This window comes from Ochotona curzoniae, unplaced genomic scaffold (assembly GCF_017591425.1).
Source record: "Ochotona curzoniae isolate NIBS_2020 unplaced genomic scaffold, NIBS_Ocur_1.0 scaffold_1852, whole genome shotgun sequence".
NCBI classification, from domain to species: domain Eukaryota; kingdom Metazoa; phylum Chordata; class Mammalia; order Lagomorpha; family Ochotonidae; genus Ochotona; species Ochotona curzoniae.
In genome coordinates this window covers 20601925-20890282 of record NW_024467087.1, presented here as the reverse complement: position 1 = coordinate 20890282, position 288358 = coordinate 20601925, and the positions used below count along the sequence as shown (strand labels likewise).

Below are 288358 nucleotides of genomic sequence, written 5' to 3'. Positions count from 1 at the left end.
GGACTAGGGAGAGGAGCTTTCTCTGGTCCTTACTTCCAACTTTGGATTCCCACCCTCTCTTGCAATGAGCAGCAGGGTCACTCCAGAAACCCTTCAAAACAAACAAACAAACAAACAAACAAACAAAAAATCTAGAACAGATAGAGAACAACAAGGAAGGCTTGGAATCAGACAGGAAACGGTCAGTGGGGATGCACTTATAATTCACTGGGTGGGACACAAAAATTAGTTACTCCCTACTAGGGTATTGAAGAATTATCTGCACACCCCTCCTAAAACTATTCTGCACCTCAACTGTTGACATATGCCTTGTTAGAGTTATAAGTCAGTTTTGACTATCCTAAAACCTACCAAGTTCAGCACAATTATGCTTCAGCACTGTAAACTGCTAAATACTAAAATGAGGATAGACATGAGACACCAGAATAGTACCCTATAGCCACTTTAAGGTGGATAGAAGCCAGTTCTGTGTATAAACAAAATTGAAATGTTAATGAAGTAGCCACATGAGGTAGTTAAGAACTTGCATTTTTTTAACATATTGGTTACTCAATACCATGTCAATTAATTCCATAATGTTGTAAGTTGTTGTTGATGTTATATTGGGGCTCTTAATTGATCGGGATGATATTCTGCCAGCTCTGCCTTCAGACCAGAGATGGCCTCCTCAAGAAACTGTTGAATTTATCTGGACAATAAGATGCTGGACTCTATGCTTGGTATATGTTTGTAAAGAAAGAATCTTGACTGAATTTGAACTGCAATACTACAACAAGGTGGAGGAATCCACCATGGGAGGTAGGGTATGGATAGGGGTGGGGGGAATCCCAGAGCCTATGAAACTGTTTCACATAATGCAACGTGATAAAATAAATAAATAAATAAATAAACATTGGCAGGAAAAAAAAGACTAACTAAAAAAAAAAGAAAAAAGGGATGCCATATCAGGATTTTTCACATGTATAAGAAGCAAAATATTAGCAAATTCAGAGACATATAAAAATAATCTCACCTTTGACCAAGTAGAGTTTATTCCAGGAATGAAATGCTCATTCATTATTCAATAATAAACAGAATATATTATCTCTTATATAAAAGAGAAACCACAAGCCCAAAAGAGCAAAAAACATAAAATTTAACATGAATTCATATTAAAAACTAGTAATATAATATGCATAGAATGCAGGTTCCTAAAATTGTTTTTTAAAAAAAGAAAGCCTATAAAAAATATATAGTTTTATTATACTAAAATACTGGAGCTTTCTCCATATGGTCATAAACAAAAGAATGAACAGGATGACCATGCTAACTGAATATAATGCTAGAAATTTTAGCTAGTTCAATCAAGGCAAGAAAAGTAAATAAACACATTCTGATTAGAAATGTCTGTATTTGTACATGGCACTATTACCTACAGCAAACATCGCAAGAATTATGCAAATAACACCATAGAATAAGTGAATTCAGAAATCTATTAGACTACAAGAATACAAAAATTGAATCACATTTCTCCAAACTGAATATGAACTCACCTACAAGATTCACAATTGAATGCCACTTACACTTTTAAAACTATGAATTAGTTTTAAGTCTAGCAGTAATAACTAAAACACAAGCATGTATGATTTCAAAAATTTTTGCATAAAAACAATCTTTCTTTTTAATTTTTGTATGAATTTTTGAAGTATTCTTGTTTATTCTAGATACGGTAAAGCACTGATAAATAAATGAAGGACAAAATAAATAAAAGGGTTTAGCTAAATCATGGAGGGGAAGATGTAACACCTATACCTAAATGCAATTTCTTTCAAATTATAGTATGGATTTGAATAGGTACTTATGAATTTCTATGAAATTTATATGCAAATATAAAGGAATTAAATAATGTTCAGCAAAGAAAGAATGGATTTTTGAGAAATATACAAAGATATTCAATGAAGAAATTAATATTTTAAATGATATGTGATGGAGAAATTACACAAGCAAAACATATGTATAAAGTGAGAGAGAAAGAGATATCTCAGTCTCATGCATTATATGAAACTACCTGGAAATTGCAAAAATTTACGTGCATAAACAGTTAAGAAAATCATAACAGATATCCTACTTTAGGGAATGTATCCAAAGGAAGTGAAGAAATAACCAAATTACCTATTGACAGAGAAATGGATAAAGAAACTATAGTACATCTACTCTATGGAATACTATTTAGCCATTAAAAAAGATAAAATGCTACCATTTGCAACAAAATGATCCCAACTAAGGACCATTATGCTCTGTGAAGTAAGTCAATCCTAAAAGAACAGATTATATGCTATCTCTGATATAAGGCAACCTTGATGCAAAATACAAGATCAACAGATACATATACAGATAAACATGTATATGCCTATATTTATTTAGAGTTATTGTATAATGCAAGTATACTCTGTATTGCAGATATATCACAGTATGTATCTCTTCTTCTGAATAAAAGGACACCTAAAGAAACTGCTTTATATATCTTTACACTAGAATATTGCAATTTCTACTAGTGTCTATAGCTATAATATCAGGATACACTTAAATAGAAGAATGATGGAATTGTGACCACTGCTGAAGATTATACTACTGTAATAATATGGAGAAAATAGGGTGGGTTGGAAGAGAAGGGTGGAAGGGGACATCCCTTAGACTAAGGAACTATATCATGAAAAATTAGAAAAAGAAAACCAAAAAATAAAATATTTAGGCCCTAGACCGAGACAAAAGATTCTTAGACTTGATATTGCAGAAAAGCAAAATCCACGAAAGAAACTTATGATGAACTAAACAGTATCAAAATTGAAGACTTCTCTATGCAAAAGAGACAAATAGAATGAAAACATAAGCTACTCAATAGTAGAAAAATTCGCAAGTTGCATAGCCAACAAAGGATTCCCATCCATAATAAATAACTAAAATTAAGAGCAGAACCTCCACCCCCTATAATGACCAACAAGGTTCCTCCTAACCCCCCTGCCCCCCTTCACACACACACACACACATTCACACACACACACACATTCACACACACTCATATACACACACTAATAGGATGAGATAACCAAAGAACAATAAAGATAGGTCATCAAGGACTCACTCATGTACTATTAGATGGAACATAAAGAACAAGTACCCATCAGCAAGGTATGAGAGATTTCTCTGCAACATCCCCCAAAATCGTTGCACACCTCAATTGAGGAGGTGACATTGAAATAGTTGTAGAAGGCAGTCAAGAACTTACATGTAATTTTAACATATTGTCTACGCAATATTATGTCAGACATCTAATATTTGCCTTGATTTAACCTGTAATTTATGCTTGGTTGATTGTTACTTTTTGAACCTGTCACTGATACTGTCTAAACCCAGATGTTTTGAAGAATTGAACTTTTTTTTTTTAACATATTGTTCACTCAATACTATGCCAATTAATTCCATAACATTGTATATTGACGCTGATGTTTTGTTGGGGTTTTAACTGACCGGAACTTTACTCTGTTAGCCCTACCTTCAGACCAGAGAAGGCCTTCCCAAGAGACCACTGAACTTATCTGGACAATAAGACGCTGGACTTTATGCTAGGTATATGCTTGCAATGAAGGAATTTCAACTGAACTTGAACCACAGTTATGCAGCAAGGTGGAGCAATCCACTATGGGGGGAGGGGTGTGGGAGGGGTGGGGGGACTCCCCAGGGCTTATAAAACTGTATCACATAATACAATGTTAATAACAAATTAAAAAAAAGAGATTATATAGATGAAAGGTTTATGAATATATGCTCAATATGATTAAGTTGTTGGAGAAGTAGAAATTAGAACTTCCAAAAAACGCAAACTGAAGCCACACACGTAACATGGTGTCTAATTGCTTTGGGGGGAAAAAAGGATTGAAGACATCAAAGTAGAAAGAGGATGGGAAGTAACTGGGTAGTCAATAAAATAACTATAGCAATATATACTACAGAGAAACTCTGAAAAATAATTTGGAAGGTTTTTAGATAATTATCCACAAAATTATAACATTAACCAGTAACTGCATTCTTGGATATTTATCCCCCCAAAATGGAAAACTTGCATTCACACAAAATCCTGTAGATCGATATTCACAGTAGTTTTATTTGGAACTACCTAAAACCAAACATGTAGGTGCCCTTCAGTAGGCAAATAGCTAACATGTTTTCTCTTTACACCATAATACTACCAAACAATAAGCACCACTGATCTTTTGAAAATGAAGCATCTTCATTGAATCTTAAAGTAACTATGCTTAGTGGGAAAAAAAAGTATAAAATATTGCATATTGTGTTATTGCACTAATGCGACATTCCTGAAGAGCCAAAAGCAGTAAACTGGATAGCAGCATGACAAATACAAATATTATATACAGATGAATAAATCAAAAGCATACTTTTGATCACAACCTACATTAACCAAAAATCAGGGAAACTGCATCACCAAAATGCTGAAAGAAAAACATGGCAACCCAGAATATAAACTCCTATATATTGGTATACTTAATAATGGAATTCAAAATAATCATGGCCAGAGGATACATAAGAGATGCTAGGAATATTTTATATTAAGCAAAAATAAATCAAAGTATATTTTTAAAAAGATGGGATACAGCCAAAGTAAGAGAGGAAAACTTACATAATTAATTGGTTGTGTTAGCATAGGAAGATCTAAAATACACAATTTAGTATTCCCCTTTAACAAAGGAGGAAAACAGTTGCTAGGCTAGCTGAGTGTTTTAGTTACTTTTGTACTTTGGTTTCGTTCCTGGCTCTTCTCCCAATTCCAGGTTCTTGCAAATGCACACACTGGGAGACAGGAGATGATTGCTCAAGTAATTCAGCCCCTGTCACCTACATGGTACCCCTGGATGAGTTTGAGTTCTTGGCCCCCGGCTTCAGTCTTGTCCAGCCAGAGTGAGCCAACAGCATTCATTTGCAGTGAACTAGGAGACAGGCGTGTGCTTTTGCTCTTTCTCCTGCTTGTAAGTGCTTGTTTGCTCTCCCTCTTCCTCCTTCTCCTCCTCCTCCTCACTTTATCCCAAAAGCTTTCAAATTTAAAAAGTTATAAAATAAAGTAGTAATTTATAAATTAGGGAAAGAACATTTCAGGCAAGGTATGATAAAAAATAAAATCAGTAAAATTGAAAATAGCAAAATTAATACCACAAAATGGAAAATTTTTCTAAAATAAAATATGCGTGTAATCAGAAAGATGAAAATAGAATATAAAGCTCCAAATTTCAATCAGAAATGAAACATAAGACACTATCCATGTTCCAGAAACTAAAATGTACTAAAATTATACTAAGGAAAATTCTATGGCAATAAATTTGATAAAATGGTAAAAAATTTTTTCAAACCTCAACTAAGAAATTGATAGAACAAATAGGCTCAGCTTGCTTTTAGTTACACTCTTTTGGCGCCAACACAGTGACATCCCAGTTTTTGATCAACCCAGCTTTGATCCTTGATATCATTTGGGGAAGGATCTAGCAGACGGAAAAGCTCTCTCGCTCAGTCTCACTCTCTGCCTGCCTACCTACCTGCCCCCTGTAATTCTGACTTTCATGTAAAATAAATCTTTTTAAAAATCTTTTGCGCAAGGAAGATCCAAACCTAAATTATTTTATTGCTGATGTATTATAAACGATTAAGGAAAAAGTAATTTCAGTGCCACAAGAACTCTTCTAGAAGAAAATGTTAATTTTCAAAACATTTGCTGAAGCCAAATTTTCCCTGACACCATGGGTCATAGGTAGGAAGCTTTACAAAAAAAGAAACTTAGAAAGAAATATATTTCATAATCTTTGACAAATATTACCTAGCGAAATATTAGCACACTGAGTCCAGCAATATGTAAAAAAGATAATCTGCCATAATCTAATGGGTTTATTCTGAGTACACGAGGTTATTTGAGCATAGGAAAACCAATGCAATTGATGATTTAAACATGCAAAAACTATATAAGATTATCTCAATAAATACTGAAAAAGCATGTGACAAAATTAAGGAGCTATTAAAAAATCCAGCAATCTAACAACACAAGATTTCTGCAACATGACAAAGGATACATCTGAAATGCCTTTATTTATCAAAATTCACGGTAAAAGATTGAATGCTTTGCTCTTCAATTCAGAAACAAGGAAAGAATGTTAAATTTATGTCTTATTTAAAATTAGACTCAATTTTAGCTAGTGCAATCAAGTACAAAAATGAAATTGGAAAGGAAAAACTAAACTGCATTTATTCTCAGATGACATGATTATCTATTTAGAAGATCACAAAGAATCTTCAAAAATTCACCTGCAAAATTAGTTTCAAACACAGCAAGAACTAAGAATATACCAAAAATCACTGGAAAGTTTGTCTATCAGCAATGAAGCAGCAAAATTACATTGAAGAAAACAATACCATTTGTAATGGGAGCAAATTATTTAAAACTCATAAATTAGTCTAAAATTGCAACTTGTGCATGCTTTAAAAGTATATGATATTTCCTTGAAAAATATAAAAAAAACTTCAATTAAATAGATATAGATTTTAAAACTCTTCCCAGACGCAGCACAGCAGCCTTGCAGCTAAAGTCCTCACCTTGAAAGCACCAGGATCCCATATGGGTGCCAGTTCTAATCCCGGCAGCTCTACTTCCCATCCAGCTCCCTGCTTATGGCCTGGGAAAGTAGCTGAGGACAGTCCAAAGGCTTGGGACCCTGCACCCGTGTGGGATACCCGGAAGATGCTCTAGGCTCCTGGCTTCGGGTCAGCATAGCTCCGGCTGTTGCAGCAACTTGAGGAGTGAATCAACAGACGGAAGATCTTGCTATCTGTCTCTCCTCCTCTCTGTATATGTAATTTTGCAATAAAAATAAATATGTTTTTTAAAAAAGCTCTTCTCAAATGTCTATAAAATCTAGTCATTCTCCATCAATTTCCAGAAGGGTAATTTATTGTCATAAAAGTTCTGAAGATAATTGTAAATTTTATATGAGAAATAAATAACCTCAAGTAGCCTAAGTTACTTTGAAAAAGAAAACAATCTAAGACCTCTTACTACACAATTTCAAGAAATGTAAGTCTATAGGTTTCACGTCTACTTGGCATTCAGAAAATTATAGACATACAGATCTACTAACCAGAATGGCAAATCTATAAACAAACTTGCATGCAGATATTTCAATTTATTTTTTTCAACAAATTGCCAATATAATTTCCCATAGAAAGAATACCATTTTCCAAAAATTGTACCAGAAACTTTATGCATCAACACATTTTAAAAAAACACTGCGGGCCATTCATCACACCAAATACAAAAATTAAGCAAAATCACTATATATAAGCATAATAATTCTGAAAGAAAGTCTGGGGAAATACTTATGCTTTTGAGCCAACCAAAGACATAACAGATAGTGCATGTTGATAGAAATCATAGAAGAAAAATGAATTAGACATCAAAATTATAAACCAATTATTCACAAAACAGCTTTGCAACCAAAAGTTAAGCTACAGGTAAGGAGAAACTATTTGTCAAAAAAAAAAAAAAAACCACCTGATAAAACTCTTGTGAAGAAATACAAAAATAACACTACAACTACATAATAAGACAAACAATAAAATTCAAATATTTGCATAGATGCATTATTAAAGAACATATACTAACAGCAAATAAGCATATGAAAAGATGATCAATATCATTCACCCTCAGGAAATTCACATTAATCCAATGTGAGATGCCACTAACTTCTAGGCTACCTAGAACTTTTAAAACAGCAAAAGCAAGAAGGAAGAGCATACTTAATTTCGTATTTCGCTGGTGGGAATGAATATTATACAGAGATTTTAGAAAAGATTTTGGCACATTCTTCTAAATTAAACATACACTTATCGTATGACCCAGCTGCCTCAATACTAGTAATTTACCCAAGAGAAATGAAAACACATGTCTATACAACAAACGTTACACAAATGTTCATAACAGCTTTATTCAAAATAGACCAAAACTGAAAAGAACCCAAATGTTCATCAACTGCTGAATGGCTGAAATTGTAATACAGTTACACAATAAGAACTATTTACAATAAAAATGGAGGCAGTAATGATACTTAGAAAAGACTGAAGAATCTTGATAGTATTACAATAAGAAACCAAGCAAAATCACCCATATATGATATCACTCATATAATATTTTACAAAGGAAAAAATTATAAGACAGAAATCAGATCAGTGTTTTTCAGGAATGGGGAGTGTGACGCCTGACTCCATTCAAAATAAAACCCAATCTCCTTACAATCACATGACCTTATGCAATCTGACATCCTCATTAACTCTGGGGCCTCATGTCCAAACACTCTCTACTCATTCACTTCATCTAAGCCACACTGGCCTCACAAGCACTCCTCAACCACATTTAACAAATTGCCATTTCAGGGCTTTTGCACTGGTTATTTTCGCTGATGGACTCATTCTTTCCCTAGATATCTGTTTATTTCCTAACCTCACTTAAAATCTCCCTTCCTAACTTAAAATCTCACTTTCTCAGGAGGGACTACACTTTTGTTTTGTTTTGATTTGCTTTTCAATTCTTCTTTTTGACACTCCAGGCACTTAGTACCTTTGAACATATTAACCACCTACTCCTTTTGCTTATCCTTGTCTTCCCCACTAGAATGTGAGCATCAGTGAGCACAGAGATCTTTCATTTGTTTCCTGGATTATCCCATTATCCCAAGTACAGATAACATTATTACATGAATGAATGTTATATAAATAAGAACCATCATATTTGTTGTAAGATCATATTTGCTGCCTCTTCTTTAAGATCTTGAATTGATATGACAATTTAGTTAACCTTAATAAGGGAATAAGACATGTAATATATACACTATTGATCATGATTCACACATAGAAAAAAGCTAAAAACTTTTGAGAAAGAGGCTGGGTTTAAAGTAATAATGCACTATGAAAATGGTTAATTAGCCATCAATCACTTTATCTAATTTTTTAAGAGGCAGATATCTTTTAATCTGCTGATTCACTCTCCAAATGGTCAAAATGTCTAGAGCAGGGTCTGTGAATGCAGGAACTTGGGAATTCTCCCAGGTTTCCCATGTACGTGCAGGGCAGAAGCATTTGACTCATCTTCCACTATTATGCTAGGAGCATTAGCAGGAGGGTGGATTGGAAGTGTAGCAGTCAGCAGCCAAACCAGCGCATGTATGGGATGCTGGCATCCCGTTATTTTGCAACGCAAACACCCTGGCCCCCATGCTATCAATTTTGCTTTGATTTACCTCCTGAAATAAATCTTCCTTGAACATTCCATATTCAATCTGAGTATACTCCAATCCACATCTCCTCATCACACATTATTTTTTGCTTATTCGATAATGTGGTCCAATTCAGTGATTATCAAATCTGGTAGATAATTAAGAAGTTTTATGAATGAGTGTTTGGTCCACATCCCATAAAGAACAGAGTTCAAGTCTTGGCTCTGCTTCAGATTCCAACTTCCTGATAATGTTCATCCTACGAGGCAGCAGGTGACTGCTCAAGTCCTTGGGTTCCTGTCAACCATCCGGAAACTCAGACTGAATTCCCAGCTCCTAGCTTCAATCTGGTCCAGCCCCGAATATTGTGTGTACATGAAGAGTGAACCTGTTCATACGATCTCTCTCATACACAAAATGTTGAAAAACTCTAAAAAAGAAACTGACTTTACAATAGACTGAAGAAATGGTAACAAGGCATAGAAAACCGAGACTTGCAGTACCACGGTAATTATCTGCATCAATCAGATGATCGTCAGGTTTAGAACCAATTTTACTAAAGGGCTCCTGGACATATGTCACAATTCCACAGCTAGATTCCAAGTTTTTGAAGTTCTGTAACAAGGTCGCCTGTATCTACTACAAAAGACTTATCAGATACCAAGATCCATAATAAGTGGGTGCATAATGAACTAGTTAATACTGTCCATGAAATCGTGCCACTTCTATTGGCATACCTTAGTTTCCATAGTAACATTTTTTGTAACTGTTCCTTTTGGTTTATTCACAAGACTCTGGTATTGGAATGCCATCCTCTAAAGTGTTCTAAACTTTTCTTATCTAAAACAATGATTTATGAAGTTTTAGTTTATAGAAAACTAGCAGATGATCCAAAGATAAAATCATACCATATGCTTCATGAAATATAAGATTTTGAATTCCCTGGACATGTTGAAATTTCAGCAAGTAGCAAAATCACTCAATTTAACACAACTGATGAATTAAAACAACAAATCCCATTCTACTTTTAGAAAGCATTTATAAAAATAATCATAATTAAATAAAATTTTGTGCCCAAAGATATTTACCATAATACTGTTTCAATTTGCAAATAGCTGTCACAGATTTTAAATAACAAATTTAAAGAATGTTGAGGGCCCAGCATGGCCTAGCAGCTGAAGTCCTCGGCTTGAACGCGCCTGGATACCATATGGGCACTGGTTCTAATCCTGACAGCTCCACTTCCCATCCACCTCCCTGCTTGTGGCCTGGGAAAGCAGTCGAGGATGGCCCAATGTTTTGGGACCCTGCACCCGTGTGGGAGACCTGGAGGAGGTTCCTGGCTCCTGGCTTTGGATTGGCACAGCACCGGCTGTTGCGCTCACTTGGGGAGTGAATCATCGGATGGAAGATCTTCCTCTCTATCTCTCCTCTCTGTATATCTGACTTTGTAATGAAAATAAATCTTTAAAAAAAAGAATGTTGAAAGATACAAAGGAAAAACAATTTGTTATGCAGATATTCCACACAAAATTACCAATATTTATACACTGATACATATTTTCTTATAAAATTGTAATAATGTATACATATCTTAGCTTTTACTATTCTCAAATAGCATTAATTGCTAACATTTCCACAATACATCAGAAAATGAAACAATATTTTGAGAGCTCACTGCATCCTATACCTTTATTTACAGATTATTTTTAGAGATGGATACTTAGACTGGATAATCAATCCAAACGAGGTATATATATGTGTGTGTGCATGTGTAATGTTCATATATATATACACATATATGTATCTCCAGATTGCTGACTTTTATAGTAGTATGTTGTTATAGAGAGAAATCACATTAAAAGATCATGTTTGATACATATTACAAAATATATACTCAGAGAAGTTATGCAATTTTGTAAGCAATAAAAATGATTTTAATATTTATTTTATGATTATTAGAAATAACAATGCATAATATGGCTAAATGTTGAAAATTTTATTTTATATATGTGTGATTTTAATAGTTTCATTAGTTGGTTAATTTATACACTGCTAATATCAAAATGGTGTTTTTTTTTCAAAAATCTCATTATTTTCAGATATATATTTTGACAGACAATTTCTCAATTTTATGTACTGACTTTTATCTTTGGGCTTAATCACAATTTTTTTCTAATCAGGCACAAACTTTCCTATACTCTAGTTATCACTCATTTTTTTCTTACTAAATATTTTTAATTCTTTAAAGAATTAATGTTTTGTACTCTGTAATACGCTTTTTCATATATGTCTCAGTGTCACCATTATTTATAACTTTTAAAGCCTAAAATATAAAACTTAGAAGCATTTAATATTTTTCTATAGAGAGAAATTTTTAAAAATTCTGATAATTACTGCAGAATAAAGTATATATATTGATCACTTCTTAAGTACCTTAAAGGTAGAGAAAGATTGGTTGATATATTATTGAGTAAATAACAATATAGTATAATTTTTATCAACAAAATATATAAACAGTGGAAAGGAGTATGCCAAAATATTAACAATCAACTATACATCATTGGTCTAAGAGTCTTAGTTTGTATATGTTCTGCATTTTATAAACAACATTTAATAAGCCTTCATGATTTAGAATTTTTATATTTATATTATTTGTACAGTAGAGAGAGAGAGAGAGCACGAGCGATCCTCTACCCACATTTACTCTGCCCAAATGACCATATCAACCGGGTTAAAGGCAGGAGCTACATGGTTGGCAGGGACCCAAATAATTGACCATCCTCCACTACTTTCTTGGACACATTAGCAAGGATTTGCATCTGAAGTGAAACAACCAGGACTCAGCCTAACACTTCAATACAGGAAGCTGGTGTCACAGTGGTAGTTTAAAGTGCTGTATCACATTGTAGGCCCCACTTATAGTGCTTCCAGAAATTTTTTTAAATCAATAATCTAGTAATAGCCCAAAGTAAACTAACATGGGAAGAAATTCGTGTAAAAAACAAACTCACGTGACCATGGGAATTTTAGTTGATAGCAAAATTAATATAAAGGACCATCAGCATGAACTGGATAAGCAAGCATCTACCTTAACACACACAAAAAAAATAATGTCTATCACTGGGTATTATTAATCTCACGCACTTCCATAACAGCTAGTAAGCAAAAATCATACTGCTTTTGGCTCTGTATTTGAAAAGGAACACTTAAAAGCTAGAACACATTCAAATAAAGTTTTCCATATTTCTTAGTACTCTACTTCTTTGAAAATACAATTTGTGGGACTGCTGCTGTGGCTTAGCAGATAATAACGTCTCCTGCTTCCTGACATCTGTGTGGGCATTAGCTTGTGTCCTGGCTGTTCCACTTCCAATCCAGCTTCCCACTAAGTTGCTTGGGAAAAGCAGTACAAGACGTTTCAAGTGCTTGAGCTGCACACACTGCAGACGCTGATGGAGTGCCTGCTTCCTGGCTTTACCCTGGCCGAGGTCAAGTCTAATGGACCATCTAAGGAATGAACCAGCACATGAAAGATATCCCATTCTCTCTTTGTCTCTCCGTCTCTAGAACTCTGCCTTTCAAATAAACACAAACATCTTTAAATGTATATATCATTTTCTTATTCATTTATCGGCATGGAAAAAAATCATCAAATTAGAACAAGACTAAGAAGAAATTCATTATCTATAATTTGAAATTGTAGGCAAGGGACAGTTTTTTCTCATTCCAAAAGACAAAACTAGACTCAAAAAAAAAGAGACTTATGACACTAGGTGAAAAAAAACACTCACAAAAACTCTTGATAGTTATCAGACAGGACCAGTGTATGAAGAGTCCTGCTTTAAATGAAAAGGCAGACTGGAAGAACCAAAATGTTTATTTCAAACTTCAAATTCATCTAGGCAAACATACTTTACCATACCATATTAAATGGTCATGAAAACAGAACAAATTCAAATTTGATTTATTCCTTCATGTGATAAATTTGCTTCTAAGCTAAAAAGTATGTTCAAGGAAGGGGAAATGAGCATCCTAACATTACAGAAGAATTGCTATGGAAGTGAAGAACAGAAAATATTTCCAAATTTCCTAATAATATACCCAGGAGATTTATTCAGATAATACTGTTTCAATTAAATAAGGGCTATCTATTTTAATTTCATTCACAAGATACATATAGGACTGCATACATGACAAAAAATATTAAAGATAGCCAAAATTTACAGTATAATAGCATCATCATGGTATCAAATACCATCACTGTTTTAACCACTCATAGAGAGAAAATATCATTATAATTTAAGAATAAAATGTCACAAGGCTTTCTTAATGTGATAAAGGATGGGTAACTACACTTCTTTAAAGACATTCCTTCTGACAACATTAAAGAATATAAAACAAAGCAAGTCCTCATCCAAGAGAATTCGAATTATTTATCAACTTAAACCTTTTGTGCTCATACCAGAACTGTGCCCGTTTTCTCATTGTATAGCCCAGATGACAAGTTCATTTGCAATTATTTCACTTCAACTGCATATGAGCATTTCTAAATACCAACATTTATCAAAGCAACTGCAGGATCCATATATCCAGATCAATCATTGTGAAAACAATAGTACTGACTAGACCAAGCCAGACACATGAATTTATTCATTAAGCATCAACTATGTATTTGATATTTGCCATCTAGAACTTAGAGTTGGTATAAAAATATACAAAATGTTATACTGGATATTAAGTCATTTACAGTTTAATCGACATTATAAGATTTACATACAAATAAAAAACACAGGAAACCAAGTGATAACAGAAACAAGGGAAGACTACAGTGTGCTAGGAGTTCAGAACACATTGCTTTCAAATATGGAGAAAACACATTTTTTAGTTAAGCCTTAAATACTAGGACACAGACATCAAGACAAGAAGAGATATTGCTGGAGAGGGATGATGGTACAGAGAAACTACTGGCAAACATTAAGGATATTTAGTAGGAAAATGAACATTGCTGCACAGATGAGGTGAATAGCATAAAGGAGTACCCTGAGAAACAAGACGGGAAGAAGAAATTGGGAACAGAAGAATAACAGGAATGGGCTAAAGTGCACTGCTAAATAATTTGAAATGTGTTTGTAATGAGGAGCTTCTAACAGTTGAAAGACTAGTAACAGCAGAATGCCCTAAGTCACCAAATAGTTTCATGGTGAACTTGACAGCAGGGGTAGATGGGAACACGCTGCTTGTCAGTAGGCTCCCAACCAGTTCTGACTGGTTGCATCCATCCAAGTAGAGCCTTCATTTTGAGGAAGCCCAGAGACTATTCAAAATATACCTACAAGTGTGTACTGAGGAAAAATCTTGTTTGCCTCTTTCTCTGAAGATCCCATAGCTTCTACTTGAGGTTGCTACACAGAATGATTATTGAGCAAAGTAATATATGTGGTCTCAGAAAGAAAATACTAAAGATATCAGATTAAATACAGTGGTCAGAAAGTGGAACTTTCAGCCACATAACATAGTATATTGTATTGTTTTGAATAGTACATTTTCCCATAATATCAACGTTAGTTCTAATGAATATATATAGCTTCGACTGCCTATATTGATCCAGCAATAAAAAATTACCTAACTGTATCTCCATTATGCAACATTACTCCAGCTTGAACTTTTTTTTTGCACTTGACATATGTCAATAAGCCTTTCTCACTAAAGATGCTAGAATTGATTTAGTTTTATGCAAATGCCGTGACACCACAAAAGAATAATAGTAATATAAATGCAGGGCCAGTAGCAGGTTGACTATCTTTAGTAAAACCATCTTGGCCACTTAACTTCTTGTCTAGCATACCATTATGGGGTACAGCAATGAAGGGATCTTAATAAGTGACAATTTATTGCTAAAATCAGAATATTCCTAAGAAAAAAATGGAGTTCCTCTTAAGTTTCAATTATATAATGAAGCATAAACCAAAGTCATTCTGTGGACTCTGAAATGTATGCTCACCCTAGCTTTAGAAGATATGACCTGAATCTTGATGGAGATGATATGTCCAAAACTCTCAGTGTACAAAATGACATACTACCAAATACAAGAAAATTTGACTGAGAAAAAAAATAAAATTTCTGAGAGACAATTATAATCATCAAGACACTAAAATATGAAAGTTTTGAAAATGAGAAGCCTGACTAGGAACTGAAAACAAGACAAAAGCAGATAAAGGTAGAGAAGCTATAAGTCTGAGTAGTGTGGAAAGTTTCAAGTGAAGTGCATTTGAATGGGAGACTGAGGAAGTGAACTGGACTTAAGTCAAATTTATTCTGGTATGGGTATCTGAATAGAATAGGTAAAGGATGGTCCAATTGGCTCCTCTCAGCTGTGCTTGCAAAGCAGGCTAAGACAACAGCACTCCTTGCTTCCACTGCAAGAAAGATTTCCTGGGCCTGGCACAGTACCCTAGGGGCTAAAATCTTCACCTTGCATGCGTCAGGATCCCATATGGCCACTGGTTCTAATCCCGGCAGCCCCACTTCCCATCCAGCTCCCTGCTTGTGACCTGGGAAAGCAGTACATGACATCCCAAAGCCTTGGGACCCTGCACCCGCTCTCCTCCAGGGAGACCTGGAGGAGGTTTCTAGCTCCTAGCTTCAGATTGGCTCAGCTCCAGCTATTGTGGCCACTTGGGGAGTGAATCAGTGAATGGAAGATCTTCCTCTCTGTCTCTCTTCCTCTTTATATAGCTGAATTTGCAATAAAAAATATTAAAAAAAAAAAAGAAATGATTTCCCTCTTTAGAAAGCCAATTCCAATTGTGGATTTTCTGCATGTCAGGCTCAATAGGCAGGGGTGTGATTACATCAGAATGTGGTATGCAGTGTGTGCACTTTAAAATTACTCAGAGAATAATAGTTTGCAATCTTTATGTAAATTAGTAAGCTTTTCTGGCTCTCTCAGCCCCTCCCAGCATGGAAGGAAAAGTGCAAACCTCACCCATTTGCAAAGAAAATGACTGATGAAATATTAATAAAGATTACTGACAGAGTAAGCACTATGACTCAGGTTGTATAGAGCCATGGGACCTAGATGGCGAACCAATTTATTTCAGCAACAGCGCAAGTTATTCAGATGTTTTAAAGCAGATGACACCACGTCTATAAACTCCAAGGAGCCTTTGGTAGTGAGGCAGCAAGGGGACACAGGAAGGGAGGATTTGAAAAAAAAGAGAAAGAGAGAGAATACTTTCATCACGATTCAATAACAGGCAAAAAAGGAGAGCAAATTTAAAAGCAAATCTTACAATACATTCATTAGCCTTCATTTCCTTCCTAAAATAGATACATTTCCCTCAGTCTTGTCTTTTGGATTGTCACAGGGATTCATTTAAGCTATACATATTCCTCAGTACAAGGCTATTATACAGAGGCTTGCAAATTAAATGCACATGTGACTAGCTAACCTGGTTCTTTATTTCAAAAAAAAAAAATCAAAGGATGTGACTTGGATTTTGCCAATGGTAGGTTAAACTTGTTTAAGTCAGAGACAACTACACTCATTTAATCAGATTGTTGTTTTAGAGATTAACTGGTAACAGGCTCTTGGGGTAAGCTCAGAAGCAATCACTGTCTCTTAAACATAAAATGAATGAACACATATTCTACCCTCTCTAACCTTTCCTGAATTTAAGAGCTTTATTTTATACCCAGTGAGGGGACAGAAAAGAAGCAAACTAAGCTGAGAGACTTCTATTTGATAGATAGGTTCAACACAACTACCTGTTTATCATCACTGGTAACCCTTCAAGCTTTGCAAGAGCTGCTCAGAGGCTGGAGTTGTTACACATGCACCTGCAATAGCCAAGCTTTGTATTGTTGATTTACCTCTCCCTCTTCTAGTAAGCTCCTCTCATTACCATTATTGTATGTCTACCACACAACACACAGGCCATAAACCAAAAAAGAGATTCTTTATCTGAGTAAATTGCACTATTAATGGAGTAGGAAGAGGCAGCATACATCAAACAAGACATGTACCCATTTCTGTAAGTGAGGCATCTGAGGCCTAGCGCGGCCGTTAGTGATTTATTCAAGGTCAAGAAATGAGTTACCAAGGAAACACAAAGAATAATTGAAGTCTCCTGAATCTCAGCACAGTTTCTTTTTTCAAAAACATACTGCTGACTTGAAAACGGAAAACACTCTCCGGACGTCTTTTGATAGGTATTTTCCTATAGGGTAGAAAGGTAACTAAGGGCATTTTATAAAGGAAGGAGAATTAAAGAAAAAGAAGACCGCAACTATTTCTCAAAATCGTAGTTCAGTTACATCTGTGACAGGGAATAACCCATGGAACAAGACACACAAGAGGGAGCTCAGAGGGTGCACCGAAGCCATCCTAACTTCACATTCTTCAAAAGAAAACAAGGCTTTGTTTTTGTTTTAAATGGAGCTAGAGAATTGTGGTGCTGCTGCCTAGTACCTGCAGATTTTAGATGTCAAAACAACAGTTGTTCTTCATGAGTCTCAGGGGCTCAGAGGGAACAAGAACTGGCATGCCAACGCACAAGCTTGCACTACGAAAGGCTAGTTGAACTCTGCAGTAAACTGTCAGCTACTACTGGTACACACACGAAGTGTATATATTTGAAATTCATTTGCTTTTATGTGTTAGTAACGCATCTTTCTTCAGTTAAATAAAGGCCTAGTTTAGTGTCCTGCCATTTATGCAATTTATGCAATTCATACACACTGGCAGAATTCAAGGCTTTTTTTTTTTCACTTACTGACAAGCACTAAAGACTAATGAACTAAGGGGACCATCAGTTCAAACAAAGAATGAAGAGTGTCAACATCAGAAGTGTAAATATGATTGTAATTAATGAATTTAATAATCACTCCCTCTGGTTTAGGATATTAACTCAAATCTGCTGCTTATAAAATAATAAGGTGGATAGATATACAAACATAACATTTAGTCTCAACACAAATATACACATGAGAAAATAAAACTTTCAGCAACTTCAGCCCTGGGCTGATAAATGAACAAAAAGATAACAATGAAAAAATTTTTCCCATAAATCCAATGAACTAAAGTGCAATAATTTTTATGCATAGGAGTATTTCAGTCCTTGTTCCAAGATACATGTTGATATATTGGTATAGCTATATGTATATCTTTTGGGATATAAGCAAACTTAACAGCTCTTCATCCTCAAATTTACAGAAAGTTTGGAGCAGCAAAATATAAGCAAAATAAAGAAAGTTGTCAGTCCAGGTAAGAGACAGTAATGGAAAACGGCATTCTTGTAGCATGCAAGAGGACCAAATTCTGAGAATGTGCACAAGCAATGAAAGCACTGAAATGGGATTATTCAAACTATGGGGGATACGTTTCAAATGCCAAACACATGATAATTTCTTACAGGTCCATATTACTATGTAATGTAAGGGCATATTTCTTCAGTCATCAAACAAAATGTCTTAAATTCTGAGATTGTATCTTCCTTTGTAATGAATTCTTACAAATAAATTGGCATCTTGCTGGTTTTTTTAAAATTTCCTTCCTTAAAAATGCAACTCTAAGTTTTCTGGAAGATCAATGATCCCCTTAATGATGTTAGATTTCAAGTAAATTACCAAATTAATATGTGTATGTGAGAAGAAATAGCAATATGTACTGAGTACAGGGAAGGAAATTTAATATTGGTTTCCCGGTAAAACAAAAATACGACTGCGCCCAAGGTGGAAAAGTGTGGTGTTCATGTGAATATTTTTACTGGGTCCTCTGACTATACTTAAAACTTAATTTAAAAACATTATTGACCCAGTGCAGTAGCCTAGCAGCTAAGGTCCTCACCTTGCAAGCACCAGGATCCCATATGGACACCGGTTTTAATCCTAGCAGTCCTGCTTCCCATCCAGCTCCCTGCTTGTGGTCTGGGAAAGCAGTTGAGGATGGCCCAAAGCTTTGGGACCCTGCACCTTGCATGGGACACAAGGAAGAAACTCTAGGTTCCTGGTTTCAGATCAGCTCAGCTCTGGCCATTGTGGCCACATGGGGAGTGAATCAACAGATGGAAGATCTTCCTCTCTCTCCTCTGTGTATATCTGACTTTCCAATAAAAATAAAATAAATCTTTTAAAAAGCATTATAAAATCAAGGTAATCATGTGAAGCATAATGATTTACTGATGAGTTAGAATATTGAATAAGGACAATTTAAACATCATATGCAGAATGAGAATTTTCATATTTGTTATACAAAATGTCCCACCTGCAGGACACACGCTCAAACCCTGAGGGTGGACTGGGAATGCCGGACTGCTAGCCCCCAGGCTGCTGGTCCAAGAAACACATGGACACACGTACTTGGTGGAAAAGAGTGCCCCTCCTTTTATTTTACTCCTCATATATATACCTTCTTCTCTAGAGGAGGAGGAGAAGGGGAGGGGTTTCCTTGAACTAATTATCTTCATTGAAGCAGGGGAGGAACTAATCATCTATATTGAAACAGGGGAGGAACTAATTATTTGAACAGGAACAAGGGTGAAGGTTCTGTTCCGCTAGCTTTGTAAGGGATAGTCTAGCCATAACATCTTCCTTGCTGTGGTCCTGTTTGCCCAAGGCAGGCTTTGCAACGCAGTAGGCTGTCAGGTAGGCCAACAGGTCTAAGTCTGCAGCTCCTAACAACAAAAAGTGTATGTGAAAATCCATCACTGTATACAAGCATTGCCACATTCTCTTCACATCCAGAAACCATTTTTTTTGTGTGTGTGTATGTTACTGTCAAATATGCTATTTTCCTGGCTAAATTCATCTCTCTCATCAGGCGAAAACATACAATGGCTGATACTATTCACCACATCATGAGCTTTCACAACCAATTTATTGGGAAATAATGTAGATCTTCTTGCCTCTACATTTTCCTAATGCCATTTATTTAATGATGTTTACACCATCACTCATGACACTACAAAATCCATCCTGCCTTTTGTAAATAGTAGCTTCCACAGCCTCCCTGAGAAGTTATTTCTATGCTTTCTTGATGACCACAAATGCAAGTCTCCCTCAGAGCCTGCAGAAAAATGTGGGAATTAGTTTTTTTTTTTTTAGCCACACTAAATTTATCATTCAGGATTTCATAGCATAAGCATAAAATCATATTTTCCAATTTTGTCCTCTTTTGAAATCTTTAGACCATAACCGTGACATTCCTATTATATAATTTATTTTATTTTTAATTGCATCCCTATATTCTATACATAGAATTCGGGAGTGAGAATGAGAAAGGAGCCCAACATCACAGTAAACAGTATGGTTCCATTTGCTCAAGAAATGTCTTTCTCCTATCCAATAGAGCTAAAGACCAAAATAGCGAATGAATCCTCACATCAACCAAAGGCAAGAGAAGATATGGATTGAAATGACTCTGGCACTGTGGGGCAATGGGTGTACTATCCAGAGGACTTGGATCCAGTCACTTCCAAAGGACTGCCTACCACACAGCACAAAACCTGTGAAGCAGGTAGATGACAATACTGACCGTCAGCAGCAGATGGCAAACAGGGTAGATGTGTACAAATGCAGGAAATGGTCAGGTGTAGTAGAGACAGTTCTTAGAACCCTGAATTCATCCTATGCCCAACTCTAAGAATTACTCCAAATCTGCATGCCAACACTCTCGGTCTAATCTCATTTGGCCTATGAGAGAGAGAATGTTAGAGCAGGGATCAAGCCATGAGTAACTAAGATAATTTCAGTGATATGAATCATCATGCTCCTCAGAGCAGCAGGTCAACCCCATACACAGGGAAGTATGAATGACACTGTCTTTCAGGAACTGGGACCCAGGGGATCTCAGTAGTAACTTGAGACAATTTTTTCAACTGTCTGTCCTATCCAATTGCAGGCTCCAGAGGACTTAGAAAAAAATTATGGGAAGGGCTGGTGCCATGGCTAAATAAACTAATCTTCCACCCTGTGGTGCTGGCATCCAGTATAGTCACCGATTTGTACCCCAACTGCTACAATTTTAATCCAGCTCCCAGCACGTGGCCTGATAAAGCAGTGGAGGATATCCCTTGGGCCCAGGAGATCCGGAAGAGGCTCCAGGCTTCTGGCTCCTGGTTTGGATAAGCTCAGCCCATTGCAGACATTTGGGGAGTGAACCAGCAGATGGAAGATCCTCTGTCTACCGCTCCTCTCTGTGAATCTGCTTTTCAAATAAAAATTTAAAACATGTTTTTTTAAAGTATTGGAATATTTTAGATTATTGAAATTCACACAGTCCTGAAGTAAACTAACAAGCACTATTGGCCCGGTCCTGTCCCAGTCACTGGAAGGTGATTTTCATTTTTTCAAGAAATCATCCTAAAGTATGGAGTCCTCTGAGGAATCAGTTATGGAGAAACACCACCTGCCCATGGCAGTTTAGTACTGTGAGTAATAATAACAGTATTCTGAATATTCAGAAATCAAAAAAAGGAAAAAGAAAGAAATGAAAAATCAAGGTGTGAGAAAACCAATGAAAAATTTATGCTAGAAATCTAAAGAGATTAGGTTTGAGTGAAATCATCTAAATTCTAGTCTTTTTTAATGCCCATATACTACACTTCAACATGTTCATGGAAAATATAAACAAAATGTTTATTTTGCTGTAAATAGTATTACGATAAAGTTATACACGCATCTCAAAATATTTGCACCAAGTAAACTTCGAAGCACTCATGTATAAATCTATGTATTTCAATTTCATATGCTTTAATTTCTGGATTTTCTAAGTAATCAATTCTCTGATTTATAAGTAGCAATATGATGATAGAAGATGTATCTACTCCTTTTTCTTTGTTCTCATATCTTAATTTTAGGAAATGATGCCTTTATTGCCTTCTTTAGTTCCTGCCAGTTCTTTTATCCAAGAACTCAGCCTACTCTACCCCAGGATTGCATGCATGACCCAGGATGACTAATGAGGGAACAATCGTTCCCTGATTGCAGTGATTGGCTCCAGGATGTTTATGTGAGCCAAGCTGTGCTGGTGTCCTTTTGGAATGGGTGCTAAGTGAGAGGATGTCAGGTCTGTTTCTCCGGTATATTGAACCACCAGACTATATGATCTTAGAGGTGCTGATGACCATCTGTGCTGCCAGCTGGCTAAATCTTGTCTGAGAAAGGAAACAATGAAGAATAACATGACTGCCTGTGATAACTGTTAAAGCTAGGATGACAGGCCAGATTTGAAGACTTGTCCAAATCTTCACTCAGGAAGATTAAAATCTAAGTGACAGACATGCCTAACATATAAGATGTGTGGAAAATTTTAAATAATTATATAAAGAGTATTGAGGAACTGTTCCCGAGAGGCCAGGCTTCAATCACATCCACCTGAGACAACGTTTGTTCTTTGTGGATATACAATCCTTCTCCAGAACATGTTGAGGTCCACAAGCTGAAACCTGCCATGTTCCATCATTTATGTATTTAAAGCAAGCTTTACATGAAAATTAACTATTGCCATGCTATAGATAGCCACCAGAGTCAACTTAATCCTTAGTCTTTTTTTTTCCTGTGAATTTCTTTCTTTTCTCTTCCCCCTTTCCTTTCTAGAAATTCTTTATGTAAATTAATGGGTGGAGAACCTTTTCTTGCAAGAAGAGCCATTTGAACACATACAACAACACTCACAAGCCATACAAAATTATCAAATTCAAATTAGTCTGCCATAAATTTACTGAATTTCCTTCACAGCCTTATAGAGTCAGTCTACTGTATTTTTCCCTACCTCTGCATGCTATATAATTCCTTTTATATAACATACTTGTTTGCACCCCATTTAAATTTTCAGTGAATAACTGATAGAATTTTCCTCCTCATTTATGGTATTTGCCTTAAATTTTGCCTAGGGCCTGTAAATTCTTGGAGCCACAATTTGTGTTCCTTGAAAGGCACAAACCCAGATAAACTCTTACTTGATTTGTTCCTTGGTTTTTCCTAACAGTCAACATCTCTGCATTAAGATAAAACACATTAAGCTGTGATGGAGAACATTCCTCAGTCGGATACTGACTTTGAAAAAGACTGAAAATGATTAAGCATATTTCATCCAGGATTCTTAAGGGCAGGCGTTACCGAGGAGGAAGAGTAAGTGCCTTCATCTCAGAGATGGCCTTAACAAACCTAAAAAAACCACCACTTGTTCTTTGCTTGTTTTACTTATTTTTCTTTTCCCTGGGTGACTGCCCAGTTCCTGAGAGGCCACCACTTGTAATGTTCATGTCCACTGTGGAAATGTCAGAGTTTTGGCTATTCAACTTCCAATTCAGCTCTACACTACAATCACTGGCAAAGCAGCAGCTGCTGGCCTGCGGCTCTAAGGTCCTTGCGACCCACGAGGGAGACCTACGGGGAGTTCCAGGCTCCTGATTTCAGTCTAACACTCCCCAGCTACTGCTGGCATTTGCAAAGTAAAGCAACAAATGGGAAATACCTTATTCTCTTATTCTCTCTCTCACAGACCTTCAAATAAGTAAATAAATCCTTAGAAATAAATAAAACTGGCAGAATAGCAATCAATGCAATATATCTGAAAAAAAGTACTCAGCAGAAATAACTCAATATGCCCAAAGTTTTATTCTTGCTGTATAACAATTTTATTTAATGTTATCTCATGTTTTTTAATAAAAAGAAAGTTTCAGCTTTAGCTATAATTGATGATAGAAAATCAGGAAGACGACCTGCATAAATCTCATTCAGGACATACGATCTGTGTTGATGGTGACCAAGGCACTTTACTAACAGCTATTGCTGATGCTAATACTGCCATTATTGAATTATCATACTATGGAGAAAATAAAAGGGTATGTGTAGGACAGATGCTTAATCTCTAAACAGTATGATGTACAATGTTGATTCTTTATAGACTTCTGGTTGAATTGGGTATATTCATACCAAGCTAAGATCATTGCATGCTAATAATTTATTGCTTTGGATCCTATCAAATCCAGTAAAAGAAAAATTTTACTTAAATCTATCATCTTTGCCTTGCCTTGTCCCCAAAACTCTATTTTCCTAATAACCGGGACTCCTTGCTGTGATATATAACAGTGAACTCCGGAGGGCCTATGCTACCTAGAGCGTTCTCCTCTTAGAAACATTTTCTTTTTAAAAGCCTCTTGTTAAGAGTCAAAAATAGGGCCCGGCGCGGTGGCACAAGTGGTTAAGGTCCTCGCCTTGCACGCCCGGGATCCCATATGGGTGCCAGTTCTAATCCCGGCAGCCCTGCTTCCCTTCCAGCTCCCTGCCTGTGGCCCAGGAAGGCGGTCGAGGATGGCCCAAAGCTTTGGGAACCTGCACCCGCGTGGGAGACCCGGAGGAGGCTCCTGGCTTCGGATTGGCATAGCATTGGCCGTTGCGCTCACTTGGGGAGTGAATCATCGGATGGAAGATCTTCCTCTCTGTCTCTCCTTTCTGTATATCCACCTTTCCAATAAAATAAATAAATAAATAAATAAAAATAAATCTTTTAAAAAAAAGAGTCAAAAATAGAATGTGTCTATGGGGTTCAGTGTAAAATTTCAAGAAATGTATTTGATATATACTGGTTAAACTAAGAAATTGTTACTTGAAACTAGAGTCCTGCCTCTCATCTTATACAACATTCCAATTGGAAAGGATCAAAGGCCAACATATAATATCTGAAACAGTGAAATAAGTATGAGAAAAAGTACAGCAAATAATTCAAGACATTGATATAAGCAATAAGCATATGAATAAGACAACAAAACATAAGTATTAAAACCAAAAACAGGTAAATAGAATTATAGAAAATAAACCTTATGCACAGCAAAGGAAATAATAAGAAACAGGAAAGCTGTAGAATGAAATACTTCTTAAAAAATATTCATTACATAAATACTTCTGTTTAGATTTAACTCTCATTGCAATAGTTTGGTAAAAAAAAAAAAAATGCATTCCAAAAGGTCCGAGGTAAGTGAAGAAAACTTTCAGTAATATTTATAAACTTTGTATCTTTTCACACTAATAAAGTAGCACATGGTCACTGTAAGAGAAAGGAATGCAGGTAGAATAATGAAAACAATCAAGGCCATCCAAACCTCAACACGTGAAGATAATCACTCTTATTTTCTTTAATGTACACAGCTTAGATGAAGAACTCGAGGCTCCAACTTACACAGTGTAGAGGTTAAGTAATTTAAAAACGTGAAGAAGCAACATGCACAAAGCCTAGCACACAGCTGGCCCTCAGTAAATATACCTAGATTTTGTCAAAGCAATTTTGCTTTTTATGTCAGAATTATACAGGAAATGAAAGCAGTAGTATTAGCATTCTTATTTAGATGGATCTTATTTAAAAACAGAGATTTCCATGCTCTGCATACCTGAAAGTTTCCAATCCAATGTAACCGAATATAGACCAGACCTTCTGCATGAGCCAAATTTTTCAACACATAAATCTGGTGTACAGTCGGGTTTGAGAACTTCTGCTTTTGAGAAATCACTCAGTGCTCTAATGCTTCTCCTGATAAACCTTGATGAAAACTCACGTCTTAACAAAGTGCACGCTGTATGGCAGTGGGCCAAGGTGATTCTGATACAAGGCTTCGAGAGTCATTGTACAATGTCCTCATATGTACTCTAATAACTTTTACCTATGTTGTCCTCAATTCATACTTTATTAGCAGTCACAAGAGAGCAAATCTGTATTCCTGATGTAATTATGCATCTCCACATTATTTAATATTATGTGTTGCCCTCAGTCACAGATAAATCAATGTTATTGACACACCAAATGACTGATTTGAAGCAACTTGTCAATGCTGCACTAGCTATAAGGGAAATGAATGTAAAACTGACTTGTCTTCAACAACTTCCATTTTCTTAAAGTTGCTGGAACAATGAATTCTCTCTGGAGATGAAGAACAACTCCTTTTAGCCTCTATCCGATTCTTGCTTCTCTAGCTCCTCTTAACTCTCAGCTACAAGTCTCGTGCTGATATTGCTCTTCAGCTGGGATAATGGGGGCCATTTGAGAAATTCTTGGAAGAGGGCCTAAAGAATTAACCTACCCTCTTCTTGGTAGGCCTCTGTCTCACTCACTCAAGTTCTTTTTGCCAGGTTCCTCTAGAAGTGCTGAAGTAACAGAATATCCAGAAGTCTCTGTAAGTTGCCAATTCTTACACTGTACCGGTTATTTTCGTGTCTCTAGAACAAGACTGCCTGGAGTAGAATGCATGCTATGATACTCACTAACTGTTTGACCTTGAACACAAGGTTCTTACATTCTCTGCACATCCATTTTCTCATCTGCAAAAAACAAAAATGTGATGGTAGGGGATAATATCAGTATCCACCTCATAGAGCTTTTCTATGGATTGTATTTCACAATACTGAGAAAGGAACTCAGCATTGTGATGGACACATGATAGATATTTGTTCTGTAAATGTGAAGGAGGGGTGGCAATATCATTGCAAGTGACAGAATAGTGAGAATCATGCTGCTGTCAGGACGACAATAGCTATGAATCCACATAGGGCTATTCTGACAACAGAGGTCACATGGGAAGAAGGTTTCAAGTTTGGAGCACAAAACACTAAAGACAGCATTTGTCAGAAAGTAGAGGCCTGGTTTCATCAGGGAGTTCTGATATATGTTCAGCAAAGATCAACCAGAGCAAGAGCATAAAGGATTATTCTTACATATGTGGAAGTGTAAAGATTACAATCTAACATCAATGTCTCCTCACCAAGATGCATTGTTAGAAAATCCAGAACTTTTTCCTCTAACTGCTTTTTAAAAAAGAAAACACATTATTGACTTGATTTGATTTTTTTTTATCCCCAAAGTGGCAACTGGTACATTATGTAGCCATTTAGCTCTCCCTGTGTGGGTGTGAGGATAAAAGGCTATAATAAACTCGCAGTTGTTCTCTCCAATTGTAGGAACTACATCAATACCAGCATTCAGGGTCAATGCCATTATGCAGCATTTCTGTTAACTATAGCTGTTACATGACCTGAAAGGAATAGAGGTAGCATCAGTAATTGTCAACCATGAATTTTCCCAGTTGCATTCCTCACTCTCCCCAACACAAAGAGATCTCCTCTGTCCCCCACCCCTAGCCTTCATTAAGAACAGTGCTCCAGGAAGTCAATGAGGCTCTCAGTGTCTATGATCAGCATCATGTTTTCCCTTCAGGCTCTCCTAGCACCTACTTCTCACTGAGAATTTGAGACGGCACATTTTCTCCCTTCCTTGCACAGAAAGAAAATCACTAGTACATATCATGTATTTCAAAAAACATAGTGCTGAAAGATCCTTTTGTCCTATACAGCTAACCTTTGTAATCCCAACTTCTCATTGTGATTTATGCTACAGTTTCAGAATCACACACAGAAAGAGTCCTGGACAACTATATCAAATTTCTAGTAGGTAGAACATCATATCTTTGCTCTTTTATGCTCTAGATATATAAATGACACTAGACGATGTTCATTTCCCACTAGATAAAGTCACTGGGATCCTTGGAGTCCCATTAATAACTTACCCTCATCCTACTTCTCTCCTACTCCTTTCCTCACTGCTGCCAAGACACACTATAAATTCTTTTCTCTGTGATGTTACTTATGTTATTTCCTCCCCTGAAATGCACTCCCTCCTCCTCTGTGCCTCACCAACTTCTATGTATCTTTCAACACCTAGCTCAACTTTTCTACCTCACTAATTAAGTTTCTTATGTCTTATGATGGCTCCAGCATACACTAGTCTTAATCTTTCCTGAGTTGACATAATACTATAAATCATGTCTGTGAATGATTTGTTATGAGAAAATGTATGCAAATCACCTGTGATCATATGTGTATATATATGTGTGTCCATTTTACATATATACATACATGTGTGTGTATGTGTGTATATATGTATACGTATATATCCCCAGCAAGAGTTAAAAGCCCTAAGGAACAATTTCATACTGGATTCTACTATGTTTTTGTTTGGATCTCTCACAAAAATATTCAGATATTGTAAAATATAGATAGATATAGAGATAGATAGATACACAGACAGACAGACATAGATTAAAAAAATTCGCTTACAGTCTTCTAGGGTCTCGGGTTGTTCATATTACAGTCTAATTTCTTCCCTTAACAAATAACTAAAATCTAGTTCCTTTCCACTTTTTAAGATGGGAAACAAAGAGAAAAAGAGAACTCTGATGTTTCAGGAAAACAAACTGAAACAAGGAAAACAGAAAAGAAAAATATTTACCATTCTGTTTTATTGCTGCTTATGGCAGTAAAACTAATTCTAGACCATACTGATGGGAAAGCTAATGTCATGTATCTGTTGACCTGATTGTGTTTACCTCAAAAAAGTAGTTTTTTTTTTAATTAGGTAATATCCATTAAGAGCTTCCCAGGCTCCGATTGTTCTATACAGATTTAATTCTGGCAATTCTATGAAGAGGATTTTTTTCTACTTTACAGACAATGAAAGTGACACAAGATATGTCAAACAACGGACTCTTATTTGTAATAATTAGGGTCTAGAGCCAGGACTTGAACCACACACTTGGCTTCGCTCTAATGCTCATGTTTACAACTACTGTTCTATCGGGTCTCTCAGGTTCTCAGCATTCTCTGAGGTCCCAGGGAAGAGGAATGTATCACTTGTATCTGATCAACACTGGGAATGTCAGGCTTTTTCAATGTCATGTAATGCCAATATATTTAATATTGTAGGCAAAGTCTTCTAGGTGATGATATATAAATGACACACTTTTGAAAGCAGCCATGCTGGATTACAGTTCCTGACTGCCACTAACTAGCTAGATGAATGAGTAACCCATTTAACCTTTTCTTGATTCTGTGTTTTCTTCTGGCATGAAAAATGAGATGATTGAAATAGGTGATCTCTAAGGTTCCTTCTGACTCTAATAAGTCTGTGAATTAAATACCAAAATTATTACTCCAAAAGAGACAGCTGCTTAAGAATCTGTAATTAAACCAACCAAAGGAAAAATCTGGCTCGATAGATTTAAATATACGTGTTAAGCTAAATTTAGTGTTTCAGCATTCACAGACAATTTTGCCTTGCAAGTTAATACAGAAATCAGTGGTAAAGTTTTTCTAACTTAAGGAGGAAAATATCTCATTACAATGTCATCAAAACAAATTCACAAGTTAAAAGGCCAAAAATGTTATAGGAATAGACATTTACATCTTCGGTAAATGAGGTTATAGTATGGAAAGTAGAGAATTCCTACATGTCTCAGGGATTTCAGCTGACAACGTTTCATGAATTAAACATGACAGTGGAATGTGCACTGTATTCCTTTACTCTTCCTCAGGCTCCCAGTTCCAGGAACATATTTCTTATCATCTCAGTGTTGATTCTGGTTGTTTTCTGCACTTAGCTTTTCTGAGCATTTAGACTCTAAGCTTCTGAAGATAAAGCTCTTTAGAAAGGCAAAATAATCTATAGTAAGATATATAGCCATATTCCTTAACATATGATTTACTGTAACTTCTGTTGTAGCGGGGTATCCACGGTAACCTTAAATCACAGTTTCCTCACTAGGTCACAATGTTCTGCTAACCACTGGCTTCATATTTGGTAAGGCAAAAATAAATAAATAGGATTTCCATAGCAGAAAGAATAACTCCATCTATTTGCATCTGCTTCATTAGAACTTGTTCCTACCACTCAGTATTTTCTAAATCAAGAGATCACACTTAAAATTTGTGAAAGACAAAAGGTTATTATTAGGCAAGATTTGTATGGGAAGAGAATCTGACAAACTGCAAAATAACAACACATTGACATACACACAAAACACCAGTCTTCTGTCACCTTACTTCCTTGATGTTTCATCTAAACCCAAGCTGAAAATGTGTCTGTGAATCTATTTTCTACGTATGTCTGTAAGATTAGGAGTTAAATAAGATGAGGGAGATACAAGACAAGATGAGGGAGATACAAGTTGATGAGAAACAGAGAAAACCAAAGCATCATATATTTGATTTGGCTGCAAAGTATCAGAATATTCAACACCAGGTCCAGCTTTAGGGACTGGGACTAACATTGTCTTTTGACTTACTCCACAGTCATTTCCATTTCCTAATAGATTTCACTTATTAAAATGTGCTTAAGCCCAAGAAATACATAAATTGTGATTATCACAATAATTCTCTTATCCTTCCTCAGTGATCAAATTCATAGGATACATGTGATGTGATTTTGGTGTATGGAATAAGAAAAGAAGTCTTACTCCCATAGAATGCCTCAGAAAGCTTACATTGATTGTTATCCTTTTCCTGGTACTGGAAACTTTCATCTATAACAGAATACAGGCTTTTATTTTCCTGTGTTCCTGTTTTGAAAATCTTCATATAAGGACATGATGCTTGGAGCTATTTCAGTCACCTAGTGACCATAAGAGAAGAGCAAAAATAATTCAAGAGACCCACTCAGTGTCTTGACATCATCATTCTGGTGAATTAATCCTAGCAACAACTTCCTCCAGATTTCTCCTTCAGGGAACACTAAATGTCCTTGTGACTTAAACCACTGATAGTTTGGTTTTGTTATTTGTAGTCAAAATTATCCTTACATGTACAGGAAATTGGCCAGAAATATAACCACCTTCTAAAAAGTTGGAATAAAATCAAGTGGCCAGTAACTATTATGTTAGCATGCAAACCTCCATGTTTGGATGATTCATTTCATGCTTCCACTCAGTCTTTTCTGATTATAAGTTTATTTTCATTTATTTGAAAGGCAGACAGAAAGAGAAAGAAAGAAAGAAAGAAAGAAAAAAAGAAAGAAAGAAAGAAAGAAAGAAAGAAAGATAGATAGATAGATAGATAAACAAGAGAGATAGAATGGATGGATGAATGAATAGGAATATCTATGTATCTTTCACCTGCTAGCTAGCTCATACTCCCAAATCCTACAACACCCAGGCTGAACCCAGGAGTCAGGAAGTTTCAGGTTTCTCATCTGCGGGAGGGACATAAATGCTTGGAGCATCCTCTGCTTCCTTTTATCATCTGCATCCCTGTTTATTAACATGGAATTAGATTGGCAGTGCATGCCAGGACTCAAAACAGGAACTTAGATATTGTGTGCAGCATCACAAGTGATAACTTAATTCATTGAGCCACAATACCTGCCCTGAAAAAATACCTTCCTTCCAATCCTTTGTAAGGCCTTACATGTTACTTTCTTATTTCTTTTTACATTGTTTTTTACATTGTAAATTTTTTGTTAAGAAATACTACAGATACACAAACACAACTAGTCTAGGCCTATACAGGATCAGAATCATTAATATCACTGTTTTCCATCACAGCTTGGCTCACTGGAAGATTTTCAGCATCTCCTATGCCATGGAACTGTCATTGCCTATGACAACAATGCCTTCTTCAGGAATTCCTCCTGAAGGTTGAGCCTGAGGCTCCTCTTGACGAAGTGTCACTCTTTTCAGATACATGTCCATGGTAGTTCTCATGATTCCTTTTTCATCATTCTCTTTTGAAGCAGCAAATTCATCATGGACATTATTAATGTTAACCTACTCTACAGGAGTCCACATCTCTAAAATGCTTAAGGAGCTTGTTAAGGTCGGTAAGAATTTGTGCCAAATCCCTCAACTGTGGATTTTCTTGGAGGTTCATTTTTTTTTCTTCTCCTGCAGTTTGTCTCTTGTCTCTTCTTCAGACATACATTTCTGTGCTGGTTCCAATAATTCCTCATTAGTCAATTCTTCAGGAACCAGTCTAGGAGAACTTTCCTCAACATTACCCTCCTAAATATCAAGGTTAAAGTTCTGCATCAGTTGAATCAGTTTTGCTGATTTTTGTACCATCCTCATTCTCAGCAAATCATGAACAACTGCTCCTTGATGAGCCACTCTAGCACAATAGCTTGAGTCATGCATGTTCTAATCCTCAGAAAAGCATCATTGTCTTCCTTAGTTGCAGAAAGAGCCTAAACAATGGTTCTCTACAGAAAATAGGTCTTTTTATTATTTTAATTTCATTTTTTTGATTTTAAAAGCTACTATAACTATTTGATCCTGGTTGGATCAAACAAGTGGCCTTTGAAAGGAGAAACATGATTTTGTTATTGGGATAAAGCTTCACAACAAAAGGGAAAATGGGAGGGAACATTGTCAACAATAGTAAAATCTTGTAAAATACCTCATTCTCTAAATAGGCATTTTGTTTTGCTGACACAGCTATTCAGGATTGCATTTTAGAGAAGTTATAGCTAATATAATCTTGTACTGCTCCTGCAGCACACTGAAAGTGTGTGCTCTGTGATACACTTGAAAGTCTAGAGATTCTCATGATGCCAGATCACAAAGGGCTTCAATTCGTAGCCAACTTAAAAGTCTTAAAACCTGGCTTTAATTTGACCTTCTGAGTGATGAAAATTCATTTTTGTATCCATTTTCAGAACAGGAAATTCATATTCAAATTGAAATTTGTTCTTGCAAGTAATTTACTTCCATAGTTAACTTATCTATAGCTTCAAAATATTCTTTGGCTATGTTCACATCAGTTAGTCACAAACTTATCACTCAGTTTCACATTAGGTAATGAATAATGATTCTTGACTCATGTAAATCGCCCCATGTTAGCATGAAATTCAGTATTATAAGTCAGATGGAGCCTTTTCTATCAATATCCCAGGCAAGCTTTTTGCTTTGGTTATTATCATCGTTGTGATAAGAGGGATATGCTTCAGTATTTGGTCATCAATTCAGGTCTTTAACTATGTCCCCATATTTGACACTGGCCTTCTTCCAATTTTTGTTAATCTCACTGCTTCCAATGAAGCAAGCACTTTTACAGCTTCCATCACCTTTTCCTTGTTCTTCAAGATCATAACTATGGTAGAATGGGATATGCTTCAATGAGTAAAAAATATTCATCACTGATTTTTCTACCTTCATAAGTTCTGAATCAATTTAAATTTCACTTCCATGTCAATCACTAATTGCAGCCTCTTACTAGCAGTTAACAGTGGGTTGTGCATGCTTACAGGCTACATTGGGCCCAAGTCTCTCATGATATTATATCAAGCACGAAGAAAATAACATTATCAAAAAAGTCAATAACCAGGACACACCAGAGATTGTTACTGACATAAAATGAAATCGCATTTTATAGTAAGCCATTTAAATCCTTAGCCAACTTAAGAAGGAGTACAGAGAAAATAACAATAAAATGTATAATACATTCATAAACTAGTAAGTCATTTCTATCACTACCAAGAATTAGGTATTTCACATGATTGTAGATGCTATATTTTTATAGGACTCATAAGTGGTTTACATCAGCACCACTACAAACATGTGTGCAGTTCATTTTGCCATGACAGTAAGGTGGTTCTGCTGTCACTAAGTGATAGGAAATGTTCAGCTGCCCTATAATCCTGTGGGATTGTGGCTGCTCAAGGATTCTTTCAAAAGTTCATGGAAAGTAACTTTAATTGGATTAATTTTTTGGTTGAAAACAGTTTATAACATACCTATGTATAGGTTTCCCATAATACATATTTTCAGCAATTTTTGAAATAACCTTCATGTATGTGGTCAGTTGTTGACCAACACATTACGAAACCTATGACTAAATTTTGATTCTCTCAGGCCTCTGACTTGCCCAAGTCAATTTGGCAATATTGTGACTCATGCATTCTAAATAATACTCCAAGCAGCTTGAGAATGTAATAAGAGAAACCAGACAATGACATAATTACTTCATCAAATCAATTTGAAGCCTGCACTAAAAATTCAAAAGTGCTACTATTGTTTCAAATAACAGCACAACCTTCAAGTTGATAGAGAGAGTGCAATCCTTTTGAATAATTCCATGTAATTTCCCCTGGCTTTAGGACATGGGTTAATTAATTCCAAGTCAAACATGTACACACACACAAACACACACATGCATATATACATACATATACATACATACTGCTTCTGTAGGTTAGTCAACATTCATGCATTCTAATGTCAGAATAACAATTTGTAGAAGAAAAGGCATTTGTCCTAGTGTTGAAGATGCCAGTCAGGAAGCCCATATCCCATGTTAGAGTGCCTCAGTTTGATTTCTGACTCTACTTCCTGACTTCAAATTCTTGCTAGAGGCAGTGCCAATGGCTCAGATAATTAGGTTTCTGCCACTTTGATTGAGTTCCAATTTCATGGCATTGTCAAGCTCAGCCAGGACTACTGAGAGCATTTGGAGAGCACTACAGTACACAGAAAGCAGCATCTCTCCCTTCTCCTCTCTGCTATCTCCCACTCTCCCTTTCTTTACCTTTCAAATACGTTTTTTCTCTCAAAATATATTTTAAGGGATTCTAGCTGACTCATACTTTTATTTCTTCTCCTAAAAATACTCGTGCTTTGCAGCTACATGAATAACCCCCAAATCTTCATCTTCAACTGAAACACTGTATTACTGCAACCCACAAAACCATGTTGTGTGCCTATCATTTCTTTTAGTATAAAGTGGGCACCTGTTTCCCACCCTCTCCCCAAAATTAAAATTGGTGGTTTCTTTTAGGGACCATCGTTTTGATGGCACTGTGTTAATCTCCTTCTAGCTATGCCAGCATGCCTTATCTGAATGCCAGTTCGAGTCCCGCATGCTTCATGTCCACTCCAGTTCCTTATTAATCCATCACAGAAAGCAGCAGAAGATGGTACATGTAGTTGGACTGTTTCAATCCACAAGAGATCCTGATGGAGTTCCTGTCTCCTGGCTTTGGAATGGCCCAGCTGTGGTCCCTGTGGTTCTTTGGGAAATGAACCAGCAGATGGAGACCCTTTTTAACTCTCTGTCTCTCCCTCCTTTGTTATTACTTTCTCTTTCAACTAAATAAATAAATCTTAAAAAGTGAATTGATTTAATGATGTATCAAATTCACCAGCAGATGCTCAAATGTGTGACTTCTAAAGGGCCTTCATTTTTCCTTTACTGCTTTCCTGTCCATTGCCCCTTTCACTGTGAACACGATATTTTATATAAAAGAGTCAAAGATAGTTTCTTTCCTTGAGCAACTCTAAGATAAATTTCAGGGGAAACAGGCAATTATAATTTCAGCACCTGCACAATTCAATTCCACAGCACTTTAAACAACAGCGCTAAATTTACTAGAGAAAAGCAAATGTTTATCTTAAATATGGTTTAATCCTCTTTTCCAGGAAGCTTATGTAACAAAAAATACAGCTGGAGGCTATAGTGTCCCATTTATAAACATACTTTGGTTTGTTACCAGGGAACCTGTCAAAATCAGCTTAGCTTGTTTGAATGGCTCATTCTGGCTCTCTGTGTTTCTCCTCATTTGATTTTAGGAATTCAAACTGGCGTATTGATGCTCGCCAGAGGAAATGGATTTCTTAGTGCCAACGGGCAGGGCTGGAATAAGTGGAATAGATAGCTATCCACATGCTGTCAAGTTTGAGGGGCTGCCCATTTGTCTCTGCCTCTCTACAGTGCTCTTTACTGAAATGGCTTTGGATTCTCTTCTCACAGTCATTACTTAGGAATACAACAAAACCTACAGCAAGCTACATATGGCATGGAAATATATCCCCTCTTGGGGAATAAGCCAGGGCATTCAAATGATTATGCTTGACTAGCAGGAAAAAAGCTGAGAGACTCAAATTCTCAAATGCCAGCACTCAAGAGAACTTTAGCCATGAACATTTTATTTCTTGTGTAGGAGGAAGCAGATTTGGGGTCAAACTACCACAGCTAACATTATTTTCCTTTTTATTTGTTAGAATTTGACATAATTAAACTCCTTGCTTCTGATTTATTTCCTTACTTGTTAAGCGGGGTCATCCAATAACCTATTGTGTTATTTATTTTTTAGTGCTATTTAACAAATTATGACATTATTACAGGCTTAAAACAACATCCATTTATTAGTCCATGGCTAATAAGAAGACCAGATAAGCTTGGTAAACTTCTCCAATCTGGTCCCACTAGACTGCAATCAAACATGTTGCCAATCCAGGCTATTATCTGGACTACATGGGAAATACTTCTAAGGCATTTCATACCATTGTAAGATTCAACTGCTTGTACTTTTGTGACTAAAGTTTCCATTTTCTTCAAGACTGATAAGGTCACTCTCAGTTTTGAGGGTTCTTTCCTTGTGAACACTTCCATCTTCAAAACCGGCAATAGTATGTCCTTAATTCAATACACCCTGTTAAATTTCCTTTCACTGTGCAATGTGACATAATCATTGCATTAGTAACAGAAAACTAAAATATACAAAATTCTGCCTACCAAATATGCAATTCCTTTCGTCTTACAATAATTTCCCTTCACATGTCTTATTTAAAATGCTACATTTACTTTATTTTATTGTTTGTTTAATTCAAGAGTTGTTTAATTCAATTTCTATTCTCTAAAAGCTTAATCCACAAAATACTCTCTCATTATTCACAACCAGATATGAAAAATAACAATATATAGAGCCCAGAAACAGATTATTAAATATGATTGGTAGATTGACATGCTTTGTTTTGACTCTGTTACAACTCTTGTTTCAAGCACTATCATAATGCTGAATGAAGAAAATGAAAGGGAGTGATAACATTTTTAAACACTCTGTTGTCATTCTTTTAAAGATTTATTTTATTTTTATTGGAAAATCAGATATACAGAGAAGAGGAGAGACAGAGAGGAAGATGTTACGCCCATTGATTCATTCTCCATGCAGCCACAATGGTTGGAGCTGCGCCAACCTGCAGCCAGGAGACCAGAGCCTCTTCTGGGTCTCCCATGCGGGTGCAGGATCCCAAGGCTTTGAGCCATCCCCTACTGCTTTCCCAGGCCACAAGCAGGGAGCAGGATGGGAAGCAGGGCTGTCAGGATTGAAACCAACACCCATATGGGATTTTGGTGCTTGCAAGGTAACGATTAGCTCCTAAGCTTTGGCACCAGGCTCTATTTTTTCTTTTTTTATGTGTATTGTTGTTGATTTAGGTTTTTACTTACATAAGCATAGTTTTCCAAGATTCTGAGAATGAACTCAATCTTTTTTTCTTTATATTAACCTAAGAAAATTTCAGACATTCCGTAAGAGGCAGTCAGAGTTTTCATGAGTAGGCCAGAAAAAACTGCATGTTCACCAGTAGCAACAAAGAAGCATTTTAGGAGGTGTGAATGGTATCTAAGTGAAGGCAGACTAGGAAACTGAGGAAGGAAAGCCAGAGGCTAGCTACTCAAGCAACAATTATTTTTCCTTAATCTGAATAACTAGTAAAAAAGTAGAATAAAGTATCATGAAAATCTGATCATTTGGGGTAATAAAGAGGCTGATTTATGTGCCAACTGAGGCCAGGAATACAAGACTAATGGAAAAGAGATCTGAATAAGAGAGAAGACCTCTGGTACATCCAAGAATACACGTCATGTATAAAGTCACCACTTAGTTCCAAACAATTGTTGTTATATGATAATTCAAGACTGTTATTTTCCTATCTTCCAATTTCAAGTAAATATTAGAAAATAATACGCGATATTCACTTGTTGATTCACAAGCATTGGCAATTAAAGCTCTGGTTTCAACTCTGACACGTGAAGCTCTAATAAGTTTTCACCCCTCCCCTCCCAATAAGTAAAAGCTAGACCAACTAAAGTCAATGACCTTTCGGAGGGACCCTTTCTGGGGACCCTTTTGAGAAATAACTTGACAGGACAAAGCATCATTCTAATATTTGGGAAGTGGGGTACATCTAGAGTTACTGAACTGAGATGCTCTTACCTGAATTCTAGTGCGAGTCAAACAGGTAGGAACACTTACATGGTAATTTTCATGAAGTCTTTAAGTTTGAGCATGGACTATAATGAGAGCAAGAAAGCTCCAGAAGCTGTAAGATTAGAGAAGAGCACATGCTCAAATACATCACCCCTCCTAACTCTTAATAAATTTCCAAGATTTAGCACCCAGGAAAGACAGTGGCAGGAGGGAGAGAAATGTGACCCTTCTGACTTAGGTTAACTCCATTTCCTGCATAACAAAACCCTACTCTCGAAGGGGAAATGAATTTTTCAGGTCACCATTATGAAACCTTATCCTAAGTTGAGAAATGAAAATTATTCTGTACTTTACTTGGATCCAGCCTTCCTAGACATCTTAAGGGGGGAAAAGAAAAATAGTCAATAGGGAACAGTAACTCAGGAAACAGGGTGTCAATGCTGTACCCAGGGAAGACAGTATGAGGAGAAGGAGAGAATGCAAGTTTTACTCTTGGAAGAAAGTCAAAGCAATGTCAAAGTCACCGCTCAAGGGCAGTCATTCCTAAGGCAGATGTGATCAAAAGAAAAAATACTGCCCATCTCCACATGCTGCCATGACAAACAGTCAAAGAGCTGTAAGACACAGGCTTTCATTAAACAAGCAGTCCTCAGGGAAGCCTTCTAGAAGAGAGACAAAGGGACAACAGTGAAGTAACACAGCCTCTTCTATCTACACACACTACCTACAAACATTTGACAAACACTAATTCCTAGCTAGATTAACAGAAATATGTACTCTCTAAAGTCCTATTTCTCTCAGTTCTGTCAACCCAAACAATATCTTATTTTCAACAAAAATTACAGTCCATACTAAGGGATAAGAGAAACCATAGTCAGAGAAACAAAGTAATCTACAAAACCAGATACAAATTCAGCAAAGACTTTGGAATCATAAGACAGGAAATGAAAAAGAACTATGATTTATTTGTTAAGGACTCCCTGAGGTGAAAAAAAAAAGCAGACAGACAACATGAAAGGAAAAATGGCCAATATTATCAGAGAAAAAAAATAATTGCAGGAAAAGACAAGATGGAAATACGGAAATAAAGAAAAAATAGTAAAACAAGTGAAAAGTGCACAGTCCTCAACAGGCTAAACCTCAGCGCACAGTGCTGGCATCCCAAGGACAGTATTTGGAGTTCTGACCCAGCTTTCTGTTCATGGCCTGAGAAAACAGTGAAGGATGGCTCAAGTACTTGACCTCCTACCACCCACATGGAGACCCAGAAGAAGCTCCTGGTTCCTGGCTTTCAATCAGCTAAGCTCCAGCCATTGCAGCCCTCTGGGGAGTGAACCAGTGGATGGGTGATCTCTATCAATCTCTGTCTCAACCTCTCTCTGTAAACCTACTTATCAAATAAAAATATGCCTGTTTCCTCCCTTTAAAAAAAAAAAAGTGTTTTCAGGCGAATAACACAACATGGATAAGAAAAAAAAAAAAACAGTGAACTTTATGATAGGGCAAAAGACCTCCCAAACTGAAATAAAAAGAATCAAAAGATTGAGGAGGGGGCAAAAAAAAAAAACAGAATAGGGGACCAATGCTGTGGCATAGTGGGTAAAGTCTCCTCTTGCAAAGCCAGCATCCCACATGGTGACCAGTTCATGTCCTAACTGCTTCACTACCAATCCAGCTCCCTGCTGACGACCTAAAAAGGGTAACATAAGATGGCAAAAAAATGCTTGGGACCCTCATACCCACACTTGATACCCAAATGAATCTCCTGGCTCCTCTTGGCTTCAGCCCTGCCCTGACTGTCTCAACTAATATGCAAAGTAAATCAGTGAATGCAAGCGTGTGTGCTCCTGCTCTTGTTCTCTCACACGCTCTCTCTCCAGTCACCCCTTCTCTGTAGCTCAAGCAACAAAACAGAATTACAGGATAGTACTTTTGAGCAGGCTGGAATAAGAACAGAAGATGTGGCACTTATATAATGGGGCTATAAGAATAGAAAAGAGAAAATAACAGCAAAAAATGTGAAGTGATTATGCCAATAAATTCTCAAGATGAATAACAGTTATCAAATCAGACATCCAGAAATCTCAAAGAGTGACAAGAGGATCAAACAAAAGAAAAATATGTGCATAAGTAATACACAAACTGCAAAAAAAGAAAAAGCGAAAGATGGGAAGAAATGGTTGCAGAGGAACAATTAAAATGTAGAGTAGGAATTAAAATATAGACTTTTCATCAGAAAGCGCAGAAGCTATAAAGAGGAGTCAAATCTGTTAACTGGTCATGGGGAAGAACCTACCATAATTGCATCACAGCATTGAAGCAATCTACATCCAGCAAAGTAAGCTCTCAAATGGGAAGAAGTTGACAATTTCAGAAAAACTGGCGCTGAGGCAATTTATTACCTACAGCCCTGTGCTGCAGTAAATGCATGCATATTAGAGGGGGCCAGGCAGTGAGAGAGAGAGAGAGAAAAAAACCGAGAACCTCCACAAACTCTTAATTGAATGCAATAATAGTTACAATGTAACATTTCCACAATGGTTAAAAAAGCAAATTCCAATTGTAAGCTGCTTATAAGAAACCCAGTATAACTATGAAGAAAGACAAGTTAGAGACAGAGAATGATGTAAGAGTGTTTTAAAAATGCTTATGGAAAGGAGAAATTAACAAATAATTTCATTTTGGTACCCAAATATTCAAATATTAGCTGTCTGCGTTTTTTCATTAAATTATTAAAGACTCCCTTAAATACTAAACTACCAAATATATGGAGTACTCACATAAATAATAAGACAAAAGACTATGGAAATATTATAAACTCACAATTGACACAGAGTCACTTCTCCATGAGGACACAACATTCCTTACTTCGTGGGAAACAATAGGATATCAAAATGTGTGAAGCCAAAGCACATAGAAAGGACATTTTAACAAACATATACTAAAATAGAAGATTTAGACTCCCTTCTTTCATTAACTGACAGATCTATCAGGCAGAAAATCAGCAATGATATAGACAATTCAAATAGCATCAGCAATCAAGTTGACATAATTGACATTTTGAGAATATTCTACCCAATGAGAGCAGGTTGCACATTTTTCTCATCTCACACAGAATATTCATGAAGATAAATAACATCCTGAACCATTAAACATACGTCAAATTCAAAAGGTTAAAAATTATTATAAATGCTTTCAAATCACAATGAAATTAATCAACAGTGGAATAACCAAAAGATAGCTGGAAAATCACATATACGTGGAGATGAAAGAACACACTTCTAGAAAAAACATGATTCCAAGAAGTACATGCAAATTAAGTAGGCATTTTGAATCAAATGAAACTGGAAATGCATTAATCAAAATTTATAAGTAGGCAAAACCATATTCAGAATGAAATTTATACAACTAAATGTGTATATTATGGAAAAATAGGTTAAAATCACTATCCCAAGCAACTTATACCATAAATTTATTAGTGAATTTACTGTAAAGTTATATGGAAAGGTAAATATCTGGAATAACCCATGCAATAATTAATCATAACATTAGGAGATCTGCATTATTGGATTTCGAAATTTAATATGGATCAACATAATTAAGGTAATACATCAGAGGGAGAACAGACACCGCATAGCTTACAACGGAAAATACATAAATAAACCCACACAAAGAGAGCCCATTGATTTTTATAAAGATTCATTTTTATTAGAAAGGCAGATATACAGAGAGGAGGAGAGACAGAGAGGAAGATCTTCCACCCAATGATTCACTGCCCAAGTGACCGCAACAGCCGGTGCTGAGCTGACCCAAAGCCAGGAGCCAGGAACTTTCTCCAGGTATCCATGTGGATGCAGGGTCCCAAGGCTTTGGGGCATCCCTGACTGCTTTCCCAGGGAGCTGGATGGGAAACGGGGCAGCTGGGATTAGAACCAGTGTCCATACAGGATCCCGGTGTGTTCAAGCCGAGGATTTGAGCAGCTAGGCTACTGTGTTGGGCCCTATTTTTTACAAAGATTCAATGGGGAAAAGACAGTGCTTTCTATACCACAATAACAGGATATCAAAATGTAAAATAAAAGAATCTAAGCAGAAACCTTAGATCTCATAAAATTAATTAACTAAAAAAATCTTGGTGCTTAAAAGTAAAAATAGAAAAGTATGAAATTACTAGAATAAAATATCTTTGGTTGTGGTGATGAGTTTTTAAATGGAACATTAAAATCAAGATTCATAAATCAAAAAATTGATAAGCTTAATTTCTTTATCATTTTAAACCTTTTATTTTGTGAAACATGCTGGTAAGAGAATAAAAACCAAGGTATAGGCCAGGAAAAATGAATATTTGATAACACATTCATATTAAAAATATAGTTTTCTGAACTTCAACAAAAAGAAAACAAGGCATTTAGTCCCATAGGTTCAACTCTAAGTACCAAGGTCATGTCCCACATGGCAGTACCTGGGTTCGATACTGAGCCTGGCCCCTGCCATCAGTTTCACGCTACCGCAGAGCCTGGGAGGTTGCAGGGATGGCTCTCGCAGTCAGATCTCTGTCATCCATTTTAAAATCCCAGATTCAACTCTCAGCTCCTGGCTTTAGCCTAGCCTATCCATGGCCACTTAGGGCATTTGGGAAATGAAATAGTAGAGGTGGCATGTCCATGTCCATCTCTCTCTCATAAAGTTTAAACATACAAAAAAACAGCAAAATTATAAATGGGTAAAAAGAAATCTGAACAGATATTTTTCCAAAGAAATGCACAAATGACAAATGACAACTAAGTATTTGAGAAGATGCTCATAGCAGCAGGTGCGGACCCCAGAGTGGAGCAGGAGGACAGGAGGAGGCTTGTATCAAACCCTGGAGACTCCCGGATCCTCACCAAGGAGTATCTGTATGAGCTCCGAGGACTACATCCCAACTGCCAAAGAGACCACGGGGAATTGGAGTGCCCTCGGAGGCCGAGAACTGTGAGGTCACCCATTCCTGTTTGGGTCTCCCACACGGGATGGAAGAAGCCCAAATCCTTCCTTGCAGGATCCAAGGTCATTGGAGCAAAAGCCAGGATCCCTGAGTGGTCCTCAGAAACAGAACAGTAAACTTCCTTCGGGACTAGGGAGAGGAGCTTTCTCTGGTCCTTACTTAGTTCCAACTTTGGATCCCCACCCTGTCTTGCAATGACCAGCAGGGTCGCTCTGGAAACCACCACCCCCCAAAAAAATCAGTATAAATAGACAGAAAACAACAAGGAAAGCTTAGAACCAGACAGGAAACTGTCAGTGTGGACTCACATATACCTTACTAGGTACAACACAAAGATTAGTTATTCCTCCACTAGGGTACTGAAGATTTCTCTGCACACCCCTCCTAAAACTATTCTGCACCTCAACTGTTGACATATGCCTTGTTAGAGTTATAAGCCAGTTTTGACTATCCTAAAATCTGCCAAGTTCAGCACAATTATGCTTCAACACTGTAAACTGCTAAATACTAAAATGAGAATAGACACGAGACACCTGAATAGTACCCTTATAGCCACTTTAAGGTGGAGAGAAGCCAGTTCTGTGTATAAACAAAAACTGAAATGTCACTGAAGTAGTCACACGAAGTGGTTAAGAACTTGCATTTTTTAAACATATTGGTTACTCAATACCATGTCAATTAATTCCATAATGTTGTAAGTTTAAGTTGATGTTATGTTGGGGCTGTAAGTTGTTGTTGATGTTATGTTATTGATCGGGATGATATTCTGCCAGCTCTGCCTTCAGACCAGAGATGGTCTCCCCAAGAAACTGTTGAATTTATCTGGACAATAAGAGGCTGGACTCTATGCTTGGTGTATGCTTGCAATGAAAGATCTGGACTTAATTTGATCTGTAATACTGCAACAAGGTGGAGGAATCCACCATGGGGGGTAGGGTAAGGGGAGGGGTGGGGGGAATCCCAGAGCCCATGAAACTGTGTTACATAATGCAATGCAATTAATAATAAAAAGAGATGCTCATAGCAGCTTTGTGGCATAACAGCTAATGTCACCTGTATGCTGCCATTCCCTATGAACACAAGTTTGAACCCCTGTTGTTTGCGTTCTAATCCAACTCCTTGCTGATGTGACTGGAAAAGCAGCAGGAAATGATGCAAGTGACCCATGAGGGAGATACACATGGACTTCTTTGTTCCTGACTTCAGTCTTACCCAACCCTGGCCATTGTGGCCATCTGGGAAGTGGACCAACATACAGAAGATCTTTCTCTCTGTCTGTCTCTCCCTCCCTCCTTTCCTCCTCCTCCCCTTCCCTCATATGTGTGTATGTTGTGCTTGTCTTCTCTGCAAGTCTTTCAAAATAATTTAAATCCTTAAACAAGATGTTCAATATCATATGTCATTGGAGTATTGAAAATTAAAACAGATACCACTCCACTACTTTCGAATGGCTAAATTTTTTTTTTAAATAAAAATGCCAACTGCTGATTAGGATTTAGAGCAGCAGAAATGCTCATCTGTTACTGCTGAGAATGCAAAATTGAACAGTTATTTTACAAAATAGCTTGATGATTTTCTATAAGGAAAAAATATGGCCTTACCATCTAATCCAGTAATCACACTTGCGGGTATTTACATAACAGATCTGAAAGCTTATATATACAGCAAACCTTCATAATTTCCAAAGACTGAAAGGAACCAAGATGTACTTCATTAGGAGGGTAGATAAGTGAACTGTGGTAGTGTTTAATGTTCCATACAATAGAATTCTATTTAGTAATAAGAATATACTTTTAATCTGCCTGAAAATTTGGATAAATCTTAAATGCATATTGCCTACTGAAAGAACCAAGTCTGAAAAGGCCACATTGTGTGTAATTCCATTTCATGTCATACTGGGTAATAAACTAACCAGAAGTTACCAGGGGTTTAAGCACAAAGGAAGGTACAATAGTTGACCCCCTAGGAAATTTTTAAGGTGGCAAAACTATTCTGTTTAATACCATTGTGGAAGATACACAATAATAGGATGGTCTTATCAGAACTGCAGCACATGTAAATTTTTAAAAATAATCCAAGATCGGGCGTTTCAAGAAAAAAAATCCACACTATGATAAGAGAAAATAAATATGTTGCAAATGTGAAGTAACTTCACTGGAGACCTTGGGGAGAAAAATGCTGACCTGAGTAATAGCTGACATAAATAGACTCCTTGTAAAACTAAAAGCTAAAAGGACTATACATGCATATTATACTGTAGCTAGTTTCATCCCATGGGAGGAAGACTGGCCACTCTGATAGTGCCTCACATATATTCTAAGACATTAATAAGAAGTCATTTGTAGATTAAGATACAGATGATTACACATGGGAATATACAGTTATGAATCTATTCATTGAAGTATATGTGCACATTCACACATACATATTTTTCCTTGTGTAATTAACTTAGAGTGCCTTTAAGCAGTGAATCTGAAAGAAGCTAGAAAGGAGAGTAACCTTACAATGGAGAAACTTCAAAACTACTACTTCACCTCAGTAATCAACGTCAACATCAACAGTTTTAAGTTCTGTTGATAATACATACCCTTCATATGATGTGTTGAAAACGCCATTTTTTCACTTTGCTTTATTCCCCAAGACAAATAAGCACAATATAATTCTAAGAAAACCATTGGAAGAATTCCAGTTAAGGTGATTTTACAAAATTCCTGACCAGCAGTCTTCAGAATTGCCAGTTATCAAAAGTAATGAAAATCTGAGAGAATGTCACAACCAAAAGGAGACAGGGTGATTAAATATAATGTGGTACCCTGACTGGAGAGATGCACTGGAGTAATTAGGTAAAATCAAGACACTCTGAAGAAAATATTTTAGGTAATACTAATCAGTATTTGCTCTTTGAAAATGACAGAAGTATTATACTAACATAAAATGTTAACAATAGAAAAAAAAAACTGGGCACATTCCTTATTAGCTTCATACTTTTCTTGTAATGTAAAATTATGCTAATGCTGTAAATCTACTTAAAGAGTCATAGCAGTCTGTACTATAAGAATGAAAACAGCTTCCTGGGCTCCAGAATCCTGCCTCTGATATAGCAAGGTCACTGACAAAGCAAAAATTCTCTCGGGTTTCTCATCAGCATGAGCTTAACCACCACAGAGCGGATAGAGCTGAATATCCTAGGAAGAGGAGAGAAAGACAATCCTGTGAGGGGAGGCATCTTGCTCACTTCAAAGATGACAGCAAGAAGTATCTAGTGTCTTTAAGGTGGAAGAGGCATGGTGTGGGCGAGTGGAGAGTATTTTACTCCAGCAGTGCTTGGTTTAGCAAACTACTCTAGAGTGACTCAAACATGAAGAAAGCTGTCTTTGTGGTCTTAGGAAGTATAGCATATTTTGTAAGTTCTGGTCAACAGAGACCTGCCCTTTGCAAGGCACTACATCTGGCAGATTGAGCTTTGAAATTTTACAAACAAAAATAAAAGATACAAACTTTTTAGTTAAGATGTCACTGAATGTAATAAAAGGAATGTGAGGGCAGCCATAACTACACAACCATTCACTGAGCAAAAATATATTTCCACCTCAATTGTTCATTTGGGGAGAAGCAAAACATTATCCAGGATAAAGTATTTTCACTCATCAAAAATAATGTAAATTTCTTATGATTTTGTTTTCTAGGATGCACCATGATAAGTGCCTAGTGGGGAATCAGACACACAGAACAGAAGAACGGGAGATCTGGCACAGGAAATTAACCAACCTCATGTTTTTTTTAAGTCCTTTTTAGAATAGTTGCATATAACATAATCTAGGTTTAGCATAAACTCCTGGTCTTGTATTTTCTGAGTCTACTTTTAACTAATAGCTGGGCTGTTGCAAATCAATTGACTGTAGAATCAAGTAGAGTTGGGTTTCAGAATAGTGTGAGAATAAAAGGCCTTATGAACCCTTGATTCCAGGGGGCTATATTTACTCATTGACCTATGACTATCCTTTTCCGGGGGACAAATAAAGCCATTTAATAAATATTTTTTCACCTTTGGCTTTGATCTTTACAACTGTAAGAAGACAAGCATTTTTACTTCAATATTTTTATTACAAAGAAATAAATGAGAGATTCAGTTGGCTCAAGCCAACACAAAGCTATGACCACAGTTCCCTTTCAATACAGAGCTCTTTCCACTCTGCTATGAGGCCTTTCATACACAAACTAGGACCCTAGCCTGAGTAGACTGGCTCAGAGAAAAGAGTTCAGATGAGCAAACAACGCATTCAGTAACTAGAACTGAAAAAGAAAAGAAATAATCTAGGCAACAGACATGAAACCATATGTGATTGTTTCCTCGTCTCGGCATCACCTGTTACATGAAACAGCTCATGGCATCTCTGCTTATTGAGACCACTTTAGGAGTAAGTGACTGGTGATTTGATACAAGGATCTGCGTAAGATACACATCCAGCCAAAAATGTCATTGGTTTTAAAGGCTTTTTTCTTTTCATTGAAGACAAGCCTAAAACATCAGCAAGATTTGGCTTCAGAAAACAGAAAGACTTAGCCAAACCTGGATATCTGTTTAACATTTTATTTATAGGCTGCTTGATTAATTTGATCCATCCTTTTAATTGACATTTGGCATCATGGAGTACAAAAGATGGGGTACTGAGGGGAGACAGTTTCTACAAACAGGAGTAGCATAAATCATTCTGATTGCCAAATGGCTTCAGACCCCTTCTTACTCTGTCAAATAAGAGGAATACAATATGGACAGCCAAGTCAATGATCTTATGTGAATGATGACTGAACAGAATTTAAACAGCACTTGGAGTCAAAATTTTAAAAAGAAGTCCATATCTGGTTTACGGCCAGCCCACACTGAACGCGCCCGATCTCGTCTGATCTCGAAGCTAAGCAGGGTCGGGCTTGGTGAGTACTTGGATGGGAGAATCCCCTAGCTGGCATGATATCACATCTAACTTTAATGCAGATGATCTTTAAGCATTTAATTCCACACACTTTAAGTTTTGATGTGAACATTCCCAATATAAAGGTCAAGTTATTCGATCAACTGTAGATATAAAATAAAAGAAAAAAAATGATATATGAATAGCATATAGAGGCTTTTTAATTTTTAATCACTTAATCAGTTATTTAAGTATCATGTAGAACAACCAGTACAGCAATATATTTAAAACTGTCACTTTGGCTTGTAGAATTGGAGAAAATTTTAAAAAAATAAACATAACTGAATTTTATAATTTTAATACACTAAACTACTACTTATGTAAATTTTAATGCAAAAAAATCCGATCAATAATGTGAAAACCCTTAAAGAATCTCCAAGTAAGGGCCTGGTGCAGTAGCCTAGTGACTAAAGTCCTCGCCTTACACATGCCGGCATCCCATATGTTTGTTGGTTATAATCCCGGCAGCCCCACTTCCCATCCAGATCCCTGTTTGTGGCCTGGGAAAGCAGTCCAGGACAGCCTAAAGCCTTGGGACCCTGCACCCACGTTGGAGACCTAGAGAAGGTTCCTGGCTCCTGGCTTCAGATCAGCGCAGCTCCGACCATTGCAGCCGCTTGGAAAGTGAATCAAAAAACTATCTTCCTTACTACACTCTTTCGTATATATCTGACTTTCTAATAAAAATAAACTTTAAAAAATGCCTAGGCAGATGAAACATACAGACACACTGGATCACACTATTTATTGAGGATCTGAAGATATTCGGCACAGTTAAGGAAGGGCATGACAAGTAGTGAGAGATGAGAATGGAAAGGTAAATGGTGATCAAGTTATGCAGAGCCTTGGCGAGTCTGCTAGGGAATGTGGGGCTTCTAAAACCTCGAGTCAATGAATTGACTTCAAACAAGCTCATGAAACATCACTGAGTTTATTGCCTAATAGTGTCTGGAAGGAACCCTACATTAAAATAAGTGACCGCAGGCAAGAGCCAGGTGATAATAGAATGATAACAGGATTACACACGACAAGGGCGGGCCAGGCACTCCAAATGGTAACTAGAACTGGGTCATGATAAATTTTATCCTTTACCATGGGACTTTGGAATATACCGGCTCATGACTTCAGACTATACTTTCAGCCAAACTGCAATGTGCTGTCTATTGTGACAGCTTCAGAAGGAGTCAGGGACAGGTGTCCTCCCTCTTCATGGTATGTCCCTTTTCCCTAGATGTGACACCTTCTTTGCTTCTCTGCTTTGAGATCTGATAGCTAGCCAGCCAGCAGGGCCTCAAACATGAAAACTTAACCAGGCTTCTTTGCTGCCCGCGAGCTAACACGGCCTGAACGGAAAAGGGATGTAATATTAGCATGGCTCATACTTACTTTTATTCTGCCCCCATTGACTATGATTTCAGTTACATATTGCCTTTGTTATCTACAAATCCAGTTACTTTTAGGAAATATATAGTTTCTTCCATGCAGAACATAAATGCATCCCATGAAACAAAGCAGAGCCCCATTTGGCTATAGACATTTTAAACTATAAGTTTAATCTACAATTTTTATGTCTGAGTAGCAATCATCAAGGCAAAACAAGTTCTAAAACTTTGTTATCCCTCTCTGTTACTGATATAGATTTGGGGCATTAGATACGTTGAAAGTAACACCACCTATAGTAATATATAATCTGGACTTCCACTATGAAAACGTATAAAAAACTGTACAGGGTTAGTATTTCTAGAATGAAAGTAATTAAACCTTCAACTATAGTAAATGTGCCTGTCATCTGAAAGAAAGGGAATGCCAGGGATCAGAGAAAATGCAAATAATATAAATGAGGGCATTTTATATCTTAACTAAGAAAAAATCTTGATATAAACACAATGCATTATGATACTGCTTACTACAGCTTGCCACGACTCACTCATGTGTAATATATCTATTTTGTGATAAAATGCAACAAAAAAGTGGCATATGATAACTGAGTATTTGAAGGTGACTGGAGAGTTGCCACTCACAAAGGATCCTTGTTTTAAGGTGCCATGGCAAAGCTGAGATGTAGAATCAATTTTTTTCTGCAACTTCATACTATTTGGAGATAATATTAAAATGTCAAAGTTACATATCTAAAATGATAATGAGGTTCTGAATACAAATGAATCATGACATGAATCATAGAAACTAAGAGCAGGAAGGGATTTAAGGCTCATAACTTCAACCCCCTGCATCTGCAGTGAAGAACTTTCAACCACAGAGTGAAAGTGATTTTCCCAATGCAAATTGTCCTTTGAGACCCACTTGCTTTGATCACCTACTTTCCAATCAGTGGGTTTAGAAAAAAGATAGAAAATATAAACTTGGTAAGAGAAAAGATGGCATAACAAAGCCTGGGCAACAAAGAACAGTGAAAAAAATTAGAAATAATACTGGAATGTAGAGTGCTACCATGCTGAAGGAACCTGAGTAGCAGAATCTTGATTCAGAGCACTGCCAACACCTTCACCAGAGAGTACCAGGAAGGAGGTACAAGGGACAATTTAAAGCAAATTGGTACCTGCTGTGTTTTGACACAATCACACTGAAGACATGTTTACCAAGTGAGGTTAGAATACATGCAAGACTCCACTCTTTTTCTTCTCTGACCATATGCCCTACTCTGCAGAATTTGATATCTTCCAAATCTCCCCCACTATGACCACTGTGGTAAAATGCCACACTGCCACCTCCTACAAAGGTTATTGCAATGGCCTCCATGAACCGTTCCTTAAACATATACCTGACTAGGCAGGACACAAAGATTAGTTACTCCTCCACTAGGGTACTGAAGATTTCTCTGCACACCCCTCCTAAAACTATTCTGCACCTCAACTGTTGACATATGCCTTGTTAGAGTTATAAGCCAGTTTTGACTATCCTAAAATCTGCCAAGTTCAGCACAATTATGCTTCAACACTGTAAACTGCTAAACACTAAAATGAGAATAGACACGAGACACCTGAATAGTATCCTATAGCCACTTTAAGGTGGATAGAAGCCGGTTCTGTGTATAAACAAAAATTGAAATGTCAATGAAGTAGTCACACGAGGTGGTTAAGAACTTGCACTTTTTTTTTTTAACATATTGGTTACTCGATACCATGTCAATTAATTCCATAATCTTGTAAGTTGTTATTGATGTTATGTTAGGGCTTTCAATTGATTGCAATGATATTCTGCCAGCTCTGCCTTCAGACCAGAGAAGGTCTCCCCAAGAAACTGTTGAATTTATCTGGACAATAAGATGCTGGACTCTGTGCTTGGTATATGTTTGCAAAGAAAGACTCTTGACTGAATTTGAACTGTAATACTGCAACAAGGTGGAGGAATCCACCTTGGGGGGTAAGGTATGGGAAGGGGTGGGGGGGGTCCCAGAGGCTATGAAACTGTGTCACATAATGCAACGTAATAAATAAAACAAAAAAAAATGCCAATGAGTCCATTAAGTCTAAGGTAGGTCATATTGTGCTGCAACTTTAAATCTTAAAAAATTCACCACAAAGACCACAAAGGCCCCGTATAACATCTTTCTCAGTTACATGTCTGCACCTCTCTCTCATTATTCTTCACTTCAGTCATTGTTCCTGCAACCCTGGCTTCTGTTTTATTCTCTGATCCACATCAAATCTCCTCTCAGGACCTTGTCATGTATCAACTCTGTTTGGAAAGTACTTCCTGCAGATCTCTGCTTCCTTCCAAATATATCTATTCAAATGTCACTTAAAGATGTCTTGCTTAATTTATATAAAAATAGTGTTGCCATACTCATACATCCAATTCCATCCTTAGAATTCCCTTTCCTGGTTTTATATTTCTCCATTTTACTTCTTCACATTTTCTGTCCTAAGATCTAAGTACCAAAAGGTCAGGGACTTCAGTACTTTTGTTTTGATGTGATTTGTTTGATTTGCTTTTGCTTTCACTAATGTATCCTAATGCCTTAAACAAGGTCTGGCATATAGTAGGCACTCAATAAATATTTATTGGATGTATTAATGATTGAATAAGCACTTAAAATGTCAACTTCGCTTACATGACATGCACTGTGCTAAGTGCTTTGCATTTATTGTCTCAATCCTCATGCATAGAAAAACCATGAGGAAGGCAATTTTAGTTATTCCTTTTCTGGATGAGATAGCTGAGAAATTAAGTAATTTGTCCAAGACCACAGAGCTAGTTGTACCGAAGCTAGGATTCATTAAAATCCAAGCATAGCTGGTCCCCAAAGTCTGTTTGCTTAGCTACCATGAAATATTGCTTCTTTGGTTTCTATTTAAACATCAATTTGTCTGCTTTTCTTTTATCTCTTTTCATTTCTCCTTTCTTTCACGGTATTCTACAGAAATAATTGACTTTGTATACAAGAGTATTTTAAAAAGTTTAGAAAATTGGGAAAATAAATTATGAATTCATTTTAGTGCAAAAAAATGAAAGTTGTGGATAGTTTTCTCATAACAAATATTTTCATGAACTTTAAAAAAACTCCCTCATATATATTATTTTCAAGAAAAAAGGGATGAGTACTGAAATTAGTCTCATACCCTGATGAAATACTAGCCGAATACCATGTGCTTTCAAAAAAATGACCTTGAATGTTGATGAATTAACATGGAAATGACACAAATGTCAGGAATGGGTATGATGCGGAGAGACCTGAGCAAAGTGGGGTGCATTTGATTTCATTGCTTATCTGAAGTTCAGTATACCACAGGCCTTAAGAACACCCCAGGAACCCAGGAATAGCAACACAGACATAGAAAACATCAACTTTGGGTCATAAGTTTTAAATATGTATGACAAGCTGTTACTGTAGTGAACACAATTCTTACATCAATTCATGTACCTGCTGATAATATTTTCAAAAAAAATCAGACAAGAAATTATTTAATTCAAGCAAACCATCCATAGACCTCTGGGAAGAAGATGTGAATTTATGGTGTTTGAAGCTTTATAAAAAGTTTTGAGGAGAGTGGATGGCTGTTTCATACAAACAATAAATGCCTGTGCTTACTGCTTCTCCTGCTCTGAGTAATTGTCTGTAGTATATCAGTTGAATATTTTAACAAATATTTGGAGGGGTGCAGTTGAAGAAATTGAGCTTCTGAGAGTGATGACAAGAGAGTGGCATAGCTTGGACTAGTACCAAAATCTACCTAAGACCAGGGTTGTCTTCTTCCTATCATGTAATCTTTTTAATAATTCCCTGTGGAATTTTTGCACTGGTTCCAAGCATATTTAAGTTACATAATCAACTGCTACCAAAGTATGCTCAAAAGATGCAGTATAGTTAACCTCTTAATCTGGATGATAAGACAAATACTTCAAAGACCCCTGCCTTGGAATCTTACTCCTACCAATCTCACATAAGATATATTTTTCACTATTCTGCTAAGTTACAGAAGCAGAATCACATGAAGTTGGTCATAACTGCATATAGTAAATCAATAATGTATAGTCAACTTGAATATTCTAGCAATATTGTAAAGAATGTGCCATTTTACAGGTGTATTTTAATGAAGGCAGCAAATAAAAGAAAGACAATACAGCTTTGCATAAAGAACCACAAAGAATCTAGAGAGCTAGAGAACAGTGTGGGAATGCACAATACACAGAGTGGGAGAAAAACACACTATGAGATCAAGGGAGTCATCAATATGAAAGATGGAAAGAGAACGGATCCAGTAGTTCAAATCACAACTGACCAGTTTTGCTGTGGGTTTGTTCTGATGGAACACAAGTTATATTTTATGTGAAACAAACTAACTGGAGTCTGTTACGGTGAAACCTTATTTGTAAATACCACAAAAAAAGAGGAAATGAAAAAACTAAAAACCCTTTATTTTCCAAGGTACTCTAGTAAGGTGCCCAGGAAAGATGGAACTGGTTTCCTAGAAAGCTAACAGCTACTAAATGAAGTGCATAAACTGCAAATGATGCCAATCAGAAATATTAAGGAAAAATCATAATGCATGAAATCATATTGCATGCTGGGTTTTTCGTTATGTCCATGAATTGAATTTCTAAGCAACTGCACCCTATTCCGCCCCCCTCCAAATAATTAGATTTGTAAGAAAGCACAAAAAACTTTGGGTTAAAAATTAGCAAAATTAGCAAAATGAGTATTTCAGGAATCTTATCTTCTTCAGTTATTTTAAAAATTTCCATGCTAGTAACTATACTTGGCCAATAATTATTTTAAGTGAGGTAAAAAAAAGAAACAAGAAATACTGGTTGGTATTCAATTAATTTTTGGAACACTTTGAGTAACACATTGCTGGGGTGACATTTTTATTTTGTTCTCACAATACATGTAAAAACTCATTTTGAAATAAATGCTGAATCAGATTCTTTTTGGTTGCTATAACAAAATACCTGAAATGAGTACTTTAGATAGAGAAGTTTACCTAGGGCACAGCATCTGCTGGGCTCTGGGCGAATCTTCTGGATAACCCACAAATTAACAGATGGCGTTATGGAAGGAGTGCATATAAGATAGTAGCAATCACATTGCAAGACAAGAAGTCAGATTCAAGGGTCGGGCTTGTTCCTTTACAACAACTTTTCTCATTGGAAATAACTCAAGTTCAGTAAGACTTGCATTAATCCTTTCTAAGATGTAATTCTAAATTGCTAATCTACTTTCTGTTAGGTCTCACTTCTTAAAGATTTGACACCTCTACATTACCACACATGGATATGGAATAAGCCTCCTGCCCATGAAACTTTGAGGTACACACTCAAACTAGATCCAAACCAATCAAAAGCATTGACCCATTATCTACTGTATGATTTTAAGAGAAACTGCACTACTAATCAGGAGACTTGTTGACTTCTCCATCACATCCAAATGTCTGAAATTGTAACTCTTCCAGAATACACATTTTTTCCTTTCATTCTGAACTTTGGAAAATTTTTCATTATTTATTAAGTTTTTGTTGTTGCTCAGAAGTCACATCTTCTAGACTTCCTGATTTGGACCTGCACAGATTACTTTTTATAAAGAAATGCCAATTGTTTAATTGTTCTATAGTGGCTACTGGGGCAATTCTTAGGTTTTTTTTTTTTTCCAGGATCAACCAGGAAGAACCTAATGATTAATGCAGCGGTCAAATATTCATCTTCTTTTCTCTAGAAATTATTTTCACCCTTTTAAGTGTGTGATTAAAATTAGAATAATTGCTGCTAGCAGTAGAAATAACTGCTGATGGAGTGGTATATTTAACTCATGAGCACATAAGTTCAACATGTAAAAGATAAATATATGATCTACATATAAAAAACAAATTGCAATGTAGGTTTCATAATCCCTAAGTAAAATATGACGGCAATAAGATTAACAAATTTTTAAAACTCACACACATAACATAAACTACTATTCTTCCTGAAATCAGTTACCTTTATATATTTCTTCATTAAACCCTGATTTTTTTATTTGGATTTAAGAATGATGCTAAATTCTTTCTTTTGGAATTTTGCACATTTCTTTAAAGAGGTCTCTGGGACTAATCACATGTGAGGCAACAAAAGCAAGCAATTTGTAGCTTTCATACTTAAGCTTCATGTGAATCCAGCATCTTCATTGCAGCTAGTAAAAGCTTTGTGGCTTGCCTGACTGCTCACCCCCTCTAAGATGATTTGCCCATCTTGCTTAAGTTGGACTTCATGTAAACCATTCTTGAATCTATACTGCTCTTCCGGTCCTGTTCTGATGTTTACAGCTCCTCTACAACCTGATCACCATAGGAATGGCTTGCCTTCTAAAAGGTAACACTTTCCACGTCAAAGATGAAGGACATTCTGAGGGTATCTATATGGATTTCAGGCAATTGGAGAAAATCTAAACTCAGTCCTTGTGCTAATTTCTGTGAGTAAAAAAGTACCTAAATTATTTAAGAGACTCAAGCTTCTGTCTTCATAAGTTTCTACTCACGTTCCACATACATCTTCGTGCTTTTTCAAACAAAGTTAGCAAGAAGCAGCAGGTAGCATGTATCAGTGAAAGTGGGAAAGGCATCATAAGGGTTTCTAATAAACATTAAATTAGAAATGCTTCCAATCTCATTGAAAATGCATTAAAATCCACTCAAATTTACCCTCTTTTTAAAATTGCATTGGATATATGGGGAAAATAGAGTTAGAACTAACACTTAAGGAATTTAGCATTTTCAACATCCACTCAAGGCTTAGATTGACAATCATCTGCTCTATATGTATGATGCAAGACGGTAATGAATATTACTGGTTGAGATATGTAAGCCCCAGGAGTAAGGATTCCTAACTTCAGATGCGATTCCTATCGCTTAATGATGACACATCATTTCCCTTCTCAGGGTTTCTATTTTGTAATCTATGGTACAAGGAGTTATATGCTGTTATCATTGGGAATTGCCTTTTTCATTTTTCAATTGATTTCAGCTTCATAGAGTTGGACTGATGATAAATTGTGGTTCAAAACATGCTCCCAAAGAATAAAACTGATGGACCTCTCATGTCATTTACAGTCAACTTATGTTTTCTTTTAATTTATCAAAAATATCTTTATCAGTACAAAGAAGGAAAATGTAATGTAGAAAATTTGAATTGTTACATCACTCTGGCATTAGTTCTAATTTAAATTTTGAAGACCTGGTGGGGTACAAACTCATCTAGCTGATCCCAAGAAAGTTGCTTCCAATTTTCATCCCAAAGCTCAGCAACAAATTTTTTTTTCTATAGAACTAATATGTAAAAAAATCACAGGATTCAGACAGGCACTGCTGCTGAATGTAATAAGGAACATGGGTATGGCCCCAATCTCTTTCATTTTCCTTTGAATGTATTCCACTTTTTCTGTATTCTTCTGCTCTTGAAAATGTTCCCACACACCTATGCTTCACTAAATATACCAGTTCATTGTTACGAATGACCTTACTTATCGCATCACTCCCTTTCCAAGACAGAAATATATTTTTACTTAATTCTCCTATTTCTCCAGCCATTCATTTTCAGTCTCCTTTGCTGCTTTCTCCTTGTGGCAGACACTAGTTAGATGGTCAGTAAGCCTAGCTACTTCTTCCTTGGCACACGTTTCAATTAAAATTACCAGCTTTCCCTGCAGTTCATTGTAGCTTAAGAGTTTTCATTAGTAAAAGATGTATATCACATATATGGTCTAATGTGAAACCTAGCTTTTGAAATGCACCCACTCATGATCCTCCAAATTAACTGCCCTTCAACCAGCCTGATGCCCTATGATGAATATTAATGTGACATAGGAAGTCAGTTATCAAGGATAGTGGAACCATAGGTTTGGTCCCTTCGGTAAAATGCCTATCAGAACTTACTTTGGATTTTATGTAAGAGTTAACATTTATTTTCTTAAGATGCATAGCATTTTCTCCTTAGAGAAACTAACATTTTTAACTAGTGTGTGTTTTCTTTTCCTAATCCTTAAAATGTGTATAAATGTATATATACATATATGATTTTTGTATGTATATATGATTTTATTATATATATGTGTGTATATATGTGTGTGGGCTCTTCAAAAATTTCATGGAAAACATGAATCATGAAAAAGTATGTTTGGGTTTAACCATTTTTTGGAACCATCATCAGCTTGCTTTCATTTCCCATAATTTTTTCCTTTTAAAAATGTTAATAATTTATAAATGTATGCTTCTATCCTAGGATTCCCACCTAAGAAGACCAACACAAAGGCTTATACCTGGTATCTCCAAAGGAATTAAAATCCACCATGTTCCAAATTAAGTCTCTGACAATTCCCTAAAACACTTTCTTCACAATACTTTCCTATATCTACCTTATAGGGCCTCAATCTTTCCTATCCCAAAGTCAAGCTCAGAATCACCCTGACTCCTTTCTCAACATCTTTGCACAAAATTTGTCATCAAATCCAGATGTGTCTTATCTTCAAAATTCATTTTAAAATTCAATCACTCACCACTTCTATCACTAGTCCCTGAGATTCCCAGCCATCATCTCTCACCTGTGATACCGGAAACAGTCTTCAAGCTGGCCTCACTACTTCCACTTTTGCATTTCTTCAGTCAAGGCATCAGACAACAGTGTGATCATCCTAAAACATAAATTATATATTATACCTTCATGTAGAAAGCTATAACCGCTCTAATATGACAAATACTGAAAACCAAAATCCTCAAAATAGTCTATGGAGGCTACTTAATGTAACCTCCATCTATTTTTCCACCTATATCCCCTTACTTGCTCTTTTATAACCACATTGATCTCTCTTACTATTTATTTCCTGAATGCAACAAGCCCATTCATACTTGCCCAGAACTTTCTTCCCTAATATATCTGAACAGTTGCTCTCATATCGTCGGGCCTTAACTCAAATTCAGCAGTCTCAGGCCAAACCTCCCCACTCTATGGAAAAATATAAACCTCTCAATCTACTCCTTAGACGCTCACAATCTCTCTGTTTTATTTTTGTCTACATCATTTGTCAACATCTAAGAGAGCTGGCAATTTATTCAATACATTTTGTTTTTATATTTTATCAACTAGAATATAAAGTTCCTAAGGGAAAGATTCTTATTCAGCACTATATTTTCAGCACCAAATACAAACACGAATCAAGTTCACAACTGGTATGAATTACAAGAACGAATTTTATATCACTATTACTGTAAATTATTTTTCTCTCCATTTCCTTAACTTATTTAAACCTTAATCCAGCAGAACTTCCTCCACCTTCAACAGATCCATGAGGAAATTGTAAGGTCAGAAGCCATCCCCTTCACTGTCTGTGTTTACACAGCAAGTCTGAGTCCTCCACTCACCAAGGTAGCCTAAAAGAGCTAATTCCCATGCCACTCAATTGCCACCCATCATACAGCTGCAGTATTTTCCATTCAGGAGCTGGTTGAGAATACTGTCCCCACATAGCATAGCCTGGAAGAATCCATCTCCATTGCCTACTAACCTTCCAGTTTATGGGAACTCAGTTATAACAGCAGGGGCTAGTAAATATCATTTGCCTGGCATTTGCAAAATGTTCTTCCTCCATTCCTGAGACAGAGCTACTTGAATTTAAGAGCACACTCTTGGGAGGAAGGAGATTATAATTTTTGGTTTGTTTTTTGTTTTTCTACTCTCTCATTTTTATTATGTCTATCCTGCTATGCAGACATTTGTAAGTCACTCATTCATATTTTTTACAGTCTTCTTTTTGGAAGTTGATCTTTCTCCTTAGCTGCCCCCTTCCTTCCTCATTCCTTGTGACATATTTCCACTCAAACAGACCATCATTACAAATATTCACTTTGAGGGCTCTATTTTGAGTATGAACTAACCCAATCAAATATTTTTAAAAGAAAATAATATTTTCAATGATCAGAGTCGAGCTCTATGCATATTACATTTAAAAGACATCTTTGTCTATAGATTCATTTTTCCAGATGGCAAAACTTAAGTCCTGAAGGATCCAAGCTGCTGCAGTAGCTTGGCATTTGCAAACTGCTTTGACAAGTATCTCCATGTTTCAATAATCCTGTAGGGTAATAACCCTTGTGTTCATTTTACATATAAGGAAACTGGGGTTCCACAAGGTGAGGGTCCTCCAAATGTCACACATAGCAGAGACAGGACTCCTCATCTGCTCTTTCAATCACATCCTGCCACTTCCCACGCATGCTTCAGAATACAAGTAGTGCTAAGCTTTGAAATGTGTGGTATGCAAACAGGAGGGAAAAAAATGATTGTGCAGGGAACAAGCTGACCCACAGTTAAACTGATTATTTCTCCTGAAGAACAACCTACTTCTTTGTCATGAATCTTATGACAGCTGGTGTGGTACTGATAAGTTGTCAAGGGCAGAGCCACAAAGATTAATTTAGAAAAAAAAAAAAGCAGCTTGGGTGAGTCCACTGGTACTTAAAGAAGACCTTGTCCCCAGGCAGCCTAGCAATAACAGGTAGCAGACCCAAGTCATGGTCAAGACGCTGCAGATAAATAAGAAACATTAAAATACCTTTCTGTTTTTCTGTTTACTTTCTGAATTTTAAGGTCAGAGGGAATATGTCATATTCTCTCCCTTTTCCTTTTTTTTTCTAAATTTCACTGTTATCACTAACACATAACAAGTTTATCATGTAAACTGTGCACACATATGAGTGGCACAAATAATGATAAGTTTTGGAATAATTTGGATTCAGCTCTTTTTTTACAAAAAAAAAGCCTTTTACATTGCACCACTCATGACAAAACCTACTTGCAGCATACAGCCTCCAACCGCTTGGTAAGGACGCCTGAATGCCCTGAAGAGTGGTAAGGAACATTGTAGATTTCTATTCCGTCAAATCCACTTAACCCTCCAGCTTTCATGCATTCTCAGCTCGATTCTATAGGTCCCAAATATCTTTTGGGAGCATATCAAAGAGAATGCTGTTGAATTGTATGACATATTTATTCAAGCAACAACATTTGACTTTGGTTATCTGAATCCTTTATTTTGCCTCTGCGGCAATACCTTTGGATTATTCAGCAGTTTTCACCTGTGAGCAATGTATTCAGCACATAAGATCTTACCTAGAAAGAATGGGTAAAACAAGAAGATAATAGGGCTCAAGTGGGGCTCTGTCTTAAGCAAGCTGTCCCCACCAATTCATGAAAAATGCATATTATGAAAGTACATGCATGTATTTCAAATAAATTTGCTTCAATGTATACATTTTAGTTTAACTTTTCCATACACTTTCTGCACAACCACCTTACTGAGCTTTTTGTGACACTCAGTTGTGCCTTAGGAATCTCTCTGTATAATGAGATTCATATCTAAAGAAAAATATCCCTTACTGTAGCATACCAAACAAAACACAAATATTTTTATTCAATTAGCATTTGTCTCTCAGTTAAAAATATATAAACAGAAAGGACTGCAAAGATAAACCGGCTGGTTGTTCCTCCTTTCAGAAATAATTAGCAGAATCAGATATTAAGGCAGAAAGATAGCTATCCATCCTGGTTCCATAAACTTTCGAGGGGGGTACAAATATTTAGGGCCACAGAAATCAGGAAGTTTGGGCAACTGTCATCACAGTAAATGTCTAAGAAGTGCACAGAAACTATTGAGGGGTACAAGGAACATTAAAACAGTGATATACCAACATAGCTTGTTAGCCACCTTCCATACTCTTTCATTCCATTCTCCACACTATGATTAAGGCCATTATTTCAAAGTAGAAATACAAGGAGAACATTAAACACTGTCATTCTGTTATTTAAATCTCTTGTGCAGATTCATGTTCCACATCGGATAAAGCACGCACTTCTTGGAATGATCTCAACAACCCTGCATGATCTAAACCAAATTATCCAGCCTTGTGCAGCACTTTTTCCCCAAAAATACTCAAAATTCCCATTCAAACCAATGGTCTCACCTTTACAAAGCAGCTACTAAGCAATAGTCTTTCTACCTAGCGAGCTGTCAATTGATCCTCCACCCACATGCATGCCTTATTTCTCCTTCTGCCTTAGTAGTCCACACTTATCCTCCAATTCTAAGCTTAAAAGTTAGGAATTTCCAGACTATAGGTAGACTTGTAATCCTTCATGACATTCTGTAAATCCTCTATCATAGTTCAAAATATATAACTACTTGATTTAAAGACTCGCTCTCTTTTTTGCTAGGCTCTGAATTCTTTAAAGCCACGGACTATTCTTACTCATTAGTAAAAGCAGTTTAAAACAGTGGCTAAGGGTGAAAGCTCTGGAATGACATCCTAAATTCAAATCTTGTCTCTCTCACCATAGCCTTATTAGATTACCTGACTCATTAGTGTCTCCATTGTTTTTTTTTTTAATCTACAAAGTGAGATAATAGCAACACTTATCTCTTCCGGTTTTGGGTTGATTATGTGAGTTAATATATGTAATGTATTTTAAATAGAGATATACATGTAATAAGTATTCAAAAATATTAATTGCTATTAATTTATCCATAAATGCAACAACACAATGAACACACTCAACAAATTCCTGATAAATTAATGAATAAATAAGTGAAAAAGGAGTGAGATTAGGAAGTCTTATCACTAAACAGTAAGTCCTGAGTAAGAACACAGTTTATCCTTCACATGCTTGAACTGTAGTCGCTTACAATTGTAGGTACCACGTAGTTTGCCAATTTGTATATTTCTGAATATATGAGACTAAGAGGTAAACCTGATGCAATTTATGAGTTATTGAAATTTTATTTGAACAATTTCAATGAAAACTTCAATAACAATTTTATTACAATAATTTCAATAAGCAAATTTCCACAGAATAATGTAGAACTTCAATCTCTCCCTGTAAACTAGACATATTACTGTCATTGCAGATGGAATAGGATAATAGTTGATACTCAAAAAATTTGCCAGCAGTACAACTCATCCTCCAAAAAAGGTAAAAATAGAAAAAGAAACCTTCACAAAATTCTCTTCCTTTTGAAAACATTAAAGTTTTACTTCCCAAGTACTACTTTCAAGCGAATACCCCTACTGATTAGCACAAGTTGGCACTGATAAAAACTGGCTTTGAAAGTTGAATTTGAACTTCCCAGCTGAGCCAGCAGCACTCAGGGGATGAGTGAGCTGAACTGTTCTCCCTTGTACAGCCACAGAAGTAAAAGATGTACAATCCTTGACACAGCCTAGAAGGCATGCAGGCTTTCTATGTGCAGCAACTATATGATCCTGAGCAAAAGCCTTTCTGTTTTCATTTATAAAATGAGAACTACAGTAACCACACACAATTGTTTTATTAATTAAAATTGTGCATGCCAATATATAGGAAAACGATAGGTACATAGTAGGTATTCGACAAATTGCAGGATTTTTTTTAAATTGTAGGCTTTAACCATTAACAGTTTAATTTGTTGACTAGATTATTTGAGCATCAGTACAGCAGTCATTCACCAAAGTGAAACTCTTAATGTCTTGGTCACTGATTGCAGGAGAGCCTTTCTTCATAAATAGCATAGAGAGGTTCCTACATTACCATATTAGAGTAACACACTAGCAGCTTGGCTATTCAACTTTCTAACTCTGTGATCTTGAACTAGTTACTAGTAGCTTTTATCTGTTAGTTTCTTCTTCATATACCTTAAGGCAGAAGTGAAGTTAAATGAAATTACTTATTATATCCCTTAGCCAGAGATCCAGTACAATGTACAAGATTAACAAATGCATGCAAAGACAAGACATAGAAGGTTCATCACTGGTCCTTGAAATATGTTTGATGTTTCTTTGGAGTAATGCCCTGAAGATTCACAAGGAATTATAAACAAAATCTTGAGAGTGGGAATACAGCATGCTAAAAAAGAAAGCTGTCTTATTTATTAAGCAAGTACTATATCCAAGATACTCATTTAGGTCCTTCACAAGCAATCCTCACAGCAATGCAGTATAATAGATAGGATTAAACTTACCTTCATAACACATCAAGAAGATATTCTAAGAAAGCTAAGACCACACAACTAAAAAATGGACTTCTAAGAAGTAGGATTGGGATCTGAGCCCCAGTATTTCTGACATCAAAGCCTGTATTTTTTCACCACATCTTTAATCCATTATTGTGAATTTGTTTACCAAATTAACTAGCAACTGTTGAGGAGAGAGAGCTCCTAAGGATGAAATGGAGGACAAGAAGGTTCAAGAAGGAAGAACAAAACAAAACTCAAGCTGTGCTTGGCTTCAGCCCCATCTTATCAAACTTGGCCCTAGGTCCATAGATTTGATTTGTGCTTTTTGCCTTAGGACTACATTAATTTCTGAACCTATGAAATCTTACTCCATATTTCAATTATTTTAATCTCCACTGCAGTATGTCAAATAGTATTTTTTTGCTGCTATGTTTGATAACTTTATCTTTTTAACTCTTGCTTTCACTTTTTCATTACATAGCATTTTCGGTGCCCCTCTCCCCTGACTGACCTGATTCACAGTATCTGCTCTGCTACTGATAATATCTAGAAAGCAGACATTGCATGTGTGTGTTTGTTGAGGGGTGGGAAACAATAGCATGTAAGAGTACTATCAAGATCTCCAAAATATTTCTAGGAAATACATATCATAAAATATATGGATTTCACATTTTATACCAAATTTCTTTATTTTAATTACATGTGGCACATACTTTTGGAACGTCCAGGATAGCATATGAGCCATATATCATATTTTTTATTTGCCTTATTTTGCTTTTCATATTTAATCTGCTTCTCCATTAGCTCGAAATTATATGAGAAAAATATTTCATTTCCCTTTGCTTTCTGTCCATTAGCGTTCAAGGTCCACTTCTTCTTTTTCACATTCTAAACATGTGGGCTGACTTGTGACTCATGGATATAGCCAGACAGAAAATCGCAAAGTTATCCGTACTAAATAGGTATACATCAAACAGGGTGCCAGAGAAAGGAAGTGACCCAGGAGGTGGCATCAAGGAAGTTCAAATACTTCTGAAATTTCTAGAGCCCAAGAGATTGAATGCTGGTCTTTCTGAAGTACTCTCATTCATCTGAGAATCTCTGAAAATTCAAACCAAACAATAACGTGCTTTAGTAAAGCCTTTTCCAGGGGAAAAGCTAACAAGCCATTTGAATTTTAGATTTGCTCAGTTGCAACTTTTAACATACAGCTAAATCTCCAAACCCCCTCTGATGTGAGCCTCAGCAGCTGCCTGATGTGGTCCTCAGCAGCTGCCCATTTCTACTTAAGGCACAGAGAATGATGAGTGTTCTCCTTTGTCACTAAGTGTCCACTTCATTCCTTTCCTAACCTATGGATGCCACTGGACTACACTGAGGAGAGAGAGAGAGAGAGAGAGAGAGAGAGAGAGAGAGAGAGAGAGAGAGAGAGAGAGAGAGAGACAATGTGAAGAAAAACACTAAGAAAGCTGATCAAACAAAACATTCAGAATCTGACATCTCCAGAAACAACTATCAACTTAGAAAAGTGTCAATGAAGAACCAAGGGTAATTAACAGCTGGATTCACTGAAGTTATTTGCGTTTCTGTCACCTCATATACTGTGTTTGAATTTATGTCCCTCTTTCTTTAATAGAGCCATCATTCCTATCAAGTTTTAAAAACCTGGAGTTGGGCCTGGCACGGCAGCCTGATGGCTAAAGTCCTTGCATGTACCAGGATCCCATATGGGTGCTGGTTCTAATCCCGGCAGCCCTGCTTCCCATCCAGCTCTGTGGCTGTGGCCTGGGAAAGCAGTTGAAGACAGCCCAAAGCCTTGGGACCCTGAACCCGTGTGGAAGATCCGGAAGAGGCTCCAGGCTCCTGGCTTTGAATTGGCTCAGCCCTGGTTATTGTGGCCGCTTGGGGAGCGAATCAACAAACAGATCTTTCTGTCTTTCCTCCTTTCTGTACATCTGACTTCGCAACAAAAATAAATAAACCTTCAAAAAAAAAAAAAAACAAAAACCTGGAGTTAACTAATAGAAACTGAAGTGTCTATTTCATTTGAAAGGAATATCCATTTTTTTAAAAAGATTTATTTTTTATTATTTTTTCATTGGAAAGGCGGATATACAGAGAGGAGAGACAGAGAGGAAGATCTTCCGTCTGATGATTCACTCCCCAAGTGAGCGTAACGGCCGATGCTATGCAGATCCAAAGCCAGGAGCCTCTTCCAGGTCTCCCACAGGGGTGCAGGGTCCCAAAGCTTTGGGCGACTGCTTTCCCGGGCCACAGGCAGGGAGCTGGAAAGGAAGCAGGGCTGCCAGGATTAGAACTGGCACCCATATGGGATCCCGGGCGTGCAAGGCGAGGACCTTAACCACTGTGCCACCGCGCCGGGCCCTGGGATATCCATTTTTATTTTCACAGATTCATAAGCCTTAATAAAAAGTAACATAGTATTTATGCAAAGTTAAAATTATCTTTCACAGCATAACCATAAACAGGACTGACACTGTATTTGGCTGTAGTATCCCTTGTTGGTATATGTTAGTCAACTTTATCTTTAGCCAAGATAACTTTACTGTAAAAGCTGCTGGGTCAAATACAGTCAAACTGGTCTTTCTGGCTGACTGAGAAGCCAAATCTTATCAAATATTTCTTTTCACTTTCCCAGAACTAGTTGAAAACCTGACACCAACAACGCCTGTCACCTCTCCATAACCATACTCCCCAACTCTTCCTTTCTTTTTCTCATGCTAGAGCTAAACCCACCTTTTTTCCAACTGCACTTCCCAATTCTGAATCATGAAGTTTCCTACTGAAAAATGATGACCAATGCCCCTACAGTTTAAAAAAATACCTATATGATGGATATATTATTAGGCTAAAAACATCTAGAAGTAAGATCTGTTTTCCTCGATTCTACGCTAATATCTACACATTCAACCAAAAGGCATTTAGGAAGTCTGTCAGTGTACTAAGATGATGGAAACATATATATATTAAAATGGAAGCTTCAAAATCACTAAGGAAACATGAGCAGCTTACATGCCTCCCATAAAAAAGATTTTCCACACACTTACAGAATTACCTGTATATTACCAGTAGATTATAAAAAACTTGTAAAAGTTTTTTTCCTTTTAATTTACATCTTAAGCATGCTTTCTATTTCTTCCGTGATTTAGTCTTTTCTTTCGCACTGGATGACAGTGAAAGTGAAGTCACCTCTGCTCTTGCAATATATCCTGACTGCAAGAGGCAAAAGGACACCCTCCCATATAACTATGTCTAGGTCAGTTTTAACTTGTCCATATGATACTCAGATAGTTTAGTATGTGATTCTGGAATAACTGCTCTGCCAGCATTTAAACTGCTAATTTTCTTTCAAAATTCATTTCAAAAGATCTGCTAATAGTGCTGTCTTTATAGCTCTCCTGTAAATCTAAAAATATTTCAAAACAACAAGTTTAAAATCAACTGTCAAAAGCTCTTTATTTCTTACCACTCTGGAAATACTTCTTTGGATACAGAAATGGAAATCTCCAAGTAAAACCTCAGTGCTCCTGCTTGTGCCAACAGAGCTAGAGAAAGGAGGTATGCATTACCCAGCACTTCACAGGAACCCAGATACAAGCGACCACTTTCTTTGCAAAAGAATTCAACGTTCAAGAGCATGTCCAGCAAGAGAACTAATGATAGCACTAAAAACCTCTTTGTAAATCTAGCTGACAAAGAAAAACACCCCAAAAGCTCTAATCCATCCCTTCTGAAACATGTCTATAATTGATTTTTCCCTTTACGTTTTTTTTTTTTTTTTAATGAACTGACTATAGAACTTGACTACAAGGCTAGCCCATTGATGGGACGAAAACATTATGAATCTCACACAAAACACAAGAAATCACAGCAGGGTCCCCTCCAGGGATGCTCTAAAGAACTAATCCCCATGATATCTGATCCAAGTAGTTCAACCATGCAATTTCTGCATTTTGAAAATGTAACCTGATTCTGTGAATCATTCAAACTGACTTTATCTGATTCTTATTAATACTGAAATAAAAGGCTTAAGGATGTGAAAAATTAAAGTTCTTTTAAGTCTCTTCAGAGCAGCAATATGTTCATCTGCAAGGCTTTTCCTATCAACAACCAAAATTGGCCTGTCCATGTGCCTTTAGAAAAGCCCTTCAGTTAATGACTATTAAGTAATGTGGTCTGTCAGGGAAAAGGGACTTCATTACCATTGCAAATCATTCACTTGCAAGAAAACATTTTCCCTCTCCCTTTGCACAGTTGTTTTTTTCTGAAATACCTACCCATTAATGCTCTGTATCACCACAGACATGTTTACTTAACTCAAGGAAACAATACTTATCTTAGAGGATTAAGAAGCGCTTTCTGGGTTTTCATTGTTTCTTTGTGTGTATTTTTCCTTTCAAATTCAATGTTGCTCATGTTTCTGTCTTCAACCATAAATTCACTTAGAGCTGTGTGATGTGGGTATGGCATTTTGCTAATAGTTAATATTTTCTCTCTCCCTAACACTTTCTGAACCTTCACATTTAAAGACAATGAATTTGCCATAACTTGGGCTCTATAAATAGAGATGGTAAATCTTAATTATGCTTTCAGATTGCAGTGTCTGCTTCCAGCTGTGCATATGCATGTTTCTGATCAGGATGTATGTTCCAGTATATTTATTTTTAATCCAAAATTACATCCTTCACAAGCCAAGACTAAATGTAAAATGATAAAAAAATTTATTTACAGACATGTGTCAACTGCTTATTAATAGTTCCATTCGAGTACCTTTCTTGACATTAGCTGCCTGAGAATGTTCCTTTGCCTGACGTCTGGAAATACATGAGTCTGACACATATTTCACTTAAACACAGATGTGCCTATTTTGCTCCCAAATGCTTTCCAAGTAAGGCACCCTAAGTTTGGCATGCGTCAGATATTTTCATTTATTTTTCTGGATCTTTTCTGGAGAATCAGAAAAGATTTTGAAAAACCTGAACTATTTTAAGAAGGAAATGTAGATTTGAAAACTGAACTAGATGCACCCCCTGAGGCTATTCGCAAAGATTACCAATACATGAATATAAGACTGAAAATACCTTCTAATGTGGTTTTAGGCTAATTAAAGAAAAAACAAAAAGTTCTATAATACATATTCAATGGAACATCATGCTTACAGTTCACCCACAATATTATTTCATTTATTTGCTTCTTGTTAATAACTCACAGAGGCTAAGACCTATTTTTTTTCTCCACCATGTATGCTGTTTTGACTACAGAAATTAGATAATTTGATGGACCAAACTTTCAGCATTCTTCTTTGGAAGACTCACAGAAGAGGGTAATTGGAATATATTCATATAAAGGGTTCCATGGAGAGAGAGGGACGGAAAAATGAGTTTCAGACTGACCAGTAAGCAGCAATGGTGGAAATGCCATATCATTATAAATAGCAGGACCTCAGAGATGGCCCATTAATGTCTTCTATATTTAGATAAGACTGCTGAGCTCAATTTGTGGATCTCTTTGCATGTTTATCAGAACTCATATGTAGCTGCTTTGATAAAAGAATTCCCCTCAAGTGTCCCTACTTGCAAATGAATATAATTACTGTCTGACTTAAAGGGGGGAAATGTTGTTTATTTGCCACTATTTCATGCATAGAGAGAGGCTTCTAGATGTTGCAGAGTTAACTAAACAATCCCAGTAGCCAAAATTAAAATTAAATAAATTCAGCAATTATTATTCTTTTGACATTGACCATGGTCTTTTTATTTTTTATGTTAAATTTTAATTTTGATGATGTTTACATAGTTGAGCGGATGCATGCTCCTTTGGACTACTGATTAGGGTGAGGAAGAATTAGGGGAAATTGGATGAGACTATTATGTCCAAATTTTCTTTTTGTTTCTCTGGGGGAGTGGGGTAGATAAGGGGAGAAGCCACACCCAGCAACCTAATTGCATGGGTACTTGCGGATGGGTAATGGCCACCCGATGTCATTCCAGGGTCATCAATGTGCAGTATGGTCCAAGGATTCTGTTCAAGTGGTTTTAATAGCTCTGAAGTGCTGTCAACCTCACTGACCTAAGGATGAGGAAAGCCTTCCATGGTCCATAGTCTAACATAGTTCACCTTAGAGTCTCCTTTCACCTAGATATTTGCTGTCAGTTCTTAGCTGGAGTAGTCATCCAATTTTTTTCTGTGTTCCATCCTCTGCTATGGTACCAGATGTTCTCTGCAGGCTCCAATGGACTGCCCTTTCCTCCATGTATGTTTGGGTATGCTGTCTACCGCTCCATCTTAGCCATTGAGGAGGCCCAGTTCTGACACTTGCACTCCACAGTCACACAACAGATCCTATGCATCTCCCCATAGTTGGAGGTTTGACTCCAGCAGTTCAGTTGGGGGGAACCCCCAAAGAAATCTTGCCTGAGGTGACCCCAGACATGACTCTCATGTGTCCTTGCCAGTACAGGGTCCAGCTCAGTCTGTCACTCGCATTAGCTTATACACACACTGGTGGTTACAGTTGCTGGGTCAGATCTGTCTCCAACTCCATTTCTTATGCAAATCAATAAATGCTGCAGCAAAGCCCAACTCAACTCACCATACATTCAGCCCTCATACACACTAGCAGAAACTGTAGTCTAGTTGGAACAACCCCCCAAACCCCCACTAGGCCTGCCCACATCCCACTTTCCACCCCCACCCTGGTTCATGTGCTTGCCAGTATATGCAGTATACTGGTCCAGTCCGTCCACATCAGATTCAGCTCTCATACATGTCAATGGGCATTGAAGCCTAGCTTAACTCAACTGACCCTACTATCCAGCCCACACTCATGCCAACAAGTGCCATTCCCTGTCTAGCCAGGCCTGCCCCCAGTCCTGGTTCTGATGCTCACCAATGGGAGTTGCAGCCCACTAGAGGGGTACCCAGCTTTTCCTTACTGGGCCCACTCTAAGTCTTGGATCTTGTACTTTCTAGGTGGTTCTGCAGTCCAGCTTGACTAGACTTGTTGCTGGTTGAAATACTTGTGAGATGATGCTGCCCAATCAGGATGTACTAACTCTGACTCATGCATGAACCACTAGATAAAGTCAGTTAGCCCAGCATGGCTCTCACCTTAACCCAGTTCACATGCAGGTCACTGGATTTTGTAGCCACCAGGCCCAGTTCTCATACTTACCAGTGGGGAGACTGGCCTAGCAGGGGAACCTGTGCTGTCCCCTACCATGCTTGCAACCACCCCCCTGCCCAGGTCTCACATGTGCTATAGCCAAGTCGGCCAAGGCCTGTCTCACTTCAGCATTTGCCAATGGCTGCTGTAGCCTGGCCCAGCCTGGCCTGCCCCCAGTTTTAACTCATGCTGGTCCTATGAATTGGCCCAGTCTGGGCTGCCCCCAGAGTTGACCCACATGTATGCCAGCAGTATCCTAGCATACAGCCATACTGATATACAGTATACTGGCATATAGTATACAGCCATATTGTATCCTGGCCTGGTCTGGGCTACTCCCAGCCTTGCTTCTTCCATTTACCTGCAGGGACTATGTCCTGAGAGATTATTTCTCCAAGCTCCTTTATCAGGTCACCTCCCAATGGCAGATCTCATTCACACCATTGGGTCTTGAGCCCAGACTGATTTAGTCCACTTCCTGTCCTGGCATAAATAATGGTCTTGCTCAGCCAGGCCACACCTATTCTGGTTCTTACTGTTGGGTGACACAGCCCAGTCCTACCTGATCCATCCACAGACCCAATTGTTCCAGAGTTCAGCAGGTGCAGAGATCTAGCCTTAGCCCATCGTACACCCACCCTGCCTCTCATGAGCACCAGTGGGCAGTAGAGTCTAGCCCAGTTTGGCATAACCCAGACCCAGTCCCAATCCATGTCAAGGGACACTACAGCAATGTCCAGCCCAGATCATCACCCTCATTCCGGCTCAAACTCACCAATGGGAAGCAAAGCCGAGCCAGGGAATTCCCTTATCTTCCTACCAGGCTGGTCCCCAAAGATCCTGCAATGCCAGTGTTTGCTGGCAGTGACCCAGCTTGGCATAGCTAATAGCCCATCGTCCATCTCGGTCTCTGCCATTAGATATTGCAAGCTGGCCTGGCATAGCCCGGCTTCTTCACAAGTCCATATTTTTGCCTTAGATAAACCTATGACTTTTTCTGCTTATTTGTGCTCCATATGGTTTCTCTTCTTCCTTTGAATCAAAATAAAATAATACAGGGAAAGTTCAAAAAGATGCCTTTCTTGTCTTAAAAGAATATTCCATGCATGCATCAAGCACTGGGAAGCAACCCATAGACTGACTGTGCTTACTTACTACTTGACACTGTATACTCTGACCAGAAAGTTCAGATTATACACTGGTTGCTATTGGTCCTTCTCATAAGAACAGTACATGTCTCTCACTATCGGACTTTGGAGTAGTTTCTCCTGAGTTAGTGAGCGCTATCCAGGAGGTCTTTTGGACTATAGGATCCCATAGGGTGAGATAGTCAAGCTCATTTAAAAATATTTTCATTTCCCCCTCTGGCCAAGATACTTGGATGTACTATATTGTCTGCTTTGTAACATCTGCGAAGAGTTAAGAAGAATATTCATATGTACACAGACACTATGTTCACATATATACACATATATGAAGGATGTTCATATAGACACAGACTTTATATATAGGTACTTCTGTTTTTTTTTTTACAAACTCAAAGTATTTCTTTCATATACTTCCTTCAAAGTATTTCTTTATATATTTTTGCTACCATAAAAACAGAATGCAAATCAAATTTAGTTGGTGATTTCATATATGGACAGAAATACATTAGCCCACACTGTTTTCACAGTTTGGGGTTTCAAGGTCTAAATTATGGCATAACAAGTTAGGTTTCCTTTTGCAGTACTGGCATTCCATATGGGTACCAGTCTGAGTTCTGGAAGCCCCACGTGCAGTCCTGCTCCCTGAAAAATGTGCCTAGGAAAGCAGCAGATGATTCAAGTGTTTAGGACTCCACATCTTGTGGGAGACCCAGAAGATGCTCTGGACTCGACATTAGGCCTTGCACAGCCCTGGCCTTAGCAGCCACTTAGAATATGAAACAGTGAGTTCTATCTCTTCCCACTTTCTCCTCTTTGACTTTCAGATAAATATTAAAAGACTTTGTGGGTTCTCCGAAGATTAGGACTTTTAAGAAAAATGAATCATCTTATTTTCTGTTATGACAAATTAGAAGTAAAAATATTAGATGCGTAACAATGTTCACTGTACTTCAGATGGGTGAATAGCAATGCAATTATTTGATCCATATCCTCCTCTAAGTTTTGCACTATAACTGCTGTGGACACTAAAGAAAATAGGTTCTCATCGTTGTATCTTAGCGTTTTAATTTTTTCAGAGTAATTTCTATACTTAAACATGAGGCTTAAACCAAAGTTATCGACTCAAGAACCTTAAATTATCAATTATAAGGAAGTATTCCCTTCCTTATTGCCCACTGCCATCACCTCAGGCCAAGCCATGACAGGGCATATCTCAGGAATTTGATATGTGTCATCTGGAATTATAGTGCTGTAAGGCTTCCTACATGACACATTCCCAGAAAAAAAAAAAAAAAGACATGGCTGCCAATGCCTACTATCGACAGAATATACAGCAAAACTACTGATAAAGACAGGAGACAGATTTCTCCTGCGAGCACATAGAGAGAAGGGTCCCTGAGGACAACAAAGGAGGGTGCATCGGGCAAAGATCCTGAGCACCACAGATCTGTCTGGGCACTCTATCAATTTCACTACCCAAAATGAGTTATTCAGGCTTCGACCTCAGAGCAGCTCCTCACCAGGAGTGTTGTAATTTCATCCACTTGCATGTCTATGCAAAAAAAAAAAAAAAAAAAAAGAAAGAAAGAAAAAGAAAGAAAGAAAGAAAGAAAGAAAGAAAGAAAGAAAGAAAGAAAGAAAGAAAGAAAGAAAGAAAGAAAGAAAGAAAGAAAAAAGTCCTTCAGGCAGCTGCTCCTTGAGTAACCCATATGTTGATATGCAGTCCTAAAGGTTTTCACCTGATTAGCATATAGAGCCTCCAATCAGGGAGAGCCCTCCATTTAAAATATGCAAACATTCTAGATACACTGTCTTCCTCAGCAAGCCATTTAGACCTCTATCAGCTGCCAGGAGGTTTTTTTTTTCGTTTTTTTTTTCTAACTACTCCTTTGGTTTCACTTTCACTTTGACCTTCTCCTGCACTCAAGGTCATTTGCATTGCTCACATTTCCTTGTTTATATGCCTGATCTTTCCTGGTCACAAGACTAGGAACCAGAAGGGGAGAAAGAGCTGTAATAGGCAGGGCTGCAACATTTCTTAATGACAGAGATAGATTTGTAGATGATTACTGTGATTTCACCACTGAGCTTCCCCAGCGGGAAGAGGGGAGAGAGATACAGTGTTTGGATACTGACCACACCCAAGTGATCAAAGAGTACTGAGTAGGAAGGGAAAATAAATATGAATGCGTTTGTATCAATGTTAGCTAGAAAGGTAAGAAAGACAGATATTAACTTAGGTATGCAACGGGGTCCAAAGGAAACAGGGAGGAGGGGGAACACGAAGAAGCTCACTCAGTTGAATGGGGGAAGGAATGCCTTGGAAACAGCGAAAGTCAAAGTTCTGTTTAAGTCTGATAACCTTGTAGGTGGATTCCAGCCCTCCCCCAGTGACATCACAGGGGCATCTTAGCATCCCAGCACAAGGGGAGCTATTTGCCAATAAAGCTCCAGGTGAGATTTCACGATTCCCATACCCAAAAGGCCCTCTAAAAAGAGAAGAGAAAGAGCTGACCTGTATACATAAAATCACCATCCGACATGCAGACTAGCACTTGGTTCTTTGCTAAGATGCCTGCCTGCTCTATCAGTTGTATTTGTTAGTTGTTTAAAACACTTAAAGTTCTTACGTTATTACGTTCAGCTAACTCCTGCAGCCTGGTTCTTTCACCGTGAGCCGAAACCACCAGATGCAACGAGGTACTTTAGAAGGTTTATTCCAGCAGGGCAGGAACAGGACCGAGATGGTAGAAGGGCGACGAGGAAAGAGAGAGAAAGGCGGAAGAGAGAGGCTGGGAAGGGAAGGTGGGAAGGGCAGAGAGCTGAGCCGCACCTGGAGGCTCTTTATATCGTTCAGGTGAGTTCACAAGGTGTGGGGAGCAGGGGTTGGGAGGCACTGAGGGCAGGCCCCAGGGGATTGGTGCCTGAGACTGTCACAGGTGATTGCCTAAGGATGATTGGCAAATGGACCGGTTGGGGGAGGGTCTGGAAGATTGGGGGTGGGATTCTCAGGTGTATTGCTGGATTACATCTGATTGGTGGACAGGTGGCCTGGCGCTAATTTCGTTAGCTGTGAAGAGCAGGAAATGGCGCGAGGTCCAGAGTGGTATGTTCGAATAACCCCTTACAGTATTTGCTTCATGAACTGTCACTAACTTGCTCACTGCTCGTATCTAGATTTGAAATTGCTTTCGTAAGAGAAGACAAAAGCCTGTCTTTAGCCACCTCTGGTAACAGCAATGCTATCTGAATACTTTACAGGAAGGAATTTCATCAGAATTTAGAAAATCTGAGTGACCCCATAATTCCTGTCTGTAACAATAAATCTCTCTTCCTTCTGATGCAACAGAGGCAAAATGCATGAGCATAAAGGAAAGTGGAAAGGCAGTCAGGGCACTAGATGTGCAACCTTGGACAAATTCAGTCTTTTCAAAACTTAGGCTGTTTACCTGTGAAAATCAAGGGGCTGGATCAATGCTTAATAAGAGCCTGTTCAGGTCTAGAATTGTAAAACCCTACAAAATTAACAGGATATACAGTTTAGTTAATCCTATTTAGAAGAATTTCCAAATTCTATGGCAATCCTAAAATGCTAATCCTTTGAGTTCTATGAAAGATGTAAACTACATTTCTGTAAAGAAAATTGGCACAAAACTACAATAGTAAAATCATTTACAACCATCCTCTAGTTTCACAATAACTATGAAATAAGAAAGTCACTACAATATGCACCTACTTGTATGTTATGTTGTGTCCCCTTAAAGTCATTTCTTTCTTCTCTTGATGATCTGATAGAAGACATAGGTGACCAATCTGAGCAGTGACAGGATGTGTGTTCTTGGCTTTGCAAAGGTCAAGAATAATTTATCTTTTCATCCTTATCATTTGGCATTCTCCTTTCCTTTGTCCTTCATGAGTCTGAGCATTTCTGTACTCATGCAGGTAACCAAGTGGATGACAGGTGTTTAGGGGAGCCTGGTGGTGCGCATGTTTGAAGCAGGTTCACTACATTTGGTACCCTTTCCCCCTTGGCTTTTATTTTCTCTGGTAAATCCTGTGAGCATTAAAATGAAAACATGTCTTAATAAAATGCTCCCTCTCTGTTACACTGGCTCTGTTCCCTCAAGCATTGAAGAGTCAAACAACAAAGGGACCAAATAAATGACAAACTTTAAAAAGATGGAGAAGTCAGGGTGCAAAAGTAATGTTAACAGAGTAAGCTTAACACTTAAGTGCAGATAGTTTGTGCATGTGCTAGTACAAAATATATGTTCTTTTTTTTATCCTATTTCCTGAGATACAGCTTCTAAAACCCTCAGGATCTATGGATCATAAAGTTTTATCTTTCATTACAATTGAATGACTGGTGGCTGGTTGTCCTTAAGTAGCTTCAGGATAGTGGCTAGTCACCAGAAAAATCAAGGTATGATCACAGAGATGTGGTTCCCTGAACTCTATATTGGGGAAAGAAAGTAAGGATTAAGTTGATCACTAATGGCTAACTCAAAAGGATTGGGCTTTGAAGACTTCCACATGTCTGAATACATGGAGCTGTCTGGGGATGGTACAGAGCAGGAGCACATCAAAGCTCCGCAACTCCATGGCGAATGCCTCAACCTAGGCATCTCTCCACCCTGACCATCTGTATTACTGGTAATCACATTTGCAATAAATTAGCATATGTGAGCTATTTGTTTCTGTGAGTTTTGTGAGCTACTCTCAAAGATAAACAGGACCAGAGAAGGGGGTGGTAGAAACCCCAACCCATGGCAGATCAGCCAGTAGTATATAGGTAAAACCCTGGGGCTGCTTTTACCTGTACTAGGGACAGTCTAGTCTTGTGGGGAGAAATTATCGAATATGGCACCATCTCTAGGTAGTGTCAGAAAATAATTGAATCAGGGTACTCCTTCCACGCTGGTATCCACTGGAAAATCATATTTCTAGTGTTGAGAAATCCACATGTATTTATAAACAAATGTGAAACATCCTGTACTACACTGAATGACTGTGCTAGAGACAGAAAAAGAAAGGATTTTCCCTTGTATGTTTAATATCATTTTTAAGACTGAAATACATTTTACATTTGTGCTTTTCTGCAATTTCCATATGTTCTATAGTGAGACTGCTTAAATTTACCATGCGTAAAAAACTGGAGAACTTTGCTTTTTAAATTTAATAAGTACCTCCTCTGAAAATAAAATAAAAATAAACCAATAAATAATGAAGAAACAAAGAAGATATTCTTTGCACACACCTACTCATGGAAGGAGAGAGTTAGAAGGCACATACCTCTTGGAAAGAAAACATAAACTAATGATAGCATGCCACTTCTAGAATTTTTATCATATGCTAGAATATCTCTAAACCCCTTTATATATCTAGTAGGAAAACAACATATCATGTTAATTGACTGTTGTACTGATTTATTGTACTTCTCAAATGAATTGAGTCAGATATATTGTATTCCGTTGATAAGTCTGAGTTCTATTCCATGCATGTGCTGAAAAAAAAAGAAAATGGTCATTTCCCAGTGACATTCATAATGAAAGGAACCATCCTCAATTAACAAGTCCATTGAGATAACATATTAGGCTTTAAGGAAAACTCATTTGAAGAGTTTCTGACTTCCCTTTATTTTAACAGTTATAGCTGCTTAACCTATCATAGAAAACATTTCTAATAAAACATATTTTATGGGGCCGAACGTGATAGCTTACTGGCTAAATCCATTATGGGTGTCAGTTTATGTCCTGGCTACTCCATTTCCCTTCCAGCTCCCTGCCTGTGACCTGGGAAAGCAGTTGAGGACTGCACAAAGCCTTGGGACCCTGCACCCACGTGGGAGACTCAGAAGAAGCTCTTGGTTCCTGGCTTTGGACTGGCTCAGCTCTGGTCATTTCAGTTACTTGGGGAGTGAAGCAGTGGACAGAAGATCTTTCTCTCTCTAACAAATATCTTCTTTGTTTCTTTCTCTTCTGTTCTTTGTCTTTTGTCTCTCCTTCTCTCTATATATCTGCCTTTCCAATAAAATGAATAAATGAAATCTTTTTAAAAATACACATATTATTGTCTCCTTGGCACTGTGTGAATGCAAAAACGTTTCATTCTGTAAGCTCAGAATCTTCAATTAACAAGAAGATGTGAACTAAAAATCCTTAGTGAATGTCTTTTCATTTATTAGCCAAGTTCAGGTACAACTGGAGGCCTGGTTTTTCATTAGCCACTTCAATTTGTTACATTCTCCCCATGCACACATAGAATATTATTCATTAATTCAGATGCAACTGTTAAGTCACTTACGATATCTAACAAATGTGTTAATTAGACCCTCTCTAAATCACAGTGATTACATTCACTTCCTTTAGAGACATGTTCTTGAGATGTAAGTGGACCTGATTCCACATCTGGTTTCCTTTAAGACATGTAAGCACAAATCCTTCCCCCTTTTGCCCCACATTGCTTGGACATGAATCTCCTTGGAGTAGCTGCTAGAATTCAGTGAAGTTGTGAATCAACACAACTGTACCCTTGATAAACAAGAAGCTCTCACTTTATATTATATTAACAAAAAACAAACAACAACAAAACCAAATAACTTCCATAAAAGGCGCGTCTGGCTTAGGAGCACCTGTTGGCCAACGCAACCCAGTAAACATCACTCCACAGCTCACAATCTTCTGTTTAATGCAGAAGGATGCTCACTGATGTACCTCCTTTCAGTCACTGAGCACGACAAACAGGTGGTCAGGTGAATGGAGAAGTTTGTCTTTGAGTCCATTTGCCTGCACATGCCTGCTTCCTCTGCCCCACGATACTCTTTCAGTTATGTTGGATACCCTCACTACCCTTGGCTGCCCACCACAAGCCTTTCCTTCCCTATTAGTCCATGGTCTAAGCCATTCTTTCTTTTTCTTTTTCTTTCTTTCTTTTTTTTTTTTTGTCTCTTCTGCTCTTTGTGTCATACAGGTAATTTTATGGACAATGCCAACCATTCCTCCACTTTCAAGATACAATTCTAATACTCACTTTTTTTTTAAGCTTTGTTTATTTGAAAGGAAGAGTTAGAGGGATGGGGCACAGTAAGGTAGAGGGAGGTAGAGCAGAAAGATCCATCTTCTTTCCATCACTGGTACATTCTTTAAATACTTGTATCACCCAGCATTGGGTCAAGCTGAAATCAGGAGCCTGCAACTCCATCTTGCTATCCTAATAGGTTGTAAGGGCAGTAGCATCTAAGCAAGTTACTGGTGCTTGCCCAGAGTTATTAACAGGGAGCTAGATGAAAAACAGAGCAGTCAGAACTCAAACCAGCATTCATATGTGGTATGCCATCATAACATGTAGCGGCATATCCCACTGAGCCATAACGCCAGCTACATATTTTTTTTTTTCTTTTCCTAGGTTCCTATTCATCCAAATTCAAAGGAGTGGTGCTAACCACAGCATTTTGTGTGCTTGTGGTACACTAGCAAGCTTCAAAACCCACAAATCAGGATGATGCCTACTTGTTATAGTCAAAGTGTCACGATCTCTCATTCATTTCTGTGCATCCTGTGAAGGGGTATTCTTCTTTCTTCAACTTTTTTTCCGTTATAACTATAGGTGCAAAATGGCATTTAAGAGCGGCCACCCAAATTTACAAAGCAATTTACACGGAAGAGCTGAAGGAGTTCTCCTGAACCATATGCACTAGAAATGGCACACAGCTTTCATCCTAAAGGTAAGCCCTGAGAGAGTGCCTTTGATAAACACATCAGTTACTATCACGCCCCGGTATTGAACAGTTTCTCAGCCTCCATACATTAAAGTTCGCACTAAGCTCTTATTGCAATTATTTCAATAAATGGAGGTAATGGTGTAGTCAAGCGCACAAGGTCTCTACTTACAAGTGCCACAAAATCATTTACTTCTTCTATAGATAACAACATGATGTTCAACCTTGTTTTGAGTTTTTTTTTCCCAAGAATTCCAGGACCCGAGAAGAGTAAAAACAATTGAAGCAATGAAGCATATTTTGCCATCATTGAAATTTCCTGAAAAATATCATATGACTGACCAGTCAAAGGAATGCCACAAGCAGTATGGATCTACCGGAGATGTAAAGCAAAAGTGCACACACAACCCTGAATCACATAATTCTTTCTGTAAGAATCTTAACTCTCAAGTAAGTCAAGGAACATGAAATGGAATGATAGCTACCTGGCTCCTTGTTCTGCTCTTTGGAAATAAACACAAACCTTCTTCTACCAGCTCAGTGTCAGTGACTGGCTTGCGGTGTATAGGATGGGCAGATCCAGGCATTGGAATTCTAAAACAATCTCAATAATTGATTTTGTCCTGTTGATGCTAGATCTCTAGCATGTAATGTTAGAAGTGATTTCGGGGACTTGTTCTGGAGAAATGGTAAAAGAGTTCTATCACTGAGGAGCATGCTCTGCCACTGCTATAAAAACAGGATGTAGTAGTCTGCTATCAACAGGTTTTCTGCTGTTCTTTGCATTTTATGCCACAGATATCTGAATTAATCTGACAACTTTCTATGTGATATAGTGTAAGCATAATTGGAGATTTGAATATTTTATGGCTGAGAGTACCAAGAGATGAGGCACATATTTTTCTCTTTCTAGAAGCTGGGTTTCCAGGCAGATCAGAATTTATAACACACACACCCTCCAACACACAAACACCCAAATAAGGAAATGTTACCTTTAGATACTTCTGGAGATGGCTTGAAACAACATCCAAATTTATAAAAATGTAACTGCCAACATTAACTTCACCTTTTCCTAGCAAAGGCAATAAATATAATTAAATGTAGCGATGTTCCATGAGCCACAGGACATGAGAAATTCTCATTAGTGATCCTGTTTGATGTTGAGGACAAGATTTGATTAGCTCCTATCATACTACTGAGAATACTGAGAGGCAAGGCTAGGCCATGGATATGGTAGAATATTTTTCTACAAAATAAAATTAAATAGAAAGATTACAGTTTAAGCAAATTTGTCAAATATAGACCCTGTTAGGCACGAGCTAAGTTCAGAAATTCAGGAAACAGAGACACTAAGATCCAAAAGGGAAAATATAACACCCTAGTGTCAAATGTTTTCTACCTCCTGGGTTGACAGTTTGGCAAGTTAACACTCTAGAGAGTGAGTGTGACAGAGACAGCTAAATCCTCTATTCACATAGAAAAACCAGTTAAACAAGCAAGAGTATCCACCATTTACTAATACACATGAAAGCCACACATGGGGTTGCCTGCCTGGCAGGGCTCAACCACTACCAGTGGTTCACTACCAGTGAATGTCAGAGCAAGGGGTGGACCATTTTAAGTTTGAACATAACACTAACCAGCACACATAAGAACTAGGTTTAGGAGCAGACTCTGTGGGGAATTGTGGGATCACCCCTGTGGGACTGCCCCTGCCCTATCAGCTGATATACTCAAGGGTTGGGGGTGGTGACTGACTAAGCCAGACATGACCAAGGATCTCACCAACACTCATAGGTACTGGGGTTTGGAACAGGCATGGTTGGTCCAAGCTGTAGCACCTACAGGTGTACCCAAGAATTGTGTATGGGTGGGCCAGGCCACAACACCCACAAACACACACAAAGGCTGACACTGGGAGGCAGACTGCCAGGTAAGGGCCTAGCACTGCTGATCTGGGTCTGGAAGTGGACCTAGTGGGGGAACTTGGGGAACTCCCCTAGTGGGCCATTGTTCCTGCTGGTGAACATGTGAGTCAGGGATGGGTGTTGGTCAGGACAAGCAGGGCTGCTTCACTTGTTCCAGGTGTGTGGGTTAGTTCTGGGTGGGTGGTGGGTGGACCAGGCAGGACTAGGCCAAATCATAGCACACCGGCATACACAAAAGCAAGGATGGGAGGATAGGCTATGCTGGGCTAGACTAGGTTATCACACCTACTAGTTTGCATAAAGGCCAGGGATAGGGACAGGCTGTGCAAGGCTAGGCTACAGCACCTACCAATGAGATTTGGGACTGGGAGTAGGCCAAGCCAGACCACATTACCCTGCAGCATCTGATGACAGACCAGAACTGGGGATAGGCTATGCATAGTTGGGTTAGAGAAACCACCAGCACAGCCAAGATCTGTAGCTGGTTGTGGAGCTAACAGAATGCCAAATTTGAGTTGTGGTTCCACTGCTGAGTCTGAGCCAGAATGAGGGTGATGATCTGGGCTGGACAATGTTGTAATACTCCTTGGCATGATTGTGGCCTGGGTCTGGGGTATGTCAGACTATGCTAGTCTCCAGCACCTGTTGGTGCTTGCAAAGCCAGAGTGAATGTAGGGCAGGTTGGGCTAGACCTCAGCACCTGTTGAACCATGCAAGAGCTGAGTCTGGCAGTAGGCCAGGCAGGGCTGGGCTGTAGTCCCCAACAATAAGAGCTAGAATGGGTGTGGGATGGTCAGGCAAGGTTGCCATACCTGTTAGGACAGGAGGTGGGCTAAGCCAGGCTGGGCCAAAAATCCACCACTGTGCATGAGATTTGCCACTGGGAGGTGACCTCATAGAGGACCTTGGGGAATTCCTCTGTCAGAATATAGTCCCTGCAGGTGAGTGAAAGAACAAAGGCTGGGAGCAGCCCAGCCCAGACCAGGTGAAAATATCTGCCAGCATACATATGGGTCAGGTCTGGGAGTGGGCCAGTTCATAGCACTCACTGGCAAATGTGAGAACCACCCTCACCAGTAAGGGATAAAGGACAGGTCAAGTTGGGCTACAACATCATCTAGGTCACATTAGGGCTGGGCTGTGATCAAGCTTTGACAGTGAGTTTCTGGATGAATCAAGACTCTAAGGTGGACATCATCAGCAAAGGGACCCAGTAAAGATTTCCTCGACCTTGCAGCAGCGAAATCAACAGCATCTCAAAACTATCAAAACCACTTAGGCAGTTCCCTCAGAACATGCTCCATATCGGGGACCCTGGGATGACATTGGATGGCAACCGATGTGGTTGGACTGCTGGGAGTAGCCCTGCCTCGTTGTCTCCCCACTTCCCCCAGATACAGGAAGAAGCAAAGAGATGGGGCATGGTTATCTCATCCACCTTCCCCCATTCCTTGACCCTAGTCAGTGATCTACATGGGTGATCATGCTTCTCAACTATACAGATATAAAAATGGAGTGAATTTATTATTAAAAAGAAAAAAAGATTTCCTACAATTCAGAATTTTCAATGATAAGAAATGAGGGGCCAGTGCTGTGGCACAATAGGCTGAGCTGCTGCCTATGACAGCTGAAGTTCATATAGGAGTGTCAGTTCAAGCCTGGTTGCTCCATTACTGATTAATGCACCAGGTTAATGCACCTAGCAAAGCAGTGGGTGGTGGCCCAAGTATCTGAGCTTCTGCCAGCCCTGTGGAAGAGCATCAAGTATTTAGGCTTTGCCACCCATGTGGGAGACCAGAATGGTGTTCCAGGCACCTAGTTATGGCCTGGCTCAGCCCTGGCCATGAATCCCATTTGGGAAATGAAACAACAGACTGAAGATTTGTTCCTCTGTTTCTACCCAACTATGTGTGTGTCTCTCCACCCTTCAAATAAATTATCTATTTAAAAATTCTAAATAATGAATCAAGAAAATTGACAATAGTACATCCCTTGGAACTCAAACCCTATACAAGTACATAGAAGGCAGATGTGACATACAACCAAGTTTCAGTCTTCCAGCCTCCACCCCTTAACTTAAAGACATTTTAGTGCTTCTTTCATATTTACTAATTTATCACATGGTAAAAGAAAATCACTGAACTGAGTGATGCAATTGGCCCTGTAAAATTCTCTAATAACTGGCATCTTAATGATCAGCATTATCTCTAAGTGTTTCATTTTGACAGTGGCAGGGACCTGCATGTAGCCTTATACAGAAAGAAGACTAATTTTTCAGTCAGAAAAATATGGCTTCACTGCCCTATGAAGGAGGCCATCATCCCCTCCAGCCAACCAAGAACCTGGACATTAACTAAATATCACCTATTCCCCCAACTTTGAACTAAACGATCCATTGCCCTTACTCCCTCAGGGAGTCTCAGAATTAAGTATTAGCTGCTTGTCTCCTCAGTCTTGACTTTGAAGTAAAATCCTTCTGTCTGTTAATATCCTGATGTCACTTACTGACATTCTATGCATCTTGTAAGTGATCCCAACTTAGAGGTTATACAGCAACTTCCCCAAATACTTTTGGAGAATGTTTTCTAAAAGTTTCACTGGGCAACCAACCCAGCTTTCAACACCTTTCTTCCTTCTAACTGTCACACTTTTAAAAAATTTATTTTCAGGAAATACCTCCTAGCTTGCATCCCATTCCGATTATTAGATCTCAGTTCTAGGATCCACTCTTACTACTTAAAAAAAAAGTTCATTTATGCCAAGATACTAGATATGAGATGACATAACATGTACTGGTTCAACACAGCATTCCACCAAAACTAGAGAAGGATAAATTGAGTGTAGTTAGAAACAAGAAAGTCAAGATCTGGGATCATTAAATAGGGAATAGTTGCACTAACTTATGCTACTCCGAAATACGAAAAGGACAAAGGAAGGACTTCATTTTTAGAAGCCATACTGACAAAATCTTTCAGCAAAGAAGCAAAAGGAAACAGTTGAATTTCCTTAGTACAATAGAAACAAACTCAGAGAATCTTCTGGCAATTAGCCATGTGTACCAGCCAGTGGCAAGCAGTGAGTAGTCAGCTCATTATTACCTCAAGTAAGAGAAATCACACCTGGGACTGGGGAAAAGAGCCAACCAGGAAAAAGAGGTGAAAGCAGACTGCAAATCCAAAGACACTGGAAACAATTCCTGCAATAGACTCTCACAGACTATACTGATTCTGGGTGCAGACAGCGGCCAGAGGAAGGGGAGGGTTGGAGCAGGGCACTGTGGGGAAAGAGCAAACTCCTTTCTTCTATTTTCCTAGAAAAGCACCCAGAGTAGTGAGGAGAAGCTGCCATTTTGGAGGTGGCAAAACATGAAAAATTAACAGCCAGCATCATATTGAATGAGAAAAATTAGAGGCATTTCCACAAAGATCCAGAACCTGACCATGGTACCCACTCTCATCACTGCTATATAGTCCTGGAAGTCTTAGCCAGAGCCATTAGGCAAGAAAAAGAAATGAAAGGGATCCAAATTGAAAAGGAAGTCAAGCTATCCCTGTTTGCACATGATATGATCCTATATGCAGGGTAACCAAACAATTCTACTATAAAGCTATTGGAATGCATAAGAGAATTTGATAAGATTACAGAATATAAAATCAATACACAATCAATAGTATTTGTAAATATAATGTTACAGCTGAGAAATATCTTGTAAGATCAATCCCATACAGAATAGCTGTCAAAGAAATTTAAACATCTTGAAATAAATTTAATCCAGGATATGAGGGATTTCTATGCCCAAAGTAATGAGATATTTAAGAAATAAGTTTTTAAAAAGACACCAAAAAATGAAAACATTTCCATGTTTTTGGTTTGGAAGAAATAACATCATCAAAATCCATCCACTGAAAAGGATTTACAGATTCGATGTGATTCCAATCAAAATATTGATGACATTGTTCTCAGATTTAGAAAAAAAGATGCTGAAATTTATATAGAAACACAAGAGATCCTGAATAGTTAAAGCAACTTCAAATAACAAAGTCAAAGCTGGTGGTGCCACAATACTGGACTTAAAGACATATTAGAGAACATTTGTAATCAAAACAGCATGGCACAAAAACAAACATAAAGATCAACAAAAATCCCAGAAATGAATTCACCCATCTACAACTAATTCTTCAAAAGCAAACCAAAATCAACACAGAGAAAAAGAACAGTGTCTTCAACAAATAGTCCTTTAAAAATGGATCTATTTGCACAGAGGTTTGAAACAAGCCTCCTACCTTATACAAAATCAACTCTAAAAGAATCAAGGAACTAAATCTATGACTTGATACTATCAAATTACAAGAAGAGGCTATCTGGGATGTTAGAAGACATAGACACGGGCAAAGACTTATTGGAAAAAAATGTAAAGGTGCAGTAAACTGAAAAAACCACAGGCAAATATGATTCCATCAATGTAAAAGGTTTCTGTGCTGCAAAGCAAATCATCAACAAAATGAAGAGGCAGCCAATAGGACATGAGGAAATATCTGCTAACTGTGTAACTGATAGAGGATTAATATCAAGGATCTATAAAGAACTCAAGAAACTCAATAACAACAGAACAATCCAGATAAGAAATGGCCAAGGGATTTTCAAGGATGAAATACAAATGCCCAACAGATGTAGGAAAAACATCCAGATTCACCAGTCATCAGGGAAATGCAAATAAAACCAAAGTTGCACCTTACCCCTGCTATCATTCAGAAATCAGGAAAGAATATATGCTGGTGAGAATGTGACAAAAAATGGTACCCTAATCCACTGTTGGTGGGGTTTTAAATTAGTGCGACAAGAAGTATGGGTTTTCCTCAGATATATGAAACAGATTTGCCAAATGAACCAGCCATCCCACTCCTTGGAATTTATCCAAATGAAATAATATCAGCATAGTAGAGCTTCTGTACCCCCATGTTTATTGCAGCTCAATTCACAATAGCTAAGATACAGAATCAACCCAGAGGTCCATCAACTGAAGACTGGATCAAGAAAATCTAGTATTTTCTTTATGGAATAATACCTATAAAATTTTGCAATCTGATAAGTTCAATTGGAAATGATTATGACTAGTGATATAAGCCAGCTCCCAAAAAGACAAATACCATGTTTCCCTGACCCATGAGAACTAATACCCAGAGCACACAAACTATAATCAATGTGCAAGTGACTCTGAGGTCTGATTCTTGTTTTATACTTTGTCTATACTCCTGATGAACAGGTTTGTTTTTTCCTTCTACTTGCTATGTGTTGGTGCCCCTATCCAAAGGAGTGTTAGGCTGTGGATTTGAGCTGAAATGAAATTACATCATTGTATAATTCAGAAAAAAAAAAGCAAGAAGGAAGGTGGATGGGAAACATGGGGAGGAGATAGGGTAGGATGGAAAGTAACTGTATGCTCCTAAATATGTGTTGTGACATGTGAAATTTGTTCACTTTATATAAATTCAATATATAATTTGATTATATATGTACGTGTGTGTATTCAAAAAGAAATAAGAATTTGAAAATAAAGTGCCAACACAAGCCAAAAGAGCAAAGATTTAGAAAAAAAAAATTGTGAACAAGAAAACAAAAGCCAAGGTCAGAAAGAACAACAAAAGAACCAGGTTCCCCATGCGTCTGGAGATGAACAGACCACCCTGATAGAGCTCTTCACACAAGGAAACTGCAAAGAGGCAAATGTGAGAAGTTCCATTGTGAGCTTTCTGGTGGTAAAGAATGCAGGAGCTAAATAAGAGTGACAAGTGATCTTTTCCACCAAGACTCAGGGGCAGCATATGGAAATCTGTTAAAACCATGAAGGTCGCGTCCAGTGCTTTGTCCCCTTAATTGCTGCCTCACTGAATTAAACTAAATCTTCTAAAATCCCCCAGTACTAGGAAGACTATGTTACTTCTTCATAAAATTAAACATAAACATTATTAAGCAAGCATAAGGAAGGCCAACAACTTTCTGATTTTTAAGGTTCAATGATACATTAATCTTAATCTGAGTCTGTAACCGATAAAAATTTTGATTTTTGTCACAAGTAACTGAATGAAGCTTTTTTTTTTTTGGGTAAAAATATCAAGGATAAAAAATTTTCCTTAAAATGTTTTAGTGTGTTTTGATGCCATGTCAACAATGCAGTTAGCACTCCATTTCCATGACTTCCAAATATATGGACTGACACAAGCATGGATCGAAGATGGCAGCATTGTGGTGCAGCGAGTGGAATCACCACTTGTGATGCTAGAATCCCACATGCCAATGTTGGTTTGAGCCTCAGCTGTTCTGCTTCCAATCCAGTTCCTTGCTAGTCAACCTGGCAAGGCAGAAGATGATGGCCCAGGCACTTGTCTTCTTGCCACTTATGAAAGAAGGCCTGGATGGAGTTCCTGACTCCTGGCTTCAGCCTAGCCTGCCCCTGACTACGGCGGGGACTGAACCAGCATAATGAAAAATCTCTGTCTTTCTCTCTTGCTGTCACACTGCCTTTCAAATAAATAAAATACATCTAAAATTTCAAAATCAGGAAAAGGGGTTTTGGTACTAAACACATATGGACATTTTGTTGCTATTATTGTATAAACAATACAGTAAAGCAACTATTTAAATTTTATGGAATTAATGTCCCAAGGACTGAGTGGAACAACTCTACTTTGATCATCCATGTACTCTTGTATTTATTGCTTGTTAATAATTTTGTCCCTCTTCCCCCATCCATCAAGAAGCATGAGGCAGCCTCTCATTAGCATGCACCCTCTTTGCTCCATTGGAGAGTCAGTATTGTTCATCTAGATTATTCAACACCTGCCAAACTCTTTCCCACACAAAGTTTAGGGCCAATATGGTTCATAACAACTGTTAGTTTTGTCTTTGGAATTGCAGGCTTCAGGGAGGAGGAATGATTTAAAGGTCATGAGAATGCTAACAATAGTTAGCAGCCATGCTGAGATCAACAAAGCAAAGAAGGCAAATCTCTCCACTACCCTGTGAAACAGTCAAATGGATCTTTTGAGCCGTTAGGTAACCCCAGTTCCTGTTTCTAAGGCAGTGATAGCACAGGAGTCAACACTCACTTCTCCAGATGCCTCTCTGTCATAAAGCAGCCCTTTCTCACTATGTGAGCATTCCTAATGACTTCTGCTTGCAAGAACTCCAGTGAAATCAGAGTTAGGGCCATCATCCTTATGATTTCTTTTAACATTGACTGCCTCCTTTTCTTTAAGATTTATTTTTATTATTATTTTTTTTATTGGAAAGGCGGATATACAGAGAGTAGAGACAGAGAGGAAGATCTTCCCTCTGATGATTCACTCCCCAAGTGAGCGCAATGGCCGATACTATGCCAATCCGAAGCCAGGAGCCTCTTCCGGGTCTCCCACGCGGGTGCAGGGTCCCAAAGCCTTGGGCCGTCCTCGACTGCTTTCCTGGGCCACAGGCAGGGAGCTGGAAGGGAAGCGGGGCTGCCGGGATAGAACCACTGCGCCCATATGGGATCCCGGGCGTGCAAGGCGAGGACCTTAACCACTGTGCCACCACGCTGGGCCCGACATTGACTGCCTCTTAAAAGGTCCTCTCCCTAAATAGTTACACTGAGCGCTAAGATTTCAATCCATGAATTTTGAGGGATAGAATTCAGTCCATAGTATTAATATTAATTCCCAAATTTAATCTATTACCAAGATCTGAATCTTATAAGCAATGATATGCTTCTTGAACCAGCCACATTCCCCTGAATCCACTACAACTAGTTAGTTCATGCATTCATGATTGCCTCTTCCGGAACAAATACAATCATTTTGGAGCTGGCCATCCTTTATCTGCTCTGTTTCTATTCTCTTCTACTACACAGTCAGTCAAAGCAATCACATCAAAATACACATATGACTATATTTACCCCTCTCTTCGAAGTATCTCACCTACTTCCTATGGTCTTAAACACACTGAACCTACCAGCTGACACTGTCTTTACATCCCAGCCTTCATACACCATGGTCAAGGTTATCCTTGCCTCTCCTGTCACACTGGCCTATGTTCAAAGTAGACCGTCCCTCCAAAGAACTGCCAAGAACATTGAATGAGATAATGAATGTAAAATGCCATATCCAGAGTCTTGCATGCACTAAGTACTAAATTGCTTGTTAGCATTTACCATTACTTTTGCAGTATGAGAGTTTCACAGCACATATTACATTTGTTGAGCTTAGTTTAATCTAAAATACATCATTTTTAAATCTCTTATGACATGTTATCATATCTAGTAAATTGTTAATTCTCAATCATAACTGTGTGGTAGTATTACTATTATTATGTATTGATATTATTACTGCTATGATTCTCTTCTCTATCCAGCTCTATTTTTGCCAGTTGCTAGTTGTGAAACCTTGTGCCAGTTGCTTAACGTTCATGATAACGATTAGGCTAACTGCAACCAGATGCTGTCAAAATTAGCCAAATAAAATTATTTAGATTGAATGACACCAGGGATCTAGTATTTCCTTTCCCTCATATTCCTTACAGAGGACTCATACCTCCTCTCACAGAGACGATGAAAGCAAAAGTCATGTTAGAAAAATATTTAGCACTCAAATAATGAAGCCATTGCCTTTATTAGGGGAAAGAAAATGTCAGCATGTCTTTGAAAGTCAACATAATTCTATAGTTTTCAAATGTCAGGAGAATATTTATAAACATATTTGTCCTCCAGCAAGGTGGCTAGGAGGGCCAAGATGAGCTTCTTATTCCCTGGTGAAAATGCACAAGCCTATCTATAAGTACCTCCACTTACAATTTGTTTTTGTTTTCCCTATGTTTGGCAGCTGGACCTTCAACACTGATTGAAGCACTGATAAGCATATAAAAAACCCAAATTTCAGGAACATCAATTTGGGGTGAACTACTGGATGGAAGATCTTTCTGTCTCTCCCCCTCTGTGTAACTCTGCCTTTCCAATAAAAAATAAATATATTTTTTTTAAAGTAGCCAACACTGAAATGATGATGAAACGTAGAAGAATAGAAAATAATTTATAAGCCCTACGTTTCTAAATAAAGAACACTGGTCTAAAAAGATCTAGATATTATGTTAGAATGAAAAGTTAGAAGACAGTGTGGGAATGACCTCACACAAAACACACACTGTGATGAGATTAGAGATTCACCTTTGGTACTGTTTGAGAATGTGATTGCAACACAACATGTTAGAGAAGGTAGAACATGTATAGTTCGAAAACAGGGAGAAATGAAGGAACTGTGGAATTGTTTTCCTCTTAATGAGCTTAGGCAGTGTCTCATATATTCAAGTAGAGCATTTTTTCAATGTTGAATCTTCTCCAAATGGCCATAATGTTAATATGTTTGTTTCCCTAAAACATATTTTAATGCTATTAAGTGAGTGGAAACTTGATTCAATTATTATGTTTCAAGTTGGGAGCTCTGGGAGCTCCGGTGGCCATATAAGAGATAACATAGACATGAATGTACATTGTGTCTCTTGTCATGTGATGACCTGTGCTACTTTGGAAGTCTGCCAGTAAGAAAGCCATTATTAGATGCTCCAACAAAAACCACCTGATTTTAGACTTCTACTTCCAGAAACACAAGCTAAAATAAACCTCTTTATGACATAAGTGGTCTATTTCAGGTATTTAATCATAGTAACCAAAACCGTATTGGTGTAGTTTTTGAAACAGCACTTAAGATGCTATGTTGGGACACCTCAGGATATTGGGACACCTCATCATTTAGAATGCCTGAGTTCAAGTACCCTCTCTACTTCCAACCCAGTTCCCTAATCATACATACACTTGGAGGTAGTATGATACCCATGTAGGAGACCTAGATTAAGTTTCAGGCTCCTTATATTGGCCTGGCTGAGCGCTGACTGTTGCAGGCATTTGGAAATGGAAGCAGCAGACGTAGGATATCACTCTTCTCTTTGCTCTCTCTGCCTTGCAAAAAAATGAATAATTTTAAAAGCTAATATAAATATAGTTAACATTATAAGTTGCCTACATTATACGCCTCACACTTATACATTCCTTACTAGCTCTGTGACCTTTGGTAAGTTACTTAATTTCATTATCTCAGTTTCCTTGTTGGAAGACAAATAATATGTATAGAAAGGTTTGTAAGGATTAAATCTGTATAAAGAATTTAGTGTGCTATCTAGCATATACTCAGTACACAGCAACAGATATTATTCTTCAGCATTAAGTACTTTGTGAATGTCATTAATATTAAATACAAGCTTTCTAAATGTGGGAAAGGCACTCCATAATTTAAATGAAAAATATCTATGTAAAATGTCAGCAGTGATACAGAGGCTTAGTGTGACAGAAGGCTGTAGTAGCAAAAGAACTTGCTTTTATTCTACTAGAAAATGTATTTAATAAAACAAGAGCAAAGTGAATGATAGTTACACAAAGTGAAAAAAATATATTCACACTGTCAAGCAGTGGAACATGAGATGTTATGTAAAGGGTCTGTGAAGAAAGACAGAGGACAGAATATAAACAATGCTAGATCCCTTAGTAGGATCCTTGAAAGGATATACACCTCATGTATTATATACACTTATATGTACACACATACACATAATATGTATGTGCATATACATACACATAAACACATTTGAGGCAAAGAATGAAATCAATGCACAGTTTGTTCATGATACACATTTCCCGCAAACTTTCTGATGATCGCTTGTACATGTGTACATATGTATATTTACATAAGAACTCACAATGATTTGACAAATTAAGAACCACTGTCCTAGCTTCTTCTTGTTCTCAAACACAGCGGCAGGATCCCAAGGCTTTGGGCCATCCTCTGGGATGCTATCACTTCCAGGTGGAAGAGATTAGCCAATGGAACCATTGTGCTAGCCCAAAATTAAATGTATTTCTAAGAAAATAACAATTACATTCCTCTCTTGGCTCGCTTCCCAAAGTGTGTGCGTGTGTGTGTGTGTGTGTTTTCACATTAACACTTGGTGTGAACTAGCTCATACTCACTTCATTTAACAGGGTAATTTAAAAGTTCATGGAAAATGAAATTAAAAGGTAAGTTTATTTCCATGTAAAATACTTCTGACATCCATGTATAGGAAGGGTCTTTGAAAAACTTGTGAAAAATGCATTCTAAGAAAAAAACTGCATGAATTTTTAAAATTTTACACCAAAATAAACTTATCTTTTAAGTCCATTTTTCCATATTTTAAAAATAATTTGAAAAGCAGAATGCCAGACAAACAGAATTCCAGACAGATCTTTCATCCATTGGTTCATTTTTCCAAGTGATAACAACATACACAGCTGGCCCCACTTGAAGCCAGGAGGCAGAAACCACAATTGGCCACCCACATGAATGACAGGAAACCAAGTAAAGGTGGGCCATCACCCCCTGCCTTCCCAGGAACATTAGCACTAAACTAGATTGGAAAGGAAGTAGCCAAGATTTGAACTAATGCTCCAATTCAGGATGTGTAGCTTAACCCACAGTGCCACCATATCCACCTCATCTGCTAACCTTAAGTCCCACTGCATATGCAAATATTTATACATGTATTACTGTGAAATTTTTCCATACATGACAAAATGTTTAAAAAATTGAAACATTTAAGCCCAAAAGGTTAGATATCACATGTTTGCCTTGATTTAACCTGTAATTTTTGCTTGGTGGTTTGTTATTTTTTGAACCTGTCATTGATACTGTCTCAACCTAGATGTTTTGAAGAATTGAACTTGCATTATTTTTAACATATTGTTTACTCAATACTATGTCAATTAATTCCATAATGTTGTATATTGATGCTGATGTTTTGTTGGGGATTTTAACTGACCAGAACTTTACTGTGTTAGCTCTACCTTCAGACCAGAGAAGGTCTCCCCAAGAGGCCACTGAACTTATCTGGACAATAAGATGCTGGACTTTATGCTAGGTATATGCTTGCAATGAAGGAATCTCAACTGAACTTGAACTGAGGTTATGCAGCAAGGTGGAGGAATCCACTATGGGGGGAGGGATGTGGGAGGGGTGGGGGGAATCCCCAGTGCCTATAAAACTGTATCACATAATACAATGTTAATAACAATAAAAAAAAAGAACTGGAAAAAAATTGAAAAATTTATGTGTGCTCACTGAATTCTTAATTATATTTTCTTATATTATTTGAAAAATGCTTAAACAGAGAGTATAAAACACGGCAAAATATAAACATCGAAGGTCATTTTCACACAATCCCTTCTACTTGAATATGTAAGATTGTGTTGAACAAAGATAACATGAATGAGAATGAGGAAATAAATGGGATTTGAAATTGTTTAACCCAATCTCCCACATATCAAACTCTGTATCTTTGTAGGTATGGAAAAAACAAAACAATTCTTAGTGTTCAACCAGTGAGCTTCTCATTGCTTGAATTCATACACCCAAGACAGACTGCTGTGATTGTCAATTTGTCTCAAATATTTGTCAAAATCTAAATTCGTATAAACCAACAAATTATCTATCTGATGTTGCAAAGAGAAAAAAATGTCTTTTCAATAGAATTAGTCATAATAAACACAAGCAGGTGAGCATTTATCAAGCAAAGAAAAGATTCAGATCTATCACATGGCTTGCCCTAAACAGATTTAGACCTACTACCTACCAAGGCATGTCTCTAAAACAAAGTCTGACAATAAAAACCCAAACATGAATTTGCTCAGCAGCCAGTCACCTTAGCTACTGCAGTTCTATTTAGCAGTATTTCTTCTGCTATCAATTACCATACTAAGAAAAATTACAAAGTTTCTCTTCCATAGAATGCATATCAATAAAAACTTTGGTTTTAGCATGTATTATTACTTGTAAAAAATAAATAAATTGCTGGGTACAGTGCAATGGCTCAATGGCTAAATCCTCATCTTGCAAACACAGGGATCCAAAATGTGCACCAGTTTACATCCCAGCTGCTCCACTTGCCATGCAGCCCCAGGCTTACAGCCTGGGAATGTGGTAGAGAATGGTACAAAGCCCCAGGACCCTGCACAAACTTGGCAGATCCAGAAGAAGCTCCTGGTTTGAGATCAGCTAAGGTCTGGCCATTGCGGCCATTTGAGTGAACCAGCAGATGGAAGATATTTCTGTCTCTACTCTCTGTAAATCTGATCTGCCTTTCCAACAAAAATAAATAAAATTTTAAAATTAAAATGCTTATGTTGCCTGTTATTACTTAAGTCCCTTCCTCTTTTTTGATACCTAATATATCATATCCTACAGGTTTTAATTATGCCTTTATGGTATGCATACATTCATTTAATTCCAATTCCTCAGAGCTCTCAATGATGCCTCATTGTCTTTAAGAAAAATGTGTACAAGATCTTCAACATAACATACAAGACTTCATAATCTGCCATGTGACCATGACTCAGGAATTGTGTGTAGCTTAACTAGCTTTAACTTACACATAATTTTCCAAGTATGCTTCAGTTTTTACACATTAATTTCATCACTTTGCATTTTTTATATTTTAACCAAAATTATCAGTATGAAAGGAGGAGAGCAGCAGAGAGGGAAAGGGAGAAAGAGAAAGATATATCTCATCCTTGGATCACTGCCCAAATGCCCACACTATCCAGGTTGGGTTGAGCCAAAGCCAAGAATCAGGAATTCAATTCAGGTCTCATACATGTGACAGTAACCCAAGTAATTGGGCTATCACTGCCACTTCCCAGCATGTGTATTGATCAGAAGGTAGAGCTGGCATGAGACCGAGACAATGCAACATGAGACAATCACCCCAATTGCTGTCCCAACTGCTATGTTAAATAGTGGCTCTATATTTTTTCTGTTTTTCTGAGTAAAAATATAACTAGCTATTCTTTCCTAATCCCTTTCGTTCTTAATTATGAAACAATCAAAACACAATATAGGAAATAATGTAGTAAATACAAACAGATGCAAATTATGGAAAATATTTCTAAAACAGAGAACATTTACATTGAAATTCCTTTATATTGTTCTTCCCAAACTATAAGCAATCACTAATACAAATTCCAGGTATATTTTTAAACACTTTATTTAGAAACTGAGAGCGACAGAAAGAGACAAACAGAGAGACAGACAAAGAGAAATGGGACGATCTTCAAATGGAAATTTTAGACATAAAAAATAAATAAGGAAAGTAAAACATCAGTATATGGGTTCAATCATACAAATGCATCCAATTATTTTATGAAGATGCAACACAGTTCAGTGGAGGAATAAATGGTGCTAGAGTAATTGCATATCCATAGACAAAAAGAAAAACAAATTGACATTGTACACAAAAACTAACTCAAAATGAATCACAAACTACATTTAAAATTTGGGAACTAACAATTACTAAATGAGTACTAGGACCTAATTTCTAGGCCACCATGTAACAGGATTTGCAGTTACCATGCCTCCCTAATAAAAGTGAAATTAGGCAAGAAAGCAAGCAAGCAAGGAAGGAAGGAAGAAAAAAGAAAACAAAGGAAAACAAAGGAAAGGAAAAGAAAAAGGAAAAAAGGGGAGGGGAAAGGAGAGGAGAGGAAAGAGAAAGAGAGAGAAAGAGAAAGAAAAGAACGAGAGAGAGAAAGAAAGAGGAAGGGAGGGAGGGAAGAAGGAAGGAGGAAAGGAGAGGAGGAAGGAGGGGAGGAGGGAAGGAAGGAAATCAATCCAAAGATCAGATTAAGTTCTAGTTAAATCTATTTTTTGTTCTAAGAATTCTAGCAAAGAGCAGACTGCCGTCCTGTATTGGCTCCTTTCCCTACTCTCACAATAAGCTTGAGAGTATTGTTCGCTGATAGCAACTAGGAGAAGCTGATTTAGCTCTAGGACAGAACACTCATAACAGTATAAGGCCTCATTATGATTTCTGCTGTGTTTATCTGGAAGTTTTAGTGCCAAGAGTTATCCACAGATTCTGCCTCCAGAGCTGATTGTCACACATGCTAGTTAGTGTCATGGGCTAGCCTAACATTACCTATACAATGTTCCAACTCTCACTAGTAGATACTGTGATCTAACCCCATGAAGTAGGCCCCAGCCCTAGCTTTAGTGTGTACCTGTGAGTGGTATCCACTGGGGGTTGATGCTAACTACTCCAGCTCTGGTCTCCCACATACGCTGGTGCTTTGGTCTGACCCTTAAAAGTGCTCCCGTTCCTCCCTCCAAATCACTCTGTTTCAGCACTCTTGCTTTCCTGCAAGAGGCCTTGTCTAAGGAAGTTCCTCAGTAGTCATCCCTTACCTGAAGATGAATACTCCAGTCCCTACTCGCCATCACGTAAGTCCCCTGTAAGCCAACACCTCCAAGCTCCCAAAGTGCACCTCTGGGTGGTCAGAGGGCTTCACCTGGTGCCATTGGTGCTTGGGCCACCTGGACTGGGTTTAAGCTGCATGGCTGCCTGCACACATGCCTGCACAAGGAGGACCCAGGCTGGGCTGGACTGGGCCCCACCAGGTTTCCCTGCTACCCGGCTTTGGAGGACCTAGGCCAGGTATGTATTAAATACTACTGAATTATACTAGGATTATTGTTGTATACAATACAGCAATAAGTCTGCAATTGTTTGAGTCTAGACATTGGTACTAATTGAGGTAGACAGGTTAACAGGGATAAAAAAAAAAAGATAAAAATATGTTCCTGCAGAAACCACTGTCATTCTAGCATGATATTATGCAATGTGTGAAATAACTTCACTGGCTTTGCTTTGCAGAGAAATTACACTTCTTTTAAGTCAATATTCTAGACAAAAAAGTAAATTAAAAAGAAAAAAAATCAAGCCTCAAAGAGAAGTGAGATGAATCAGTATCCACAGTTTTACATTGTTACCTCAGACATCTAGTTTGCAACAAAGGATTATGCTATATGTGAGTAAAATGGAAAGTAAAAGTCTTATACAAGGGAAAATTACAGGAATTGCTCTTTGTGAGAACACCTTAAACATTACTAAGCAAAAACTGCACTAAAAATATTAAAGGGATTAAACATCTTAAACAGTATTTATTTAATGTAAATAAGTAAAGAAATAAAGAATGGTCCATGAGACACAGATGGAGTTCATGACTCCAGGTTCTGGCCGGGACCAGTCTTAACCACTGTGACTATTTGGCGAGTACATCAATGAATGGCAGATCTCTCTCTGTTTCTTTCTCTCTCTCCCTCTATCCCTCTTTCCCTCTCCCTTTTTCTCCATTGCTCTCCCTTACTCTCCCACTCCTTCCCTCCTTCCCCTTCTGTTACTCTGCTTTAAATAAGTAAAATAAGTATTAAATAACAGGACACAATTATATGCATTAATATTTCCCATGTATTGCCATTATCCATAACTGGGTAAATACTGACTATAGGTCACTTTAGAAATAATTTGTATGGGTCATTAAATCTTTCTTATTTATACATTTTACATGGTAAACAATGGTGTTATGATTTGTATATTGGGTAGTTTTTTTAAGCTCTTCAATTTATAAAGGGACCCCCCCATTTTTAAAAAGATTTATTTATTGTTATTGCAAAGTCAGATATATAGAGAGGAGGAGAGACAGAGAGGAAGATCTTCCATCCACTGATTCACTCCCAAAGTGAGTGCAACAGCCAGAGCTGAACCAATCCGAAGCCAGGAGCAAGGAACTTGCTACAGGTCTCCCACGTGGGTGCAGGATCCCAAGGCTTTGGGCTGTTCTCAAGTGCTTTCCCAGGCCACAAGCAGGGAGCTGGATGGGAAGAGGGGCCACCAAGATTAGAACCGGCACCCATATGGGATCCTGCCCGTTTTACAGATTTGTGTTCTCCGTTTCTTGAAATCTCAGAAACGCTCCCGTGCCACTGAGTGTATTCACAGGGCTCTGGCTGTGGCTCTATCACACCACTTGCTACACTGTGCAATCTCCAGACCGCACCTAGAGGTCTACGACACATGACACAAATGCTACATATTTTATTATTCTATATATCCCTAAAGGTTTACACATTTCTCTTGTAGATTCTCAATTCTCTGTTCAATGAAGGAGATGCCAAAACACATTTCCACTTATTTATTATCATGAATATGACATATAAACAATGCCCAAATTCAACGCTTAAAGATAATCTGGAAATACCGAATTCTGTAGAAAACGAAGTATTTCCCAAGAATAATTTAGTTTTTTTCCTAATTCACAAGCACCATATATACCAGCTTTGTTGTATGTTTGAAAAATTATTTACCAAATTCAAATGGCTGAGTAAATTTTATTTTTTTTTTTCAGTTTTAGCAGCATGGTAGCATAGTGACTAAAGTTTTTCTCTGTCCTCAACTTGCATGCAAGGCTTTATCAATCCTGTATGCACGAGGATCCCATATGGGCACCAACTCATATCCCAGCTATTCCAATTCCCTTCCAGCTCCCTGCCTGTGGCCTGGGAAAACAGCAGAGGATGGCTGAAAGCCTTGAGACCGCGTAACCATGTAGGAGACCCCAAAGAAGCTCCTTGCTCCTGGCTTCGGATGGGCTCAGCTATGGCCATTGCAGTCCCTTGGGGGAGTGAACCAGTGAATAGAAGATTTTTCTCTGTCTCTCCTTCTCTCTCTAAAGTTGACTTTCCAATAAAATAAATCTTAAAATAAAATTAAAAAAAACAATAACAACAAACTTTTCAGCTGAGCCCAGCTTGATGCTTCACTAGCTAAATCCTTGTCTTGCAATCAAGGGGATCCCATATGGGTGCCAATTCATGTCCAGGCTGCTCCACTTCCCATCCAGCTCCCTGCCTGTGGCCTGGGAAAGCAGTCGAGGATGGCCCAAAGCCTTGAGTCCCTGCACCCGTGTGGGAGATCTGGAATAAGCTCCTGACTTTGGATCTTTCTCTGTCTCTCCCTCTCTGTGTAAATCTGCCTTTCCAACAAAAATAAATGAGTATTTCAAAAAATTATTTTTAGGTGGCTAAAATAGTAAACAGAATTATATTAGTTAGGGGGTTGGTGTTATGACACAATAGGTTAAGCCACTTCCTATAACATTAGCATTGCATATGGGTATTAGTTGCACTCTTAATCCAGATCCATGTTGTTACTTTTGGGTAAGCAGCAGGATATAGCCCAACTCTTTGGGCCACTGAATTCAAACTGGAGATCCAGATGAAGTTCCAGACTCCAATTATGAGCCTGGTCCAGCTCTGGCCATTGCAACCATTTGTGAAATGCACCACCAGATGAAGAATTCTATGTCCCTCCCTCTCCCTCTGTCACTAATTTCAATCGATGTTTAAAAATATTTTATTTAAAATTCAACACTATCAGGTGCAGATTTAGAATAATATCCATAAATCTGAGAAAGATACATTTATTTGGATTTAATATAAATCCAACATGATTCTACAATGACAATTGACTAGCAATAGTTAAATATAAGCAGGTTTTTGGTGCATGAGTTAAGATGCTACTTGGATCAATTGCATCCCATGGTAGAGTGCCTGGGTTTGAAGGCTGGACCTACTTATTTCAAGTTCCTGATAATTCACACCCTGGGAGGCAGCTGGTCATCGTTCAATGACCTGGCTCCTTTTCACCTGCATAGGATTACTAGACTGAGTTGGGCTCCTGGCTTACATCTGGCCCAGCTACAGTTGTTGAAGGCCTTTGGGAAATGGACCAGCATATAGAAGGTCTCTGTCTCTGTCTCCCTGCCTTTCAAATGTTAAAAAAAGTTTTAATTGTTTAGAAGAATTAAAATGACTTTTTAAAGTATGTAGTACAAAGCATGATGAAATGTTAATAGAAATATATTAAGAAAAATGCATATGCAAAATTAAAAGATCAATGAACACTTGTGATATTGTGCTAAACAAGCAACAGTTGAAGAAGCTAATGTTTTAAACTATCTACTGTTTCTTAAAGAAAAAAAAAAAACCTATGTCCATAACATGCTACTCAGTTTGTAATGAAAATGGGCTCACAATATTTCCAAGTGTCAGTTTCCTGACACAAAATTTCTAAAACTTTGTGCATAATTATGAAACAGATAAAAGTCTTATTGTGCTGAGCTTATAAAAAGCTATTAAGAGAATATAGTAATCCCATCTGAAGAGTAAATTAAGCATGAGATTCGTTAATATGACAATAAGCTTATCTTGCAGAGACAACTATGAGGATTTCTCAGTTCAAACTAGTGGCTCCAAAACTCTCCCATACACTGAAATTTAATATGGGATACATGAATATTTTTAAACATTTGTTTATTTTCATTGGAAAGTCAGATTTACAGAGAGGAGACACAGAGAGAAAGATCTGTCCACTGATGCACTCCCAAAGTGGCTGCAACATCCAGAGCTGAGCAGATCTGAACCCAGGAGCTTCTTCCAAGTCTCCTATGTGGGTGTAGGGTCCCAAGGCTTTGGATCATCTTCTACTGCTTTCCCAGGCCACAAGCAGGGAGCTGGATGGGAAGTGGAGCACCCAGGACATGAACTGCGGCCATATGGATCCCGTCACATGCAAGGCGAGAACTTTAGCTGGTAGGCTAACATCCCAGGCCCAAGAAATTTTAAAGCACACATTATTCTAATATGCATTCAGAGTTTGGAATAACTATTTCATATTATTTTTAATTATAATAGTAATGTTTACCTTTATTGTGTATCAAGTATAAATGAAGAATATAGAATCATTCTTTGTGGTATGATCTTGAATCTCTCCATCATAAGTATAATGATAAAAGATAAAGTAACTTGAGCTAGGTGGACAGTTAGCTTAGTTAACACAGTCTCACTCTATATTGAATACCTAGGTTCAGTTCCCACCTCTGGCTCCTGGCTTCAGGTTACTCTCAATGTAAACCATGAGAGGCAACACTGATGGCTCAACTAACTGTATACTTCCACTCAGTTCAAATCCTGAATTATGTTCCTATCCTGTTGGTCTGGGCTACATTGGGCCCAGTTTACTTTGGGAAGTAGACCAGTGACCAGTGGATGGGAGAGTGTGTTTCTCTCTCTCTCTCTCTCTCTCTCACACACACACACACATTCTCTCTCTCTTAGCCTCTCAAACACATATCTTGAATTAAATCAAAACATATAAATAAAAACTTAGCATGTATAAGGATAACCTTCTCAAGGTTATCTTCCCAGTAAACGCCAGATTTAGAATTCAAAATTAAGTATATTTAATTTGATAGTGCTCTGTGTATAATGAATTGTACTCCAGATAAGGTAGTAGGTGATACAGCAACTTGTCTGAAAATCCTATCTTGGTCTACAGAATGATATTTTAAATGCACCTATGAGCCTGTTATTTATAACACTGTAGTGAATACACTTTCATCTTCTACATTACTCTAGGGAACATGCTTAACAACAGTAGCTCTTGTGAAGGAGCCTTCAGGATTCAATAAACAACATGCTCAGAATGATTCAGAAAACGCGGTACAAATACCAAGACAACTAATGCAATTATTCTTATATTGTATAACAAAGTATGATATCTTGACTGAGGGAGGTGATTATTTGGGCAGTTCTGTGATCAGAATGTGCAAAAGCATATACAGTTTCTAGGCTCCCCCATTCTCTTTGATTACTATAATAAAATACTGCTGTCTCACAATATCATATCTAAAATAAGGTCACATGCTTCAAAAATTCAATTTTAAAAAAGGCTAATATAAAGACATACAATATATATTACTTAACACACATAGTAGGACCTAGGAAAGCACCCCCTAATTAAACATTATTATTGCTGGAACAAACAGCTGTGAATAAACATACTTCAAATCAACAGTGAAGACTATATACACCTCTACATCGGCACAGGCTTTGTTGCCAAGTGATTCAGGTTAAGTCAGGTTTAATGGCCAAATAATGTGAAAATATTTTCTCTTTCAGAGTTATTTTGGTTTCTAAATTATATATAAGACAATGCCAAGCTATGTAGGCCCATAGTAATACAAACATAACTATGAGAGAAGAGAGCAGAAGAGACCTTAGCCCGAACCACAGTTTCAAAGCCATAACTACATTTAATCATTTAGCTTCATGGGTTTCCTATGGATCACTGCCATACCTCAAACTGTTATACTTACTCATACATGTGCGTCTCAAGTTACATTAGCTTGGTGACTGTCCCACTTCTTTGCTACCCACCACTACCAACCTTATCACATGCCACCCTCAGAAAAGTTGCAATTACTTAAATATGACTCTACATAATATTCTTATTTTTTTATTCTCTCTGCATGTTATGTGGTATCTTAGACTTTTCATGGTATTGTATGAAATATGAGTCTTATGTTTTTAGAGGGAATAACTGCAAGTATAATCAAGAAACATAAAATAACGTAATTTAAGAAACAGAGCCTCAAGAAGATATGTAAAGGAAAAACTGGGGTAGGTGTCTGCTTCAGCAATAACATAAATTGAGATGCCTGTCCTCCATACTGCAGTGCCTGGATTTGCATGGGGGTTCTGCTTCCAATCCATTTTCCTACTGATCCACATCCTGGATGGCAGCAGGTGAAGAATTAAGCATCTGGATCCTTGCTACCCAACAGGGAGATCTGAGTTACATTTTGAGCTTCTAGCTTTGGTCTCGCCGAATCCTGGTGGCTGTGACCAGGACTTTTGAAAAGGAAAAGGACAGAACTTGTCTTCAAATAACCATGAAGATGACAGAACACAATGTTTTGTGTATCCTCAAGGAGGTAGGGCTGGGCATGAATGAGTTTATAAAGCAGATTTTGGCTCAGCAGAAGCAGAGTTTCATTCTAAAGAAGGTAGAAATATCTCCAAAAAATAAATTCTCTATTACTGAAAGTGTTTAAGTGGGAATTTGGTAATCTCTTAGGAAGTTATATAGAAATTCAAATACCAATTGTGCAACATAGACTAGATTCTGTAGCACAGAGTGTTCTACTCTAAGATACCGTTTTTTGGTCACTAGGATCTCCAAGTTGAAAAAAATCACAAAAGACCCCATGACACTAGTTTAAAAAACAGTATGACTTAACCATTTTTCACTACATTAAGGATGTTTAATATAGTGAAATATACATACTGAATAAAAATATTAACCTTAAAATTCTTATATTATTTTTCTAGGAAGCCTCAATAAATTCATTCTGATATGATGTTGGATACTGTGTACAACTCATTCTTTGAGGTACGTCAATGGAATCTCAAGATATTTATGGCTAAGCATTATTATTAAATCTCATGATTAGAAAAAAAAAACAGAAAAGAAATGGAGGAAAGAGGTTAGAGTTGTTAGATCTGAGGGTTAGAGGGTAGGTTTTAGGAGGTAGGAGAACAAGCTGTTAAGACCTCAAGAACATTAAAGGAATCTGTACTTCTGTAGTCTTGTGCCTGTAGGGAAAAACTGTTTCCATATTTAAACCCCAGGCCTCCAATTTATCATTTTGCATTCTTGGTGGGGAAACAGCTGTTCAGAAGAATGCTACTGCTTCAGGTAAGTATGTAGAAACTCCCTAAGACACTCATGCTTGAAACTTGCAGAGGTGTATTTAGACATCTTGTTTAGGCAAACCTTAACTTTATTACCCTAACACTTCCATTAGCATTAATTTTTCTGTATTTGTTTTCTTAATATTTTTATTTAAAATATCTAAACAGAGGCCAGTGCTAAGGAGGACTAAGCTAAGCCTCCCCACCTGAGGTGTAAGCATCTCAAATGAGTGCAGGCTTGTGACAACGCTATGCCACTGTAGACCCACTCCCTGCTTGTGGCCTGGGAAAACAACAGAGGTTGGCCCAAAGCCTTGAGACCCTGCACCCAATTGGGAGATGCAGAAGAAGCTCCCGGCTCCCAGCTTCAGACAAGCTCAGGTCTGGCCACTGCACTCATTTGGGGAGCAAACCAGCAAATGGAAGACTCTCTCTCTCGCTCCTCTTTGTGTAACTCTGCCTTTAAATAAATATAAAAAACATATTAAAAATTAAAAGCTTTAAATAAAGTTTACATAAGTCTTAAATTGAATCAATAGAAAAGGGTGCGTGTTTTGTTATGCTTTATTCTGCAGTCTCATCAATGTCGAAGTACAAAAGTATTTCTTCACCTACTCCTGCCTCACATCCTGAACATCTGTTACTATAGACGCGGAGATGGCAGCTGAATGAATGGCTGCTTTCCCATGCAGTGCACTCATGTAAGTCCTCCTGATGTTGTCAAGAATACAAATGTGCAAACACTTCAAACATAGGAGTGAAAATTAATGCTAACAGTAAAATCTTTTTTAAAATTTGAATAATTCAATAGAAGAGCAGGTTTTTAGTGAAACAGCAGAAAATCCAAAGTAATGCTTCTCATTAAAAAAAAAATTCTGAGGAACCAGCATTTTTTATATGTTGATACTTGAATTAAGTCCCCTTATGAATATAACTATGTACACATGAAACCCACCCATACAGTCTCCTGCTCATATTAAGAAACATTTCTCTACTCACAGATTTTGAGCTGAAGAGAAAATAATACAGTCATTCATTTCTGAACATAGGATTGGTCATAAACTCATTAAAACAGACACAGGGAAATCTAAGTTGACCAAGAACAACAACAACAAAAAACCTACTCACAAAGATTAATTAATAGGACAAAATTTATTTATTCAAAGGGAAAAAAGACAAAGGTAAGTGGTTGATACTGAAAAACACAGGAGTTGGGACAAACTATATTGACTGCCAAGCCCTATGCTATAGAATTACAGCAAGCATACATAAACAGAAGTAAAAAACTTGAGCACACCAAGATGATAATCAAGGAAAAGAATCATATCACATAGCAATGAATTGATAAGTTTAAGAATTTCTGACTCAGAGACGCTATATCATGTTAAATTTCAAAATGATTTCAGTTACATCACAGATAAGAGAAACAATTATGTGAAAGCCACTCAAATATAAATTTATAATAAATAAAATTATAAAAAAGAAAAAAATGCCACTCATAGGATATATCAATCTTTCCCTAATTTGTGATGTTGCTAAAACAGAATATCTGAGATTGGATAACTTCCAACCAACAGAATTTATTTCTTATATTACTAGCAGTTGAGATATCCTAAATCAAGATGCCAACAGGCTTTGTGCCTGGCAAGTGCTCAGTTTCTACTTCCAAGATGGCACCTGGAGCACTGCTCACTCCAGAGGGATGGAATGTCCTTTCTCAAATGCAGACAAGTTGAGAAGCTACAAATTTTTTTTTTAAGATTTATTTATTGGAAAGTCAGATATACAGAGAGGAAGATCTTCCGTCCCATGATTTACTCCCCAATCGAAGCCAGGAGCCAGGAACTTCTTCCAGGTCTCCCACACAGGTGCAGGGTACCAAAACTTTCGGCCATCCTCAACTGCTTTCCCAGGCCATAAGCAGGGAGCTGGATGGGAAGTGAAGCTGCCAGGATTAGAACTGGTGCCCATATGGGGTCCCGGCGCATTCAAGGTGAGGACTTTAGCAGCTAGGCCACGCCGCCGGGCCCGAGCTACCAAATTGTTAAGGAAGCCCAGCTTCACCCTTTTATACTGCCGCCAAGCCTCACTGAGGATGGAGGTGTTCAGAGCTCTTAATGGTCCAACCTCTTCATACCATTACATCATTAAATTTCAACGTGAAATTTTCAGGGGATCAATATCTTTTAGAACACAAGAACAGTCATCTTTGGAAATGCTTGTCCTCCAAGTTATTCTCATCTGTGTGATATTTACTGCTGTGTTTGTGAACTGAAATCATGGAGTATATAGTGTTTTATTAACAAAATTTTAGTCAATTATTCATAAGCTAATGTTTTATTATCCCATGTATCACATAAATGTCTCCAAGAGCTTTGTATAAGTTATGGTGGAAGGATTACAAAGTTAAGAAGTTTTGTATTAACAAACAATAGGAAGAAAAAAAATCAATTCATCATAGGGTAACATTTTATGAAAAGTACATGTGACATCTCTGAATACTTTAAAATTTTTCTATACATTTTTACTTAAAATTTGAAATGTCAAAAATGAATCCTCAATGAGCTAAGATTTTTTTCAAACATGAAGAAATTAGCAGGAGTTTACAGTAAAGGAAATAAGGATATTCCGCAATTGGAGGGAGGTATAATTTACAGATTAACCACAACGGAACTATATATTCAATCACCATACATGAACCAAAGAAGCGTACTAGGGTATTTTTCTAATTCTTACTCTAAGTAAGCAAATCCGAACTAGCTTATTTGATAGCAAGCTTTTCTAATGATCACAGTAATATTTTTTAGAGAGTGACCATTATCTGAATCTCTGTTTCTAAGTAGACTCCGTTTTGGAGGCCCATGACAAAAAAGAACACAGACTGTCCTATGCATGCAACAGCTCATTATCTCCCTCCTGCCATGTCTAAACCCAACTAAGTAATTACTGTGCTGCTATGTACGAGGCTGCTATACTGTTTCATAATAGCAAGGATGGAAGGAGAGGAATTCCCCAAATCATTTATGTATTGTAAATAATGCCCCCAGGCCCACTTATAAGTTCTCTCATAAATAGATTACCTTCTTTCATCAAAAATGAAGCTATAGTGCAAAATTATCTTCCCCAGACAGTGGGCTCTGCCTGGCTAACTCCAATAAGTCAAACAGAATGCTTCTCCCTTCCTCTTCACAGCTGCTTCTGATTGTCAGCTCTTTGTACCCATAATACCACTGATTCCCCAAAGCACAAATGCCTTGCTAGTACAGGGGCTAGACAGGCAAATCTGTGACTAGACGAGCCTTTAGCATATCTTGTCACTGGATTACTTTTGTTGTGAATATTTCCCAGGAGTACTCAGGACTCTTTTTCTGTTCATGAAAATAACTGCCGGGAGAGAATGTGTGGGGCTTGAATGATGGGTGTAGAGGAGAGATACAGCCTCCACTATGGTGGACTGGGCCATATTGGGGTTTCACATTAGTTCAGGACACAAAGTTCTCTCCAGGCACCCGTTAGTCAGCTGACAAGCTGGCAATCACTCCCACAGTCTTCTTAAGCCTGTCTTTAAACAAAATATTCCTTCAACCCCACATCACTTCCTCTCATGTCAATTGCAGCAAGATAAATGTTACATTATATCCCATCACATATTTTCAATTAAAAAGGCTTTGGAGCATGTTGATATAATTTGAATGCAGGCGTTTCACTGTTATTTTTTTTTCCTCTAAGCTGGAAAAACGATAAAAGCTTGCTTCTTTGGTGCCTAATGAACAGCCTGAGTCATTAACCAGGTGAATAAAGAGGATACGGATGGGCTCCCTCCCCTGCATCCTTTTTAATTTTAACTTGCCTTATTGTAGCAAGCAATTCTGCCTCTGACTGCACATTTCCCATCCCTCCTGCCTGAGACACCAACCGACAAGGTGAAAGTTTGCCAATTCTCAGGGTTTGTCCATATCATTAACCTGTTCTGTATCTGAACTTTGCCAATCCATGACATCAGAACAAGGTTACAAAATGGCCATTAAAAGAAAAAAAATTAAAAAGGAAATCTCATTAAGAAAAGAAGTCATACTCCTTATGAAGGACTATACTATTGTAGCAACATGGAGAAAATCTGTTGTGGGGTGGTGGTGGTAGCTTGGCAGGGGAGGGGGGGCATAATCCCAGTCTACAAAATCGTACCATAAAATAAAAAAAAAAAAATAACAAAAAAAAAAGAAAGAAAATGAGTCATAGGTAGAGAAAATCCAGGATAAACAAAATGCCTTTAGGGCCCAGAAGGTACTGAGACTTAAGGGCACAGGGCTTGGAAGGCCAGGAAGGAATCATATGCACAATGGCCTTTCATGAAAACAGGCAAACTGTGGGAGAACTGGTTTTAACGGGCACTTTAGAATGTCTACTCTTCCTGCCTCCTTAGTCATTCACTGGCTAATATTCCTTTCTCCTGACTGAGAGAAGAGATCAAATGTGAAGAACCGTAGGTAACATTGCCTCTTTGATTCTCAACCTAAAATGTTCCTATCAAGAAAGTAAAGTAATAGTGCCTCTAGCTTGGAGGGAGACAAATGACCAAAGGATGTCTAAAAAGAAACTGAAGGTAGTATCAGAGAGCACCACAAGTTCAACAGAGATGGGCCCTCTCAGAAGAAACTGGTCTTTCTATAGTCAATAGGATCAAGGAAGACTAACACCTACCCATGTACAGCAATGTACATTTGGAAACTGTTTTCCATTCAAATTTCTGTTGAAGACTTAGAAATTACACAAGCACCATCTTGCCATTGATTAAAATCAGAAACTGGATAGTCCTAATGGACAGCCCTAATAGACCATGTACGGAAAACTCCATTCCTTCTGATGTATATGGAAACTTAAAATGTCTTCAAGCATCTCCACAGTAACTTTAGCCTGATGACTTTCCAAGCGCTCAGGCATGAGTGAGGACAGGGTGAAAGAAAACAAAGTCCAGTGGGAGACAGAGCCAGTCACATACATTGCAAGCCCCCATTCACAATTACACTGTGAAGCCCTTGTTTAAAATCACTGTGAGTTTTCAGATGATGGCTTAACAGCACTGTAGAGCTTAAGCCAAAACCGGAACTCCACTGAGCACAAAGCCCTGCTTAACAGATAGGAATCACGCCCAGCAAGTTTTAGTGGAAATTTTGTTCTTATTTAAAGTACATAATTCTGAACAGTAGATATATCAGGTCTGTGCTTCCTCCTGGAACATCTATTTGTAATGAATAAAATACAGAAGACAGGAGATAAAAACCTTATAATGAAGGAGGAAAAACACTGTTGTTGGACTTTTTGTTTCCATTGTTACCGTTCTTTATTTCTTAAGATTTTCAGGAGCATGGTGAGAATTTTAAAAATGCTTAAGACAAGTAGGTTTGAACTCAGGTACTTGGCCCAGAATCCCTCAACAAAGGAGATATGGAAAAGTTTGCCTTTTTGTGCCACTTTAGGCTTTACCATTGTACTGTATTTTTCAACTACATTTAAATTGTGCAATGCTCAAATAATGTATGGTTTTCTGTGACATGCTGAATAATTCATATCACTGCTCTCAGAGACAAAATGGGTTCTACTGAACCTGCTACTCATTCCTATGGAATCTCGGTAGAAAGAGTAATGACTTTGGACAAATTTCTATGAGGAAGCTCTTCAGGTCCAAACAGAGTGCCATGTGACCTGGAAACAAAGCATCTTGTTCTGACATAAAGACATGGGATGGCACATTACAGGGAGAAAGAAGGTCACAGATACAATCCACATCGTGCCCATTAATTCTATGTTTATCTAATCACAAAATACTGAATGCAGACATAGTTTTAGACTGGGATATATTTTGGCTCCTGTCACTGGCCATAACAAGATTTAAGAGAAGGAGTAGATGATTCAGTATAATTGCCTACTATTACTCTAACCCAGGCTTTTTTTCTGAGCTTCTGGCTCACTCTGCCCATTAGGATTTTCCCACAGGAACCTCAAACTCAACATGCCCACTATTAATGTCATGCCCACTGTTCTAGTCATTACTCCTTAACTTATTCAGGGTATGCCCATCCAGCAGCCCACGTTCATGCAGCTGTACCTTAATTCTTCCTTCTCTTGTTGCCAGTCCTTCAGGTGAGAATTTCAGGGCATAAAATAAGTCATTATCCCAAAAAATATATCAACATGGAACCAGCAAAGTGATTCTATGATGAGCTGTAAATCCATGTGGTATGGGTATATAGACTGAAAAGAAATACAGAATCAAACAGAACGCAAAGAACCAGTGACAATTAAAAGTAGACAACAGGGAACAGCACCAAAATCACAACAGATTCCCCTCCCACTCTGGCCCTGAACTGAATTCTAATTCTAAACATACTGTTGATTAGCCATGTACAGAGAAGCTAATTTCTCACTTTTCTTAATTGTACAGGAGAACAGTGTTCATCGAGATATTTCTTTTTTTTTTTTTTTGCAGACACGTAGCAAATATTTCAGGTTTTACAAATCATACATTGTGTGTGACAACTGCTCAACCGTACAAACGTAAACAAAAATGGGAGTTGGGTGGGGGGAGGGCAGGCATGCAGTCCACATCAGGGAACCTGACTCTGATACACAGTCTGGCTCCTGATACCAGCTTCCTGGGAATGCTGGCTTAAGTAGTTCAGTTCCTGCCACCTACATGGGAAAACTGGTTTGAGTTCCTAGCTCCAGTAAGGACCGGACACAGTCACTGTGGGCATGTGGGAGTGAACTACCAAACTGGAGCAAGCATATACTGTCTCTCTCCCTGCTTTCCAAATATGTATATATAAATGTTTTTAGGGGAAAAAAAAAAAAGAAAAGAAAAAACAGGGCCCGGTGCTGTAGTCTAGCGCTAGCAGCTAAAATCCTCATCTTGAACGTGCCAGGATCCCATATGGGCACCAGTTCTAATCCTGGCTGTCCCGGTTCCCATTTGGATCTTTGCTTGTGGCCTGAAAAAGCAGCTGAGGACAGCTCAAGGTCTAGGGACACTGTGCCCATGTGGGAGACCCGGAAGATGCTTCTGGCTCCTGGCTTCAGATAGGCACAGCTCTAGCCATAGGGGTCACTTGGGGAATAAATCATTGGACAGAAGATCTTCCTCTCTGTCTCTCCTCCTTTCTGTACATCTGACTTTGCAAATAAAAAAAAATAAATCCTTAAAAAAAAAAAAAAAGCAAAACAGGAAAGGTTATTGCGCATCTCCTAAAATTTTTTTCCATTGTTCATGGACTTCAGTCCAGTGAAGAAAATTGCCTAAATTCTGAAAAGAAATCAGTACGAATAGTAGATATTCCCCTTGAATATGTTCATTTTCATTTCAGGGTAGATTCATTAAGAATCTCTGTGAAGCACACTAAGCTAGTTCTCTGTATGTAATCTAGGAACCAACGTTCCTGACACTTGGGTTTCTCATTATGAAGTGCTGAACATTCCACTGGGAAGGTCCCTTCGCAGCATCAATGCTACATCACTCTCTCAGAGGAAATCAACAAAGACACTAATTATTTTTTTAAGTCGGTCTCTAGTTTCTCAGTTCACCTCTTCAAATAATTTTTTATTATTTTAGCCTCCATTGTATTTCAATACTTATCTCTCTTCATTATTGCTATTATTAAAGTAATGCTAGTAATCTGAGCTGCCATTTGTTGAGCAAACTTAATGTGCCAAGCACTTTTTATAAATGCTGCTAAATATTTTGCAAGGTTAAAAATATTTCACATGATTTGAGGACTCTAGATGATTAGGTTACTGCTGTATTTGATTACCAGGCAAAATTATTACTTTTTAAAGCATTTAAAATGATAATGTTTGATTTCTGCCCTTATCCTCTCAGCATCAGCTCTAATCAAAACCTCCAAGGAAATGGGATGAACTCAAGAATACAATGCTTAAAGGGAAGGGTTTACAACGGATTCTTTATGTGCTGATCTTCTGACAACTGTATCTGGCCTGGAAGAAGTGACTGGATCTCTCTAACCCTGTTTATTCATCAATAAAATGGAGCCAATGATAGTGCCTGTCTCAAAGTTTTTGAAAATGTTACATAAAATAGTATTTGTGAAGAATATATGCAAGTCCCTGGCAAATAAGGACTCAATAAATACATAGCATCGTATATTCACATGGCTGAATATTTGGGAGGTATTTGTCAAGAGATATTAGACGGTGGCATTTTCAAACATTTCTGGTGTAATTATATGTTCCAAATGGCAGAGGTCCAGGAGTCTATATATTAGCTCAAACTGTATTTTCCACTTCTCAGTAACCACTGCAATTTCACCCAAACACACCCAGTCTGTTCCACTGCTTATGATTTGAAATTGTCTTGTTTATTGAAAGTATCCAAACTTTAGTTGATTTAAAAAATACTAATTATGAATAATTGCAACCAAACAGAATAGCTTTTGTCACACTGCCAATTTGACTATAACCTCTTATCATGCTCACGAGGAACAATGATTTTTCTACTTACTTACTGAATTCTTTATTTACTGGAGGGTTAAGCTCCTGTTTATTAAGTCAATTGAAACTGGAAAAAGAAAGGAAAGAGGGAGGTAGGACAGAAATAAAAGATGGAGAAAGGGCAGGATGAGAAGTATCACTATGTTGTTAAAACTGCATTATGAAGGGCCCGGCGTGATAGCCTGGTGGCTAAATCCTCACCTTGCATACACTGGTTTGTGTCCCAGCTGCCCCACTTCCCTTCCAGCCTGTTGCTTCTGCCTGGGAAAACAGTAAAGCATGATTCAAGGGCTTGGGATTCTGCACTCCAGTGGGAAATCCAGATGAAGCTCCCGGCTTCAGATTAGCTCAGCTCCAGCTATTGTGGCAGCTTGGGGAGGGAACCAATGGATGGAAGATCTTTCCTTTTGTCTCTCCTTCTCTCTCTAAATCTGACTTTCCAATAAAAAAAATTTTTTAAAGTGTATATATGAAATTTGTTTAATTTGTTCCCTTCACATCAATTACATTTTTAAAAGATTTATTTATTTTTATTGCAATGTCAGATATACAAAGAGGAGGAAAGACAGAGAGGAAGATCTTCTGTCCGATAATTTACTCCCCAAGTGACCACAATGGCTGGAGCTGTGCCGATCCAAAGCCAGGAGTCAGGAGCTTCTTCCAGGTCTCCCACACGGGTGCAGGGTCCCAAGGCTTTGGGCCTTCCTCTACTGCTTTCCCAGGCCACAAGCAGGGAGCTGGATGGGAAGCAGGGCTGCCACAACTAGAACCAGCACCCATAAGGGATCAAGGTGGTACATGATCCCAACATCCTAAGCAACATCTTAAGTGTTATATCAAACATCTGCCATATTGACCTTCTTCTCAAGTGAGCTGATGTCAATGAAGTGTCAGTGAGGCAGAGGAGTACCCATATTGGAGAAGCTCAGCATAGCTGTGACCAAAGCCAGTGTTAAACTCTTACATTCAGCCTACCATGATGTTGGAAACAGTTCATCCTCCAGGGAACAGCATCCACTGAGTGTTATAAAGTGTGCCAAGAATCAAATATCTATCTCAGTACAGAACTACATATTTTGTTCAGCAACTGAAACCCTAAGCGCAAGCAACACTTTTAAAGCATTTCCAAGGTGCACCTATGAAGGTCTAAATTTACAGTGTTATCTCACAACATTGTAAGGAGAGGAGTGAGCTGGAAAGAAATCAACTATACTCATGTGACTCCAGACTAAGAGAGAACGATACAAGAATCCAACTAATCCTTAAAGGAAGTGAATGCTTCAAGTGCCGGTTCTCCAAACAGGGCCCAACAATGAAACATTTGCTTTCTTGCATGCAAAACTGAATAATCTCTATCTGACATGGGTGATGGAAAGATTCAAGGTAGATCTCAAATAACATTTCTCCTTTCTTTCACATGTTTATTTTGGTAGCATATGACAAAGTATCAACAAGGACCAGAAGGAAGGATCAGTGTCCCCGCCCTGACTCTTTGTAGAGGGAGGCCGTTAATGGGCTATTTCTGTAAAATATGCAGGTAAGGATTTTCAGCAATAAAGGAGACTGGCAAATCACAGTGCTTTTTACAAATTACTGAGAAAAAAACTTCCAAATAATGCATTATATATGAATAAATGAAATCCAAACATGAGGGAGAAAATCACAAAGCAAAAATATATGCACATTATACAATGTATCCAGGCTCAAGAGTTCAGGAAGGATCAGAGTTATGGAACTGCTCCAGATGAACGGAGTCTAAAGAAGCATGACAATGAAATGTAATATATGATCTTAGAATGGATTCTGGGCTACAATAGATATAGTTAAGACATTAGGGAAATTATTCAGAAAATTCATTATGGCAAAATCAAATTTCCCAGTTTTGAGAATTATACTGGAATTATGTAAAACAATGTGCTTTTTTTTAGTAAATATATACTAAAGCATTTAGTGTCAAGTTAGTAGGATATCTGGAATTTAGTCTGGGAAAAACAAAAGTCAGAAAGTAAAGAAAACAGAAGTGACTAATAATCAATTTGGATAAACTCTGAATAAAAATTTGCCATTTTTCTCTAAGTTTGAAATTACAAACTCTTTATAAAATAGAATGAGATATAAAAAAACAATCCAGAGTTATGATAAGATAAACAACATCTGTACCTGGCCTTGTGGCTAGAAGAAAGGATCAAGAATGACTGGGCAGAGGAGCTGGCATGTAAGATATGGCATGATGAATTGGTGTTTTAAAAATGATGCACTGTGCTGGGCATGGGGCGGGGAGGAGTGTTGGAGACTGAAGGAGTAATCTAGGCGCACTCCTGGAGGCAAGAAAGAGGAGTAGGACAAATTCAAGCACAGTAGCTCCCTCCTCCCTCCATGTATCTGTGTTTTCATTTCCTAGTGTTCATTTTCTGGATCCAACAAGAGTTAGCACAAGATAATATTTAGAAAGATATAGTGAATCGCCATACTCACAGAATGTATGTATGTGTATATGTATACACATATTACTCCAATACATATATTACTATCAGTTATTGCTAGTACCTTATAGTACCTAATCCATATATCCAAATTTCACATAGATGTTTATGTGTGTGTAGGAAAGGAGGTATTCTATATCTGGTTCAGTACTATCTGCAGTTCCAGGTATCCACTCAGGGTCTTGGAGAAACTGAGAGTCTTGTAGAGACGATAGTAACTAGATATAAAATAGAGACCATGCTGAACAATGAAGTGGGAAACATGGGCTGGATCCAGAGCATAGCAAGCCTTCTGGGGAATAAAGATTTGAGAGGACATCTCATCAAAAACTCATGGGATATGAAAGAAAGTCAGTGGTGATTTGCGCATGATTTCCTGGGAAATGGATTTTTGGAGTTTCTGACTGGGAACTTCTGAGTGGCAGTGAGTAGCTGACATTTTCCTGAGATTGTTTTTGAAAACAACTGACTAGGTAAAGAGGATAGAGGAGATCTCAAAGCAATGCTTCACATGAAACTTCGAAATCTTTAAGTGTATTGTCACAAGCTACGATACCATATCCCCACTGATAGAAGTCACTGCTTATAAGACAAATTCATCTATTTAAGAAAATCATGGACCCAACATCTAATAGAGGCTGGCAGAAAGTACAGATGGGAGATATGCTCCTTAGCATGAATATCTTTCTAGAATATAGGCTTTTATCTTTCAGGACAGAGACCTTAGTGCAGGGAATAGAACTTAGAATGGCCATTGGTGTACGAAAAATTAGCATTTATATGTAAAGCAGATCAGATGGAAAAACAAAACCAAAGCAGCAGCATGAGCAAAGACAATATCTCAAGATTCAAATTTCTCGTCTCCCCTAAGTATATCCATAAAATGTGGAAACAATATGAGCATAAAGTGGAACCAAAGGAATAATCTGAAACATGTGAAAGTAGAGGTGGATCAGTGAGAGACACCACGACTGAAGAAATGTAGTGGCAAAGTATCTTTAGATACTCAATAAGAGAATGCAATCAGGCTCAGCATCTCCCACCCTGACCAAATCGCTACAAGTGATACAGAAGGGCTGGTTCATCTCTCTTCTGGATTCAGTGGCAGGTATGCCAATCATGGCAGGTAGGCATTCCCAATGATAGCAAAAGGGATTATCAGCGAGAGTTCCACAGATACAGGAAGCACTGGGATGTACCTAATCCTTCCCGCTCATACACAGATATACGAAGCATCAGGCAACACCTTGAGAAGGAACCCTGTCAAAAGTCCTCAGGCAGCAAGTGGTCTTCAGCTCCTTCTCCCATTGCATAGAAGGCTAGAATGTGGCACAGTAAGGGACATCCCATGACAATCAGCCACTTAATACAGTAAATAGCTGCTGTCCCTGCAGGGCCAGAGATTATCCTCACTCACCCAGAGGCAATGGGTGGCACTAGAAGGAAACTACAACAAGTACCCAGCAAGGCATACTCTTTATCTCTGAAGGCCAAAAACTCCCTTTCCCCACCTAGAGAAGCTGTTGCTGTCACTTCAGGGAGCACCAGCAGGAATTAATGGGCTCCAGACAAACCAAACAGAACAACAACAACAACAACAAAATCATTAAACAAAAAGTAGCACTACAAATTTTCAGAAAGTTAAATTGTCAAAGATACAGTCAACGAAAGTAGGCCAAGACTTGCATGCTAAATCTAAACAAAGTGCTTCCTGCTATAAGGAAAGATGAAAATAGCATTCAAAGTTTTTAACATAATTAACAATGCCTAAAATCATATAGAAACATCACCCATCATGCCAACAATCAGAAAAACCACAGAGCAAAAATGATAATGAAATGATACAATACCAAGATGCATCAAGAACTCCGCTCATCTAACAGGACTGTAAAAAGGACACCTTCAAAATATTACAACAGTCACTTGTCAATCTCTTAAAACAAATGTAAACATAAAAAATGTCACAAAAAGAAAGATGTTTTTAAGAAACAGAAATTTGGGAAGGTGAGGCTATTGTTAAAGGGACTGATAAACAAAACAAACAATCCAGACAATTAATGGGCAGAGGACATGAACAGAAACTTATTTACAAAGGATGAAATACAAATGGCCAACAGACACATTTAAAAATGCTCATGATCACTAGCCATCAGAGAAATAAATGCACTTAAAAACCACAATGAGGTTTCACCTCACCCCGGTTAGAAGGCATATCATTCAACATTCAAAAACCACAAACTGCTATCAAGGCTTGGGGGGTGGGGATATCCCGATTCACTGTTGGTGAGAATGTGAACTTGTACAATCATCATGGGCTACAGTCCTGGAAGGAGAGAATAACCACCACTGAAATCTTTCCACATTTGACAAAATGTGTAAGCCTTAAGATTCAAGAGGCTAAAATGGACTCCAGAGATGACAGATTCAAAAAAATCTATGCTATCTTGTATCATAATTCAACTTCCAAGGAGCAACTGCACAAGAATATAAATATAAATATTCTATTGAAATATACAGAGACAGTATGAAGCTGGAGCAGGGCAAACTATAACTGAAGAACATATGTCCTGGCACCCTATCTTAAGGGGCAGCATCAAGTCAGCTCCAGCTATACATTTTTTTAGAGGTTTTTTTTATTATTATTATTAATTACACTGTATTATGTGACACAGTTTTCTAGGTACTGGGATTCCCCCCAACCCTCTACAAATCCTCCAACTTGTTGTAGTATTACAGATCAAATTAAGACCAGATTCTTTTTTTGCAAACATATACCAAGCATAGAGTCCAGCATCTTATTGTCCAGACAAGTTCAACGGCTTATTGGGGAGCCCTTCTCTGGTCTGAAGGTAGCAGCTCCAGTTATACATACACATAGCACATATTCACACTAGTTTTTTTTTGCATGTAGAATCTTGGTTTTCAATAAAACAAATTAGCTCTGTATATTTTAAACCAAACCACCAGTTTATGAACTGTAGTTTTGTAACAAGAAGTAGCTTTAACATTGTGGTTTGAGGGTTTACCATATCACATGTCACAAATTCATAAGCAGGCCGTGTCTCAGCATCCTCATCTAAAAATATGTAATAAGAAGTGACTCCTGCTTGCAATGTCTATGATTAATTTGCACTTTATTTAAAAAGGAGAGGGAGAAAGACACAGACAGATCTGCTGGTTCACTCACCAAATGCCTACAACAACTGAGGCTGGGTCAGGTTGCAGCCAAGAGCCTAGAACTCATATGGGCAGCAGGAACCTAGAGCCTTGGTTCATCACCTGCTGCCTCCTAGCATGTTCATGGAGGGCTGAACTGAACAAAGTGCCTGGACTCAAACACAGACACTCTGACATGTGATACTGCTGTGGGGAAACTGATGTGAAACATGAAAGCAACCTCATTTCTTGTCTCATGTGAAAAAATTTCCATGTGGACAATTCTAGTTTGAAAAGCAAAAAGTATTTAGGAAGGCGATAAAGAGGGTTCCTGCCATAATGATGGGAGGGGGCTCCAAGGGAGGAAAAACCCCCCAGAAATGATGGAAATGGTGTCTTTTATGCACCATATCAAGGAGGTTATTCACATGAGTCACCCAAAGGGTAGAAATGTCAGGAAAAAAAAAAAAACAATCACAGTGGGCTGCAATGTAGCACCTTGTCCAGAGCTAAAGGACATCAGAAGGGTGGGACTGGTTGCTTCTTCCTCCCATCCTGATGATAAGCTAAAAACTCAGGCAGCACACCTTTGACAGTGACCCAGAGATGAGACTGGTGTGGGCCGTCTCCGTTGTTTTTGTTTTGACAACTCTAAGGGGTAGGAATTGATATGTTGACTTTGCACATTTGTTTTCCCACAAGGGTGGAATGTTCTCCTGGAAAGGTAAGAAATGGGGAGAAGCAAATTTTACATTTTAAAAGGCAACTTCACCAGAAACCAGAGTCCCTGTCTATTACCCCATCTTGACTCCTCACAGTACAGGCACACCAAAACAATGTCTCTACTACTGTGCCTAATGTCCACTCCCATTTTTCTTGATAGCTTTTAAGTTACATCCATCTATTCCACTTTTGTTCTACATCTGGGAAAGCTGCTAAGAAAGCCATGATGTTCCCATCTTAGTACTAGAAGAATAAAATGATGTAAGTCCCTGCTTCTGACTAGGGACCCTGTTATATCATACTAGAGTCATCTTTAACAACAGAAGAACTCCTGAAACAATGTGCTTCAGTCAATCTCTCAAGCCATCTTCACATCAGATTAGGAAATTGAACCTGCTAGTGCAGAGAGGGGTTCCTTGCATAACTGATACAACTTTCCATGACCTCGTGATATGTGTATGCCATTACCAGCATCTAGATCTGGCCACATATTGGAATGGCAATCTATCATGTCCTGAAGTGGACAACAAGTAGGAGATCTCATATCATGTAAATTACCAATGAGGAATAAACAGTATATGAACCCTACCCTGCATAAACAGCTGCCATTGCCATTACTAATAAAGAGAAATATCCCTCCCCCCCCTTTTCCATTCTCAAAATGTGCTCTTTCACTTCAGTGAGCCCTGGGTGTTGGGGAATAGTTGAAAGCAAGGCTAGCTTCTAGGGATTCAAATGGTTATGTTTTCCTAAGGCAAGCCTGCAAACTGGCTCTACTGCACTGCTTCAGAATGCCTAAGGGAAACTTGAAATAAAACTGACCCACAGATGGTTTTTGTTGTGCCCACACGATATTTTCAAAATATTTCTTTATTAGGTGCCAATATTTGAAAATCAGGATATATAATTTTGTAAGCATCCAGTTCTCTTGAAACTTTGGAATATCTATCCAACAGTGTACTTACACTCATATTTAGCTAGATAGTAACTACCTCCTTTAGAAGGGTTTTCTCGATTTCTGAGTTTGCCAATTGCACAGCATTTCCTTCCCTACAGTCCTATAACCAATTCCATATATCATTATAACTTCACTGCTGACTTATATAATAATTGATGAGAATATATATATATAATTTCATAACAAAAGTAAAACATGAAACATAAGCCAAATGGGTTTTTCCAGAAATAGTAGAAAAACAGTTAAATTCAGCCCAGATACGATCTGCCTGCTGCTCACACTATGATGAAACATTTGTAGATATCATTTGTAGTTGCAGTTCCTCAAACTTCCTGGTGAAAATCATTACATTTTTCATTATTCTCTTGTGCACTGAGTTGCAGTAGATATGAATAAACTGACATGGTTAACAAAGCCAATGATTTTTTTATTATCATATTTATTTATAATTGAGAGTCATCAGAGAAGTTCAAGCTTACTTAAGATATGTGACTAGACTCTGATTGTAACTGACAAATTCTATGAAAAAACTATAAACCAGCAATATCAGGCTTTGCAAACCTTCCCTTGCAGGGAAGGGCCTGGCATGGTAGCCTAGAGGCTGAAGTTCTCACGTTGAATGTGTTAGGATCCCAAATGGGCACCAGTTCTAATCCCAGCTGCCCTGCTTCACATCCAGCTCCCTGCTTGTGGCCTGGGAAGGTAACTGATGATGGCCCAAAACCTTGGGACCCTGTACCCACATGGGAGTCCCAGAAGAGGCTCTGAGCTCCTGGCTCCTGCATTTGGATTGGCGCAGCTCCGGCTCTTACAGCCTCTTGGGGAGTGAATCATCGGGTGGAAGATCTTCCTCCCTCTCTCTCCTCTCTGTTTATCTGACTTTCCAATAAAAATAAATAAACTTTTATAAAGATGCTGAAGGGAAGATAGACATTTCCATATAAATTAACATAGAGAACTCATCACCCCCTTGATCTGCCAGGTGGAAGTGCTAAGGGGAGTTGGATGAATCAAAATTGAAAGACATTAAGCAGCAACATAAAAGTTCAAATCACACTAGAAAACAGAATGGCATAGGGAAATACAGAATCTAATAATCTTGTAATGGCTGTGCATAAATCACTTCTAATATTAGCATAAAAGGTAAATGACAAAGGTATTAATAATAATTACTGGGACAGGTATTCGTTTCAAAGCTAAGACACCATTTAGGACACTTGCATCCTTCAGCAGACTGCCTGGGTTCAAGTTCAGGTCTTTTTCTCTGATCCAGTTTCATCTCTGATCCAGAAGTAGATATCACTCAAGAATTTGGATTTCTGCCTCCAAAATTTGGGGATGTGGATGAGGCTGTAGGCTCCTGGCCTTGACCTCAACCAATCTTTGAAAGGGAATAAATGAATGGAAGATATTTCCAAGATTTTGTCTCTCTTTCTTACCAAATATACGAACAATGTATCTTTTAAGTATATATACTCACAAAAACTTAATAATTGTTACACAATATCCTTATGCAATATGATGATCTATGCTATGAAAAAGTGCAATTAACACTGAATTATATACTTAAAAGCTTATTGAAATGGTAGATCTTATATTAAGTATTCTTAAATACAAAACTAAAAAATGAACAAAAATAAAGAGGGTGGAAGCACAACTTTGTAGATGATAACTGTTTATGGCCCTGACTGTGGTGATAATTGTGAGGGTCTCAATGAGTCCTGAAGATTGATAAGACCCTCACCATTTTGGACTCAGCATCAAACTCCTCACAACCCTGTCCCATCAATCTGCTGTAACTTCACCACATCGTGCCTGATGGCCCCATCCACCAATCTGTTGGGGCACCTCCCCCTAGTCCTTGCCCACCCCTGCAGCTACCAATCCCCTGAGGCCCTGACAGTCCTGTCCACTAATCCCTCCCTCGTGGCCCGTCCAGGGCCCTATCTGCCAATCCCTCACGGCCCTATCTGCCAATCCCTCACAGCCCCAGGATATCTGCTTCCAGCCATACATAAAGTCACACACCAACATGTGTGCCACCCCTTTTGCGCTGGCTCGCGCACCAGCTCTCTCTCTCTCTCTCTCTCTCTCTCTTCTCTTGGAGCTCCTTCTGTCACTGTGGTAGGAGACCTCTCTCTCTTCCTTTGACTCTCCACCTCCACACCCTTCCCCGCGGCCATTATCCCTGCTGGAATACTGCATGTCCACTGCATCTGGGATTGCAGCTTGTGGCGGAAAACTGGAAAAAGCTTATATCAAAAAGAGATAGCGCCGAAAAGAGCTAAGTATAGTTTCATGAGCATACTTATTTCCAAACCTATGAAAATAATAGATTTTATTCATATTGTTTTTACGATAATCATAAAAATTGAGGTTTTAAATACATACAATGAGGTATTAAGAAAGTATGTCTCTTCTAATATATATATTAAATCACTGTATATATAAACATCCTTTTCAGAAATATGAAAGGTAAATACATTTGTATTTCTGTGGATATCATACTTATGATTTCAATTTATTTAATCCATGCTCACTCCCAGAATATTTATCTATTGTATTTCACTATGTTTATTTTCTTTCAAATCTTGGCTAGAAGAAGTGACATATTTAAAACAACTAATTTAAGGTACTTGAGTTTCTGATCCAGCGGATAAACTTTTATAGAAAGTTATATATGCAACAGAAAAGTCTGAGGGGAAGATCTGTCCAAAATATGGCTGTAATACACTGAGACCTGCATCTCAGTCTTTTCTTATGACAGAGATTACATAGAAAACATAAAGCTGATAAAGTTGGAGAACAATAAATATGCTTTCAGAAATACATGTTAACTTTATATGGTAATGTGAGCTATCGCTGCGCACGGTATTGGATGGCAAATTTCAAATTGTGAGCTCAACTAATAAAAGAGATTTGAAATACAGAATTCTGTGCTTAAGAAAATCCATGAAATTTGGGAAATCTAGCCCAGCTTCTTTCCCAATCTGGGATTTTATTCTGTAAAGCATACTTGAAATGGAACCTTCCAACCTCTAGCCTCTGAATTCCCATTGGCAGAAAGCCAGCTGTTTCAAGCATTAGCCTAGTCTGTGGTTCTCAACTGGAGTCATCAGATATGTTTTCCTCTATTGATTCAAAATGCAGTTGTGTTCCATTCACTGATTCTATTTCAAAACTGTGGTGCAATAAAGAACACGCCTCACTTAAAAAATTTTATGTAAGAACTTACATACGTTTTTTAAAAGTTTAAATTAGCATTGATGTTAAATTGATTGTGGGTGGTGGCCTGAAGCACGTTTTCAGCAGAGAAGTGTTCCATCACCCAATCTTGACTTTCCTTGTGATCAATCCTCAAAGTACAGAACAATACCTTTTCCCAACGAACTCCTGAGAGAAGAGAATTAGTTTGACTCAAGCGCAAGTCAGACAACCAGGCAATCAAAGGAGAGAGAGAAAAAAGCAGCAGTTTGAAATCCTAGGCTATTAACAGTTTCTGATTCTTGACTGGTTACAAGTGGTGATAATTATTCCTCCATGAACAAATCTGAGGATCAGGCAAAGCAGCTAAGATTAGAAAATGGGAAATTGCTCACGGCAATCATTATTTCATCATGATTAACCAAAAACTAATGGGTTGGGTTTTAAGTAGCACTTGGAGTTTTCTGTTGTAATTTCCTACTTAAATAATAAGGATTACTGTGAAAGAATACCTGTAGGTTTATGGCCTCAGCTTACTGGAAATGCTTACCAACGACCAGTCATTGCGAGCCCTGAGCTTGGCATGACACATCCTACCAAGTGCCATGAACAGCATTTTCCACCTCTCTGGGTCATATCACCAATTTCATGCTTTATACAAGTCTCTTGGTTTTTTTGTTTTGTTTGCTTGTTTTAACTTTTAGGTAAACTGAATAAAATGAAATACCTATTTCCAAAAATTAAACATATTATCTAAATGTCGAATTAGGAATAAAGTATATGCGCTCTTCTTATTTTATAAGTTAAAAAAATTAAAGGAAAATTGGCATATGGGAATAAATCTTCTCACTGAGTGATTTTCAATCAATCTTTGTAATTCATTTTCATTTCCTGAAGGAACAGTTATTATTGACAAAAGGTGATAAACGGCAATTGCATACATACCTCCAAACTACATTCAGTAATGAAATTTTCAAAATTTGTCAAGGGATAGTATAACCAATTTCTATAGCTCCTGGATAATAGTCCAAGTAGTCATTAATGTCTGGTTTCTCTAGAAGATTGTATTAAAGACTGAGTCATTAGTACGGGATAGCAAATCAACAGGGATAGGATGAGAGAAATAACTGATTGCAGTCCAACATGAAATTCAGTATATTCCATCTTATACCAGAAACAATAGCAGGAATACATTTCTTCCACTTCTATGACTAATGGTACTTGTCCTCAGCTATTAAGTCTGTTTCTTTGTAAACTTTAAAAACACAAGTTGGTCAAAGGAAAGACAAAGTTTGTCTCTAACTTACTAGCATTCATCTCCATAATACTTCACTCACAAACAAGCTGTACAAGGAGTCAGAAAACCAGGTCCCTAGACTCGGCTAGCGTGATTGACCTTCAGCAAGCATGCAGTCCCTCTCTCCTGGATTCTGCTTTTTCCCAGTTTCAAAATGAATGGCGTCTCTAACTTCATTTCAAAGTTTAATATTTTTTAGACTTTTATGTTGAACACATACTAACCGCTAGCTATGGACTAGCTAAAATCTCATAATGATTAGGAAATCGGTTTTGATCTGATTGACCAACTAACTTTAATACAAAATACAAAGCTTAGTGTCAATGCCAAGGCTCAACTGGCTAATCCTCTACTTTGAAGTACCAGCAACCCGTATGGGCCTTGTTCCATATCCTGGGTGCTCCACTTCCAATCCAGCTCCCTACTTGTGACCTGGGAAAGCAGTGGAGGATGACTCAAGTGTTGGGGGTCCTGCATCCATATTGGAAAGCCTGAAAAGTTCCTGGCTCCTGGCTTCAGATCATCTCAGCTCTGGCCAATGCAGCCATTTGGGAGTGAATCAGCAGATGGAAGATCTTTCTCTCTGTAAATCCGCCTTTCCAATGGGGCGGGGGGAGCACAAAGCTTATTTGTTCAAATTTATATACCTTAGAAAAGTACCATTTAAAGTTTCCTGTATACAGCAAATCCAAAAACAGTTGGAATATAAAATAGAACATTTCAAAGATGACAAAAATATTTTTAAAGTTAATTTAATTTACAGTTATAGTTAACATAGTCTATTTCACCCCTAAATCCCTTTATAGTGAGACCTAAATTTGTTATCCTATTGATTGATAGGTTTAGCAAATCCCACAGGAGAAACTTCCCAGGAAGGGAATTACTGGCTTGGAAAACACAGCTGTTAACCTTGAGTATCTTTAATCGTCCACCAATTAAGCATAAGCACCCTTAAGCTCCCAGTGATTAACCTTTATTACCCCAAGTTGCTCCCATAGGCTTTCATACTTATGTAAAAACAAAATAGCAGAATGACAAGCCACAGCACTGTTAACATTTTCATAGCATATTTTGACTGTATCAAGTAAAAAAAAATAATTTATTGCTCTTGGAAAATATGTTGGTTGTAACTAGTGAAGAAAAATGCTCTAAGATGTCTGAAGTATTGGATTCAAGGAGCCTAGGCAAACTCGTTTTTTTCTGGCTGGAATATTGATAAACCAAGCTTGAGAATCAAGAGATCTGGAGTCTAGATTAGATTTGAGATGGACAGAACAACTGAGGAGTCAGCAAAATTCTCTGGACTTCAGTTTCCTCAGGTATGAACAAAGAGCAGTTGTATTAGATAATCCCTAACATCCATTTCAACTGTAATATTCTGTGAGGCTGAACTTTTCCTCTGCAATGAGCTAACAGGGACTACTTTAAACAAGCCACTTTATTTGGGTACAAAATGATGAAGGGAGGTATGCTTGATAACTCTACTGACTACATTTGGACATTAGGCAGTTTCCAGAATATAAACTGGATCTAAAGCCCCAGAAGCTAAAGTGCAGGCACTCTGCAACACGGTGCTGATGCAGCTCTTAAATAGCAGCAGCCCTCACAGAATTTCTAATTTTGTTGACCTTTTACAGACGTAGATTTTATAGATATGAAACTTTTTATGGGATTTCTTTGTAGTTACTCTTTGCGCCATTTGGGAAGGGGCTACCATGAAGAGCTTAGTGCCAGACGACATTGTAGGGGCATAAAAGGAAGATGAGCATTGGCTCAGACATCACACAGCATAAAATCTCCACCCACTAGCCCCTTTTCTATAACAGGCAAACTTTTTCACAGCAAAGAGTCGATTCAATACTTCATATTGATAACAGTAACAGATCGTTTAATGTAATTGCAAGCCGCAGGCAAAACCCTTGAAAGTGCATTTGGAAGCAAATGGATAAACCGGAGATAGCATCTCCACCTTCTGATATGACAAAGGGTGTGCAAAATTACTCTGAAAGGAAAGATGGGAAGTGCCATTCTATATAATGACTCTGGAAAACAAGGCAGAGTCTGAACAAAGCACAGGAAGTAGGAGCAAGAGGGAAAATGGAGGCTATTTCCGTTAAAGAATTCACCTAAACCTTGGTTGTTAAGTACTGAATTTAAAACCCTTACCATGGCCAACACGAAACATTTCTCCTTCTCAATAACCCTTCAGAAACTTTCTTGTAAGAACCATATAAGCACCTGTATGGAAACCCGGGAAAAGCAAATGAGCTCTAAATCCGATCCCAAAGCAAGCAGGCATTAACAGAGATAAGCAAAGTATAAAGAAGAGAACAAAATCTAATTTTGCACCACCCTAGCATCACATCGATGTCTCTGTATGAGTTCAACAACACCATGGAGATGAAGACTATCTTATTTTACTTTATTTTCTTTCTTCTTCTCAACCCATGCTGGACTGTGTCTAAAGGGATGTATAATGGAGGTGTAGCAGAAATAAATATGTTCATAGGTAGAAACAGCAAAACAGCATACCCCATACATGCAATACAAGAATGGACTCACAGCAAAACAACAGATAGTCTCCTACACTATTGGGAGACACCTCAATGGCAGGGTGATGGCCTTCCTCGGAAGGTACATGAAGGATACCCACTGAAAGACTGGAGGGGAGAACAATGGGGGGGAGAGGGGAACCCCAATGCCTATTAACCAGTGTCATAAAATAAGGAAAAAAACTAAACAGAAGTCAGAAATCAGATGTAGGAAAAGCAGAAAACAAAGCTTTGTCTATTTTTTTTTTCTACTCAATCCTTCCGTTTCAAAATAGAAAAAAAAAATCCATCTTTCAGGAAAATTTCCTTTCCCAAGCTTCTTGAAGCTCTGGGTTAAACATAACATTCAGACCCACCCAAAGTGGTCACAATAGTGTTCTATGACTCAGGCCTGGTCAATGGTAATTTCCCTTGCCCTTGGGCAGAGGTTTTGGCCTAGAATGGCTAACAGTACCAGGTAAGAGATTTTACCTGTAAGAAATCTCAGAAGGCAGATTGGACTAGCTATATCACTCTCTACGGGCTAACTAATATGCCATGATGATTAGCAAACCAGTTTGAATCTGATTAACCTTGAACATTCCTAATCAAATATTATAGTGAGGAACTTCAGTGCTTTACGCTTTTGTGGTTTCTGCCTTGCTTGCTTGGCTAGGGGGCTGTGTGAACTCCAGACCTGACAGCCTACGTGACAGACACCTGACAGGCCGCTTAGGGCAGAACACTCCTCAGCATGGAGGCTCCTGGTGTGCTTTTTAGATAAGACTCGCTCACTACCCCATAGCCCAGCATTTTGTACTATTAAAAAGATGCTTGCTTCAAACCCACCAATAGAAGCCTGCCAACTTGCTGTTTTTAAAAGTTAACAGTTAAACTGACCAACCATGACTGTGGAGTTGTGTGGAATTGGCCTGAAGTGTATAAAAACCCTGTGCTGGCCTGGGTGATGCTGGGAGCCCAGGCTGGCCTGAATAAACTGAATAAATTCAGACTCCTGATGATTTGGGGGGATCTCAAAATCTGGGAACAATAGATTTTTTTTTATTTTATTGCATTTCATTTTATGACATCGTTTCATAGGCTCTGAGGTTCCCCTAACCCCTCCCCTTGCCCTCCTCCTATGTGGATTGCTCCACCTTATTGCAGCATTACAGTTCAAATCCAGTCTTTTTTCTTTCATTGCAAGCATGTACCATGCATAGAGTCGAGCATCTTATTGTCCAGATCAATTCAACAGTTTCTTGGGGAGACCATCTCTGGTCTAAAGGCAGAGCTGGCAGAATATCGTTCTGACCAGTTAAAAGCCATAACATTACATCAACAACAGTTTCCAATATTATGGTGTTAATTGACATGGTATTGAGTGACTGATATGTTAGAAAATACAGGTTCTTAACCACATCCTGTGACTACTTCATTAACATTTCAGTTTTAGTTTATATACATCCAGCTTCTATCCATCTTAGTGGAAAAAAACAAAACTTACAGGATGTGGTTAAGAACTTGCATTTTATTGGTCACTCAATATCATGTCAGTTAACTTCATGATGTTGTAAATTTCGATGTTTCTTCCTGTTGTTGAAGTTGTATAGTGACATCTCATTGGAGGGGACGATATTCTGCCAGCTCTATCATCAGACTAAGGATGGTTTCCCAATGAAACTATTGAATTTATCTGGACAAAAGATGCTGGACTCTCTGCATGGTCCATGCCTGCAGTGAAGGAATCAAGACTGGCTATGAACTGTACTACTGTAACAATACGGGGGGAGGGTTTCAGGAGGGGCTGGGGGAATCCCAGAGCCTATGAAACTGTGTCATAAAATGATATAAAAATAAATAATAATAAAGAAAACACAAAACTTATTTGATCAGATTTGTGGACTTTAGAATAAGTGCCATTTTAAGACTTCAGGTGACAAAATCAATTTGGATACAAAATGATGGAAGAATAGAACATGTTTGCAGATGACAAAACTACTATGAAAAGAAATTTACACTTAAGATAATGCAGTTTCACCTCTAAATACCTTTATATCCCTTGCCTAGGTACTAATTTTCATTGTTTAATCAATATTTTGTTGTCAGGGAGTCCATTGTTAGTGTATATAAATGATACTCTATGCTGTTTTGTATACAGATGGCTCAATTTATTATTGATTATAAAAGAGTATTTAGTGGAATATTTAGGGTTTCCTAGATACACAATCATGTCATGCAAAAATATTGTTTTAATTCTTTTTTAATTTGGATATCAAAGAAAAAAGAAATTTAACAGAATGCAATTTCATCCACAATAGTATTAAAAATACAACATACCTGGTAATAAACCTTACCAACGGGATGAAGGAATTGAACTCTCAAAATGAAGTCATTGCACAACAAATAGAAGAAGAAAAGTGGAAAGCTGCCTCAAGTGCATGGATTGGAAGGCTTAATATTGCTATAGTGTATATTTTACCAAAACTAATCTACAGATTCAATGTAATCCTCATAAAAGTTCATCCATTAATAATTTTTGCAAGTAGAAAAATTCATTCCAAAATTCATATGCATACTCAAAGGACTTCAAATAGCCATACCAATATATATATATATATTTTAAAGTTTCAAGAGTCAAGATTAAAAATGCATTATGAATCCACAATTAATCAGAATAAATTGGTAATAGCATAAAGACAAACCAGTGAGATCTGTCAAAACAAACCTTCACATAAATGATTGAATGACCTTAGACTAAGCTACCAAGTTTACGCAATGGGTAGAAGAAAATAGATTTAACTAATGATCTTCAAAAAACTGTGTCAGTGGCATGCAAAATAGTGACTATGGGCTCTTAATTGTATAATATGCAAAATTAAGTCAAAATGAATTAAAGGCCTGAACCTAGAGACCTAAAACTATTAAATGCCTAAAAGAATATTTGGGAAATAAACCTGATGATATTGGATTTGTCAACGGTTCCACGGAACCAATAACAGCACAGGTAGCAACAGCAGAAGCAGACTATTAAATAGGGTTGTACCAAACTGAAAAGCCAAAAACATAATCAACAGAGTTAAAAAGCAACCTAGCATGGAAGAAAGTAAAATTTGTACAATAGTATTAAAGTCAATATCCCCCACAAACAAACAAAAAACCAAACTATGGTGTGTGTGTGTGTGTGTGTGTGTGTGTGTGTGTGTGTGTGTGTGGTTAAAACAGGATCAAATTACATAAATACCCAATTTTATCAAAGATGGTATGCCAACAATCCAATGAACGGAGAAATACTAATTACTAATGGACAATGATCAGTTACTTCTAATAGAGAAACACAAACTTCAAACACATTGAGATTTTGCCTGATTCAAAACAATAAACCAACCTACAGAATGAGAGAAAAATATTTGCAAGCCATACATTAGAGAAGTGGTAACATCCAGAATTTGAAAGGAATGACCACAATTTAAAAGTGAAACAAATAATTTAATAAGGAGTAGCCAAGTAGTTCAATGGACATTTCTCCAAAAGAAACATACAAATTGACATCAGGCTATTAAAATATATTCAAATGACTAATCATTAGAAAAATGCAAGTTAAAATCATACTGAAATATCATCTTGCAACTGTCAGGATGCGTGTAATTAAGACAAAGGCAGAGCTGTGTGCATGAATGTACAGAGAAATTGAAACTTGTGAACTACTGGTGAGATTATAAATTGGTACAACCACTGTAGAGAGCAATATGGGGGCATTAAGAAATTAAAACTAAAACCACCATATCATCCAGTATTCCTCTTTTGTAATCACCGTATCATCCAGTATTCCACTTTTGTATAAATATTAGCAAAAGCATTGGGAACAGGGCCTTAGGCAGTTATTCACATGTTCATGCTCACTATGAAACTACTCAGAATAACTAAAGGTGAAAGCAACCCAGATGTTCATATATGAATGAAAGCAGAGAAAATGTACATATTTACCATGGAGTGTTACTTAGCCTTAGAAAGAATGGAAACCTCACATCATCCTACAAAATGTACGAAACTCTGAGTGAAAAAAGCTAGTCACCACATGGCAACTACTGCATGATTCATGTTATAACAAAATACTTCAAAAAATTGCATGAAAAGTTAAACTGAGATTCTCTTGTGCAATCTTTTGAAAATCCATGCATAGTTGTTCAATATGAGTTTCTGACCATTTTTATGTGCCCTCACATGAAGTTTTATAGTTAAATTCATAAACAAAATAGAATAATGGATACCAGAGACTGTGGGAAGGACAAAAAGGAGAGCTATGGTTTGCTAGGTAAAAATATTTCAGGTTTGTAAGATGAAATATGTGTAGAAATCTGTTTCAAAGCATAACGCTTAACCACTTCCTGAAACCTGCAAGTAAAATGGTTGAGATGAAACATTTTATATTTGTTTTCACTACAATGAAAAAATTACCTTGCATTAAAGAGACCATGGTCATCAGCATGATAGAGCACTTTTATGGGATTTTGCATTAGTTTCTTTGGGGAGGAAATGAGTGTGTTCTATAATTAGGAAGAAAAGTTCAAGGCAATACCTGATTGGTTATAAGATCATTGAAGTCAACATACTTGTAGCTCTCCCAATATGAAAACAATCTACCTATACATCTAAAACACCCAGTACTCAAGCAGAACATTTACCATCTTGAAGCACTTAGTTTCCATTGAGGACCTCTTGCATGATTTGCAACTACATGACAGCAATCAAGGCTAATGTTTATGCACAAAGTTTACATAAGCCTAGATCCCTGAGTTTCAACAGGAAGCAAACCCCACCACTGAAATGCATAGAAAATACAACATAAGTAATACTGTTTTTCTGCTGTATGAAATCATTAAGATTTGATGATACTACTAAGTCACCAATATTTGTTAGTATGACCTAAGTTATGATGACTAATACGGAATTATCCTATGCCTTTCATTAAGAATAACTTCTTCCAAGATCTCCTGAGATATACAGATCTGATAGGCTTCGCCTTTATCAAAGGAAACAGTTGATCAAGAAATGAATTGAGTATGGAGGGAAAAGCAAAGCTCACACATTAGTCACACTGAAGCACACATCTAGAGGAGAATCAGAGAATTAAAAAAAAAACTGATCTTACTTTTACCTATTATTTGTGCCACTGGTACTTCAGAGTTTAAGTACCTTAACCAAGATATCCACCCACATGTTCCTACTGAAGAAAGAGACTTAGGCATAAGGACTGAATTCTGAGTGAAAAAAAAAATAGTTATATTGTTTCTCTGATGTTTTGATGAACCATGACTCCTGTAGTTTCTCATCTTTCCAAATTAAATCTTTCTAAATTACTGTTATTTTAAATGGAAGATAGTTAACATCTACAATAATACTAAAGTTTTCCCTTGGGAATAATGTAGTTTATTCACTTTAGACATAAAACATTAAAACTGATGGTTTTTTGAAAGATTTATTTTTATTTGTTAGTTGCAAAGGTAGATACACAGAGAGGAGATATGGAAAGATCTTCCATTCATTGGCTCACTCTCTAAGTGGGCACAACAGCTGAAATGAAGCTGACTCAAAGCCAGGAGCCAGAAGCTTCTTTCAGGTCTCCCATAAGGGTTCGGGGTCCCAAGGCCTTGGGCCAAACTCTACTGCTTTCCCAGACCACAAGCGGGGAGCTAGATGGGAGATCGAGCAGCTTGACTATAAACCAGTGCCTATATAGGATCCCAGTAGATGCAGGGCAAGTGCTCTAGCCACTAGGCTATCACGCTGGGCCCCGAAACTGATTATTTTTTTTGAACATGTTTTACCATTGGTAAAATGTTTCAATTGTCCTGATCAGAAAAAAAAAGCATACATTCTAATTTTAAAACTTTTAAATTCATATAATATAAACAAATTTCATGTGCTTCATATATTAATACTTAAGAGCATCATGATACTTCCCTCACTGCCCTCCCATGTACACATGCTCCTTTCTCCTTCCTTATTTTTTAAAATTTTACAATGACATACTTTAAGTGTATTTCATAATCACAAGTTTAACCCTCCAATTCTGGAACACATATTCCTAGGCTGACCCAATACATATGCGGAGTCTTGAAACAATGTATACTATTAAAAAGTTATGTATAAGTTTCACAATGTATTATGCACCAAAATAAATTCAAAGCTTGCTCTAATATGCCTAACAATCTATTTTGAAGCACTGAAAGAATAATACACTAGAAAGAAACCAAACCTGCTTTGATAGAGTGACAAGGTGATAAAGTTGCAGCCTGAAGTTGCAGACTACCCATATCATTCTGAGGAAAAAGTGAACCATGTTTGTCACCTAAAGGGAAAAAACCTGAAAGATAATAGCAAAATAGGCAAACATGTAGACATTTCAATTGGTTAAGTGTGCAGAACTCTGACTGAATTGGAGTGAATTTCATGCTTGCTAGATTGGTTGCAGACAACAACAGACTTTCGAGGAAATTTTTTTTAAAAGTGGGATGAAGACCTTGAAGCACTTTCTGGAATAACTGGAACCAGAGATGAAATATGGCCGTACCAGTATAATCCTGAAGATAAAATATAATCAAAGCAATGGCTACCAAGAGGTGGAATTGGAACAGTCAAACAAAAGCAAACCATCTCAGGACAAAGGTCATAAATTTCTGCACTTGCAAAATCAGTTTTCTGATTGAATTTCTGGAGGACCAAAGTAAATTCTTAGTAGGGTATTTTGAAGAAGTCAAAGCTTTAGGGGGAAAAAAAATGCCAGTAAATCATTACCAGAGTCTTTCTCTGCCATAATTGTCCTACTCTATCCTATCAAAATAAGGACAATTATCTGATATTTTCAATGGAAAGTTACTAAGCATTTACCTTGACACCGTAAGTTGGTTCCTTATGATTTCTTTCCTTAATCTTAAGACAATCACTAAAGAGCACTGCATTGTTGCTTAACAATTTAATTTGGCACATGTAAATATGACATTCAATTCTTGAGGGATAGACTACAAGGCTGGTATTGTCACTTAGAAAAGTTCCTTTAGGAGAGATCCAAGACAGATGAATAGGTATTGGGCTCCTTTGGGACGTGAAAGCGACAAAGAAAGGAGTACAATGTTACAAGTCTGACAAAAATTATCAGCAAGAAAAGAAAAATCCATGAGACCTCTGTGTGGCATGAGGAGAAAGCAGCTAGTCATAAAGTATGAGCAGACATCTTACCACAAGATATCAAGAAATGAAGGCAGTTGGAGCTGAGAGGGAAATCTACAGTCATCTATGACTTTTATTTCTCCCTAGAGAATTGACTGAGTTCTGAGCACTGCTGGGTGTGGGGCAGGGGAACCTCGTTGCTTTCCTTTCCTTCTCTCCACCACCGGGTGAGAGCACAACACTCAGCTGCAAAAAGCCATATGGTGGTCCTCTGTACCACTGCTTCCAGTATCATAATCAGAGTCAGGACAATGTGTGGGGTAAAGGACAACCCTGCATCTTGCAACTGTGAGGATTTGAGGGCATTAGCTCCAGAGCTATGCCCATGCACTCTACATGAATAAGGGGATATATCATAGCTTTTGCAGGCTAACAACAGAAGCCCATGGGAGATCTGCATTATGACCACACTACACCCTGAAACACCATAACTGAACAATTCTTTCTTAATCTACCCAGAAGACATAAAGAAGCACCTACATGCATTCTGGATGTAAACTATCAAAAGTAAAATCCCCTATATCTTCTGGATTTATGCTTCACAACTGAAACTGGGTCCAGGAAAGGGCTCTTAATCCTAGCAGTAGGGCTGTTAGTACTATAATTCGTAGCACTGGCTGGACTCGCCTAGCAAAAATGGGAAAAGGGTTCATCCATATTGCACAGTCCCAAAGCCATAGTAACTGATGCCACAGACCAAGACATCACTCTGGTTCATCAATAAGACAAGGGGTGTCCCTCAGCACACACACACACAAAAAGCCCCTGCTTAACAAATTCATTAGGGAGACTGACATCAAACATTCTGAGTGTCAAAGACACACATCCAAGGAAATTCCAAATCATCTCAAAGCCATACCTCTATCCCTGTAGAGTGTAGCACAATAGACCACTGTGTCACAGATAGAATTCATGATTAAGACAAAGAAACCAGAGAAAACACTCCTGGAATCACCAAGAACTAAAGCCAAATCAACAGGTAAGTGATATCCTGCATTCCATCTTAACCACAAACTCTTTTACCCTAAAACTTACTGCATAAAGAAGGGGAAAGTATATCAGATGCACGATTGTCAGCTTAAGGACATAGGAGAAATGAAAAACAAGGGAGTTTGAAACCTCCCAAAGAATACAACAATCCTCCAAATTGAACTACAAATGGAAGAAAGTCTATGAAATATAACAAACAGAACTCAAAACAATGATTATAAGCAAACTCATTTTGATGCAAGAGAATACAGATAAACAAATTAAAGCAATGAGGAAATCCATGAGTGACATGAGAGAAAATATCACTAAAGAGATAGAAGTGATTAAGGCTAGCCAAACAAAAGTTTTGGAAATGAAATCTTAATCCGTGAAAAGGAAATATTGAGAGATATAACCACACAAGAGAACAAGCGAAAGAAAGAATTTGTGACCTAGAAAGAACTTTGAAATAACCTAATCAGAAAAATTAAAGATAAAAGAATGAAGAAAGACTACGAGAAATATGGAATACCATCAGACAACCAATATTCCTGTTACATGCATTCCTTAGAGAAAAAAGTGAAAAAGGCATTTAGAATCAACTGAATAAAATATTTGAAAATTCCCCAAGTCATAAAAGAGACAAGCGCATCTAGTTATAAGAAGTTCAAAGAACCCCAAGTAGACTCCATCAAAAAATTTTTCTCCAAGACATATTGTCAAATTACCAACAGCTAAATGCCAAAAAATAACAGTGAGAGAAAAAAAAGATAAAATTATAAATAAACAAAAACTATTACTCACATTACACTTCTCTGCAGAAACCCACTAAGTCGGAAGACAATGAGATGACATACTCTAGATCTTAAGAGAAAATACTTCCCACCAAGAATATCATTTTCAGCAAAGTTTACCTCTAAGACCAAAGGAGATGCCAGATTAAAAAAACAGAGAACATTTGAATACCAGACTAACCTTGCAATAAATTACAAAGGGACTCTCTCTCTCTCTCTCTCACACACACACACACACAAAGTACAAAAACCCTCATAAAACACGTCATCACAAAATTCACCAACAGAGCCGTTAGAATCATTATTCAATCAACAAAACTGCAGGTGTTAGTTCTTATCTACCACTACACTAACCTCCAATGCAAATTGACTTTATAATTTATAGTACTTAATTTAGTGTGTACAATTGATCTGACCATTTCTTTTTATTTTTGTTCATAGCTGTTTTCTGTATCCATACTAAACTAAGATAATTTGCTTTTTACTTCTTAAACATTATTATTTGCTGAAATGTTAAAACTTTTACTGTAGCATATAAATCTACAAATATTTTATCTTAAAAGTTAACAAAAAGAAATCTAGAAGGAGGGAGGATTGAAGGAAGAAGGTCATTGTATTTAGAACTGTCCACAAATTTCACTGAATCATGTAAATACTAATTCAAAATAAATTAAATTTTTTCTTGAATTTGATGGAACTGATGTAGAGAAATAAAACTTAAGTACTACTTTATATTTTAACTTCAGTTTTGAAAGCAGATGAAATTACTTTCTTGCCTAATTTTACATTTTTTTTTTTAGAAGTCAAAATGTTTTAATCCAAAATTTCCAAAAATTCTTTGGAGTGAATTCTTTGAATGAATGACCACACCTTTCTGGTTCTTTCACTGAGCAAGCTCAGTATGCCTGTCTGGATTTAATAGGTAGGTGTGATCTTGTTTGAGAAAAGTGTGTAAACATAAGGCCAGATTTGATTAGTCTGTGTCTCTGAAAACTGGTGGAGCACTCCTCGGCTTTTGTATAGCTCAATGACTGGCTTCGCAGCGTCCTTATACCATCTTAGTCGGGCAGCAACTGCTTCGGGCTTATCTTCCTCTTGCCGGCTTAATGGTTCACCAGTGATGTCATCAATTCCATGCACATGACGTGGGTTAAAGTCCACACTCTTCAGCTGGCAGGGTGAATCCAACGACGGCTGAGTCCATCTTTGAATGTCCCAAACGGAATGTTCAAAGTGATCACTAGATCCAGGTCACAAATTATGTCTAGTGCTTCAGCCTGTGCTAGCGTCCTCGGAAAACCACCCAGAAGCCGCTGCTGGCCACTCCTGCTTTCCAGTTTTGAGAGCCTCAGGCGTGTAATGACGTGATCTGGGACCAAATGGCCTCTCTCTAGGTATTGCTTGGCTGTATCACCAACTTCCGTGCTGGCCTCGATGTTCTCCCACAAGAAGTGGCTGCTGGAGAGGTGCTGCAGGCCAAAGTTCTGGGCGATCATCTGGCACACGGGTGCCCTTGCCTGAGCCGAACGGCCCGAGGATGACTGACTGCTTGCGGGGGTGTGGAAGCCATTGCCTCGGTAAGGGGGTGACCACGGCAGGAGATCCGCAAACTTTGTTGCTGGACCTCTGCCTCCAGCATGATCTGCTAGCGAGGAAACTCGCCAGCTGCCGAGTTTATAAATCTCTCAACCATTTGGTGATTCCAAGGGGTAAGCAATCAATAAGCTAATGTAATTACCACATGCAGAAGCTTTAGAAAAGAGATTGCTTTTCTTCTGATGCATTTTCTTGGAGACAGACAGTAGAAGTCAAAACTTGACAGTAGGTAGTGGTTTGTATCTTGAAGTCCTGGCATCCTAAATGCTTATTTTGGGGAGAATACTGAGTGGAATAATCACAAAGATTTCACATGGGAAAAGGTGGCAGACATACCCATTGAGTATGGGAAAGAGGAAGGCAGATTTTTTTTTTTTTACAACAGCAATCACTGGGCCGGGCAAATCCAGGAACCAGAAGCTTCATCTGGGTCTCCCTCATGGGTAATGGGAGCCTAAGTACTTGAAGCATCCCCTGTTGTTCTTTCTCCAGGCCACTAGCAAAGACTGCAATGGAAGTGAATCAATTGGTACAGTGTCCACAGAGAATGCTAGAATCACAGGAGGCAGTTTAACTTGCTATGCTACAACGGCAGTCCCCTAGTCATGGATTTTTCCTAATTTCTGATTAAGTAAAAAATGTTTGCACTAATTTGGCTATTTGATTATCTTGTCATTTATAATTTTGCCTCATTACTTGGTTTTCTGTTTAACATGTATCTATTAGTGTACCAATGTAATTCTCTTGCCGTTTTTCAATTATATATTTTAGTTACTTTCATATTGGTTGCCCTGAGGATGACAATTGGCTTATTCATTTTAACAACTAGGCTCACATGAATACTAGTTTAATATCAATTATACAATAAAACTCATTGCTTTTATATTTGTTCTTTCATAATATAAATTATATCTTTAATATATTTTATTAACACAAAAAAACTTGCCTTGTAGAGATGTAGCTATTAGAAAGCTGAAAACCTGCAATGCTATTTAAGTGAATCACCTCCAGTCTACCAAATGAAGTTATCATAAACTGCTCCCAAGTGGTATATCACAAAAAAGATTCTTGAACTGTCTTGTTTCATCAGCTCATTAAATTTTCTTTTGAAAGACTGTAATAAGAATGTTCCTTTTTTTCTAGTTCTCTTTTCAAAAAATGATTTTTATTATTTTGCATGATACAATTTTACAGGTATAGGGAATCCTCCTATTCCCCTCCCCACTCTCCCTTCCCACCTTCCCTTCATACGATCTCCCCCCATATTATCACAGCAGTGTAATTGTAAGTCCATCATTCTGAAACATTTAAGCAATAGTTACAAATTCAACAATATGCTAACCACATGCACCATGCATTGTAAATATAAGCAAAGGCAGAAATCTAGCATTGTATTACTGAGGTATATTTAACTGTTTCTGTAAAAGGTATGAAATACATTTGCCTGACTGAGAGGATTATATAGGATCGATGTTTATAATGGAAACAACTGACTATTAAATTCTAGGTGGTTGCAATTAGCAAGAAAATACGGATAATCATTTGTATGTGTTATATGAGCTGTCTAATTTCATACATACCAGTTTGAAGCCAGGGGAAAGTGACAATGCCAGAGCAAGGATCTACTGTCCAGCAAAACTCTCTCATCAACACAAACAACAAAGAGCTTAATTTAAAGTACAAACTGAGCTTAAGTTGAAGCATTTTTTAACTGATATTCTCCTTGCCTAGAAATATTAAGGGCCACTTGGTTTACAACTAATTTGATTAACAAACATGTTGTTTTTCAAACTACTCATCCTGGAAGCAAGGTGAAAACAGTAAAGGGAAAATGGCAGCCAGTGAAGAAAATAGAGTTTGCATTAATGACAACATGGATATCCTATTAAGAAAAATTACCAAGAGCTGACTGGGCTTGAAATGTCCATATAAAAAGCCACTACTTTGAATAGCTCTTGATTTTCTCTTTAAACAAGCAACAATTCAAGAAAGGGGCTCAAGGAGATTGGAAAAGAAATGTGTGTTGACAGATGGGTGAGCCTTGCAGTGCTATGCTGCCAGGTAAAATGAGTCAAGCAGAGTTGCGATCCGTTTCTTCTACAGCTGTGAGGCGGCTGCAGGCACATTTCACTACTTGTTAGTGCAGACCCAGTCCATTTGGAAACTGTCACGGGAAATAACAATTTGACATTTAATAATTCATTCCATGCTAAAGCCAATATTCCAGGATGGTATGTAAGGCATCCCACGTTTAATAGGAAGAGCTTCAGCTATTACTGGCAAGGTCAAATACTTCACTATTTGGAATTAATTGTAAAAAAAAGGGGGGGGGAGAACAGCTCTTTATATGCAAAGAACAACACATGGAAAATTTTCTTTCATTAAAAAAAACTCTTAAAAATTTCTGACTAAAGCGTACTTGTAGAGAAGGTTCATCTTACTCAAGGGATGAAGGTGAGTAAAGACCAAAAAAAAAAGTCATCGGGATCAGTATTTCTTGTTATATCAATTCTCAAAACAGGCCAGTAATCTTGGAATTACAAATGTTTCACACATAGAAAAAAATGAATTTATAAAAATACTAGTCTATTTGCAAAAGACCAGAGAATAGGTAAATTCACTAGAATTAAGTCAGGTCTGTTCCACTCCAAAAATCTGCCTATCTTCTATTGCATCGTGCTATTCTCTAGACATTGTCAATATAATTCAAGGTTAAGGATTTTTGAATTCAATGATTAACAAAAGCAAGGAACAAAAGCAGTATCACATAAAACTCCGACGGAATGGTACAAGCAATCAATCTACCCTTACGATTTATTCTAGCTAAAAAGAAAAAAAAAAAAAGCAGCAGCAGCATGAACCCCATGCCCAGATTTGTCATTGCCAAAATTTTTCTCTTATATTTAAGGGTTCTTATCTGACAAAGGGATTTAAGCTAGTTTAGAAAGACTCTGGGTTAAACAAAGTTAAACATTTTTTTTTTCCACTGTTGAACTTTCAAAGCTTTTAATATGTTAATATGCACCAGTGAAATTCCAAGAGGTGCTATGGAAACGCAGGTTTTCTAAATGTATCTTCTCACAGGAACCTGTTTTACCAAATTTGTTTCACAGAACACCAGCTTGAGAAATTCTCTTCTGTGCTGTTTCAGTGACTGATGATGCCCAGTGTGAAGGAAGGAATCAGATTTGCAAAGTAAAGATGAGCAAGTGCTTGAGATCCTTGGAGTTAGGGCGATGTCTCCCAAAGCGGAAATGGACACAGAATCTAGAATTGCTTGAAATAATCTGCTTTACAATCTTCTTTATGGTTGCCTGTGCTTGAAGCACCAACAAAGGATGCCCTTTTGAGCCCTGACCACTCAGCACAGGTGACCAAGTCACAGAAAGAGCTGATGGCACTCTGCAAACACAAAGCAACCTGCCTAACAGCTGCTGCTCCATCCACCAGTTTCAGCATTATATGAAGTAGGTGGTTGTTCAAATGACATAATTTGTGCCATTTTTCCCCAAATATCTTCCCCTTCTCCTCCATTAGAAATCATGCTGTGTGAAATTCTTCTACTAGAGGCATACACTTTGATTTGTATTATAAATCTATATTCTTCGGGTATTTTCCTCTCTATACTTCCATTTAGAGATGCAAAAATACCCTCAGGAAGAAAAATGTATAAATTCTCTTGCCACCGTTTATCAGAAATTTTCTTCTGCGCTAGAGAAATAGGGTATTTTATATGGGAATGTGATAACAGATTTTTTTGCAGGACACCAAACAAAAACTTTCCTTCTAACTTTGACAACTGGCACCAAGCCTGCAAAAATTCAATAAAAACAAATGAGAAAAATGCTTCCCTAAGTACTTTTTCCTCTTAATAGACAACAACATCTACAGTTATGGGTAAAAAAATCAGACCAAGACACTTTACACTCAATGTAGAGAGTGTCACAAATTATATCCTTCACAAAAAAACCCATTTCATCATTTATAAATGCTATTCAAACACAAATTTTGAGAGCAGATTCATTGGATAACTAAAGGCTAAAATATGTGCTATTAACTATAAAGATAATGAGATTTTCATGGAAAAAGAATGAGTGTGCTATAACAATCACAGGCAAGTGCTGAAACAAAGATCTGAGCTCATGTGTTGAGTTTCCAAGCAGAGCACAAAATGCAAAGTGGTGGCTGCTCCCATGGGAACAAGCACCGCAATTGTTTTCATATCTTGTGCCAGTTTCAAACAATATATAGTGGCTGCTGGCCACCTGGAGCGCAGTGCTGAGAAGGATCCTGCTAAAACTGCTTCCAGGCTTGGTGCAATAGATTGCTAAGATCAATTTAATGGTATATGCCATGGGCTACCGCCATTTTACGTGGGCATGGATGCAACAGTTCTCTAAAGCCAATTTTTACCTGATACTAACAAAATCAAAGATCTGTATCTCACCTGCTTGCAATAATCAATAAGATATATTCTCTACCACTGCAACATTACCATGTTTACCTCTTTTAACAAACAGGCAGGAACTACCTTGCCACAAGGAAGTCTTTAATTGGGGATTTAGTTGAGTTCAACTCATGTTTAATGGTTCAAAAAATAATTAACATGGGCTTAGTCTGAAGAATTATATATTCAGTGAGAATGTTAAAACACAGCCTGCTTAAATGTCTGAGAACTAAAAGGATCTATGTCGATTTGGTGCCAATTTCTGGCTCTACACCAGATGGGCCTACTAATGGCTGTGGTCCTGCGAGTTTTAAGAGGAGTTGAAAGAATGGAAAACTTCTATCTTTATGCTTCCCTTCAGTACCCTCAGTCTCATTTTACTCATAAATACATCTCCTCAAAAATCAGAGAACTCTATGTTCTTTTCAGTATACCATTGGATCTTATGAATCTAAGATTATATTTAAATATATTATGTTTGGTGAGCTTTGCTTTTATCTCCAACAAATTGTCATGTTTTCCTTTAAGAGAACACTTTGCATTCTGTTGTCATAGTAACAAAATGTGCTAGTAGGCTGAAAAACTAACATTTCCCTCATGCTTATTATTCATGATGCAGACACCATTTTCTCCATCACCTCCATCAGCACTAAGGGGTCTCTCCATTTAAATGTAAATTGGCCATACAAGGATAAGAGACTTTTACTAGCCAAGAAAGATGTGTGTCCTCGCCATTTTTTGTTCTTTCTTCTCTGCTTCTGATTTAGCACCTCCAGAAAGGAGATGATCGTTAAATGTAGAAGGGACATTTCCTATTGTACCAAAATTCAGGAGCTTTCTAGGCCCATATTATGCAAAAAGAGTCATTTTTTTTTCTCTTATCAACAGAGGGAATAACCCTGTCTAACATTATAGACATAAATTCACACTTCTCAAAGTATTTGCACAAATGTCTCTACCAGCTGTCCCTCCTGGACTCTAGACAGGCTTAAAATGCAATGCCTTCTCTACAAGCTTCAAAACAAAGGCATACGCAACCAGTCTGCTTCCGGTTTAAAAATAAGATATTCACACTTCCTTCAGGAGGAATCCATAATTTTTTTTTTTGGTGCAGTTAGGTCTCTGTGAGACCACACAGAAGGTCTGCTTCCCACAAATTGCATACCACCAGCCTTTCCTTAGACAACCTGCTCAGGGCATATTTTCTTCTTTCCAGAATATAGGATCTAATGAAGGCAAAGCTTCTGTGGATTCTGCATTATCATAGTATGAAACCTTACAAGAAAATACATCAGTGAGTGCCTGTTACTTTGCTTATTTTTACTTCTAGATATTTTAAAGAAAAAATGATTTTACTGGTCAGTATCTATAGAATCAGATAGGACTGAGAACATGATCATTAAAAATATTTATTTATTGAAAGATTAAATAATATATGAAACTGATAAATGGTTTCCTGAAGGCTTGTGAAAATCTTCCAAGGCTAGCCCAAACTCCATGCAATTACAATTTTAAGGTATTTTCATATCAGCTGCATAATCTTGCAATTAGTCAGAAGGTTGTGTTCAGGGAAAAGAAATCTCCCCTTAAATCTAATACTAGTAAAAACTTCCTAAATTTCATGGTGTGCTTTCCTGCTTCAGTTGAGTACTGATTTTTTTTTTTTTTGGTTATTCCAAATGTTGTTATTAAGGCTCTTGTAAGAGTTCATTTTCTTAAGAGTTATTTATTTGAAGTCTGAGTTTCAGAGAGAGAGAAGAGAAGAGAGATCTTCAATTACTGGTTCACTCTTCAGATGGCCACAATGGCTTGGGCTGGGCCACACAGAATCCAAGAGCTTCTTGTAAGTTTCCCAGGTTATCCAAACCCACATTGAAGACCTGAAAGAGGTTCCTGATTATTGGCTTTGACTTGTCCTGTTCTGGCTAAGTGAACCAGTAGATGGAAGATCACTCCTGTCTCTGCCTCTCTCTTTATAACTCCAGCTTACAAACACACATATACATTTAAATCAATAAATACAGATTTCTGTATCCAGGCAGCTTTTTCTTGGATCTAATTGGAATCCCTGTAGCTAACATTCAAAACACATCCTTTTCTGTCCTCTTTGATAATGAAGAACAACTACTAATTTCTATGACTGCTCTAATAACCCTGAGCATAAATACAATTATATTACAGGATTTGTGAGTATCAAATATAAAAATGGTGTTAGATTTTGGTATTCCAAAGAATTTATTCTAAAGGAGATCTTTAAAAATGAGAAGGTAAAAAAGTGAAGGCTATCATGAGAATTAACATGTTCTATGTGGTCAAGACAGGGAGTGACAGATGCCCTAGAACCAAAATTATCTGGCTCCTAACCTACTGTTTCTACCATGAAATCATTCTATGAAGTAATAGCTCTATGGCACACATCTTAATTGTCTTAGTTTTGGGTTCTTGTGATGCGGAGCCTGAGATAAGAACATGAGCACAGATAGCTCATATTAGAAGTGATTAAAAAAGCCTAAATGAGTAAGTGAAGAGAAAGGATAGCAGGAAAAGTCAATTGAGTGTGTATTATTGAGTTAGTTACAACATGAACAGCAAAGGCTCAATCCCCTGGGAACTTTGAGTAATCATTTAGAAAGTGCCTCACGATTCACTTTCCAAAGGACTAGACAGTTGGAGCATTTGTGGACTTATCTCCTATTCCACATTTTTTGAGGATTAGACAAGAACTTAAAATTCCACCACCTTCTCAGGCTGCATTTTTGTATATGTTGAACATTTTTCCTATGCTTTGCAGAGACTGCTGACATACAAATGCAGAGACTACAGAATAGTTGAAATGAGATGAACTGTCACAGTTGTACAAAAATCAGGTCAATGCAATGTAAAGTGGTACAATGTGCAATGGCCAGCTGTGTTATTTTTCAGCAATATCTAGCTCTGGTTCCAGAGAAGACTACATTTTTCGGTAGGGTGACTTAAATGAAAATAAAATGTGAGCAGTGATACTCTATCCCTGCTGGTCTAAGGTAACTAAAAGCTCATGTGCAATTCTCCAGTACCTTTCCCTAGCAATCATGAAGGAGGCCTTGGGATGGTAAGGACAAAGACTAAAGCCCTTTAGTTTGTGGAATCCTCATATGGGAGACAGCTACCATTAGGACTCATTCAGGACCCACAGGAGGCTGTTTCTAAATAAGAAACAGGCTTTGTCTTGATAAGTCATTGACATTTGAGATCTTGCTTTTATTGCCATAAACTTAGTCTACCTTGCCATCTGCAATTCATGGACTTAATATAATTTCCAAAGTTGTAGGGATGGGCCATAGTGAGACCAGCCCAGGTCATCTTCACTGTTCTTGATGAGTATCACTATAATTATCTTGAGACTGATCATGATTAAGGTTGAATTTCTAATGCTGGCAAAAATAAAAAAGTACAGATCATATAGAGATACATATTCTGAACTTCACTACCATGATATGCTAACCATGAAGACAACCAGCTTCAATAAAAGTATAAATTAACTGATGAAACTATGTCATAGATTTAAAATTTTATATCCATATCAGCACTTTAACAAAATGAACAAGTCCACAAAAAATCTGTTCTTACATATTACAATAGGTTATGTCCATTTGATGTTACTTCACTTATAACATTTAGCACAGCTTTGTCAGCCAAGATACATGCTGTTGCAGTTACTATCCCACTGATACTCCTTTACACGCGTCTCTTCTGTTCTTCTGTTGAGGGAAAACATACCTCTGTGCAGTGAGAATCAAGTCTTGACAGCTCTGAAAATATACCCACATGGAAGAGGTCCTAGTTCAAACTTCTGCTCTAAGATTCATTTCCCTGTAAGACCTATTGTGTTTGCTCTTGGACTTTCACAACTCCTGTGATGATATATGTCTTTATCACTGTGCTTGAATCCGATCCAGTCTGTGAATCTACCTTCTCATCACGCGCTAGGTTGTGTTTACCTATTTCTACCCCTTCTTACCTATTTTAAACATTTCTTTTCAGCACTGACATTAATGCAGAAAATGTATGCTACTGAAGACAGAAACAGGCTCCCTACTGAGCATTTTAATTCTATTAAGATATCTGGAGGCTTCCCAAGTAGCTGAAAATTACACCTTGCTCCAGAAGTTTTGGTGAAGAAACTCCAATGCACATTTGCAAATGTCATGCAAAATCATTCCAGAGATTCATGCCAGAAGATAAATGTGCCAGGATATATGCCTTTTGGTGCCATCTACTCTCAGGAATGAATTGGTCCATTTGCTGCTGTCCTTTAGTGACATGAGCATGACCATTCCCACTGGGCAAGGTAAAGGAATGATGCTCAAATTTTCAACATCCTTCAAAATGATTCAGTATATTTGTGCCTAATGGTGACATTTAAGTCATGTTCTTGCCTATGCTGTAATTAAATTAACTCTAATTAGTTTCTCTCCATCTCACTTCCACCTGCACCCAAATGGTTCATATAATTGCTGTACTTTGAGTTTCCATTCATCCTCTAAAAATCTGAGTCATCTCATAAAGCAACTACTAACATGGTTGTTAAAAATAACACCAAATGACACACAAAAGGGGTCAGAGAGAGGGAGGACTAGAATCATGGGATAATTTTCATTTAATTATAATGCTTTGCCATCTTACATATTTACTGGGTGTCTATTATGTGTGACAAGCGGTTCTAGGCATAGTTAGTGATATGGAATCATATGAACAAAACCTTCAGTTTCTGAGTAAAAAACAATTCAGTATGTGATAAGATACATAGAGAACTTCAGCTATAGGTGCATGCATATAGATGGATATTGAAACAATAGTAAAGAACTCTAAAAGAAATAACCTACATTTCCATTCAATCTTTGCTTTGAGAAACAAATTGTGTATTATCAGGCCCAGGCAGAATGACCGTGAAATATTTCAGACAAAGACAATCAACAGCACAAGCCAAAATATCAAGGTGGCACATAAAAGCAAATATGAATCCTTTGGTATTTCAGTTGATTGGAGCACATAACACATGAAGAAGAACGTTGCTTATAAAAACCAGAGAGGCATACTTGAAGTGATATCAGAGTGCCTTAAAAAAATGGACAGTTCCAGCAGAGTTCAGTAAATTGTGCAATATACTGATGTTTTTGTCACTGAAAAGTCAGCTGATCAGACTTTCAGGAAGATTAACTTGAAGCTGTAGTACAATAGGTAAGAGACGAGTAGGAATGTGGAAACACATCTTTATTTTTATTGAAAGGCAGATTTTCAGAGACAAGAAGAGTAGAAAGAGCTTCCGTCTGCTGGCTCACCCCCCAAGTGCCCACAACAAGGAGAGCTGAGCCGAACCGAAGCCAGGAGCCAGGAGCTTCTTCCCTGCCTCCCATGTAGCTACAAGGTTCCAAGCCTTTGGGCATCCCCAACTGCCCTCCTAGGCCACAAACAGCAAGCTGGAAGGGAAGAGGAGCAGCCAGGATATGAATCCCACTCATGCAAGGTGAGGATTTTAGCCAGTAGGCTATTGCACCAGGACTACAGACACAAAATTTATCCACCTACACTTATGTCATTACTTACAGCCAACAATAGAGGGAAAATAACTTTTAAAAAAATTCCGATTTTTCCCACCATTCCACTAAGAAGCATTATATCCTGGTGAGAGCATGGACTGGAAGCATGACTACGCTCTTTCCTTGTCTATTCTCTCACTTCCTGTGGAAGTCTTATATCGTAAGCATCTTGTCATGGTATGATTCTATAATTAAAATATAATCATTTTGTTTTGGTATAGCACTGCTCCTTACATCAAGCCAACTACTTTAGCACGAAAAGAATAATGCGTTCCAAGCCTACAGCAACTACTGGGCGCACTGGATCATTTGCAATATGGTGTCAGTTTCCAAGGTGATGCATTCCTTAGAGATTCATGCTGACTTTTAGAATTTAAATTCTGAAAAATTTGTGATTCCAGTGTGTTTTAATGATGTAAGTTAGATGTAATAGGGCCTTGAATGAGCCTGATAGTATAAAAAAGGAAATAACAATGATTTTATATCAGCTATAATCTATAATAGTGGTTCAGTGATTTGAAACTTTTAAATTTGATTCATGATCAATAGGATTAATACAAAAATACTTCATTTTGGAGAAATAGTAGATGAGGTCAGGAAACAGAGGAGAGATAATGAGATGAGTCTTAAAGAAATTGAGGGGAGGGAAAATCAGCAACTTATATGTTTAACAAAAAAGAAGTATTCAAGTTCTGCTGCACATAAATCAATTGGGAATCATTTACTAATGATGACTCAAGTATTATTGCACAAATCCTTGCTGTTTGCATTGCGATCCTAATGTATAACATGTTTTGGAAAACACAATAAAAGCACTCATGGTGATCACAGCGAGATTCTTATCGAGGCTATGAGAGAGCTGACAATTACTTAGCAGATATGGAAGGATACTAATAGAGTATCAGAGGATTCTATTTAATATCTGTGAGAAATAGATGATAAATAACCTGAGCTAAGGATGCAGCTTGTGGCTATTAACAGAACTAACTTCTGAAGTAATATCTAATAATTCAGATCATGCTGAACTACTTTTACTAGGACTTATTATTTAACATCATTACCAACATAATCATTATAAACAGCAGCAATCCTATCATCACTGTCATCACCAATATTAACCAACAGTGACCGAATGACTATTATGTACCATGCACTAGTCTGGGCAAATTACAGACAACATTTCATTTAATCTTCACAAAAATCCTATGAGTTACCCATTATATAAATAATCCAAATGAGGATTTTAAGTAACTTGAAATTTTAAGAAATTTTAAGTAACTTGTTCAAGAGCATATATTGGCTTAACTAGACTTGATTCCAACAATATCTGACTACAGAATATGACATTTGCATTGATGCCATATTCTAACCAGTCTGGTTTGTTGCATTTAAGAAGGACAGGAAAAAAATTGGCATTAATTCATAAAGCATTTTAAATATTCAATTATTTTACTTCACTCATTCAGAATAAGTATTAATGGCCTAGTTTTGCATGTGAGAAAACTCACATAGGGAGAATTTATGTAAATGCATTAAGGCCACATTTCATTAATGGAGCCTGAGATTAGTCAACACAAATTCACAGGTTTCATAACATGATCCTCGTGAAAGACTTCCTGAACCCACCCACTCTCCCCGAGTACATGGAATGACCATATTCTATACTCCCAAAGCACTGCATTTTACCAGCACTTATAACACTGCGATTGGATTATCAACTTTCCCCTCCACTAGACTATGAACTATGAACCTGGAAAGGACTAGAATTTTGCCTCTCTTATTTGCTCTTTGTGTAAACCCTTAAAACTGCCTTGCATCTAGTAGGTACACAACCAAATCTGGCCAATTTATTGAACACAGTGTACGTGATATCATTCCCTATATAAGTAATCTTAAAATAGACTCAGTGTTACTGCTATGTATTCCAACCACCATCAAGAAAGTATAGAGACAAGGACACGAGCATGGCATGCAATCACATAATTTTCTGGATTCTCACAAGACTGAGCAGATAAATCTCCTGAACCTCAGAATAGTATAAGTGAGGGCTTACACTGAAAACACTGATGACAAAATACTAAAAGGCATTTGTAACCACAAAAGGTCATGGATAGCAAAAGGACCATTAACAGTCTAAGAAATCCAGAGAAAGTAGAATAAAGTTAGACATCAGGCTTTCCAAATGTTACAAAGCGACAGTACCTAAGACGATATGAATATGGTGCTTTAATTTAGAGCCCAGTTATACATTTATGTACATACAGTCAATTGGTTGTTGACAAGAGTTTCAAGAATATAAGCAAAAAAGTAATCATTTCAATTAGTGGGCAGAATAGATACCACATGCACTCAACATGATATTCTCCACTTGAATCCATTTTACAGTAACTGGGAGAATTTCATTCTTTTTCATGGCTGAATAATATTCCATTATATGTGTACATATATAATCACACTCAGTTTATTCATTCATGTGATAATGGACACCTTGGTTGATTCTAAATTTTGGGCATTGTGAACAGTGCTACCATAAACATGGTGGTGAAGGTATCATTTGATACTACATATGCATGTCTTTTGACTATGTTTACAGTAGTATAATTGCTAGATCACACAGAAAATCTGTTTCTAGTTTTGATGAAGTATCCATATTATCTTCCACAGCGGTTGTGATAATTTACATTCCCACCAGCTGTGCATATGTTTTCCTCTTTCTCCATTGGTATATTCCAGATAGTAATCCCTTATTGGGTAGACAGTTTACAAATATTTTTCATATTCTTATGTCTCTTCATTCTATTGACAATTACCTCTGCTGTGCAGAAGCTTCCAACTTTTATATAATCCCATTGGTAAGATTCTATTTTAAAGGCTACTTTCAGAGTAAGCTAAAAGAGCTAACATGTTTTAGCCTTAGTTTAAGAAAAAGCAAAATCAGGCTTAGGCACTATCACTTATGGGATGCTGAAATGACATTTCAGGAAGAGTTCAAGTTCCGTGACCTGCTTTGTTGGCTTAGATACAATTTTCTGTCTGCCTGATGCTATCATCTTTTGCCAAGACACTCACCAGTTTGCAGTGGGTTTGGTTTATGCTAAACAAAGGCAGAACATGACTACTGGAGATTTTTGCTGGAACAATTTTTAATACTGAAATTTTGCATGTCATGATAGATGAAAATACAGAAGAATCTTCTGTTGTTTTTTAGTTTTGCCCAACAAAGTAACTCAAGACATGAAAAGGCAAGGAGACAACCCTGAATGAATAGAAAGTTTTGAAGTTCAGATTCCAAGGCACTCCAAAAAAGGAAATAAGGCAGATAATTCATCATTTCAAGGTTTCCATATAAAAGGGTTAATCTGAGCAATTTCCTACATGATTCCAACTACTGGAAAGAAGGCATTTACACAGGCACCGTGGACCAAAGGCACTCTTTCTCACTCCACATTCTATAAAGTATACAATGACTTGCTACCGAAGTTCAAGTTTCCAGAGGAGGTTTAACACCTATAAACAGTCAGCTGCTGGGCTCTTGATTTCCCTTTGCAAAGGAACCTGAAAAATACACTTCTCCCTTCTGTCTCAGCTACCGTTTGACATTCTATTCAGTGACATAACAACTTGATCATACGGTTCCTTTGCTTTCATTATTTTGCTTAAGCAGATGCTCTCTCTCTCATCAAGACATCCTGCTTTCTTCACCCTTCCGTTATTCTTTTACAGTCAGTAAAATAAAAACCAGGATAAACTCTACCACCCCTATGATCCATGACTACAACTAAAAGATTCACATTTAATATAGAAAATCACAGAGCTAGGAAAATATTTCAAGGCTTATAAATTTGTGATAAATTATCCAATTGGCACTAGACACTGCCAAAATCAAGTTTCTCTAGTAAACTTTCTGCAAGGACTAGGTTTTTCTTTTCTTTTGTTAACCCACCAGATTCACCTCCATTTTGGTAATTTCTCTTTTGAGGATGAATTTACCTTATATGCCATATAGAAAATAGCTCTTGGATAAACATTATCCTATCACCTTTGTTAAATATTAAAGCTTACTTGTTTCTGCATTTTCCTTCATTCCCTTCTTTCTAATTACAACAGAAAAGTGCCCTTCATGCTAAGAATGATCAAATCCTTTCAATGTGACGTGCACATCATCCCTTCCCACTTCTCTCCAGGACCTCTTTTCCGGGCCTCAGAAATATACTTAACATCCACCTACCTGCCTGGCATTCATGCTTCTCACTAGTAACACAAGCTCAACATTTCCAGAACTGGATTAGTTTTCCCTATCCCACCAAAAACATCTGCTCCGCTCCCCAGGTTTTTCATCTCTCTAAATACTACCTCCATCTATATGTTCCTTACGAACTTAAAGGAAGAGAAAAATTGAAAGCCCCAGCACAACATCAACAACCATTTACAACATTATGGAATTAACTGACATGGTATTGAATAATCAATACGTTAAAACCATGTAAATTATTAACCACCTCCTGTGACTACTTCATTGACATTTCATTTTTTGTTTATACATAGAACCAGCTGCTATACACCTTAAAGTGACTATATATTCAGGTGTCTTGTGTCTATCCTCATTTTAGTATTTAGCAGTTTATAGTGTTGAAGCATAATTTTGCTGAACTTGGCAGATTTTAGACCAGAGATAGTCTCCCCAAGAAAATTGTTGAATTTATCTGGACAATAAGATGCTGGACTCTATGCTTGGTATATGTTTGCAAAGAAAGAATCTGGACTTAATTTGATCTGTAATACTACAACAGGGTGGAGGTATCCATCATGGGGGGAGGGCAAGAGGAGGGTTTGGGGGAATCCCAGAGCATATGAAACTGTGTCACATAATGCAACGTAATAAATAGAATAGAATAGAATAGAATAGAATAGAATAGAATAGAATAGAATAGAATAGAACAGAACAGAATAGAATAGGAAAGAAAAGAAAAGGAAAGAAAAGAAAAGAAAAAGCATACAACCACCTTAGCAAGGTCCTACATTACCAACCATTGATACCCACATCTCTACCCTAGCTTCCTAACTACTGAAATGCAATCCCAACTGCTTTCAGTTCTTCAAGTATATGTCAAGGCTTTCGTAATACTATTCCTTCAGTCTGGAATGCTCTTTCCCCCTAGCTAACTCCTACTTATTTCTTATTGATTAGTTTATCTTTTTTAGAGTAGATTTTCTTAATTCAAATTACATGTCTTCATAATTTTATTATAATTATTTTTATGACTGCTTATTTAAAATTTATTTCACTATGGCAAGTTTACTTCATCACTGTACCTACCATAGTGCTGGTAAAAAGCTGGTAATAAATAACAGTAAAGTATTAAAAATTCTCAATGTATATTATCTCATCAATTACTAAAATTGTGTCTAGTTGAAGATAATAAAGAGCATTAGGATTGTAATCACTGAAAAAACAGGTAGCAAAATTCTCAGCATTTATGCTCTATCTAAAAATATGTTAATACTCCTGTGAAAAATTAATAGCACCCTTAAGATGGTTTAGTAACATAACTAATTTCAGAGCAAGTCTATGAAGTAATTTTTCCTTGCCAGATATAAAAAGAGTGATTTCAAATAGCAAGGGAAAATATGTAACAATTATAAATAATTTCGAGTTGCAGATGTCAAAGTAAATGTAACATATAAGGTATTCTCTGAACGAAGGTACAAACAAAAAGAGAAGGGAAAATGGAGAAAAAATTACATTATCAGGGAAGCTAAACAACAAAAGTAATCTAAACTCACAAACCATAAATAATATTGGCGATGCAAAGAAAATTCACCAGTTGAATGAGAAAACCAAGAGAACACAGAATAGACCATTGCAAAAGCCTCAATAAAGAGGGGATGCACATCCTCAGGGGCCAAAATCAGCATTATGCTGTTGTTTGAAAGGCATTCAAAATATTATAGTTATTTCAAAGTCAGAAAATCCAAAGGCTGACCACTGTCATTATTTTTGTTAAGAACATAGTGGAGGTCCTAGGGGGCAAAATAGGCACAAAAAAAATTACAGGTCTACAGATTAAATATCAAAATAATGGCTATCATAGACAAATTAAATTGTTACAGAAAGTAATTTATGTTGAGAAAAATATCTTAAAGTTTACAGTTGCTCCTAAATTTATCCATAAATTTAAGTGAGATCCAAATAATGTGACTAATGGATATGTCACAGAAACTGGTAAGTTATCTGCATAATTCATTTGAAAACAACATAGATCTTAAAACAATCTAGAGAACGTGAAAGAATAACAGTAAAAGAGAATTTGCCTTCCCAGATATCTAAATTCAGAATAAAGTTACAATAACTAAAAGAGTGGTTGCTGAGTCAATACTAATTCAAATACTAGAACCAAATAGAAAGCCAAGGAATAGAGAAATACTATTTTGACAATTTGATATATGATAGAGGTAGGATGGGTATGTCAGTGAAGGCATGATGTACTATTCAACAAATGGCTCTATATAATTAGTTATTAATTTATAAGGAAACTCCTCCTCCATATCAAAGAAAAAAACTCCATGTGAATCAAATGTCTTATATTTGAAAAATCCAACTGCAAAAAGATATAGAACATAAAGATTTTTTGCAACATTAAAACAGGCCACTATTAAGAAAAATATGCCATAAAAGAAACAGTCGACAAAAATAACCACATTAAACTTAGGTATGTCACAAAATATTATAAATTTAAAAGGTAAATCATAGCTACACAACAGGTATTTTCCCCATATATAAAATATACAATGGATTTGGATTGAGAATATATGTAGAATTTTAAAAATCCATAATCTTAAAAAGTCAAACACAGCAAAATGCACAAATATGAGCATATATTTCACAGAATGCCGAATTTAAATAGTTGTACAAAATAATATATTAAACCATGTACAAACTAGAAAAATAGACAGCCACCTGCATAAACAGTAAATACATAATATTAGTTGGCAAGATAGCTGGAAATTTATTCTTTTTAAGTTATAACTTTAAGGCACACAAACAATAATGCATAATGTTCATAGCTGATAAATATATGAAAACATGCAGATAACTCACAAAATTTCAGCACAGAAAAGGGATAAAGGAAGGTCTTTAGCCAGAGTTGTAATTGAATGTCCTTAAACTATAGTTAGGTAAATATGGCAAAATGTTAACATAGGTTAAATCAGAGCGGTTTCTATGCAGCTTTAGGGCAATTGTCTTCTGTATGAAGCATATTATAATTAAAATTACATTAAAATTTTCTAACTTTTAATGTCTATAAGGAAATATAAGTGAATATTTTTTTCTGCTTGACAGAGGGGAAGGCCCTTTTAATATAAAAATAGACATGAACAAATGCTCAGGATTACTAGGCTTAAAGGAAATGTAAATAAAAACCATGACGAGGTTTTATTTCACCCCAATGACAAACACTATCATTAAACTTTATTTTAAATAATAAATGCCAGCAAGGATATAGGAGAAGGTACCCTAATGCACTGTTGTTGTGAATGTAACTCAGTACAACTGTTAATAGAAGATACTACGGAGATTCCTAACATCTGAAAATTAATGTGCCATATGTCCCAGCCATCTCCTGAGAATTTACTCAATGAAATGAAATCAGCATATGAAAGACTTATCTGTAGTTTCATGGTTATTGCAGCTCAGTTTATAATAGCTAAGTCATAGAGTCAACTCTGATGTCTATCAACAGATGACTAAAGAAAATGTAACACACACACAATATACTATTCAGCCACTAAAAGAACAACATCCTGTATTTTGCAACAGAACAGATACGGATACAACTGGAAGCCATTATGATTTGTGAAGCCTTGTCTCAAAATCACAACTAGCATGTTTTCTCTTATATGTAATAGCTAATATACAATGCAAAAATTATAGGTACTAAATACTTTTGTATTTTTGTGGAAGTGTGATTATTCTATTCTTGTTTAATTTGTTCAATATCATGGTTAGTGGTGCATTAAGCCTGCGATTATAGAGTAGACTGAAACTAGATTACTTCAAAATTAAAGAAAAAGGAAGGAAGGAGAGGGATTAATGGAGAAAAAGAAGAAAGTTAAGTATGTCTATCTTCTTAGATCCCCCTTGCAGCAATGGCATCCCATAGGGGGCTAGTTTATGTCCTGGCAGCTCTACTTCCCATCTAGCTCCCTGCTAATGGTTTGGGAAAGCAGCCGAGAATGACTTGATACCTTGGGTCCCTGCACTGATGTGAGAGACCTGGAAGAAGATTCTGACTCCCAGATTCAGACTAGGCCAGCTATAACCATTATGGCCATCTTGGGTAGTGAACCAGCAGATTGAAGATCTCTCTCTGTATTTTTCCCTTTCTCTAAAACACTTCAAAGTAATATTAATGAATATTTTTAAAAAGAGAAATGTACCTATGATATACATAAGATCTGTTCTCTTTATGTTAATACATTTTGAATACATGAAACATAAAATGGAAATTTAAATCACAAAGGTAAAATTGGATGTGACCACATAAAATGTAAACATTGGGCCTGGCACAGTAGTCTAGTGGCTAAAGTCCTTGCCTTGCATCTTGCAGGATCCCATATGGGCGTTGGTTTGTATCCCAGCTGCTCCACTTTAATATTAACATCAAAAAACTGATGATCTTAAAGGAATGAAATGATATAAATGACTTCCAGTTTTTATTTTGGGTACTTTTCATTTCTAAAAACCCAGTTTATGTTATTCTTTTTTTTTTCACTTTTTATTTTTTATGATACTGTTCAATAGGTTCAGGGATGTCTCCTCCCCCTCCGCCCCCACTATTCCTCCTCCTCCCACTCAGTTTGCCAATATTATTACAATAGTACAGTTCCTCAACAACAGTCATAATTCCATCATTCTGCTGTTTAAATGTATCCTGACACAGTAGGCATAGAAAATGGCAGAATGTCCAGCTTCCTAATGCCCATATATATTTAACAGAAATAAGCCAATCCGAAAAGAACAAATATCATATTTTTGAATATAAAGCAGCCTTCATATAAAATGTAAGATCTATATAATATATAGGTGTATATATATCTATAATAGGTAAATAAACATGTTTGTACATTCATCTGGAAGACCTGTATAATGGAGACTAGCATATTGAGAATTAAAGACACACTGCAGTAGGCATCTCTACTCCAGAATAAAAGATGGACTCCCAATGAAATTGTATTCCTTCATAAACTTAAAATTATAATTAGATTTTCATCTAAAAGATTTCAGTAAAAAGCATTTTCTTTATCTTTTGGCCTCATATTCAACTTCTAAGAATATCTATCATTCTAAGGAAATAAATAGATATACAAAAAATATGATGTAACAGATAATCTCTATGCAATTTAAAAACTCAAATATAGATACAATTTGAATACTAAATATTAGAGTAATAAATATATTATGATACACAAACATGATGTAGAATGATTCGATACTAAAACTATATTTTAGGTGCCAGTATCATGGTGCAAGGAGTTAATCCATGAACTGGGATGTCAGCAGCCCACCCAGGTACCAGTTCACATCCTAGTTGCTCCACTTCTCATCCAACTCCTGGATATTGTGCCTGGGGAAAAAAGTATGAGATGGACCAAATCCTTGGGCCCCTGCACTCATGTGAGAATCCTGAAGAGAGTTCCAGGCTTCTGGTTTCAGCCTGGCCCAACCCTAGTTGTTGGGATGTAAGCCCACAGATGGAGATCTTTCTGTCTCTGCTTCTACCTCTGTAACCCTGCCTTTAAAATAATTTTTTTTAAAAAGATTTATTTATTTTTCATTACAAAGTCAGATATACAGAGAGGAGGAGAGACAGAGAGGAAGGTCTTCCGTCCGATGATTCACTCCCCAAGTGACCGCAACAGCCGGTGCTGAGCCAATCCGAAGCCGGGAACCAGGAACCTCTTCCGTGTCTCCCACGCGGGTACAGGGTCCCAAGGCCTTGGGCCGTCCTCGACTGCTTTCCCAGGCCACAAGCAGGGAGCTGGATGGGAAGAGGAGCTGCCGGGATTAGAACCAGCACCCCTATGGAATCCCGGGTGTTCAGGGTGAGGACTTTAGCTGCTAGGCTACGCTGCCGGGCCCTATAAGCCAATCTTTTCAAAACTCACTTTTAACAATATTCATACAGGTATATATAATTGCAATAAAAAGCAAAGTTCAATGACATCATTTAATGTCAACTGAGAAAGACTTTGCAGTGTATTTCAAGTTGAGCAAACAACAAGTGTTTCATAACGAAGTGATGACTATGCTGGCAGGAGAGCAGTCAGTCTACGATGATCCAGTGGAGGGGTTTGGCAGGAAAGAAGAAACTCTGTGCTATACGTGCTTTTTTTGTTTATCTTGTTGCTTTCAAGAATATAAAAACATCCAATGGCAGACTGCAACCTGGAGTATTGTCATGATACTCTTCTTTCACTGTCCTCACCCCCAAGTAGAAGATCTGAAGATTATTTTCTTCACTAGGCAGCTGGGGCAGCTTCAACTAACAACTCATGCTGGAGACCAAGCACTCCCCCAAAAAAAAGGGAGGGTGAGGGAGAGAAAGAGAAACTGACATGAACCTGGGACTTGCAAATATGTAATACAGCGATAATAAGCACAAAAAAGGGAGAAGTGGGAGCCTCAGGAGGCAGGAAAGACGTTATAAGGGCAACATGACTGAAGGGAAAATAATACGACTGCACGAGGCAGAGAAATAAATCACTGTTTTTCACACAGCGAGAGAAAAAAACCCTGACGTGAAAACATCTAAGTGCAGTCCGCACACCTGCACGAGTAGGTAAACAGGACAGGAGGAAAAAAACTAGGAGAGTACTGAAAAAATCTGAATGCACTGTCAATAATCATCACCCTGCAGAGCTTGAGCAGAGAACGAGAGCAAAGAACAATTTGAACTCTTTCTGTGAGATTTTGTGAGTCACATGACAGTAACTCATAGAATTAATCATATAATAATCACTCCCATTTCCACAGAAGGGCAAGGCAATCTCTATGGGATTGAGTGGAAACATGTTGAAGGGAATTTTGCGAAGAAGTGACAATATGTCACTTCCTTTCTGCCTAAACACACTACACTGACATTTCTATTTCAATACAACGATTTCATGGCGGCACATCAGTGAGTCTTAAAACTTCCAAGTGTCCAAATGTAGAAGGAAATGGACTAAAACTGATTGAGTCAGTATGTCTGCGTGCCAGGCTAGCAAAGCGCAGGGAAAGAAGGCCGAGAAGGTGACGCGGATTGGACAGCTGAGGCCTCAAGTGGGTGCACTTGATCGAGTTTCAGCAACTCTCTTTGATCTATATGAGCTGAAAAGGGATTTCTGTTACTCTCAGATTCCTGCCAGGCTTTCACATCTCCACTTATCCTACCTCCCAACCATTACAAGGGATTTTCCATACAGTGTTACACAAACAGGCATCTCAGCACTGAATGCAAGCTGATATTCAAGGCCATGCAGTGCACAGTACCTGCTCAGACAAATCAGTGAAAGTCAGAGAGGTTTGAGCCTAAGATTGCAAAAATATTACAACCCCTAGATAAAATGAGGAAGCAAGTGCTAAGTAGGAAGACTCTTATGGGGCCAGGTTTCAAACCAGAGATATTTTAGGTATCTTATAAGATTTATGTTTACAATAGAAAGCTGATATAATTCTGGGTTAAATCTAAATACATTTCAGCTGAAGAGAAATAAAGATCATTGCATTTCTGTATATTTGAATCTATGACTGAAATTTTCTACTTTCTATAGTTAAGCTTTCTAGAAATGTCCAAGTGTTAAAATAAAGTTATCAAGATGTTCAAAGACAAAAACTATTGTATTTTATTTTGGAAAATTCTGGCTTTGTACAAGGCTGAATTTACATTTACACCTAGAGGCACTATAAAAAAGGAGTTCTATAATGAAAAACAAAGTGCACAAGTTCAAACTTACTACACATGTATTTTAAAATGGACACATACCAAAGCTCACAGAAGTTGTTAAAATTCACAGGTAAGCATGAAGACAGAACATTTTACATTAATAAAAAGTGAAAATTATTCATTTGATATAGCATAGTGATACCTAATACTTTGATCAAGGCATAAACAAAGTGCCATGAGAGCAAATTCAGTGGAGCCATTATGTTCTGTGAAAGCTTCATAAGTGTCTTGCAAGTTGATTCTTCAGCTTGCAAACATACAAAGTGATAAAACTGAATACTAACATTCTTTGATAAATCCCCACAATTTACAAATGACTGATATCACAGCAAAGAGGATGTAATCAGGCATTCTTCTTGCTGTTCTAGAAAACATGCAGCACTTTGAAAACAGAGTTGTCTTTGCCCTGCCATTATCGGGGTTACAGTCTCTTGCCGCTCTGACTGACCTGGTCAGCAGATATGTTGATTTTGGTTGTTTTCTTGCAAATAAATTTAAATGCCATTAAGTATATCATATGACCTTCAGTTCACCATTAGAAACATTTTTTTCCCCTCTTGGAATGTTATCATTTTTTTTAGTGATTAAGAATAGAAACTCAAAGGTCCCGGTTTGATGGCTGAATGGCTAATCCCCTTGGAAGTGCTGGGATCCAATAAGGGCACCTGTTCATGTTCCAGCTGCTCCACTTCCTATCCAGTTTCCTGCTGTTGTCTGGGGAAGCAGTCAAGAATGGTCCAATGTTTTGGGAACCTGCACCCTCATGGGAAACCCAGAAGAAACTCCTGGCTCCTGGCTTAGGATCAGTTCAGCTCTGGCTATTGAGACCATTTGAGGAGAGATTGGTGGGTGGAGGATCATTGTCTCTCTTTCTGTGAATCAGTCTTTCAAACAAAAATGAAGTAAATATTAAAAAAAAAAGAATAGAAACTCAAGAAGTCAGAGTACTCTAGTTGAAATTCCAGATTTATTCTCAGCCACATGAGCTTGGCAAAATGACTTCCCTATACCCGGTTTTTTCATCTCTAAAATGGGCTAATCAAGAGATGTATAAAAACAGGTGATTTATATACATATATGTGTATTTATATACATATGTATGTATGTATATATAAATTCAAATGTTATTAAACATTAAAAACAGCTGAAATCTTAGCATTAGTGGCAACACTGCTGTAACTGAAGGGCAGCATGTCAAATCAAACAGGTACACCAGGAAGACAAACACTACAGGATATCGCTCAAAAACACAATAGAAAAATCTAATCTCGTGCAAGCAGAAAGCAAAATAGGAGTTACTACAGGCAAAGGCGGAGGTACAGAGATTGATTAGTGGTTATAAAGTCATAGCACAGATAGGAAGCATAAATCCTCATGTTCTACCACACAGTGGAGTTACTATATACTCCAGAGTAGTTATGAGAGGATTTTGAATCTTTTTCCTCCAGAGAAGTGATGAGTCCTTAATATGATAAACCAAAATATCCCAAGTTGATTGCTATTTAAACGTTCCACTATATCCTAAAACATGTACAAATACCAATCACATTTTTTAAATGAGAATAATTAGCCTAGTATGTGGTGAAAACTGAGTCAATACCTGTAAAGAGGCTAGAATAATGTTTGGAAAAAAGGTAGTGCTCTGTAAATGTTCAAAAAGTGCTTTTCTGCATCATGGCCCCTGTAGTGATTGGGTTCATATTTTTGGTCATTTGATTTCTACAATGGACAAGTGACAGTGCACTACTCCACACCAAAGTATTACACCCAAGTGTGCCATTAACATACTTATTGCTAGACACACTTTCACATCATGTAATTTGTGTGATTTCTGTCTTGTCTTTCTGTAAGTCATGACAATTATTGACGAACATTAAAGTTTTATAAAGCACAAAACTGAAGCAAAAATCAATGGAACTAGATAAATTTTAATGATTGAGGAAAGAAGTAACCATTATGTCATTTTTTTTTCAAAAACAAAAAAAGGTTAATTCATTTCTATTTTAGCGCAGTAATACATAAGAGATAGAAGAAAAAGAAAACCATAAGTGCGAACATTTTCTTTTATTTACAACAGTGATATTCAAAATTTAAACAAATGGACTATCTAATTCTGTGATAATACAGTTGAAAAAAAACAAGTGTAACTATCAATTTGCTATTTGTTTATAATCCCTGGGTTACACCTAACACTATTTTTTAACCTTTATACAACTTTAAAAAAACTTTATACTAAAATCACATCTTTCTGTAACCTAAATCAATTGAAAAGTACTGCTGTATTTGGAAAAAAATGTTATTTCTGCCACCTTTTGCAGCTTTCCCCAAGTTATTAGCAGGGGTCTGGATCTGAAATAGAGCAGTCAGAACACTAAACTTTATAGTTTAGTCCTTATGGCTTGCCAATATCACACACAGTAGCTTTACTCCTCTGTCAGCATCTAGATTTTTATGGGTGTTTAAACTTAGTGTTTTAAGTGTTATATAGCTTTTTCTAACTTCTTGATTATTATGGAGGTGTGAATTATTCCATTTGAAATATTTTTAGGATAACAGCAGATTTTGATGAGGGTAGGAATTTGCTAATCATGTGTTTTTATTAATTGGCTTACTTTAGCTAGTATATTTCTATTACATGCCTCAACAAGTTAATTTCTAATATGGAAATTAATACATTCTAAGTTAATATGTTCAAGATCCATGTTATTTGAGATTTGAAAAACAGGATTAAAAACTTCCAATGATAATTTAGCTTACTAAATCCTTTGTTTCATACACTGAGCAAATCTACATCAGTCATCTCGGCCAGAGCATTTTACTATGGTGCAAAAGATTTCCATTGTGAATGTGTGAATAACTGAAAATGCCCCCTTACAGATATGCTATTTTCTTTAAATATTATTATTTAGCATGGACTTGGTAAGGAGTGGGAAGTGTCAAAAAAAAGGCTTTGCTAAGACAGAAACAAGCATTGCATTTGGGAATAGAAATAAATCCTCACAAAGCAATGAGAAAAGCACATGATGAGGTAATGTATTAATGGCAATATTATGTTACATATTTTTTTCAAGAAATGAAGCAGAATTTGAAATGTGGTGATAGAAGGAGAGTTTGTAAAATTTCACATAGTTCACTAAAGAAACACTTTTGGGGTAATATTACTGCTTTTTCAAACAACCGTTGTTTCACGTCTCAAAATACAGTTGCTTTGTAGTTAAATTAAAAGAATATGACAACAGAAGTTCTTGAAGAGGAGTATAAATGCCTGGGGGAATGGGGGGAGAGTTGATTTCCAGGAATGAAATCATTGGAGATCTCTCATTTTCTTTCTCCCTCCCTTCCCCCTCCCCTTCTCCCTTCCCCCTCCCTCTTCCTCCTTCTTTTCCTTCCCCTTCTCCTTCTACCTCTATTTCTCTTTGTTCTTGTCCTTCCCCCCTCCTCCTCTCCATTTCTTAATGAATAATGTTATTATTTTAATGGGATAACAAAGTCACATTTTAATAACTGGTAGGCATTTATTATGCATAAAAGAATTCTATAGGGAATAGAACACAGAAAAAAATCAATCTGAAATGAAAATATAGAAGGAAATTGCGCATCTGGGTGAACTAGTATGATTTGGAGTGCTAGGGAACCTGAGATGATCTACTTAAAGTGAAAACGGAGTTCTAAGATTAAGGCATTCACTGACCATTATGATAGTATCAGCGTAATGATCAGATTTGGAGTTGAGCTTCAACTGAAACATAACAGATAAGGTAACATACTATTAAAGAAAATTTCCAATATCATCACATTTGAATTACCAGCTCACCAAGGTCCACAACACTACTTTCACCTTCATTGGCCCAGGGACATTGCTATCTTATGAACTATCTTTCAAACAGCTTTTAAAAAAATCAGGAAACTCTTATCTCTTGGAGGTAAATGGATTTCACAGTTAAAGGAGTTTATGAAACTTGACAAATTCCCAGTGGCAAGGCATGGCCTTTTTACGAAAGTACACAGGTTTATCTGTTCCCTTTCATTCTGAGATAATGATAAAATAGTTTGGCTACAGTCTAATTCTCCACTGGGAAAATATACCAATGTGTCATCATCAGTGAAACATGGTTCCCGCACATACTGAGGCATCAATTGGCAATACATGTGTGTTGAATTAAACTAAATCTCACTTTCAATGGCAATGATGAATTTGCCCAGACTTACACACATGTGGTCAAAAGCAACTGAGTTTTGATATTTCTAGTCGAGGCTTATATACCTACTGTGGACAAGAAAAAGAACAAGGAGACTTATCAATATCATTGAGACAGAACCAGAAACTAGAAAATTAATCAGCTTTACAGTAAAACATATCTGGTTTCAAGTCCAGAATTTGACATGTGAACTTAGAAATATTCTGATATAAACTATGGATCTTCAAAGTGACTATTATAACACTGTCCCACTTCATATAGTTAAGATTAGATGGTAAAATTTATAACCATCAGATTGATACTTACAAGCATTAGATAAGGCGCTTAATTTCATGAGGCCAATATGCTTAACAGATTTTTTTAAAAACCTGAACAAATTTGTAAAAATATTGCATTATTTAACTAGTAGGGGAAACAAAATAATTATTTCCCAATTATATCAGTGTTCTAAGTTGTGTAAGTATGTCACCCTATATGGAAAAAGGGACTTTAAAGATGTGATTAAAGATCTTGAGTTGAATATATCATACTGTATTATATGTGTGAGTCTGATGTAATTCCAAATATCCTTGTAACAGATAAGCAAAGAAGATTAAAGGCAGAAAAAAAGGAGCTATGATGCAGAAACAGATGTTTCAAACTACATGCATAAATATGGAAGAGGGACATAAGCCAAAGAATGTAGTTATTCTTGAGAAGCTGGAAAAGATTAAGAAACCTTCCCTAGACCCCTCCAAAGAAATATAGCCCTAATGATGTCTAAAGTTGAAGGTTCTTACCGCCAGAACTGTAATAAATCAGCATTGTTTTAGTTACTGATTTTGTGGCCATTTGCTTTGGTAGCACTAAAAAACTAACAAGTCTGAAATTCATCATGTCGTCAGCATCCTCCAAAAACTCAGTTTGGGGGCTGGTATTATCAACTCTCTCCATAACTTGGCACCATATCATTTGCCTATAAATTAGCAAATATCCACCTGGATTCCTCTTTCAAGTCACGGTGTTATTCTGACACCCAAGTCCTTGATAGTTTTATGGATAACATTTCTTAAAACATGGTTCTAAAATGGCTAATGTTGGAAAAATTGTGCGTGACCTCTTTCATGAATAATATTTTCTCTAGGGATTCACTACAAGACCAGAAAGATGATTATTGTTCCTTTTACCTTTCAGGAAAAAATGGTTCATTTTGTCCACCTGTACGTAAGGGGTGGTTTCACCTGACTGAAAGACATTGTTCTTACGAATAATATAAGCCTTGGGTTTCTGCTTAACAATGCCAAAGTGTATTTCATTCTGAGGCAACATGGGTACCACTCAATTCTGCAGGTGTTTCATTTATATTGCTCTGGTGTGACAAAGACACAGGAGATCTGAACTACCACAGAAATATGCTTGGCTAAGTGTTTGCCATTTTCCCAGGTCTGTGCCTAAGTTCAGAATAAAATGAGATATATTTGAATGTTCACTTTCACTAGATTAGAAATGTGCTGCTTTCAATTTTACAAAATCACTGAAGCATTTTGCTCAATTCTGAACCAACACCAGCTTATTTTTGAAAAAGACTACGTTATCATATAATGTATTTTAACTGTGCAAAGGATGATTTGGGATTTGGTTCCACTTTGATCGGACAGCATTTTTTAAAAGGAACATCTAATGTAAAAATCACTATGGGCACAATATTTAAATTATTTTGCCAGTGTCAACCTATTCAGCTTTATATTAAAAAAAATACAAGCTTCTGCCTTCTTAACCATTAAGTTATTGGAGAAGAACATCAGATACATTCTGAAAAGACTATACATCATGCTACTTAAATATTATTTATGGAAATTCTGGGTATCTAATAGTTGGATCATATAACTCTTACACAACTAGTAGTATTCCTGCACCCACTCCTTCTTTTTACACAAATGGCCAAGATTAGAAGCAAAATTCGTACACCAGAGCTCAGCAGGATGGCTGGCATTTATGCAATCCTTTATTCATTCATCCTTCCATTTACTCAACACATATTTATTGAGGCTTTAACTTTTGCCAGTAGAAATGGATACAGAAAGGTGACTAAGACAATTCCTTACTCTCATCAAACTTAAAGTCCAAAACATAACCTAGTGGATACACGTTACATGTTTCAGAAATGAATGAATGTATCCATTCCTATGTAATTCAAAAGACTGGGTGTGTGTGTGTGTGTGTGTGTGTGTGTGTGTGTGTGTGTGTGTGTGATCATGGTGCTTAGAACTAAAGAAAAGGAGAAAACACCATGGAGGGATAAATCCCATAAACGTAGTCTCCCACACCTGTGCCACTGATAGCTTCACTTCTAGAATATGATGACTGATGATGATGATAACCCAGAGGTCTCAAATGATGGTCAAAACATTGTTAGTAAGGTACAAAAGTTGACACATGCTTTAAACCAATGTGGAAAGAGGTGTTGTATGTTTCTTCTAAAAAGGTTGATTCTTTCAGTCAGTAAATACTACTAGTTTGCAAAGCAGATGAAGTAGTCTATATTTGAATCTTATCTCTGCCTGAGATTCAAAACAAATGTCAATTAGTATGCCTCTTCAAAACTCAATTTAATGAGTAAGACAGAAATAAAAATATCAACTCAGCAGAGTTTTGAGGATTAAATGAAGAGTGCACATAAATCATGTAGGACAATACAAAGCTTTTAATAACAGTGCTACTACTAGTAGTTGTTTTAGTGTTAATGTACTGATTTTTAATAGACTCAGCTAAAACCTTGCTGTTTCCTAGCTACTTGTGCATCTTAGAATTTCAAATATAACAAGAGAAAATATCAAAAAAAATACTGATTTTCATGTTTCTCCTTGCTATCTGCCTCTCCAACTTGGTATCTTCTTCCTCTTCAGTTATAAGTAACATGATCTCCTTTTCTCTATTCTCTTCTCCTCTCCTCCTCCCTCTTCCTCTCCCCTCCCCACCCCCCTTCTCTCTGTCACACACACACACACACAAAGAAATTAAGCCAGAGGTGGTATGCTATCTATGTTGATAGTGTCTGCCTGGGATAACTGTCAAGAAGAAGAATTCTGAGACTGCATTTGGAATCACCATAAAATATAGCAGTATTGATTACTAACATTTGTATGAGGCTTGGATTAGTGACAGTCTGTATACTGTACCATCAAAAAAGGGAGATAATTAACACTTTGATGTGATTTTAAGTACTTATTTTTCATTCATTTTCATTGATTATATATATATATGTGTGTGTGTATTTATGGAACACATTGTTATAATTCAATATATATATGCACAATGTATGATGACTTGATCAAAGTGATTAGTGCTTCCATCCTTGCAAACATAATCATTTCTAAGTGTTGTGACTGACCCTACAGAAGATATGCCTTTTAACTTTTAGTGTTTATTCTGGAATAACAATTTTGATATCCTATTAAATTAGTTTCTGGCATAAAAAAGCAAGGGAAATTTGATTGGGAGGGCAGCATTACCTTTATGGAATTATATCAGAATGACATAATAATTTAATGGCCTGTTTTATTTTTTCATATATTGGACCTTAATTTTGCTGATTCCATAAATCTGTTGGCTATAGACAAATGCAAGACAAAATACTTGCTTGATAAAAGTTCAACTAATGACCTATGAAAAAAATAACAATATATATTGATATAAGACTACTAGTCAGGGATTTAAAATGAATTACTGATGCATACAATAATATAAATAAATCTCACATTTTGCTGATTTTAAAAAGAGCCAAATACAAAAGGATATATGAAAGTCTTATATGACTATTTAAATGAATTTCAAAAAATAAACATAGAACTGCTATTCACAGCACTTCATAAACCTGAGCGTACAACAGCATCACCTGGAGAGCTTGTTAAAACACAGTTTTCTGGCCCCCAGTCCACTCCCACGATGTCTAGCTCAGTAGATCTGGAAAAGGCCTCAGAATTTGCATTTCAAATGAGTTCTTGGGTAATTCTGACACTGTTGGTTCATGGTACAAACTTTCTGAGCTACTGATATATGATAGCATAAACCAGAAAAATGGGTACCTTGTATTTATTTGGGAGGGGTGTGGTATTAATGGGAATGCATATAAAAACTAGGAAGGATGCTATAAATATATGTTAACCTAAGTCTTGATCTTATATATGCATACATAGGTAAAATTTTACCCAACGTTTCCTTTCAGATTTGTGCCTTTTAGTATTTATAAATTTTCCTCACACTAGAGGAAAGAACCTGGCCTCTGGAGTCAAACAAATCTATGTTCTCAACCATCACTTTGAAATTCTATGATAATTATTGAATTATTTCTCTTACCCAAACTTCATTATTTTCACATACAGAATAGGGCTCATAATATTATCATCACATATGATTATTAGAATTCAATATGATGAAATCAGAATTGTGGTACAGCAGGTTAAGTTACAGGTTGCAACTCTGGAATCCCATGTACAAGCAACATCTACTTCTGATCCAGTTCTTCACCAATGTACCTAACAAATGGAAGATAATGGTGTAAGCACTTGGGGCCCTGCGACTCAAGATACAGGTCTTGGCTCCTTGTTTTTGCTTGCCTCTGATCTGTTACAGCCATTTGGGAAATGAATCAGCAAATCAAATGTCTGAGTCATTCTCTCTCTTTCCTTCTCCCCTTTCTCTCCCTCCCTGCCACTCTACATTTCAAATGAATGAGGGCATGAATGAATTAATAACACATATTTTAAAAATTAAAGAAGATGATCCTTGTAAGGTGCTTTGTAAGTGTTCTTATTTTGAGATGTGTGTCCAAATTATAAGGATCAAGAGACACCTCTTTTCTTGCTACCCGCCTCACTCCCACTCCTCCACTCTATTTGCACTAGCATTCTTTGACTTAGGAAGATACTCATTCTCTCATTCATTGATACCATCTCCACAAGTGAAGCTTCTACTGAAACAAAACTCTTTGTTCATCTGAAGACAGAGAAAGAGGATCTTCCATTCCTGGTTCATTTTTCTAACGGCCATAACAGTCTGAAACAGACTAAAGCCAGGAACCAGAAATTCCATCCTAGTCTCTCACATAGGTGACAGGGGTCCAAACACTTGGGCCATCCCCCTCTGCCTTTCTAGGCACATTTGCAGTCTAAGAAGTGGAACAGCCAGAATTCAAACAGCCATACCAATATGGGAAGCTAGTGTCACAAATTATGGCTTAACCCACTGTAGCACAAGATCAGTACCCAACTATTTCTTTCCCCAGAATAATGTCACAAGTTCCAGGCCTGGAACCAGCTGTGTCCTTCATCAGCGAATGAGCAGCTGCATCAATCAAGACAGATGCACCTTTGTGGTCACCACAAGTACAGTGTTTTCTGTGTGTTAGTAAGAGTCTCTGGACTCAGTAGATCACCCATGAAATCCAATTCAACTTAGGCAAATAGGTTATAAACATAAGTCAATGAAGACACATGTCAAAGAAAATAATCCTGCAACAGTTAGCTCCAATGATACAAACTGAAGGAAAACATGTCCAGGTCACAGACTCTATCTCTTTGGTCACTGTAGGAGTGCTGCTGCAATTTCTACCCTTTATGTTTCTTGATTTTAGGGTCTTTAAATATGGACAGTTCTCAAAAATCTTCTATCCATTGATCTAAATTACTCATTATGACTATCTTCCATTTCACAATATCACGTTAGACTCAGCATCTAATTTGATTGGAGAAATACAGTGAAAGCCTTTGCTCTGAATCAAATACTGTACTTTATGCAGCTACAGACTAAGGCATACCTGATACCTAGTTTTGAACATGCTCTGAGTGAAGCAAGTAAGCTGTGTGAATAGTTAATAATAGATTAAGTTCATGTGTATCAAGCTAATACTACAATAAGAAGAGCTAATATAGATTTGGAAGGCAAGACACAACGAAGAATGCTAAGAAATGCTTCCTGGAAGAAATTACCTTTTTTAATTAACAGAATCAGATTAAGTAGACTAAAGCCAAAGGCTCATTTCAACATAAAGGAAGAAGAAATCAAATGTTGTTTGCAAGGGGATAGAAAAAAACAAATTTAGGACCATATTTTATTAGAAAGCAGGTTTTGACCCCTTGGAGAAGATCAAGGAATGAGGGGTATGATGAGGCCTAGAAACAAACAGGAAGCCAGCCATTCAGTGAAGAGTCAGAGATTATCCACAGGAGAATTACATCTCTTTTCTACCACATCTTTATGTTTTTTCTACAATGAATAAATCAATTCATAAACTATGAGATTTAAACCAGTTTTCCTGGGCCTTTGACTAGAAACCTCAAGAGCATCGCTACAACTTTGAACTTGGCATCATGATGTGGTATGTGGGGATCTTAAGTACAATCTTCTTTTTAAAAAATAGATTATTTGTATTGGAAAGTCAGAGTAACAAGACAAGGAGAAACAAAGATCTTCCATCAACTGATTCACTCCCAAAGTGACCACAGTGGCCACCGCTGAGCTGATCTGAAGCCTGGAGCCTAGAGTTTCTTCCAGGTTTCCTACATGGGTACAGGGCCCCCAACGGTTATCCCCTACTGCTTTCCCAGGCCACAAGCAGGGAGCTGGATGAGAACTGGAGCATCCAGGACACAAACTGGTCTTTGTATGAGATCCCCACACATGCAAGGCGAGGACTTTAGCCACCAGGTTACTGTGCTGGGTCCTTAAAGGAATCATAAATGCTAGGTTAAGTGCCGTACCCCCAAACTATAGTTTGAAAAGCTGTAAAGTCAGATAAAGCCAGAACTGATTTTTTATACCCTATCAACATCCAAGTTAAGTAATAAAAAATAGGTAGCTGGATAACTAAGAATGAAATGCATTGTTTGGGGAATGAGTATTGAGTCTTGCACACAAGGTGCAAATTAAGGTGTCCATGTCCCACATCACAGTAGCAAGTTCTATTTCCGGCTCCGGCCTCCGGCTATAGCTTTCTGTTGATGCAGACCCTGGAGTCAGGAGTGATGGCTCCAATAACTGGGTTCCCAACAGCCATGTGGAAGACCTGTGTTGAGTCCCTGGCTCTCAGCATTAGACTTCCTGGGCCACAAAAGACACTGGAGAGTAAATCAGCAGATAGGAACTCACTTTCTTTGTGTGTGGTCTCTGTGTGATTCTGCCTCTCAACAAATATATTTTAATTTTTAAAATATATTGCATCAGAAGATTGATTTTGTGCTTATTGAGGGAAAAATCAGCCTCTTTTAATTGTATAGCCCTTCGTTGATTAGATAGAATGCAGATTCATCACTTTTTCTCAGTGTTTTTATTAAATGAATAAGGCAATTTGTTGTTCACAAGAATATTATGCAATTGTTGGCACATTTTTTTCTACCCCTGTTTCCTCCGTTTTTTCCTGCAGGCAGGCCTGTTATGTAACCCTAGCCCTACATAATCAATCATGTATCAAAGGTACTAACTCATCATCTTCTAAGGAAGCACGTGAAATGCCATCCCTGAAAGCTGGGGCCTCTTCTCGGGATGCTATAAGGAGGCCCATCATTTATTCTCTAGCTATCATAGTGATATCCTTTGAAAAATAGTGGCTCATAGGATCAAGCATTTTTCCCTCTTGCCTCACGTTCAAGAAGAAAAAGGCTAACTCAAATCCAATCAATGATTTATATGTAATGTAGATGATAATCAACTCACAGTAACGATACAAAACATCAAGACATGAAATTGCTGGACATGTGTGTGTTTAGAGAAAAGCAGGATTGGGGGAGTGAGCAAACACTATGGGAAAGATACCTAAGTCTTTTATCTAAATCACAAAGCAAAGGAAATCCTTTCATCAACTGATATGTTTTGTTTCGAAACAAACTTCCTGTGGATATCTGTAGCATTTTGGCCACCTGTGTAGCAGTGTGACCTTCAGCAACATCATTCAATTTTCTATGCTTCAGTTTCTGCATCTCTACAAGGGATGGGTAGAGAGCATTGTAAGGACCTTATAGTTGCAGTGTTTCATATCACCTTTGAATTAATGAGTCTGAGGCCTATCATTCTATGATGACTGTCCTGCCCTGATCTATAGATAATTTCCTTGCAGCACAAGGTCAACAGAACTGCCTTAGTAACTACAGTTAGTTTCAGGGCTTTTGAATTCCTAAACTCAGTTGTGGGGAGTATTATGTATGTAGGAGTTTGTACAGGTTTCTAGGCTTGGTTTTATTCTTTAGCCATAAGCTTTAATGGTATCCCTGCCAGTTGTCCCAATACACACATTCATAGCCACAAAAAAAAAAATCAGGCAAGAAGATGGGCAGTAGGTCCAACTCCAAGCACTGGTCTCTGGTTTCCTTGTTTGATACTTCCTGCAATATCCACTTTCTCTACCATTATTTTGAAAACACCTTTGAATTGTATAGTGTGTGTGTGTTTGTGTGTGTGTGTGTAGGGGGTGAGGGGCAGGAAGGAATGTTCAGCAAGTCTCTATAGTGTATGTCACCAACCTTTTTCATGTGAGTGGCACTACGGCAAACTTAAGTATGAAGCTGGACTGTGGATTCAAGTCCTAGACTCATCAGTTAAAAGACACACAAAGATTGAGTAAATTATTTAACCTTGAGATTCAGTTTTCTAATCTCCAAAATGGTGCTGAAAATAGTTTCTATCTCATAAGGATTTGAGATATGTAAACATTCTATGAGTATCTTATAGAGACAGTATATGTGAAGATTTACATTTGGAACATTGCCTGAACATAGTAAACACATCATAAATATTAGCTATTATATGATCATTATGATATGAAAACTCAGAAGATGTGAAGTACATACAGGCTAAAAGTGACTGAGGCAATCCAGCACATCCTATTTTTTTTTTTTTTTTTTGCTGCTCTGTGGTTGCTACAGGAAATTTTAGTCATCTAAAATTTTTAGATTATGCAAACATCTAAAATGTAAATGCGGGAAGTGGTTATTCAAGAATTCTCCCTATTAGCAGCCCCCTCTTTAGTCCTCACAGGTAACTCATATCTTTCCAAATTTGTTTTCCATATGCAAATGGAAATGTATACCATTTGAGATTTTAAATTTTATAAACTAAAATTGATATCATGCTATAACTACTGATACTACGGGTTATATCTTAGTAATGAATCACAAGAATATCTTATACAGGGTTGTGTCCACTCATGTTCTACAAGCAGTGCATGCAAGCACATTTTCCCCAACGCTCTCCAAGGCTAATGAGTATTTATGTCTATTTGAAAAACTACAATATTTGAAAGGAAATGTTTTCCACAATTGCTGACAGCAAAACACTTTGATAATGTTACCCAATTAAGCAGTCACTTCCTTGGTGCACAGCAATGGATGGGTCTGTTCCCACAAATAGATGCTGAAGGGTATATTTGATGGTGATGAAAATGTCAATACCAATTGGATTTGATAATACTCCCATGTTCAGAAGATTATTTTCTTTCCTCTAGGAACTACAGAATTTTCTCTCGGAGACATTGTGAACATCCATTTGTCAGGATTGCATCATCTTTACCTACAGAACTGTATCATTTTTTTCAGCATTGCGTACATTTGCATTGATTTTTCATGATGTCCTTTTAGATTTTAGTTTACCTTTTCAACTCTTCAGATATCTCTTCCACTCAGGGACAGAGAGGTGTCGGGAACCATTTTTGGACACTTCACATAAGCAGTCCTACTAAAAGCATTGCAATAACTCCTTATTTTTAAAGTATGAAACCTAAAACTGAAGCATCAAATGGTTATATAACTCACTATCATGCAGGTAGTAAGTAGAAGAGCAAGGTTACAACTTTGGGCCATTTCTTTCATGTTATATGCATATGTTCTCATTGAAAAACTGTATAATGAAGACCAGAATACTGGGATGCAGCTCTACTCCTGAATAAAAGGAGGTCTCCTCATGAAACAGGTAAATATGCCTTAACAACAGGATACTAGACTTTCCACTATTGTCCATACCTATAATGCCATGACACACTTAAGTAGCAGAATGTTGGACTTGTGACGGTTGCTGAAGGACCATACTGCTGTAGTAATATGGAGGAAAACAGTGGCAGGGGAGAATGGGGAGAAAGTAAGGGAAGTGGATGGGGTAATTTCTATACCTATAAAATGTATCATGAAAAATAACAATAAAATATAAAACTGTAATAAGCTAACACTCTATCCACAGTACCACAAAGTTCTTCAATTTTCTGGAAGTACTCATTTATTTAATAACAATGGGAAAGAATCTTTTATAAAATTAATTCACATACCAATTCATTCCCAGTATAGACAAAGTGTTTCTGAAGTCAAAAAGATAGTCTGCAAGTGATTTCCCTTTTTGCTACAGTTTCAGCTTAGTGAAGTATCTTTGGACTTTGTTTAGGCTGGTGAATATTCAATGATGGCCCCATGTATCACCGCTTAGGATCCAAGCAGCAGTGATTGAAAGAGGAAAATAATGCTATAGAAATGATACTAATTGGTTGTTCCGAAATCCTATCCCTGTCAAAATGAAGCGTTTCAGGTCAGTGCCTGTAGGAAACATAAGTACAGTCAGTTTTGGACCTTTCAGCAGCCTCTGCCTCTCCCCTCAAGAGTTGGAGACCTCCCATTCCTCAGTTATGTAGAGCCCAAGCGTTTACATTGCCCTCCATCTTTACCATCACACTAACCCCCTGAAATGTTTTTGTCAGTACGTCCTCTCATTTTTCTGGCTTGCAATAGAGATTGAATTCTCGACTGAATTCATGACTCCCTTAGACTATACATTAGTAGAAAAACTAAAACTAATAGATCTCATGCCTCTCTCAAACAATGCTGGAATTTTAATTTTAAAAAATGATAAAAAAAAAAACTTCTAAAAACTGTCATGCCTGAGGCCAAACAATAGTTTCCAATGCTAACCTCAAGTTTCCCCTTATTATGATGGAACACAGCCACAACCAAAATGACACACCCTGCAGAAAATATAAAAGATGAAAAGAAGCTTATAGGGTGAACATCAGATTAGATTCATCACTTTGACAAATTAGGAAAGAGAGGCCCAAAGATAAAATGTGAGTTCACGCAGGGACTTCCTGTGAATCTCTGCCAAAACTGAACTGAAACTCCTCTTCGGGTTATCAGTCTACTTCTTGAGAATACCAGCTCAAGACACATGTCCTATGTCGATTTTCTCGTTCTGCGCATAGACAATCACAAGGCATCACTTGATAGGTTTCATATGATAAGCTGGTGTACTCATAACAGTCAATGTGCTCATTCAGTACACACTAATTTTTTTTTTTTGGAGAAAATTACAATCAAGGAGGTTGCACTAACACCCCTGCCACTCCCCACCCCCTGACCCAGCAATGCTCACACACATAACTGTATTCTTGCCCCAGTGCCTGTATGTGGAGGCTTCCTTATCAAAAGAGTCAACTAAGACATTCTAAGGCATCTCTTTTAGATTTCCTTACTAGGAGTGTCAACTGAAGCACTTTACTCTGTTTTGATTCAAGCCACAAGATAGATGAAGGACACTTTAGTCCAGAGCTCCCCTATAATAAGAATTACCCCTGCATCCATTTAACCCTTACCGGCAGCCATCCATTACAACCAGGAAAATAGAACATTGGGAAGTTGGCACCATTTTTGCGTCTTACTGGCATTATTATAGTAAGTAAATAAAGGCTTGACTTATTTTCCTAATTGATACTTTGACAACCGGAGGTGTGAGTCTTCTTCTTTCTAATCTGTCATTCTGCTCTCCTGACTCAGAATGGTAGCAATTATTTTGAAGGAAATATACTTTATTGCATTTCAAAGCAACTTCATGCAGTGTAGAGAACTCTAAATTAAAAAGACACTTATGATGTTATTGATAAGTTAATTCCATATTTTGGTAGTTCTTGAACTTTTAGCAGCATCAGAATAATGTGAAGAACTTTGATAGAATTGAACTCTTTGTCTTTAAACCCAGAGATTTTGATTTAGTATATTTAAGACAGGGATCATAAATCTATATCTTGAACAAATATTACAGCTCAATGAATACTGATTTATGAGAAATCATATTGAAAATGTGACTCTACCTGTATAAAATAATCTGCTATACTGTACACACACACACACACACACACACACACACACACACACACACATATTCTGTACCTTGAAACAACAAGATAGGTTATGTATATTCCCAAATGGCTTTTTTAACAGGATATTGCTTAAATCTTGGCATTGGGATTTTACAGAAAGTTTGTACAACTCCTTAATAAAATTTAAAGAAATACCAGGCATTATCTGGTAATTTTAGCCATAAACTTTCCATGTAAAATATTTGTTTGGCATGTTGACTTAGAAGAATTAATTCAAGTTTGTTTGATACCATATTTCAGTCTCAGAATCTGTTTCTGTGCATAAGAAAACATCTGGCAGCTCAAACAAGAGCAGGAAGATGCAAAAATGGAGTAAAAACTTTCTGATGTAGAATTGATAGAGGAAATGTAAACCAATACAACCTTTATGGAAGACAACATGAAGACTCTTCAGAAAACTAAAAATAGATCTACTGTATGACCCAACCATCCCACTCCTGGCAATTTATCTAAACAAAATGAAATCAGCATATAACAGAGTTATCTGTACCCCATATTTACAGCAACTCAATTCACAACAGCAAAGAGATAGAATAAACCCAGATATCAACCAGCTGATGACTGGGCAAAGACAATGAGGTATACATACACTACGGAATACTACCCAGCTATAAAAAAAAAAACACATGTATTTGAAACTAAATGGATGCAACTGGCAAACCTTTACGCTTTTAGAACAAGCAAATCCAAACGGATAAACATGAGTGCAGGAAAATGAAGTCTATGAGAGCAAGGCTGATGGGCTTATATCCTCATATTTAGCTGTTTGCAGCCTTTTTCCATACTGCTAAGGAATTTATTTATTTATTTACTTACTTATTTATTTATTTATCTGCTATGTATTGTATTTTTACCTAATGGAGTGCTGAGTCTCTGACTATAAAGCAAAATAAAAGTATGCCAATTCAAAACATAGGAAGAGAAAGGAAAAGGAAATGAGGAAGGAGAAGTATGGGAGGGAAATGTAGACAGGAAGGAAGGTGGGGGAGAACTACTCCTATGCTCCTTGATCTGTGATGTTCATTAAGTACATGAAATTTGTCCACTTTATACAAATGAATTAGATAATTAAAAACAATTGGTGTAGGGCCTTAATTAAGGATGTAACCATCATTAATTCACAGCCTTTAACAATTATTACAAAGAGAATAATAGCATACCCATCTGATCTTTTTCTCTTTTGTTGTTCTGTTTTGCTTGACAATGAGAATGGATTTATTCTTCTTCATTACCCAAACACATTGAAAAGAGTTTAGGTTTAAAATTGCATTCTTCCACTTACTAGAAATACAAACTTTTACTGATGAAATTTAACTCTGAGTCTGTAGCTTTTTAAGTAGAACATACACAAAAAGCATAGATTATTATAGACTATTAAATAATATGTAGGAAGAACTCAGTGTATACTTGAGTATATATTGCTTTTAACAAGTAGTTGCAAAATTTTAGCGTCTTCACCATTATCCCTGACATTAACATCAGCAAAATCACCATCATTTACATACAAACTTCTTAGCCACTAGAACTGTACAATGCTGTAAGTTTCAAATGGCTTTCATTTTTTTTTGCCCATTTAAATCTCATTAATAAAAATTTATCTTGGTATCTTGGTACAGAATTTTATGAAATCTATACATGGTTGTTTCAAAATCTTTATTTCCATTAATTTCTGGAAACCTGTCATAAAATGTGATGTTTTAATGCATATATACACTATGAAACGGAAAAATCAGAGTAATTGGCAAAATCATCACTTCAAATATCTATCACTTCTTTGTGGTGATAATATCTAGAATCTTCTCTTTTGAAATATACAATGCATAATTATTAACTATAATCTCCATGCTGTACAATATAACGCCAAATAAATATTTGGAACTAATTAGTCAAAATCTTCCCTTTTCCTGCTCACTCCCTGCCTATCACCTGGCAATCACCATTCCACTCACTGCTTCTATGAACTCAGATATTTTAGATGCCATAAATAAATGAGATTATACAATGATCATCTGCATGTCCCTGTTTCTTTCACATCCCATGTTTTAGGTTAATCTGTGTTGACACAAATTATAAAATTTCGTGTTTTTAAGGCTTACTACTATGTATCATACCATTTACATATATATGCACACGTGTTGTTTGCCAAAAATCCTTATTTTGGTAGATGTATACACACACATATATACATTTCAATGACATATATATGCATATGTCTGTAGGCATATATGTCACAAATTCCCTATCCATGCATCCATTAATGGACACCTAGGCTTATTTCATACCTTAGCTATTGTGAATTATTTTGTGATGAATTTAGGACTGTGTACATACATCTCTTTAGCAAACTGATCTTGGGTCTGCTGAGTGTACATGCTATAGTGGGATTTTCAGATCATATGGCTGTACTTATTTTCACATTATCAACATTGTTTAAGAATTCCCTTGTCTCTACATCCTTCCCAACATTTGTGATCTCTTTGAACTCAAAGCTGCACCAAAAATTACACATACAGATCTGTGTATGCTGCTCTTCTGCTTTAAATGCAAGTTGCTCCTCGTGGCTTACTAGTATATAGTCATTGACTATGATACTGGATGAAACTTCTGCTCTCTCACACTTTTCACCATGTACACGTCAGCTATTATATGCTTAGAGTTTCTAGAATTCTTTGATCTTTCAGTTTCCTGCTAGTACTCTCTCTCCTGCCTACAAAGTCTTTCTTATGAAACTAATTAATGTTTACTCTTTCTTGCAGATTTGAAATGTCACTCCTTTTATAAAGCCTTCAATGAAAGAGAAAGTACTAGAGAGTCTTGCTGAAATTTTCTCCTTGGGACCAGAGGAGACGTCGTGACTACCCTACAGAAGTCACCTAAAGGAAATGCATACTTCGACCCTACGAAAACAAATTAGGCTCCCCAAAATATGCCATAATCCATATGTCCTATTGACTGTTGAAAATGGAACTGACACTAAAGTTATTATGCCTTCTCTAAGATCATTCATTCTTATTGTAAATTATGACATCACTGTCATCTAAGTCTTTCAGGCTCGAAGGCATTGGCTTCTCTCTTTCACTTTTCTCCCATCCCTGTGTAATATGTGGCTACTTAATCCTTATATTCTTCAGCTTCTACTTTAAAATCTCTCAAATATATCATAGTCTTTCTCTCAATTTTTGCCTAGATCATTACAACTGCATCTTGAATAGATTTTGTTTTCCAACATTGCCACCTCTGAAACCATACCGGAGTAATGTTCCTAATACGCAAATCTGATCACAATACTGGTCCAAAATTCTCTGGAGCCTTCCCATCAACTCTATCATAAAGACCAAACATGTTACCAGGACCTGCAACAGCCTTTTGTAGTCCCCTTAAGTTACCGTTTCATGCTTGTCTTTTGAATCACTCCATGAAATGGTCATACCAGATAAAACTGGTGTTTTATAAACACCTTATTGTACACAGGCAATGTCACCCAACCCAAACAAGTGTTTCAGAACTTGTGAATTTTTAATGTATTTTCTGTTTTTCATGCTTTATGGGCAACTCTTCCTGATACATTAATATTTACCCTACACCATTTAATTGTGTGAAGCTTTAATTTTATTAACTCCACAAAGGTGAGTTAGTCCAGCATCCACTTATTTAGTCCTTTATCCATGGCTTCTAAAAACTTATTACCATGCAACGTAATCTTCTGGTAAATCTATATTCTCCATTGAGTTATGAGTTCCTCTAAAATAGTCATCTGAGTTCATGCAGTTTTAACACTGTTAGCACCTAGCACAGAACCTAACATTCCAAAATATTCAAAAAGATCTAAACAGCATTCCCAAAAGATCCCCTTAGCACCACCTTCCTGCATTTTGTACAACTATTACTACATAAGTGGGCACAGAAGTTTAGTCAATTCTTGTGAAGTAATTACTTTTTCTAATAGTTTACAAGAAGCTCCCACTTCATAATATATTTCCTTCAACAACCAAGTTATAACACATATTCCAAGTATTTGATTTTCTAGACATTGTTATTGAGCAGTGAAACTTATTTTGTTTTTGTATTTGTAATTGAATGAATATGTGTCCAGAAGAATTGGCACACAAAGTAACCCACAGAAAATCCAAATAAATCAGTTGTAATACATGGATTCAATGTGTTCATGTTCACCTGATGAAATGGTGTTAAAAGGTATGGTCAGCCATGTCACATGCCTCTCTTGCATGAAAAAAGTAACCATATAAGCAATCCATCTTGATGAATTATCAGTTCATTATTTTTTTCTTTTTGCTTTGTTATCCATTCACTCATTTGATTTTTACTACAACTTTGAGAAGAAGGCAGGAGGATTTTTTTCTGCAAATCATTATCTCCAAGATGCCATAAATTAAAAGTTAACAATTTCATATAACTATTCTGAGAAAAGTATCCCTCTGAATGGATCCTAAGACTTATTTGGATCTCAATAATTTTTAATGTATGAAAACAAAACATTTGTCTTGGACCTGAAGACATGAGGTGTGACTCCCTTTAGAACATAGGGGAAAAAAAGAGATCTGGAAAAGTGACGTGCATGCCATGTGCCTATGAATTAGGTGTTATAATGAAGGGCCTGATTCTTTTGAAAGGTAGAATAAAAAAGAAAACTCACCTATTAGATTTTCCTAAAGTTTCCCCAACAGGACAGTAATCTTTTAAGAATGTTAATAAAAGAAATAAAGTTTTGGTAACACAATTTGAAAAACCATAAGTAAAAAGACATTTCTTTGTACAAATTCTCAGAGCTTTTATTATTCTGGTTAATTAATATACACTGGAAATTTCAAAAATAGGAGTATTCTACAAAGCTCTATAAACATATAGAACTGTTTTCTCTTTAAAGTATCTTGACTTGTGTTGTGTGGAACATACTTTGGAAAGTCACACTATGTCCAGATTGAATTTTATTGACCTCCAAAAGCTCTGAGCAGTTTACCCACAGTTTGCTTTCTGCTGTATTAAAAGATTAGACAGGTTAAAGTATCAAGCCTGAGGCCCCTTTGCTAAGCCTTGATCCCAATGTTGCTGGTATGAATGATGTGCTAAAAAGTTGCATTCAAGCAAACCTGAGAAACTATCCATGAACAAATTTATATGCCAAATATCATTGTGGAATGAGCCATATAGCAAGTATGACCTAGAAACAGAATTCTCTGAGGACAGTCTTCTATTAGCAATGTGTATTTGTAATTGGCACAACAGTTTTCTTGGAAATATCTAGATGCTTCCCATTGGTTTTCAGTAGCATCTGAAGAAATACCTACTAGTCATTACGAACTTTGCTTTAATTCATCCAACAAACAAGATCCTGCTTTGCATTGTCCAGGTAGCATGCTGAGCACTGAGGGTATGATGGCAAACAGGACAGATAAACCTATGCCATCATAATACTGACAACCTAGTCTAGGAAATATTGATATACAAATACTATATATGTGCAAAATGTTTCAGAACACAGGACAGTAGCCTGCATAATACATGCCCCCAAAAGCCTCAGTCTGAAATAACTGAATCAGGATGTCAAAGGAGAGACAAGGGCATTACTTAACAGAATGATTGGCCCAGCTTTTGTTCTTATATCACCAGCAAAGTGCCGCTCTCACCTGTGCCACGTGATTTCAAATACAAACAAAAATCTCTGACTTCTTCACCAATGTCATAACTACATGTGTACTCACAGTAAACAGTTTGAAACTGCATTTATAGAGATCTACTTACCACATCTTGATGAACAATTTTTTTGAAAGACTGGATTTTTCAAAGACTGGATTGTTCTCCAAGTTTAGTAATCCAAGAGGCTCACCATAAGGAAATTAGAGATATAAAATACCTGCTAGACTGCTGCAAATCTGTCTCTGAGCACCAGTGCCAAAAACCAACAGAAAAGCACTGAATCCCTTACAGCATTAAAGCAGGAAACACTACTTCGTTGCCTGGAGCTGCCTCTTCCTTTCATTCCTATATTGCCTGAAATAGTTCTCGATTTTTAAGGACACATTAATCTAAGAACTGCCTCCACTGATAGTTCTTTTCATGTCTTTTCAGCCTTAAATGAAATGCTGTAAGTTTTAAAAGCACTGATAAGCCAAGTGATAGGTTTCATTTTTTATGAACTGCTTTTTGTTCTTATCCCAATGCTTTAAGTATGTATTTCATCAGTTTATTTTTTATTTTGTTGTTAACCGACAGAAATAATTGTATGTATCTAAGGGGTACAAAGTGACATTTTGATACACACATACACTGTGAAATTAGAGTAAATAAGCACATTCATCACTTTGCCATTTGTGATTAAGAGCATTTGAAATCCTTTTTTAGTTATGTTGAAATCTATGATAAATTAGTATTATCAAGCTCTGATCACTGTGCTGTACAGTAGAACACAAGGACTTTTTCCACCTCTCCAATTGTATTTTTTTTTTCTGCCCATTGATCAATATCTGTTCTTTGCCTTCCAACCCTCTGGTAATCATCATTTTACACAGTATTCATATGTTTCTGTTTTTTTTTAACTTCACATATTATATGACATTTGTCTCTCTGTGCCTGGTTAAGGTTCTCTAATTTCATCCATGTTGTGATAAGTGAAAAAATTTCTAGGGTTTTTTTACATGCTTAATATACTCAGTTTTGTATGTGTGTGAAGAGGGAGAGGAAGTACATAGCATTTTTTCCATTTGCACATTCACTGACAGGTTTTTGGTTTGTTTCCATACCTTAGCTATTGAAATTTATGCTATAATGAAAAAATGCAATAGCTTCTCAGCCTTTTGGCTAAGATCAAGTATATGAACAAAGGCAATAAAGATGTCTCCATTTTATTTCTATTTTCTCTTTTACTACTGCATTGGTTTCTCTTTCTGATTCCAGAACTTTGAAGTTAGTACTTATAAGGGAGTATTTAGAATTTTTAGCTAGCTAGCAAGCAAGACAGATATTATGTATAAATACATGATATATATATAATTAGAGATATTTTATTTATTTTATTTCCTTATCATGTGCCCCTTGGATTACTAAATATACATGTGCTTCCCTAAAATCTGCCATGGGCACTGTTTAGTTCTAGGAGAATGGTTTCCAGAGAGGGCTGCTATGGTAAGACTAGCCAGACTGATCAGACACTTGGAGTGTTGTGGGTGCACAATACATATTTGTTCAAGCTATCTGAAATCCCTTCATTTTCCTCTCATATAAAGCTGATAATGTCTCTTGTAATATTTGTTCAGCATAATATGAATATATGAATATCTTAAAAATGAATCTGGGAATCAAAATTTCCAGATGTTAACTTCACCACTTATTACAAGAATTTCAAAATGATAGTTAATCTCAGAACTGCTAAAACTAACACAATATTGGGATCTAACAGGGTTGTAAAAATCAAACAATATAGTATATGCAAAGTTTATAATATAAGCCTGTAACACGGTACTTGCTTTTATTGAAAGTAGACGTTTCTATTACTATTGTGCTGCTACTGTTACTCTTTACCCTAGCCACTGTTATTTTTACATTCCTTGTTTTGAAATCCTGAAAAGATCATTTCTTCAGGAGTCAGGGAACATTTTTGAATGACTGGTTATCAACAAGATCATTTCAGCACAAGTTTTCTTCACACCTCTCAGTTCAGAAGCTGAAGTCCTCTAAGTGCACACTGCGATCCAAAAGTCTCAACATAATATAAAATATTCTCTATTGCATGTTATCTGTCCTCAACTAACAACCAGTGTGTCTGAGATAACCTCAGAATTACCAGGGACTCCATGAACTCCAACTTTCTTACCACTTTCTTCTATACTTAGCCAGCATAAGTAACTAGGGTTCTGCCTTGTTTCCTTATTTCATTTGTTTCTATGCTGTAGCCACAACATGAATGTCAGATTCTTGAATCGATTTTGCTGAAGTGGACACACTCCTCATTTCTTACTGTCAATCAAATGGGGGTTTCGATAATCAAGGCTATTATAGTTTTTGCATATAGATCTACATATTGCTTCTGATATCTGGTAATCAGATTCCATAATCAACTAATCACATTATACAACTCATACCTTTGGAGATCCATGCTAGCCAGATCTGAATAAACTATGCTGTTATGAGCACTGTGATACTAGCAGCTAGCTTGCCCTTTTGGAATCCCCTGCTTAAAGGGGTTTAGTGCCACAATCCTGACAATGGTCCCTCCTGGACCATTCTCCTGCTCCCCTGGACTTCTAATGTCCTTACAGGCTTTTATTATATAATAAATGAGTTCAGTTCAACACTATATGCACTAAGGTACATTCTCCCCACAGATATTTAAAAGAGAATATGAGAATTCTGGTTCTACTGGACCCAAAACCATCTAGCAAGGTTGACTCAGTTGGTCATTTCTATGTATTCCTTCCTTCATTCTTTCCTTCAGTCACTCATTCAACAAAGTTTTATTCAGCATTTCCTATGTACTCTATTAAGAACTGGAGATACAGTGGTGAGTATCAAGAATCTACAACTTCAAGAAGTTTATCTTCTGTAGGGTTCGGGCTCACCATCAAAACTTCAATCAACCTTCTAGGGTTCTCTAGTTTTCTATCCTTATCAAAGATCACATCGCACAGATCTCCTGGCTTCCACAATGATTCTTTTCAAGGTAAGCTATTTCTGTGCTAATAACATCAGAAGAAAAACTGATGAACGAATGCCCTTAACCACCCACACAGTGAGTTATCAGTATTAAAGAAAAATAATTATTCTCATTTGAACAAAAGCTCTGCCTTTAAAGTGTCAAAGAACCAATACACTTATCTTTATTTAATAATGGAAGAACTGATGGCCAAGTTAATTGCCTTCATCAAATCACACCTTTGTCAACATTTTGCAATTTAGAAAAATAAATTCCGCATGATGTCAGACGAGCATTCTTGTCAGCACCTATCTGCTCCAAATAAGCTCACAATTTGGAATTTCCAATATAATGCAAAGTGGTTACAAAGCCCAGAAAGATCTTCCACAAGCAAAAGACCCTATAATTTTCTTTTGTTTGTATCTTTCACTGTCAATAGGTAATTAATTACCATGTTCCATCTCAGTGCTATAGGAGTTTTTCTATGATTCATTGTAGGAATAACTAAGGAGAAAAGCCTCCAAATGACACTATATGCATAATGTGCATTTTAATTAGAAGACAATTTAGATATTTATTTAGGGCATGCTCATGTGCAAGTTATTTCTAGTGATGGAAAGCAGCCTTATTGGAACTAATTATGATAAATGATTAACAGAGGTTGCAAACATTAGATATCCAGCCAAAGTGATCAATAGTCCAAAATCCATCCTTAGACATGGATGGGAATACTTTATATGAACTCTTGTGCTATCTTTTAATAAGGTCTCCCACACTTATCCTATTCTTACAAGAGAATGAGTCCTTCAAGTGTTTTAATATCCACTAAGTACTGGTAAAGTTGCCCTGACATATGAGCCCCTGGATCCCTAGACAGTACTCTGGGCATTCCCATAACCATACTTCATTCTCAGAAGACTGGGGTACTAATACAATGTTTAAATATCCCTAGTAAACTTTACTTTCTCAGACATTTGTTTTATCTTGGTCCAAGAGGTACCAAGCTTGAAGGGAGCAAGCTAGATGAAAATTTGATTTCGCAAATATTTAATTTAATCCCACTTTCTCTGTCAGTGAGAAAATAAAATGGAGAAATTTTCATATAGCCACATATCAAGTGCTACAGGAAAGTACTTACACCTATGCAAAACCATTTTAAAATCAGTTGGACAATTGAAATTTTTGCTGCCCAAAATAATGTTACTCAAGAATGGAGCTATTTTTCTGCTTCAAACCTCATCACAAAGGCATTCTTGCTCTGCACATCATAAAATATTTCAGAGTCAGCAGGACTTCCCACTTTTGCTTGATATTTTCAAAGCATAGATCATCATGAAAACTCACTAATACTGACTCCCAGCACACACAGACAATGCTCTGCACACACAATTTTTTGGTTGCAATTCCTTATTTAAGGGCAAACAGTAGATAATTCAAACCTTTCGCATCTACCACCCATTTTTATAAATTAAAGTCTCACAGATATAAATGAAGCTACCATGTATCTCTTCCTATTTCTATCTCCTTTCCTTCCCAGAAGCAGGCACTATTATAAATTTGATGTTTCCTAGTCCCATGCATGCTTTTAACCATTTTCCACACACACATATATTCATATATGTCATTGTTTTATATTTTATGATGTCACACTATATATTCTTAGGCTTTACTTTACGTACTCAACACTGAGGAGTCTGAGATTCACCCACAGTGATGTTCAGAGCTCTGGAATTATTTGTGCTTCTGTATGTACTGCCACAAATTCACCTGTCACAAATTCATAATTTTTTTCTGTAGATGAACATTAAGATTGTTTTCTCCTTTTCACATGACAAATAAAGGCAATGGGAGCCTATTTTCTGGTTCTTGTGTGCAAGAGTTTCTCTCAGGGGTGAACTTAGGCATGGAATAACGGCACTGTGGGATATACGCATACCTTTAGCCTTACCAGGTAGTATCAAATTGTTTTTCAGAGTAATTTGTACTTTCCCACCAGCAATATGGCAGGGTTTCCATTGCTTTTTTCTTCAAAAATAGGAACAAAAACAATTTTCCTCAGAAAATCATTTCTTTGTTACCTCAGCAATGTAAGTTCAGTTTCTACAGTGCTAAGAAAAATTTTTAAAAGGAGTCTCAAACCAGTGAGTTTGATTGTCAGCAATGTCTAGCAAGTCAAATGAAACACTTCAAGCTTGTACTCACGGACTCAGTGAATCTTACGGCAAATTGACGAAGTAATGGATCATTCATATTTAGAATTCTACTTCTCCCTCTGTGATCTCAGCTTCCATTGATCTGATCCCTCACCTCTGAGCACAGCCCCACACTTTCAATCAACATTTCTACTCTTGAGTCATTTTCATCACAACTTGCTGGAAAATCACTCACTTGTTTATTCAATCAATTATTCAACATATGTGTACTGAGTGCTTATAATGTTCCAGATATTATATGAAATATTTTTAACTGGGTCTTCTATGATGAGGTTAACAAGCAAGGAAAGTATCAGGGTAGACAAGAGTGGTAATACTTCTGCCTATGTTACCACCTTTGCCAGAAAGTCTTATGAATGAAATCAAGGTGAATTGGAAGAAAACTGAGCAGCTACTATGAGCTAATGTATTGATGACTGAACATAATTTACTCATTCCTGTATGTAAAGTATTTGTACAGGAACATGGCTACAAATTATCTGATGAATAGCAAAGTGAATAGAAAATAAGCCATCATTTACTGATTACTGATATGCTTCAGGCACAGCGTTGTTATCTTGTTTTTAATTCTTTCACAGCACTTTGAGATAATGATTACTATTTTCCCCATTTAGTGAAATGAAAACTACGTGACATAGAAACTCAGCAATTTGCCCAAAGACTTACAGAAAGAGATTTATCTAGGATTCAACTCCTGATCTAAAATCCACCAATCCACAGTCTCCTATGGATGATAAATACCACACACCAGACAGGAAAACTGCAATTTCCCATTCTAAGTCAACATACCCAGGACCAGTCAGGATGTAATTTGCTGATGTGCTTTTTGCCAAGAAATATCCAAAGAATATTTAATCATAGGGCTGAAGTTCCACTGCCCATTATAGATGGTATCTACATCAAGACAAGGTTACATTTCCCAAGTTTTGATTCACTGCCTAGTCTAACTTTGTGTCATAAGCGCCAAGAACTGTATATCTGATTTGAGGAATCTTGCAGAAAGTGGTTCCCTACTATCTGTAGAATGAAGGGAAGTATCAAGGCATCACCACTCATATGAGTGACTAGGAAATCTGCGTGAGTAGAAAATATGGCATTATGAACTCCATTACAAAGGATTAAAGAATGATAGCTGGCTGAAACCTGGTTGCCTTTGGCAGGAACCAGGAACTAAGTTTTGGAGTGACCTCTTGTCTCACCACCAGAGAATGGGCAGAAGCCTTTCTTGTGTGCCTCCACAGAACCCTGTATTTCCTCTATCATAAAACTGACACCCCAGGCTCAGCATGGCAGCCTAATAGCTAAATCTTCACCTTGCATCCGCTGGGATGATATACGGATGTTGGTTCTAATCCCAGCAACCCCATTTACCATCCAGCTCCTGGCTTGTGACCTTGGAAAGCAGTCAACGATGGCCCAAGGCCTTGACACCCTGCACTCATGTGGGAGACACAGAAGAAGGTCCTGGCTTCTGGTTTGAGAATGGCTCAGCTCCAGCCATTGTGATTACTTGGGGAGTGAAGCAGCAGAAGGAAGATCCTTCTCTCTGTAATTATGATTGTCCAATTTAAAAAAAAAAGACAAGAGCTCACTGAGCTCAGTGCACTGTATAGTCCCACAGGAAAATAATACCAACTATGGCATTGTATGGGACAAAAATAGGTCTGTATGGTCCTCAGGCCTAACACCCAACCGATCCTGGCAAGATCAGCACCACAAACAAACTAGCTATATAGGAAACCTGGTGTCTCCCTAATCCTAAGAACTGCTCCAAATGGAAGTGGAAGAAAGCTTGTACAGACAATGGTGCAGCCTCAACACAATATCACAGGAGGAAAAGAGTGGTGAGTCAGGAGCTGGGACTACAGAGAGCATGGTAGAAGTCTAACATAAGAACCCAAACCTGGAACTCACTGGAGGGAGTTGCATAAGTGACTGCAAACAAAGAACTGAATATGAACCACAATCAGTAAAATTGAACTATAGACCTGTTGGTGACAGAGCTCAGAAACCTGCCGCAAGGAGAAGAATCTGATAACCAGAAATACAATGAGAATACAAAAGAAGAGCCAAAGGCACAATGAACATTACTGAAGACTCCCCTGCAAAGGAGCAAAACCCTATGCCAACCTCAGAGTTCACTGAGGAATACATTGAGAAAATGGGAGATACAGAATTCAAAACACTTGTTATAAAGCTTCTTATCAACAACGAGAAGCACATTAAAGCAGGTGCTCAAGGAATTTAAGGAATATGTCACACTGGGAATGAATCAAATGAAATATCAGAAATAAAGAATACAGTGGAGCAAATTAAAAGTACAGTGGAGTGTCTCCAAAATAGAATGAAGGAGGCAGAAGAAAGAATCTCAGAATTGGGAGGCATTTCCTGTCATCAGGGGGAAGCAAACAAAAAGCTGGAAGCAGAGCTGAATCAGGCAAAAGGAAAAAAAAAGTATTCAAGGATTGAAAGACACTATTAAAAGGCCTAATATAAAAGTTATGGGAGTCCCAGAAGGTGCAGAAAGAGAAACTGGGATTAAAGGTGTATTCAATGAAATAATAAATGAAAATTTCCCTAATCTGGACAAAGAATTGTAACAACATCCAGGAGGGACACAGAACTCCCAAAAGGGTTGATCAAAAGCAATCTTTACCATGACACATGATAATCAAGAGCTGTCTTCAACCGAACATAGGAAAAGATCCTTAAATATGCATGTGAAAAAATCAATTGACATATAAAGGAAGGCCAATTAAACTCAAAGGAGACCTCCCACAGGAAACGCTACAGGAAAGAAGAGAATGGAGCAACATATTTCAGATTCTAAAAGCGAAAAAAAAAAATGTTAACCCAGGATAACATATCCAGCAAAGCTTTCTTTTGTCTTTGAAAATGAAATAAAATTCTTCCACAGTAAAGAAAAGTGAAAAGAATATGCCTCTTCCAAACCTGCCCTACAAATGATACTTCAAGATGTTCTCTTGACTGAGAAGAGGAATAGCACCCACCAAAACTAAAGGCAAATGTGAAGTCCATCACATTGAAATGACAACAGAAAACTAAATCAATGAACAACCTATTGGTAAAATGACAGGACCAAATTACCACCATTTATATTAACTCTGCATGTGAATTGCTTAAGCTCATCAATCAAACATCATAGATCAGTAGACTGGATTAAAAAACAAAACCCATTTGCTGCCTACAGGAGACACATTTCAGCAACAAAGATCAGTGGAAACTATATCTCATGGATTTTGATTTTGTTGTTGTTGTTGTTATTTTCATCTCTTCAAAATTCTTTGATTAAATTCTTCAATGACTCATAGATCATACAGTAGCATCATTTTCTTCAGGAAGGTTCTTGATTTTCTTTTTCGTTTTTTCTGCGACACATTAGTCATTCAGTAGCATGTTATTTAACTTCATGGAGCTGTTAATTTCTTTTTCTTTCTGTCATTAATTTTGTTTTGTGACTTTTTATTTAAGGGGATTTATATTAGCTGTGTAGTGGAGACTGTCATATCTAGTAGCATGTTATTTAACTGTGTAATGGAGACTAACATATCCAGATGTGAGTATACAATGCAGTATGTATCTCTACTTTCAGACTAAAGATGGACTCCCAATGAAACTGTTTAGTATATGACAATAAGAAGCTGGACTCTCTGCCATTTCCATGCACATAATAATGGACATATGACTGTGTATGAAGAACTATACTTTAATAATGATATATGGGAACTTGGTGTTGGGGGGGATTTGGTCGGGGATAAGGTAAATCTCAGGGCCTATAGAACTGTATCATAAAATGGTAATAATAATAATAAACTGCGTTCTTCACAAACATTGTGAGCTCCATGAGAGGAGGAATTATACTTGAAATTTCATTCTTACATATTTGTAATGCTGGGCAAAGTGGTTAGTATAAGACAGGCATTCAGTGTTTGTGTATTAAATAAATGAAAGAATTAAAAAATGACATTAGGCCTAACAGTTCATCTTCTTTTCAGAGAAAGAATCAAAAGTGGTCTCACTGAAGTACTATAAGCAGCTGATAAGTAGGATCCCACTAATCTGCAAAACATCCAGATTAATTAGCACTCATGATTTGCCAGGTATTGTTATATACTTTCTAGTTGCTAGCCCATTTAATACAACAATCTTTCTCAGAGGTGATAATGCCTTCTCCCATCTAAGGAAATTTAAGCATAGACAGGTTCAATGATTTACCAAATACTATAAAGTTAGGAAGCACTGGAACCGTGATTGGACTCCAGTGCAGTTCCACAATTTGTGCTCCTAAAGCTCTTGAGAAAACTAAAACATTCAAAGACCTTTGTAATTTTTTCCCTCAAGTTGATGTGCTAACTCAATGGCCATTATATCTCCAACGTCTAGGGTCTACTTTTTTTTCATAGATTAGAATGTTCTCAATATGAGACTCGTTGCCATTGAAATCAATATATTCCAATTATTCACCCCAAAATTATTATGCTACGCACTGTACAACAAGATGTGTGGTTGATTCATAATAACATTGCCACTGATATATTATTTTAGCTTTGGGTCTGGCATGCAAACTGGATAAGAATACCAGATCTAACATTTGCTAATCATGATAATTAAAAATAAATAAATAAATAAACCCTCTTAACCTCAGTGTCTCATCTTTTCAAAACACGGTATACGATAGATCAGGGATATAGTGAATATTTTCCAAGTGCTAGTGCTGTCAATGGTATTTATTTTCATCTTTTAGAAAGTGGGAATCAAATGACATTTCTTAGAATTGTTGTGAAGACTTAAGGTAACACAGTACGCCTAACATCAAGCTATGATGTACTTCCTCCTCATTTCACTTCCTCCTCCTCCCACTGCCATTCAAGCTCTGGACTTAAGACTACACTAAAACTACCCTTTAAAAGGTCACCTATAACTTCCGAAATTGTCATCTATAATGCTCTTTTCTCAAATATCAGCCCATTTTTCCTATGTACTACATTTTAAAATAATCGGCCATCCCTCCCTTAAACTGTTCCTTCCTGGGTCTTTGTAAAATTACATTTTGTTGCTATTGTTGCTTCTGCTGTTGCCGATAATGCAACACAGAGATATCTCTTGAACTAGAAATTTCGCTCTTGAAGCCTCTTCAAAAGATAGTTGCAAAGCTTCTGTCCCTGGCACATTGTGTTTTCCACCGAGTCCACTTTTATTGGGCAATCACATTTACTCCTGCTACTACAATAACTCACTTTCTGTGGATGAGTCCCAGATTTATAACTCTGCCCTTAACTTGAGCTGAGCTTGAGTCTTAAATCTTTGTCTCACTGAATATCAAGCTTAGCAATTTATCCTTTCTTCCTTCTTGAACCAGTCCCTCCACCTGTATTTCTGATCTCTTATATTGGTCATACCACTTTCCCAGGCTAGCAGGGGTTGAAACCTTAGTAAACACTTTCACTTTTAGCATTTATTATTATGACCAAGTGCAAACAATAACTACCAAAAAAACAAAGCAAAGCAAAACAAACAAAAACCCAACTTCACTGATCAGAGTCGCAATCTGATTTACAGTATCCTTCAGCTGGTCTCAGATTCACTGACCTAAAAACACCACAAGATACATGACTACCAAGGTGACAAATTTACACCTCAAAGACCCAACACTCTTTTCTTTTGAGTACTTTACTGATTCAACTCCTTCCTAAACTTACAATACCACTGCTTTTGGCATTTCCAAAAGTGAACCTAAACTTCACCATAGAATTCAATGCCATTCTCTGCTGAAATATACTATGCAGCTCCTCTTTCAAAATCATTCTTAACCCCAAAGCACTCTTCTTTAAAGCTTCCTTAAAATCCTCCTAGAATCACGCAGCCAACGTAAATGACATCGGAACATTAATTTCTCTTTTCTCTGTACCTATATTTTACTCCCTTTTGAGATGACAATATAGGAAGCATCAGTGAGAGTTACACTACAAGATATGATAAATGCTATGACAGAAGTTCAGAAACCTTCGAGGGTCCTGGAGATGGTGGGTTCTAAACTTAGACTTAAAGAATATTAGCCATTTCTAGGAGATCTCTTTGCAGGGGAGACAACATGAACAAAGCCCAGCTTACTTTCTCCTTATGACAAACTAGACGCCCCATCCCACAGACTCGTAGAGACTTTTAGACTCTAAGCCCTGAAAGAGATAACAATTGTACCAGACCAAACCCTTCACATTCCTGGCAGAATAACTCATACTGCTCAACCTGATATAATGAGGTGCTTGTGGCACTATCTTTGTGTTAATGAGGGTAGCAAACTATCTCACAGATTTCTTAAAAGTTATCAAGACACCAAGAAAAACAATAGTTAATGGAAAAAAAAATAGAAGGCTACTTCAACTAAATTTGGAGATGAAGATATTTTCAACTCACTAAAAATCGGTTCTAAAAGATTTTAAGCTACATAAAGACTGGAACTTCCTGAGAAAAGTACTACACATGTTTAAATCGGAAGGATGAACTCTGTCAACTGCTGTCCAGAGAACCTGGGCTATTGAACCTGTATGAGCTCAAGTGTGGTGTGACAGTGAACATCTCTACTACGTGGTAGATCAATGGGATCTAGGGGAAGGCCAGAGTACTGAACTATTAAATTCCAGAAGGAAGCAGTAGACTCCTTTTATTCCGGTGTGAACCGCAATATCGCCCTTCTTATGCCTTGACAAAAGGAGAACTGAGGAACATTAGTATGGAGTTCATCTTCTAAAGGTACACAATGCTAGCCTTCATTATATTGAGGCTGGAGATGTAAAGACATCATCAACACGTCATGATCGTCAGTGGTGTATTTACTAAAGTTAAAAGCGTCCTGATTCTAAGAGTCATTTGTGCTGTTCTCAGTCAAAAGCCATTATGACCATCACTAATTTTTTGGCCAACGCCACCCCCTACAAAAATAAGCATGTGCTAAGAGTAGGTATTTATCCGTCACAATATGAAAAGTCCCCCAAGACAGTCATGCATGTTCATGAAGGCACCATGGAGAAGTTCTCCCACTTTAAACAAGAGAAAATAAGCATTCCATCTGAATAAAAAAATGATGAGAATACACAAGAAATCTCAAATTCCCTTTTCAACGTACCTTCTCCACTTCAAACAAAACAAAAACGAACCGACCGACCTTTCCACATGTAATAGTTGGGGCTTTGTTGTTCTCCAAAACCTTGTCTCGACAGCCATTAGGGAAATGTTTCATTTCCACTAGGTTACTCGGGATTTGTTGCTCGGCTGTCAGTCCAGAGCAGACTCCCAGCAGAAGGCTCCTAATTGGCTGTCAGCGAGTCACTTTTACGCACAGCACTTCCCTTAAAACCTTTTCCACCCTAGTAACATGGCCTTTCCAAAACATATCCAGAACACTTCGAGAGTGTGCCTGTGGGGATGGGAGGTGGCGAGCTGAGAATCAAACTGAACTGGCACTTCCACAGTTGTAAATATTCCCCAACGTTTCCACTGTGCATGTACTTCAGTCATGTGAAGACAGTCAAAACAGTCTGACAAGTTTCTGTTTGGTGCTGGTCTTGGCTACTCTGTTCCCAACCTGATTAGCTAGTGCCTCGGAGGAATTGACAAGAATGGCAAATCCATCAAGACAGCTCTTCGTAAAGGGAATTTCTGGCTTGTATTATAATGATTAACCTTAAGTACCCCTAAGCTGTCACAACGGGCATCATAACTTCCTCAGAGCCAAGAAAATCAGAATAGTGAAATCAAACATTCTCAGCTGCAAATATGTCTTCTCTCCAAGCATATTTCATAGCCCTTGAATATGATGGGACTGTACCAATTGCTTTTTAGAATTGAACTCCAATCTTAATTCTGCCACCTAACACTTGTATGACCCCAAGTAAGACACCTAACCTAATTTTTCTGAGTCTAATTAAGTTAACGGTTAAACAAGAATGATCAACTTCCACTTTCCAAGATTATTACAGGGCCCTGCACGGTAGCCTAGCAGCTAAAGTCCTCGCCTGGCATGAACTGGGATCCCATATGGGATCTAATCCCAGCAGCCCCATTTCCCATCCAGCTCAGTGTTCGTGGCCTGGGAATGCAATCAAGGATAGCCCAAAGCCTTGGGACCCTGCACCCACCTGGGAGACCTGGAAGAGGCTCTGGGCTCCTGGCTTTGGATTGGCGCAGCCCCAGCAATTGTGACCATTTGGGGAGTGAATCAATGAACTGAAAATCTTCCTCTTTCTCTTCCTCTATGTATATCTGACTTTCCAATAAAAAACTTAAAAAGAGTATTTTTCTGTTTATGGTTGAACTCTTGTTACAAGTGAAAACACAACATAAGATTGTTGGGAGTTTATATTTAGCAGAGTAGGTAATTAGTACAGGTTAACTTATTTTTAACAAAAAGATTTATCTATTTTTATTGGAAAGGCAGATATACAGAGAAAAGGAAAAACAGAAAGATCTTGCATCTGCTGATTCACCAGCCTAGTGGTCACAACAGCCAGAGCTAAGCTGATCCAAAGCCAGGAGCCAGAAATCTCCTCCAGGTCTCCCACGTGGGTGCAGGGTCCCAAGACTTTGTGCTGTCCCCTGCCGCCCTCCCAGTCCACAACTAGGGAGCTGGATGGCAAGTGGAGCTGCCGAGATTAGAACCAGCGTCCATATGGGATCCTGCAGATACAGGGTAAGAACTTTAGCCTCTAAGCTATTGTGCCAGGCTCGAGCACAGATTACTTTCTATTTGTTCCTTAACCAAAACTGCTTGTTAGCATTGCTAGCACGATGCATACAATAGAAAGAGGGCACTTGAGCACCAAAGCGTATGCACTGTGCAGTATGCCGAAATAATATCCCAAGTCTTAAAATCCTCTCTTTCGACTAGCTGAGCTGGCTTTCTCAGTGGGATGCAATCTGCCACAGCATCCATCATTCATAGGAAGTTAACTTGTAAGACTTAATATTCTTTTTGGCTGCTCTTGGGCATTGATCTTGGAAGACAAGATATCTGAGCGGAATTCTTTTAATGATATATTTGCACATGCAGCACTTAGCGTTCTTAAAGGCCTCCCTGTGCTGTTACTGACTAACTCATACTCGCACACAAGTGCTGAAAAATGCCCTTGGTCCTTGAAATATTTTAGACTTCCAAATCATACTGCCTGGAGAGATGTGGTGCTCAGAAAGGAAATGGGGCATAACAAAAAAATCATATTGAGCTCATATTTCCTCATTATTAGGATTATTATTTGTGAATTTGAGATGTTACCAGACCCTGAACCTGAGTTGAGTCCTGCTTCTGTCTCCCAAATCTTCTTTTCCTTCCATTTTATGCATGTATTTATCATATTACATTGTTATGGATCACTGAGATCCTTTAGGTCAGGAATCATGTCTTAAAAATTATCATAAACACCACAACTTGTATAACACATTAAGGTGCTCAGCTAATATTTGTCAAATGGGAGAGTAAGTGAATGAAAGAAGGAATGTTGGCCAAGCAATTTACAAAGGTTTTCAACAAGAGCTTCAAGAGCTTCATAGCCACACTTCAACCCTCTGCTAAAATGACCAGAAAAAAAATTTGAGATAATAACCCTTTACTCTCCATCTGGAGAAAGATAAACTAAGCACTACAGTCCTAAGATTCAAATTGAACTTACTGAATTTCATCTAAATACATAGCATAACTCTGGGAAAAATTGAAAAGGACACTGAACACTCATGACTCTTGTACGTCTGGCCTTTTTTGGTCACTTTCTCATGCCCTATCCTGAACAAACTATTCCAAACATGTCATCCGACTCTAAGTCTGATTTACAATACTAGCACCATTAAGAATGACCTTCGCCAGAAACTGGGTCTGCAAGTAAACCCAAGGTTGGCACCAGCTAAATGAAATAACTTTTGACCCAAAAGCTAATATCCAATGAGGACGCTTTCTAAACTGGACTACTGAGCACTTCAAATGACAGGTGAAATGGCTAACTAATTTACTCACCATCCTGATGAGGAAGAATGAAGTAGTCTCTCTTAATTTACTCTCCAGGACATAGTAAAAGAAAGACCTAAAACAGAGTTACATACTACATTTCTTATTCCTGCTTCTTCACTTGTTGCTATTCCTATGAAAAATTATTAGACAAACTATAGCTGTTTCCTAATTCATTCACTTTGCCTAGCCCCTACTCAAATGCCCTCTCTTTTTAAAGCATGTTTTGACAATCTATTACATCTTTTATTCTCTAAAAGGAGTCAGCATTTCATTTTTTTCCTTTAAAAAGCTTCAAATCACATTGAAACAAATGAGTTTAACCAAATTATATTCAGCAACAATATCTTCATAAATCCATGTGCTCTTTGTGGCTCCCTACATCCACTTCATCTGAGCTCATAATGAAGCTATCACTACAAACACCAATTCACATTTATTTTCCATTCTTTTACACTCTGCCTGCACTTGCTCCACAAATCCCACAAACACAAAAGTTAGGCCTTCACAACTCATGGTCACTTGGAGAAGTCTTGAGTAACCTCAGAGGAGGTCTTGATATTTCTTCAATTAATTTTGAGTTTTCCCTTGACATGAGGCAATAGGATACATTTCTTGGCAGAGATTATTATTACATCCTGTTGAATTAACACCTGGTCATTGGATAGGGAATGACTCCTTGAGTGGGTGGGTCTCAGGTAAGGATGGCTTCACTCTCCGTATCTCCCTTCCTCCACGGTAGCTGTTTCTCTCACTTCTGGTTTTACCCCCCAGCAACCTCGGTGTTTGTCTGTGAGCTGCAGGCAGAACTAGGGCTGCATGGATCTCACAGGTGATTGCTTTTCTAGGGGGGAAGTTCAGCAAAAAGGCCAAGGAAACAGATGCTTCATCCCTCTGGCTTTTCTTGTTTTGCTTGCAAAATTCAACTTCCATTAGCTAAATGCTTTTCCAATACTGCTAGCAACCAACAACACAAAAACAGGAAAATTTACTGCCCTAATGTAAGAAAGGTCATTTTACTGTAGCCTGTCATAAACAATTAAAATAACCAATGATCACTTCTCAACCACAAGGGAAGATTAGTATGCCTAAACTAAGTGAAGGGAGAAAAGAACAATTTATAGATTAGAAAGCACCATTCCGAATCTGACCCAATATTGAATGCCATTTCATATTCAAATTAATAAAGAAGAGACTATTTTAATAAAGACAGTTTTTATCTCCCTGGGTGATGGTCCTATATTTCAGCAGAGTTACCTAAAGTGAAGAAACATATTCCACTATTGAATAGCTCCTGACAGAAACTTACTCTAGAAGTCTCTGGAGAATTTCAATGAAATTGAAACTACCCATGATAAAAAAAAAAAAACTGCTATAGTAACACAAATGGGTTAGTAAACAGGGATGGAAGAAAAAAAATCAAAATATATTTACTATATAAAATAATTTCACAAGATAGGTACTATTATTACTGCTATTTAGATTTGAGGAAAGAAAAATACAGTTTTGATAATAAAGTTTAATGTTACTTAATTTCTCCTACTCATTTTATAACTACAGAAAGCACAGGCTGTAAGTCAGGGAAGATGCCTGAGGTTAAATTACTACTAAGTAGCAGCATCAACATGTAAATAATTCTCTGAGTCTAGTGGTCTACCTGCTATTTTAAGTTTCTTTCTCCTCAAGCCCTAATCAAATCCATCTGCTCCAATATATTACCTGATTATTATTCCCAATGTATCTTTTGAATGCTATTTTACATTTCTATTAGGCCTGGCATGGTAGTCTAGCAGCTAAAGTCCTCACCTTGCATGCGCCAGCAACCTATATGGGTGCCAGTTCTAATCCCAGCTTCCCATCCAGCTCCCTGCCTCTGGCCTGGGAAAGTAGTCAAGGATGGCCCAAAGCCTTGGGACCCTGCACCCATGTGGGAGACCTGGAAGAGGCTCTGGGCTCCTGGCTTGAGATTGGTGCATCTCCGGGCATTGCGACTGCCCTGGGAGTCAATCATCGGACAGAAGATGGTCCTCTCTGTAGCTCTGACTTGCCAATAAAAATAAAATAAATCTCATAAAAACACATTTCTCTCTTATATCCATTTGTTGTTACTTGAAAAAGTATTTCTTGCATGTTTAGTACTGTGCTAGCTATAGATCCCATAATGGAGGATAAAATAAACAAGACAAAATTCCAGTTCTGCCGGCATTTAATGTCTAGTAAGAAATAGTTTAAATGATCACCAACACCATACTAAGTATGAATTAAGTGGTACTACAAAGAATATGATGAAGGCCTAGCATGATAGACTTAATGGCTAAATCCTTGCTTTGCAAGGAACCCATATGGGCACCAGTTCCTCTCCTGGCTTCTCCATTTTCCAGTCAGCTTTCTGTTTGTTGTCTAGGAAATCATCTGAGGATGGCTCAAGGTTTTGGTGCCCTGCAGCCATGTGGGAGACACAGAAGAATGTCCTGGCTCCTGGCTTCAGATTAGCTCAGCTCCGGCCATTGTGGCCACTTGGGGAGTGAACCAGCAGACGGAAGATCTTTCTGTATCTCCTTCTCTCTGTGTATTACCCTTTCTAATAAAAAAAAATCTTAAAAATATGATCAGTATATAACAGTAGGAATAATTTGGTTTGGACAGGAAAGAGCCTTCAAGGGAGACAAATTTTGAACTAAGATGAAAAAAAAAAAAAACAATTTCAGTTCTCTTTTCTATGCATTTCTCTCTAGAAAGTTCTTGCTTGTATAGTAGTAATCTAAGTTTATATCCATTAGCCATATATTTTAAGATAGCTTAAGATCACTAAAACTGCACATAGGTAAACAGTGAATCTAAGAAGCAGCCATCTCACTCACATATTTGGCAGGCAGACAGAAAGCTGAGTTAAATTCTCATTTAAGCATAAGTTAAACTCATTTGAAATCAACACAAGGTCAATGAAAATTGTCACAGCATGAAAGGTAACGGAAAAATAGTAAATATATAGTAAATATATATATATTTATATAGTAAATATATATATTTATATATTTATATTTATATATATATATTATATATTTATATATATATATATAAAGAAGGAACATAATTAATTCTGCTTCATACAGAAAATTGAAGGGAACTTAAAACAATCTGAAATAAGTAAATTGATTAAAAGACTAGTCACACTTAAAAACAGCTAACCAACAAATGAATATAAGCAAATAATGTTCTATTTTACATAGTTATTACAGAATTTTCTTTTGATATATAATAATGAACTGAGGATACTTTCCTAAATAGAAAGAAAATATACAAGTGTGTATAGTAGATAAAATAGATAATAGAAGAATCCAAGATGACTGAACAAAGTTTAGCCCACACTGACTTAAGCTGCTGTGGTTAAGAACAAATCAAAGACTGTATTTCTGAGAATCTGACTGATACTCTGTATTCCATCTAAACCATGAAATCTCTTGCTGATAAAAGCTTCTCCACAAAGGAGTGAGTGAACCAGATAGACACCAACACAGGGACACCAGAGATGTAAAGAAACAAGGTAGCATGTTGCCTCCAAAAGAATGCTATAATTCACTATAGCTAGATCCAGACCTGAGGAAATCTAAAAATTAACAAATACAGAATTCAAAATCATGAGCATAAGGCAAATCAAAGCAATGCAAGAGAATAAAGATGGATAGACAGATGAAATGAAGAAATTCACGAGAGACATGAATGAAAATACTACAAAGGAGATCAAACTCATTAAGAAGAACCACTCATAGAAATTTTGGAGATGACATTTTTAATCAATGAAATTTTTAAAATATGACTTAGAGCTCTACCAGAATAGACCAAGTGGAAGAAAGAATTTGTGATCCGGAGGAAAAAAATTTCAAATAAGACATAAAGAAAAAAGAAGAAAATCAAATGAAGAGAGTCTAGGTAAAATTGAGGTTTCATTAGACAATGAAATATTCACACATCAGGCATTCTTTTTTGAAGGAGAACAACAACAACAACAAAAAAAACGGCATTGAGAACAGGCCACATAAAATAGAAATTTTCCAAGTCATGAAAATAACACAGACATCCAGATAAAATAAACTCAAAGAAGGCCAAGCAGGATAAACAAAAAAAAGATTTTTCCAAGGAATATTGTTGGATTGTCAAAATTTAAAAACAAGAATAGAATCCTAAAGACAGAGAAAAGCAACAAGCTACAAATAAAGGAAAAACAATTAGAGTAAGATCAGATTTCCCAGTGGCAACAATATAGGCCAGAAAAGAGGAAGATGCCACATGCAAGGTCTTAAAGAAAAATAAAAAATACCTTCCAACTACAAATATTATTTACAGCAAAGCTATCCTTTAAAAGTGAAGGAGAGAACAGTTAAGGCAGCTGAAGAGGAAAAGGACATCCTGATTTTGACTAGCAAATGCTACTGAAAGGAAAGCAGAGGAAATGCATTCACATGGGGATATTTGCAGAAATGCTTTCAATGCACATTCTGCAGAAAGTAGAAAGACACGTGGAGAGGCAAAGGCAGTATAATCATGAATCAGCAAGTAGACACACCACCCTGGGGACAAGGTTCTCTGAAGACAAAATGGGAACAGATCGTTACAACCAGAATCATTGGCAACACTGCCTGACACAGAATCTCACAGATCTCATTGACTCTAGGTGTGGATTAGAGGCAGAATGGAGGCAGCATTCTAACAGACCATCATGGGGGAGAAGCATACTTCTTTCTCTCCTTAACCCCACAAAGATCCTGAATAAAACTAATGGCCTGCAAGATGATGCCTGTGCATCTAGGACTGTAAAGTGTGTACACATCTCTATCCTTCTGTAGACTTTAGAGTGCAAGCTGCCAAGGTGGAGTACTCACAGGTAGCAGCTGGTACTGGATATGTCTCTGCTTTCTTCAGGAATAGACTCATGGAGCTGAGCAGATCATCTGAACCTTGTGACTTCTGGAGTCTTATACACAAAGAAAATGAAATTGTGTAAATGCATAACATTGTGTGGCACATGCTGGATCTCTGAGCATTCAATGGGTCTGACATTACAGGCGAAGAGATTCCTGTCACCTCAGGTGAATCATTTCCAGGCTCTATATTTCTGCAGAGAATTGCACAGATCTTTGTAATGATACAAGTGCTGGTGTGGGTCAGGGTTGTAGCCACTGTGACAGGATAATCCTGGACACTGATTCATCATGAGAGAGAGAGGAGATAAGCCTGTGATTATGCTAACAGTCATAGTCATCGCCTCCCTATGCTGACAAAAGAAGAGATAGTGATAAGCAACTGGGATGTCACCCTGGACTCTCAACCCATACTTGAGCACTGATGAGGATACACTGGACACATCCAGTATATATACCTCTAGATATCCAATGAAGGGGCAGCCATTCCACCAAGTTACAGAGGCATAGTTCTAAGACGCAAACCATCAGAGAATAAAACCATCAAGTGCCTCCAGAAATGGCTAAAACTAAATGCAGAAATATGATAAAAAGACATTATGACTCCCCAAAAGGAACAAAAGTCTTCAATATTAGAATGGGAAGACAGATACATAAAATGTCTGCAAATAAATTATCACAATTACTCAAGTTACTGAGATAAGGAAAGCCATCACATGACTATGGATTTTAAAAATTTACAAATGAAAATATTAGAAATGAATTCAATGAATTAAATGAATTCAAAATACAGTAGATAGCCTCAACAACAGAAATAATAGCAGAAAGCTTCCCTAATGTGGAGAAAGGGATAGCCACGTACAGGAAATGCATAAAACTCCTAACAGACAGAACCATAACCGATTTTCACCATGACACATTGTAGTCAAACTTTCCACAGCGAAATATAATGAAAGGATTCTAAAATGTGTAAGAAAGACAGGCCAGATGACTTCAGAGGATCTCCAATTACAATGACAGTTGACTGTTTATCAGTAACTCTGCAGACTAAGACACAATGAAGAGAAACAGTCCAATTCTTAAACTCTCAATCCAGAATACTGTACCCTACAAAGCTTACATATATGAAGGAAAATAAAATACAGAAAGATTGTCATCATTGTTAAAGAATGTGAGTGCAGAAAATCTAGTAAAGGTATAAAGAAAATACAAATCAAATAACAAGAATGTTCATGTAAAACTGCCAGGGATAAGTAATTACTTATCAACCCTGATTGCAAATGACCTAAATTCCCCATTTAATACATGCAGTGTGGCTAACCTTTTAGTCCATCTTTCCAATGCTGTTTGCTCCTTATGTTTTTTGTAAGTAATATCCTGTTATTCATTATTTTTAAAACAAAACACCACATGTAATTCTGCCTTTTGTGTTCTCAAAAACCCTTTGGCTAAAACCCTAAAAAAAACCCAGTAAATGTATAAGACAAAAAATTGCCTTATTTGGAACAAAACACAATTGAAAATTGAAGCTAAATAAGGATAATTTCCACCTATCAATTTGTTCTCCTAGGCTAACATAAGAAAATAAGAAAATGTTTAAATTATGAATATCCACATATTTATATGTCTATACTTGCTTATATTTTTTAAAGGACACGATGGAGGGCTAAATAGAAGACCAGGTTTTAATACAGTTATCCGTAAGGGGAGAAAGAGAGAACACAATGATAGGGAGAGAAGCTAGACTACTCTTAATGTGCCTTTATTTATCTTTGTTGTTACTTTGGAACAATGTAAATGTTTTTACATAATTATAAAACAAAATTAAATTAGAAAAGCAACTGTTAAGAAATGAAAATAAAACGAAATAAACAAACTTAATTATATATCAAGTTGTTGGCATAACCACAAAAATAATTATTTCAACAAACTTCTATCCGGAGTAGCTTGATTATACTTTGCTTGAGAGATACACTGAAAGAATTAAAAAAAAAAAAACCTAAAAACTACCTCCAGAGGATTTTCAATTTGCTTTCCGTAACCACTTTGTTGGTAATAATATTGATTGCTTTCAGTAATCACTTTGCTAGCAAGACTGCATTTATATTATTGTTTTTAAAGTATACATAGTAAAAAGGCAATTACATTTGTGTAATAAGGACCCATGGTTTTCAGTACAAGATGAAAAAGACATAAATGAAATTAAGTAGAATGCAGAAAGGAAAACTTGACTATGAAATCATGACCTATTTGTCTAGCTTTTTGCCCTGAAAAGTTCTAAAAAGATGGTGATGATGTTTTTTTTTTAAATGCTTTTTTATTATTTTATGATAGAGTTCCACAGCTCTGGGATTTCCCTAACCACCTCCTCACATCCCCTCCTCCCACGGTGTCTCCTATATTATTTCAATAGTATCATCTTCCAAAAACAGTCCTAAGTCCATCATTCTGTTATTTAAGTGTATCCTGACATTGCAGGTATGGACCATAACACAGTTATCTTGACCATAGTATGCTGGACCATGGTCTGAGTACTGGATAAAACAACAGACAAGATTTCATGTGGCCAGCAATGCCTACACATGAGCTTAACAAGAAGAAAGTTAATAGGCAAGTACAGTTCAGAATGTGACATTCAGTGAGGTGGATATATGGCAGGTATGCAAAGTAAAACTTCTCTATACTATAGGGTAAATGGAAATAAAAATAAAGAATAAATTTAAAATAAACTACACATAAGAATAATAAAAGACGATCACTGCAATAACTAAAGAAGTGATAAAGCAATCAGAAAAGATGCAAGAAGGAAAGAAAATTCACTGAGATGTACCCAAGGTAACAGATGGAAAAGGCTCACTAGACATCAAATTAATTTCAAGTGACTAAACATACATACATAAGATTTTATTTCCTCTATGGAAGAAGAAAGTACCCATAATTTTTTGCAGGTGAAGTGAATTCGACCCAGACACAGTCTCTTCAACAAATATAGCATTAGGAAGATTGGATCTATGTGTGCAAATGTATGAAACAAGAACCGTATTTTACAGCTTCTAGGAAAATCATCTCCACCCAGGTCAACTATCTAGATCGATGACCTGATACCATAAAACTACCAGAGGAAAACACCAGGGAAATTCTGCAATACATACATGTAGGCAAACACTTCCTTGAAAAGGCCCCAGAAGCCCAAGCAATTAAAACAAAATAAACAAACAAGATGTCGTCAAGCTAAGAATGTTTTGCACTGCAAAGTAAGCAATCACCAAATAAGGAAGAAGCCAGTAGAATGGAAGAGAGTATTTTAAAAATTATACAACTATAGAGGGTTAATTTCAAGCATATACAAACAGTTCAAGAGGCGCAGCAAAAACCCAACAGCCCACTTAAGAAATGGGCAAAAGATACAAATGGGCAATTTTCAAAGGATGAAATATAAATGGATAACAAACACAAGAAAAAAATGTTCGGGCTCACTAGCCATCAGAGAAGTACAAGTAAAAACTATAATGAGCATTCATTTCATCCCAGATAGGAGGGGATTCAAAAATCAAAGAAAAGTGCCACCAAGAATGTGCAGGAAAATGCATCCTAATCAACCACTGGTGGGAATATTAACAAGTACAACCATTATGGAAAACAGGATGGTGATTCCTCAGGAATATAAAAATAAATCTATCACATGACCCAGCCAGCTCACTCCTAGGAATTTACTCCAACTAAATGAAATCAGCATAAGAAAGAGCTATCTGTGGGGCTGGCATAGTGGCACAGTGGACTAACACTTCACCTGTGGGCAGGTACGCTGGGACTCAGTGAGAACAAAAGCTGAGACCTAGACTAAAAGCTATGCCTTGAGTCGTATTCATTACAGGTGGCTCAGCTTCCAGCTGTGTGTGAGGAATGTGACTCGTGACTTGGTTGGAGGGTCCTGAGAGAGAAGTATGCTTACTACCCACTTACCATGTCACTGTTGCGTGGGAGTCCCGCCACGACCACTCTTCTACCTTCACCCTTTCTAGTACTATTTCAGCCTGTAAGTTCCCCCAATAAAGGGACATCCCTCACCAGTTAATCTCCCTTGGTTCTTGTGGCCGAAGAACACGGTCACCTTGCCCTTCAGTGGTCTCGGGCCTGCTGGTCAGGAAACACCCAAGAACTACCTGCAACTGCATGTTTATTGCAGATGAATTCACAATAACCAACATCTGAAATTAACTCAGATGTTCATCAACAGATGACTGGATAAAAAATGGTGTACATTTACTACTGTGTAGTACTCAGCCATAAAAATACCAAAATCCTTTGTTTCACAATATGGACACCACAATGTTTAGCAAAATAAGCTAGTCCAAATGGTGCTCTCTCTCTCTCTCTCTCTGTTCTTTGATATATGGCAGCTGATACAGGACACATATCAAACTGTAGAATGCAATGGTCCTTTTGTGTGAGGATTGTCACTTTGAGTTTATGTTTATACTCCAGGGTAAACGTGGCTTTCTGTTCTTTTTACTTGTTGAATATTATGATTAGTGAAAAATTAAGCCTTTGAATATAGAGTGGATTAAAATTATGACTCTGTACGTACTGCTAAATAGAGGGAAGAGAGGGAGTGGAATTAGGGGCAAAGCAGGGGAGTGATGAATGTGTGACTGTCTTCTTGAACTGTAACTAAGGAAGGCATAAAATCTGTTCTCTATTTTATATCAATAAAAACAAAGTAAGAGAAAGTATGTAGACAGTTTTTCAAAAATCTATTTATCTACAAAGAAATCAACTCTACCCCAACCCTCTCCTTTCTAAAACCTAATGAATAGGAATAAACCATATTTATTAATATAAAACATGTATATAAGCTTAGTGGAACAGAAACATTAGAAGCAAAAGAATGCAGAAAGGTAAACTAGACAAAGTGGAATCTAACTTGTCAATGTTAAAGATTAAGGCCAGAAATATTGAATAACACAGCAAATGTCAATATTTATTAACAACTACTTCATGACTTGGATCCTCCTGTTGAGCTTTTTCCTTAACATGTCCAATAATACGATACTGGAGAAAATAAATTATGACTAAAATATAAATTTGAATTTATCTATTCTGATAGACCAAGAGCTTAAAATATATTTGAGCTAAAACTCAATATATGAATCTTCATAAAGAAAAACACAAACTTAAATGGAAAACACAAAAGAGTAAAGACATATCATGTTTCACAATGACTAAACATACTTTAAAAAAGCTAATTCTTCCCACACGTGCAGCTGCAGTGCAGTTCTAATTCAAAGCACGTGAACAATTTTTGGATAGCCACAAAATATATTTGAAGTTTATTAGGAGGAAAAAACTGAATAAATTTGCACAACTAGAAATTTAAGCATACTACAATAATTTGACAATAGGATGAGCAGGAATAGACATATAAAAATATTTGGAAAGCCCAGGACCAACTAGTATATTCAAATGTCTAGTACATAATATTAAGAGCATTAAGGCACACTTATGATAATGTCACAAACGGTGAGTATTTTCTAAAAACATAAATCTAGAATTACATATTACAAAATTGAGACACAGAAACTTGGAGGATGGGGCTGCTATTATATGACCTTAAATCAGCTGTTCTATTGACAAAGCTCCAGGAATTTGAGACAAAGGTCCTGAAGCAGTTGACATGGGAATGCAAGGGCTAGGAGTTCCCTAATCACATTTACAGAGGAGACCAAAAATAGATGCTGCTTCTTCCTATGCCGTTAATGCTAAGCCTGTTAGAAGACTGCACTGTTTGCTGACGGATCCCTTCTTCTTGCATATCTGCACATTATTCGCATCTTGTTTCAGACCCCCTTTCTTGCCTATGTGACTCTCTGTCTTTAAAATACTGATGCTGTTAATAAACTTTGGCTATTGACCATCAGTGTATTGACCATCCTGTGTATGATTACTGGCTCTGTGCACCAAGTCCATCGTTCCCAAGAGCAAACACACAATGAAATTCACGTGAAACATTGCCATTTGAGTAGAAAATGTAAGTCCGAACATGAAGAACTCATACAAGGAAAGCATGACACTTTGGACCACATACAATTTATAGCTCCTGTATGTTTAATGACATCATAAATAAAATTTAAAAGCAAATAATTAATGGAAATATTTATAGCATATACCCAGATATATATCATATGCAAAATCAAACATATAACATGATCTTACAACTCAGTAAGAAAGTATGGTGCTTACCAAAAGAAACAGGAAATGGAAATAAAACTCATTTCATTAAGTAAAAATACGTAAAACAAAATATAAATTAAAACAAGGCCAATTTGACAAGTAAAAAGTCCATATCACAATGACTAAAGCTATAATTCTGATTGTTAGGGTAAAGTAAAATACCCAATTACAGCAAAAGCAATACAACTATCAATATTATTGGTAAGAATATAACATGTACTATTTCAGCAGTCTTCTTTCTAAGAATTAATAGAAAATGATATTACTTTGTTTGAAAGCAAATTCACAGAGTGAGCAGTTAAGAAAAGCCCCCAAATAGCTGCATCAGCTGTAGCTGAGCAAATCTGAAGCCAGGAGCCAAGAACTTTTTCCAAGTCTCCCACATGGGTACAGGGGTCTACTGACTTAGGGCAGCTTCTGCTGCTCTCCCAAGCAACAACTACAGAGTTGGATCTGAAGTGCAGCATCCAGCACACAAACCACAAATCCCACGTGGGATGCCAGTAGCAATAACCAGAGGTGAGCCTACTATGCATGACACTAGCCCCAGAATGAATGTTCTTAAAAGAGGTGTGATGTAGTAGTGATAATTATACTCCTCAAAAGTTACTGAGACAGAACAAGTCAATCAACCACCTCAGCTGTATGTTGGCAATGCAAATACTGGGCAAACGGAGACTATATGATGGACTATGTCAATCAGTGGATTCTCCAACGAACGCATCGTGCTTGGAGTCGTGAGAGTGGCAGCAATTCAGAACTGTTGAACTATCAAAACCTTACTTGAGCAAGACCCTTGGAGCATGCCCCACATCTGGGACCTGGGGTGGGTGGGAGACTGGGAAGGGCTTCTCCCTTAAAATCCCCTTTCACGGGCCTGGCACAGTGGCTCAAGTGGTTAAGGTCCTTGCCTTGCACGCCTGGGAACCCATATGGGCGCCGGTTCTATCTCGGCAGCCCCGCTTCCCTTCCAGCTCCCTGCCTGTGGCCTGGGAAAGCAGCAGAGCACGGCCTTGGGACCCTGCACCCGCGTGGGAGACCCGGAAGAGGCTCCTGGCTTTGGATCGGCATAGCATCGGCCATTGAGCTCACTTGGAAGATCTTCCTCTCTGTCTCTCCTATCTGTATATCCGCCTTTCCAATAAAAAAACCATAAAAATAAATCTGTAAAAAAAAATTAAAAAAAAAATCCCCTTTCACATCAGATATATTAAGGGAACAATACGGAACTAATTGTCCTGCCCATCTTCCTTGTTATGCTTGAACCTTTTTACTCTAATTATGTCAAGATTGTCATAAATAATAATAATTTAAAAATACATATATATATGCTGCTAAGTATGTGGAGGGAAAAACAACCTAATTCTCTGCTGGTTGGAATGTAAACCAGTACAACCATCATGAAAGACAATACAGAGATTCCTAAGAGATCTGAAAATACATTAATCATATAACCCAGACATTCCATTCCTCAAATTTTACCTAAATTAAATGAAATCAGCATCTGAGAGAGTTATGTGTACCCCCAAAATTATTGCACCTCAATTTTCAATTGCTAAGATAAGCAATCAACCCAGATGCCCATCAACTGATGATTGGATAAAGCAAATGTAGTATATTTACACTAAGGAACAGTACGCAGCCACAAAAAGAACGAAGTCCTGTGCATTGCCAAAAACTAAATGCAAATAGAAACTGGTATCCTTAGAGAAATTAGCCATTCCACAAGAAAAATACTATGTAATTTCTTGATACATAGCGATTATATATAGAATAAAAGTATAGGAACAAAAGAACATCTTGAGAATTTATTGTTCTTTTTAGCCCTTATTTGTACTGCTGTGGAATGACAGTCTTTCTACTTTTTCTTTACTTATGAAATAATATGATTAATTGTGCCTTAAGCCTGCCAATATAGAATGCAAAAAAAGCAACATCTGCAAAAACTGTTGAAGTAAGAGGAGGTAGGACTGAAGATGGTGGGGCAGGATCATAGCAGGGAAGGAAGTGTGATTGTCTTCTTGAAACTGTACCTATAGGATACATGAAATCTGTTCTCTTTATAGCAATCTTTCAAAAACCAATGAACTAATCATATCATTTACTGTTAAAAAAGAAAAGATTATTTACATACAAAACAAATTAATATTTTCAGTTCCATTTTATATAAGAAGATTATAAGGTTTGGATAAGTGATTTGTTAAGATTAAAAGCCAGTGTAAGGCAAATACAGTCTTCAAACATAAATCCATATAATTCTAGAACTTGGAACTCTGGAACAATCCTACTATTGCAAATAATATGCTGGCTGGCAAATTATAATATATCTCTATGAAAGAGCACCATGCAGCCAGCAAAAATAATAGCACACATGAATATGATGATAATTCACTATTAAATGAAAACCTATTTTACATTTTAGAGAATTTTTCTGTATATATTTATTTTATAATTAATTAAAGAAGAAGAGAATCAGCAGCAAGATAAGAAGAGCTGCTATGTAATGTTCCATTTTCCAAATGTCCAAAATGGCTGGGACTGGGCTATAGCATAGCTGTAAAATAGGAACCCAAAACAGGTGTCCCAGGTGGGTGGCAGGAACCTAATCATTTGAGTGATAAAGTGCTGACAACTACAGACTGGAAGCAGAAATTCAAAGTGAACCCAGGCATACCAATATGGAATGCAGGTACTTAAACCACAGTCTAAATAGTTACTCTCTATATATTTTATGTATTTCAGAAGGATAGAAAATAGTGGAGAAAAGGGAGAACTCTTTAATCTCTGCTAGGACACTTTCTAAATGTATACAACATCAACAGTCAACACCAAGAGATGGGAAACCAATCCGAGTCTCCGATTTAGAAAAACCGAATCACTAAAGTCATCCTAAAGAAGCTGAGTTAGGAGCTATACGTGAGTATCGAAACCAGGTACTGCAATATTAGAGGCAGGTATCCCAGCTAGCATCTTAACTGCTAAGCCAAAACCCTATTCTTATGCCATTATCAAATAAAGAAAATTGTGGTATACAGATATTATACCATGGAATATTATTCAGAAAAAATACAATCTACCACGTGCAACAAAATCAATGTAATGATGAAGGACATGATGTTGAGCAAAATAAGCTGAATACAAAAGAAAAGTACAGGTCCTGGAGCAATGGCTCAGTGGCTAAATCCTCACCTTGCACACACATGGATTCCATACGGTCAATGGTTCCTGTCCAAGCTGTTCCACTTTCTATTCAGCTCCCTCCTTGTGCCCTGGGCAAACAGGAGAGGATGGCCCAATGCCTTGGGACCCTGCACCCATGTAAGAGACCTGGAAGAAGGTTCTGGCTCCTAACTTTGGATCAGTTCGGCTCGGGCCACTAAGACAACTTGGGAAGTGAATCAGTGGACAGAAAATACTTCTCTGCCTCCCCTTCTATCTGTAAACCTGCCTAATAAAAATAATGTGAAAGAAAAAAAGTACCACACATTGTCTCTTATCTGTGGGAGCTAAAATTAAATAATAATAATAATTTTTAAAAAGCCATAAAACAAAGTTGGGGGTCTCACTGGACTTTAAACTTGTTCCTATGCATCTTAATTTAATTTGTTGAATCAAATAAACTAGGGTTGTGTTTTTTCTAAAAAAAAAAAAAAAGCAAAGAAAAAAAAATTTAAACCTTTGTATATGAGTGTTGTTACAAACACAGTTTCATCAAACTTCATTGTATATCTCCATCAATCAGTGGTTAAGAATCATATACTACTACACTATGAATGATCTGTGATTGCTTTAAAATACACCACTAAGAAGTGAAACGATAAGCTTTTTGTTTCATTATTGTTTATATCACTTGCCTTTTCCCCACTGAACCAGGGTCATTTTCTTTTTACTTGTTGAGCTCTTTATTCAAGTGGTGCATTAAGGCTACAGCTTAAATTTAAAAAAATATCTCAAATACAAGGAAGAACAGCAAGGATAGAAGCTAGGTAGGAAGAAGGGAGGGAGAGAGGAAGTGAGCAAGCCAGGAGGAGTACAGAGAGAGAGAAGGAATATTACGTTAGAATTGTATCTATGAGCTACATTGGATCTGTTCTCTTTGTGCTAAGTATACCAGGATGACTGATTGATGCGTGACTTAGGAGCTGCTGCCCTTTGAAGAATTCAATATCTGATCAGGTTTTCATGAATAAAAATGTTGACAATAAAGTACATCATTCTAAGTGCTTAAAAACACCAAGTGCCTATATCTGAGATTACCAGTATTTGGGGACAAAAAGATCAACCTGCTCATTTACAGTAAGCCTGTACTACTACAACATGCAGACAGCTGTGAACTCACCATTCTGAGCAAGCAGCTGAGGACATATGTGGGGTATCCCTACGATCTCCATATACACATTAATTTTCCTGTAAATCTTCAGACATCATTTACCACAATCCTTCCAATGGTTATATAAGGCTAAAATATGTAGAATACCAAGAATTCCTTCTGCTTTCTTGAATGATCACTAAAAGTGGTTGTACACTGCTGTAAGAAAAAACATTTAGTTTTCTGAGCTTTTCATTAGCAATAACTCTGCACTTTTAGTAATAAAAGTTCTGCATTAATGCAAAGGAAAAAAAATACTAGCACTAATCAGCCCTGTGAACGTAAATACAATCAGGTCACAAAAGATGTACTTAAAATTGTTAAATTGGAGCATCATCAGGACCCCACTCAGAGAGGAAATGGGGCTTCATCCACTGAGGGTTTTGGTGCATATATCTAGCTTGTTCTTAGAATTTTCATTATTATTATTTATAGGCAATTTTATTAGCTTAGAATTTAACTGGAGAGCAGATTAAGCAGAATTCAAACTAAATCAAGTTGAAATCATAGAATAAAGGGCCAAAAGGGAACAGCAGTAAGAGATTGTAATAACAATACCTTGGATTTATATAGCTCTCATCCTCCCACAAGCACAATGTGAATGCAAATAACATATGTAAATGGATGATTTAGTAAGTACACTTTTGGTTCCTCAAACCTGGATTTGAAAAGCTCGGACAGAAGAAACTAGCAAACACCAAGTCAGGATCTTAAGATCAATTTGAAAAAGCTCCTCAAGGAAACACATTTAATAATGTGCCTGCCATTCCTGCTAAAGTGGCAGTATTCCCAAATTAAAACCAAGATATTTATGCCACAGAGGTGATCAAAATCAATGAACAAATAAGAGGTGATCTATTGTTACTGTCATTTTGATACAGTCATTAAAATGCAACCTTATCTATGAAATAGCTTCAGCCACAATTGATCTCTAAAGCCCCTGAAAAGGTTTTGTGTAGGATTCATGGGAGACATAGATAATTCCAACACCAATGTAAATTATAGGACTGTATTTATACACTATATTTAAAGGCCTTATTCTCAGACATTCTGAGTCTTACATAGGCCCAGCTACCTGCATTTTTCATGCTCATTGTTAGTAATTTGGCATGGTTGCTGCTTAATTAGATTGCCACCTGAGAGAAGGGACCTTGCTCCATAACATATATACCTAGACACTGCTGAAGCATTTTATACAATGCCATGTACATAATAACTATTCAGTACATATTCACAAAATATTTGAACAAGCATGAAATATCTAAATGACCTGGCAATCTAGTGAAAGGATAAAATAAGTATGTCTTCCATTGCCATAGAATTCAGAGTGGTAATCTTACAGATTAAGATAATGTGATTTTTCCCCAGGAGTTTGGGAATACTTACGTTTTTCAAGTTTGGAAAAGTGAGAATTATCAAGTTACTGATTCCATTTTATATTCCTAATACTTTAAATTTTATTAAAATTTCTCATTTATGAAATGTAAAAAAAAAAAAAAGATGATGTGATTTTTCTTTTGGGGAAGATGTTCCTTAATCTGGAATCTAAAGAAAAGGGGGATACTTATAGCAGAAAAACAAAAGGCAGGGAAAGCAAAGGAAGGGTGAGTAATGACACAAAGGAATGTACATAGTATATTTACAGAACACTTATTAGAAGACATGTTTATGCCTATATTTCTTCCGTTTGAATAGTCAGGTGGTGATAAAACTCCCTTTAACTTATTATGGAATCAACAGATTTTCAACACCCTGCTCATTTAAGAACCAAGTGACTGCCCTTTAATAACATGATTTACACATATCTCAGTTTAAGAATTCAAATTCTGAGGCTCATATGGTAGCACAGCAGCCTAATCTTTGCCCTGCATCCCATATGGGCACTGGTTCATGTCTGGCTGCTCCACTTTGGATCCACTTATCTGCTTACGGCCTGGGAAAGCAGTGGAGGATCGCCCAGATCTGTGGTACCCTGCACCCATATGGGAGACCTAAAAGCTCCTGTCTGGGGGCTTGGCATCAGCTAAGCTCTTTCTGCTGGAGAATGCACCAGCAGATAGAAGACCTTTCTCTGTTTCTCTGTTTCTCTGTTTCTCTGTTAAAAAAATGCTTTTCAAATAAAAATAAATAAATCTTGAAAAAATCGAATTCTTCCTCATGACTTACACATCCCTTCAGGACCAAGTTCTTGCATATGTTTTTCCTCACAAATCCGCATGTATGCACACACACACACTTTAACCTGCTTTCAAATTTTACCAAATCATGTAAAGGTCTAGAGATATCATGTCTCTGGGTGGCTGTCTCTGTCTTCTAACTTGTAACTGGAATACTTATTCAGTTCGTAACAAGGATCATAAGCTAAGTGTTTGGTGCAGCGATTAAGCCTCTGTCTGGGATGCATGCATCCCACATCAGTGGGCCTGGATTGGAGCTCCATCTCTGCTCTTGAATCCAGCCTGCTGCGAATGCACAGGGGAGAAGGGGGCAGTGGATAATGGTGCAATAGGAACTTAAACTGGATTCCCAGCTCCTGCTTTCAGCCTGGCCCAACCCCAACTCTTGTGGGATATTTTGGAGTGAATCAGTGGATAGGAGATCTCTGTCTCTGTCTCTCAGATACACACACACGCTCTCTCCCCTCAGCCCCATCTCCAGTTACTACATTTTGAGAACATTCACATCCATATGGTAAACCAAAGACTGTCAGCAATCACAAATGAAATAGTAAAGACATTTTTCAAACTTCAGGAAAACCGCTATATGAGCAAGCTTTAAAGCACATTTCTAGGCACACTTAAGAGCTGCTCAGACTACTTTTCTGACCAGCAGTGTACCTGCCCCATGTCAGAGGTCTTGACTGAGAAGCAACCAGCTAAACTGTGCCAGGATTTCCGAGCCACAGAGGCCATCAGCTAAGAGATATTTGTCATTTGAAGCTGCTGCATTTTGGGTAAGATGTGAAACAGTGATAGATAATTTATATCCCTTTTGTTTTTTACTAATACTATTTTTGTTGCACTTTATTTGGCTTTTCTCTTAATTTTTATCAGCTTTTTTGAGATACAATTTATACACAATGCAGTTCATATTCATGTGTACAATGGAATGGTATTTCAGTATATTCAAAGTCATGCAACTATTACCACAGTCAATTTAATAGTATTTTCTCATAAAGAAACCTAAAACTTAACACTTATAAATCTCCTATCCTCCCCAAAACCCCATTCCCTTATGTCTAAGCAAACACTATTCTATGTTCTGTCTCTATAGATTTCTTTTTTTTGCACATTACGTATAAATAAGAGTCAAACTGTGACAATTTCTTTCATTTAGTATCCTTTCAAGGTGAATTCATGCGCTGTAGCATCTATAAGTACTTAACACAGTTTATGGTATAACAGTTGTCCACTACTTGAATATATCACAAATTCATTTATCCATTCATCTACCAATAGGCATTTTGACGATTTCTTCTTCTGTATTACGGAAATGTTATCATAAAAACTCCCATAAACATGTACTTCTGGGAACACATGTTTTCATTCTCTTGAATCCACACACCTACACACATGCACATATGTATATATTTGAACTACTAGGTCACATGGTAATTCCATATTTAACTGAGGAAATACTAAGCTGTTTTACAAAGTTAGTATAATAGTTTACATTCCCATAAGTGGTGTAGGAGTGTTCTATCTCCCCACATTCTCATCAGCATGTATTAACATCTACTATTTATTCTAGGCCACCCTGGCAGACATGAAGCACTATCTCATGTGCTTTTGATTTGCACTTGCCTGATGACTAAGCCATGCTGAGCATTTTATGTTAGACATTTATGTATCTACTTTGGCAGTATACATATCAGTATCTTTTGTTCCTCTCTATGTGGGTTATATGTGTTTTTACTATTGAGTCATAAGTGTCCTTTATATATCTGATACACGAATCATGTATCAGATAAATGAATCATAAATATTTTCACCCATTCTGTGGGCTGTCCTTTCACTTTTTTGAAAATTCTCTTTGAAGCATAATGTTCTAAATTTTAAAGTCCAGTTATTTTATTTTGTTGATTATGCTTTTTTTTTTTAGCACCAAGTCCTAACTAATCAACACTCTCCTGCTTTCTTTCATGAGCTTTAGTGTTTTATAACATGTCTTTAACACAATTTGAAAGGCTTTATTTTTTAAATAATGTACAACAAAGGTCCAGATCCACCCTATTACTTGAAGATATCTAGTCTTTCCAAGACAGCCTATTAAAAATACCATTTTCTCCAAGTTGGTAAAAATTAGGCACCAATAGATATATAAATTAATATAAGATTCTGGAAGTAAGCACATGTATCTATCATCAAGCCAGTATCACACTATTTTCATATATAATTATGGTATAAGAAATTCCATAATTAGAAAATACAAGCTTCTCTACAATATTCTTTTCCAAAATTGTTTGCTCACAGCTGATTTTGTGGCATAGCAGGTAAAGCTGCCACCTATATGCTGGCATCCCATATGGGCACAAGTTTGAGCTAATGTGCCTGTGAAGGCAAAAGGCCTCTGCACCCATATAGGAGACCCAGAAGAAGCTTCTGACTTCTGGTTTCAGAATGGCCAAATTCAGGCCATTGCAATCACTGGAGGAATAAACTAATGGATCAACACACTCTCACTCTCCAGCTCTCGTTCTCCCCTCTAACTCAGCTTTTCAAATAAATAAAATACATCTTTTAAAAATTCCTCTTGCAGAGGAGCTTTCTCTGGTTCTTGCCTGGTTCTAATTTTGGGTCCCCACTCTCTCTCATAATGACCATCAGGATTGCTCCAGAAACCCCTCAAAACAAATTAACAAATAAACAAACAACAACCAAAAAAACCTAGAATAGATGGAGAACAGCGAGGAAAGCTTAGAAACAGGAAATGGGCAGGGGGGATGCACTTATAACTCACTGGGTGGGACATGAAGATTGGTTGCTCCTCACTAGGGTATGGAGGATTTCTCTGCACACCCCTCCTAAAACCGTTCACCTAAACCTTTGACATATGTCTTGTTACAGTTATAGAGCTAGACTACCCGAAAAACAGCCAGGTTCTGCAAAATCAGGCTTCAACACTATGAACTGCTAAATACTAAAATTAAAATAGACATGAGACAGCTGAATAGTAATCTATAGCCATTTTAAGGTGTATAGAACCCAGCTATATATAAACTAATAATTGTAATGTCAATGTAGAAGTCATAGGATGTGGTTCAGAACTTGTACTCTCTTTGTTGTTGTTGTTGTTGTTTTCTCTCTCTTTGAACATGCTGGTTACACAATATCATATCAACTAATTCTGGTACGTTATAAATTGTTACTGATGTAATGTCGGGGCTTTCAGTTGATTGGGATGATACTCTTTCGGCTGTACCTTCAGACCAGAGACTGTCTCCCCATGAAACTGATGAACTTATCTGCACAATAAGATGCTCGATCTATGTTTTGTAGATGCTTGCAAGGAAAAAAAATCTCAACTGAATTTGATCTGTGGTAATGCAACAAGATGGAAGAATCCACCATGGGAGGGGGGGAGCGGGTTTTGGGAGGGGAGGGGGGAATCCAAGTGCCTGTAAAACTGTGTCTCATGATGCAATGTAATAAAAAAAAAAAAAAAGAAAAATTCCTCTTGCTATTCTGGGTCACTTACATTCCCTGTTATTTAGGATCAGTCTATTTGTCAAAAGGGCAGCTGGAATGTCAATAAAAAATCTATAGAACAGGGCCCGGCACAGTGGCGCAAGTGGTTAAGGTCCTTGCCTTGCACGCCTGGGAACCCATATGGGCACCGGTTCTATCCCGGCAGCCCTGCTTCCCTTCCAGCTCCCTGCCTGTGGCCTGGGAAAGCAGTCGAGAACGGCCCAAGGCTATGGGACCCTGCACCCACGTGGGAGACCCGGAAGAGGCTCCTGGCTTCAGATCGGCATAGCATTGGCCGTTGCACTCACTTGGGGAGTGAATCATCGGACGGAAGATCTTCCTCTCTGTCTCTCCTCTCTGCATATCTGCCTTTCCAATAAAAAAACAATAAAAATAAATCTTTAAAAAAATCTATAGAATAACATCTCATTTTTTTTTCATTTTAACAGTATTAAATGTTCTGATGAATGAGCATGGGATATTTTCCCATTTGTTCAGACATTTATTTTAACAATGATTCACAGCATTTATACAGTGTTTATAATCTGATAAAGCTTTTATGGAACATTTCTTTAATTGCTGATCTGGTATGCCAATCCTGATAGTTAAACAATGAAATTTTTAGGATTTTCCAAATACAAGATTGTGTTATGTGAAAATATAGTTTTAAGTCTTTTCCAATATTTCCCTTTTATGTCTTAATCTTATGTCTTAATCGCTCTAGAAAATACCTCCAATACAATATTGAATAGAAGTAGGAAGAGTGTATACCTTTTCTTATTCCTGAACTTGACATGAAAGCAATATGTCATTGTGTAGTATGAATTATCTGTAAGGTTTTCGCAGAGGTCTTTAATCATGTTGAAGTAACTCATTTTTTCGCACAAAATGACTTTCTTTTCAATAATGAAAACGTGTTGGGCTTTTGTTATCTTTCTACATCTACTCAAATGATCATGTGTCTTTGGTTTTTATTTTGTTTTTAAATTTTTTTTTATCTATTTCTCTATACTTCTACAGCAGAGTGACAGCGAGAAGACAGAAAGTGTTACAAAAGGATAGACTGTTCATCTGCTGGTTCATTCCCTAAACACCTGCAATAGGTGGTTAGGCCAAAGACAAAGAATTCAATATGGATTTCCCTCACGGATGGCAGTAACTCAGATGTTTGGGCTTTCTTCTCCCTTCAGAAGGAAAGATGATAACTGAGCATGGGTTTTCTTGATCCTTCTAAAAAATCAGCTTTTGGGCTTATTTTCCATAGTACTTTTCTACTTTTTTAAAAAAAATTTCCATTTGAATGCTTGTTTTTTCTTTCCCTATGCTTGCAATCAATTTAGTTTGTTCTATTTCCAATTTTTGAAGGTTTTAACTTTGATACTGATATTTATAGAGATAACTTTTTCTGTAAGCACTGCTTCAGCTGGATCCTATATACTTGAGTGTCCTATCTTCATTCATCTCAAATCAATTTCCATTTCCTTTCTGAATTTCCTCTTTAGCCTCCTTGTAATTTATGAGCATGTCCTCTAAAGTACACTTATTTGTACTTTCTATATTTGTAAATTTATTTGCTAAATTAATTGTTGCCCTTGATTTCTAATTTCATTTCACACCATTTCAAATGTTGACTGCTCCGCCTCAAATCTAGCTACTACTAATACGCCTGTGAAGGTAGGGGGATAATGGTGCACAAGTCTGGACCCCTTACACTTAGGAGATACTTTAATGAAGTTCAAGGTTCCTGACTTCAGTCTGACCTAGCTCTGGCTCATGTGAACATCCAGGAAGTACACAAGTGAATTGAAGATCTCCCTCACCCCCTGGCTCCCCCTCTTTGGCCATCTGCCTGGCTGTGTGTCTCTCCCTCTCTGTAGATCTAGGTTTCAAAAGAGTCACTAATGTGACTAACAAAACATTAAATGCTCTAGTAATTCTTCTCACCATTTCCTTCAATTATTTCCTTAATGGTTACATCTATGGCTTGCTATGTATGTTCACTTGAACTTCCCAAACAAGCTTCAGATATATACTAAATTCCAATGAAGTAAAGGAAGTCTTTTTCCTATTCAGCTCTATTATCTTCTCCTTTATATTACTGTATTCATATTATATATGTAGATGTTAAAACCCAAAACATATTAGCATAGTTATTAATTTATATAATTTGACAACATTTAAAATGTCAGAGAAGAGATTAAGGATATACAAAGATTTTTTTAAAAAAATAAGACTAAGCTTATTTTGTTTCAAAAATTTTGAAACGTGTGCATTTGAACAGGCTTCAAAAACATCACAAAAAAGGGTGTATCGAGTCAGAAATGAACTCACTCCCTGCTCAGAGCATGCTCAGTCCTTTCCCTTGCCCTTTTCTCCTTACGCAAAATGGTGCCCAATTCAGCTCTAGGCGGCTGACTGGGCTATGAAATTCACTCTGCTCTCGCACTGCCTGAGATTTGCTGCTCTGCCTCTGCTCCCGGTCAAATCAAACGGACCAGCAGGATGGACAGTACTTTGTCTGGGTTCACCTCCCAAGCTCCCAGTGAAGTCCCTTCCCACCTGGTTGCTGGTGGAGTTCTGTCTGATGGTGGAGTTCAGATCGCCGTGCTGGAGTATCATTCACTGCAACACCACACCGTTGTGTCTGCTGCTTTCCTGTGTCTGTCCGTCTCCAGGTGCCCCTCTGCTGTTGTTCTGTCCTTTCCTATTTCCTGAAATATGTCCTCTCTGCTTCATCCTGATTAAATGTTTCTCCGTCTGATTAAATGTGTCCTTACCCTATTCCACGAGAACTTTTTTTCAACAGAAAATAGAAACAGCAGTATGGATTTATAAAAAAAGTAATATGGATTTGTTAAAATATGACAGAATTACCTATTCACACTCTTCATTTTGTCACCTATGTGTTCAAATTTCCGTCTAAGATTACTTGCTTTCAGCCAGAGATTCATTTTGTATTGTTAGAAGGCCAGAATGCAAGAAACAAATTATGGGTCCAGCATGGTGGCCTAGTGACTAAAGTCCTCAACTTGCACATGCCAGGATCCTATATGGGTGCCGATTCTAATTCTAGCGGCCCGGCTTCCCATCCAGCTCCCTGCTTGTGGCCTGGGAAAGCAGTCGAGGACGGCTCAAAGCCTTGGGAGCCTGCACCTGCGTGGGAGGCCTGAAGAAGGTTCTTGGCTCCTGGCTTCAGGTTGGCACAGCTCCGGCTGTTGCTGTCACCTAGCAAATGAATCATTGGACACAAGATCTTTCTCTATGGCTCTCCTCCTCTCTGTATATCTGACTTTGCAATAAAAATACATATTAAAAAAAGAAACAAGTTGTTTCAGTTTTTATTTATATGCAAATATATTTCTTTCACCTTCATCTTTGAAGAATATCTTTACTGAAGATAGCATTTGTGGTCAACGGTTATTTTTCTTTGCACACTTTGAATATGTTTTCTCACTTCCTTCTAGACTCAATTATTTCTGACAAGTAGTCAACTCTTAAACTTCCTGAGGTTTGCCTGCATGTGACAAGTCATTTTTTTGTTGGCTGTTTTAAATATTTTATCCTTGCATTCACCACTCAGCATTATTACTATTTTGTGTCTCTTCATGTTTTTTTCAATTTCTGGATTTAGCCCTCTAAAAATTTGTTGTACAGATTAATGTATTCAATGATATTAAGTAAATGTAGGGAGTTTTCAGACACTATTTTTTCAGTTTTTCTTTCCCTGTTGCCATCCTAACAACCACAACTCTTTTAGCCATAGCTTCATTTGAACCTATCTATAGTGATTGAGCTTAAAGGTATTTTCTGTCCAATGGGACAACTAGCCCCTCACAAATTTGTCTCCTGATTGTTTTTTTTTCTTTTTTAAAAAGATTTATTTATTTATTTATTTATTGGAAAGTCAGATATACAGAGAGGAGGAGAGACAGAGAGGAAGATCTTCCGTCTGATGATTCACTCCCTAAGTGAGTGTAACGGCCAATGCTATGCTGATCCGAAGCCAGGATCCAGGAACTTCTTCCAGGTCTTCCACACAGGTGCAGGGTCCCAAAGCTTTGGGCCATCGTCGACTGCCCTCCCAGGCCACAAGCAGGGAGCTGGATGGGAAGTGGAGCTGTCAGGATTAGAACTGGAGCCCATATGGGACCCCAGCGCGTTCAAGGTGAGGAGTTTATCCGCTAGGCCACGCAGATTGTTTTCTGCTATATAAATTATAGTGCCCTGTTTAATTGTATATTTCATAACTTTTGATTGCATATTCTAGGTAACAAAACTTAAAGTGATAATTTTTTAGTGACTAACTGGATGCAAAAATTCTCTACAATGAAATTTACAAAATATTGAATAAAATAAAAGACACAAGGAATGGAAAAAATCTTCCTTATTCTTCAGTTGGAAGAATTAATATTATCTGAACATCTATATCACCCACAGTCAGTTTTTACTGATTCGTGGTAATCTCAATCATCGTTGACAGAAGGGACATTCTTCTCAGATCGTGAAAAAATGATGCCACAACATATATTAGAACACAAAAGTCAGATTGCTAAAGCAATTTCAAATAGCAAAAACAAACCTAGAGGCATCACAATATCAGATTTCAAGATATACTACAGGACAGCCAAAACTGCCTGCTATTGGCACACAAAAACAGTTAATAATGAAACAGATAGTAACCGCAGAAATTAAAACCAACTAATATTTGATAAGCTAGCCAGAACGATTGCATAGAAAAAGGGCAACTCTTCAAAACATGCTGTTGGAAAACTGGATTTCCACATGCTGAAGGCTGAAAGACCTCACACTTCATGTAAAATTGCTCTTCAAAAGCATCAAGCACCAAAACCTTGTAATTGAAACTATCTACATTCTAGAGGAGACAGGTAAGAAAGGCTGCAAGACAATGGCCTAGGCGAAACCTCCGAAGCTCAGGCAGTAACATTCAAAATCACAAAAGAGATGACATGAGACTTAGAAGCTTCTGTAAGGAAAGGAAACAACCCACAAAATTAAAAAAAAAAAAGTGTAAACTATCAAACCGTAATTAAATGTTAATGTTTCCTTTAGAATAAAGTTAGCTACAAGTGGATGAGAACTGTGGTGTCTATTCAGCCAGGAGTGTATTATCCCAGATTGCGATCACTAGTCAATGTTTAAGTTTTAACAACTAATCACAGATTGTAATAATATAGTCATTACAAAGCTTTTGTATCACATGCGAATCTGTAATTTACGTTAAAGACCCTTGGTTCCCATCACAGTTGCAATCATCTAATCTCTTCCTTCTGCTACTGCAATGTGTGCTCCAAGATTAGGTTAACAGTTTGAGAATTAAGGAGGTTCTTAAGATTTTTAAATTAAAATTCAGAAAAAATTCAATATTGTAGTCATCTTAAAGTGGTTTTGGTATATTCAAAATAACATACAGCCATCACAAATATCTAATTCCTAAGCAACTTCATCACTTCCAAAAGGAAATCCATCTACAATAAGTACTCACTCCCACTCCCCAACCTCCAACCCCATGGGGCAAGCATTCACCTGCTTTCTTTCTCTGGAATTTCCACTCTGCGTATTTCATATAAATGAAGTCATATAATGCATGAACCTTTGTGTCTCACTTATTTCACTTAACACCTTTTCAAAGTAAATCCTTGATACAGCCTATAATTCTTTTTTCTTTCATGGTTAGAAAATATTGAATTAAATGACTTTACTACATTACGTTATACATTCATCAACTGATGAACATTGGGGTCATTTCTGCTTTGGATGACCACAAAGAATTCTGCTGCTAGCAATTATCTACAAGCTTTGGTTTGAACATACAGTTCTAACTCTTTAGGTATACAACTACGAGTAAAGTTGCTGGGTCACATGGCAATTCTATGCTTAACTGTTAAGCAATTGCCAAAGTGATTTCTACAGGAAATTTATGATTTCATATTCCCTTGACTAACAAATGAAGGCTCCAATCTCTACATCTTCCACTAACAACTCCTATTTTCCATTTTTTTTTTAATTTTAGTCATCTTAGTGGATCTGAAGTTCTATCACATTATGATTTTAATTTGTTTTTAGGAGTTCTTAGTCATTCGTATACCTACTTTGAATATATGACTATTCAAGTTCTTTTTTTTTGTCAATCAGCTCATTCATGTTTTTGTCACTTAGCTGTAAGAAATTATCCATGCTTCCTGGATAGAAGATAATTATTAGGAATATGATTTACAAGTATTTTCTCTTATTCTGTCAGTGTCTTTTCATTGTTTCAATAACAATCTTAAATGCACATTTTTTATTTTGATGAAGTTCAATTATCTGTTTCTTTTGTTGTTATTCATGCTTTCAGTATATGTTTTTAAAAATGGTCATAGAGCTTTACAACTATTTCCATTTTAAGTCTGTTTTTAGTTTTTACATTTATGTTTTTGATGTATTTTTAGTTAATCTATACATAGTTTTATGTGGCATCCCAAATCCATCTGATGTCACATGGACATTGTTTTCCCAAGAACACTTATTTAACAAAACAATACTGTCACATTGGAGCGTTTGGATCCTTCATCAAAGATCAACTGACAATCAGTTTCAGTGTTAATTTTTGGCTTCTAAAGATCATTCAATCTATCTCAATATGTATCCTTATGCCGGAACCACAGTCTTTGATTAATGTAGCTTTACCTTAGCTATTGAAAGTGAAAAATAAGGACATTCCCTCTCTGCTTTTCTTTATAAATGCTGTTTTAGATATTCTGTGTTCCTTGAAATTCTAAATTAGTCTTAGAATAAAATCATCCATTTCTACAAAATAATATTGTAGTGGAAAATTTGATACCCATTGAATTGTATCTGATAAATTTCGGGGAGTTTTTATAAGTTCTAGTTCACAAATATAAGATGTATTTTAATTTTTTCTTTTTAGTTTTCAGTATTCATTTCTAACACATTACTAAATTTATTTCTGAACATTTTATTCTTTTAGATGCTATTGTATATGAAACTGCTGTTCATAATTTAATCTCATGTTGGAATTGCTATCAATGCATGAAAGTACACTAAATTTTTGTAAAATATCTGGCTTCTTGCAACTTTGCTGAATTTTTTATTAGCCCCAATAGGTTTGCCTGTGTGAGTGTGTGGTTCATTAAGATTCTTTCTTTGAGGGAATTTCACAGAATTTATGACAAATGAGATTAAAAGAAACACCTTGGTGCAAAAAAAAAAAAAATCTTGAAGTATAGGGACAATGGAAATGCATCAGAGCCCCTGGGTTAAATTCTAGCTCCTCCACCAATACTAACTGAATGCGGTTAGACACCATGGAAGGCTGCAGGTGAAGTTACCAAGTAATTGCATCTTTTCTACCCACTTAGGAAACCTGGATTGAATTCCTGGCTCTTGACTTTGGCCTATCTCAACCCTGAATCTTATGAATATTTCAGCAATAGGCCTGTGAGTGAAAGTCTTCTCTAAGTCTTGCAAAAATAAATTTTAATTTTTATTCAAAATGCATGCATAGGTTTTCAAAATACACATTTTGCATAAACTTTCTAAAAACTATTTTGAGTAGCAACTATAATCATACTTGTTTTACTTCTTCCTTTCTAATGTACACAGTTCTAATTTCTTTCCACCCTAATTTTCCTGAACAGAATTCTCAGCAAAATGTTAAATATCAGTGGCATCAGCAGGCATCTTTATCTTATTCCTAATATTGAAGGGAAAATGACTAGTATGGTATGAACTATGAGTTTTTCCTAAATGTCCTTTATCATTATGAGGAAGCATGCTTTAATCCTAGTTTTCTGGGTATCTTTATCCTGAAAGATTGTGGGATTTTGTCCATGACTTTCATGAACCTAGGAGGTGATCAGGTAGTATTTTTAATTTAATATACCATGTCTATTCTGGTTTTGTTGTTGCTGTTGTTTTTTAACCAGGCTATAAAGAAGGTTCAGATTCAAGGATATGGGGCTACATTTAATGACAGCCTTGTTATTGCCAGATTCCCGAGTTAGAATAAGGCATCAGGTGGTCAGAGATAGGTATAAAAGAGAGAGACCTAGCCATAATGACTTCATAAAAGATCAGCTCTGAAAACAACCCATTAACTGCATGAATGCATTCATTCATGAGTGTAGAGGCTAACCACCTGTTAAACTTCCACCTACTTCCACCTTTTATGATCTCATACTGGAACTGAGTTTCAATCTGATACCACCAAACTGCTTGAGGGAACCATTGGAGAAACTGCAAGACACTGGCACAGGCAGAGATTTGGGGGGAAAGTTTCAGAAGTACAGGCAATTAAAGTAAAAACAGACAATCTTAAACATTTTGTCACATTTACTTCAAATGTAAATATTATACACACTCTATTTTTTGAAAATGGTTGGATATTGATCTTAGACAATATGGGATTCATGAAAACAATATTGAAAGGAGGAGAGAAATGTATAATATTCTGTAAAGGGTATAATTCAGTTGAAACATTTATAAATATATATATATACACACACAATATGGTATGCACTCATCCACACACAAAGTATCATTTCCATAGATACTTTTTCGCATAGATGATATGTATAAGTGTATATGTAAAAGTTATACACACATATAGCACAGCCACACATACACATTTATCTTCCATACATGAGAGAAAAAAAGCACCATCTGCCTTTCTGTGTGTGGCCTCTCTCAGTCAGCATAACGATCCCCAATTGTATTCATGTCAGGATTTCATTCTTTTCTGTGGCTGAGTAATATTCCATTGGGTGTATGTTCTACATCATTATCTACTATCTACTGAAGGACTTCTAGATTGATTGCATTGTAGCCAAATCAAGCTGCAATCAATATCAGAGTGTAGGGATCTCATAGGCTTAATTCATTTCCTTAGAATGTCTTCTAGGAAATGTGATATCTGGATCACTTGGATGATCTATTTTCAGTATTGTTTTAAGAATCTTCATCCTGTTATTCAAAATGGCTGTACTAATTTGCATCTCACAAATAGTATGGTAGAATTCATTTTTCGCCTTACCAGTGTCAGTATTTGTTGTTTTTTTTCCCCACTTTTTTATGCTAAGCATTCTAATGGGAGGGAAATGATATCTCATTTCAACAAAACTGTTTTTAAACATATGCAATTCTGCCACATAGTAACTGCCACTCTTAGAAAAGATGGTTAATTCATTTTAGCTTCAGTTACTTAACTGAATTAAAAAGAAAAAAAATCACTTGAGATGTTTATCTGGATAATCAGACATGTGTATAAAAATATAGATTATACACACAAAGTATCTAACATTCTTGGAAAAATCACAATTATTCAACAAATGCCAGTTATCTTTAGTATCTCTGCTACTAAGTGTTTACAATGATGATGGTGAGAATAATAATGATCTCAATTTGATAAGGAAGAGACTTGAAGAATGCAGAATCCACATTCTGCGAATACTGGGGTAGAAGCAAAGTAATTTAAAGAAACGCACTGGTTTATAAAGTATATCATGAAATGTGATGGGTTTTTTTTTTAAAGTTAGCTATATTGGAAATAATGTTGAGAGCAAATTTAAGCTTGAAGAGAATATTATAGCTTATTTTAGTTATAAGTTCAAATCTCAAATTGCTCAAACCTCTAGCTTGGAGAAAGGAAGGCTCTCAGGTCTTCTACAGGTTTTGTAAGTTATAATCAACAGAGCCCTCAAATTTTTCACCTTGAGAGTACTTTTCAAGACCTAATATCCCTAGAATGGCTTTTTATGCTTTAGAGTCAAACCTGCTTTTTCAGAATAAAAAAAATCAAAATAAAAGCCTCTTATGTTTACTTAAAATCTACAAAGTGTAGGATATGGCAAATTCTTATACATGAAATTCTTCGCAGTTTACAAACTGTATTTAGGCTTGAGACTGATTTTCTTTGAAAATACTTAACATGAAGTTGCCAAGCACCATCTCAAGTTCCTGGAAATGGAACAAAATCTCCTAATTTTATGTTGTAATACTTTAAAATGGTTTGCCATTCGGCAGTTTTTCCAACTGCCATAAAATCAGAGACAGGGAGTAAAGATGTGGAAAGAGGGAAGGGATGGTTCAAAAGGACCTTTTCTTAACTGATACTTTAGAAAGACCACAATTAGTGTTCTACCCTACAACTAACACACAGGCAGAGAAAATGACATATAAGGGATTTCAAAAGTATATTTCAAAAAGTATATTATGAAAATTATGCATAGATTTCTAATTTTCTTACACCAATATAAACTATTTAATTCACTTTTCCTCCATTTTTAAAAAAAATTCTTACATATTCTTGTAAGATCCAAATGCTGGAGGAAGGAAAAAAGTAAGAACAACACTGTATGGCAAAAGAGAAGTTTATTTTCAGGGTAACTCCCAACATTACATGATATCCATTCTCAAGGCCTTGCCTCTATCCACAAGTTCACTTTTGAACTCTCTTTGGTTTGACATTGAAGCATAAGCTATGCTAACAGGCAGCTGTGAGCTTGAGTATCTAACTTTAATTCCCTGGGCCTCAGTTGCTTTGCATGTAAAACGGGAGAAAATAATGGAATTCATTATACATGGTCCTTAGAAGAATTCAGTGAGATAATAAAGCAGTTAGAAATCACTTAAGTCTGTGTCTCATACAAAACCAAACTATACTCACTTAAATATCAACTTAAAGTCCATCTGATGGATTTAGGTCTTCCACAGGTAAAGTGAGCCATGTATTTATGTGCTCTTCCACTACCTAACATACACACATTTGAGCAGTGTTTTTACTCTCTCATTAAGTTGGAATAATCAGGGGTTGGCATAGAGGAGTATTAGGTTAAGCTGCCATCTGCAAAGCCAGTCCCATGTAGGCCATGTTTCAAGCCCAGCTGGCCCACTTCCAATCCATCCTCCTGATAATGTACTCATGAAGATGACTTAGGTCCTTTGGCACCTTGCATCCATGTGGGAGACCCAGATGAATATCCTGATTTCTGACTAGCCCAGTCCTAGATGTTTTGGTTATTTGTGGAGCAAACCAGTGGGTAGAAGATTAATTCAATCTCATTCTCTTTCTCATTCTCTCTCTGCATATTTTATATATACATATACTTATATATGTATATGTATACATATAATATGTACATATATGTATATATACACATATCTATCTCCATAATTCTGCTACTCAAATAAAATGAATGTTTAATTTTGAAGAATGTAACGATAAAAATTAAAAATAAAGGCTTTGGTGGGATATTGAAAGAGCAGAAAGGCCTTTGTACTTTTCTTCGACCATGAAGAGGAAATAGTAGTTAAATAAGTAGCACAGATATCCTGTCAGGGGTTAAAGTTCTGTATATAAACAAGTCTATAAGGTCCATGACGCAATCCATAAGTCCAACCCTTGGCACCAGTAGTCAATGTGAATCCAACTACATCCAATTTGTGCCTTTATGCCCTGGAAAATATTTCATACCAGTGATCTGGTATCTTGGACATCATCAAAGATGAGACTTGGAGTGCAAATTCTGGGACACAGAAATCAAAAACTGGTTTTAAGGAAAATTCATGAATTCTAAAAACACATGAGAAACAATTCAATACTGGAAAAACAACTGAGGAATTGAATCAGTAAAACACAAAACAAATTCTTGAACTGAAAAGTATACAAAATTAAAACATGGCACAAGGCATCAACCACAAAATAGATCAAAAAGAGGACCTATTCAGTGATCTCAGAGACAGGTTATTTGAAAATGCATAAAGGAAGAAAAAAGATCAAGAGAGATGAAGAAAGCATAAAGAAAATTGAAATGAGAATTGCAAGAGCAAATATTCAGGCTACTGAGGCTCAAGAGAACTGAAGATGTCAAAGGGATACAAAGCTTATGCTCAGACACTAACAAAAGTGTCTCCTAACTCAGAGACGATTACAAAAATCCAGGTGCAGGAGTATCAAAGATCACTCAAAACATTCACCTCACCCAAGATACCCTAAGATATATTTTAATCAAACCCTCAAAAAATAAACACAACCAGATGATTCTCAAAGTGACAAAAGAAATATCCCATAGGGTATTCCAATTTTCCTAAAAGGAAATGTCTCAGGAGAGGATGAAATTTTCATAATGCAAAATAAAACAACTGCACCCAAGAATACTATATATAGCAAAGTGACAGCTTTGAAAAAGGCACAAAAACAAAAGCTGGGAGGAGTTATCACCCCCAAATATGCCCTGAAAAGAGTGGTGAAGGGAGTTCTTCAAATCGAAAGAGGTACCAATAAAGAAGAAAATATCAAAAGCTAGAAAACTCCAAAGGTAAACAAAGTTAAAATTATCTAATTTTAATATGGTTCACCAGCCATTCATGTCTTTAGTATAAAGATTAAGCAATAAATTAATAACCATCTTAATATGTCTAGAGATAGGCATTACAATAAGGCATAAAATAGGACATCAAAAATTCTAAATAAGGGAAAGAATGGGATGAAAGTATATAGAATTTTATCGGTACTTGTATTTCTTATTTCTTTTGGTTTCTTTAAGATCTTTATGGTCACTGTAAAGTTGCTATCACTTTGAAATTCCTTGTTATAATCAAAAGATATTTTTCTAAGTCTCATCGCAACCACAAAGCAAAATTCTATAACAGACACATCAAAAATAATAAGGAATCAAAACACACTGCTAGTGAAGATTACTAAAACCACAAAGGAAGACTTAGAAAGGGAAAAACAAACAAAACTAGAGAACAAGTAACAAAACTGCACTAGTAAGACTGTACAGTCAGTAATTACATTACATCCAAATGAACTGATTTCTCCAATTAAAAGACATGGAGTGACTAAATGAACAGGAAAATAAAGCACAACTAAACAGCAGTTACACAAACTTACTTACAAAAACATGCATAGATTGAAAGTGAAGAAATAAAGATACTGAATTTGAATGGCATTGAAAAGAAAATATGAGTACATCAGATAAAATAATTATAAATTAAAAGCAGCAAAGCCAGACCAAAACGTATCATCTAGTGAAAAAGTGTTCAATCCAACAAAAGGAAATGGAACTTATAAATACATATGCACCAAATACAGAGCACTCAAAATATATAAAGCAAATCCTAATAGATTAAAGGGTGCAACAGACCTCAGTACATAATAGGCAGCTTTGGGCACAGTGAGATGGCTCAGTAGCTAAATCCTCACTTTGCAAGCACTGAGATGCCATATGAGTGCCAATTTGTGTCCCAACTGTTCCACTTCCCATCCAGCTCCCTGCTTGTGGCCTGGAAAGGAAGTGGAGGATGGCCTAAGGTCTTGGGACCCTGCACCCACATGGGAGACCCAGAAGAAGTTCCTTGCCTCTGGCTTCAGATCAGCTCAGCTCCAGCCGCTGCGGCCACTTGGGGAGTGAACAAGCACATGGAAGATCTGTCTCTCTGTATCTACTTCTCTCTGTAAGTCTGCCTTTCTGACAAAAATAAATCTTTTTTTTAAAGTGGGGGAATGGGGAGCTTTCAGCAATGAAACCTCCCAATTTCAACAATGGAAAAATAATCAAGATAGGAAATCAACAGCCAAGTTGAACTGTACTTTACACCAAATGAACTTAACAGACATGTACAATGGTTCCATAAAAATGCATTCTATTCCATATACATGGAACAGTCCCAGGCTTGATTGTAGGATAGGTAGCAAAATAAGTCTCAAAAAGTTTCAAAAACTGAAATAATACTAAGTATTTTTTTCTGATTATACTCCAATAAAACTAGAAAAGTTTTTCATTACAAGAAAAACTTGGAGAGCTATACAGACACATGAAAATAAAACAACTTACTCCTTAGCAGTCAATTGATAAAGGAATAAATAAAGAAAATTAACACATTAGCTGAAAAAAAACACAACATATTGAAACCTATGGGATTGAAATGAGTGTTGCAGCATAGCACATTAAATTAACACCTGTGATACCAACATACCATATGCTAATCAGTTCATGTTTCAGCTACTCCACTTCTGATCCAATTGCATGCAATGTGTCTAGGGCAGTAACTGAGAATGGCTCAAGTCTGGAACCCCTGAACCAAGTGAGAGATCTGCACAAAGTTCCAGGCTCCTGGATATGCCTTTGGCCAGCCCTGGCTGGTGCAGCTATTCACATCACTCATTGGAAGATCTCTCTTCACCTCTGTCTCTTACTCTCTGTATATAACTCTGCCTTTCAAATAAACAAATAAATCTTGAAAAACAACCCACAGGATACCAGCAAAAACTGTATGAAGGGAAAAGTCCATAAAAATCAATGTCCACATCAACAGTGGAGAAAGATCTCAAATAAGTAACCCATGGTTTTACCTAAAGGAACCAGAAAAATAACAACAAATGAAACTCAAAACTACTAGAAAGAAATGATGAAGATTAGAGCAGAAATAAATTGAGATAGCAAGAATGAAACTGCAAAAGATCAACAAACACAAACTTGGTAATCCCTTGTCTGAAACAGTTGAGGGAGAAGGCCTAAATAAATAAAATCAGAGATGAAAAAAGGTAACTTTACAATGGACACCACACTAAGATACAGGATCATTTTTAATCGGTAACTATATACTAACAAATTTATAACCTAGAAAATGGAAAATATTTTTGACTCATGCATCACACAAAGATGAAGCCGAAAGAGAAATACCTAAACAAACAGATAATGTGTAGCTGTATCAAATCCATAACAAGGAGTTTCCCAACAGACCACGTAGACCGAGTTCCAGGCTTCTGGCTTCAGCCTGGCCAGTTCTAGCCATTGTGTTTATTTAGCGGTGAACGAGCAATGGGAGCTTTCTTTTTTCTTTTCTCTCCCATTTTCTTACTCCATAAGGTAAAATGAATATTTTTGAAAGAGTTTTATATCAAGGAAAGTCCTGGGATTAGGCGGCTACACTGATAAAGTCTACCAAATATTTATAGAAGAAAAAAATCTAATTCCTCTTAAATTCCCACAAAAAGTAAATGGGAGGGAACTATACAGAGCCAATTGACACGGATACAAAAACTAGACAAGAACACAGCAAAAATGGCATTCAGTAGCACATTACAAATAGTACTTCTATATCAATTCAGATTTAGATAAGTAATACAAGAATGTTTCAACATGCACAAATCAATGTATTAAACAAATTGATATACGACATAATTCAATAAATAACAAAAAAATATGTTCATCTTACATTCAGAAAATACCATGCAATACAGATACTCTACTCCTAGAAATTTACCAGAAAGAAATAAAATTGGCACTTGAAAGAGTTTGTGCCATAATATTTATCATAGATTACCTCAAAAATAAATAAGATATAAAATCAACCTAGATATATTTTAGTCGATGATGGGATAAAGAATTTTTGGTATGTATAGATATATTTCTGAGCCTCAGGAAAGAGAATAATCTTGTTTTTTGCAATAAAATAGATGCAGTTCTTTTATAATTAATGAAACAAGCCAGTCCCCAAAATGCAAATATCATATATCTTCCCTATCTGTGATAATATACAAAGTATAAACATATAAATTACATGAGTGAAATTCACATTTTGAGAGTTGATCATTGTTTACAGCCCTTGTGTATACAACACTTATGTAACTGAGAAATAGTGGCTTTACTACTTAGTCTTAATTAGTGGCAGGTTAAGCTTGTTTTTAAGAAGTAAATAGAATGTATATGATTCAAAAGGTAAAAGGAAAATAAGAAAGGGAGGAGGAGGAAGGGAGGGTAAGGTGTGAAGTATCGTTGTTTTCAAAATGGTTTATATGAAATACACAAAACTTGATCCACTTATATGAATGAAAATATTTTAAAGGAAACTTGATAAAACTGAATAGTTCATGACAAAAGAACTTAGCACATTATAGAAAGAATATACCTCCACATATTAAAAGCCATAAACACACAGCAAACATAATATAAAAAGGGTAAAACTGAAAGCTTTTGCTCCAAGATTTTGAACCAGGATTTTCATCTTACCCTTCGACTTTTTACTAAAAATCCTATAAAGTAAAAGAAAACAAAGACATGCTAGAAAACAAAATGAAATTTCAACTGCAGACGACATACTCTCCATATAGAACATCTCAAAGAACCCAACAAAAATGTTAGAACTAACAATTCAACAGTGCATGGAATGGTAGCCTGGTGTGTAAAGTCTTCACCTTCCATGCACCAGGAACCCTCAGGGTGCTGGTGTGTATTCCAGCTGCTGCACTTCCCATCCAGCTCCCAGCTTGTGGACTGGGAAAGCAGTTGAAGACGCCAAAGGTCTTGGGATCCCGCACCTGCGTGGGAGACTCAGAACCTGACTTTGTATCAGCTCAGCTCCAGCCACTGTGCCATTTGTGGAGTGAAAAAGTGGATGGAAGAGTTTTTTCTGTCTCTCCTTCTTTCTGTAAATCTGACTTTGCAATAAAAAAAATTCTTACAAAAATAAAGTCAATGAAGTTACAGGATATAAAATCTGAATTAAAGTTAATAGTGTTAACTTCTAGAAAAGTGTTAGCTTCTAGAATAGTGTTAACTTCTAGAAAAGAAATGTTAAAAAGCAGTCACACTTATAATACCTACCAAAAGGTGTCTAGTTATCAATTTAACCCGACATGAAATATCACTACAATGAAATCTATGAAAAATTCATAAAAACAACTGATGGAAGGTCATCCCATGTGCATTGACTGGAAGCATCAATAGGTTTAAAATGTCCCCATTACACAAGATCATCAGGTTCATTCCAATCTCTAATAAAATATTCATCACAGAACCAGGAGAAGGAATCAAAATTTGCATGCAACAAGTAAAACAACAACAACAACACTGACTGAGCAAAGCAATCTTGATCAAAGGAAAACAGGAAACGTTTTACTGTGTTCAGAACACACTGCAAAGCTGTAATAATTTAAAATGCATGTGACAAAAATTATACCTACAGCGATTAAACAGAACAGACTAGAAGTAAACCCAAGAATCTATAACCAACTGATCTTCAACAATGTTTGTAATATCATAGATGAAAGAAACGAGATTATTTTTGATAAAGAGTTGTGGAGAATTGGTTATTTACACATAGAGTAGCAAAATGAAACCTTCATCTCTTACTACATACAAAAAGAAATTCAAAATAATCTAAAGACTCAAATGTAAAACAGAAAACTACTACACGAAATCATAGCGGAAACATCTCAGGACACTTGGATGCGCAACGATTTTTAGGATACCACTTCAAAAGTAAAGCAATGAGAGAAAAATGATCAAATAGATTATATAAAACTCAAACAAAATCTTCACAGCAAAAGAAACGATCAACAGAATAGCAATCAGCATGCAGGAATAGAAAAATGTTTACAAAGTTATATAAGCTTCATCAGAGACCACCTGGAGACATACACCACAGAAATCCCTCCAACTTCCCCAGAAATGTCAACAAACTTACCCCAAGGGTATGGCTGTGGATGTTCTAAGCTCCAAGTTGAGGACATCACTGATAGGGCAAAAAAGGTGGTCACGGCTGTGCCCTCTGAAATCCCTTAAAGAATGTGATAATCCAGATAATCCAGATAATCCAGAAGGCACCTTAGTGGGAAGTAGACACTGTCACAGTCCCAGAATAGCTCACTGAGACCACTCAGTAACTCCTGAGATTCTAGGGACGCCCTCAGCGGACTCGGAGATGAATCCGTGGCGCCTTTGTGACATCATCAGAGACTGCCCAGAGGTCCCCTGCAGATATGCACGTGACGTGCACAGGGCTCCACAGAGAGGAGCGCAGGAGACGCCAAGGAGACGCCCTAGCTAAACTGTCAGCAACTCCATTCATTAGACAAAGGCAGCTTTGCAGTTGCCCTCCCAGAGATCCCTAGAAACACACCCAGCAATGTCCTCACACACCATTCCCCTGTCGTCCAAGCAGGCAACAGTGATGCCTTACAATATACCCTGAGGACCCCTTGGGACAACCCAGAGGTGGCCACAGATATGCCTTTCCAAATCCCTGAGATATACTCTTGGGACCACCTCCACAGACTCGATTTTGAAACGCCTGAAATACACCCTCACAGACAATCTTGAGGTCACACATATGTCCTCAAAGATGCCGTAAAGACCTCCCCTTGACTCGCCATCCAAGACATTGCAAGAGTTGCCTCCAATTCGAGGACCTATCAGCAACACCAACCATTCCCCTGGACATTCCCCCTATGACATATTCTGGAGGCTGCCACTGACTGGCCCTCCTGAAAACACCTAGGCATTTTTTTTTTAGATTTATTTTTATTATTTTTTTAATTGGAAAGGCGGATATACAGAGAGGGGAGAGAGAGAGGAAGATCTTCCATCCAATGATTCACTCCCCAAGTGAACGCAACGGGCCGATACTATGCCGATCCGAAGCCAGGAGCCTCTTCCGGGTCTCCCACGTGGGTGCAGGGTCCCAAAGCTTTGGGACCCTGGACTGCTTTCCTGGGCCACAGGCAGGGAGCTGGAAGGGAAGCAGGGCTGCCGGATTAGAACCGGCGCCCATATGGGATCCCGGGCGTGCAAGGCGAGGACCTTAACCACTGTGCCACCGCGCCGGGCCCCACCTAGGCATTTTTAAAGACTGCCCAGGAACTCTCTAGTGTTGCATTTCCTATACAGACAGAGAGGCCCCAGAGCTGTCTGTGAAGATGCCATGCAGAAGCCCATGTACGCCAAAGGGACTCCATTTCTTGGAATAATCTGGCATGAGAGAATCCCTCTGAGATTCCTCCAAAGCTAGAGATGCCCTCACTCCAGACTTGCTTCAGAAAGCTCCAGGCAAGCACTAGTTAGGCTACCAAAGATTTCCTAGAGGTCCACTGCCGCTGCTCCCCACTGCCTCTGCCTGAGAAACCCCAGAGGTGGCTACAGGTATCCCTTTCTCAATCCTTTAGGAACACTCTTGAGATGGCGGCAGAGATACTGTCTCAATGCCTATTCTGAGCCCACAGACAGTCCCTTAACATTTCACTGAATCCCTAATATAACCTCCTGGAGATGTCTGAGCTGCCTGGAGAGATGCGTTCCAGAATGCATTGCAGAGGCCCCAGAAAGGCCCAGGCAGACTCCATGCAGCTGCCTCATAGATGACTGGAAGTGGCACAGTCAGAGATCTCCTTAGCCCTGCAAATCTTATCAAAGCTGTACTGTACACCTTAAAATGGTTTTCACAGAGGTACCCTGGAAGCTGCCAACACTGTCCGTCCAAGACCCTGTATAATACCCTAAGAATCTATGGTGACTTTGTAATGACCTGGAATAATCTGGAGCCCTAGAGATGCACTGGAGACACATTCATAGATGCCTTCAGTGATCCCTTCTGTCCACTGAAGTCATATTAGAGCCATCTCAACAGACAACCCAGGGAAGACGCAAGGACACCTGTTGGAGATACCCTACTCTCTCAGCCACCCCGATCCTCAAGAAATCCTCAAAGACCACCTAGATACCTATGAGACACATGACAGGTGCCCCTCTGAATGCCCCAGAAACAACAGACTCACCCAAGGGTAGCCATGCTCAGAAAATCCAGGAGAGTCATCTTGGCATGAATCCAGTGAAGCCCTCACTGTAACTTTAGGACCCAACTGACAGTGCAAAGATGTGGCCACAGTTTATTTTCATTCAAGGATTTGATGGTTCAGTTTAAAATCGGGTGTCCCCACGAGCCTGGTATCTCATGAGAGAGGTGGACCACAGAACACACAGATAGGGAACGATCTATGGTGGTCCAGGAAAAAGAGCGCAGCATGGAATAAATTCCCTCTTGAAACTATCATGATTCAATCACCAAGTCCTGTCCCGCCAATTTAATCTTATCTGATCTATTCCCAAAGTCTCCAACTTTAGATATAATTAAATCAATCGTCCAATAATTACTACAAACCCATATCTTTGTGATGCAAAAATTTTGCAGTGGTTGGGCAATCAAATCCTGTTCAAACCAAAGCAACAAAATTGGTAAATCTGACAAAGGGGTAATATGCAGAATATAGCTATATAAGGAACTCAAGCAACTCAATGGAAATAAAATTCAAATAATTCAAATAAAAAATAGGCAATAAATCTAAAGAGTTAATTGCAGAAACAGATTGCTAATCAAAAAAAATGCTGAACATTACTAACCATGATTGAAATAAAAATCAAAACCACAATGAGTTATCAGCTTGCTCCAGTTAAAAACATCTTTCACCAAAAGGATTAAGTGTAGTAAGTGCTACTGGAGTGTGGAGAAGAGAGAACCCTTGTTAACTGTTGGTGCAAATTAATATTGGCATTATGGAAAACAGAATAGAATTTGTTTAAAGTTAAAAGAGATCTAATATATGATCTAATAACCCCACTGCTGGCTACGCATCCAAAAAAAAAAAAAGTAAAATCAGTCTTTTGAAGAGATGTCTATATTCCCATGCTTACTGCAGCAGTATTCACAATAAAGAAACACAAACAATCTATGTGTCTTAACAACTGATGAATGGCTAAGAAATCCATGGCAGATACACACAAATGAACATTATTTAGCCATAAAATGAATGGAATCTTGCCTTCCATAGTAACAGATAGAAGTGGAAGTCATGTTAACTGAAATAAATCAGGTGCATAAAAAGTAAGTCCAAGAAAAAAATCTCTTAGAAACTAGGAGTAGAAAAATGCTCTCATGAGGCTGTGGTGGTATGAAAAAAGGTTAATTAATGGACATCTTAGTTATACTTAGATGGGACAACTAAATTCTGCTCTATTAAACAGCAGGGTGATTATAATAATGCAATGTATATTTCAAAATAAATGAATGTGTTTTTTTTAATACTTTCATCACAAAAAATGATACATGTTAGAGGAAACAAACTTGTATTAATCTGAACCTTATATTCACACCATCTCAAAAACATCATGTGATTCTCCATGTATATGTAACTTTACATCAATATATACATGAATAAATAAATAAATAAAGACACTGAATCATCAACAACCACACAGTAGCAACAATTTGCAGCAGTAATCTAATACTTTCTAGGCTCAATAAACTGTATTGAAAGTTTTTCCATACATCTTTTCTTTAGTCCCATAGCCATTTAATGAAGAAAATGTTATTACACATTCTTACAGACATGATGGCTGAAGCTCAAGATGCTGCAAAGTTTGCCAAAATTCATATAAAAAGGGAGTAATAAAGCTGACATTTAAATCTAGATCATCTTGACTGCAATCTACATGCTCTTCATTATTACACAAACAGACCCTTAGTGGGATCCTATTTTGTCTCTCTTCTCATCAGTGATACATAATAATCTATTGCACCTTTAATGATGTGAAAAATAGAGTAATTTATTAGGCTCACAGATTCTGTAGGTCTGAAATTTGGAATGATCACAACAGCAGCTGTTTTCTTTATATTATCTGGGGCATTAGCTGAGAAAACTTAAATGGTTTAGGGATAGAACAGCTTGAGTTAGAGGATTCATTTTAACATGGCTTTTATACTCACACATGTCTGGTAACTAATGTTGGTTGACAGTTGGGAACTCACTTGGGGCTTTTAACCAAGGTATCTATGTGTGGCCTCTCCATCTGACCTGAACTTCCCTGATCATAGTGGCCTAAAAGTGTTTGGATTTCTTATATAACTCTAATATTGGCTCCCAAGACAAATGTCCTAATGGATACAGAAGAATATTCATTGACTCTTGGGACCTTCCACTGTTCTCTTTGGTTTATGGTGATGGCAATTGAGTTTCACCTGTTGAAATAGGAGTGACAAGGTTAAATGGTTGAGAAGTATGTCAAATGGGAGATTCCATCTCAGTCATTTAGAAACCATAACATGCCACACTTTCCTACCTACTTTTCAGGGAAGCTGCTACAATATTATTGTCAATGTCTAATCTACCTCTCAGATTCATTTCTTTGGGCCTTCATGTGTCTTGATGCATAAACAGAGACTAATATCCTATAGAGCAAAAGTTTACCATTGTACTCTGAAAATAAGAAATGTACTTTACTTAATTCTTTGAAGAATGTAAATATTGGCTTATCTCACTCATACACCAGAAAATAATCGTGATTTCAACATATATTCTGTTTTACTGGATTGCTATATGAGTAAGAAATTTAGCAGAAGTAAGTAAATTCTTCTTTTAGATATAAGTAATATACACACAGTACTGGAACAGAAATCAGACTTCATTTTCCCCACGATCTTGAAAAAATGACTTGTCACAACATTACTTTAACAGTTTCTACCCTAACAAGTGGATCCTAAAAATGACAAAAGTTCATATTTTAAAATAATTAGTGGTTAAATAAATCTGAAATATACTCAGTATTGGTAAGAAGTATATCTGTCTACCTCTAAACAATAAAGTAAACCAAATTTTACAGAAAACAGCCAGCGGCTAAATCACAGCATACTAGAGAGAAAGCCATGTGAAGTCTCTTGAACTAATTAGGAAAGAGGGTTATATTAGTTAAGCATTCAAATATGGGTATTAATATTAACTAAAACTATTGCACAAAACATCTTCTTAAAGCTCATTGGCATACAGGAATAATTTATTCTTGTGATAATGGATCTTTAGATTACTGAAGTATGTCTAATAGAAGTTGGATAGTATTTGGATCCAACGGTAAGCTGGATTCAGGTCTGCTCCATGAGCTCTTATGTTGAACCAGTGAAGCTTTGCAGCAACTTCAATTCCTAATGAAGGCAATAGCACAAGAGGAGCTAATCTTTAAAAAGCAGTTAAACACATTCTTAAGCCACCTGTCGTAATATGTCTTCCAATATCATATCAGCCAAAATGAGTCCTATGACTGTCCTAGGGTCATTGTAAAATATGGGCATCACTACAAGACAGTAAACAATTAAATCTAACACAGTCAAATCATTCCAACAACAGCAGTGAGTAATATAGCCTGGGTTACATGAGTATGGAGAGAGTGGTAAGAATTGTGAGGAAATGAATTAATATATGACATGTAACACAAGGTTATAGTATACATTATGATTTCTTGGACATGGTGGTTTGAAAGACTTGACCTCTGTAATTGCTTTCCTATAAAGAGAATCCTAATCACTGTGAGAAAACTATGATTTCTATGTGCCCTAACAATGAAAAGATGGACTAGAGAGCACAGAATGAGTATTTGGTTATTTGAGTGTAATTTCTGAAGCCTTCCTAGGACCATAAATGAAGTAAGTCTTGTAAATGGAGCAAATTAAATAGTATCATTAGCTAACATACATATTTATGTAGATGCTGTTTATATATGTGTGTCTTTATCATGGCTAAATAAAACAGTATAATTTAGGTGCAAATCATAACTTCATGATTCTTCCACACTTCTAAATGATTGAAGGAAGTGTTCTTGGGCACACATTTTCCAAGTCTCTAGGCATCATGGTAAGCCATTCAAACTGTAGATTATTTGTTAGTGTTTAAGAAACAAATGAGAACAGGCATAAGAGAACTCATAATACACCAGGATCTGAACAAGAATTAATCAGTGACCAAGTAAGTCACAGATATCAAGAGACCTGATTGAGAAAAACAAGACAAAAGGGAAAAGAACTGGTGTTAGTGTTATCCACAATAAATCAGGTACCAAGCTAGATGCTTTCTACACATTATCTCAAGCAATCATATTAATCATCTTATAAACTACAGTATTGTATTCCCATTTTTCACATGAAGAAATTGAACTACATTAAGGTAAAATGGCTTGTTTGAGTTCACACAAGCAAATATTGCTAAACACAACTCAGTTCTCTCTGAACACATCACTTAAATTCTCTGGGAAATCTGCATTGCCCAGTACCAACATGACCAGGCAAATACACAGTAGGTTTATAGGGGATAAACAAAGCATGAAGTAGGTTGAGGTGAAAGTGAGAAATATCCATGGAAGAAGTTAGAAAGAAAATAAGAAAGCAAAAAAAGAACTTTAAGTTTTCTTTATATCCATCTTTATGAATTAAAGACTAATCTTGAATGGTGCTGGCCTAAAGCCTTGAAGAGGACAAATGAAGACATAAGCCTGAGTGGTCAGCACCACTGGATGGCCAGTCAGGCATGCATTCAAAGCATTGTCTGTCGGAGTCTCTTTCCTGATGAGGCCTTTATGGCAGTATTAGCACAACAGGCTTCTTTGGCTTTTCATACTAGTGAGTAGCTTGGGTAAATATTCAACTGGGCAGAAGTGTCATTGTTTGAACTCTATGTTTGTTCTTCTGTTGGCCCAGTGAACACTAATGTTTGCAGAAAATGGTATCTACAACTGCTTATTCTGGCCCTTTGAAGCAGAGAGCAATAGAAGTCTAGTATTTGTGTTAGGAAGCTCTCCTATTGTAGCCCCGAGGAAAGGAGTAGCAGATAAAGCTTCTCTTTTTCTGGAAGCTGTGATCCTTTTTGAAAAACTGGCTGAAAGAAGAAAGTTTAAAAAAGGTCAGCACAATACCAAAAAACAGAATTTACCATAAAGTTTTGGTATTGACTTGAAATTCTTGAGTTAAAGGTATTGGCCAAGATACAACCTTTTCTACTTAGTAGCAAGGCTTACAAAACATAGCTGAGCCAAGGTTTCATCACTCATTACAGCTATATGCTCAATGAACCATAACATTTCATACATAGGATACAAATACTTCACAGTAAAAAGTCTTTTGATGCCTGTCAAAATATAAACACCTTTAGATGGGGGTAAATCTTTTATCACTTAAATCTTTTATCTGCTTTGCTTTTCTGGACTCTTTAAGGGAGGAATTAGTAGACTTACTCTACACAGGGACAGATACAAATATATATATATTTTTATTTTGTCATGACAATTCAACTCTGTTGTTGCAGAATCAGCCAGAGTGACTATAAACAAATGGATATGAGCCAATTATAAATGTTATTTACCCTCTAAAAATGTGAGTCAAATTTTGCTGACTCTTAATCTGAAAATAAACTTTCAGAGCATGCAGCTGATGTCACTAAGCAGTGGAGGCAAAAGAAACATAAGGGAACACCATCTAAAACATCTACGTGGGACTAGGGCCGTTCTGAGTGTCATAGGACATTAAAAGTTCTCCAAATGTACAGAATTCAAAATATTTCATCATGAGAACATGAATGTATGGTGCAGGGACATGCATTTTACTTTATGAAAGGTCCCAGCCTTTCATCAGGTTTTTATAAAGAATGATGTCTCCATAAGGGGTGAAATCCCTAGAATAGAAAGAATCATCTTGTCCCGAATGCTTACTTTCTTCTGGCCTTCCAGTGAAGCTCAGCAACCATTGCCTCTCAACTCATATAATCTCTCCACAATCTTCATAGAGAAAGCATGTGCATATACATTGTATTCCCTCTAAAGTCTTTTCAGTGGTTATTTATTAACCATAGGCAGAGCTTAGAATTCTACTCATTCTTAACCTGATCCTACTTAATGAAAATAAAATGATGTGCTGATAGGTAATGGGCCAATCAGCGTTATACCAGACACAAAGCCTACTTTTATCATTTTATTATTGGACTAAGCTGATTCTAGAAATGCAGATATGATGATCAAAACTAAGTCCTTTTCAAGATATTGAAGCAGTGAAATGTGGGGTTTAATTGAGGCTGTCATTTGGGAATTACATATGGAAAATGGATTCTACTTTCAAATCATACGGGGAACTTGACATTTTCTACCCTTGTGGAAAGGCTGGCCAAATTGTGTCTTCGACTCTTAAGAGAATTAGCACCCCCAAATGTGGAGAGACATGGGCATCCAGAATAACATAATCCTCCAACTTTGCTCACCAGGAACAGAAGCCACACATATTCTTCTGCTGATGTGGACATATAAATGATTAGATAGTCAAATTTCTAAAGGCTAAGAGGGCAGTTGAGACCTGATACTTTGGGGATCACAAAAAGTTCCCCTAACTTATAGAGTTTTCACTCCAGGGATCACCTCATGTTCCTGGCTGGTATCCATTAACAAAGCATTTATATTACTTAACGTGCTTTACAAAGAAGTTCAAGTGGTATGTCAAAAGAACACATAAGATGAAATCATAAGTAATACCCAAAACTGCAGAGGGCATAAAAAGTGAGCACATCAGAAAACATAAAACAGAAAACAGTTGTTAAGATGGCATATATTAATTCAACTATAAGAATAATTATTTTTGGTGTAAGTACACCAGCTGGAAGTTAGAGACTGCCAAAACTGTATACTAAAACGCTCAAGTGTTTGCTAATATGTTGATTAATTTAAGGTCTCAGACATATTAATATGAATAGACAAAGCGGCATCAATAAGACTAATCAAGAGAAATTTGAAGTTATTGTTTTTTTTATTTTTTTTTAAGATTTATTTTTATTATTTTTTCATTGGAAAGGCGGATATACAGAGAGGAGAGACAGAGAGGAAGATCTTCCGTCCGATGATTCACTCCCCAAGTGAGCGCAATGGGTCGATACTATGCTGATCCGAAGCCAGGAGCCTCTTCCGGGTCTCCCATGCGGGTGCAGGTTCCCAAAGCTTTTTGGGCCGTCCTCGACTGCTTTCCCAGGCCACAGGCAGGGAGCTGGAAGGGAAGCGGGGCTGCTGGGATTAGAACCGGCGCCCATATGGGATCCCGGGCGTGCAAGGCGAGGACCTTTAACCACTTGTGCCACTGTGCCGGGCCCGAAGTTATTGTTTTAATGTCAGAAGATCAGGCTTCAGAACAAGGCACTATCAGAAACAAAGAAAATTACAAAATAAAGAGGTCAATTCTTCCCAAGAGATAACTGTACTAAACATCTGTGTAGTTAAAACACCATCACAATCTAATGCAGGGTTGGGTGCTAGGGATAAATGCTGAGCTACCATTTGGGATACTTGCATACCATTTCAGAGTTTCTGGATTCAAATCCAAGTTCAGCTTCCTGCTAACACACACCATGGGAAGTATTGATCACTCGCTTAGTTGGATCCTAGCCATCCACATAAGAAACTCAAATAGAATTCCATGCTCTTGATTTTAGTCTAGTACTATCTTAGCCTGTGTGGACATTTTTAACTGTGTGTCTGGCTGTGTGACTTTCAAAAACATGAAAATATATTTAAAAAGTAAAGGATCAGGCCTGGCAGCGTGGCCTAGTGGCTAAAGTCCTCACCTTGAACACGCTGGGATCCCATATGGGCACCAGTTCTAATCCCGGTAGCTCCACTTCCCATCCAGCTCCCTGCTTGTGGCCTGGGAAAGCAGTCAAGGACTGCCCAAAGCTTTGGGACCCTGCACCCTGTGGGGTACCTGGAAGAAGTTCCTGGATCCTGGCTTTGGATAGGCACAGCATCGGCCATTGCACTCACTTGGGGAGTGAATCATTGGACGGAAGATCTTCCTCTCTGTCTCTCCTCCTCTCTGTATATCTGACTTTGTAATAAAAATAATCTTTAAAAAAAAGTGAAGGATCCATGAAGCAAAAACGGACATTAGTGAAAAGAAAAGTCCATTAGTATACGTGATGACACCAATATCTTTGTCAATAACTGATAGAATAAAGTGCTTTGGGAAAACTTGAAGAAGAAAAAATTAAATATAAAGTTATCAGAGGAGCATAAAAAATACATTTTAGATTAGAAATCAATAAAATTGAGTACAGTTAAAACTATAGAAAATAACTTGAATCTCTGAGCAATAAAACTTATAAGCCTATAGCCAACCTATCCAAGAAAAACAAACACAACCATAAATGCAGTAAATGAAGAGTATGTCAGCACTACTAATGCCCAGGACATGAAATGAATAAGTGCAATGTACAACTACAAAAACCACAGTCTGAAAACATAAATGAGTCAATTCCTTTAAAACACAAGCCACCAAAACATACTGAATGAGTTAAAATGAAACCTAAATAGCTATCAACTAAAGAAAATAAAGGTTTTGTTTGTAACCCCCCCCCCAAAAGTATGTCAGGCTCAGATAGTTGTGTTGTCAGATTTTATGAGATACCTAATGAAGATATAATTTTAAAAATCATATTTTCAAGAAAATACAGAACCAAGGAATATTCCTTAATTCATTTTACATTACCAAAATTACCTTATTATAAAAACTAGAAAAAACATCACAGGAAAGTGACGGATCATTATCTTGTGACCCTAATGTGAAAACCTTAACGGCAAGCAGACTTAGTGATTTGTTAAAATGTCCCTATTCCAGATTGAAATGTCCAGATTCGACCTTCACCTTCTGATGGGGGCAGTAGGTGATGGCTCAAGTGCTTGGGTTCTTGCCACTCAGGTCATAGACGTGGATTATATTTCAGCTTTTCGTTTCAAACCTGACCCAGCCCAATCACTTCAGGCATTTGGGGAGTGAACAGGTGAGAAAATATTCATTATTATTCTCTCTATATAAAGTACTGAATAAAATTGAGAATAATCACCAAATGTAAACAAATCCAGTATAACCATATCTAAAAAGAATAACCCATTGTAAGATTCCTTTCAGAAATGAAATTACTATGCAGCTCTAAAATCAAGACAGTGTTATATTTCACAAACTATAATAGTGATTAATGAACACAGTGACACATGGAGATTACACACATATAATCTTATTTGTGTATTTATATAAAATCTGATTTTGACAGAAAAAAATGATCAAATAGAGAAAGAATAGCATTAATAGATATTTATAAAACAACTGGAAGTTCACATGTTAAAAACATGAATGCGTAAATCTGGGCAGTCCTAACATGTTATAGAAAAAACTAAATGTAGATCATGTACCTAAATACATATTTCACAATTTTAAAACATCTAGAGAAAAAAAAGGAGAAAAGCTGAACTATCTTATGTTTAGTGTTGAGCTTCAGATACAACATCGAAAGAATGAACCATGAAACAAATACCTATTTAATTTTATTAAAGAAAACCAAACAAAACCAGAAATACCTTTGCTCTCTGAAAGATGCTAATTGGAAAATGAACAGTTAGGCCTTTGACCGGAGGAACATAAGTCATATACCTGCTAAGATGCTGTTTACAAACAAAATATATAAAGTTAAGCAATTATATAAAAAGGGTCCAAACAACAAAAACAGACCTAGTAGGTTAAACGGTCACTTGTGACACTAGTATCCCATATCAGAATGTCAGCTTGAGGGCCTGGTGCGGTGCCCTAGCAGCTAAAGTCTTTGCCTTGAACTTGCCGGGATCCCATATGGGAGCTGGTTCTAACCTCAGCAGGCCCGCTTCCCATCCAGCTCCCTGCTTATGTATGGCCTGGGAAAGCAGCAGAGGACGGCCCAAAGCCTTGGGACCCTGCATCCACGTGGGAGACCTGGAGGAAGTTCCTGGCTTCTGGCTTTGGATTGGTGCAGCACTGGCCAGTGTGGTACTTGGGGAGTGAATCATTAGGTGAAGAGATTCCTGTCTCTCCTCCTCTCTATATGTCTGACTTTGCAATAAAAACAAATTAAACTAAAAAAAAAAAAAAAAAGGAATGTCAGCTGAGTCCCTTCTGCTGCACTTCTGCCACAGCTCCCTGTTAATGTGTCTAGGAAAATGGGGGAAGACAGCCCAAGTTACTGGTAGCCCAGGGTGAAGTTTGAGGCCCTGGCTCCAACACTGGTTGTTGCAAGTACTTACATAGTGAATCAGATTATGGAAGATGTCTCTCTGTGTTTGTCTCTCATTCTCACTTTTTCTCTCTCAATGTCTTTCAGATAAATAAATACAAAGAAAATCTTTTTAAAAACCCAACCCCATTTAATCTTCCAACAGTTCATCAAAGAACATAGGCAGGAATTGAATCAGCAAAAAAAAAAAATGCCCTACATATTTATCTTAGAGAAACTTAAGTTGAAATAATGAGATACCAAGGCACATCTCATAGAATGGCTAAAATACGGAAATCTATACAGACACACACACACACACACACAAATGAAATACAACAGCATAGAATACCAATTGGGATGCAAGGTTAAAAAATATTGCCACATTGGAGATAATTTGGCCATTTCTTATGTTTCCACCATGTGACCCAGTGATGATCGTCTTCCCAAGCAAGCTTTCAACTGGTTAGAAAACTTAACGTGCACAGAAACACCTGTGTGCAGATGGAGTCCCAAGCTCCTCATTTGGACCTTGCTCAGACCCTGCCATTTTAGCCATCTGTGGAATGCATCAGATGAAAAGATCTTTCTCTTGCACTGTGTGTATGTACACTTTGCTGTCACTTGTCTTTCTAACAAGTAACTAAATAAATCTTTTTTAAAATGCACATTGTAAAGTAAAAGTCAGCCTGAAAAACTGCATCTCTTGCATAGATCCAGTTTTGTCACATTCTAGAAAATGTTATAGCACAGATAGAGTACAATAATGAAAACAGATCTGTGGATTTGTGGTTACAAGGGATTTGCACAGGGGAGAAGATCGAATTCATGAGGCACAGGTAATTTTTAGGGTCACGAAATCACTCTAGATGAAGCAGTACTAGAGAATGAAACACAGTATGCATTTGTTAAAACTCATAGGATCATAACAGCATAAGCACAGAACTTTCATGTATAAAAATTAATGAGATATAGGAGATTTGGGGAGTCACAATATAATGGAAACTGTGGTTTAAAAAATAATAAATCTACGGCAAATGTGTAACATAACCTCACCAGAGGCTACTATAAGTAAATTGCTAGCATTTGATAATGAATGTTCTTGTATATTCAGATAAAGAAAAAATGGCCTACATTTAACAGTGTTTATAATTTAAAAATTTAATGATGATCACAGCACAAAAAAAAAATGGGAAATTTTCCTCTTTTTTCTGTGATGTGTCATTCCTGCATTAGCCTTAAGACTAAGCTATCTACATTCATTACTTCCCCTATTTTTCATCTTATTGCCTTTGTGAATTAGTCCAAAATGTTAGAAAATTGTCAATGTATAAATTTTCATTTCTTGTTTTACAGTGTTTAATGTGACTGATTCGTTCTGTAAACTTAAATGGTTGAAAAAGTTAGATTATTATGTATTAGTGGGCACAACCTAACACATTATTATGTTTATTAACTTTGAGATCCAGAAATACATTCTTTATTCCTGCTCTTCAAAATTAAAAAAAAGGTTTTGTTTTTGTTTTTGTTTTTGTTTTTTTTGCATTTGAGGGGTTCTTTTTAAGTTACATGAAAATATGACACTGGTATAGTAGGTTATTTGCTTGTTCTAATTTACTTTGGAATTCAGTTGATAGAAAAAACAGAGAATATACATGTCAATATCTCAATGGCAACATACATTTCCACAATGTGTGGTTCTCCTGTAGTCCCTGTGAAAAACAAAATTAGGAGCTTGTCTTCTTGTGATTCTCATAAACTCCAAGAGTTAGTCCAGGTAAATTTGTCATACAGATTTTTGCCTGAATTGAACCCAAATGCCACAACCTTGCTTCTCCCTGGTTCATAACATTCCCTAAGGCCACTTCCCAGGAGAAAGAATTTTTCTTCCAAAGGAATCCTATCATCGAGACTGGTATGATGGGCACCAGTGGTTAAGTGGAGCAGGTGCACAACACAGATGCTAGGGCCAGTCTGCCTGCTGATCTATTGAGTCCTGATCTTGCATGAAGAGTCTGTGCCATCCTAAACAAGACCCTGTGCTGTGCTTTAGTTCTGAGAAAAGGTGCCTTTGATTCACTGCTAGGATACATCTTGGGCATCCCTGACTTAAGTGTCTGCTGGAATTGTACATTGAGCTTGATTTGGAATGTTTTATTAGTTATAGGAAGAAATTAAACAGTATTCTCTAGAAGAAATTTAGTTTGAAACATTTCTCACTGGGAGCAAGTGTTTAGAAAGCATCAAGTACATAAGAAAGCAGCATGGTAAAATAACACCTTGGGAAGTATTTCAATTGAAATACTTATGCTCTTGTTTTAAAGTCCACACAAGATTATGATAAATTTCACATCATGTGTAATGGTTTCAATTCCTAGATCAAAGCTTTTGGGAATTGTTAATCTTTGTAAACTTTTGCTTTTGTTAAAATAAATAAAACATTGAATATTTCCCTCTTTTTCCTTATTATTTTATTTTCTTTTACTTCTCCTTTGGAAGTGCTCTCCTGTGGTTGTGGGTTCTAGTCTCCTGATCCCTTTCCCTTCTATTTAATTCAGAGTATAAATCTGCTAAGCTCTGCTCTGTTTGGGTTTTGAATATTTAAGGTTTTCTGCCTCTGTGAGATGTCCTCTCAGCCTTCTGTCCCTTTTCATCCCATCTGCATTTCTGTGTTCCTCTAATGGTATTAACACCATGTAGGGTGTAGAATATCCTAATTTGTACTGGTAATGCATGTTCCAAATAACTTCTTTTACTGCAGAAAGATGCCAAGTACCTTCAAAACTGAGTGAAGCCTTTAAGACTAAAGGCAAAAATAATCATTTATTAGCACTGGATTCCAGTTGAAAAAGTTATTTCCAAAAGCAAGTGTATATTAATGATTCTTAAAATTCTGTACAGTTATCAGAACTGAGAAATAAGTGAATTGCTGGTGGATGTTGGGAGCTAAGATTTTCACCGTTGAAAGGTTATACATAAGACAGCAGAGATCAGAATGAGCCATGTGATAGTGAGTGAAAATGTGTGACATTGATATGAATATATGCTGAAATATTAGTAAGCATATAAAGACATACAGATTGGCACATAGACAAAATTAAATCTAGATAGATAACATATATACATATATACACACACACATTTCCTTTCATATGTACACACACACACACACACTCTCTCCCAACCCGCCCCCCCCAAGAAATATACGTTTCTTGGCTCTGTTAGCTGAATGGGCCTGGAACCAGTCTAAATGCAGAAGTACCATCAAGGAAAACTCATAACCAGATCTTATTTTCTAACACTATTCTCCACAAGAAGGAATATTGGGCCCTTGGAGAAATAGCTATTTTAAGAGCTGAGGTTGAAAAGATAGAGAAATAAACTGCAATGCCAAAAAGTGCAGAAGCGCGCACACACACACACACACACACACACACACACACACACTGAACACAAGGACACAGGAGCCAACTGTAACTTGCAATGGCCACAGCTGCGTCAAACTGAGCAACAAAACAAATGAGCTTATATTACTAAATTACAACACTGAGTATAAAATAAATATCCATGAGTCCATAGTGACATAAACAAATGGACACATGTATAAATCTGGGAAAACAGAGAAATTACACTAGGTAAAAGAAAAATTAATGTATGTAGTTTGCCTTTATGGAGGTAGAGCATAAAATTCCACATTTTTAAAACTTGGGCTGTACATAGTGACTTCTTTCAAAGAGGTTAACATAGAAAATGGGAGAAAAAAGCAAATTTACAGCAAAGATACCTGGCAGCAGGATCTCAGGCAGGTTATCACCAACAGTGCTAACTTGGGGAACACACTACGGACTACTATTCAGCTGAAAAAGGAAAGGAAAGAATGAAACCCTGGGTTTTATTTGCAACAAAATGGATGTAACTTGAAACTGTTATGCTTAATGAAATAAGCTAGTCCCCAAAAGACAAAAATCATATGTTTTCTCTGATATATGATAACTAATATGCAGGTACAAAACAAGGTAATAAATATGACAATGTTGACATTTTGAGATTTGGTTACTGTTTATAATCCTTGTCTACACTCTGGAGAAACACTGCTCTACTTCCTATTGATTATATTATTTATTTGGTAGAGAGTTAAAGCTCGTGATTATAAAGTGAAACAATGTCATTTTAAGAATCAAAAGAAAATTTTTTAAACAAATGAGTAAGGAAGGTGTGGCAGTGAAAGAAGGCAGGATGGGAAGCATTAAGAGGCTCATAAATATGTACGTATGAAATACATGAACCTTATACAACTTTAAGAAAATTTGAGGAAAAATACACACACAGGCAAGAATGGCAAGTTAACTCAGAAATTTTCCTCCCATAGCTCCAATTTAACATGAGAAAAACATCAGACAATCCCAACTGAGAAATACTGGACAGAGTATCTACACAACCAGTATTCCTCAAAGCTGTTAAGATCATCAGGAAAACACAGCCTGACAAATAATGCATGATCTCACCCCTAGGGTGCATTTCCTCCAAGAAATCCAACTCACGGAAGCAGGACAGAATGGGAACTACAGCGAAAGGCTTAATGTTACACCAAATAAAGAGCTGAGTTAGCAAAAACAAAGATCACTGTTCTATAGGAATACATACAAAACGTCCAAAATGTCCATTTCACTCATGTACATCAAAATTTTTGGACTCTGTTAACTGCCACAAATCAGAGAAAGCCAATATTTGCCTGTTTTCTGGTTATACACTTCAGTGTATCCTATTTATCAAAGAAAACCGGAGGAAATCCCGGAGTCAGGAAGTAGCCTAGTGACTAATGTCCTCGCCTTGCACGCACCAGGATCCCATATTAGCATGGGTTCATTTCCCAGTGGCCCCACTTCCCATCCAGCTCCCTGCTTGTGGCCTGGGAAAGCAGTTGAGGACGGCCCAAAGCCTTGGGACTCTACACCTGTGTGGGAGACCCAGAAGAATCTCACAGCTCCTGGTTTCGTATTGGCTCAGCTCCAGCCATTGTGCCCACCTGGGGAGTGAATCAGGGAATGGAAGATCTTTCTCTCTGTCTAACCTCTTCTCTGTAGCTCTAAGTTCTCAATAAAAATAAATGAATCTTTAAAAAAATTTTAAGGAAATATAAAAAATTAAATATAATGTGAAATCTTTGATGGATTCCTGGAATACAAAAAAAAATGGTATCAGGTCAAATTAAGGATAACTCAATAAACTATGGACTTCAGACAATAATAAATTGGTATTGGTTCACTATTTTTGATAATTTACCACAGTAATGGGAAGAATATGCAGAAATTCTCTAATATTTTGCAACTGTAAAAATGTTGCTTGGTCTTGAACATTTAAAAAATTATTTTTTACTTTGAGAGGGAAGGCACAGGTGCTTAGGGAGAGGAGAGATCTCACACTCATTGCTTCATTCCCCCAAATGCCTGTAACAACCAAGATTAGGTTAGAGCCAACAAGGAACCAGGCACATCATCTTAGTCTCTCCCCTGGGTGGCAAGGAACCTACTTAAGCCATCTTGTCATTTAGCAGGAAGCTGAAAGCAGAGGCACCACTCCAACTCAGGCACATAGATGTGAGCTACGGCCATCCCAAACACCAATCCTCATCACGAAGACAAAATGTCCATCACTGCAACTTTTTATGTCTAAGACTACATCTCTAAAATTAAGTTTAAGTTTCATTTCTAAAGGCAAGCTTCACCCCAAATAGACAACTCCATCGTACTTTCATAGCATCCATAGAATCTCAAGTGTCATCACAGCTATCCATTAACTTTAACTTTTTTTTTGTATGAAGCAAACCTCCCTGGTTATCAGGTTGAACATTATTGTCTTTTTGCATTTTTCTCTTCTGTAGGTTGCTACCAGCCCTTACAGAATGAGTCTTTTCATTGAGGTTAAAAAAAAAAAGTTACTATAGACCTGACATGGCCAGAGGCAAAAATGAGAATGGCACCTCCAGCAGAGGGTGTCAATCCTGAGGGTCTAGACCGTGTGCTTGTAAAAACACACAGAATAAACACAGTACACAGGAATGCAAATTGAAATGATTTCAACCTGCACGCGGAGAGGAGGGCCTGCTGGCTCTTGCCAGCTCTTACCTTGAGGGCCTCAGCTTGATGGCATAGTACTTTTTCTAGTGGCACTCTCCGAAAGCAGTTTACAACATCGCAAATTAAAAGCAGTCTCTCCCCAGTGATTTATTACACTAGAAACCTACACAAATCGTGAAGGAATTTCAGCAGCACTTAACTGTCTATTTTGTCACACGTTGCAGGAAGACTGGGACGAAGTGGACAGGGAGTAGGTAATTATGGAAAGGAATACAAACCCAGGTACTTTGCCTCCCAAACAGGTTCTAACTTGTGTCTGGATTCAGCTTAGCTGGGTGAAGTCTCACTTAGTCAAATCAACATGCTTGTGAAAATATCCACATAGTTAGAGTGACAGAAATCAAATGTTATCAAGTAAATGCTGTTTTCTCATCAGGTTCACTAACACTTTAAACCTTTTTTAGAGTCTTATCTACTGGATCTTCAGTGTGCCATTATCCCCCAACATGAGTTACAAATCTCTCAGCCTCTTTCTCTAATTCCTGTCAGCCTGTTAAAGGTGAATCTGTAAATAAACAGTTTAGAAAATGGAGTAGAAAAATCCTACTTAAAGGTTTGCCATGGTTACTCCTTATCCTTAAACTACAACTTCTTCTGGGTATTTCAGTGACTCTTCCCTTATGTATCTGTAGCCTTGATTTTCCTAAGCAGTGCTTGTCTGTCATCCTGTGAGTTTTCACAGAGGTTTCTTTCTCAGGGAACACCAGACACAAAGCAAACGGGCCTTTGAAAGCTACAACATCTAGTTGATCATCAGAATCTCCTGAAACCTTGGTTGAACACACAGATTTCCAGCCATGTCCCACATCACCTGAATCTGAATCCCTAAGGTAGGGCCCAGAAGGCAGCAGCGTGCTTTACACAGCATTGCGGTTATGAATCTTATTCACTAACAAAAATCCCTTTAGTGCTTCTGGTTGAAAACACTAGCTCAAATCCCAACTATAGCAGTTAGGATATCAGGGACCCATTGAGTGACTCCATATGATTGAACATTCCTGATGGACCCAGCAGTACACTCTTAGAGGAGAGCGACATTGCTAATGGTTCTTCGAATACTTTCTTTTGTGCTCTTAATGCTCCAGTCTAAAGGACGGCTCCAAGTTTGCCATCTATCTGTCATCACCATATGGAAAACATTTTGCTTGGCTTCAACTCAAATAAATAACCTTCCTGGTTCTCAACAAAATCTTACTGCAGCCACGAGGAACCATCTAGAATCATCCCACTTACTCATCTTAGTCAGCCAAATAACATGGCTTCAGTACCAGATTTAAATATCCAGTCATAAACCACAAAACGAAAATAGAAACAGTCACAGGAAATACCTAGAATTTTCCAGTGTAAGGATGACTGTAAGTTTAATTTGTAAAATGCCAAGAAATTGTATCACCAGGCAAAGTACCATGGTGGTTAGGACAATGCAACAATTTCCTTCTTGGCCAGAAGTGTTTTTAGAAGTGGTTCTCTTACTACTTAAGAGCACATCTGAATATAACTAAGTGAATTTCAGGATTTTTTTTTATATATTCTGCAATGAACATTACATTTTGAGTTAGAAAACACCTTGATACTGTCAAGGTCTATTACCCAGTTGCATCATCTTAGAGTAATCATTAATTGCTTCCTCTGAGGTTTACTTTTCCTACCTACAAAAGGAAGGAACTAAGATGAATATGCTTTCAGAATAGCATCTCTAATTTCTCAATTAATCCAACATGGTCATGTGTAGTATAAGTTCTGAACTTCTCAGGGCTCCAGTTATTTGTAAGGAATACATAATAGAACTCCAAAAGTTCCTTTATGGTTGCTAAATTCAGCCACAGCAATCTTCCAATTTTTCCCCTAACTTGCCTTACACTGGATTTACCATTTGGCCAGTAAGCTAGCCAGCCATAAGGCAAGGGAGCAAGGGAACAGAATCTGTAAAAATTGCTTCTAAACCCAACAGGCTCTGCTAGAAGACCCATGACTTTGAAAATAATTGAGTTCCATGAAGGCCAAAGGAAAACATATTAAGGGTATTATCTCAATTCAAAACCCCCAACATAAGATTAAATCCCAAGAGCCTTTCCACTGGGACAGGTTTGCTCAACTTTAGTACCACATCAGGTGATATAGAAAAGAAAGGAGACCAGGGCTATTATCTATCAAAGTAGAAAGATCAAATTAACGTAGTGAGTGGTCGGCAGGCTCTCTCAAAAACGATAGCAGAACTAGTCAATCTCTCTTTCTCTCTTCCACACTTTCTGTTTTGGTCCTTATTCTACTTGATCTCAATCTAATTACTTCTTGCTGTATATTGTTTGTCTCCAGTCCTCCAGCTATCCTCAATGGGATTATCATCTGTGCTGAAACAACCATGTTTCTGGCCACATCACAGACACTGATTTCTGTTTGGTTCCAGAATAGTGAATATTTTTCTTCTGTTTTCTCTTCAATACTTTTTTTTTCTGGTGTGATTTGGCAGCAAGAAGTGAGGGTATTATTTTGGTCCCAAAACATAGCTCAAGTTTCTCACACTATAAAGCTAACTAGCCTCATAAAACATCACGACAACATCATCACCTCTTCCACTGACAGTCTATAAATAACAGAGGCCACAGAAGTCCTTTTCTTTCAAAAACACAGTGGGACCCTTTCATAATCCTGCTACCAGAGATCAGGGCCCACACCCAAGTTCATCACAATATTGAATGGTACGGTTAGTTTTTAATAGAAGCAGTCTATTGGGTTATGACACTAATTGCCATCATAGCTCATTATCCTTTACCTGAATAATGCATTCCCTATGACTGAGGCCATTTTTCCAGGAAACAAGTTCTTTGATCACATACAACATCAGCACAAATCCATCAAACTTGTTTTACCAAAATGGATGGACTATTTCCCATAGGTACCTTTATATATATATATATATATATATATATATATATATATATATATATATAGTGACTTCATCAAGTCACACACACACTATATATATGATGGAGAAGAGCAGGGCAGACTGTTTCTGGATTCTTGAGTTCACAGACTGCTGGTGTCAGAGACTAAGGTCAAACTTTGCAGGCAAAGGTCTGTGAGTGGACAAAAGACCAAGACCAAGGTTGAGGCCTGTGGGTGAGGTCCACAGATGGGCAATGGTCTAAGGCCACAGGAACTTGTGTTTAAGAAATCCTTGAGACAGGCACGTACTGAATTCTGTGCATGTGTCACACTGTTGCTTCCTGATCCTCAAGCATGGGCTGTCTAACATCAACATGGGTTGTAGCAATCAGTGTTTCTGCTGCATCACTTCCTGTAATTTGACTCCCCAAGCATCTCAGTAAAAGATTAAGCCAGCAAGTCTTCTAAACCAACTTCCTTTCTCAGAGAAGGGTCTTCCCTCTGGTTGCCTGCTTTCATAGTTTTTCACTTCTGTCTTTCTCTCCTCTTCTTATCTCAATTGCACGTCGCCCCTTCTCCAACCCCGGTCATGCTGCACTGAACGTGGTATTATATTTTTACTGATCAGGTTACCATTGTTATCAACACCAGAAAATATGCTGGTACTAAAGGCACATATAACAGGTTCATGGGCCTTTGAAGGAAAGGGATGATCCTAAAAATACATTTTCTCCAAGTGCAGACTTACAATACCCGACATCTTTTCTTTATTCCCAGGACCCATAGTAAAGGGCACACCCAAAAACAGAGAATGGATATCATGTGGAAGAATATTTGTCAGTTGGATAGGACACAGTGACTTGCAGAGCATAAACCTCTACCATGTAAATGACCAGAGAATTTGTCACATACCCAATGGAAACCGAGAATTATCAGTGATAGTCTGCTTACTTAGATCCTGGATACAGGGTGAGATATTTGTGTTTCTGATACTCTCTTTCCTCTCAGAAGCAAAAAATGCTGACACAGATTCAGAGTCCTTTGAGTCATTTGTCTACATGGGTTATTTAACCTTTCAACACAACAGACAGATAGCATTGGTACTTTCAACTAGTTTTCAGGTAAACTAGGTGAGGATACAGTACTCACTCAGTAAATACTAATCTAGGAATTTACTGTGCAGGTTTTCTTGTAGCTGTTAGCGCTTACAATAAATGGACTTCCGGAAGTTACCTTTAATAACATGAGGGCCCCTCGTTCAATTAGTAGAAAGATCTTTCATAGGTCAAACTTAGGGCCCTGGGCAGTAGCCTAGTGTCAAAAGTCCTCACCTTGCACATGGCAAGATCCCATATGAGGGCCAGTTCGTGTCCCAGCAGTTCCACTTTCCATCCAGCTCCCTACTTGTGGCCTGGGAAAGCAGTCAAGGATGGCCAAAAGTCTTGAGATGCTGCACCTGCATGGGAGACGCAGAAAGGATTCCTGGCTCCTGGCTTTGGATTGGCTCAGCTCTGGTCGTTGGGGCTACTTGGGGAGTGAATCAGGAAACGGAAGGTCTTCCTCTGTCTCTTCTCCTCTCTATATATTTGCCTTTCCAATACAAAGAAATGAATCTTGAAAAAAAAAAAAGGTCAAACTGAATTATCCTAGAAAAGAAAATTGCAGTATCACCTTTGAGTTTCCAGGCTGCCGGGCTGCACTACACATTCAGACATGCTAGCCAACATAATCAAGTGAGCCAGCTCCCTGAATATACAGATTTCACTAACTCTGCTCCTCTCATATATTGGGACTCAAGGTAGTTAGGCAAGCTGCTCAGGAGCAAAACAGTTAACAAGTGTTAGAAATAAAACTCAAACGTGAAGAGAGTGACCTCAAACAATATATCCCATCCCCTGCTTCCTCTGATGTCTGGATCCATTTAAAAGTTCCCTGATCCCCCAAGTCCCTTGTAAACACTTCAAGGACCTGTAACATTAAACACATTAGTAAGTGTATTTATTGTACTGAGTAGTGCTACGCTGAGAATTGCACTATTTCAGTGAATTACTCCTATAATGTCAGCCACTCTGATGAACATTCTTTAATTCTCACAGGAACCACATAAAGTATTGTTATCATTTTATAGGTGGTAAATATTGAAGCCAAAGATATTAAATAATTTGTCCAAAATGACACACCTAGTCAATGTCATAGCTGGTATTCAGAATCATGACTCTGTCTTATTTCATCATGCACTCCCAGAGTACAACCCACAACAATCACAACACTGTAGCCAGATTCCCTCAGAAGAGGAAAAGAGAGAATGTAGCCAAGATCTAAAAGAGATGACAACATCTTTTATAACCTAAGAAGTGGTATCCCTTTGCTTCTGATATGTTCAAACAGCAGTGCTCCAAAATTCAAAATGAAAGCCATATTGAGGTCCCACCTAACTCCAGTGAGATTACCTACATTAAGAAATCTATTAATAACACCTGCTGGGGTAGCTATGGGGAGAGAGGTATGCCACTTTACTGTTGGTGGAAAGGTAAGCTAGTGCAACCACTATGGAAGTTAGTAGAAAGAGTGCTAAGGCAACTAAAATTGATCTGCTGTTGGATCCAGCTATCCCACTACTAGGAATATATCCTAAGCAAATGAAAACTGCATATGAGAAAGGGATATGTGGCCCTATATTCACAGCAGCGCAATCTATAATAGCAAAGACATGGAAACAACCCAGATGCATACAGTGGTACATTTACTCCATGGAATATTACTCAGCCATTAAAAAGAATGAAATTCTACCATTTGCTACCAAATGGACCCAACTAGAAACCATTTTGCTCAGTGAAATAAGTCAATCTAACAAAAAAAAAGCAGATTTTTACTTTTATGTTGCCTGGCATCTATCTGTATAAATGAACACATAAATGCCAAAAAAAAATGCAGGCTGTGTGTAGAATTTTTACTAGACAGGGTTGATGACATTTCCCTTGCCTTGAGTGTGGGCATGCTTCTAGGCATGCATTTCATATAATGACCCTTGTGAAAGGAGAGCTAGACTCACTGACAGAAAGAACATGGGGTGGAATTTTCCTCACAGTATTTGTTTACTTTAAAGCCTCCTGCCCGCTGTTCTTAGGATTTCCAATTTTCTTTTCCGGGCCTATATAGATCTCCTTTATTCTTTTCTTTTTCTGCTGAGAAGCATTGCCTTCTGAAACACTCAGGCTCATAGTAGCAACCTAATACTGCCTGTTGCCTCTGCTTATCTAGAACTACCTAATCAAAGGCTCACTTGAGTTTCCTTAAGCATTTTTTTTTTCTTCCAAACCACAGCTGTTTGGCTGGTTTCATTTTGTCCAAATAAACCACAAATATTGGTTCCTTCTGCCCACTTTTTTTCCTGTATCAACTGTCCCATATCATGTAAAAGTATTCTTCTCCACATAAGGAAATTTACTGCCTCTACCAGGAAATCAAGCCCTCAGGTAGAGAGATTCTTTGTTACAACTTTATCCCAATCTGTCCCTAGGTTCTGGGTAAGACTTGTGGATGTTGTTTAAAGTTTACTTGTTCCCTCAATAGTGTCTGTAGTACTCTACACCGAACAAATGAATTCATGCTGATTTGTGGATCACTGGGAATACATTATGATGCTACCTTTTTAAAAATGACCCTTTACAAAACCATCTCAACTTTTTTCATTCAACAAAAATTGCTGTGTGCAAAGTGAGTAGTTACAGAAGTGTATCTGGCACTTAACCAAAATAGTGACAATTTTACCTGGACTAGAGGGACATAATAGTGACATCCTTCAAAAGACAGCTCAGGTGCTCTCCTGCTGGACTTACACAACAGGTCAGTCCTTCACATAACATCCTGGAATAATGGTCATATCACTGTCATATCACAATGACCTACCAAAGCGGCTTTTACTACCACAGGTCAAATATACGAACATGCTCTTGGAAAATCAAAGATTTCTCTTTGTTAATAAGTGGAGAATGGGATACTATATGGAACAGTTGAACAACTTATCCTACTGTCCAGACAGTATTTCCTGACTTGTTTTCCTTCTGAACCTTTGAAAGCATAATTATAGCTATATATCAAGTTCCTATAGAATATAAGATTGCCCAAAGAAATCTTAGGTGTTAAATTATCTTAATAAAGACTAGAAAAAGATCACATCTCATTCTTAGCATTGTTCCTAAGGCTGAGTGTGTTACAAGTTATAAAAAAGATGCTTGATAAACTTTTGAAATTTAATCAATTTGCAAGTTAGGAACCACCTATATTACATAAGTGGCAGTTTCTGAGTTTCTATGTGCTCTGATAGATTTAAAAAATCCGTTTTTATTAACTAGCAAACTATCGAATCTTTTTCATTGTAATATTTACCTTCTTTCTCTAACATATAGTATGAAACAAACCACCATCTCCTAGACTGGATATGAGGATGCTTTGGGAAATCACAAAAATACTTTTGTTGGGTCAAGACATTTTGAGCTGCCAAAAGTCTCAACTATTGTCTGAATGTACAGACCTTCCCTGTGAAACTGTAAATAAATCTACTTAAAAACATCAAACCAGGGAACAGCACAATAGTTCAATGGGATAATCTTCCACCTGCAAGCACCACACCCCATATGGGTTCTGGTTCATGTTCCAGCTGCTACACTTCCCATCCAGCTCCCTGTTTCTGGCCTGAGAAAACAGTGGAGGACGGCCCAAAGCCTTGGGACCCTGCACCCACGTGGGAGACCCAGAAGAAGCTCCTGGCTCCTGGCTTTGGATCAGCTCAGCTCCAGCTCTTGTGGTCACATGAGAGTAAAGCAGTGGATGGAAGATCTTTCTCACTGCCTCTCTGTAATTCCATTCTTCCAATAAATAAATAAATTTAAGAAGGAATGATGGATGGAAGGAAGGGAGGGAGGGAGGGAGGAAAGAAAAACAAAGAGAAAATAAATATCAAACCAGTGCAACACTGATGACATTTCCTTTCCAAGAAAAGGGAAGAAACAAAATCAATCCTGATTAAACATTTAGTTAGAGATAACTCATATGAAATTTCCAAACCATGCCAATTGATTCCTACCTCCCATCCTTGGCATGGGTAGGACAGAGGCCCATCTCCTTGGTTGGATTTACACAGACCTTCATAACCAGGCCCAGACTTAGCATTCTAGGTTGTTCTTTGTCTTCCTACACATAAATTACTGATGTTCATCAGATGCTCTGGTCTTCGGTCCCTAATCTTCATTGTGGATATGATTTTGTGTGATCTCCCCTGCCTGATTGTTTCTGACAGCTTTTCTTTACTAACAGAAGGTTGCTAGTACGGTAAAAGGAGGACAGGTTTTGGAGTCAGAATGTCCTGCTGTTGCCATTTACCAATCATATGCCTCTAGAAAACATTTCTTATTTTCTCTAAACATCAATTTCCTCACTTGAAAACTGAGGATATGAACGCTGTCTCTTTTGTGGGAATATTATAGAATTGAATTGATAATACATTTGCAACACCACACTGCTATTACTTCTTTTTTTTTTTTTTAATTGTTGCTTACATTGTATTATGTAGTACTGAGGCCTTGTTGGGGCTTTTAACTGCTATTATTTCTATAACAATTTAGATTTACTAATTTTTTTAAATTCCTAGTTCACAGCTTAACCTGCACCCAAGCCAAGACATACCGAACTCTGATATCTTATAGTACCTATGATATGTCTATAATCTTAATATTACTGTGTTTATAAGATGCAAATATTTTATCTTCCTAACCACACTGAAAACTCATTTGAAGCTAGGTATATGGCAACCTTCTCTTATTTGCCCAGTGTTACAGAGAACTTTCCAAAATGTTTGTGCAAGATTATAAATACAGAATGTATAATCCCTCAATGTCAGAATGATTACATCAGGCTTGATGGGTAATATGATTAACTAGTAAATATGGAGCTGCAGTTATCATTTTATGGAACAATTACCATTACTAAAAATAATACATAATGAATTTACTACATGGCAGATACCCTGCCATGATCATATTATGCCATTTCATCATCACAATCCTGTGAAATATGTATTAGCTCCATTTCACAGAAAAGAATAATAATTCTCAGAGATTATGCAAACTGTCCAAGTTTACATAATAAGTGAAGGAATCATGATTCAAACCTAGGTCATTTGACACTGAGTTTCAAGTTCAAACCAGCAGGTCTACCACCTTATTGAGGCATTTACTAATTTTCAAAGTTTATTTCATCATTGTTAATCAGAGTTTGCCTAGCTAAAAAGGAAAGAACTGCATATTGGGAAAATGTTGAACAATTGAAAAAACACAAGGGAGTTCTAGTTCATCAGCTCATCCACACACTCATTTAATTATTAATCATCTTTGAAGTGATGATCCAATCTCTGTGGGGGGAAAATGATCCAGGGGAGACAAATGGGCAGATGGTTGGAGGAGTGGATGGCCATGTGGGAGAGCACAAGGACTCTGAGCCTGCTGTGTCCTAGGAAGGCTAGAAGTGCATCAAGAGAAGAAACTGACTGGGGAACACTTACCATCACAATACACCAAATGGAATAAGAGCCTATTCATCCACTTGTAGCAAGAAAAAAGTAACAGTGCCCACTGCCTGTGTGGGTGGTCTTGGCCTTTTCCAGCAAGGTGTACATTTAAAAAAAGATTAGTACAATAGGGCACAAACAGTCCTATTGAAAACAGCCGCCTGCATAGACTTGGCAGATTTGTACTGTGGAACAGTTCCGTCTGACATTTAAAATGTGGCAAAACTACTTAAATCCAATTTAAAAATAAGTTTTCTATAGCCCCTTATTTTCTTCTTATAAGCATGAGTTCATTGAAGATGGCATCACAAGCTTCACATGATGCCCTTCAGAATGAATGCTTGCCAAAGACAAGAATGTGTGGCACCAAGTGATGACAAGCTGATTAGGCTGCAATGATTCCCAGGGTTTGTGCCCAAGAAGGCTGTTTCCTCAAGAAAGGAAGCCTGTGGGAGGCATTCAGGTTGGGATATGGAGCTCGATGTAGCACCAAACTACTGCAGCAAAGTTCACACAATGAACATGTGATCTCTCTGCTAAAGAGTGATTCATTTTCATCAACACATGACAAAGAGTAAAGAAAATAGAGAAGGATGTGTTCTGTAATGTCATTGAGGGCGCTCAACAACTTTGGCCTTCAGCTTGACTTGTGGAAACTGGTTGAATTTGGTAAAAAACAAAAAAACAAAACAAAAAAAAAAGGATGGCAAGAATTGGCTAAATTAGTCATGTGGCATTGCTACTGGCTATTCTTGTTCCACAACCGAAGATCTGAATTGCTCCTCAAGGACCTTAACAGACAGCTTTTACATCAGTGAGTTTCTGGAGCAAAACCATGTGCCCACATCCTCCACTATACTCTCTCATTTTCTTCCTGTACTGTGGCCAGGAGCTAGAAAAATATACAATCACTCTAAAATTAAAGCTTTCTTGTTTTCAACACTGCAGAGGTAATTCTGCCATTTTCTCCCAACCTCTGCTTCTGTGTATACCCTTACCCTACATCCGTGTGGGAAGAGAAGTTGGTATACTTATTAGTCACAGTTTCAAACTGGATCATGCCATTGTTGAACAAGTTAATAGTTATTAATTCAGAACCTATTCATGACACCCTCTCAAGTGTGCTTTTACATGAGTTCTATATCATTAGTGCATACCATCTTCTTTCTTCCTACCTCAGGAACAAACTTGGCATTCTTTGGTAATCTTTCTAAAGCACTCCATGTAGCTGATTAGGTCAACGGGCTCAGGGTGCTTCTTGAGATCTGGGTTTTCCTGCTGTCTTCCACAAATGCCCCCACTCAAACCCTGCCCCCCAAAGGAAAACGGCACATAGGCCTGAGGTTAGGATATGGCATAGATTCTATTAAGCCTTTGACTCAGTTGTACTTAAGAGTACTATACTATGCATTATTGATTACTGGCTCATTTTTTTAAGTAGTAATTAGACTTGGTTATTGTTCTTTACACATAATTTCCTTGATAAATAACTCTACAAATGAGTTGAGAAGGTAGGAATCCAAGTTTTCACAGTCTAGGGCTATCACACTGAAATTAGCAAAACCTTATATAAAACCCCTATGTTAGAACTTGAAACACGTATTACCTGGATTCCTCCTCCAACCCGCCCTTTTTCCTTCCCATCCTCCCCATATTATTATAGCAGTATAGTCCTTCAGCAACAGTCACAAGTACAACATTCTGCTATGTAAGGGTATCATGGCATTGTAGATATTTGCATTGGTGGAAAATCAAGTATCCTATTGTCAAGAGATATTTAACAGTTTCATTGGGAAGCCTCCTTTTATTAAAAGAGTAGAGATGCATAATGCAGCATATCTTTGTGTGAAAGTTCTGACTATTTCACACACTCACACACACACACCCAAAGACTTGCACATAAAGATTTCTGTTTGATCATATTATGCACCCTGCATTTGCACATTTGATTTAAGATGTAGTAGTTAGGAATTGAAATTTATGCTCATTAACTTCTCTGTTATTGTCATTTCATGTCATCATTCTAGATTACATCCACAAGATTGAAAGACATGAGACCTACATTTGAATTTACTAATTGGGAAATACATAGTAAATAGGATTGCATTAGAAGCTCCCTTCTGGTTGACATAAATTTACTAATTACAGTGTTTAGATCAGAGTTACATATTCTATTAGTTATGATACCACCTAACACTATGAATACCACCATCCAGTTCACATATCAGGGCTTATGATAATAGCTAATGTTTGTTGAGTAATTACTAGTTGCCATACTAAAGTTCTTACATATTCTTATAAGAATTTTACATATGTAAAACATACTTTACCCTCACAGGAATCCTTTGAAATAGGCAATACTTCTTTTACATATTTACATGTCAGAAAAACTGAGACACTGAAAGATAAGGTCAACTGGCTGAGATTTCTCCACACTTGGTACAGCAACGATTTAAAACATACAAGTCTATAGCTAAAACACATATGAAATCACTACATCTACTTGTTATTGAAAAACTGCAACGGAACTAGTGTATCATAATTTAATCTTTGGTGGACATACTGATCCTGTGATCCACACAGCTTTCACTTAGTGCTCAAAACCCACTTCCGTACAAATCCTCTGAGGAATTTCATTTATAGTTCATGCCAGAGGTCACTGACTTATGGTTTCTAAACTCCAGACACCTCCTGTAAAAGAAATAAGATTATCAGTACTTTTGTGATTGCATTCAGCCAGAGATCCCCTCTAACTGGATCGATATGGTGTTTTCTGACCTATGACTAAGCAGAATTCTTGCATATCATAATTAAAAGTCAACTTCAAGAATCCCACTAAATATTTAATGAGTGTTCTTGGCAGAAAGGCAGGGAGCCTAACTAAAGTCTCAAAAATGCCTCTTTAAACCCATTCACTGAGAAAGAAAATGAAGCAGAAGACAAGAAAGTTTATATTCTAAGCAGACACTTGCAATTATCACATTGGACCACGCATCTGTCTAGCCACCTTCTGTTCACAAGATGAAATTAAAACTTCGTGTGCTGGCTGCTATTCCTGTTAACTACAGTCTCCTTCTATGTGCCTGCAGGTAGGGATGCTCTGCACTGTGATTTCATTTCACTGACATTTTAAGAAAGCAGAGGGACCCTTCTGTTTTTATTTCCTTATGCCTAAAAGGTTCTGTTACCAGATTGCCCCCAGAAAAAGCTATTTATTGCTAATTCCTTTCACTGTCTTTATCGTTCCACTAACCTCTCATACATAAGCTTCATGGGAATATTTGACTGAGTAGGTGATGAGAGTAAAGCAAAAGAGGAAACAAATGTCTACCTTTGATTCTTTTCTATGTGAACCCTGGAAAATTCTTTACAGAAGCTGTTCAAGATTCTACTGATTTAATGAGAATTATTAACCTTAAAGTCGGAAAAGTAAATCTGAAAAAATTAATCATTTTTCAACTAGTGTGTTATAGACATTTACTATAGAATTACTTTTTAAAAAGATTTCTTTTTATTGGAAAGACAGATATACAGAGAAAAGTAGAGACAAAGAACTTCCATCTGCTGATTCACTCTTCAAGTGGCTGCCACAGTTGGAGCTGAGCCAATCTGAAGCCAGCAACCTGGAGCATCGTCTATCTCCCATATTGGTCATATTGGTCCAGGGTCCCAAGGGTTTGGGCCATCCTTGACTGCTTTTCCAGGCCACAAGCAGGGAGCTGGATGGGAAGTGGAGCAGGCAGGACTCGAATCAGTACCCATATGGAACCCCAGCACACTCAAGGTGAGGACTTGGCTATTGTGCTGGGCCCTAAAATTGTATTTTTAAATTATGCATTGTGAGATTGTATACTCAAAAATTTTTCAGGAATTTTTCCATAATATTTCCTACATACATAAGCATTTATTATTTAAATAAATCACAATAATCTCAATTAAATATAATTGAGATCATCAAGTGTAATTTCAATTTAAACAAGTGCTTATTGAGGACCCAATGTGTTTCAGAAACTATTATAAATTCTAAGGATAGACTGATGAGTAAAGGCAACAGTCCTGTGATATCAAGGATTAAGTCACTTCTTGTGACATCAGCATTGCATATCAGAGTGATGGCTTGGGTCCCAGCTCCTCAACTTCCAATCCTGTTTCCAAATAATGGACCTGAGAAGGCAGCAGCAGATGATTAGGTCCCTGCTACTGCCACTCACAGGGGAAATCAGGATGGCATTTCTGGATCCTGGTGTCCACCTGATCCAGCTCTGGCTGTTGGCTGTCACTTTGCGGAGTGAACTGGCCGAATGAGGATCATTCTCTTCATGTTTGTCGGTCTATCTCTGTTACTCTTTTAAATAAATAAATAGATTGTTAATAAATAAATTTTTCTTTTTAAGAATGTTCAGAAAATTTTAGGTCAAACTTCTCCAAGTCTTGATCCAATCTAACCACTCCCCTGCTGAAAACCATTCAATCCTATCAGAGCTTTCAAAGTCCTACAGAGCTGATCCCTCCCTCCTTTCCAGCTTCATCTGGTACCATTTTTCTCCCTTATGTTACCGTGTTCCAGCCATACTGGCTCTCCTGCTATTGTTCCTTGAGCACACTAAGGTTTTGTGCTTCAGAGCATTACCAGCATTCTTTGTTCCGTATGCTGAACTCTTCCCTTGCTGTTCATCTTCTGCTGCCTTCCCAGGATAATCAGGACTTGAACTGGCACTCTTACCTGAGATTCTAGAGCTGTAAGCACCAACTCCTCCTGCTGCTACAACATCAATTTCTGTTATCATTATGTACTCTAGTAGTTTTGAAGAACATATTCTTACTAAAAGCTTTCTTTCCTATAGAACCTGTGTTAACATCTTATGTAACAGTATTCAATATCACACCAGTTTAGGAAATACTTGTCAAGATAGGTTGGTGAGTAAAATATCTATTTTAGAGTAGCAAAGGATGCTTGAAGTTTTTGTAAAGAAGCAGATGAATATAGGCAGACATGAGTAAATAGGTATAATCTTTTTGTTCCAGTTTTAGACTGAGTATTGACTATATCATAGGATAGAACTATATTTAAGGAGGAGGCAGTTATTATGTACTTATAAAATAGCCACAGTTTCTATTTTCAAACATCATTAATGATTACTGTCAAGAAGATTTCAACTTTACCTAGTCTGCTTAAGCTCTGTTTATAAAGGAAGAATGCCTGGATCAGTATCTCTGCTTGTATGGTTAACGTCAACAAACTAGACAAGAATGCACTATTTTTCTCATTTGCAACTTTCAGAAGAGGATAGAAAATATGAAGTTAGTAAGAAAGGATAGCTGCAGTAAGTAGAAGAAAGGGGATGCTCAACATAAATTTGTAGAGCTTCCTACACACAGATAATGAGAATTTTTCCATAAGCACTACGTATTCGGTCCAAGTGGAACATCAGAAGAATGGGAATAAGAGGAACATGAGAAGGACAACAAAGAATTTATAGGAAGCATTCAAGTTGGGCAGTTAAAAGCATGAGCTTTGAAGTCAAACTTCGCTTCCAAACACAGTGCTGTCAGTTACAAGCATCAAACAAATTTTTTAGTTCTGTGCAACAGAATTTTCTGCAACAGTGAATATTTTCTTTTATCTGAGCTTTCCAGTAGTTCAGCTACTAGCCACATGGGGATGTTGGGCACTTGAAGTATGATTGGTGCAATTGTGGAGCTGAATTTCTAATTTTCCTTTAATTAATTTAAATTTCAAAGATCCATTCATAGCTAGTGGCTAATCTATCAGGCAGTATAGTTCTAGGTATCCAAAATTCTGAGATGGATGAACAGAGAAATATTAGCAATTCCTCTGCACTTGAAAGCAGGAGCCAAGAGGGAAAGACAGTAGCATAAAGAGGAAACAAGATGACAAATCCCCCACAGGAACTGAGAACAAACACTATTCTTGGGTCAATCATCTAGTCAAATAAAAACCACACAAGAAGATGGGTATCAGAAATGGCATTTTCTTAACAAGTTCAGAGCTAGGCCCAGGATGTATGTACCTTTACCTTAGATGTGGAACCCAAGATTTTCTCAGCTCTTCTTGACCCTATTTCTATTTCCAGCCTGCCTCATTTCCTAAAGTAATGTGTTCCATATATTTACTACCTGCTGGATAAAGTAGTATTTTTGCTTTATTGCTTTCAAGCTAGCACCTCTAGCTCAAAGTGATAGTATTTGTCTTTGATGAGTTGCAAGTGCTTTAAAGATAGTCCCAAATAACCCAACCACAAGTGAGAAAGCCAAGCCTTCTGAGATTCCTGGTTAACTGCATTAGGTCCTCAGGGCACTCAGGGTCAGAAGGGGCACTCTGTACTGCAGGGACTGTTCTCATCTGGCTTAGCCCTTGAAATCCCTGACATTAAAGTTTTCTTCTGAGTAAAATCTTTGTTATCAGAAACTATCACAATGCAAGTATGCCATTCCTGAAGCCAAAAATAACCACTTAGCACCTTTGCTTACTCTTGTTTCATATTATATTCTCAGAACCTCACACCTTGACCATTTCGATTTACAAAGTATATAATCAGAGTTTTGAATCACTGAAAATAGGCTGTCCAGTGTGGCATCGTCACTCTATAGTGCATCCAGAAACAGGAAGACAGGAAGAAGATCATCAGACAGCACCAAACTCATCAAAATTTAAATGTTTACCTCCTACACTATGAGACTCTTTTTACTGTGCCATTGTTTCACAGTGTTTGGTACAATATAGAGTTCAGAACCAAAATATGAAGCCATAATACATTTCAGTAAAAACTGATTTAAATGCTACATTGGTGATAAGAAAACAAAACAAAACAAAACAAAACACTGTTTCCCTGGACTGATAATCTTCCTGAGAACTTTATTTGGCATTTGAGCGTATACCAGTCAATATTTTTATGTAGAGATTTTAATTGACTCCATGAAGCCCTCAGTTTGGCCTCTTTGACTCCATGCTCCCTGAATCTGTCAGTGAAATAGTATGCATCATTTAGCCCCAAGACCTATATCTCATTAATGACACCAGTGTCACAAAAACTGAGTTCAAAGATAATTGGTAGTCAAGAAATGACACTGTTTATAGAACATAATGTTTTTCATTAAATTTAACAAACATTTCTGGAGCATCTACTATGTAGGGCTCTAAAGGACCGAAGCATACGTTTGGAAAGATATTTTCGTGTTTAAGATATGAGATATGGAATGTAATCTCTTCCTATTCATTATTTAATATTTATTTATCACAGTCTTATTTAGTATTTATGGTGTCAGAAACTATAGTAGGAATTTGGCTGATAACAGAAAAGGGAAGGTGCATTCTCTATTCTCGAAGAGCTTTGTAAGCCATGGGCATTTGTGTTTTATTTTAGTGTAAGGTTCAGACCTTCTTAGTCTACCTAGCACAAAAGGCTATTTATTTAGGCGTAGATCTTAACATTTCTTTTAGAAAAGCTATCAATGAAAGAAATGACGTTTAACATGATTAGATTTTCACAAAATAACCATGAAAATGCAGATGTTCATGTCAAAAAAATATGACTAGAGTGATAGGTATGTTCAAGGTACATAAGTAATCAAGTTTGGGTAACAATAGTAGGATTCATAAATGAATAACAAAAAGCAAAGCTTGAATGTAAGGATGATAGGTTACAAATCAGAGACAGTGCCCAGACCAGAGGAAAGAAGACCCAGACCTTCCAAAACGACCACCAGTTTGAGATAAGCAAAGGTCATGCAGTTTCAGTGGCCATGGTGCACGTCTGCCTCTGTGCACTCGATCACTCAATTCTATCAAAAAGAAAAAAAAATATGTGTTCCTCACCAACTGTGAGTCAGGAGAGGTTGAGCAGAGAGTGCTGCATGCTTCTAGGACTGTGAGGCATGTACATAATCTCACCCTTCCACAAGTCCCAAGCAAAGGCATTATTGCCTAGGCTATGAAGGTGGAGCACCCCGAGATACCTGGTTATGAGAAGGTCGCTGCTCTCTGCAGTTGGGGCCAACTTGGCAGGGATGAAGGGAGTTTCTGCACCCTATGACTATGGGAGTATTGTGCACAAAAAGTAGGAATTTTATGACTATATAATAGTGCGTGGTGTGTGACTGGGTCTCAGCACTCACAGAGAACTGCAATGATCTTTCGAGTGATTCACATGCTGGCATAGGGAATGGTTGTAGCCACCATGGGCTTATCTCAGGCATTGATCACGTTGAAAGGAAGGAGGTGAGGCAGTAATTCCACTAATAGTCATAATCATCACCTCCCTTTGCTGACAGCAGACCCACCATGTCCAACTTAGGTGTCACCCTAGACTCTTCACCCCACACTTGAACACAGGCCAGAGTACAGTGCCCAGTCCTAGCACTCACCTGAAGATATCCACCAAAGAAGCAGTGACTTCATAGTTCAGAGAAAAAACATCAGAGGAGAAAAGCAACAAGAGATTCCTAGAAATGCCTAGGCACTATTGGAGAAGCATGAGATGCATGAACAAGGGAGACAATATGACTCCCCCAAAGAAACAGGTTGAAAAAGGTTGATGAAATGTCTGAGAAGAGATTCCAAAAAGAGACAATATTACTGAAAAAATAAGAAATAAATACAGGAGTTAAGAAAATGCATATTTGGGGCCCGACGGCCTGGCCTACTGGCTAAAGTCCTTGCCTGGAATGCGCTGGGATCCCATATGAATGCCAGTTCTAATCCCGGCAGGTACACTTCCTATCCAGCTCCCTGCTTGTAGCCTGGGAAAGCAGTCGAGGATGGCCCAAAGCTTTGGGACCCTGCACTCATGTGGGATACCCAGAGGAAGTTCCTGGATCCTGGCTTTGGATTGGCATAGCATCGGCCGTTGCACTCACTTGGGGAGTGAATCATCAGAAGGAAGATCTTCCTTTCTGTCTCTCCTCCTCTCTGTATATCTGACTTTCCAATAAATAAATCTTTTTAAAAAAATGAAAATACATATTTGATATAGATTAAAATTTTGAAATGAGATTGAGATTTTGAAAAGAATAAAACAAATATTAGAAATGAAGAATGAAATGCTGTTTGGATTTTATATGTAACTATTTAGCTTAAACTGATGCAGGCTTCACTAAGGCCTGATTTTTTTTTTAAGATTTATTTATTTATTGGAAAGTCAGATATACAGAGAGGAGGAGAGACAGAGAGGAAGATCTTCCATCTGATGATTCACTCCCCAAATCAGCACAACGGCCGATGCTATGCTGATCTGAAGCCAGGATCTGGGAACCTCTTCCAGGTCTCCCACGTGGGTGCAGGGTCCCAAGGCTTTGGGCTGTCCTCGACTGCTTTCCCAGGCCACAGGCAGGGAGCTGGATGGGAAGTGGAGCTGCCAGGATTAGAACTGGTGCCCATATGGGATCCCAGTGCATTCAAGGCAAGGACTTTATACATTAGGCCACACTGCCGGGCCCGGCCTGATTTTTAAAGTAGATCACTCTGTGTCTGGTAGGTGACTTAACCCCGACGACCAAGACTGCATTCCTGTTTTTTAATGGTTACTTATAGGGATAAGGTTAGGCTAAAGGAATGCTCCGCACAGATAAAGGCACCTCTCAGCAAGGATTGGATATACAGAAAACCTGCTCCTTTGTTCATATGCCATAGAGACGCTGAACATAACAGCTGGTTGAGTCAACAGGAGGGGTAGCTATCAGACACCAAATGGCCTGGCATATAAGAATAGAAAAAAAAAAAGACGATCACTTACTAATGTATCTAGTAGATGGTCACTGACACCTTTGATATAGCCAGTGACCAGTAACAAAAGAAAGGAGCCTCAGATCTTTGTAATGACATATTTGAGGAAATGTAATAAAACCAGTGTCTGGGAGAGACTCACTCACTCCTGAGAGTATGCTGAGTTCCCAGACGCCACTCTATAATCTTAAATCTTGTGTGGTCTCTGATTTTCTTTTTTGCTATCTTAAATCATGTATTTCTACGCCTTTTAGCTCCTGTTCTTTAGCCTTGGTTCTTGCAGGATTGTTGCATACTGACATGCAACATGGTATACCAAATAAAAAACACAATGAAAACGAGTAACACACTTGGTGAGGCATAATAATATGTGAGCTGTAAGATAAATCTTTGGAAAAAGCGCAATCAGGCTTAAAACAAGAAACAGAAATGAGAAAAACCAAAACTAGTGTTCTAGATTTATGGGTTACCATCAAACGGTGTAACTATCTGTCTTAGGAGCTTCTAAATGCATGGAAATACAGGCATGAAGTTCTATTTGGTAAATTAATGCCTAAAAATTTCCCTAATATGCAGAAACAAAGGGATATAGAAGTACAGGAAGCATAGAGAATTCCACATAAACAGGACTATAAACAATCTTCATCATGACAGATTAGTCAAACTTTCCACAGTAAAATAAGAAGATTCTAAAATGCATGTGAGAAACAATTCAGTTTAACCTCAGAGGATCTCCAATCAGACTTAGAGGTAATTCCTCATCAGAAACCCTACCAACCAGGATAGAAAGAAGTGACCTAGTTCAGGTCCTAAAACAAAGACACTGTAAATCCAGGATAATCTACAAAGCAAAGCTCTCATTATTCACAAAGACAAAATAAGGAACACTGAAAACAAAAAGTAACTGAAATAATTTGCCTCCATGCACCCAACCATACAAACGATGTTTAAGGATTCATTACACATAGAAATAGAGAATGATAATCTACCTGTTTTCACTGCCATCAAGGAGACTATCAGTGACTTCTTCATAGGGACATTCCTCAAGTAATGAGGTGCTGAAGATCATGCTAGTGCAGAAACAGGTATGCATTGTTCAGCACACCCAGTTCAAGCCATTCATTGCCACAGGGGACTAACACCATGTTGACCTGGACATAAAGTATTGCAAGAAGGTGGCCAAGGCTATCCAAATGGCCATAATCCTTGCCAAGTTATCCATCATGCCCATGTGTAGTTACTACTGGGCGAATAATATCAGCAAGCAAAACACATACTGCACCATGCAAAGTGATCAGACTCTAGCTCTGTGGCTCAGTACTCATCAACACTTCCTGGGATACTGGCATTGTATCGCTACCTGTTCCCCAGTGGCTGCTGCTGATATCTGGCATTAATGACTGCTACACCTCGGCTAAGGGGCACACCACGATCCTGGGCAACTTTGCCAATGCCACCATTGATGCCATCTCTGAGACCTATAGTTATCTGGCTCCTGACCTCTGCAAAGAGACCATGTTCATCAAGTCTCTCTACTAGGAAATCACATGAAGTCCTACACCTGAGTGTCAGTGCAGAGGACCCAGGCCCCATTGTGGCTACAACACAGTTTGCTACACACAGAAAGTAAAGCAATTTAAACTTGGGCATGGAGAATGATAATCTTGATAATGAAAGAATGTGAAAATAGAAAATCTGCTAGTAAAAATAAAATGGAGATATAAAGCAAACAAGGAGAATACTTACAGAAAATGGCAGGACCAAGTCATTACAAATGACCTAAATTTTTTTCAATAAAAAGATATACACTGGATGAATGGGTTAAAAAGAAGACCCATCTACTATCTGCTGAATAAAAGAAACATACCTTACAGACAAAATAGATGTTAACAACAAAAAAAAAACTATTAAAAGAGATCAATAATGGCATTATATAATGATTAAGTGATCAACTGAATAAGAAGTGACTATAGTAAATTATGTGTGCTCAATGCCAGGGCACGTATTTAAAAGAATTGTTAATGGATCTAAAGGTAAACATAGGTAATACAATAACGGGGGACTTTAATAACCCTCTTCCTTCAATATACATGTCCACTTGACAGATATATAAGAAACAAACAAAAGCAATCTGCATTATGGACCAAATGGACCTATTGGATATCTACACAAGACGTCATCCGACAGTTGCAGAATACACATTATTTTTCGTCAGTTCATTGAACCTACTAGGATAGATCACAAGCTAGGCCATAAAAGAAGCTTTGGAAATTTTAAAAACAGAATGAAATCATGCCAGGTATCTTTTCTGACCAACATGGAATGAAGCTGAAAATCAACAACTTAAGAAACTCAAGAAAATATTCAAATGCATGGAGGCTAAAATATGCCACTGAATGTACAATAGAGCGTAGAAGAGATCAAAATGGATTTTAAAAAATCCTGAAAATGATGAAGTTGACAGCACATAGTATCAAAACTTACAGGATACAGCAAAAGCAGTAATAAGAACTTCATAGAAATTATTGCACACAAAGAATCAAGTCTTTATTTACACAAGCAATTCCATAGCTGAAAAAACCTTGTAACATCTAAGTCACAATAGTTACAAAATAATGAAATAACACATAATAAATTTAACCAAGGGTTTAAGGCATCTCTACAATGAAAATTATAAAACATTAAGTAATAGAATATGACATCAAAACACAGAAAAAGCTGCCATGTTTATGATGTAGCAGGCAATGTGCAAAAAAAAAAAAAAAATAGGAGGATGACTAGATAAGAACGAAAGGGAAGACTATGTCCAAAATACCAAGTTTACAGAACAACACTGCTGGTAACTGAGGTCAAACTGTGCGGGCAACAGTCAAAATGTGAGCTAAAGTGTGAGACAACAGTTGAAGCCTGCAGGCAAGGGTCCACAGATCGGTAACAATCCAAAACCACAGAAATGTGTGCCTTTTTTTAAAATGGTTTATTTATTTTTCAATGGAAAAGCAGATCCACATAGAGGAGGAAAGACAGAGAGAAAGACCTTCCATCTACTGTTTTATTCCCAAAATGGTCACAATAGCTGGAGCTTAGCCAATCTGAAGCCAGTAGTCTCTTTTGGGTCTCCCATGAGGGTGCAGGGTCCCAAGGTTTTGGGCCGTCCTCGACTGATTTTCCAGTCCACAAGCAAGAAGCTGAATGTGAAGTGGAGCTGCTAGAAAACAAACCAGTGTCCCTATGGAATCCTGATGCTTGAAGGTAGAGGATTAGTCACTTTAACTATTGCACCAGCTCCAAAGTGTGTGCTTTAAGGTATCTTTGAGACAGTCAGATATTGACTTCTGTACTTGGGTTATACTGTTGACTAGCCAATGCTTAATGATCAGGAAGCAACATCAATATGGTGCATAGCTATAAAAAAATTTGTGCAGCATCAATTCCTATAAACAGTTCAATAAAGATTGAGGAAGTGAGCTTTCAAGGTTTATCTGTTTCCTAAGAGAAGGGGGCTTTCCTCTGCCACAATTTTACGATGTTTACCTTGTCTCTGCCACGTTTCTAATTTTCTCAAACTTCTGCCACTCCAAATCTGTTCATGCCACTTCGGCAGTGCCTCCCTCTCTAACCCAGCTCATGAAGCTTCAGGCAGTGACATGTGGATTGGTAGGATTAATGTAAGATTTCTATACAACCAAAAGCAATTTACAAAGTCAATGATCAATCAAATATACCTACAACATTTTTCTCAGTTCTAGAAAAACTGATACTAAAATTCATATGGAAATACAAGAGACCCCAAATTGCTAAAGCAATCTTAAACAATAAGAATAAAGCTGGAGGCATCAAAACAACATACCTCAAGACTACTACAGGGCAGCTGTAATCAAAACAGCCTGGTACTGGCACAAAAACAAAATGAAGATCAATGGAACAGAATAGAAATCCCAGAAATGAACCCACACACCTGTAGCCATTTAGTTTTTGACAAGTGAGCCAAATCAATCCAGGGATAAAGGACACTCTATTCAACAAATATTGCTGTGAAAATGTGATCAATGTGTATATAAGTATAAAATAAATATCCCTATGTTACACCTTATTTAAAGTCAACCAAAAATGAGTCAACAATATAAATTTAGGAGCTGATATAATTACCAGAGGAAAATATCAAGGACTACTTGTAAGTCATAGGTGTGAGCAAAGGCTTCTAGGAAAAGATGCTGGAAGCATAGGTAACTAAACAAAAATAAACAAATGAGATTACAACAAGCTAAGAAATTTCTGCACTGTGAAAACTGTCACCAAGTGAAGAGGCTTATATGCCTAATTCATAAGCTATGACAGTGTTCAATTCAACACATACTTACTGGGCATCTACTATATTCTGAGCACAATTCAAAGCAGTGGGAACAAAATGAGAAAGGTATACGGCATTATCCCTGCCTTTAAGAACTTATAGTCCTTGGAAGTAAATAGATAAGCTGGATAATAATAAAACAAATAAACTTAATATCTATGTCATGAGTATATATTCTGTGAGATGTGTTCTAGGTTCTAGAAACACAACATTGGGCAAAACAGACAAACACTGCCATTCTTCCGGACATAACAGAAGAGATTGACATTCCTGCAGAAAACAAAGATTATTTCAAATCAATGTACTTGCCATCAAAAACAAAGCTAAGTGATGCATGGAGTGATGAATTCTCTCCTTTATGCACTTTATGGTATCCAAAAGGCTGAGATACAATGGATTTTAATCTATATGGAGCAAATCACGTACCCGGAGGAAGAAAAGCACTCCAAGCAAAGGTCCTCACACACTCAAGAAGATCGCAAACCAAAGAGGCAGAAACAAAGCCAGTGTAGGTGGGGTAGAGAAGGCAAGGCAGAGGTAAGAGATATAGTGGGAGGCAAAGGCAAGGGGCAGGCTCATGGAAAGCGGTGTATGTTGTAGTATGGAGCTTGGTTTAACTCAGATGGGGCCCGGAGTGATAGCATAATGGTATTCGAGGACAGCCGACACTTTGGGACCCTGCACCCGCGTGGGAGATCCAGAAGAGGCTCCTGGTGCTTCGGATCGGCATAGTATCGGCCCGTTGCGCTCACTTGGGGAGTGAATCATTGGACAGAAGATCTTCCTCTTCTCTCTTTCCTCTCTGTATATTTGACTTTGCAAGAAAAATAAATAAATCCTTAAAAAAAGTAAGTGATATGATTTAATTTATATTTTTGATAGGATCACTTTGACCAGTATGCTGAGATTAGATTCTAGAGGGGCAAGAGTAAAGCAAATGAACATATGATTAGTTTCATTGTTACTTTAAAACTAGGACACAGTAAAAGGGGAAATGCAAATAAAAAAGATCTTAAGTCAGATGTGCAACCCATCATTGGACACCCATTAACAAGTGTTAAGAATTACTTTATTTCCAACATCAGGAAAAGAATGAAGTATAACTGAATATGCTAAAGTAGTAGTCCCCAAAAGGAAATATAGCAATGCCATAGGGAAACTGTTTTGTATATGACACAAATCTAGATGAGTTAGATGGGATCACTAATCACAAAAGGATAAATGAGCCACAGTGCCATTGCCTTCAAGAATCCTTTTTGATTGTGCCTGTCATTCCAATTATTATCAAGTCCTCCTTCTCTGGAGTCTGGTAGTACATGATTTTAACTCCAGGTCTCTTCTGCCACTAGATTTTATGGCCTTCTTATAGATGCATACTTTCCTTAACTAGACAATTAGCTCCATAAATAACCAGCAAACTGATCAGCTTGTTCACTGGAGTATCTTCACATTCTAAACAGAAATGGTACATAACAGGCATATAAAATTTGATGAATCAATGACACAAAGCAAAACAGTAACAAGCACCATGAGTGGCATATATAAGCTGACATGGTCATTAATTGAAAGATTAGTATACTTACACTTGAGATGAATTAGATAAAAACTAATAGATATTACCTTTGTGCTGGCATATTAAGGTCAGCCAAGATTACATACCAAGTGTACAGTGTGAAAGGCATGGAAATGGAAAAATGCCAGGTATACTTGTTAAACTAAAAGCAACACAGTAGGCTCAAACAGACAAACAAACAAAAACATAAGAAGTAGTGTGTTGGAAATGCAGGTTAGGGCTAAGATCTGCAGAGTTTCAGGGATTTGATGATTTAACACCTGTTCCAATCCACTTCAACATTGAATATTCTAAGCTGTGAATTCTAGTCCCAGCTCTGTCATATTTCTTCCATGTAAAATAATGAAAGCTATTAAACTCTAGTGATCTGAGTTTGGGAATCATTGGTATTATTATATTAAAAAGTGGGAAATATAGTAAGGAAAATGGGAAAGGCTCTGGGTTTATTTTTATTTATTTTAAAAGATCTGAAAAACATTTATTTACTTGGAAGAGTTATAGAGTGAGAGAATTAAGAGATGGAGATCTTCCACCCACTGATTCTCTCTCCTGATGTCTAAAATAAGCAGGGCTTGTGCAAGCAGAAGCCAGGTGATTCCAGATCTCCTGTGCAAGATACCAGGGGACCAAGTTGGTGGCCATCAACGGAGAGTTTGATCAGAAGTGGAACAGCAGGACATAGGTGATTTTACTTATGATGTCATAATGCTCGCCCCATATTTGTCAGATTTTATGAGCCCATAGGACATCAAATAGATATGTCCTTTGAATATTAGAGCTATTCTGAAGATTTAAAAAAATAGGATGGAATTTGAAATGAAATAAATTTGGTATTTTGAGATTTCTTACACAGACTGGAGAATACAGCTAATAGTTGACAACTGTATAAGTCTATATCACTGGAAGGATAGATTTGCATATGCTCTCATTACAGAACTTGGTTGCCTCAATTTGGTCATTCTCCATTGTACTCAAAGTAATAGCTTCAATTTTTAACCCTCTAAATATGTGTAGCTGCAATTTGTTAATATATAAATTTTCAACGCAGAAAAATAGATTATAAAATTCGTTTGTACAGTATGAATACAAGATAAATAACTGAACCCATCATGTTTAAATAAACATACTATTCAAAGCTAATATGTGGGAAAAGATTTTGTTCAATAACGCTTGCAGTTTGTTCAGATTCAGTTCAAGAAAAAAAAATGAATTTGAACAAAACATAATTTCCCATCTGTGTAGGTACAGTGTAACCAGAGTAAAGCTAGTCATAAAGTAACAGTTGTGAACTAAGATTTTCAGAAGCTTCCTTGGAAATCTACATACAACTCCTTCTCATCAAGAGATCTCAATGTGTCACCTATGAGTAATGATAGTGTCATTTACGTCACACTCACTGGCTATGAAATGGTTTTGTAAATGCTATTTTTCTTATTTGCTATTACTAGTTAATAGTTATATTATTAACTCATTGGAAACATGATGTCTCAATATAATGTTTTGATGAAGATGAACCTGCAAAAGATTTTTCAGTAGATATTTTTCCTGCTTTGCGTCACTGCAAGATAGCTACCATAGACTGTCTTCGGAAAAAAAATGCACTCTGGATACTTCAGTATAACATAATCATGAATGATAGCACAGTAAAGTGGAACAGATGTGGATTTTACTTTGATAATAATCTGGAAAATCTCACTCGATCTTCAGCTATAAAATATCAAAAATTGTGAATAAAATTATTAATTCACCAGCTATTATTGAACACTTTTAGTACAGGGCCAAATAGGATTCTAGATGCTATAAAACTGAACCCAAAGCAGATAAAAATGCCCGAACACATGGAATTTACTGCCAATATAGCACATATTTCAAAACATACCTAGTTTTCAGGAAATAAAAGGCATTTCCACAGGTCAAAATAAAGGAAACTGCACACCAGAGTGCTACTTACAACACTATGATTTCCCTAGGAAAGTTGGAGTTTCAGACACCTGTGATCAAGCGTTAGGTTTCAGAATCCATGCATGATATCCATGTAAAACTGGGTTTTAAATGTACTCTAAGTCTAGTGAAAGCATACACAAAGAAATATCTTCTTCACTAAGCAAGATGGCAAGAATTATGCTCATGTTAGCCTATTTCCTAGGCAGAAAAAAACATCTCACCTGAGAATTTGTAATCACAGAACTGCCCTCATGTGGCTTTGGGGTTTGGATTTTAGCCCACTTAACCTAGAAACATGTAAGTAAAAGTAATACAAAAAATTATGACCATTATTAAATGTTTCATGTAAGCAATTCTCTCATTGTGTTCCAATTACAGAATAAGGCAGGAGTAGCAGATGTGTTAGCATCCCCTATTGTGATGGCTGGGCTGGGCTGGGCTGCACTAGGGATTTTGATGTCTTAGAATTGTAGCACAAGATAGATCATGAATCTGAGTTCTTCATAATTATGGAGCCACAGAACATAAGAGAGATACACGTCTATTTTCACTATTTTTTGTCACTTGCAACTGAGCATAATACTAAGTCACAGATGCATAAGCTGGTGCACAGAGGTGTTAAGTTGGTCACCAAAGATCACATAGATCATGCAGAGCCAGAATTTCCCCAAGCAGTACTAGCGGCAAAGCATGCAGACTTGAAAATTATGCTATGGTATCCCATAGTCATTTATATTATCAGTTGTCATCCCTAAATGTCATTCTTTCAATTTTGAGATGGGAAAATTTAACTCAGGACTAAATAGACCTATTCCTTTCTTCAAGAAGTCAGAACTCAGTCTATTCATCTGTTATTGGCATTACCACAACATGATTTGTTGGAACAACTGAAGTAATATGAAAAGATATTAGAACATACTTTTTTTAACCTGTTAATTGATGGGATCACTCAAGTTTCAACTGTAGGCATCATGAGAAGAAGTAACAAAGAATGTGTCACAGCTTTAAGATTTTACTTGATCATTTTTTTTAAAGATCTATTTTATTTTAATTGGAAAGGCGGATATACTGAGAGGAGAGACAGAGAGGAAAATCTTTCGTCCGATGATTCACTCCCCAAGTGAGCGCAACAGCCGATGCTATGCTGATTCAAAGCGCCAGGAGCCTCTTCTGGGTCTCCCACGAAGGTGCAGGGTCCCAAAGCTTTGGGCTGTCCTCGACTGCTTTCCCAGGCCACAGGCAGGGAGCTGGATGGGAAGTGGAGCTGCCGGGATTAGAACCTGTGCCCATATGGGATCCCGGGCGTGCAAGGCGAGGACCTTAACCACTGCTCCATTGCGCCGGGCCCTTACTTGATCATTTGAAAGACTGAGTTACAGAGAGGGAGGGAGAAACAAAATAAGATCTTCCATTTGCTAATTCACTCTAAAAATGGCTGCAACAGCCAGTTCTGGGGCAAGCTGAGGCCAGGAGTCTGTAATTCCATCAGGTTCTCCCATTTTGGGCAATCTTCTACTGCTTCCTTATGTTTATTAGCAAGGAGCTGGATTTGAAGTGGAGTAACCCAGACAGTAGCCATCACCCACCTGGCATGCCTGTGTCTGAGACATCAAATTCACCTTCTGCACCACAGTACAAGCCCCCAAAATATCGCCTGAACTCTTCCACATTTGGAGAAGGATACATTGTGAATGTGTGTGTATGTGTGTGTGTATTAAATTCAAATGCACCCTCTCAAAAAATATAAAAATCTGTCCCAAATATGACTGGTTGTGGTTCTTCTGTCAGCAGAATGATTTAGTCTAATATCTATCAATGAATGTATTAGACTAGCTCAACTGGTAGCTGTAGAGAAGGATTTAGAAAATGGTTTGTTTAAAGCTGTGAAATCACTGAAATATTCAGGCAACATATCAACCTTGCTAAACCAAATAAACAGAACTGCTTAAAGACATTAAGGATGATTTATGAATAATTCAGCATTATTATTATTTTCTGGGTTATTTTCCTAATGACTCAACTTTCTGCTGCACATTCACACTGCTATATGAGGGTACATTTCAGCAGTTGATTTAATAATATTCACAAATATTAAAGATTCAGCACACTGAGGAAATATCTTAGTGCAAGACAAGCTACATGAAACACAGTTACATAAAAACACTGGTCACATATTTAGAAATTATATGTGATATGGAATAAATGGTTAAGTAGTGAAAACACTGGATGGTGGAGAACCCAAAAGTTGCTTGGGGAGAAAAAAGGAAAGCCAATAACATCAGACACTTACTATGCTGCAGGCACTTGGTTTGTTTATATCCATATTATATGTATTATAGTACATATTTATCACATTGATATATTATCATTACTACACACAAAAACCCTTACATAGTTATCACTATTATCCTCAACTTAGATATGAGGATATTAGGAATGATAAATTGACTTACTTAAGGGAATAGAATTGTTAAGTGTTAGAGCTATACTTGAACTCAAGTAGATGGAGTACAAGATATGCTCATAGCTACTTTATGTTATGTCATGACAAAAGTCAGAAATATTAAAAAGATTTAACAAACTTACTGAGTGCCTGCTTTACTACTTTCACTGTGATGAATATCATGACAGTCAAGAGAAGCATAGAATTAAAAAGATACTAATGGTTTCTAGATGCCTTAAAGACTAGAAAAGCACCAAAGCTCGATGTGAGCATTTAAGAAGGTATTGGGGTTGGGGACATTTATTGTATCAGTTAAGCCATGACCTAGGATACTTGCATCCCGTATTGGAGTACCTGGGTTTGTGTCCTGGCCCAACTGGTAATTCCAGCTTTCTTATAAGGGATACCCTGGGAGGAAGCAGACAATGTTTCAAGTTCTTGGAACCCTACATCCTATTGGGAAAACTGGATTGAGCTGTCAGACTCAGGGCAATTGAGAAGTGAATCAGCAGCTGGTCTTATCCTCCCTTCCTCCCTCTAATAAATACATACATCATGAGAAAACTGAAGAACCAAACCTATTGTATCTTTAACTTAGACCTCCTTGAGCTCTGCTAAAGCAGCAGGACTTCATCTCAAATCTGTCAGGAGGGCATGCAATGAATGTATACAAAAAAGAACTTCTGAATAGGTTCTAAAATACTTATGTTCCTAATGGAAGTTTTCATGTTTAAAGAGCACTTCAGATCATTGTATTAAAGCAACAGTTATTTCCTGTTTATTTTTATCAAATTTGTTCCACCTAAAATTAGCCAATCTCTAAAAATGCATCAATTTCAAGCATGTTGTAGCACATACTGCAGGGTACAATCCTGTACAAGACACAATCTATGTTAACAAAAAAGTACAATCTAGTGGGAAAACTAGAAATTTCCATTAAGCAATTACTATAAAATTATCATAAAATGTCAGGTGCAAATGTCTAAAAATAAATTCTTTAAAAATTACATGCGAGAAACTCAGCTGAGTTGTTCACAGATGTCATGGAGACTAGGAATTGAAGCAAAACCTTGATGGTTGAAAGACTAACTGATAAGAGCGAAAGAAGCCAAGGTACCCATAGTCTGATAGCAAAGTCTTCTACTTCAAAAATACAGTCTATAAGAACTAGACACCAAAAGTAAAAGGGGCCAAAAGACTGGAGAAATAGATCCAGGATTACACAGATGCAATGTATTATAGACTTAGAGACAAAAATGTCCTGAGTAACTGCAAGATAAGAGAAACCCTGTACCATAAGGCAGTAAACAAGAGGATGTTTTTATATTTCTATTTACTAGTTTCCACAATACAGTTCTTTAAATATGGGTCCATCTCTCTCTCCCTCCTCATTTTCCCCTCCCATTATTTGCCTCCATGTTATCACAAAAACATAATCCATCAGTTCACGGTTACATGATTGATTTTCTTATACTTAAATGCATCATTACATGGTAGGTACATGAATAGGTAGAAAACACTGTATTCACAGCATAATTCTAGGTGATAAATCATGATGGTAAAAATCACCAACATTGATGCCATTATATCAAGCTGGATCACTATCTGTGGGGCAGATGTATGATACAGAGATCTGAACAGAAACTAGGACCATGTCAAGTCAGGGCTTCAAATAAGCCAATGTAATTTGAGAAGCAAATGTGTTATCTAAAGGCTTGAATAAATTCTTTGAGCTCAGAAGCTGAAGACTAGAGAACGGAGGAATTATTGGCAATGAGTGAGTGCTAGCACGTACCAGGACCCACAGCCATGTGTTTTGTCACCAGAGAGCTGTATTTGAATCTACTTGCTACAAAAACCTCATGAGCTTTGTCAAGTTATCTAACTCTTCTCAGTTCATTTTTTTTGTCAGTTAAATGAGGATAGCAATATCTAGCACATGGTGTGGGGTGCCATTGGAGATTACATAAGACCACATATATGAAACATTTTTGATATTATAAAGGTGAGGCTGGTTGTTGTATCACAGGTTAAAATATCATCTGCGATGCTTGCACCCCGAGCATCATTTTGAGTACTGGCTGCCCTACTTCCATCCAACCCAGCTCCCAACTAAAGCACCTGGGAAAGCAGCAGAAGATTGCACAAGTATTTGGTCCCCCAATATCCACATAGAGGGTGTTCAAGGCTCTTGACTTTAGCCTGGCCCAGACATGAACATTGCAGACATTTGTGAAATGAATCAGCTGATGTAAGATCAGCCAACCAACCAATCGACCTCCCCCCTAGCTGCCTCTTTCTGCTTCCTTCCTTCCTTCCTTCTTTTACCTTCTTTCCTTCCTTCCTTCCTTCTTTCCTTCTTTCCTTCTTTCCTTCCTTCCATCCATCCATCTTTGTCATTCTTTCAAACACAATAAATAAATCTTGGAAGGAAGAAAGCAAGCTAGGAGGTAACACCTCTAATGTTTTTGCTTATTTAAAAAATACTATATAAAGGTCTACTTGAGTGCCACTCATTATAAGCTGTTGTTACATCTAACATGGAGCCGAATCTTCTATGATCACGAAGTCAAAAAATTTACAGTGAGTCTCAATGTGAGATAGGGGTGGCTGCCTACAGAAGTGAAACAGAATCTTTGGCAATTTGTTAATTTAAAAATATGTTTAAGATGTCAGCACTGTGGGATAGTTTAGCTGCTGCTTCTGATACCAGTAACCCACCCACAAGGGTGCTGGTTCATTTACAATGCAGCTACCTATCATTACACCTGCAAAAGCAATTAAGGATGATCCAAGTACTGTGTCCCTGTTACCCACTTGGGAGACGTGGATGAAGCTCCTGGTTTCTTATGTCCCACCTTTGAGTATTGAGTCAGTGGATGGAATCTCACTATCACCCTAATTCTGCCTTCCAAAAATTATTTTTTATATAAAATTGAAAAGAAAAAAATACATATTCTTAAGATTTCAATGTTTCTTTCATTCAAACCCATGTGGATGATAATCAATACAGTAGGTACGTACTCATTCTAATTTCAATAATATCAGGTGATGAATAGTAGCTGTAGTAATGGAGAGAAGATAATACATGTGAAAGACAAGAGAGAAGATGCAAAAGCAGATAGGAAACATTTTAAATTTTACTTTGAAATATTTAATAAAATTATATAGATTTATAGCATATAAATGTGATTTGATACATGTATGCATGTGTAATGATTATCATATCCAAATTAACACATCCACCATCATACATTAGGTAAACTTTTTCATCTTAGGCGTAAAACTGTGTACCCTTTGACAAATATTTCCTTTTAACAGGCAGAGAGAGAAGGAAAGAGGGAAGGAAAGGGAGGACAAATGACTCCAAGAGCCAGGGCTGAGCCAGGCCAAAGCCAGGAACCTGGAGCTCCTTCCAGGTCTCCCACATGGGTAGAAGAATCCCAAGCAGGAACCTGATTGGAAGAACAGCAGCTGGGACTCAAATCAGCACTGGGCCAGGGTCACGAACAGTGGCTTAACGTGAGCTGCCTCAACAGCAGTCTCACAGCTCCAAGATCTAACTGCACGTAGTTTGCTAAGCAAAGGCAGAACGTAAAGGTAGCTCTCTGGACTCTGAGGTTCACTCTATTTCATCTGATCAGGTGTGAAGGACAAAAGAGAAGGATGAAGAGTCATGTGTGACATCATGGGAGTGGGGCCCTAACTGAATTGGGTCAGTGTCCTGATAGTAAGATCCCTTGCCTCTTCTGTCACATGAAGTTACAGTGAAGATTACAACCTAATAGTCAAGATATCATCCCAGTCACTGAGTAGCATTTCAACCATCGACTTCTCAGCCTCTAAAAAGAACTGCGAGAAATAATCATATTCTGCTTATAAGCCACCAAGCTTATCGTAGTTTTTGTTATTGTGGGTCACATGGACTGACACTGAATACCAAATTAGTAAGACAAACGTTTTTGCAGGACATTCTTTTATTTTATTTGGCTTAAATACAACTGAGTCCAGTTTGGTAAAAGTATAACTAGCAGCTTGTTATTGCTGGTTTAGTTCAGATATGTCATTATTGGTGATTAATTTTTTTTGTCATTTCACTATTGTTATTCAGTAGGAAAAAAGTAATCCAAGTGAACAAATTTTATGTAAATTGAAAAACCAAGTGAATGAACACAATACATCCTTTTAAAAAATTCCACTGGAAGTCTCTGTTGACCACATTACCAATATGAGCCAAATTTAGGACAAAAATAAAAATTCAATGAAATATTAGATTCATATATACCTAGAAACATTTTTACACACATGTCATGCATCAAACACTATGTTCTGGGTATAAGGAAATACATTGTCAATAAATCTAAAAAATAATAGTACTGCTTTAGTTGACTTTTTTTTTTACATGAGATAGTAGCATAAAAATGTCAGAGAAATAGTTCTCCATTATCAAGAGGATCGTGCTATCAATCTGTCACTTTAAATCTGGATGTGTTTTTGAGGTCTACATCATTGTGACCAAAGAGTACCTGTTCTTTCTATTAGAATGTGGCTTTCAAACTTTCATAATCAAGGCTGCTGGTAAAACAAAATAGATTTTACATCACAATCCATGAGAAACTCTAACGATCCATTCATGGGTAGATAGAACATGACTGCATTGGGGCAGTTGTTACGACACGGAAGGTCCGCCCTGCTTGGGATGCCCTCATCCCATATGGGAGAAGTGGTTCAATTCCCTGCTAATGCATCGGGAAAACAGATAAACCAAATACTTGGCCCTTTGTCACCCACATGGAATATCTGAAAGGAGCTCCTTATACCCAGCTTTTGTTTAGCCCAGTGTTGGCTGTTGAGATCATTTGGGGTTTTGAATAAGCAGACAAAAGATCTCTTTAATCCTCTCTCTCCAGCCCTCCTGCTTGGCTCAGGCCTCCTCTCTCCCTAGCTATTCTACTTTTAAAATACCTAAATCCTTATTTTTAAACCATTAATTTATTTGAAACAGCAAGAAATACTATTTATTTGACAGTAAAGTTACAGAGAGAAAGAGAACAAAAGGGTGGGCGGGAGAGTGCTTCCATCAGCTGGTTCACTCTACAAACAACTGGGGTCAGGCCAGGGCAAAGCTTCATCCAGGTCTCCCACATGGGTCAAAAGGGCCAAACACCTGGGCCATCTT

The 288358-nt window shown here is 37.3% G+C and overlaps 2 pseudogenes; one reads left to right on the top strand and one right to left on the bottom strand.

The window, feature by feature from the left end:
* Positions 1-136726: 136726 nt before the first annotated feature.
* Positions 136727-139862, bottom strand: LOC121169485 (annotated as a pseudogene).
* A 12-nt stretch (positions 139863-139874) lies between these two features.
* On the top strand, positions 139875-274407 carry LOC121169484 (annotated as a pseudogene).
* Positions 274408-288358: the final 13951 nt, after the last annotated feature.